General features: G+C 39.8%; 1 protein-coding gene and 2 long non-coding RNA genes across 7 annotated transcripts; all 3 read left to right on the top strand.

The window, feature by feature from the left end:
- Positions 1-14,293: 14,293 nt before the first annotated feature.
- Positions 14,294-16,047, top strand: LOC135579478 (uncharacterized). The gene is made up of 2 exons (XR_010472626.1): positions 14,294-14,519; positions 15,699-16,047. It is a non-coding gene; the product is annotated as an uncharacterized LOC135579478 (long non-coding RNA).
- A 38,481-nt stretch (positions 16,048-54,528) lies between these two features.
- Positions 54,529-100,199, top strand: LOC110361280 (uncharacterized). 5 transcript variants are annotated; one of them, XR_010472429.1, is made up of 6 exons: positions 54,529-54,709; positions 55,024-55,172; positions 87,301-87,374; positions 88,562-88,634; positions 89,716-89,813; positions 90,939-100,199. It is a non-coding gene; the product is annotated as an uncharacterized LOC110361280 (long non-coding RNA). The 5 variants fall into 5 exon arrangements; XR_002417774.2 differs by lacking the exon at positions 90,939-100,199 and having other exon boundaries at positions 89,716-90,932; XR_010472428.1 differs by lacking the exons at positions 54,529-54,709; positions 55,024-55,172; positions 90,939-100,199 and adding an exon at positions 55,179-55,915 and having other exon boundaries at positions 89,716-90,932.
- A 32,378-nt stretch (positions 100,200-132,577) lies between these two features.
- Positions 132,578-280,059, top strand: FAT4 (FAT atypical cadherin 4). Its single transcript, XM_021292324.2, has 17 exons — positions 132,578-138,002; positions 206,962-207,093; positions 211,132-211,393; positions 213,786-214,136; positions 218,375-219,297; positions 220,111-220,285; positions 237,114-237,294; positions 241,766-242,016; positions 244,952-249,301; positions 257,440-257,544; positions 258,982-259,289; positions 263,109-263,194; positions 264,632-264,811; positions 265,692-265,816; positions 266,950-267,167; positions 272,007-272,268; positions 276,872-280,059. The coding sequence occupies exons 1-17, from the start codon at positions 132,732-132,734 to the stop codon at positions 278,740-278,742; spliced, it is 15,051 nt and encodes a 5,016-aa protein (XP_021147999.2). The 5' UTR covers positions 132,578-132,731; the 3' UTR covers positions 278,743-280,059.
- Positions 280,060-288,358: the final 8,299 nt, after the last annotated feature.

Here is a 288,358-nt window from a genome sequence, read left to right as displayed (position 1 = left end):
ACTCATATATTTTTTTAGTAAAGAAATCTGAAGCAAATTGTTCATGCCTTTATTAATCCACAGCAACTGTTTGTTATCCCTCTGCTATCTGTGGCACAGAAGTGTCTGTCAGTTTAAAGTTTAACACATTTAAACATATTTAAAGTCCACATTTAAATTGGCGGGGATCATACGGGACCTTTTTCGTAGTGCTGTAACAAGCATTTCCCTCCCGTTTCTCCCTGTGCCCCCGGGGCTGCTACCCAAAGTCATGAAGAGGGACTTCCCTCCAAAGGCAGGAAGCTCAACCCATGCAGGGACATGGGGGCACGTCCCTTACCTAGCATGACAGCGCCCATCTGCATCTGTAGAAACCACACACAGAAAAAATTAATTGCTCCGCCATTGGTCAGGATCAGGAGCTGTCATGGTGGAAACCAGACTTATTATGTCCTGCATGAAATCTCCTTAGTTATGGGACAACTTCTCCTGCTGTGAAAGGCTGGGGTGAAATAGATCATCAGATGAGATAATGTCAATGGCAATATTAGTCCAGGTTTTTTAGATCAACTGAGATACTCTTCTCATTCAGTAGGGAGGTTTGTTGGAAACCACCCTTCTGAGGATGGTGACTAAAGACAAAGTTGGCCAAGAGCCCCTGTGACATTAAGAAAGGCACATAGAATCGTCCCACATCCCAGCCACTGTCTGTCTGTCTGCCTTCTGAGGCTGTGTGGGCAGAGGGGGAGTCCTCTCCTCAGGACTGAAAGGTGGGAGGTTGTCCTTACACCACCTCCATAATGGGGAGAAGTATTCCTCATTGTTGGCTGATGGGAGTGAGTTCACCATTTACTGAAGAGCCCTGAAGTGCAGGAGGGTTACATAGATGAGGAGAGCATCTTGAAGACTTCTAAGGACAAATAATAGCTTTGCTTTCCCCCAGCACACAGAGATTTACCTCTTGTCCCAGACATGGTAAATTTAGAGTGGCGGCAGCCAGGAATGTTGAGGCAACATTTTGTCGTGCACTGGCGGAAATGGATTCTGTTGATCTAGGTATGTTTTGACATCAGAGAGCTGCCCTTGGGTGCTGTTTGCAGATGGAGGATATTGACCTTTTGAGAAACAACTTTGATATTGAGTCTTTGAAGAGCATCATCACTTTCTACAGGAAGATCTCTCCCAAACCCAGTGCTTGGCTTTACTTGTCACTGAACAAAATTTCACCCATACAACTAGCAAAAGGGCAAGACCCTGCTATGAAAAGAACCTTGATTTATGATTATGTTCTCAAATTAAACCTATGAATGATGCAGACATGTTGCCATTTCTCTGTGAGGACTCTAATCATGAGGGGTTTGTGAAACCTGAATGTTTCATGAATTGCAAGATGAGTTATTATCAGTCCAACAGTTTCTATCAGAAAGTGTAATTTGTAATCAGAGTTCTCTGTTCCTTCTTCAGATGCTTCAGTCACCCAGGTGGGACAGAAAGAAGAGATGAGGTCAATGGCTAATCACACAGCCACCTGTGAGGCAATCCTTTAACACTCAAACATTATTCATCCAAACTGTTCTCAGCATATTTATTAACAAATACCTGCTATCATGATCAGCTCACTAATGACTCACTTCCAATCTGGATAATTTTCAGATGAAGGGGAAAGGACAGTGGAAGAATCATAATTGCAACATGATTAGTACCTTTCCCCCTCTCTTCCCTCATGACTATGGGAGCTCAAAAGGGTAATTGGATATTCAAATAGGAATAGGCTGAGCAGCTAAATCAAGCCACTGGTCAGGCAAATGTTCTGTCTTTTGTTCACAACAAACTTTAAATGACTGTTACAAAGCAATGATTTTCAAGATGGCTTTTTGAAAAGGCAACGCAGTTCCTGAGATGCTTCAGAAATGATGCTCATAAACCAAAGAGTAGGGAGTCTGCAGAAAAAAGTATTATCTGCACATGATGTATCAGTGCAAGGGATGTTTGTCCATACATAGCATTAGGAAAACGAAATTAAGTAGCAGAAATAGGTGACAAGGAATACATGAAATTGAATGCTATCTCCGTGGGTAGTAATATTTGGCATTACCATCAATATGAACTACACAGCCAGTGTGTTGCTATAATAGGTTAATATGGGAGTTACAGCCCGTATCAAACATACAAGTTACTCAAAATATTGAGTAATTACCTCAAAGATTTAAGTGGCTTTCTAGGGTTTCTGTCAACCCTTTGCTTGTGAATACATTTTTGATTTCCAAAGGTAACTGTTTTCTTTGTAGAATGTCAAATGTTAAAGCAATTCCTATTGCATGTGGTATATAAGGAGCACTGAAAATATTTACTCCAATGATAAAACATAGTTTTCCATTGTAATTAACTGAAAATACACCAAGATTATGCAAAACTGGGCTCATAGTACCAGGATTATTTTTATTGTCTATGTCTGCATTTTCTTGTTCCATATTACAGTTTTGTGCAGCCATTTCCAGAATTTCCTAACATGGCTATTTTTCTTCCTGGAAGATCACTGTACGTCAGTGAGTTCAGCTGCATGACAGCATTCCTGAGTTTGGGATCTGATCAATAACAGATACAAATATTTTTTATGACCAGTGTTAGGTAGAAAACATCGGTTGCATGTAAAGTGCGTCACAGAAAATTAACTGAAGTGAAGCTGGCAAGTAGAAAAGATATGTTAGGCAAGTTGTTTTTCTCCACGTCTTCCTCCTTTCCTTTTTATGTTTGATAGCTGGAATATTGTTTATCTATCTAAGCACCAGCCGGGTACAGCATAAACAGAAATACGATGAAGTATGCAGCACCTGGGAACATTTCTGAACCTTGAGCTGAAATGACAACTGCAAAAGGACCAGAAGGGAAGTGCAATTTCTACAAGAGAATCCTTGTCATGCCTGCTAATTAATGCCTCTGGCATGTGAACCCCTGTCCCTATCGCACTGGGCTGAAGCTGTCAGCTCATTTGGGGCAAGTCACTGCAAGGGTTATGAGACTCTAATATCCCCTGCAGTTTTGTCATGTCATTTGCAACCCAGGACAGCATAGTCAGTGCAGGGAAACGTTCAAGGACGGATGCCAAACAAAAAAAACAACCAAGAAAGAAGTGTTGGAGAGCAAGAGAACAGAAAAGCAAAATCACACAGCAGTACGAACGAGGTAACAAGAAACACATGAAAATGAAAAGTACCTCCATGTATGTCAATATTTGCCATCTCCAGCAGTATGACCTCCAGAACAAAGGCGACGGGTTCCCTGCTGCCTAGTGACAGAAACAAAAACAAACATTTCCTACAACCCAAGCCTGGCAGCAGTGCTTGCAAGTAATCTCTTATTTATATATTCTGCTCAGAGGATAACCTTAGTTCCAGAAACGCCTGGCATTTCAGCAGAACAAGCCCCTCTTTGGGAGGCGCACAATAGCCAAGCGGCAGGCGGGGGGCTCCCTGCTGTGTGCTGCAGGAAGGGCTGTGATTTCCCTCCTTGGTTCCTCTGCATTTGCAGGGGTATTACTCCTTATTCATGAAAACAAAAGAAGGGATACAGTGCATATGTTCTCACCTTTTTCTCCCCTACTTCAACATGTTTAGCAATTACCGTGAGATCCCATGCTGGTGAGATGAGCTCCTGCCTTCATTCTTCTATCAAAAATGCATCTTTAAGGATCATTCCCAGCAAATTAGTCAAATCAATGACTCGGTTGTCATTAAATGAGAATGTAATGCAAAATCTCATTACTTTTCACATAGGCCCCCCAGAAACCACAACTGCCTAATGAAAATGCTTTCAATCAAGTAGTACCTGAGGGTGAGATCTGGTGGTATTTCCACTGGCCCTTATCCCCCACCCCATGGTCTCTCTCATCCCTATCCACACCTGTCTGCCCCTCATGAGCACTCATGCCATGGGCAGTTCAGACATCAAAACCACCCCCACCCCCAAATCCTGTGTCTCTTCTCAGAAAATATGAGGTTCTGGTGAGTTTGGCTCTCTAACCTGCCTCAAGCCCAGCCACATAAGCTGTAAGGATAGAGGAGCGTGGGACAACAGTGGCCCTGCCTTACCCGGTCCCACAGCGCTGGGGAGCGGCACCACATTCTCCATCCTCTGCTCTGTGTGTATGGCTCTGAGCAGGCTGCTTGGCCTCTGGCAGCTCTCATGAAGTTCAGGAGGACGGTCACCCCCAGTTTGCATGGGAGCCACTGCTGTCACGCTGAACAACACACAATGGTTTGGCAGGCTCCCACTCGCTCACCCATCCTGATGTGGAGCCTCCCCCTTATTTTGCTGCCATACTACACGCACAGATAGAGCCTTCAGGTGTGTGTTTGCCAAGTGCTTTTCATGTCTGTGTATAAGGGTTTGGAATAAACAGTAATGCCATATAAAAAGTGGGTGGCATGGTGAGAAATGAAAGAAAAATTGTTCTGCCTTCATTCCCTTACTGCCTGAACTTTGGATTTCAGAGCAACCCCAAGAGACAAAGCTCTTCAACGTCACCCCAGAGCAGCAACAACATGGAAGCAAAAGGTGTTTGAAGAAAGCCAGTCTCTGCCAACACTCTGCACCTGCCCAGGGTCGGCAAGGGGGTTAGGCTAACTTCTCCATTTGGCAGCAGTTCAATCAGACGACAGCCCCATTGGTATTCTTGTCACCGAGGCGTTTATTCCTCCACCTCCTGGGGTGATGCACACCTCGACTAGGGGCAGATGCTGCCCTGGGAGGACTGTGGCTTGGCCCGGTGGATGCTGCAGGCCGGGTCTCCCCCTGCTCCCTGCTCAACAACGATGTGGGAAGATCGATTCATTTGCAAATGTAAACACAGGCTGTCAGAAAGGGCAAGGGATTAGCTTTACATATGAAGAGAGAGGTGGCGTTGCATGCTGTCAGGCTCATTAGGGAAGCAGGGCCCGTGTAGCTGGGCCATTTGGTAATGATCTACCCACTCCATCCTTCCTTTGTTTCCTTAACAACCCTGCTGCTCAGGCCAGACTCCCTGGGCTTTTGACATTTTCCCTTAAAAAAACCCTATAGCCCTGATTCATTTTAAGACAGGTCAAGAAATACATTGTGCATGCAAAAAGGATCTCTACAATATGAGATGTATTTATTTTTACAGTAAACCTAGATGGAAAGGAAAATGAAGCTGGTAACAGTGTTTTCCATGCACACACCTCAGCCACCACCCATCAGGGGTCATCCAGTGGTGTGTTGCAGTAACACAAATAGGATCTATGCTGCCACTTATTGTCTGGCACATCCTTCAGCCGAACCAAGAGCAAACAAGCTAAAATATATGCCATCAAACCTCTTTCTCGTATCCCTCCACTAGGTCCAAGCCCTGAAGAAAAGTAAGTCCAACAGGAGATAAGATGGCCCTAAAGGCACAGTTCCACAGCTCGAGCAGGTCTGAGACTGCTGATGCTGAAAGAGGCTTTCTCACTCTCCCCTCTAACCCTGGCTGGACCTTTCATCACCAGCCTTGTATCAGCAGTTGCACTTGCACAATCATGTGGCAAACAGAATCAACTCAGAGACCCAGCCAAACATCAGATCTGTAGGATAGCAGTGCATTTCATCAGGATCAATAGGCTGATTGCATTAATTGCACGGCCATATGATCAAATGCAAAATAGCGTGAAGTGCAGCTGGAGGTAGGAGCGTGCAGGTGGGAAAGGATGGAGAGTCTACAGTTGGTGCCAGGTGGCTGCATCCTGAGACAGACACTGAAAGCTAAATTAACTTGTCAGGAACTCGTATTGTGCTACCCATCTTGGGCCTAGCTGGTGCTTCAGGCCAGAACAGACACAACACAGAACACACCTGGTAACTTCATAATCTAACTCCTGAATCAAGCCTATAACTTTAGCTAAAAAGCAATATTTGTTAAAAAAACAACCCCAAATGTATTCCTCACCACTAGATCTGGGGGTTACTGGCTTATAAAAGGATTTCCCTACCCTGCTGTTTCTCTCTCATTCAAATCCCTTGCTATTCTGCAGGTATCTATACTAATGTCAAATCAAAACTGTCTTTAAGAAGTCGACTGTAAAAATTAGCTGAAAATTGGCCAGATTTCTATTACTGTTGGATGGCACATGTACGCACCCACCACACTGTGCTCACATTACCCTTGTATATCAGGAAATCATGCTGGAAAGTAACTTAGCTTTAGGGCTTGTTGGAGCCTGGTGCAGGGCAGGCTGGGGTGCTCCAGCTTTCTCCATCCAGCTCTGCTATTTCCACCTCAGCCCTGATGGGACTTGAATATCAATTTCCAAGTGACTTATTGTACTAAATAATATTTATCCCACAGCTCAGCACATTGCAGGCCTTTCTAGAGGAGAGTGGGAACACATGTTTCTCACTAACAGCCACTAACATAGTCTCACTAACCTGGTAACTACAAAAGTCACTAACTTTCTGTCTTTTAATCTCTGCTGCATTTGGTACCAGTAAGTAAGTATTATGCTTTAAGATGGTTTAGGTTTGATTTGGGCAGGAGGGGTTTCTCTACACAGCGAGGTGGATGCTGGATGGATTTCTGTTTTCCCGAACAGGAGTGTGCACTCCAGCCCTCTCTACAAGACTTGATTTTTAACAGGGATTAGGTCTTTCACAGTGTGAAGGTGAGGAAAAGAATTGAAATCTTTTTTTCTAGTCCAATAAATGCATGCAGAAGTTTTTCTAGTAAAACTGCCTTTCCACATTCACTCAAAGCAATTTGCATTTACATGCTTCTATGCTCCTGAAGCCATGGTTTCATCTTCCTGTCTTTCTCACTGCGAGTGTTGGGGTCGTGATGACCAGCTTTAACAAACCATAGTTTCTCATCCGCTAAGATGTAAAGTTTCATTATTTTTGTTAACAATTGCACATTTGCTTGCAAATATCACATTCAAGCACAAACAATAGTATATAGGAGAATATAACTATTCATTAACAAGTCATGCAAACAAGACATCATTGACATTAGAGTTCAGACAAGAATACATTAAAGTACCTGTAGAACAACCAAATGAGTTGTAGATTGCTATATTGATGAGTTTATTTTCTTTATTATTCCTTCAGCTCTGGCTTTGAGCTAACAAAGCCTTATTACATACCTCCCCACACTGAGAAAGAAAATAATTATATTTACTAGGAGAAAAGGATAGACCATCTTAAGACATTTTTCTGGTTTTGTGGGTTCTATAAATTGATTTTCTATCACCTTGAAAATATGTTAATATATAAATTGTACTAAAATTATTCTCTCACCTGCAGCAGACAACTTGGTAAAAGCAAAAAAATTCTGAGTTGAATGGCTGTGTTCTCTGAAGACTGCTGAGAGCCAGGATAGTGCCATTGCTTTTGTGAGAGGAGACAAGGAATAAAAGGGTCAAAACTATGTGAGAAGAAAGTTCAAAATAAATGGAAAGCATAGTTTGAGGTTTAATCTATTTTTCATTTGTTACCTCCTAGAAATTGTAAGAGCTTCAAAATACAATGGAATTTTGCCCAAGACTTGAATTTAGCTAGTCTTTTAAAACTTATTATTATATTTTCTTAATTTGATGGCTTTTCACTCTTATGCCTTTCTGTTCTTCTGTTCCTTGGTGTTTGGCATGCTCCATTACCGTGAGGAAATGTAGAAGCAGGAAGTATGAGGAACTTAATTAAATTGCAAATCTCTTTAGAAATCTATGCAATCTACTCTTGCAAGCCAAAAGTCTTTCAAGACTGTTCCAATCAACTTCTGGAAGTAGGCATTTCTGTTTTCTTCCATTTTACCATCCACTAGGTTTTTTTCCCCTCTTTTACAACCTTCCTTTCCTGGAAGGGGAGCTAGGCTCTTCATATAGTGTACAAGTAGATTTTCTTGCCAGTAAAATACAGATTAGGTTCAGTTTCATTTTCATTTTCCTGTAAAAGTGACTCCTTTACTCAGTTGAAGAGAGACGCATAACTTTTCCAGCATCCTGCCTCTTAAATTCAGGAGGTCTGCTATAAATTCAAAAGTATAAACCCTTGGCTATGTGATAAATTGCTGCAGCTGATGTGTATCTCCTGAAAATAAAGCAGCATTTTATTTTTGTTTGGTTGAGTTTGGCTTTGTAAGTGGCATCTTTGCTGGGTTTTGCATTGTTTCAGTTAAAAAATTTTGTTTTGAGAAAGCGTTGTGGTATCTTTAATTCATCATTTTTCGAAAGAAAATAACTTCAAATGTATACCCTGTTAAATAGAAGTTAAACCTATGCAAAGAATAAAGACTTGGCTGTGAGAGGTGGGTTTTGCCCTGCTTATAAGGCTCCTGGGGGGAAAAATGTAATATAAATGCATCAAAAACATGATGCAAGAGTCTGCAAACACCTGCACCTGCATTTACATGTGGAAAGTAAGATCCCAGCCCAACAAAAATCAGTGGGATTTCTGCCCTCAGCTCCCACAAGGTCACTGTTTCTCCCTGTGAACAGTTAGAATAAATGAGGACTGTGCATAATAAGTGCATACTCCACAAATACAACTATTTGCAGGGGATTGTGCCCATGTTTTTAATTCTCTCTTAAATTAAAGATTAATTATTTCCAAGTGTCATTTTATTATCTTGTTAATTTTTTCCGTATATGAATCAGTATGCCAGCTGGGCACATAATAATGTAAGCACCACTCACTTTTAAAAGGACTCAGCCAAGCAAAATGCTGAACATCCTTTGCAGAGATTAAGTTCTTTGAAAGGAGCAGAGGAGGCTCAGCAGTGGCTGCTGGGGCGGTCAGCGTTGAATCCCCAGCCATTCCCAGCAAAGAGCTACATTTGTAGAGCTGAAAGAGCAATCTCCTGGTGTGAAATTCCGAGCACGTTTCTGGTTGAAACATTAAGAGCAAAAGGAAGAAGATTCCATGAAGATTTTCCAGTTTACATTGAAAATTAATTGTTTTTTTTTCTCCTTTAATAAGCAGGTAATTAATATTTTATGGAGTCAGGAGGGAAAATGACAAAGCTAGCAGTATGCTTTCATTGCGTGAAATCCAAGTTACATTTCCCCCCCACATCTTTATCGTCCACACTCTATTCCAGGAAAAAGAATGGATATTGACTTAAGCACACGCAACATTAAATGCTGGAACTGAAAAGCAGTGCCATCCAGTCATGGCCTTCTGTTTCCTATTTGGAAACTGGCAGAGACGTGATGCTTTCAGCTTCAGGCGAGCTATGAAATGTGGATCAAAACAGGCTTTGGGGGAACTATCATCTTCCCTGTCTGTGTCAGAAGCACCAAGCATCCTGGCAAATCGAATCTTAATTTTAGATAGATTGAATCCAACCTGGCTTTAAGAAGGAGAAAAAATAGCCTAATGGCAGTTTATTTATTTTAAGCCATTACCAGGCCACATCTCAGGATTTTCCTTGAACTTTTCATATCAAATGGTGTGTCACATGCTGCACTTCATGAACAGCTGCAACTTCACTGTAAATATTTTCTATGATTTTGATTAAACATCTGTTTTGCTGGCGCGCTGCAGCCTATACTTGACCTCAGTTCCTGTCTGAACAACGTGCACCTCAGGGCATTTCAGTTTCCAAAATCACGTTTGAATAAATCTTTAATTTCATACATAGGGGCATCTCATCATAGGCTATAGATGTTAAACGGATCTTCTTCAGGAAGAACAGTGTAGTGGAGTAAGGCTTCTCCTTTCAGGTACTCACATTCAGTTTCAACAAACATGTGCAATACATCTGACAGCAACATGCAGGAACAGAAGGTGTCTGTCTTCTTGAAGAAGCAGAGCCTGAATGGGAAGCGACTGATGCAGACTTCTTGCAAAGAAAATCAAAACAAGCATCCGGAATGGGAGAGCTTCAGAAACAGCACCTTTCTGCTGCTCAACAGGGAGTGAAGTTATTTATTGTCCCCATGAAAATTACCTCATACTGTCACTGTAATGGTTTTGGTATCTTTCTGTCTAGTTGAAGATAAAGTGGATCTTTTCTCCCCTGAGCTTGATTTAATACCAGAAAAAAAATACCTAAAAGTAGCAACACTCATACTGTGTGTGTCAAAATGCAAACAGAGAAAGAATCTACAATCTCTATTACACAAGGACATAAGATTACAAGAGGAGAGTGGTGAAAATGAACAGGAATAAATGGGATGTGTACCTAGTTTGCCACACTATGCAAATCAAATTGCCAGTCTCTATAACATTAATCACTCAGTGTTTATCAGACTGAATTTTCCCAAGAATTTGAATTAAGGGTGTGGATTCCTATTTCAGGACTCAAGACTTCTGTAACTACCTGAAAAACTACTTAATAACAGTTGGCCCTGTACATGTCTCAGAAACACCCAACACAGCAGACACATTTAAAGAGATGGTTTCACAGGGGGCAAAGAAAATCAGCAGACATGTTGCAAAGAATTAGGTGCCAAGAACGGAAATCTGTAAACTTCAGAAGATAATCACATGCTTAACAACAATTCTAAACATGCTTAAAAATAGCTGTTTCTCTGGCCTGAAAGCTGCTAAGGCTGATGTCTGTCACTCAGAGTTATCTGAATGCATTCCCAATTAAAGCCACTCTGAGCAGCAATACAAGCACAAGCTCAGGTTTTCCATGAAAGAGGCCAAAGACACTGGGATTTTTATGACAATGAATGCTCATTATGACAATGAATGCTTTTGCCGATTGTGATTGCTAAACTTAGGAGGGGGAATGCGGCAATGAGGACTGACATACAGAAGCAAACAGAGATGCACAGGCACAAAGTTTTTGTTAGCAGCGAGAGCAGAGCCAGGCAGAGCTGAGCCAGGCTGAGCTGATTTTTATTAACAGTTCTCAATTTGTAGGTTTAGAGATACGGGCCTGGACCAAGAGTTTAGACAGGATGTTTTTTTTCAAAAGATATTATTCCAAATACACCACACTCATGACTGTTTTCAGCTACATTCCCATACATATCTTGTGGGTGACGTTCCAACCCACTCATTCACACACCCAAGCTCAATGTTCACACATCATACATACTGGGGCAGTTTTCCGACCTGAGATATCATTCTCACTGGCCTGGGCTATCACTCTTTACGCTCATAAAAAACATACTTCTGTATAACCTGTTCCAAGGCCCTTTAGCTGGAACCGCACATCCTGCTGTTCCCACAGGAGAAAAGCGATAAAGAAAGAAAAAGAGGCATATTTTATAGCCTCAAATAATAAAACTTGGAAATTCAGTTTTGGTGACTTTAATGGAGGAGTAACAAGTCTAGCAACTTATATAAAATCATAACAGGCTGCTAACAGAGCTACATTGAAGAAGATTAAACTGAAAGGTATTTTGCTCCATGTTTTATCTCTGAATCCCACCACATCTAATGCAAATAATTAAACCTGGTGCTACTACATAGCTGGTTTGCTTTAGCCATGCACTGCTAGTGTTTACTTATTGCACCGCCCTGTATTGCTGTGCTGAGCTCTTAATGCCAGCCTGGCACCGGCTCAAAAAATTGCTTTTGTGTTTGCATGTTTGGTGCATCCAGTAACATGGTTGACAGCTGTGGTCTGGGAAAGTAATTACAGCTATTGACTGACATCAGCAGTTAAGATTCCTAGTCATTTAAGTCTAATAATGAAGGCCAGGGTGTTCTAGTGCTGGATTTTGCCTAAATTAATACAAGCATTATTTGTGATCTCTTCAGCTGCACTAGAACTTGTTTCACCTATTTAAATCCAGTCAACAATGTAATGCCAGGTTGACAAGGGAGGCCACAAACCGCATGGGCCCCAGCTGCCTCTTTTTTCCTCAGGCTCTTCTGGGGAAATAAAAGCTGCAAATGCCTACAGCAACAGTAAAGGGGTTGCTCATAGGTAAAACTTCCTCCCTCTTGAAGAAAAATATGCTTATGCCAAGGGAAATTCTGTTGTGGACTTCCTCTCCAGAACAAGAGGTAATAGATGGAGGGCAAGCAGTATGAATTCAGTGAGGCCAGGAGGTGAAAAATTAGAGTTATGCAAGAACAGAGCAGCAGTTTTGGGAAATAAACCAACATTACTTTTTTTTACTTAATCTTCATGCAACTAAGTTTCCTGATCCTATTGATCACTCCGCCAGGTCCACACCTGAGACTCATAAAACACTGGGCAAGGGGCAGGGTAGGCAGGACTCCCTGAGGAGTTGATGGTGGTGGTGGTGGGGTGGCAGAAGTCTCCAGGTGGTCCTTCACATGTAACGCTAAGGTGCTGGTGCTGCCTGCTTGCCTGGGCTCCTGGCTGTCCACATCGTCCCCGTCAGCTGTCTTCCTCCTGCACTTGAGCACTTGGAGCTCATATCTGCTCTGCTTGTGTGTGCAGAAGACAGATGAGAACACTGAGCCCTGCGAGCTAAAATGGAGAGACACCACCCTTCCCTGTTGGTCTCTGCAGTGCTGGAGAGCTCAAGCAGCCTCTCAGTTGGGCACATCCTTCCCCACAGCGGTGCTCAATGATGCTCCCCTCGCCATGCTGCCCTCCCATAGGGAGGTTGCTGGGTCTCTCCCCCGTGCAGCACTGGCTGTCTGAATGTTTTTACCACAAAGCAGCACAGACTAACACAGTGAAAGGTTTACCCAGGCACATGCTAAGCTTCACCTACATGATACTGCTGCTTCCGAGGCCCTGCTGCATTTTTACACTGCCTAGACGGTGACCTTGGGGGTGGCTGTTCGACTGCTCAGTTGTCTGCAGAACCTACAACTTGTGAGCCTTCTCAACCCACACTCACTCTGCAGCAAATCATCAGGTTCACGACTTCACAAAATGTGTTTTGTTTGTTTCTTTGTTTATTTGTTTTGCTGGAGGGGCACCTTTTGGGTTTTTTGGTTAGAGAAGCTGTGTCTCTCATTCTTAGACTGGTAACAGGTACAACCATCCCATTCGGCAAGTCTCCATACAATTCTCAGGCAATTAAAGGACATATTCTTTACCTAACAAATAGCAAGTTTGGAACTTTTGGTCCTTCTTGTGACAATTTTGAAAGGTACAAGGTCCCAGGTAGATGAGTGTTTCCATATTGAGTCCTGTCTCACTGCTCAGCTCTTGCTGCAGCTTCAAATCCCCGGGCGGGTGAAGCCCCACACCACAGCAGGGGCTTTATGAGTGAAACAGCTATTGGGGTTTAAAGCAATGAAAGCAGAGATGTGCATGCTTGCCCCTCAAGTTATATGGTTATACACACACACTAGCTAAGAAAGCTAGATCCAGGTTAGACCTGTTAGCAGATTTATGGCTTGCTTTACAGTGCTGTAGGTTGCTTGGAGAACAGCACAGTAGCTTCCTGTGCTGTTATTTTAAAGCAAGTTTTCTGTTACCATCGATCATAGAAGCCGTCTGTAAGCTGAGATCTTTCCGAGACTTAAGGCTTGGTGTGAGGGCTCAGAGGGACCCCTGCATCCAAGGGAAGATATGTGTTCTGCTCTGTGGGGGGTAAAAATAAAGTCAACATAAGCTGTTTGTCCTTGAGCAACTTCAACAGTTTCAATTTCCTAGCAACAGAAAACTTTTCCCATGACAGAAATGACAATTGCCCTTCAATTCACTGAGGAAATGCTCCATGCTCCAAATAAGGTTTTTGTGCCTATACCCTACATTCCTATAAGGTGCAATATACCACTTTAGGGATGCTCTTGCTAAGCAGTGTATACCTGCAAGAAGAAATGCTTTCATCTGGTATCCTGGAAAACATATTTTGTATATGAAACATATACTCAGTTTATGACCCAGAATTTCTGCTTTCATATGTACATTTTAAAAGAAAGAAAAAAAAAAAAAAAAGAAGAAAAAAGAATGAACCTTACTGTAAAACTTTGATGTGTTTTTTCAGGTCCTGGTAAGATCTCTTAGAAACACACAGAAGAATAGTAGCATCAGGAAGAATTACAAAAAGACAGGGTTCATGTGAATATGTGTAGCTAAGTGTTCGTCCCCTTGGTTTTCTTGGTGGCAGAGCCTACACTTCTAAGTAGGAAATGAAACTTTTCCTCACAACTGGTAAAGTATGGGCCCAGATACTTTAAAAAATAAAAAATTGTAAATCAATGTGTCCAAAATCAGTTTCCCCTAATCATCTGTCTTTGTCCTTTACTTAACATAGGACAAATGGATGTTCCCAGTTCCTATACAGCACATTTTATAAAGGATTATTATAAGAAAAGCTTATTAATCTTGTCAAGTTGTTCAGAACAGTGTTTGAAGGATTATTTAACAGCAGGTTCTCTTTTTTTCCCCTCTTATCCATTTTATGCCTTTTCTGTTTGCTCAGCAGTTTACAACCTTAGTCATGGTACATTGCATCTCCCATAGAAATGACAGTGCTTTCAGTGACAAGCACTTGACATGCTACATGGAGCAAATACAGGAAAAGGTAGGGCTAACAGGATACTGGGGCAAAGACAGAGACAGCTTTGCTTTTCTTCACATTAGAAAAGTGAACAGGGAATTTTAATTATCTACAGGTTTTGCAAACAAGATGTGGATTAGTTTTGGTGGCAGTTTTATTAAGGTAAGCGTTTCTTTTTTCCTTTATAGTCTGTATATGTGTATCTTTCTCCAGGTTTCTGTCCTTTCCCAGTTCTTTGGCTGTCCTGTGTATTTTGTAGTCTGCCTTACCAGTAATTCATCTTTCCTCTTTCAAAAATGCCCTCCACCTGGGCCTTCTCCCAAACTACTTATAGTCTGTCATGGGAATTGCTTCTAATAATTTCTCACCTTTGTAAGGTGCCAGTTTGGAAGGGTTCATTTCTCTTACACATGACAAAGATGATTTCAACAAGAAAAAAAGAGATTGCAGCTTCATAGATACCAAAAGGAAACAACATTAGGCATTCTAGAACTGAGATATATTAAAACCAATTGGAATCTGTAGCCACACTCAATTGTGATCTATGAGGATCCAAAATATATTCTACCAGCAGAAAAACATATGACCTGTAAATGAGTTGCATCAAAGTTAGAAAGAGTTGAATATCTGAGGGTAGAGTAGCATAAAGCTAATTTCACTGGTTTATTATTTAAAGACTAACTGCTGTCACCATGTGCTCAGGAAGATGCTTTGATCTAACTGTATGTCTGAGATATGAAAGTTAAATGATAAATGGCATTTAACACCTCTGATAGGTATGTTTTGCAGGAAAAACTACAAAGCTTTTTTAGTAATAATTTGTGTTTCTTTTCTGGTGTGTTTTGAAATATCTTTTATTGTGGGTGGTGTGATGTAGTGGAGAAGGACCAAGTAGTGTCATCAGTTGGTCACAATAACAAGTGCCATTCCTGTCTGTCAATCACAAACCTTTGTCAAGAAACTCAAGAAAAAAAAAAAGGAATTGACAATGGTGAAAAAAACAGCTTCCATGATGAATAAAGCTTTAAAATGACAGAGGTATCAGAGGTGAACAATTTGATGCTGTGCAAGAATGTGATTTGATTGTGCTTTAGAAAATCAAAATATATCCTGATAAGCATAAGTGTTTGCCTCTCAGGTGGCTTGGTTGGCCAGGTCACATTTCTTGCCAAACTGAATCAATGTCTAGTGTGTTTACATATGCATATATGTGTGTATGCACACGTGGGTGTATATTATGTACGTATACACTGTAGATAGAGCTCTGGCTCTTTAATCAGTGAGTTTATATTGCCTATTGCCTTCTTCCTCCCTATTTCTGCTTCTTCACCTGTTATGCAGAGGTGACCACCTGACAGGTCCAAGAAGGAGTCGGTGGGGAGAGCAAGTGTCCATGGACCTGCCCCAGTGTTCTCCCCAGTTTTCACCTGCACCTGGGAGGGCAGAGCTGTGACCAGCTCCTCTGTGACTGCCCCACTGCCTCCGAGCCAGGACTGCCTGAAGGTACCCGAAATACTGAACTAAACTGCAGGAAAAAGATATATGTATTTCCCCAAATCGCAAGATGCTGTGAGTGACTGATTTGAGAGAAGTTTTTCTCATACCTCCTTTGTGGAAGAAAAGAAAAAAAATACCAAACAAACCTCCAGATTGTTTTGGCCTCAAGAAATAAATCTGATGCTTTATAGATTTTCATGTGTCTTGCTGTTCTCTTTTTGCAGATCACTCTGTTTTTCTACTTTCTATGGAGCTATACGTACAGTTTTCCCTTAAGATATCCATCTCCTTCTTTAGTGAAACCAAGAGGACACAACTGTAGATATGTGGCAAAGAAGGAGACAAATATCTGAAGTCCTCTGACTAATATGCATATATTGCCAAGTTTCAGAATGAGCATTATTCAAAATTACAAGCCTCCAGCTTAAAGAATAACTAAAAGAAATGCTGACAAAACTAAAGCTGTTCTAATAGTAAGAGTGCAAACAACTGAAAATTTGTATGTCCTTGAATTATTAATTATTCTGCCTTGGAAAGATTAAAAAGGACTTCTGATTAACCCAAGTTGTGCTTTGAAAGCACAGAGAGAAATAAGGTATTCCCTGAGTCCCTGACTAGTTTAAGTATGTATTTGTTAAATTTAAGACCTGTCAAAACCCAGCTATTATTTCATAGCTGCCTTGTACCCACCAGTTTCTTGTAAGCAGTGACTTATGGAACATTTCAGGGCTTTTATACAAGCAAAATAACCATCACAAAACTTGTGGAATATAGCATTAGACTGAAATATCTGCAGCAGATATTCTAGCAACATTTTGTAGAACAACAGAAGACCCATGAAAGGGTTTTAATACAATTAACAATGCCATTAAAATCCATGGGATAGCATTACATTTGATAGACAGACTAAATAGAAATAATGCAAATTATTTCAAGCTTTCTTCATTAAATTCTAGTGTTATTTTAAAAACTTGTGCAGACTTTCCCAGAAACACAAGAACTGGGTAGAAAGAGTTCAGTGTCAGGTAAGTATTAGACTCCTTTTTATCTTTATTATAATTGAAATAATAAATTTACTATGACACTAAATTTTGACTATGACAATTGCAGCTATTAATCTCACCCTAGTTTTAATTTGGCTTTGAACAGACATTTAGCAATTTCCACTCCAGAAAAAAATAATTTAATAAATAAAAAACCTGTCCTGAGAAGAAGGTTTGGTAACAAAACACACTGGTTTAGAGGATTGCATCTGAAATCTGTAAGGAAAGAAGCCTTGCATCTGAAATCTGTAGGGGAAGAAGCCCCATGCTAACAAGGACAACCACTGCAGCTACTGTCACAGCCCTGTTTGTAATGGCTTTGGAAAGGTTTGGGCTGGCTGACTGACGGCTGCATTTGTGCTCTCTTATTCTCCCACCCACTGTGAATTAAATTACAGTAGGAAGAGCTGGACTTTTTCTTGCATAAGAAATGCAGAGACTGTTTTTGTGGCCCTGATGATGGAGAATTACCATCAATCACGATTCTGTATTTGTATGTCCTGAAAGGAGCTGGTTAGTGTGCTTAATCAGGACTAAGATGGACAGGGAGAAAGATTTATGCATCTCTTCTTTGGTATGTGGCATTAAAACAAAACAAACAGGCAGAAACTGACTTCCAAGACAGACAAGCAGTCTGGAACACTGTTTAAATAAATCAGCATGCTATTGATATGAATTGATCCATCAGCACAAGTAAAAATAGGTCCAATCTTCAGTCATCTGCAATTCCTATTCAATTATTTTTAATTCTATTTTTTTTTTTTTAATCCTGGTATTTTCTGAAATATAATCTTTGTCCAGAAAACTAGTGATGATATTATTTTTGATACAATCTATGAGTTTGTTTTTTTAGTGTTTTGTGGTTTTTTAACATCGAGTACTGGAGACTTTACTCAGAGATGTCGGTAAAACAAATAGCGGTGCTAAGGAGCATCTGGAGTGACAGCCCTTCCCACCTGGCACTGCAGACTCTCTGGCCACCCTCAGCCCAGCCCCAGCACCTCACCTGTGGAAATTCAGGCAAATGGTCCCCATGACTGAAACAGGGAGAAGACTGGAGCCAGAAGACACTGTGAGACAGAAGCTGGGGCACATGCACCAAGGCTTTGTGAAGCTCAGCCTGGAAATGAGCTTTTCCTTAACCCATGGAGAATTCAGAAAAGACCCAGTCTGTTAGCAGAGGGAACTTCTGAAATTATTCCTAATCTAGTATTATTTTGTGTTGATTAAATGGAAGCCAGCTAGAGGAACACAGCTGTAACTGCTTGCATAGGCATGTGCATTCAGCATTTGGCATGGCACTGCTTGTGATGGAGTTTAAATGATGAGTGGGAGGTGGAGGGAGCCTGACTTCACAGACATGGTCCAGAGCCTAGCTGAAATGGTCATCTGGTGGTTACTGAGTGACCTTGGAAAAAATATGGTCTGCACTGGACATCTGTCCCCACCACAGCAGCTACTGGAGCTGGTGCTGGAAGCTTTACCTCCATCGAGGGTGGTATCCAACCATGAACCCGTGATGTTCCCCACAGTCCAGCCTTGAGGCCCATGAATAACTAAATCAGGACAAAACAGCAAAGAACCAAAATCCTCCAAGTCCTCTATTCACCAGCAATAGCACAGCTGCCTAGACCATAACAGCCATGCGGGCAGCGTTGTTGAAAGAGGTCCAACATTTTGCCAAACCATTGTAAAAAATCAATGAGACAAATACCACTACACTTGGTCTGACATCATCTTGGCATCAGCACAGCTGGAAAGGGAAGGCAGTGTTTTTGCCTGCCACATTGCACTTCTGAGCTGCGAGAACATTTCAGCTTTCGGAAAAGTAAGGCATGCATCCTTCCAAGGAAGTAATTTTTTTATGGTACAGCCCTCTTGAACCTTATTTTTCTCAGACACTTCTATGTGCACCCTCTTTCTGCTGTGCCCTTCCCAGGCACTGTGAAGCTGTTCTGAAAGAAAACAGCCTTTTTTCCTGCTTTTCTGAAACTCTGGGAAGTGTTTTCTGTTTCAAAATGTGCTTGTTGGAATTGTAAATTCAATTGCTGCCATACATCACGGCTTTCTTTGGCACCAGAGCAGAACCATACAGCCCAGTAACATATTTCATCCTTGTGAACATCAAACGGGTACAGTAAGCTAGCTGTGAGAAAAACTGAGTCCCTTCGTGTGCCACTAGTCATAATGAGCATTAACATGCAAAAGGAAAACTTTTTCAGAGGCTGAGCTGAATGAAGAATGATGGCTGAAGGGTGTTGTGGAAGAGAGAGAAGTTTATTTTCCATAGGTGCTACAAGTAACCCTACACTGGCAAAGTGAAGCATGCTGTATCATGAATGAGACAAACTGACGGTAAAAACCCCCATCAGCATGAGCTGCTTCGGAAGGCATTTAAAGCAAACACCAAGGACAGGCTCCAGCTCCAAGGAGGTTTCCTCTGTGGGAGGTATTATATTTAAACAAATTATTAGGGGCCCAAAACTTGAGGAATAAGGCACTGTACAGGAAGCTATGTCTGGAGGCTTTCAAAGGGGGCAGCTGGATCTCCCCTAGTGATCAAGTGTGAGTTGACGGACCTGGTACAGTCCAGCATTTGGGAAACCTGCACTGCTGGTGAAGTGGGCAGGCCGATACCACTGCTGGGGACATTACTGGCCAGGCTGGAACATGCAGGGAGCTCATCAGCACTCAGTTGTGCCAAGAGTAAGTACAGACTGGGGGTCTTGGGGATACCTTTGAGGAGAGAATGGTTCAAGGGAGATAAAGGGCAAGAGCAGACACCAATAACTTATGAGCCACTAGCACTAATAAAACCTGAAAGAATGAAAATACAAAAGAAGAATCTGATCTGAGTCCTCACATTTCATGGCTTTATTTATGACAGGTCATTGGTAACCTAAACTCACCATAAAACACCTCCTGCCATGGCCAAAAAGGTCCAAGCAAACCTCATTCCCTTTCACAGCCTGGAGCACAGAGATAACATTCCTACAGACACCCTGGAGGCAGTTTATCCTGATCATGCTCACTGCATTTTTATCCCTTTCCTTCAGATTTGGTCTGTGGCTTCGTCTTTTTCAAATGTTAGGCTTTTCTAAGACCATTTTGTGTACCTTTCTCTCATATAGATGTGCTAACAGCAATTATTTGGGTGCAATGATAGTCCTTCTATTCTAGGCACTCAGAAACCAAATCCGTTGAATGCATGTAGCTTGTGTGATTTAACCCTATCAAGAGTCAGATAAGAGACTTTTCACACAACCACTGGACAAAATCGTGGGCCACCTAGCTTTAGTTAAGGGAACCAAGATTGCAGGAGGAAAAACACTGAGCTTCATATGATTACAGTGCTCTGTCCTACGTTTGGTTTTGTTGTTTGTTGGTTTTGATGTTGTTTGTTTTTGGTTTTTTTTAATAGTGAAGACAGCTTTATAGGAAACAGTTCCTTATTCTTATTAACAGTGAGAAATCAAAGGGTGGGAAGTGGTTACCAGGTTTATCTAGGTTCATCTTCTTTATTTGAGTGAAAACAGCTCTTTTCCAGCTTCAGCTTCCCAGGCCACCTCTCCCCACAGCACGTGGTGGAGATGAACATGTGTTACAGGCACCAGTACCATACATTACCCATAGAAAGGTGTGGGGGAACCCAAGGAGATGGCCCCCACTTCCTTGCTGCCCAGCAGCTGTGCCAGCCTGGGGGTTGCCATCTCCAGTTGTTCATTTCCACTGACCTGGAGTCAGGAAGATGAAATCAAGCCACTTTATGGCTACAATTTAATTGACACTCTTACTCAGCAGGTAAGGTCTCTTAGTACACAAGGGTCATGACCATCCTAATCTGTGCTTCTTGTCACATTCAACTGTCCTGGGCATGGTTAAGGGACAACTTCCACACTCTGGTAAGCAGAGAAAACAGGCATTATTCAGGACACAGGAAGGTTTTTAAGTTACCAGGGCAGGAAATTGGATGGGAAGTGGAAAAGCTACTCTGACTCTTCCCTATGCTATCAAGCCCAAGGCAGAATTAGGCTGCCTCTTTTGTTCTTTTTTTATTATTTTTTTTCAAGTAAGATGCAGTCATTGATTTCATGTGATTTATCCCACATATAAGATGAGGGAATGGATCATAGGAAGAATGACTGCAAGTTGGGATCCCAGAGGAGTTGGTTTTCTAACTCAATCATCAAAACATTTTATTCTTCTTTACTTTCAAGCCTACCATAGCTAAGAGTCTCAAATCATGCTTGTGGGTAAGTGCTATTTTGCATCTTCATGGGTGAACCACTGAGCTACCATTGAGCTCTCACCCTGATTTTTCTGATCCCAGAATCAGCAGGGTGACAGGACTCAAGCACGGAGACTGGGACTGTCCCATACACAGCCTTGTTGGCTCCAGGAACTTGAAATGTGCAGACCAAAATGGAAGTCATAATTTCTACAGCATTTTGGTATTCAGACCCCATATGACCTAAATGTTTTAGGGCAAGTCATAACCAGAAGGGAGCACAGTGATTTTATGAGAACCTCTCCTGCAGAGTGCTGCCTATTGATCTTCCGTGCCAGGAGCAGACCTGGTGAAGGACAGAGCACCTTTGCAACGCTCAGAAATTGAATACCTCACCTGCTGACTTGGTGAATTTACTGCTGTCCATTTTTCTTCCCAGGATCATAATTCAAAACTTTCCTCTCCTAAAATGTCATCATGATTAGACAGCTGAAGGGAATGAAAAAAGGTAGAGCCATAAAATGGCATAGAAAGTAAGTTTAAAAGTTATGGGTCTCCTTCAGATTCCTGAGAACATAAGCATTATTGCCTATTTTGGCCTTTTAAATTTAAATGACTGGAGTATAATATCCAGTCTTATCTAGTCTTATTTGCATATATTTCTTTAATCCTCTATTAATGCTTTACATCTTCACTATTCTTACTAACAAACCTTAATTCTTGTGTGAGAATGAAAAACTGGTGGAGTTGTACATGACTATATAGCTCCAGCACATCACATCAGACAACATACTGGTCCATACTGAAGAAAGTAGCAGCTGAAGTAAAGCTAAATATTTATATTTGTAAAGTAAACACAATGAAGTCTTTTAAAATGGCCCACACATAAATACACAAGAGTTGATTTTATACTACTTTGGTGCTCATGAGTATTAAATGAGTTGGCTTGATATTAATGAAGGAAAACAGAAAAATGAGATCTACAACAACATGTCTATCTAAAATAGACATAGTTATTATATATGCTACTATATGTGTATATGCATCTTTAAAGAAGCAGGTACAAATTCACTAAAAGAAGCTCTGCTATCTCCAGTTTATACAGAGAAAGTGAAATTGAGCCATGAGGAAGGCGACATCTTCAATGTCACTCTGCAGCTCAGCCAACAAGATTAAGGTTTGCTAAGCCTCCCCTCATACTTCACCTCACACATGTAGAGTGCTTTACCCTTTTGCTCCAATATTTGATTAATCAAGTCGCACTACAGCCCTGGCTTTATTAGCCTATGCAGAATATCTTTATAAGTACCTTCGCTCCTCTTTGATTGGGATGGATTATGCATTCTTATGTCAAGGGAGCAAACTTGTCACTCCTCCAGCCTCATCAAGATTGAAGCAGCAGCAACAGCAACTCTCCTGGTTAACAGTGAGAATAATAATTAAAAAAATAATTCTGTCATGACTTCAAAGGTTCCTTATTTAGCCTAAGCAGGAACAGTGGTAACTTCAATTTATGACTTAAAATAAATAAATTTTGTATATTAGATATTCAAATTTGCTTTCCACTAAGAGCACATGGGACTTAATCCCACTTGATGCTCCGAAGGGAGAGACTATATTGACTTCCATTAGAGGTAGATCTGGCCCTGCATGGCTACATACATAGTCCATCTAGTTACACAAGAGGAACCAAATGGCATAGTTGAATCTATATTCTGTAACTGTCAGAATAACCAGCAAAGTACAATAATTCGTGATTCAGAGTTCATTTATTTACAGTAATGTTTTGAATAACAAATAAATGAGAAATTGTAAATCTGCTCATGGACAAGTTCATTGTTATGAAACGTGGAGAGGTTCATCCTATAGATAATTTATTGTGAATTAAGTGTTCACCACCAGTACTAAAAAAGCAATAAAAGTCTTTGTTTGCAATCCTTTTTTTAAAAAAAATTGTTATTTAATGATGGATTTAAGCCATATATGTACCTCTGGACTTCGAACATCTGTGAGGGATTGTTTTTACCCCTTGAATTTTACTTCAACCTAATATAAAAATAGGAAGTACTTCACAAAGTATAGCTCTAAATGCACAGACTGGGGACACTTAATGTTTCAATGACTTGGATCTTGGACTTTGATCAAATAAATTTACATTTACACATTTACATTTTACAAATTTACATTTACAAATTTACATTTACACAGTACAGTTATTGAATCTGTGTGAATTGTTTCTAAAATGTAAACCAATTATACTTTTTCTTCTTTTCTATTTTGGATAATGGGCAAAAAATGTATGCCCAAAATCACCAATTTACTGTTACAAATTGTTAAAAGGTAAGTGTGTTTGCATGCTACTGCTGCATTTCACTTGCTTTGTCTTACAGCTGAAAGGTGAAGTTCCTGGGCAGCACTGCTCCAGGTGAATAATTTCCCTTGAAAAAAGGTCCGAAGCAAGAACTGTTCTGTGAGACACTATGGGACACCACCACCCTAAGAAAGGACCATTTCAGGCCTTATCTCCAAGTGCAAGTGATGCATCTTTTATTTGCCTTCTTGTATCAAAAAGCAGCAGCATGTACCTTTAAAATCATAGTTCTGCTAAAGCAATGTACCATCCTATATGCACAGTTCTTGCTTCAGAAGACAAAGAAGGTAAGAAAAACCTCATCCAAAAGTTATTAATGATATAACTTAAAGAGTCATTGGAGGAGACCTTATTCCATCTGAGTGTCTGATAAGAACCTTGATATCTGGGAAAGCCCAGAAATTTGGAATGGGGACTTCAAGAACATCTCACAGCTTGAACACAAACTAGCCAGACCTGGGGGGCTGCTGAAAGGGTGAAGAGCCAGGGGCAGCCACACTTCTCTGCTGCTTGGACATGGATACTATTTTCATGATGTGTGCATTTTGTGCTCTGAGTAGGAATCACCCCCATTTATCCAATACAGAAAAATGCACAAAAATGAGCTCCTGACAGAGTTATCCAGAGCCTGAAATTTTAATTTTGCCATTTGCTGCAACATTTCTGAGAATACAAAGAAGTCAATAGTTTAGTCCGTATCAAGTGTCTTAGATCCTATTTACTATTACACAGGAGCTTCTTTTTGGAGAGGAATACAGATTTTTACAAATAATCGTTCCAGGCAAACATTTGATGAAAATTACTAAGAAGGAAAGTATTTTCTCAGAAATTATTTGACTCTCCAGGAAAGAAAAAAGAAAAAAGGCTTTCATTTTTGCGGGAAAAACTTGAAACATGAGACAAAAGTGCTAAGCATTTTGTTTGGTAAACGTAACAAATGTGGTGCTTTATTGCTTTTGGCACTAGCATATATTGTTTTCCAGCTCCACCATTCATGTTTCATCACATACAACCTTACACAACAGGAGATGCATTCAACTTTGGTGTCTTATGTAATATGAAATTCCCAGGAAAGAGGGTGGGATGACTCAGACGGATGAAGTGCAGCCGCACAGTTGGCCAGGAGAAGACAAGCTCTAAAGCATGGTTCACTGTAATGGTCCTCATGATTACTGAGGAACGAAGCCTGTGAGATGTACAGTGGCTTCTGCTCCCCACAAACCTCCCACAGGATTGCTGGGAGGCATTAAAATATTACTTTTTTTGCAGTAGTTGCAATCTGCAGCATCCTGAGTGTAGGTTTTCTGAGGAGGACCACACAAGTCTTGAAGCTTTTGATGCTACCCCGTCACAGCTCTCTGCTGATCAGCCATCAGCCATGACCATTCGTCTCTGCTGTAACCAAGACTCAAATTCACATGTTCGGCAAGCAGCAGCTTATTTCTGAGTCAGTCATAACCTTTTCCTGCTTTCTCAGTTGCTCTTTGGTTATCTCCAGCTGAAGAAGGCTTTTGCATATTTTGCTTCAGTCTATCACTGTACGAACACCGAACATGTATGAATACAAAATTCAGCCTGTAAGTACAGGGCAAAAACTTATTTGTGTGTTCATCTGATGGAAATCTGTCCAACTCTATTATTGGTTTTGCTATTGGCGTTCTAGTAGAAGAACAGAATTTGACTTGTTGAGGCTGATTTTCATGAAACGTTTTGAAATTATTTATATTCCTTCTTCAGGTATTAATTTAAAGGACTGAGATTTGGGCCATTGCATTGAATATATTAACATGTAGTTTTGAGGATATTTCTGGGCATGTACACTAAATGTGAAAACTCAGTATACTTGCAAAATCGCAAGCATAAATCAAATAACAACTAAAGCATTTCCGCAGACCAATGGTTTTAAGTGCTCTCAGCAGCTGGAAAAAGTGCAGACCCTTTGCTATGCAAAATTGGCATGTATAGATTTGGAGCATACACAGACCTTTGCTAAACTACAGCAGTCCGTTAGGTTTAAATGTGCTTGTTGTTAGCAGGGCACAAGTGTGATTTGATTACTGTGTTGTTCTGGAAAAAAAAAAAATTGGAAAGGCAAGAAACAGAGTTTTTGAGAACCAGCTAAAGTTGGGAAGGGCTGTTATGGTTGTAATCTCCAGCATTTCCTGTTTCGGCTTTTTAGAACTTTTCTTGGAGAAAAATGGACAAGAAATTAGGAACATACTGATGAATTCACAAAAGCACATGACCTTTGGAGTGAAATTTAGGACAGCAGCAGATGAAGTCTCATATTTTTTAAATTATTTATATAACTTGTTATCAATCTTAGCAGTTAAAAATAGCCTCATAACATTTTCAACGTAAATCCTACTGGTCCCTGGGGCACAGATGCGTGCTGGGCTGCATCTCCAGTCCAGGGGCACCTGTGGCCATGGAGATGCCACCCAAGATCATCGCTGAAGCAGAAAGGACCTCCAGGCACCCAGCTGGGGAGCAGGGTGGAGAGGAAGCTGGACTGCAGGGGGTTGTAAAACTCCCTGAGTGAGGAAGACGTGGAACAATACAGAAAGAGTTATGAACTGCTTTGTGATTACCAATCCTACTTCCAGTCTCTGTGGTATCTCTTGTAGCTAGTTAGATGAGAAATCCAGCCAGCTTGCAGAACTAATTAGACTAAGGTTCACTAATTTTACAATGCAATACTCACTCTGAGGTTCACTCATCAGAACAACAGTTTCTTACAGCTTTACTTGCATAATTCACCTTTTATGAAGTGAGAGTCTGGATGTTTGTTCTGCTTCCACCAGAAGACTTCATAAAGATGTGACACTCCAAAAAAACACCAGTCTTCACAAGTACCTCCTTAGTTACCAGTATGCAAGGAGAGGACCTGGGCACCACATAGAGAGTAGCTGGTCCAGGGGGTGAGCCCCCATACATTGGGTCCCTCACAGACTTCTGTTTAGTCTGTCCGCCAACAGGCTGCAGCATCTTGTCTGATCACTCCTTTTGCATGTCAAAACTCTGCTGTAGGTAGGATGCTGTGGAATGCATAGCAACCATCCCAAAGCTGGGGAAATCAGTATGTGAACATCGTTAAAAGGACTTGAAGATTGCAGCTGCACAGAGAAATGTATCTCCAGCATGCTCGGAGGAGTGGCTGACACACCAGAAGGCTGTGCTGCCATCCAGCGAGACCTGGACAGGCTGGAGAGTTGGGATGGGAAAAATTTAATGAAATATAACAAGGGCAAGTGTAGAGTCTTACATCTGGGCAGGAACAATCCCAGGTTCCAGTATAAATTGGGAAATAACCTATTAGAGAGCAGTGTAGGGGAAAGGGACCTGGGGGTCCTGGTGGACAGCAGGATGACCATGAGCCAGCACTGTGCCCTTGTGGCCAAGAAGGCCAACGGCATCCTGGGGTATATTAGAATGGGGAGGGATTAGTAGGTTGAGAGAGGTTCTCCTTCCCATCTACTCTGCCATGGTGAGGCCACACCTGGAATATTGTGTCCAATTCTGGGCCCCTCAGTTCAAGAAGGACAGGGAACTGCTGGAGAGAGTCCAGCGCAACCACGAAGATGATTAAGGGAGTGGAACATCTCCCTTATGTGCAAAGGTTGAGGGAGCTGGGTCTCTTTAGCTTGGAGAAGAAGAGGCTGAGGGGTGACCTCATTAATGTTTACAAATATATAAAGAATGAGTGTCACGAGGATGAAGCCAGACTCTTCTCAGAGACAACCAACAGTAGGACAAGGGGTAATGGGTTCAAACTGAAACACAAGAGGTTCCACTTAAATTTGAGAAGAAACTTCTTCACAGTGAGGGTGACAGACACTGGAACAGGCTGCCCAGGGGGGTTGTGGAGTCTCCTTCTCTGGAGATATTCAAAACCCACCTGGACACCTTCCTGTGTAACCTCATCTAGGCGTTCCTGCTCCGACAGGGGGATTGGACTAGATGATCTTTTGAGGTTGCTTCCAATCCCTAACATGGTGTGATTCTGTGATTTCCCAGGCTGTGTGAAGAAGGCAGTAAGTTCTGATGGAGCTGTGTCAGCAAAAAACAACAGGATGCAACTATTTCTGCCAAAGAGAATGGGGAGAAGAGGGTAACATGGGCACTGACTTTTAAGGAACTCTTGGATATTATGGCTGCCTGGGTTTTCTCTTGGCAGAAAAAGAGAACAATTGTCACCTTTCTTGCAGGGCAGAGATGCTCACAAGCAAAGTTGTGCATGGGATTAGCTATCACAAAATGCTTTGCTTCCCTCCACGTGCATGCAGGACTGCGGTGCAGCATACTTGTTTCGGGTTTAGAATAACCATGGTTACTCCGTTAGCTGCCATAGCCACAAATTTCATCTTCACACAGTGGTAATTATACTTGAATTTAAGCGAGAGTTAACTGACACAGCTGAATTAATTATCAATAGATCTACATCCTATTTTAACGAAGTGCACATGTGTTCCTCTTGTAAACAGTCATGTTCATAATGGGCAAACAGTTGCAGGAGGTGAAAGTAGATACTGTCACTTTTCTTTAGTTATAATGCAGATGGGAATTAGGAATAATGACTGTGTCCTGGCACTTTGATAGGAACCTGAGGAGAAAAACTGCCAAAAGCAGTACTGAAAAGCAGTGACAAAATACTTATCATTTTCAGCCACAGGCATGTGCTGAGCTTAACTATACAAATGACCTCAGATACAAGGTCTTACATAAGAAATGAAAATAATTCCTGTATTCTTATTGTCCAAAACAAACAAGCAAACTAAAACCAAATAGTGAGCAGTTCTGTTATTTTCTTTATGCTAATGGTGTTTCTAAAATTCCCTAAATGCAACAAGTATTCAGCTAAACTTGGAGGAAAAAAAAAGAAAAAAAAGATAAATGATCTGATAGGCAGAATCCAAGTAATATCTTCATTTTTTAATAATTTTTCTTTCCTTTGAACATTGACACTCCTTTGTTTTCCTTTCCAAGATGCAGCCGTAAACCACTTTATAAGATGCAAATAAAATTTTCTTAAATTTGGCAAGGGAGAATAATGAATTGGTTTTATAGGCCTATAAAACAACCTGAGTCTGTGGGCATTTGGAAATAATGGTGTCAATTAGGATCTGTAATGTATTCTGGGACATATCATAGAAAATGTGGCAGCAAACTCATTTTTTCCTTTCAAAATGATCACCTGCAATATGCAATAAAATGCAAGGATGTACTCATAAAAGAGTCATTGCAGTATCCTCCCTAATATATATGCAAATATTTCATCACTTCGAAACTTAGAGGCACATGAGAAAGCTGTTACAAATTAAGATCAACTTCCAGTTGCCATATAAATCAAAGCAACAGCTCTTCTCTAAATAAAGTACCTGCTCAGGGAAGTAAGCTACTTTGATGAAATGCTGATGTGAATTGGCCCTGCTCGTCATCACTGCAGTTGACAGGCAGTGCCTGGCTCTCATCCTTCTTTGCAGATGTTATGAAATCTGCCATGGCTGGATGCTGCTGTCTGGCTGCAGGAAGGCTTTGCTACACGTGCTGAAGTGCCTTATGTTGCTCTCACATTGCGACTGTCACCTTTACAAGGTGAAAACTTGCAGTCTAGAAGAGATTACAGTCCTCTTTGGTTACTGCACCAAATCGAGTACCAGTAATGATCTCTTAAGGCTCAACCACTGCTGCTGACTCAAGGCTTCAAAAAGCCTTTACTTGTTCTAGGGGAATCCCAAAAGTTGAGAGGCAATAAAAAAACCCTGGTTCAAACCCCCTTTTCTGAAAATCTTATTTGAAATCATAGACAGTGGCGTGTTCTCTACTCTTTGTACTGAAAAGCACAATAATTCTGCAGGAGACTTCATCCTTCGCAGCAGCAGGAGGCAGCAGGATGCCTACCCAGATTAAGCATTTCTGGAATAAAGCAGCCTGAAGGAGGTAATCAATATTTTTCAAAAGTTTACTTGAGTTGGAAAAAAATACAGAGTGCTCTCTAAGACTGAATTGCCACAACAAACGATTACAAAGAAGACAGCAGAAAGTCAGGAAGGTCAAATTACATGAGTGCCCACTGCAATGCTGCAGTGGGCCACATCCATTCAGGAGCAAGAATTGCTCAAGTAAAACCTTACTTTTTAAGGTTCAGAAAGTATTCTCACCCTCAGTGGATGGAGAAAAAGATCATTTAATCTGCCATGGAAGGCCATAAATGAGAATTCATTTGTTCACAAGTTAACGGAGAAGCACAGAAAAATGGGATTTATTTTAATAGGTGGCAAGAACCAAAGGATACAGATAGTTTATCAAACTCTTTTTTGCTTGGTCTCCTGTGTACGCATACTTTTCTATGTATAATAAGTCTTTTCATACATCTCTGCCAGGTGAACATTGAAAATAGTATCTAGATGTCTAAAGAACTAAAAAACTCAAGCCAGCTACTGAACAAACTAGTTTTGCAGCCTGCAGTTTGTCCTGCCCTGTGTCTGGTATTGCCCTGCTGCCCTCTCTTTTTTAAGACAAACTAAATGGCATCACGGGTGTAGAAACGGACACTGCAGTAGCTCCTCTAATCTCCTGCTATGCTAATGCAGACTTGTTACCCGCTGACAAGCAAGTGTATACTCCTTCTACTCTAACTTTGAATGTGACAAGTAGCAAAGCTCTGTTGGAAGTTTATTTGACAGAATAATTGATTTCACTGTCAGAAACAGACCTGAGAAAATAACTCATGGCAAATAATGTATTCAATGAATACAGTTTCTTCCCCTGTCCATGCTAGACCTGCTAAAAGATCATGAGTCCCTTGACTGTATTCACTCTTTGGATGTTTTGCACATTGACTTGCCAAGAGGCAGAGAGCTGCTCATTGCAGGTGGATTCCTCCAGGAGTCTGGGTTGCTTTGAATGGTTACGTTTGGTCCAGGGAAGCAAAATTTCCTCACTGGATACAAAACTCATATTCAGCAGGTGGATATGAGAAAACAAGCAGAGCTCACAATCTCTCAGGAAAAGAAAAAGGAGGATGAAATGTGAATGAAGAGTTGAAGTCAGGAAGTCTCTTACTGGTGAGGAGAACACACATTTTATACAAGCTGTTTTTTAACATCTTGACTGTATGATCAACATCATGAGGACGGGTGGTTTGCTGAGGGAGTCTTCTTGCCACCCAGCAATGTTTCTTACTGAACCCCTGTTAGTGTGCATCATCGTCAGTCCTTCACTCATGTAAGCACTGTACAGACCGCAGAACTCAGTACTAATTCACATCTATTTTAGACTGCGTCTCTCCCTAATAGCAGAGCTGAGAATAAAGCTTGGATCTGACTCTCAGCTCTTTTGGCTCTCAGTATTTGTGAAAAATTTCAAAATTACAATGAGCAACGCAAAACAAAAACAAAAAACCAACAAACTTCTGCATGTTCTGCAATTTCAGAAAAGGAAACATGGAAACTTTTTCATAAACTGAAACAATTTAGAGCTAAACTCCAAGGAAAGTTGCACTACTTGTTAAAGTTGTTTTTTAAATATATTAAAAGCAGTAGTCCAGTTTGCATTAGGAATATATTTACATATTCTCTGCGAGTTACATAGCATAGAAAATGTTGCCCATCTAACAACTGTCATTGAAAGCTCACGACTTCCATCCAAGAACTAACATTTCTTTACCTTGCCTCTCTGGGGAAGAGTTTGTGATGCTCATTCCTGAGGTGAGATGTTTTATTCTTGGGCAGACACAAGCGGGAAATGGTAGGAGAGCAACAAGGTTACCAGTACCAAGGACCAGTGCTTTCAGATTTATCTCTGTCTTATGAAAAGCAAAACATGCAGGAGAGAAAAGAAAGAAGAAACGCTGGTCTTGGCAAGAGCCAGATGAGTAGGTGTGGTTTATTAGCTAGCGCACGGCCGCAACCATGGGAAGGAATAGTTGCTCCTATCAGCAGCATGGAAAGTCTAACACTGTGGGGGCTCACATTAACTGGCTTTATATTCTTTCATGGGAAAAGCTTCTAACTCAGTCCTGCTGATTGCTAAAAACCGGGAGTTTCATGCTTTGAAGAACTATATTAATGCCTTTGTATGTGCTTTTACTATGGAAAAAGAAGAGAAGCAAACCTCTTGCTTTCACATTAGAGATGAGTGCTGGGTAACACTAAAAGTGGGTTGGATTTCATGAAAATAATTCAGGTAATACATTTTGTTTCCATGAGGATACCTTGTTTGTAAGTTACTTCTGGATCCTGCACTCTACTGAATTAGTGAATTATCTACTCTACTTAGCTCCCCAAAGCAGGATTGATTGGTAAGAGTAGGCTTCACTGTGGTCTCCAGACCTCTGCTCCCCTCCTCACCTCCTGCATCTGGTGGCAGAGTTCTGTCACCCAGGAGGGAAGTGCCAGGCACAGGCTCTGATGGCTGGAAATGCTAGTGGAAAGGCAGGACCTGTGGAAGGGGCTTTTACAGGCAGTTTAGGGGCTGAAGTATTTTGGAATATTTCCATGGAATGGAAAAAGCTAATATTCATAAACAACGAGTAGATAACACCCACCAACCTGATGGTGGGAAGCACCTGTCTTCTCTCTCCAGCAGCTGGAGACCCAGAAATACATGGTACTGAAAGCCAAAGGGTCCTTCCACTGAAGGCAAAGTGGAAAAAAAAAACTCTGTGAAACCAGCAATGAAGACACATTCTGTCTGTGCAGACTCAACTCCACTAAGTTAGGTTCAGTTTTCCCTGTGGTACCCCTGTGGCCTCAGTTTAATGGGAGAGCCTGCAAACTGGAAACAGGTGTGTGAGCAGCCTGATACAGAAAGAGAGAGTAACAATGCAGGAGTATGGAGTAGCACAGATTTGTTGACTAAGAGGGTTGATCAAGAATGGCTGTCTATCAGTTTGACATTAGCAGAAGAGCATTCCTGACAACGTTGCAGTGCTCACCACCAGGCTGGCAGCTGTTCCACAGGAATCAATGTCCTCTTTCTAACCAAGTGACCATTGCAGTCAAAAGCTAAGGACTGATAGCAAATAGAAACTGAGCTAAATAGTTATCACTCTGAGCTGAACCTCTCCAAGGTCTATTGTTGCTAAACTTACAGGTAAACTTTTGTATGTTAGTTTTATCTATAACAGCCTGCTTTAAATTAACCCTTGTTTCTCTTTTTTTATTTATAACACTTTGTTATGTTCCCATTATTAATTATTGACATTAGCAACCAAAACATGCATTCCTCTTCCAGGCAGTCACTGCTATGTGGAGCTCATAATCAGACTGACAAATGCAATCTCTAACAGTTCCCAGACTTTCATAATAATTTTTTATGCCATTTTGTCAGCAAAAGACACCACTTTGGATAATAAACTCAAAATGTGCTCACTCCTTTCCTTGCACATGAAGGCCACCAAGTCCTTGACAAGACAAGGTACTGAATCACAGTGTGTTCTTGGCCTGCATGGATATTGGTAAGGCCATTACGCTAGAGCTGGAGCTCAGCAGTAATCCAAAAGGATCTGTGAGCAAATGCAGGTTCTTGTATCTGTACCCCTCTGCTATCTGTGCAGGCAGAATCCCACTTGTGCAATTCCTTTTAAAGAACCATGGTTCACAAAATCAATTCAGACCTATGAATTTCAATGAGAATGCTGTGTTGTATGCTAGGCAGCCAACACTCTGCCTGGCACTTCAGGGGTAATTAAGGCAGTCAGTTTACCTAATGGGATGGCTGAACCCAGAGAGTTTAAAGGGTATGTTTGGATAAGCATATAAAGCTTATCCCAGCCCCTGAGCCCACAATAAATTATACTCCCAGCCTCGGTAGAATGATCATTTCTAGCAACTGGGGGCTGGTCACATTTTCTTCAGCAATGTCATCTTTCATCCAACTACTGTCTAAAAAAGATACAACTGCAAACATTTATAGAAAGTCTAATTCTAGCACATCTTCTGAAAATTACTAGAGCTCTAGTTTGGCCCTAACTAACTCTTTCATAACTAATCACTAACCTCTGAGTAAACACTGATAGTTCTTCAATGTTACCTTATTGTGTTTTCTGTCCCACTGTCCCTGCCCTCCCTTGATGTTGAATGATATTTCCATTGCACTAGATCAAAACAATCAAGGCACTAGGAAGAAATGGTTTATTAATGTGGCACCCATGGCATTAAAAAGAAAAAAAAAAAAGAAAAAAAAAGTAAACAAGTGCTCGGACAAAAATCAAAATATGGAAAAAATAACATTTTTTATTGCAGGAAGCACAGATATGAGAGAAATAACTCTAGAGGGAGCATAAAGACGTATCAGTTTTAGAGAAAAGAGGGAACATGCAATCTGCTACATGATTTGGGGCTTTTCATTTGAATGATGCTGAGCAACCCTTCTTTTTAGCCGATGCCTAGGAATACAAATTGTCTACTAAATATCTGCAGCTGCAGTCTGTTCTGCTATTAAAGCAGCTGCAGAATGTCACTGCTGTTTGCTTTGCATAGAAGAGTGAAGGGGGAAGGATTCAAAGAGAGACAAAGACCATGACAGCATTGCTAAGACCTGTGTATTAAGCCTGTGGTTTTTAATGTTTCCTCTTTCCATTTCCCCTGCTCCTCGTGGTTTGTTCAGTAAGAGAAAGAGATGTGGCAGCACAGGGATAACTGAACATCCTGGGCTTGGTCAGACCTGTGTTCGTTTTGAGACAATTATTATTTACTGCTTGCAATATGGTAGGATCTAGAAGCCCCGGTCATGGCACAAGATCTTATTTTTCATGGGACAAATGCAGACAATGTCAATTTATTGATTTTTTAAAGAATGCCTGTAGCATGCAAAATGTATTCCATAATGCAGCCAGTCACATTATAAATAACACACAAATGGCATACTGGAAGCCAAACCGAATGCAAAGCACAGCTTTATCAAAAGCTAGGAAAGCTCACAGCATGCAAAAAAGATTACATTGACCCTCAAGATACGAAACTCATATGAGCCTCTGGGATTAGATATGATGTGTATCTTTCACCTTCAAATACCAGTGACTAGCAAGAGGAGTATAGGAAGGTTATACACTGTCACATTGCTGAAGTTAGAGCTTTCTGTAATTCAGGACTGCTAGAAAACCAAAATCACCTTATTTTAAAAAAGAGTGAACTAATTATAATACAATGTTAGAGCGGTGGATGTGGTCTACCTTGACTTCAGCAAAGCGTTTGACACAGTCTCCCATAGCATCCTAGTTGCTAAGTTGAGGAGGTGTGGTCTGGACAGTAGAGTAGTGAGGTGGATTGCAAACTGGCTTAAGGAGAGAAGCCAGAGAGTGGTAGTCAATGGTGTGGAGTCTAGTTGGAGGCCAGTATCTAATGGAGTGCCTCAGGGTCAGTACTGTGGCCAATATTATTCAATATATTCATTAACGATTTAGCCGAGGGAACTGATTGTACTATCAGCAAGTTTGCTGATGACACTAAGCTGGGAGGAGTGGCTGACACACCAGAAGGCTGTGCTGCCATCCAGGGACCTGGACAGGCTGGAGAGTTGGGATGGGAAAAATTTAATGAAATATAACAAGGGCAAGTGTAGAGTCTTACATCTGGGCAGGAACAATCCCAGGTTCCAGTATAAATTGGGAAATAACCTATTAGAGAGCAGTGTAGGGGAAAGGGACCTGGGGGTCCTGGTGGACAGCAGGATGACCATGAGCCAGCACTGTGCCCTTGTGGCCAGGAAGGCCAATGGCATCCTGGGGTGTATTAGAAGGGGAGTGGTTAGTAGATTGAGAGAGGTTCTCCTTCCCCTCTACTCCGCCTTGGTGAGACCCCATCTGGAGTATCCAGTTCTGGGCCCCTCAGTTCAAGGAGGACAGGGAACTGCTGGAGAGAGTCCAACTTAGGACAACAAAAATGATTAAGGGAGTGGAGCATCTCCCTTATGAAGAAAGGCTGATGGAGCTGGGTCTCTTTAGTTTGGAGAAGAGGAGACTAAGGGGGGACCTTATTAATGTCGACAAGTATATAAAAGGTGAGTGCCATGAGGATGGAGCCAAGCTCTTCTCAGTGGCAAACAATGATAGGACAAGGGGTAATGGGATCAAGATGGAACACAAGAGGTTCCACTTAAATTTGAGAAGAAACTTATTCTCAGTAAGGGTAACAGACACTGAAACAGGCTGCCCAGGGGGGTTGTGGAGTCTCCTTCCCTGGAGATATTCGAAACCCGCCTGGACACCTTCCTGTGTAACCTCATCTAGGCGTTCCTGCTCTGGCAGGGGGATTGGACTAGATGATCTTCTGAGGTCCCTTCCAATCCCAAACATACTGTGTGATACTGTGTGTGAAAAATTAAGTCGTCACATGTTTAAAATTTTATTATAGTCAAACAAAATATCTGGTTTAGGCCACTCAGGGAAATACTGTCCCTTTACAATCAAGTATGCCATGTGCGTATGGAAATCTCAAAATACCTGATGGTCCTCTTCAGCTCTAAATTCCTTCATTTAATGTCAGATAATATCACCACTGTTCAGTCAGGAAGGGTGTGAAACCCACTATCTTCCCAATGCCTTCATGGGAGATAAGGGCCTTGGTCTGTCTGACTTTGAGGGACACACCTGCTCACGGTACTTAGTTGTCTGAATAGATCTATAGAGAAGGCAATGTGGTTGACTTCAGAAAATAGAGACTGAGAATAATACAATACTTTAAATCATTTCAACTACACGTATTTATCAGGAAAAAATCCTACCAAACTACTAAATAACAAACTTATTTAACTTGAATTTAATAAAATCTCTCCAGCTCAAGGTATTCTTTAGTCACATTTTAAAATCCAGACATTATGCTAGTCAGACACACTTGGAATAATTTTGGTTGTGTTTTGAATGGCTAATCAACTGAAAGATTATACCTGAGTCCTATAAATTAAACTTAGATTTACAAAAAATATAGCCCACTTGCATCATGCATGCATAGTGCTTCGAGGTGGGGATATTATGATTAATAACAGATCTGAATGTTAGTTTGCTTTATCTTTCATATCAAACACATTATTAAAATATATTTAATCAAACTTATGTAGCATATAACACACATAGCAGTGTGAATACAGTTTTTTTTTTTTAAAAAATGGCAGCTAAAGTGTTATTGAGAGAAAGATGTGCAGTTTCATGAAAATAACTGCATGCTTCAGACTCTCATGTTCCACAGCAGGAGAGGAATGGGAGTAAAGCGGAAAAGGAGAGGAAAGAGGGGGAAGGTTTAAATCAGAAGCAAAAAAGACATACAGAGATGCTGAAGGGTGCTTAAATATATTGAAAGAAAAAATGCAGTGGCTCTGTAAACATTAGACTAGTCTCACTTTCATGCTATTGAACGTAACATATAAACATTAAACACTTCAAGATGGGTTTAGGTGAGTATTTGTGGATAGCCTGACTGGGTCAGAGTGGTAGCATAGATGAGCATTAACCGCAGTCACTGGTACATGTGTTCATCTGCACTGACAGAACAGGGCTTGACAAGTTTCACTGCATTTCAGCTCTATCAGTTGATTAAGACATCTTTTCAGGAGGAATCATCTCCTGACAGCACAGCAATCTCTTGTCAGCGACTGCGGGCAAGATGAAACTGTTCTCGTCGCACGTGCTGCAGCACTCATCTCCATCCCTGCACCCTCTGAACCGAGGGAAATGAGGCAAAGTTTTGGGCTTCTCTCTTTTCAGAATGTGTTTTGTTGACCTCTGTGTCAGTGCACAAGACAGAATTTCACCAAAGAAAAGAGAGCCATGGAATGACTCACCTGGAGCACTGTGTGCAGTTCTGGGAGCCACAGTATAAAAAAGACGTTAAGAGTGTCCAGAAGAGGGCTACAAGGTTGGTGAAGAGTCTGGAGAGGAAGCCATATGAAGAGCGAGTAAAGACACTTGGTTTGTTCAGCGTGGAGAAGAGGAGACTGAGAGGAGACCTCATTGCAGCTACAGCTTCCTCACAAGGGGAGAAAGGGTGGGCACCAAACTTCTCTTTGGTGGCCAATGACAGAACCCAAGGGAATGTCAGGAAGATGTGCCAAGGGAGGTTTAGGTTGGACATCAGAAAAGGTTCTTCATCCAGAGGGTGGTAAAGCACAGGAACGGGCTCCCCAGGGAGGTGTCACAGCCCTAAGCCTCACAGTGTTCAAGAAGAGACTGGACAACGCTCTCAGACACATGGTGTGAACTGTGCAGTTGTCATATGCAGGGACAGGATTTGGACTCAACGATCCTTGTGGGTCCCTTCCAACTCAGGACATTCAATGATTCCATGATTTCCTGAAAAAAAAAAGCTGAACTGAGCAATATTAATTGAAATAAAATTATCTGAAGGGATTCATTGATTCTACACTGTAACCTGACTCTTTGAGCAGCTCTTTTTTGTAGTGCTTCTTTACAATGAGGAGTGAATTTCAGCTGGCAAAACAAATATCTCAAAAACTGCAAAACGGGTCACCTGGGACTGCAGAGACCATGACAGTGTCAGGAATTAAACCTGCCTCTTGCTTCGCAGGGGTTTGTAAGGCCTCCTGGGGCACCAGGACAGTGCCAATGTCTTTAGGGCAATGAGCCACTGACTACGCTGACACATTGGGGAATATGTGGGGTTGCCGCTGCCAGTGTGCTCTGTTAGGAAAAGAACTCCTCTTTATTTGAAATAAATGCTCGTATTACTTTCCTTCATGGTTATACACTTCAGTTGAAGTTAAAGGACACTTGCCATATTTTTGTGTACAGCTTACAGTTGTTTCATTACGTGTGGTGTCTGTAATAGCCTACACAAAATGTCCTATGACAGAACCTGGCCCTATCATATCTGTTTAATGTGGATTTCTATCAAGCATAGCAATATCTTTGCTTCATGTAATAAATGATTCTCCTTTATTTTACCCATCCTAACTAGGCATATTTCACATATGAAATTTCAAGCTGCTCTAAGCAACAGCATCCTCTTATTGTATGAAATACTTAGATATTTTTACTGTATCAACAGAGTGGAACAGGTTAAATGTCTGGATCTGGCTTGTGACTGTGCAGAATATATTTATAAATATGGCACTTGATGGTTTCACTTAAAAAAAAAAAAATTAACAATGAAGAAATGTTTTTGTCAGCCCCTCTGACTAATGAATCATGTTTGTGTTTTTAAAGTGTTTTATAAATTGAACAAAAAACATCACCATGTAAGTGAAAGACTTGTCAGATATTTAAACCTATAAGAACTCAGTCAGTCTGAATGTGTAAACACCTTTCACACTACTGTTTAAAGTATCAAAGCTGCTTTTCAATTAAAAATAATAGTTTTATTCAAAGAGCAACTTTCTGTAAAGGTATACTCTCTATTGAGAAGAAAAAAGAAAAGAAAAGACAACAACAAACCCCCCCATATTCTGATAAACCCTCAAAACCCTTTTTGTTCACAGATATTTTTGACAGGGATGCTCCATGGCTGCTGTTCACCAGACCTCTCTGCTGACCTCTCCCTCCACTGCTGAAGTGTAAATCCATTGATTCAATTTGCTTTTAAAGCTGGTTTTCCTTCTCTTGGTCACTTTTTCTGGAGGCATTTTTCCCTGATATTATAAAAACTCCTGTTTATTTCCCTTTTGGATTTTAAACCAACAGTTTGGAGCAATAACCACATTATTTGCTCCACCGATTGGCTGCACGAAGCTGCTACAGACATTTTACTCAGTAAAGGCAGCTGGCTAGGCAAAGGCAATGGTAACTACTACCATAACTATAAAAATAAAACAGAGTTTAAGATCATAACTGTAGTAATAACCTCACCCTAATAGTATAAAACAGAATAGGACACATTATGGATTTTTTTTTAATTGCCATCTGTCACAATTTCTATTTGGGGTGATTCTGGAACGATTTCATAGTCTTTTCACACTAAACAAGCTTGGAATAAAATGCAAGTCAGAAGGAAATGAGATATAGCATTAAATCAACTTGTCCTGGTAAGTACAAACATTGGCATCATCATTCTGATTTATTTCTTCCTATCATTTAGGATGACAGCATATGATCTCCATTCCTTGGATAACGTATGAGCTGGAAAGAAGGGAACAGCACTGAGGCACAGATCATTTCAGTTTGAGTAATCTCCTTGAAATCATAGCAAAACAGAAGGGATACAGAAAGCAAATAATGTTACCTCTGTCAATGGGAGTTTGTAATGAGGTTTGGGTTATATTTCCTACTATCAGTTTGTCTGCTGTTCCTGATACTTGCTGATCACCAGAGAAGACCTCTCTGTGAAATCTCTGACCTCTTTCTTCCCCCTGTGCCACTGATTGCCTTTTCCAGGCTTTCCAAAGCGAGAAGGTCCTTCAGGTAGAAGGGCTCAGCAACAGGTTCTCTGCAACTCATCAAAACTACTTCCAGTGTGACTGCAAAGATCACAGCAGAGACTTTGAGATCTCCTATGGGCAGCTAGACAAGGTACTCTGACAATGTGATGAGGATAAGCAAAGGTATCAAAAAACTTTATGTCAGAACAGGCTTTATTTTCTAGAGCTCTACATTTTATACAAGAGATAAGAATCATAGAACCATAGAATCACTTCAGCTGGAAGAGACCCTGAGGATCATTGAGTCCAACCATAACCAGCCTAACTCTAGCACTAAACCACGTCCCTAAGAACCTCATCTAAACACCTTTTAAACACCTCCAGGGATGGTGACTTCACCACTGCCCTGGGCAGCCTGTTCCAATGCCTGACAACCCTTTCCATGAAGAAATGTTTCCTAACGTAGCTAGAAGGGGTACAATAAAAAGACTGTTATCATGCTATGAGAAATAATACTCTTTCCCTGTTTTAAATGTCAATACTGTTCATAAGAACTAAGTGAAAACTAGTGAAAGTATCATTACAAACAGAAGTAATAGACAAGGGGATAAATTTGATATACTGGGAAGGAGCCAGCCTGACTTTTGCAAATGTCAAGTGTGAGCCTCATGTCTATCCAAGTTTTGTAAAGGGGCGTTGTCAGTGTCACTGAATAAATTGATATGAGTGATCTGGCCAGAGGAAGAGCAAAGGGAGCTGACACATTGTAACATCCTTGTTGGTCTCAGCCCCGGCCCTGGCTCTCTCTGCACCCAAAATCTGCTGTCTGCACCTGCTCTGTGAAGCAGCCCAGATCACACCAGCGACTGACCCATCCTCTGCGTTATCCACTGCTTCATTAGTCTTTGGTATTCCTGGAAACTAGATTTGTTATGCTTTCAAGTTTTGCAGAGCAGGTCACCTATATGACTGTAGCACACAGCCAAAACTTCCCTCTGTGTTCTGGCTGCCCACTGTGAAGACTCGCAAGAAACACTGCTGCCAGTGATGACTCCTCTCTTGTAATTAAAGAGCTATATCATATTCGTCAATACTGACCCCACTTAAGCCAAGGCCACTGTATAAATTTCTGCCATCAAATCTATATCCATTAGGAGTATGCAAAGCTGTGGTCTGTGATTTACAGTTACACCAGCTGAAGAGCCCTGCATAGATGGGATTATACTCTCTCTATATATACCGGTTTAAGTTTGTTTCAGTTTCCACCTACAAAAGAGAGAAGTTGCTGTGGGAAGAGCATAGCCGGAATAATTTAACTACAAATACAATCAGGATTTTTTAGAGCATGCTATGTAATACTAGGTATGCTGAAATTATTTTGGGGAGGTGTAGGTACAGAAACATTGTCACAGAAGGGGAAAACAGTGTTTAGGAATCCCCCAAAATATGAAACTAAAGGGTGTTACTGTTAATATTCGCCAACAGACAACAGTGTCCTTATCTGGATAGGTACATGTAATTTTTTTATTATGTTTCTGTTGAAATTATTTTAACATTGCAAGGTTTGTATATTAAAAATATTTTAAATCTGAAATTGTTTAGTTGTTAACAAACTGAGTTATAGTAAGTGTTTATTTACAGATTTTTACATACACTTCAAACTCATAATTTCACCAACTTTTCTTTCCCAAAGAAAGGGATTCGTGTACTATAACTGTAGAGAATTTCCTTGACTTTATCTTTTCCTTTTCTAACAAAATCAGCCTGGAATTAGAGAATTTTTTATCACCATGACAAGTTTTCAAGTGTCACTAAATGTAGGAGTGAAACAGAGTGTTTGGGCAGAGGTCCTTGAAACAAAGTAAGGCAGCTGCTGGCCTGTCATTATAAAACATCCTACAAATGCATAAATGTGTGACATATGTTCACTGGAACATTTTTGACATGATTTTGGCTCAACACACTGTATATATCTTTTCCTAAATGCTATATATATACTCTTGTTTAATATTCACAGGATTGTATACTGTTTCCCAAAAGCATAAATTAAAGAGACAGTGTTTCTCTGTCATTAAATGTTTATGTCCTAAAATAACACTTCAAGGCTAAAACTAGTTCCCAATTGCTACACTAAAAACAAAATGCCATGGAAAATATACATACATGCATATTTTCAAAGTCATATAAGTGCTGTATGTTGCAGGGAGAGAAAATAATTGTTTTTGTAGCAACAGAGACAACTTGGTGCTCAGTTTTGAGCAGCTGAGGGAAATCTGGCTGTTATTTCTCTTAAATGATTAATTGAGCAGCATCGCCAGCATTACATCTAGCGCAAATACTTTCTAAAGAAGGTTTGAAATGCACTTCTTCATGTAGCAAGACTGTATCATTTAATAATTTATCCCCTTCCTTCCAAGCTTCAGTTTGCCTGTTCAAAAGAGAAAAATGCTCTCAACAACCAAGCATTATCACCTGGTAATCTCTTTCTTCCAAAGACATTGACTGACTCAAAGCCATCCTCAAAGACACTAAAAGAAATCCCCAAAGTATTTGGCATCCTGCAAGTTGCCCATACACCAAGGGGCAGGGTGGGAGCAGGGGGTGGGGGACAGGAATTTGGACAGGATCCCAATAACCCAGAGCAGAGCACACTAGCAAAGTTTTTCCAAGGTTTGCACACCATGCTTTTCAGAGAAGACCCGCACTGCTCATGTCCGTCACAAGTAGAAACCCTTGTCTTATATTGTCCCTTCTAGCTCGGCTTTGACAGTACTTTGGTGCTATCACCCAAGCCGTGAGCATCTTCCTCCTACCAGTATTTCTGAAGGGTCTGCTTGTGGGTTGAAAGTAGCCAGTGGGGACCAGGGCGTGCTTGGTGGTGGGATGTGGGCTCCCACTGGCTCCCTGCACTATACTGAGAGATGGTGACATAACTTGTATTTGATTGCTGGATTTGGCTGGGTCCAAAAAGTTGCTGCTCCAAGATCTGCCAAGAACACTTGCTCCTGGACAGGACTGGGGGGTTCCATCCATCCCCCCGTGTGCTTTCATACTGCCACCAGGTTGGGGCTCTCAGGTTGCACACTGCTTGCCCCTGACAGGGCATAAATAATGTGTTATTTACATAGGGAGAACATTGTTTGTATATGATGTGCCAAATTGTGTTTGCATATCTTTTCAGACTCAAGCTGAGATTTAAGAGTCCATTTAGTTCGGCACTAGGAAACCTTGTCAGAAAAGTAGCAAATTCCTTCCTTCAAATGAAAGAAATAGAAATTTTGCTTGGCATTTTCTATGTTTAAAGGATCTTAATGTTTTACAAGGTGATAAGTTACATATTATTAATTTTTATATGAATAATATTATTAATTATTAAATGAATGATATATTGGTGATTAAGTCTGTATCCACAAACTTTTTCCAATTCTACTGTTATTTATCTAGTATAATATTGTTTCAGTCATGAGCAAAGGCCGCTACAGTAAACCATTGTCATCAGTAAGTTCACTCAATATGTTTCCAAGTCTGATTTCAGAAACTGTGGTTCTCATTGCAGTTTTCATGACTGTTTTGGTACAAATCCCACTTGCAGAAACAGTGGCACAAATGAGAGGCAGCAGCTGTGTCTGGACCCATCCCGTGGGTTTGGTTTCTGCGTTTACTCCCATGCCACAACTGGGACATGGGAGAGTGACGTTTGCTGCAGCAAAAAGCATCCAGGAGCATCAGCACCTTCATTAGTCTGAGCGAAAATATATCCTTGCCTAGGCAGAAACAAAGAACACCTTTAATTCAAACAATAACTGGCTTTTTCAATCAGGCTACGCAATTACTTTTGTGATTTAAGTTGAAACAGTTGAAATTTACTCCTGTCATTTATTGGTTGTGGAACATTTGAAAATACGCAGAATGGGAAAGATACTGAAAATTGCTTGCAGCTAGTAGAAATACAATTTCATTCTGTATTAGAAGATGATGTATGTGTCATTCAGTGCCAATGGAAAATTTTATATCTTTTCCTTTTATGCCTGTTGTTAAGAAAAGTCAGACAAGAGGCATTATTCACAAAGGCTCATCAACTCATACTGTCATGAAAAGTAAGATGGCAGCAATTAAATTAGGTTGATGCTATAAGTCACTTTCTGGTCCCTGTATGAACAACCAACCATCAAAGTAATTCTTGGACGTGAGGTGTTCCAGAAGGCAAGTCTGGAAAAGGAGAGCTACACCAGAAATGTTTAAGAAAATGAAACTAAGTGAACAAATAAACAAAGTTAAACCCAAACAAGTAAAATCGGAAAGTCATCCCAAAACAAGAAAGCAAAATTACTCTTAAAGTCACCTTCAGATACTTTGGAAACAGCCAGAACAAAAGTGAAATCTTCTGATGACCTCATTTGGATTCTTAACATTTATTTGAAAGCAGGATCTAAGCCGACCAATAGCATTTGCATATAGCAGCCTCCAGGCAAACTGCAGCCTCTATTGTTCTCAGTGAAGTAGGAATAGTCGGTTGCAATCTCTACCCATTCATAGAAAATAACGTGGTTGAGAATTTTTTTTACTTAAGAATTTGAGAATACATTTTTTTTTCCTTAAGAATTAGCTTTATTCACAGCAGAAGATTTGCTATGTGTTGGAAGCAGTTGTAATTTAAATTCTCAGTTTCCATAATATTTAGAATTGTATGTATTTTGCTGTACAGTTGGCCATTAATAGAAAAAAGCAAGTAAAATCTGTCAGTGTGAGCAGAGTGCTAAAACTAATAAAACAAAATAAATCCTAACTCGGTTACAAGGGAAAAAACGGTGGACGGGGTGGGAAGGAAAGAGTTAAAGGATGTATAGTCTCTACTGTGTTGCAAAAGGAACAAGATCAATTCTGATTTTTGAAGATTGATCCATGAAGGCCTCTTCATTCTTTTCTCAAGGTTTCCTTTTATAGAAAACCTCTTTACTTTTAAGGACAAGGGCTGGTTGCAGAAATTACAGGGTGAAAGCAAATAGACCCCTTTATGTAGCAGATCACATTCTATGATCATAATGGTCTTTTCTGCTACTAAAATAAAGCAGTTAAATAATCTCAGATTTAACAAGCAGTTTACAAAGCACTTTGACAGCCTGCTGGAGCAAAATCTGTAATTAAGATTGTCTGGTATTATCTTAACAGGGACAGGCAGTGATACCGCCACATCTCCACTGAGAGGTGAGAGTGTGCATAACACAAATCAGTGTTAATGAGGGTCCTTGGGCTTCCTTTGCCCTTTGCTTTCTCAGTCGCCAGTATTTCTCCTTCTTATCCAGAAATCATCCCTGAAAAATTCAAGGTCAAGGGGAACTATGTCTTAATTGAAAACAAAACCCCATTGAGTAAGAAGATCACTACATTTTACTCAATTAGAGTCTATGTTTGACACAGTGAGCCATAATTTATCAGGCAAAAATGTGCCTGTAGTTATACAGCAGCCCTTCAAACTGACCCACATCCTTGGGGAATGAATTTTGCTCTTGTATTCCTTTGGATCTGTATCTACTGAACGTTGCTGGTGGCATGAAGGAGAGGTTTGAGAATTGTAGCTCTTTTCATTTGTCTCAAAGCTGTCTGCCATAAATATTTTTGCCTATGCAATGTCTGTGAGGCTGCTAACTGAACAGGAGAACAGAGCATAACAGTAGCTATTAGTGAAGCTGACTTCTCAGCTTCTGTGGACAATAAGGTCAATTTAACAGCAAAAAAAAAGAAGAACAGCAAAACATTCCATAGTATCTAAATATAGATTTGCTATTTGAGTTTGGTTCTTTGTCAAAGCACTGCTTTGTTAAGTCACCACATAATTCTTTTATTAATGGAGATCTTCAAGACCTCTTCTGAGGTTATTTCTTTCTCTGATCCCACTCTTCTAAGTATTTAACACCCCATAATCTCTAAAAAGCACACTTATGATATTTGCTACTTTTCTATTAATATTCTGTCTTGTGGTTTGCTTGGAACTGGACACCTTTGGGATCTGGCCTTTATAATGCCATTTTTATCAGTCAAAGAGGGACACTCGTGCCTGGCATCGGCTTATGGTTCATGCAGCAACACCTCTAGAAGACAAGCTGTCAAGCTCCTTAGTGCCTGAAGGATATCACTGATGTCACAGGTACAGAAGCTGAATATATAGGTGTTCCTTCTTAGCAGCTGAATTAAAGGCACTTCACCAGCTAAATTATAAGAGTGTGCTGACAGAAGTTTTAGAACCAGCAGAGAAGAAAATTTCACCCTGTTAAATGGCAGAATAAGTGTACATGGTTACTGGAGGCTATATGAAGGGCCAGGTTGACTTTGTAAAGACAGTTTAAAGATACTTCAATGCCTTTAAAAGTGCAGCTATGTCTTAGAAAAACTACTGTTTGAATTAATCCAGGAACAGTAAATTTTTTGCTGATATAAAACTCTTCACAAACTCATTCATTTCCAATATGAGACAAAGTTCAGAGGCTAAGGGTATGTTTAGATGACAGAGAGTAAAACAAGGTTAACCATTTCTGAACTTGTCACACATATGGTACAAATGCTTATAGAGCTCTTTGCCACATCACTGTTTCAATTTTCATCTCACATTCTTTCTGTTTTTTTTTCCTTCCAGCTACTTTATTTAGATGAGGGTGATATTCTGCCATTTAGCCTATGCATCGCTCCCATTGATGTTCTGCTTATCAGGAAGGAACAGTGTATTTAAGAGTTAAACATCTGAGATAACTCTTATTCACATATCCTTCCTGCATGTTGGCTACCTCCACACCCATACATAATTTTCCCCTTTGCTGTACCTTTTCCCCTCCCTCTTCCTTTCTCCCCAGTTTTCCTGTTTGATTCCCTCTGTTGTCCCATTTACCAGTTCTCTCTGACTCAACCTCAGGCTCGTTTTGTGTCAGTGAACAGTGAAAAATCACTTGTTCCTCACATAATTGCCTTCACAGAGCGTTTCACCGATAGTGTCCACTTGGAGGAAAAAGAGATTTTTGGTGTAAGAAGCTATCAAGCCACCATAATCAAACCAGCACTCAGCCCATACAACCACTGCCTTGTATCAGGAGCAGACTCAGGTTTATATTCTAATAAAGTGTTTTGCTTTGGAGAATTTGAAGTTTTGCTTGTCTCAGAGTTCTGGGAGTGTGAGAAGCTCTGGATTAACGGGGAGAGTCTCACAAAACATATTCATGCAATCTCATCATGCTCCCGGGGGCTGGCTACAGTCACTGGGAATTATATCCATGAACTCTAGCTACTATGGCAGTTATTTCTTCACTGAGTGGTGGAGAATAGACACCTGTAATTTATACATCAACAGATCTGAGGATTTAATTCATGGAGCTTAGAACAAGGGATGAATTGTGTTGGTCAAGTATTTTTAGCATTAAAAAAAGGCATCTGTAGCCAGAGTAAAATGCTAATTGACCTTGTACTTGATAAGTGTGTTCCTTCAAAAAGAAAGACAAAATCCTCGAAACTTGGAAAATGTTTCATTTAACTATAGTATCACCACATCTGTGTGCCTTCCACTTTTTAATGACTTAATTTTGCAAAATTTCTTATGTTTCATTTTAAAGGTTATCCTTTGTATGGTATGTGGGGTGTCACTACTGACAGCACTGGTGTCAGAAATCACGAGCATGGACTACTCAGAAGAAAAATGAGATAGCTCTATTACTTGCAAAGGTTATGGTAAACACCAGCATCCCAGCACCGCTAACCATGCAATGCATTTATCTGGCATTGCAAGGAAAGGCTTTTTTTCCTGTTCTTCTCAGCTATGACCAGGTCCATCAGCTGTTGCTCATTTCTATCTTCTCCTGCAAATTCATACTACAAAGAACAGCTTGCGCATTCCTTCTAGACTTCCTGTCCCAGCCAACTTTTATCTCCTTCACCTGGGACACCTCCTTCCACTCCTTTTTCTTCCTTCCCCTGGACAATGCCCTTCCCTGAACTGAACAAGCTCCAAGCTCTCTAGAGAAATCAAACTATTTATGTCCGGCAAAGGGAAAGAAACCACAGCAGGGGCCACGTTACCACAGGTGCTCTCTGTGCTCCACCAGCCTGTAGGTTCCTCCTGGGATTCAGTCACGAAAGACAAAAAGTCAGTGGTTGCTTTTTGTGAATCCTTAATGTCTTAGTCCAAATTTGCCCTGGTTTCTTTTTCTGCCTATGAGTCTGCTGTGGCCTTGTCGGAAAACCTGGAGACAAGTGGATACTCAAGGGGACCTGTCAGGTTTTAGTAGTCTGCTAGAGAATTCAGCTCCCTGCTGTGCTTCCTGAAAAAACGCTTCAGAGGTAGTGTCAGGTGAAATGCCCACCACAGGATGAACAGAAGATAAATGTGCTCTATTACCCCATTGTGCTTATTGATCCCATTCAGGTTGTGCTAGCTGCAAGACAAATAGCCCAGAAATCTGAGACAAGAACAATATTTATATGTCTCTGTATATATGAAATATAGATTGGGAAACTTCATATATCTAATGAAAACTTTGCACAGGTTGAACAGCACTATTCCTAGTCTTGTGGATTGCTCCTGTACTGTAAACAGCTACCTTCCTTGCTGCATCTCTGAGAATAAATAAATCACACAATGCTTGAGATGGTTTCATATTTTAACAATCCTCTTTTCCTATTGTATGGCTGGGAGGGACTTCCTACATTTCATGTGATCAACATGCAAATTTGAGAGCCTCCCATAAAATCCTGCAGTAAACCGGATGTGTTGGCTCCAAACAGTTTTCATCCAGTAACAATTCACTATAAATTCAGCTAGCATCAACAAACTGTTATTTCCCCTCATGTTCCTCTAACAGCTTTTTCCTGATGTAGAACAACAGGAGAAAATAGCTACTATTTGTCCCCAGATTGAAGTATTTAAGCAAAGCTAAATACACTGTCTACCAATAATGACAGTACTCTGGGAGTCAACCATGGGTTTTTTTTCATTGTAAATGTAAAATATTAAATGGAACAATTGCAATGAACTGGATTCAGTAAGTGTAGTCCACAGTCAGTGCAGAAACTGAAATGGGGATAGATTATTAGAAGTTTACTACTTGAGATAAAAAGCAATTTCAGAGAAGCTGTGTTTACTGAAGTGTACTAATAGAGTACAGATAATACAGACTTTTAGCACATCATTAAAAAAGTGTCTGAAAGTTTGACTCTGCCACTATATTAGAAGGGAAAAAAAATAAAGGGGAATTTCCCGTTTTACACATTCTGAAATTCCTACCTGCTAGTTTTCAGTGCTGAAGATAGGGATAATGAGATGATAAGGAAACCATAAAAACAGTAAGAAAAATCTTCTCCCAGCAAATATAATGCTGTATAAGGTTGGGAGATGGCAATGAGTCTCATTAGCCACTTAAGTAATGCAGATTAAAATATATACTGTCATGATTCATAAACTGCTCTTTTGTGATAAATACTATTAGAAACATATTTTTTAGCTTCTAATTAGTCTTACCAAGGGATAAAAGAGCAAACAAAGTAGATGCTTAAAGAAAACTACCAACAGTAACTTTGGGACCAAACTGGTGCCACATTAAAATGGTTTGTGACTGCGATCAACAGTTGACAGAGCAATAAGAGGGTGGCAAAATGGTTTGATTCATTTTAAAGGGAACCTAAACATTGTGTTAATGTTGACAGTTGACAGTGGAAACACTTCTGAAAATTGAGTTCAAGACAGAGGTTTCTCGATAGCCACAGGATGTCCTTGGAACGGGGTCTGCATCTCAATGAGCTGGATGCCACCCACAGTATATTAAAAAGAAATTAGTTAGGGTTGAATGTAATTATAATGTCAGGTTAGTTTCTAGTCTGAGATCCATTGTTCCAGTTAGGAACCATGTTGTACTGAGAAAAAATTAGCTTGCTTATAAATGCACAACAGATTATTTCAGGACCAAACATGGTACTTCTCTCCACCATTCTTCTTCCTCCTACTGTTTCTTTTATTTTAAAATGCAGCTATAAAGGCTCACATCTTATCTCAGCTGCTTTTGTCAAGACAGCTAATGAGCTGGGGCAGGAAGAGAAAAAAAAAAGCAGTAGAAATGGGGTCACAGAGAGGTTAAACATCGTGAATTTATTCATTGGGATTCAGCTCACGCCCTTCTGAAATAAGATGTCATCATTAAAATTGTGGATGACACTGTTGCACAATGATGCTTCGTGACAATCTGTTAAAAAGACATGAAGGAAATAGTATTCGTTTAGACTTCAATACATCACTGTGATAAGAAAACAAGCCCAAATTGAACAAACAATGTCAGAAAAATCTTGAAAACAATCTATCTATGTAAGATGTTTCTAAAGGAGAAATGCTACAATTTAATTTAAAAATAAACAGCAAGCATCTTGGTATTCTTCTCTTTCCTTCTTTTTTGAAATTAGCACTTGTGAGTCATGAATAGCACAAACATCTTGGAAATAAAAATATCGTTTATTTCCTCTCGGTACTCTTGATACAGCAGAAATGTTGGCAAGGTGTTTTTAACAGGAGTGAATAACCTAATTTTTTGAAAAGGAGAATAAGCAGAGCTACAAACAAACACACTGCTGCAGGCCAAGCAGTTTCTAGCTGAGACCTCACCTGTCTCACAGCCTGCACCCCTATTTATACAACCCAGGATGGCATTTGCACCTCATGAAACAAAATGCCATTCACCTTCTGATTCACCATCAAACACAAACCCTTTCTGCAGAGCTGCTGCCCAACAGCTTGTTCCTGTCTTGCATTTTCACAGTTGGCTGCCAGCTTCATTAAGCGGATTTACATCCCTGTTGAACATCCCCTTATTTGCTGCAAACTACACCCGCACTTTGGGAAGAACATTTTGGATTAGAGTCCATCACTTAAAATGTCTCCAGCCCTTCCTGACTCGGTGTGGTCTGCAAATCTAATAAGCCTACTCTCTATTCATATATCCAGCCTATTATAAGTTGATGTTTCAGTTATGAATGGTAACTTTCCAACCATCCTTGAAAACTGCCTTTTTTAAAGAATTTATGGGACTCTGAAGATAACTGAGTTGCCCACAGAAAGGCTGCTGGCTCATCAGTGAGATTTACAGCCTGCTAACTGCTCCATAATAAGGTAAATACAGAACTGCCGGACCATCAGAGAGCCCACCACTGAAAAAAACTGACAGCAGTTTCTGTTCCATTCCCAAGCCCCTTTTCTCCTGATAGGAAAAAAACACACCCCTCATCTCAGTCTGATTTACAAAGAAAGTTAAGTTTTAATAAAATGGAAACTTTCCGTTTCAAGATAAAACTCATCTCCTAGTGCTTCCCTTTAAATGTAGTTGGTGAGATTAAAGGAAGTCAGATTTGAATAAATACTGTGGAAAGCTAAACAGGATTTCCATCAGATAACAAAATGTCCCACAGAAGAAAGCTGGCTCACTGATTATTCTCCAATGCTGTATAATTACCATCCATTTTACCATAACTCCCCAATTTGAAACAGCCTTGATTTTACAACTGAGAAAACAATATACAGGAGAAAATAAAGTCTCATGAGATACTGATTTTATTGGCAGGGAAGGGAAGCATGCACATGTCCAATAGTTAAAATAAGCTGTAGATTTATTCTAATGGAACTGAGATTTCCTGGAAAAAAATCTTATCATTTTCTAGCAGAACTTATGGCACTTTCTCTGCTCTCTATTGGCCGTGTCTCTGATTTCATTTTGCATTGCTCTGGAATAGATTGACATTCTGGATAGCCCTTGTTGCCGTGTTTCACTATGTCACAGCATTGCTGTACCACTGGATCCTTATTCTTGTCATCAGGTACACAGGGAAAGCTACAGGCTGCAAACAAATTCTTCTTTTCTCTTCTGAGAGTCAAAACATAAAACAAACCAAAACAGAACAAACCAAAACCAAAACATATTTATCTGTGATATGAGCTACTAAGAAATAATGTATCTGGATGCAATGAACTTTTAAATCAGAGCCCATATTAGCTGAGCTCCGACACTGTGAAGTACAGCGTACCTGAAGGATCACTCCTGCTTGTGGAAAAAGTACCTCCACATCGAAAAGAAGCTGGTCCTTTCTCATCTCAGTATATTTACTGACTACAATTGCGTAACCTTAAGTAAGACAGTCACCAAATGCAGGTTCTTCTAGTATTTTGGCTTAGGTGAGTTTTTAAGAACATTCTACTAGCTGGGAGTTTTTTTAGGCTCATGTAAACAGATCAAAAAGTTTAGTTCAGACAGGCAGAAGTAGAAACTGACCTAGAAAATATCACATAAATAGAACTGCAAACACCAATCTTAGTAAAAACCTAGAGGAAAATGCCAAGCAGAATTACACATTACCCTGAAAAGAACAAAGCATTGTTTGTTTTGTTTTGTTTTCCCAGAGATACTGAAGTATCTATTCTGGGTCTACAGGGTTATGGTGTGTCCCTTCACTACTGAATTTAAGACATTCAGTCTGCAATTTGTCCCATACAAGTGGACAAGTGCGAGCAACAGAGTTACGCTGATTGTGACAAATTAGTACATTTGCCTGCAATTGCTGTCAAATGTTGCTTGGAGGCTGAGGTGATTGGAGAGTGGAATAGCAAAGATTTTCCAAGCAAATGGCAAAAGTTTGCACATATAAGCATGCAAAAGCTCAACTGGAAGGTGATAGTAGCAGACAAACTGAATGCAGCTAGGACAAAGAAAAGATCATATGTCGAAGAAGAAAATTTGGGGGAAAGTTAAATCTGAGATTCTCTGGGAAGACTTAGTTCTGCCAAGGACTCTGTTTGAAGTGGCCAGCTTATAAGTAGGGTTTGGAGCGAGGTACGGAAATGTCATAAAATAACTTCTTTATTTTGAATAATTGCACTTTTCCCACAAAAATGATGTTTTTCATGCAGCAGGAGCTCCTACATGCCAAACGAGAGCAAGCCAGAATCAGCAAAAGCTCTTATGCCACTTCCTCTGAAAAAGGCAAGGTACAGCATTTCATAATCTCATCACCATCATTCAGTCTCTTTGAAGGCATTGCTTGTTTCTTTTGCATTTGAAACCCTTTTCTCATTTCAGGCTCAGCCTATAGGGACGGAATGAAGGTAGCTGTGCTATACGACCAGGCTCTGATGCCAAGGTCCTGCTTTCTGTTCTGCTGCTTGATTGTTCAGTCCTCTGCTGCTGCACACCGATATTAAGTACAGAACAGGTACATTGATTGTTACATGTTTCACAATGATGCCCTTCATACACTGGTAGAATTTACATCTGCACTGAAACTGCTGACCCAAATCCATAATCCTGACCTGAGTTTCCTCCAAAAGGAAAAATGTTTGCAATATAGAGATATGCCTGACCTCAGATCTTGATCTGGAGAGATAAGAATTAGAAGACAGGGCTTTGGGACAAGAAGAACTATTATAGCTTACATTCTCATTTCTGGCAACTGCTCACTCTGTGACCCAAGGGAGTAGTTTCATCCCTGTGTGCCTTGCTTTCTTCATGTAAACAGAGGTAATAATGCTTACCCTTATAAAGGTAGTTTGAGGTCTATCACCTAAGGCGGCTCTACACATTTACAACACCCTGGGAAAGTTTGTGTTTTGTTTCCTAGAGAATAACCAGGATATGCGGCTTCTACATAGTTTTGACATGTTTACATGTGGCTGCCCAGATCAGCCCATTGCTAATACAAATCTCCCTAGGTCTTTGAGGGCCTCCATATATTTATTGTCCTTTGGTGAGCACTATAATTTAGCTGCAAATACAGGAAGAAGCTCATGTTTGGAGCCACTGTTTCTCTGTTACAGCAAATTTCTACACCAGTTGCCTTGTTGCAGTGTAGCAGACATGCTGGGAAATGAGGAGGGAAAGGCAAAAGACGCAGCTTTTTGCAGCCCTTCTATGTGTCTCTGGGAACTGGGGCTTTTGGTGCAGACCCTTCTCTCCATGCCCAGCTTTACTAATGGGAGCCCCGAGACCCTCATGGGCTGCATGGTGCCTTTTCACGATGCCACCTGGGTACACACTTGCTGTCACTGCTACCTGCTTTTTAGCTCAGCCTTGCTCTCCGCTGTGTGAATTTGACATTTTTATCTAAAAATAAAACAAACAAACAAAAAAAACCCACGTCTCTTTGTCCAAGGGAACAGCATTCAGACAGGCGAGAACTGGGCTGATGTCTGTGGCAGCCCTTTGTGGGTCAGCTGCTGGTGGCAGTTCCTTTCAGAGCTGTTGCAATACCTTAGTACAGCTAGCCCTGTCTGAGTCATTAACCCCAGGATAGACAGGATGAACACCCTTCATTACAGGAACTTTGTCAGCTTGATACACAGTCTTTCTTCTTTCTTGAACTTTGAAGTGGCTTTGTGGTCATACAGAAGCTCTTTAGTCAGCACAGCTTCCCCACCAGGCAGCAAAGTAGTTATTGGGAGCAGGGATGGAGTGTCAAGAAATAAAGGAAATGCACTTTTGCATTCATTTGGAAATTTTGTGTTCTTTAGCTGGTATTTGTGCAAGGTGGGAAGCATTTCAAAATTCAATTAGAAGTGCCACCATCTTCAGCTGTTCCCATCTTGCACTCTGAGTGCTGCACTGACCCCAGCTGTGAGGCAGAATTGAGTCAAGGAGCTGCAGCTGGGGACACGGGCTGCCAGTACACATGGCAGAGGTGGTTCCCCATTGCCTGCCCTCTTCTCTGTGATAGAAACAATCTCACGCTCCCATTTCGCAGGCCCTAAAACTGGTTCTGCCTGCAGAAATCACCTCTAAGTGTCGCTAAATTATGAAGCTCCTTGCTTCTCATTTGAAGGCTATCTGACAACATTAGGCAAATAGGACACTCTGCAAAGGTTTTTCTACTAAGTCACAAGGCATATGCAGATTAGGAAAAGGTAAAAAACTGTGCCTGGAAAACCATTTTACTAACCCTAAATGCCCATTGATTTTTAGAGAAGTCATTTCAGGGGATCCATTTCATATACCTCTTTACTCAGCCTCAACCTTCTGTCTACCCCTTATACTGAGGGAGATTCCCTCTTTATAAATTTGCAGTGCCTTTCATCAAACAGTCCACGGTCACTTCAAGCACCTTCAAGGAACCCAGACTTTGTCTGCTGGGGAGAAAAAAAGAAGAAAATGAAAAGGGAATATCTCTTGGGTAGATGAATTAAGAAATACTGATACACTTGAATATGTGGTCTTTCAGGTTCATAACTCTTGATCTCAAGTGGTAGTTCACTTTGGCAAGTGTTTGTAAAAAGTCTAGTCCGGCAAGAAGAGAGAAAAAAATGGAAAACAACATACCTACCCAATCAAAATGCTGCTCGCGGAACAAGATGGAGCTTTTAATCTAATGTAAGTCTCCATTTTTCTGGCTTTTCATTTAAATATCAAATATTGCTTCTATATGTGAAAACAGTATTTATTATTTGTGTTATAGTATTACTCAATTATTGATTCACGGAGCAGAAATTCTATGTAGTTCCTTAGCAAATACAGGCAGAATCACAGAGTTGGTCATTACTGCAAAGAGCTGATCTTAAAGGCTCAGAGAGAAAAGGTGGAGACGCATAAACTTTATTACAGATCTAACTATCTTTTAACTCAATAATTTCTCTAGTCTCTTGTCTCATGTAGCTGATTAGTTGGTTCGTGTTTCTGCCATTTTATAATCTGTAATTTGACATAGATTTGTATATGGGAAAGCTGTAGTTTCCTTAGTGTTGTCTACATGTATGAAGTTGTGAGTAGCTTCATTTACCTGCAGAAAATTGCATTGGTCTAACAAGCACACGCTGACAAGAAAGTAATTCCACTTGATTTTCAGGACAGTCAGGTTTTTGCAAATAATTTTTTTCCTTCTTGGTTTGGCTTTTCCATCTTCTCTTTTTTTTTTTTCCTTTCCTCTCCTCACTTGATTAATTAGTTTCATTTTTTCCCTCCTCTGTCCTTAACCTTTCCCAGTACATGCTGTCCTCTTAGGTTTTCCTATTTGATGGCTGAAATATAGCAGGGAGCAGCTGCTTTTATTTCTACTTCTGTCAATACAAGTATAAGCAAAAGAGTGATGAGGCTTCAAACAGCAGCCATGAGTGTCTGTAAATTTGGGGTTTTGTTCATTTGTTTGTTTGTTTTTAGTTTAGTGTTTTGGTTTTTTTTTTCTCTTGATTTGGAAGCAAAGGGAAATCAAACAGCCCAATGCCTCACCAGGGAGACACTAAGTCCCGTGCTGAGCAAGGGCCCAAGGCTGCTGGCATGCTAGGGTATGTACTTTGTCATGGAACTGCACAAGCAGTGTGTGTCCTGCGGATGGGACAAGACCTGACCAGGGTCCCACTCCCTGTCCCAGCAGAGAGCGGTCTTCTCCCATCTCACTGGCACGTTCCCAGCAGCTGCCATACCATCTGGTTTTATGGTTATAAATAAAACCTCTGCTGAAAAGCAGATAAGAGACAACTAGATTTTTAATAACAGAGGCTGTTAGGTACAATAGGCTGCTATGCCCTCCAATACCTACATGATACTGAGCAGAGCGTTGGTGGGACAACTAGTGAGATACTGCTCACTGGCTCCAAAAATTTAAGCCTTCTTTTTCATCTTAGAATTCTTTTGTGAGACATACCTCTTCTCAGCAATATCGTTTCTTCTGCTACGAAATGCAATTATTATTACTCCTGCTCCCTTAATTTAAAAGGATTTACACTAAAGGATGATATCCCTGAAAGTTTTAAAGTACTAAATAAGCTAAAAGACAAGAAAGATTCCTAAATAGACAAAAATGTTATCCACTGAATGTCTTTTTTCTGCTGTACAAACCAACATAATGGTTGTTAAAATTAAGTGTCCTGGAAATTAAAACCTTCCACTTGCCAACTGGAAGAGGTGGCAGCCTGGAAAGACTCTTGTGTGGCTCCACTAATGCTCTTGGTCTTCAGCAAGAAGGGGGCATCTCTGAACAAGGCAAAGATAGTTGACAAGAAGACCCAGCATGGTTATAGCTGTCTTTGAACAGCAGCAGACCTGAAACAGTGGTTGAGAGCCAAGGTCCACCAGGTGGAGAGCCATGGCCCATTTTATAGTGCAGAGCCCAGTATCCCTGCTGGTACTATACCTGCCTGTCCTCCCAACTCATTCGGGTGAGGAGGTTTGGTTTAGTGTCACCTATCCTTTAAATAGGTTATTTCAGCAAAACCTCTTTGTTAGTTTTGTTTAAAATCGGTCTGCAGACAGATGGGGTATTCAAACTCAGGGATGCAGCCTGCAAAGGGAGATTCATTTGAGCATCGATCCAGGGGTCCTGACCAGGTACCACTGTGCCTTTACTTGTCTCAGGAGCACAAACCTTTGGCTGGCCTGGCCAGCTGACCTCCATCCTTAGGCACCGCATGAGATCTGCCCCTGTGACCCCGCCTGGGCTTGTCTCTGACAGGGGACTGCTCTGGGGTTTGCAGCTTCTCTGTCCCTGCGGCTGATCTTCCCGTCGCAGCCAGTTGCTCGGTGCTGGATGTCCCAGCACAGCTGTGAGGAATTATTTCATATAAAACTTCAGTTTGGAAAAGCTCTGAATGCATTCTTTTCAAGCCAAGGAGACTACTGTCCTTCAAAAAGGACTTTGAATTGTAAATAATGTCACTTGTTTTTATAGAAAAGATGACACTTAGTTAATAGGATGGCAAAGTTCATACACTACCCTATAATTAAAAAACAAGGGGAAAGACAGACCGCTTGAAAGGGTTTCCCGCTGTAACAAATTCTGTGGATAATAACATTTTCGCACTGCCGTAAAAAGCTACTACGTTGGCTGTAAATTCTCCAGCAAGGGTAATGAGTAGTATAGTTAGCCTTTCATTTGTTTTGTAGTCTGATGTCTAATCTTTTCTGAAAACAAAAGCAGAATGATTGCACTGCTTGATCAATTGATCCAAAGTATATCTTAAAGAAGCAGCTTTGCTTCCCCTTCAGTGCCTAATTTCAGTTATCTAATAAACCAATACCATTTGCATTTCTGAGGTATGTGACTTTTGATCTGTACAAATAAATGCTGTGTCTATTATTTAATTCTACTTTTTTTTTTTTCCTCTAGCAACTCACTTTTCATGTCTCTTTGTACATTGGCTCCAATTTATTTTATTTTTTTTAATTTTATGTTTAATTGAGTGTCTCAGACACCCCCCTTCCCTCCTTCCAACATAAATTTTTGTGGCAGGAACAAATCTCTTTCTTCATTTGCCAGCAGTCTCTTAGCACATAACTCTAGGTGAAGACCACTTCACAGAAGACAGCATTTCAAATCTTAAAGGGCTTGATCTTTAAATTTCCTTTGCACCCTTTTTAACCTCAGAACAGAAATATAGCAAGTTCACAGCTTGCCTTTTATTTTGTCCAAAGTATAATGAGACCTCTCCTTCTATCCTCCCATTTCCTCCTGAAATGAATTGAAATACAGCCGCCTAAACCTCCACTAATTTGTTTTGAAGCCAGCTACTTCCTCAAGCAGTTGCAGATGAAAATTGTTGATAGGAGCTGCAAATTTTTTCTGTTCCATTGCTACATGCCACTTAAATCCCTGGCTTTGCTTCTTTATCTCTTGACACATGTATCTGAGCTATCATGGATAAAAAACACAAGGCTCAAATATATGTTCATTTGACCTACAAGAGGCTTGGTTTACTTTCTACTGAGTTTGGTAATGGGCTGTGAATGTGGTGGTGGAGGAGCTGGCAGCAATGAGCTGGGTTTTTAGCATTTAAAGCTATCATTTATTTCACTTCAGGGGTCAGGTTTTTCCACCTTTTCTCATGCAGCTTGCAGAGCCCGGTGCAGTGGTGTCCATGAACAAGGAAGGCAGGATGAAGGGCTCTCGCGTTCAATTTGAAAAAATAAAATAAAAAAAATTACAAGGCATATTCATTTGAGCTCTGGAATTCAAGGCAGCATAGGGAATAATTTTACCAAGTCATTGATTGAGAGATTAAAACTTGCCTTTCCTATGTGCCTGGTAGTACTAGCAAAACCAATTCTCCTCCTGAAGGCTTCGCATGACTGAGTTGTTCAGACAAAGCTCATGCTCCCTTTTTTTGTCGCTGCAGTTAGCTTGATTTCATCTGAGTAATTCTCATTCTTCACATGTCATGCGCTATGCTTGCCAGCACATTTACATCCTAAGATGGTTGTGTCACAACCTTCTGTAAAATTTCTTTTTCTTCCCTTCTCAAATGTAGACATCTTCTTCCTGGGACTGAATCCCAGTTTCCTTCTGTTTATTGTTGTCCTTAGTTTTCGGCTTGTTTGGCGCGAGGGGTTTCCACAGTCCTGTTGTGGGGGGGGGGAAGCTGAGCTGCGATTGATCTAGTACTTGACTGATGTACTCTGTTTCTGTTTCATCAGCTTTCCACACAACTGACCACAAAATTAAACCTACATTTCTAAAGCCTTTCAGAAAGCTGTAAAAATTATCCATTATGTCCATTGATTTGGTCTGTGGGTTTTTTATTTTATCGTATTGTATTTTTTTGTGCTGGTCTAGTACTTTGCATCTCAATGTTCCCATTAGTAAAACATAAAAGGGGCATCTAAGGGCCACATAAGCAGGGAGACATGCAGCCACCAGGCTCTGAATCATAAGAGGGGGGGTTCCGCTTTTGTTTCTACTGGCATTGGCAGTGTTCATAGCCCAACAGAGTCTGTAAGAAAACGTCTTCAAAGTGCAATTCTCTTGATGCTTGACTGGATTTGTCTATGGGTTTTTTGGCCATCGCTGAAGCATTGAGTTAAGAATCGCTGAAAACTACCATCAGTTTCTAATGAGTAGGACTTTACCAAGCAGGTATTTAAACAAAGAACAACAAACCCCACTTTTCTTTCCACACCAGCTGCTTCTGATCCCATTTAATACTGTCAAATGGTTTAGACTCATGCATGAAGTTTGCCACTTCTGAGCTGCTGGCAGTGTCTACCTCAATGTACTACATGCTGTGTGTTTTAAATTATTTGAATGACATAACCCAAAATTTATTGAAGTATTGACATCTGTTATGTAGCACTATTCCCACTGGCAACTGGGAAAAATAAGACGAAGTGACTGCATTTTGCCATTAGAATTTTTATTTCCAGGAAATACAAACATTTCAGACAATGAATGAAAGTATTTTCTATACCATATTCAACCCATGTATTCCAGCACAAGTTTTGTACTAAAATACAACCCCCCACTTATGGCTGGCTGTGCTCTTACATACATAAATATGCAAGAGGGATAAATTTTCTGTAGGCTTATAGTGATATAAAAACTTAATAGCAGACAAAATCAGCCTCGTTGTCTTCCTCCTTTCTAAAGGACACTCTTCATCAGAAGATCCATCATGGACCCATTTATGGGTCCGCACAACAGAAGGTATAATGTTTCACTCAGAGATACCTTCAGTATCCAAAAGACTCATCAGGATTAGATTCAGTTTTGTATTGAAGACTTTTTTCCAAGAGCAGTATAATCAAGTCAAATATTAGATTTCTTGTCAAGCATCAAGTATGAGTACCGGAAATGTCCTTATCACATACTGTAAAGAACACTGTTGCTATAAAATAGCCACCCCAAGCCCATAGTACCACTATTTCATCACATTTTAAAACATTTTTGCATCGCTGTTCTAAGATATTAAGCACAGTTACTTTTTGTTTTATTTTTCACTTTCTAAAATACTTCAAGCCAGGGCCATCATATTAAGTGGGGAAACGGAGAAGGTCCTTTTTAATTGAGTCTTTCTGCCTGATCCACACTAGAAAGAAGAGTTATTTTCTTAGGTCACCAACTCTTTGATAAGATCCGTCCGTACCCAGCTATCTGATAAGCTGGGAAATTGAGATCCGATATCAACTTCTCTTCTTATTAACTTACTTGTCTGCCAATGGTACAGGGATCTGCAGATACAGTCACTACTAACTTTTCACAACAGTTTCTTAGAAGTTATTTAGGAATGCAAATACCATTTTTTTTTCCTTTTTTTTTTTTTAAGTCACTAATGAAATACAGTTGTCTGAAAGGAAGAAAATCTCATTGCACAGTAAAGACAACCAACAGTTGTGACTGAAGCTCTTGCCAGATGACAATGTTCTTAGCACAAATACATTTCTTCCCCCTGTGGCTCCCTTGTTTAAAAGTTGTAAATCATATCTCCTAGAGATATGTCTTGGCATTAGCAGTCCAAGTCAGAAAGTTTTGCCACTGCTATTCAGAGGCCACTTGTGTTGTACTAGCCTGGCATTTTGACTAAACAAGTAATAAATCAGCTAGATTGCTAAAACATTAACTGGGCTAACAATCAGGTCTTAACTCCTTATAAATCAGTAGTTACCTTTTTTGCTCACAACAAAATTTTGTGTGAAACATTCTGGACTAGGATTTTGAGATGCATCCAGGCTTTGTGTTTTGATCTGTCCACCTGACTGTATTTAATGTTTAATGTTTTGTTTTGAAATCCAGCGTTGCTACTTCAAAAGAAAATGGCCTGGAAAGATGATTTAAATAAATAATGATCAGTCATTTACTATTATTCAGGGGACACTGCAACATAATGTATATTTTAACACCAACAGGGTTTATATAATGAAAATATTGTGCTAGTAATGTAATTACAATAAAACTACCGTCTAGAGCTATTTATTTATTTTTGTTAGTGTGTGTGTGTATATACATATATAACTCAAGCCTTTCCACACATCCTCTGTATGGATTTTTTTACGTTATGATTTGACTATATCTTGCTTTCTGTGACTGAATCCACTGATTTGCAACTCTCTCTATGATATTTAAGCTTTAACTTTAAAAAAGGGTGCCTAGCATATCTCTGAGCATGCCCACTCAATTCCCTTTTTATCAGACAAAATTATCACGAAGAAGGAATCACAGGAATCCCACTCTGGGCTGTGCTAGCCATTAAAGCCTGACCTGTGACTCTGTGGCATTCCTCACGTCTCCTGTGCAGTCATTCCTTTGCTGCTACAGAAACTACCGGTTATTGCTGGTAGCAATGGCCAGCCTCTTTGATCACCTGCCTTGCAGGGCACATTTGCTATAGAGAAAAATTATGTATACTGTTCCAACACAGCTAGAAAAGCAAAACTCAGCATTTTCCTCAGCTTCTCCCAAAGTCAATAGTGCCTAAAAGAAAAACATGGGAAGTTTAAGCATTATTTTGATTATGTCTGCACAGTGAGGAAGATGCTCAGCTGGTAGGATTGCTTTAGAGGTGTGATAACTGTGAGCAAAATGAGGATCTGGCTCCCTAGCTGGGAATTCCCTGTACTTTGTTACTCCTGCTTCTCAGTTATTCACATGAAAGGTGTCAATTATTTATTTTTCCTTAAACACTGAAAATAAGTCTTTATTTTCATTCTGAACTATCACCTTCTCTTGATACATCAGCTTAAATCTGAAAGCTCATCCCCAAGCTTGTTCCTTATCTTGTGCTATATTTTTCACCTACATGTACTTTATATTTTTAATATTCTTTAAATAACTGCATGGACATTTACATAACTGTACAATAATTTATTTTTTCCATGCACATTTTATTTCCATTAAGTTTTTAAAAATTGTTCTGGTACTTCATTTCATGAACACAATCTCATAAATGCTACTGTGAAATAAACCAAAACAAATCACATAAGAAACAGAGTCTTAGTAGTACCAAGATTTTCTTTTCTTCATTGCACACGTAAAGTTTTTCTAGTTAATTAGGAACAAACACGCATACAGCACAACTACCTCTTACAACATGGATTTCATTTCCCTGAAGCTAAATTAAGACCAAACAAGAATGTTCTTGTTACAATTCCGATCTTCAAAGGAGTTTATTTATTTCCTTTTATAGGTCTGGACAGCCTTGAGCTCTCTGTGTTTAGATTAAATCAGCTCCAGAATCCTCCTGTCCCTCTTAGCTGTAAACAACACTGAAATGTGAATGATACTTTGCGATTAAAGCTGAAACCCCCAAATCAGGGGGATTAAGTGAAAAGATGTTGCTGAGAAGCAAAAGCAGCCCTGGCCAAGACTCCCAAGGTCTGGAGCCTCTGCAGGTCTCCAGCACTGGGCAAACTGCTGGGAACAAGCATCACATTCCCTGTTTATTTACTGGAACTGGTGTCTGTTCAAAATACACTAGCAAGTGTTATTAGAAGCAGCACTTTAACATACATGATGAATCTGTATGACGCATTCAATACATTTTTTTGTGTTTTCTTTCTTTGTCTTAAAGCCGAGAGTTATGTCTGCATCTCTGAATTACAAAATATAATCGAAAGTATTTTTGTCTACTACATTCTCATTTGTAAAGGGTTTATGTCCCCCACAGATTACTAAAACACATAATCATGGCATTAAGGGGCTAGCCAAAAATATTCCTAATTTTTTCTTTGCAGTATTCAAAGAAACATTTTGAACCCATAAGCTGCCCACGACAAAAGAAAATACTGTCGCTTCTTTTCCCTAAAAGCCAAGCTAACAGAAGTGTCCTTTGCAGGAGTGAGGAACGAGTGTCCGGTGGAGCCGTGCTGGAGCGTGGTGGCCTAAGGACACTGGAGGCAGCGCAGGGATGGGGCCACAGGCTGAGGGGTCATCTGGCACGAGGGGAAATATCACAGACACACACTATCTTTCATTACAGGAATGGTCTGGCATATACCTGTCAAACTAAATTCTCACCAATTTTTCTCCACTTGCATCCAGTTTTGAAACTTGCTGGTTTTATGTTCAGACCTGGGAAAGGAGTATCAACCTCCACATTTGTCTATGTCTTACAAGGTAATTATTGTTACAATAGGAGATTTGCTTGTTTGGTTTATATCTCTTGTTTGAATGAACAAGATGCATTCTGGATACTTTGATGTGCAGAAACTTTGCCTCTAATAGGTTAGCTGAGGATGGGCAGTTGTTTGAGAGCTAGAATGAAGGCATATCAGAAAATTTATTTTGAAGCATGCTATCTTCCTGTTGTCTACTGGGTTGTTTAATCATTTTTGATATACATTTTAAAACAGCATAGTATGTAAAAAGTCCTGTTTCCATCATGGGATATAGTTTGTATAGAATGTACTTCAGACAGAAGATCCCTTAGACTTACTAGCCTTGGCCCTCCATCCTATAGCTCCTGGCTAGTACCAGAGCACTCATTTCCGTGGCCACTAAAAGCTCAGCTGTTCACCTGAAGAAGACTACCTGGCTAGACTACTTGTAAACTCAATTTTCATGATAGTATAGAAAACCTTACTCAGAATAATGCTATTTACAAAGTGCTTTATTACATTCTGGATGTTTCTGTGCTGTCACTTGAGAAACTAGCTGAGATTGTCTTTGATGGATGAGCAGTGGGTTATAATCCAAGCTTTACCTTCCCTCTCATGTTTGAAAATGACAGTAGTTAAACCTCCTTGGAAGCCAGTGGAGCCACCACAGATTGATATTAGAAAGAAAATTACAGTGTAATATAATATTCATATATAATGCAATATTGCAATAATCCCATATTGCTACTGCTTATTCTTAGCATGTTGCCATTGCTGTTTCTTCTACTGAGGAGCAATTGTGTGGGCCAAGCTGCTGCCTCATCTCAGGCATAAAGCACCCACTGTGAGATCTCTCTTGTGTAATCCTAGAGTTTTCCATCCTGATCCCTGGATTCCATAATTTTCCGTGAACAATTCCTCAGTAAAACTGAATTGTTGAATACCCATGGAAAGAAGTCACTGTATGGGGGATGTAAGCAGGACTGAAAGAAAATTGAATTAGAGAAAAGAGGAATTCACATCTGTGTCCGTTGTCAGGACTGCATAGTGCTCAGACTGCCATGGTATACATGCAGTCTATCAAGACTCCTCTGGGAAAACTCACCCTATATATGAAAGAAATGCTGCACTGGGGGCAAAAATGTGATGGCATCCCACATTTCCCCACCACACAGGTCTCTATGACTCTGTGACTAAAACTGGTCAGAAGAGACACAGCCGAGGAAAGTTTTGTCCTCAGACATCCTTCCTCCAGGGTGTGCAAAGAAGCTGGTCCCCACTATTTCCAACCCAAGGTGAAGGGGTGTTTGCTGCTGTGAGTGGGTGCAGCACTGCTACCATCAAGCCTTAACACCATGGTTATATTCCTGGGTGGAAGCTGCCTGGAGAGGGACACTGCGGTGGCTTGCTGTGACATTGCACAGATCACTGCCAGCATCCCTTCTGCTGACAAGGGTTATGCCAGCAAACAGCTGGGGTGCCATGGCAGATGCCAAAAAAATTATGTTGACTTGGGTCTTGATTAAAATCTGACTGACTCTAAGTATCAGGAACTGCTTCATATTCCCCAATGTCCTTTATGGCTCTACATATCAACAAAGACACTTCCCATGATCTGATCCTGACCTTGCAATCCCCCTGGGGAGTCCTGAGCTCAGCATTATTTGGGAGGTCAGACACCATGGTCACTGTGGTCCCTCCTGGACTTTTAACTGACAGGTCAAGGAGACTGGTTGTGTGAGTACTTGGGTAAAATTAGCAATTTTGAGTATTTGAGCAAAACTGATTCTCTGATACATTAAATAAGAGTTTCCTACAATGAGAAGAAAAAGATCTCTTGAAAAAAGGTAAAAGAGAGTGGTTATGAAAATATGATTTAAATACTGACATAGACTCAGTCTGCTCGCTCATAGGAATGTGTGCTCTTATGAAGGCATACGAGTGTATACAGCAGAATATGTGCCCTCTGGCACAGATGTCAGCTGGTGTCTCATACCCTGGGCTGCCTGGGCATCCCAGCAGCGGTTGCTGGTGCTGAACCAGTGGGTGAACAAACCCTGACTTCACACGAGGTGAGGCTCCAAATTCTGTCTCTTGCCAGTAACAGGAAGAAAATAATCTAGTTTGAATAATTCCCCAACAGAACACGGGTCGTGCACAGTGACCTGCTGGCATACTTTCATTAAATTGCTTTTTATGCCATTAAAAATAAATAAATAATTACTAAATTGGATTGCTAGCAGTTAATAAAAAGTAAAACAGTGTTTATAAAGAAATTTTTGATGAATTATTCACTGAACTCTGGTTAGGAGAAAGAAACCCATGAAGAAGAAAATTATAGTTTTATTTTAAATGAGGGTTGGCTATAAATGTATTCCGATATTTTTGGAATAGGTTCCAGTAAACACAACATCAACTTCTATTGGATAGCGGTTTAATTGTTAAAATAAACATTCCAATTAAAATTATAAGATATATGGTGAAAACATGCCATATGTAAACTTTACATAGAGCCAAATATTTTTGTCCCCCCGCAACGAACAGGGAACTATGTTTGCTATTGCTCTGTGACTAAAACTGGTCAGAAGAGACAGAAAAAACTAATCAGTGCTCTGTTGAAATTACTGTGCTGAAAAGAACAGGAGGTTAGTGAGATCTCTGACAATATTTCAGTACTTGAGAAGAACATACTAGTCACTGAAACTTTTTAAGTGATTGATAAAGTCTGTTAAAAAGGGACTAATTCTCTTCAGTTTATACTGGTGTGTGAGGAATTGTGTTGTCTAAAAGCCAAAGCTATTTCTTTTAATGAAAGTCATGCTTAATTTATATAGGTAAAATCAATTTAAAATGCTTTCATTTCCATTTATCATTACTATTGTTACAAGTGACTGATTAACTGTAGTACTGAAAAGCCAGTAAAGGCAAACATCTCCACCAAGCTTGTCACTAATTTATATCACCATACTGGGCATGTTTCACAGGTTGTCTGCCTCTTAATCTCTTCTTATAATTGCAGAAATAACTGTACTTGCCCTCTTTTGCACAGTACTTTCAGATCCAGAGGTGAAAGTGCTATAAAAGTATTAAGTGTTATCTCATCAGTGGCAAGTATATTAAAAATTGCTTCTAATCTTGCATGGAGAAAATGTTGCCAAATCTGAACGTAATTTTTATTGCATCCTTTTCACATTACACAGGCAATAATGTATCTGTAATAAAGCTGAAACACAAGATTTTTTTTTTATTGCATGTAATTTTGCAATTAGTTCCACAGCATAGCTCAGGAGACAAATGAGACTGATAAAAGTAGTTAGCTGTTTCATCTTCAGCATGCATGATGGTTCAAAGATTACTGAACTGAATTTGCAGCCACCCTCTGAGACTGTAGATTGGCCACAAGCTGCGGGTGCAGTGCACCTTCCCCAGAGAAGTCCTTCTCATTTTGCTATGAGCTACCCCTCCAAACCCTCCGCCTGCCCACAATGGTCTGGGGGCTGCAAAAGCCACATAACCCACCGGTGAAATGGGCCACTTGTTTTTCTGCTGCTGAAAAGCAGGAAAAGTTGGATGTGGACTGGAAATATTTCCAAAAGACAAAATTAGTCACAAGGAAGGTTTCAGCGTGATAACCCAGAGGAGGAAATCCTATCAGTGTGAGCAAGAGCTAGAATAAACAAGTCACTACAAATACTTCTTTCCCCTTTAATAAATATTTGACTGAGGTCACCAACCTTGCCTGAACTGGACCTGTATTTGACAATGCAGACCATTCCTCTGTCTTACAGCTGAAAAATGGTTTTGCTTGTTTTAGAAGTCAGAGCTTGCAAATTTGTTTGCACGCCGGTTTTTCTGCCCTGAAAATCAGCAAGAAATCAAGAACTATTATTACTCAGGTATATCATAAAAATCTAATGATGTGGTTTCTATTGTTTTTAATTAAAGATAGTTAGTGAATACTTATTCTTTGTCCCTCTGTTCCAGCCCACCACTCAAATGGTTTCTGAAATGCGATGCTGATCACAGCACACAGAGCCATTTGCCCATGAGGGACAGTCAAACTAAATATTGGCCTTTTACAGCCATGCCACCGTGCCATGTTTGTCACTAATTATTCAAAAGAGCTTAGGTGATGTATCTGGGACGTTTCCTGCACTTGGCTTTAAAATATTTTCACAGTTATCAGCTCTCTTGGCATTTGCTGTTAAGATTATTTCCTTGTATGACAGATTTAAAGTGCATGGTCTCACTGTACAAATATGCAAGTCATCAAAATATTTGAAGTCTCAAACAGTCAGAAGCAATCATCTCGAGTTTGGAGAAAGACACATTTGATTTCAGAAACAAGCATGGCAATTCTTCCTCAGATCCTCCAAGCTGACATCGTAGTTGCACCGAATGTGCTCTGCTTCGCTGTCAAAAGCATAAAGCAGCTGATAGCTCACAATGAAACTGCCTGGATTCCTGGTAACCCGAAGTAAGAACAGCCTCATTTTCCCTATGTTGACTCTGCTGGAGCACTGACTTTTAAAAAATGTACTGCTCCTGTCTGTAATGCGGTGTTTCACATAACCAAATATTTCACAGAAAATGCAGCAAAGCTGTCGTAACCCTGACAATGAGTAAAATATCTTGTGTCCTAAAGGCTAAAGAAAACACAGGACAAACTGTGTAGCTGTTTGAGAGTGAAAGCGTTTAGTAATTTTCTTATCTCAAACTGTGTCCTGTAAATAGGGCATAAAAAGGACAGAGACATCAACAGTTTGCAGCTTAATGGCCATTGTGATTCATGGTAGCTGAGGAAAGGGCATTTATGGGCTGGTGCTTTGTAGGGAACCCAAGGGGAAAATTCTCAGACCCCAAAACTTCATGCTTGATGTCACATCTACTACCTTACCATAGGCAGCAACTTCCAAAGCCTTTGGCTTTGCTATGGGTGTCGAAGTTCACAATCTCCATCGTCCTTAGACCAGTCGTGGCGGCAGAGTGGGCAAGCTCCCAAAATGTGAGAGACTGTCTGCACATATACAACTGCAAATTTTCATTATGTCATGCATACCCCAACTACTGACATATTATCCACACAGTTCAGCCTGATCTGGACCATGGCAGGATGCCCATGACGGTGCTGTTTTGCTACTTGAGCCATTAGTAATAAAACTACTAAAAAATTAATAGCTATAAGTTCACATAGAGAGACAGAGGAATGGACTTTGCTTTCTTTTTACTAAACTCAAAATGCACGCCAGGTTTGACTTCCACAGCCTATGACACATGTATAGATCTGGATGTTTAAGAGCAATAAGCTTTCTCAGACATTTTTCCACTGCTACATTTCTTTTAATACCATTCAAATCTGTTTTTCAGTGTGTTTCCAGTGCATCCAAAGAACAAGAGCAAAGTCTTTCTGTGGCTAATCTAGTGACCGTAAATTCTCAGACCATAGTGAAAGCTTGTGTGACCTCATGGATAAAGTGTTTGCTTCATATTTTGAAGGTCATAAATTCAAATCCTGTTAATAGTCTCCCTTTATTAAATGTCTCATAGCTTATTTTCAGCAGCATAATTACACATTAGGTCAGTTAATTATTACTCAGTTCCTCCAGCAACAACAAAAAGGGCGAACTACCCACTAAAAACAACTTAGAAGATAATACTTACAAAACTATTAGCAGTTTAAACAGTCCAATTAAATAACACAATTAAGTAGATTCCTCATTAGAGTAATTTTCTGTTCTCATAACTGTACAAAACTCTTATAAGGTTTTTTGGGAACTGGGGAGCTTGATGCATTTCCATGAATGTAAATGTGCCATGACTGGGGCTCACATGTGTGTATCTGATGAAAGAATTTGGCTGAGGAAATTTATAAACACACATATGGGAGCTCTTTGCCAGAGAGGGAGAGATCTATTTTCTTTAATAGACTCTTGTTTAACTTATTGAAAGATGTACCACTGGCTTTTCCTGAGTTTATTGGGAAGAAAAGCCTTATTCCATACTATAAGAGCAAATGAAACTTTATTTTGAACCAATATTTCTAGGAGACATGAGAACATAATACAAATAAAAATAGACTTCTGTACGATTTTATGGCAGTACATGAAAATTAATGTGCTGCTTCATTTAGTAGTGGTAATATTTTGCATGGAAACAGCTTGCCTTTCTTGACTTGTGAGAACATATATTTGTTTCTGAGGACTCAGTGGCAATGCTTTTGCTTACGTCGAATAACACCTGATATAATAAATAACGATCCAGGGAAAACAACTGTGATATAAAGGACAGCCGTGCGTTAGAAAATCAGACTGGGTATTTCAGTCACGTTTCAGGATGTTAAAGAGATTTCTGATTATTAGTTGTGTTTTATTTCCTGATGCCCTCTTTGATTACAAGTGCTGGGTGAATGCAATGATGCCAGACAGCACGGACATGACAAATTACTCTAGCTGCTCCATGGGCAAGCTTGCTCAGGGAAGGTAAACCTGGCCTGCCTGTCCCTGGCCATGATTTCTGGGAGACCTGGACGAGACTGCAGGATCTTTGCACTCGCCTCTGGGCACGTGCTGACAGATAAGTGCAAATCTGGGGAGAAAAGCTTGTCATTGCCCTGGGTAACTGCAACTCTGCCAGCAACATGTGGGTGGGAGGGCTGAGGCAGTCCTTGCTGAAAGAAAGGAGACCTTGATGGCTACAAAAGCCTAAACAAACCAGTCCTGAAAGGGGTCTTATACTTCTAAAAAAGTGCACAGTTTATTTAAAGGGCAGGTTTTATCACAAAATCATAGACTACCAGACTGAAAGGGACCACAAGGACCATCTTGGTCCAACATTTTTAGTGTAACAATTTTATCTTAACATGTCAGAATTAAAAAAAAAAAAAAAAAAAAAAAAAAAGAGAGAGAGAGAAAAAGAAGTTTAAAGTGTCATGGATAAGAAAACAAAAGCACTCTTTCCAGAGGTGACTTTCAAGCTAAAGCCAGGACCATTTGTCTTGAAGCTCATTTCACATCAGGATGTGTTTCTCACAATACGTTAAGCCCTAAGGGGATGCTAAGATGAAAAATGTGTTTAAATTATTTTGTATGGGTTAAGTAAAGAGACTTGAAACTTTATCTCTGCTTTCTACTGCTATCCATGCATGAAATGAATAGAATTATATACTACACAGCAAGAAAAATAGAATACCAGCAGTATAATGAGTTTCAAATTCAGCATGGACCTCAGCACTAGGAGAAGAGGGTAGACACTTTTCTCTGTAGAAATAACCTCACAAAATTTCCTGGTAAGGTGTATGTGCAAGACGTATATGTATCTTTGCAGATAGGTTGTCTTGTAATTTAAAGATGAAATTAATTTTCAATAGCAGATTAGAATCTCTGAGTGCAAGTGGAAGTTACCAGTGGTCACACATGATCATATTGATTGTGCCACAGGTGAGGATTTACCTTTGCTATCTATCATATCATACGAAAATACATAGTTATCGCTGTCATGTGGAACATAACTTCTGAGGCAGGAAAAGAGGTGCTAGAGGGTAGCCTCATGTATGCTTTCCTTCTCTGGGGCAAAAAATGAACCACTGTTGCCGTCCAAGTTTATTCTCCTGCATGGCTGCAGCCAAAGGAACTAAATATTTCCTTCTTCCAGACTGCTGGCCAGTTTGGCAGTCAGGACTGAACTTGTGCGTACAACAGAGGATGAAAGAACACTTGAAAAGTGTTCAGTGATGAAGAATTCATCTGCTGAGCTGTGCCACGGAGACTCTGAGGTCTCGATTTGAGATAATAGTAAATACTGATGAGCCGAGGGTAGTGAATGACACTTCAGAATGCTCTCTTGGAAGAGAAGGGCTGTTTTTGCACATCTGTGTATTCTACCATACACAAATGTGTAATCAGTAAAGGCAACCTTAATGTTATATTTTTGTTATGAATTTAAAAGCACCTTTTATATCCCAGAGGTATAGGACACAGTCTGCATATTTGATGAAGATTTATTTAGCTTGTGCATTAACATGCTTTCTGATCTTTTAGACTTAATTAAAATGTAACTTTATCAATGACTAATTTATTCACAAAATCCACTGTCACTAATTTAAATTTACAGCATGCTACTTATCAAAGAAATGTTCTTTGTTTCTTACGTGATTGAGTGATAAATGACTGCTCTTTAGTTTCCAGAAGATTTTTTTAAAAGGAAGAAGTTAGAGGTGATAGTCTAATAGCTAAATAGTGCTCATGAGTAACAAGAAACCAGAACTGTACATTAGAATACAAGCCGGGAAAATTATGCATCTTGCTACTTTATTGGACATTCAGTTAATAAAACTATATGATAACATGTATTTTTGTTCTTATAGTTTTTTTCTAATTTTTTATCTAAACCATAATTCAAAAAGGCAGAAAATAATAAAGTTTAGGAAAATTGATACACAAGCATATTATATACACAAAAATTTTTAAACTCATCTGGATTTCTTCAGTTGTGGCTTATATGATTTTGACTGAGGCTACAGAATATATCAGCCACTGCCAAAGAGAATCCTAAACAATGTAAACTGAGAAAACGGCATCCTGCCCTTCTCTCAGCTCCAGAAAACCTGAGAAAAACCTAAAGCAACCATACTGACCTATGAAGTAAAAGTCTGAATATGGGTCCCATTAATATCAATTATTATACTTGTCTGTCAAAATGTGGCCATGATTATGGCTTCCTGAGAATAAATTTATTTGCAGTTTTGCATATTGTGTGTTTATTTAGGTCAGTTCAAATTCAACGAATGGTTTCAAACAAATGAAAAAATAATGAAAAATTAATTACCCCAAGCAGTGCAGAGGAGCAATTAGCACCCCATGGCTCCTTGCAAAAAAATAAAATAAATTAATTTTAAAAGGTGCATTTTTATCTTTGGAAAATCCAGAAAAATGGCAGCAAATTGAGAGTTCTAAAATATTTACCATATAAGGAAAGAAAACATACTAAAAAAAATATAATGTTCCATTTCAAAGAATGATTGCATTAGGATTTCCAGTGGTAGCTCTTCTTTACTGCATCCATTAGTACTTTTGCCAGTTATAATAAAATGCAGAGGCGAAAGTTAACAGACTTATATGGGACACAATAGAAGTAAAGGAAAAACATATGAGGAGAACAGGACCAGTCCACTTTACTGTATTTGTATGACCAAAGTTAGACACGTCTGTGCAGGTTTGAGCCCAGATACATATGTTGCTTTAAAACCATTGAAGTGAATGAATACAAGAAGTTAATAATGCCAATTATTGTGCATTCAGTAGAGGTTTGCTCAGGATAATTATTCATCAAACAATGAGGGTGCTGCTCGTTTCCCCTTGGAGAGTATCACACAGACCAGGTCCCACTTTTGGGGTCTCCCCAAGTATTAAACCCAAGTTAGTCCCCTTTTCTCTTTTTTACTAGAATCCCTTCCTTTCAGTGTTCATAGATTTCAAGTATTTGAACAGTCTCACAAATGTTTGTGCTTAGTTTAAGAGTCTATCTTTAGACAACCCTTAGTACTGTGTGTATTTGAACTTTTTATTTGGTTTGTGTTTTGTTTATGTGCTCTGTCGTGCTACTGTGCCACCCATAGAAATCTCTCATCTGCCACCCCCAAAAAACAAATAGTGCAGCAAAGTAAATACGTAACATGAGAGGGAAAATATAAAACTGGGAGAGGCCACAAATATACCTGATATAACAAAAAAGGGATCAGGATCTAGATTTCAGTTCAGTGAGAGCGTTGATTACCTAGTAATTATCTCTAACCTACTGCATTGGATTTTCAGTCTATAAGCTGATATCTTTCAGATAAGCCACCCTCAAAATGTACTACTGAGTAACCATGAAATACAGAAGTGACTATATGAGAAAAGAGTTTGTCTCAAAAACACATGAGAAAGTAGGACTGAAGTGTGCAAGACAAGATGAGAGGCACACAGACATGGGAAAACCAAATTGTTGTGTGCATTGAGTCAGGGCTGCGCCCTGGACTCTGAAAACAGCAAATGAAGGTTTCAGGAACTGCCATAACCTTTTGGAGGGATTTGTACTGTGTCAGCTAAGGCTTCCCACATGGACATCTCTTCCCCAAACCCTCATACTATCAAAACTCCCAGTAGTCTGTTTCAACAGAAAGAGAGTGACAGGATTGGCTGCTTGGAATGTGGGAAATCAGAGTTCTCAGGACAATGCTTTAGGATGCAGTGAAGTGTGCCTTCTGACAGAAAACAAACAAACAAACAAAAACCCCAGGCAAAGCAGTCACACAAATGTGTCACAGGAATAGGACCAAACCCCGCATCTGCTGAAATCAATGGGCACAGTGCCACTGACTGCACTTTGTACAGCACTCTACTACTAGGACGAGGGGTTTTAATCTGCTTATTGACGTAAAGAATCACTTCCTATAATATTCATATTCAAGAGACTATTTACAGAAATAAGGCATTTCAGATAGTTTTGATTAATGTCATTCATGACCAGTGTGTCCTAAAGCTCCCTAGAAACTCGGAGTCCAGAACTATTAAAATAAAAGGGAGTCTTAAATTGCAACAGACTTCTCCATGGCTTCCAGGCAGGGAAGATGGAAATACGTAGCAGAAAACCATATTGACATTTTGTAGTCACTGCATCAAGGCATTCAGTAATGGGAAAATAACAGAAATTAAGGTAAACAAAAGGGTGTGCATTTGTAGAGGTATGTACTATATGTTCCAGGAGTGCTGTGAACACAGAAACGAAGTCCAAGTCACTCAGCATCCAAGACAAGCACATTTATCTTTGTGACTGCACACATGCTCATTGTTCTACCTGCACAATGGTATACTCTATCAAGAATAAAGTATTAGGGTAGAAGTATTTACATGTTTTTAATGTATACAGCCCTTTTGTGTAATAAGTATTTCATTGTTTCTGTTATGGTGTATACAATTACTGTTAGGATAGTTATTTCTCTCTGTAGGGCTCTATAATGCTGTTCAGACTTTCAGTGTACATTTCATACAGTGACTGCAGTCAGAAGAATAACCAGCTTCCTTATGACTCCTTCATTAAATTTTAACCTTCAGTTTCCTATATCCAACATAGCTGTCACAAAATAATTACCAACTCTGCGGCCACTTGTGTGCTATAATCCTGGAACCCTTTGCTGTGCACTGCTACAGGAAAAAGGAAACAGGTTTTTAACTCCTCAAGAACTGAACCATTGCCAGCGCATTAAAGTGTAAATAGTGGCAAGCATAAAGGAAGAGCAAAAATGAAAAACAAGATTGTGAAGGCAGAGAAGTCGATGCTGCAAAGCAACGGGCCCACTCCAGAGATGAGAGAAGCTAAGAAAGCTCACGTCTGGAGGTGGTCTTAAAACAACAGCATGAACAAGGGCATAGGAAAGGAAAACCAAAACAAGCCAATTAAACCCAGTGCTTTATATTTTGACCTTCATTTAGTCCAGTAACATGACAATTATGGGCAATGTTTTTTTTAAATGACTGCTTTGCCCAGGAAAACTTTAAAACCTGATGTGCTTTGATAAGCAAAACTCTTTTAAAGTAAACCTGAACTAACAGTTTAAAGCTAAACAATATAGAGGCTGAAATTAAAATTCTGGAAAGGTTGTAAGGTTAGGTGAATGAACTTACCAACACCCAGAAAATAAGTGCTGCTTTCAGATATCTATTGACAGAATAAGCAGGACCATAGCTTATGATAGGATACTCTCCTAGGAGACTGAAAATGAGATTTCCAGACCCTTGTCCACAAGCTTTTAGATGTTTTATTTAGTGGTGATTTCTTGCAATATGAGTGAAAAAAAAAATCTTATAAAGTAGACATTTCCCCTTACGAGGTCTGGAACTTAGGCATTAACACACAAAATCATCTTCCTATTTGCTTCTCTTCTAGACAAATTAGTCCTAGAGACAGAGCAAGGGAAGGGGCTACTGCTACTAGGGTTTTCTTAACTTTTTAGTGCTGCTTTGACAAGAGGCATAGCACTCTTCTGAAGTTTTTGAAGTCTTCAGTGCTTTCACACATAGTTCTGTGGTTTCACATCAGCCTAGAAATCTAGAGAAAATTTAAAGCCTGCTCTAAATATAAGAGGGACTTTAACCCAAGTTTCTGATGAAGAATGCACTAATCACAGCACCTGACTGACTGCATGCAGGTACCAGGGAATGCTTCTAGGTCCTTGGTACCCTTTCCTGCAGAAATACCCTGTCCCAGAGCCCAGCTATAGCTAAAACAAAAAATTCTTAGATGTAACCAGAAAAATTAAAGCAAAATCCCCTATACCAAACCTGGTTTTGTTTCTTGGTTTTGTTTGTTTTAAAAAGTATCCCAAACTCTATGAGATAGAAACAAGTTAAAGAGATATATTTTGCCAGAAAAAAGACTATCAAGTGCTAAGAGTATAGCCCAACAACCTAAGAGATTCCTCATTAGTCACTAACAAGCAAAAAAAACCTAGAAACCCTTATTTCCCCTCAACTCTCTTTTTCAGGATTTTAACTCCCCTGGGCTCCACTTAGCACCCCAGGTGAAGGGAATAAGGTCTGGAGTCACAGTGTGGGTGTTGTGGTATATAAATAATGCACCTGGAGGAAGACAGAATTGTTCTTATTCCTGAGGGTGATCTGCTAGCAGAGAAGCTCTAATACAGTGTGATGTATGTTGAGACCAGATAAAAGGAAAGTAGCAAGTGTATTTTGTATTAATTAAAATTAAAAACAAAAAGCAGGAGAAAATAAGGAATATGTAAAATTACTTATTTTAAGCTACTTTTTCCCATGGAGGCAAATTCCAGTACTGGGAGGAGATGGACTTTATATTTCTTGATGCAATATAGCAACAAGTACTTAGTGAGACTGAAGGCTATTTTGTGTATGGAGGGATGCCGCCTCTGACTGATATAAGGAAAAAGAAAGAAGGTGAGTTAAATTATTTATGCAATGTTTGAAGCTTTCTTATAGATCTGTGCCGAGAAGTTAGGATGGCCTAATATAACATTTGAAGACTATATTCTGCAGATTCATTCAACGTTTGCTTAGTCCCACCATAATGATTCTTAGGCTAGCAATAATTTTTAAGGATGCAGCCAAAATGTAAAAATACTAAATACAGGATTGCACTCATATAGAGAAAGGTTGTACTGCTTCTTCATTGGCTTGCCGATGATTCCACTGTCTTTTCAGCTTATGATATTAAGCCATTAAACAGTTTATGTAAGCCAGGGTATAGACTTAAAGAAGTACAACAAAGCCCTTATTGTAAAGGTAAATATCTGAGGTTTAGGTTCTGTACGTAAATGGTGTGTTTATTATGATCCAAAAGATGTAGAAAATAATGCAATCATGAGAAAGGATTAAGTAATTAAAGCCATATTTCTGCAATAAAATATTTGCATAAACGTTCAAGAAATTCATTGGAGTTCAAATACAGTGTGATTATGAACAGTGTAATAAAATTATAATTTAAAATATGTGAACCATCTGTACTGTAATGTGAATCACAGTACTACATTTGGAATATTGATGATGAGCTTTGTATTATGTAGTAAAATAAAATCTATCAAAGCTCTGCTTGTTTTCCAGTCCCTTCAGCATTGGCTATTAATAGAACATTCCCCTTGGCTTTGTCTAACTTATTACTGTCTTAGACTTCTGTGGTTCCATAATTGCTTCAAAGACCTTGCAAAAGCTGAATCTAATGTGTTTTATCTTGTATATGTCTTGTTTAAGTTTGTAGTTGAAATAAAAGGAAAGACACTACGAGAGGTAGATGAACTTGCAGGAGAAACCTTGAAGTGAAGAAATTAAAACACCGGAGAGTATCCAAAATAAAAATTCTTGCTTGATTGTTGTTTTTATGCTTTTAGCAAATATATGAAAAGGTATCAGCTGAACTTAATTTTTAAGTCTGTTGGAGACATACATTTGTCTTTGATACTTTGACTTCTGATGGCTTTTTGAGCTTAAGAGAAAGCAGTAGGAAACATACCAGGAAAAGATAGCTGACCTACTGAGCTAATGGGTATTTCCCAACTGCCAAAAAACACCAGTTTAACAAAAGAAACTGTAATTAGCTTCTTTATTAAAAACAACACACAGGAACACTTCTGCCCCTGGCTTCAAGACTGGGACCCCTATGAAGATCAGTGCGATTGGGAGTGGAAGTTCAGAGGTTACGGTGTGGGTGCTGCAGACAACCCTCCTCCTGGATGTTGCTTTCCAGTAGTGACCAGGAAAGACCACATCCTCCCATTGTGCATGAGCCTGAGCTCTCTCTCACCCTCCTTTTGGCGAGGGCTCTCACCTGCATTGAGTCTTTCTGAAAAGGAACAGGTGACACTGAGGACCCACTCACCTTTAGCTCCCATTAATGGTCTGCAAAACTTCAGTATCAGGCAAAGGATTTTTCTTCGGTTTGCTGCTTTGTTGGGTAATATCATGCTATGCTTTCCAGTTTTACTTGGGTGCAAGGATAGAGGGCTGAAAGTCAATATCATGGGGGTCCAGTAGCACACTGTCAGGCAATGCTATATGGCTGCCTCCTCCTGCTTGACCTGGCTGTGATTTCCACAGCTGATGGCTTTCTGTGGGATTTCATGCCAATTGGAGGAGGCTGGGTAGAGGAGAGGCAAACCAAAGGACCTTTATAAGCTCTCGTAGAGAGAAGAAATTGAATGGAAGCACTCTCTAAAGGGAATGATCAAGAAGTAGTGGGAAACAAGTAATTGAGAAGGTATGACCAGCCTTTCAAATATTCTGAAAGAGAAGTAGAAGGGGCAGAAGCAATTTTTTATGCAGACTGGGCTGTACAGCTGGACATCCTGTTAAATCAGACAGAAGTGTAATCTAAATTGATACTTTGTAGGGTAGATCAATGCAGTTTCTCTTTGTCCTGCATTTTCCATTGAAGAATGACAAAAGGAAGACTTTGCTCCTTTATTGACAAAGGTAAAGAGAAAAGCTCTTGATTGTTTTGGAGAAATGATGTTTCTTCCTGGACTGTGACCTGAACTAATTATATATTTTAGTTATCAGGTTCCTGAAAATCTGAGTACAGTTAGGACTGGATTTGTCATTCCATGCTCTTGTAGGCTTAAACAAGAGGAAGGATTAAAAGGTGGGAGAAGGGGGCAAGGATGGATGGTTTTCTGCTGTTTTCATGAAGGGAAAAAGAAGTCATTGAAAGGAGAGGGGAAAAAAGAGTGAGAACTTGGCTTCATTTGGGTATTTGATCTTACTTAACCTTAAAAATTAAAAATTAAAATATAATAAATGGTCAGGACTCTAGAGAATATATTGCACCAGGAGAGTCAACTACACTTACACAGGAAAGAGAATTGATAACTGCATCAGATATCCTTCTGTGTTATGCAATAATGTTATAGGGAACTCTCAATTAATAAACTAAACACCAAAGTTGTGGCAAGAGTCCTGAATGGCTGACCTTCTCTCAGTTGTGGAGGTTGCACATGGATCAAAACTTGATTTCAATTCAAAACCTCTGCAAAAGATAAATGATACACTAGCCAACTTTCTTCCAGCAAGTTTTGTACACTGACTAAAATTAGTTATGAGCAGAATCTCGATAAAGTAAGAAAATTGCCATAAAATACTGCAGGTCTATAAAATACATTAACAGTGATGCATTTCTAATTTAGTTCCTGCAGCACGTTACTGATAATTGGCAACCCCAGTATAATTCATTCTGAGGGCATTCCTGTTATCTATATTAGCTGGGGACCCTGATCCTACATGGCCAGATGGCCATGGTTTTCCTCAAGCTGAGGAGATTCATGAACAGTACTTTTGGACTAGATCTGTAAAATACTCATGTGCCTTACAGGCAAAGCTGTATTGAAAATCCCAGGTGGAAAACTTCCTTTTTACCATCAAACCAACAAATTGTGTAGACAGCCATAAGTCGTTAAAAGTAATGTAATTGTTATTGCTTCCTACTTCCTGTAGAGTAGTATGCTGGCATAAGTGTGTGTGTGCTTTGGTAGTTTATTTTTATTAGTTAATTGCACCTGATGTTTCATTCTTTTATATGCATGTAGAAATATTTGCGAAGTGACAATTTCCTCACACCTAAATGATCCTATTTTGCTTGAATAAATATTTCCTAGCACTAGAGGTGTAGAGCAAATCCTATCAATGTTGTTCCTTTTGCTACAACAAACATAAATCTGCATTTTTTTTTCAATTCTCAGGCATAAGTCACAGGCTATTATTCTTATCTTAAGAAAATTTAAATAAAACTGAACTGGCTGCTCTAAATCTTTCTTCTTATTTTATACAAAGAATAAGGAAAGTTAATGTATTTCTCCAGTGTGAAATATGGATTTGTTAGATCAATTTTTAATCAAATTTAGTGTTTGTCTGGAGCAATTTTACTTTCCATAGCTCATTGAGATTATCATGCATGATTTGCATGTCTAATAAATAATGCATATTCCAACTAGTCTGTGGTGAAAACCCCAGAACAAAGACAGTGAACTCCCAAAGGACTGCTGGCAGGCAGAAATTTAATATAAAATATATATAGATGTGTCTTAACTTCCTCTCTAGACTTTAATTGGGATATCTGAATAAGGTCCCTGTTCTTCTTCCTATTGTTCAGATTTTGACTTTCAACACTTCTCTGAGCAACAGTACTATTATAGTATGGATTTACTTGATAGAAACAATCTTCCAAAATTAGCACTGTCTGGTTTTGCCACATTTAATATTCAGTATTATATTAAATCATGTAATGATGTCATTGCTTTAGTTAAAAATAACAATGGAGGGGAGGGGAAGAGAGCTGGCATGGCACAGGCTTATGAAGTGTATTGCCATCATGAGCTTTCTTTTTTCATTTCTGGAATACAGACCTGCAAAAAACACAAGGAGCAGACCACTGCACATACCTGGCCTCCTGGGTAGGTCTAAATGCATATTCTATATCCTGGTCAGGTTTTCATATGCATGTTCATGTCACTTCTTGCAGCGCCCAATCAGAGCCAGAATGTTGAGTTATAATGCAGTGTTCTTATACCATTTTTTTGACCATGGCTGTTATTGCACCTGCATAGGGAGGCTGTGACATCAAAGGCAACAGATGAAAGGGAGAAAAACCAGTAAATTTAGGATTTGATTATTTGTGTAAATCATCATAGATATGGCATCTTTCTTTGATGTAGCCAGCACAGCAAGAGGTTGGGAGGTCATACTTAAAATGTAAACTGCTTCCCAGCTCCTGTGTTGGCCTTCCTTCAGAGCAAGATTTTGGCACAATAGAGTTCCCCTCTTTCATTTTTTCCCCTATTTTCATCATTTCCATATACTGATTGCTCATTCATTACTTGTGCAAATGCTAGAGAGTGCAGTACCAAAAGATGTTGAGGTGCATTTCAATCTCCCTTTTGGTTACTGAGGTCTTTAAACTAGCCCTCCAGATATGGATTATTAAAGGATATTTCAATGAAGCTGAAATCTGCCTGCTGGAATCTTTTGGAAAATGGGCTAGAAGCACCACAGTAGAAAGTGATGGTTCTTGCAAAGCCAAGCCCCCACTAGCGACAGCCAGCTTCTCTGTGATGAGAAGTAGCCTAATGCTGAATGTCACTTGAGGTTCCTCTAATCTCAAATCTCACCCATATCAGATTTGGAATATCTGTTTTGCATCAATAAATGGTGACTTAAAGCTTTATGTTCAGAGTCTTACATAAAAAACATTTCCTTAACAGAGATAACTTTAGCTCATTTGCTTAAGGTAGTTAGCTGGGATACTGTTGTTGGTGTCTGCCAAGTAGGATGGGTGTTTATAAAGGCAAAGGTCTCCATTAAAGGTACCAGATAAAATCATAGAAAACATTTAGGTTAGAAAAGAGCTTTAATCTTAAAGATCATTGAGTTCAACCATTAACCTAACGTTGCCAAGTCCACTACTAAACCATGTACCTAAGTGCCACATTTACACATCTTTTAAAACCTCACATCACTGGTGTATTGCAAAATAGTATTGCCTGACTTAGCAAGTTTGATGTGAATATGTTTACATGAGCTGCAATGCTTCTCCTTGATGTCACACATGGCATGCAATCTGCAAGGCAGGTTTGCTGTGGGAACCCTAGTGAGCAATTATTTCAGATTACAACTCAGGCATACCTTGAACTCACTCCTGCCAACTCCAACTCATGAAAGAAATCTCAGTGAAGTCAGGAGGATTAATTTAATGAAACAGAGTTTTTACATCAATATTTTTAAGGCATGATCATATTATTGAATCTGAGTAATTTCTTATGCCAGAAGACATCAGTCTTCCTGTGGTTTTAACTAAAAACTATGTTTCAAATACAGAATTTCAAGACTCTTTGTCTCCTCCGTATAATGAGGAAAGGATATGAGGACTGTGAACTTGAAGAAATAAAGATGTTCCTAAATTGGAACTCCTTGGCATCTTTGTCATTATTATGCTACAGATATGGGTAAAATATCAGTAATCACTTTGGGGATGGAATACATCCAAGCTCAAGTTAAATTGTTTCTGTGAAGTGAACAGGCAACTGGAGACACACATATATGTACTGGCAAATTACCTGTAGGATATCACAGTGATCTATCCCGTGGGGCTGTTGAGTGGATTAATTAGTAATGCTTGGTGAAATAGTCACAATTAATATATTTTACAAGCTTGTATTTTTTCCTTTTGTTTTCCATCTCATGAAACTGCCTACAAGAGCCCTATGGATTTTTAAAAATGTATGTAATTAGAATAATAGTCCATCTGGGTTTCAAACGCTTATCCAACAAAGCAACCTACCTGTCTGTTCTATCACATAGCAATTGTGCAGACTGCAGTCCCCAAGTGATACAGAAAACATATTCCCCTGTTTCTTCACCTGCCTTCTGAATAAGACAGCTGAAGGGGGGGAGCTGGTTCTTGCCTATCTGAGACTAGACATCTAGACATCTCAAAGTCTGCCCAGCTCCAGGATACGTAGTGAGTATGGGTCTTGCTGTGAGAGAGTAGGGTTGTTAACTCACCCTGCAGAGTTTGTTGTATAATGCTGTGCTAGTTTGATTGAAAATGGGTTAATTTTCTTCATGCAGTTAGAAAACTTTCTTTTTCATAGCTAGCAAGCTCATTATTTGGATTTAGTTTGAAAACAAGAGAACACACCAGCACAGAGTTCATGTTTTTAATTGGTCTGGTCTGAGAGCCAAGGACAATCTGAGTGCTCTGCCCACAGGTGTGAGGCAGCGAGGAAGGGGGGCATGGATGGGGCCGAGCTTGACAGACATCCAGACTGATCAATAAGAGTATTCCATCTCATTAGCATCATGCTTCGTATTCAAGGAGAGCTGGGACCTTCCGGTTTGCTCTTCCGCTTGCTCTCTCTCTCACTGGGGCGCAGCCGGGGGAGTTTTGGTCAGGACGTTTAGTTCAGCCTTTTGCTATTTTGCAGGGGCCTCTGGGCTTTTGTGCCTTTTTCCTTTTTTGTATCTTTTGGACCAGCTCTTCAGGACTGGGGCATTGTTTCCTGGGACTGGCTGCTTAGTGTGGATGGAGTTTGTGAGGAATTGCCTTGAGTATCTTATATATATATATTTTTATATATATACACACACACACACTACACATCTGTGTTTACCTGAATCCAAGTTTCTCCCTTACCTTTTTATTCTCTTCACTATTAGAGGGGGTGAGCGAGTGGCTATTGTGGTTGTTTTGCTAGCTCAGGTTAAACCATGACAAATGCTCTACTCCAAAATATTTCACATCAAGCAGCAGTGATATCCTTCAGTATCCTGTGCATCAGAGACTGAATTTTGCCTTCAACACATCAGTGATAAGCTGTTGCAGACAATGACCTGCACACTTAAGCGATGAAGATGACTTAAAAAATATAATACCATGGTTGGTGACTTTAGGAATCAGAAAAAAAAAGGTACATTGTTGGGGTAGCATTTGAGCCTCTATTATTGAGGAAAATAGATGATCTTTCAGACCAGAGTAGTAGTGACTTAGAGATACTGTAATGTTTCAATTCAGAATTCCAGACATCTTGGAGAGAGGAAATTGCTGTTTCCTATCCCATAATAATGTATTATTACTTTAAAAATACTTAAAATGCATCCTGAGGCATAGAAAATTATCCTACATCTTGAATACAGATTATGCACAGATTACACAGAATAAAACAGGAAAAGTGTTCTTTGAAAAGCATATTTCATATGTGTTTGTTTCAATGAAGAAACTGGAATTTCTGCTGCTCTACATCAGTTTTAATTGTGTCAATCAATACTGTCTGGAATGTGTATGGTAGCCTGTTAGGATTTAGTGAGGTAGTAGAAAAAAGTTACTCTTTCTTTACAGGCATGTGGCATTTTAAGCATGGTAATAAGAAAGCAAGTAGTTGCATCCGCATTACAGATTTTATATTTCGCAGCACTAAACTGCGCTTTGTCTCTTGTGGCAGAGGAGTGAATTAAATGATATGCACGGAAGCAGAACAGTCATTCTCATTTTAAAGAAAAAAAATCCCTTGATGATTTAAGAAGGAACCAGGCTTTTTAGCACCTATGGGCAGGTGATGTGTTATGGGAAGGATTAAAGTCCTCAAATAAGTCAACTGCTCAGGATTTACTTTTAAATTCCTTGAGAATTGCATCTAGGAAAAATGTGAGAAATTTATTTTCCTGTGAACTTCTCTGTAAAGTTAAGATCCAGGTGTAATTCCCAGAGGACCAAAATGGATCCAGCAGCAAGTAAACTCTCTCTCTTACACATGCTCTTCACCAGCCCTGGGAAACAGCAATGAGGCACTTAGTGTGCACATTTGAAATCCTTGTTGCTTTCATAAAAAAAAAAAAAATCTGATTTGATTCGTCATAGGGTTAAGAGAACACATGAAGGAAGTCTATCATAATTGGAAAGTGATTAAGTCTTTCTTTGAACATCTGTATGTATAGCAAGAGCGTAATTTGTTGGCGTCTGTCATGTAGAAGGAAAGAGGAGCAAACCTCTCGGTGATCACAGCTGTGGTATTTATTCCAGCATAGACTTCTGCATGTGGATCCTTCATATCTCAGCACAGTTTAAGTCAGCAGTGCTTATTGTGACAAGGTCCCCAAACCTTTCTGGAGGGGTGATGCTGCTCCAGCAGCTGGGTCTCCAAGTGCTCCTGGACAAAAGCACTGGCTTTGAGATTGCTGATCTGCCACTGTTCTACTGTGCATAGCTTACACTGATTAGTTTTGATGGATGAATTGCTTTGGAAATAGTATTATACATCACTGCACTCAAAGTGAGTCTTTCATTCCCTTACAGATGTGATTACCCTCATCCTCCTTTTGACAGCATTTTGTCGGAGAGGCAAAAGGCAGCTGGGGCAGGAGGGGGCAGCTGAATCCTCAGCCCTTCTGAGCAAGAGCAGTTGGACCTGCTGCTGTTCACCATATTGTGCAAAATCTGAGTGGGCTGACAACATCAAATAAAGTATTGCGAATTACATTAACAGTAGTCCAGGTAACAGCTTCTGAAATATCCGGTGACTGATGCATATGAATAGCTAAGACCATTAGCCTTTCCTACTAACATTTCCACTAATGATTTCCAATTGGTTTCTGTAACAAGGAAAGCCACAAAAGGGAAGTGAAAACAAAACCCTTTGGTCTGTGCTAGGTAAAGCTCTTCAGCTGGAGAAAATGGTACAGTTTTAATAATTGGATCTTGTTTCTTCCTTCCCCCACCCCCACCAAAGCAAACAAGAAAACTGACAAAAGAGCCCACCTAATAATTGGCTTTATGTCAATGTTTTGCATGTAGCACTGAAGAGACAAAATCCTCCTGGAAAGCCCTCAGGCAAGCTGCAGGGATGCAGTATGGCCACTTTGTGTCTGCTGCTTCAGCCCCCGGGCTGGCACAGCAGCTGTTACCTTCTGCATCGGGGAAGAAGCCTTTCCCAGCTCGTTGTTTTGCATAAACACAAAGGGTCTTTCCTTCAAATCTCCCCTCAAAGGCAGCTTTTTAAAAGCTGGCAAGAAGCCTACCTCTCCATTGAACCTTGGGCTTTGTGGGATCCCTTTCTGCTCTGTTGCAGATTTGCTTTTACAGACCTATCACCTTGCATTGGTTCTGTCTGTGGGGTAAATTTGGTCAGGTAGCTCGGCTGCAATATCTTTTTGTATCTCTGCAGCTAACTCTGCCAGCTTGATGGTAGGTAGGTCTGTACCTGACAGTTAACATCCAGATTTTTATCTGTCTTGCGACTGTCCCTCCCTGTATCTGCACACCTTTGGGTGAACCCTACAGCCTGCTTTGCTTGGCAGCTTCCTAGTGCAAATAATTTCAGAAATACCTATGGATGTAGATGTGTCAAAAAAAGCTGTTCTGAAGATTTTTATATTTGTGCTTAACAGTATCAGAAACCAAGCTTTTGCTTTATGCCTTGTGTATATCTATGTACAATAAAGCTGTATCCAATTCCTTTCTTCTTATGCACATAGAACAGAAAACTCAATTAGGATTTCATTTGCTCAGTGCAATGCCTGCTTTCTGAGATAGCAGGCATCAAGTTAGTTTTAAGTGACTGCAGTGTTCTCTTGAATCTGCAGTTTTCCCCTGCGGCTTCCTCTGGCTCATCTGAGGCACCCCAAGGGTTACGCAGTGGTCCACACTGCTGCCTCCAGCACCCATGCTGTCACGTTAACCCAGAGCTCTTTCCAGCAGATGCTGTTTGCACACACGTCCTTTCCCAGCTTGCTGCTTCTCCAGGATTTGCTAGGGATCCCTGGGGAGAAGCTGTGGGACGGTCTCCTGCAGAACCTCTGCTGGTCGGGGCTGTTCTCATCACAAATGTGAAAATGAAACCTATCCATTCCAAAGAAGCCCAACCAAACAGAAAGTGGTATTTAAACACCCCATCCCGGTTAGGGCAAATACTGATGTTTTCAAGAGGCTCGTAGTTTTGATTTTTATTTTATTTTTTTTTTCCCCACGCGCTATACAGCATGACTGTATTGTCACCTCTTTGAAATCAATACACTAAATTCTAAACTTCACTTTTCTTTGATCAGACCCCCTATCACTGCAGGCTTCATGGATTTGCTTCCCTGTGGTTGCTGTACAGACAGGTAGCCAAATCTGTTGGCCACACACAGCAAAAATTAGGGTCTTCCCATTTATACTCTGAAACAAGGCTGTTCAGCAATTAGATAAAGGGAACCAGATGAGGAAAAAAATAAAGCGGGTTGACTAGAAGCACTCTTGTGGTGGCAGGGTAAGAAGTGGTCTGTGCATGACATGAATGCAGGTCAGAGGGATGGAAACACAGGTTTTTCCCTCTTGCTGATGGCTTCTTGCTTTGTCCTTGCACAAGGATCTAATGAGGAGTTTCTTCAGACTCAGCTATATGCAGGTGAAAACCTGTCTCCAGTGGTTTCACTGCTCCTCTGTGCTCCTTTTCCTCTTGCCCTGTTTGGCAAGTCATTCAGTGTTGACTCACAAGCCAAGATTTTGTCTCTGGGCTGTCATTTGAACTCTATTAGAGAAGTTTGTGATATTACTCTTAGGAGCAGGAGGTAGTCAGCCAAAATGGACCCCAACTTGAGATCTCACATCTGCCTACATGTGTGTAAAAATGTCTCCATTCCTGGAAATGAATAACTATGTGTTTTTGCTTTTCCTAAAGGTGCTGTGCAGCTCTCCTGGCTCAAGTCAACTGCTTCATTGGGATGAAGGAAGATGAACTTCACCATTACTCAGGTACTCTACAGCTGGTACTGCACTCATTTCAGGGAGGACAGTGATGGATAATTACAAAATTACTATGTTCCTGTCCACATAATGGGTTTAATTATCAGAGTCCACTTGGTGCAGCCCAGCTGCATCACCTGCTGCTGCCATGTTCCCCAGAGCCAGCTCTGGCGTCTGCATCCTGGGGCTCTGGCAAAGGGGACACCAGTGCCCATTGTCCCCCTCAAGAGAATGGGTCCTGGTTCCCAGGGGCAGCCCCTTCACCCTGGAACGAGGCACCGGCTTCTAAGATTACCTTATTTCTGATCACATGGCAGAGCCGTAATTTAAAAAAAAAAAGCTCAAATAGACATATCCAGTTAATCTGATAAAATGTCAGAATACTTCTGTGTGCAAGATAATCATCTGCAGGCTTCCTATGAGTGCTCACTGAGAATAATGGCAGCCTTGTTTGGAGAAAATACCTGGATAAAGCAGCACCTTTTGAGGCAGGTAATCATCAGGAAGATATTCTGATAAAACAAGCTCTATATTAAAAATGAGCTGTAGCTCTTGCTGCTGAACTCCCCACAAACAAATACTGGCATACTGGTATCACAAAAGTTAAATAAACATCCAGCTCTTGGATGTAAAAACTGATGTAGACTCCTTGCCTCCAGTGCAGCTTTTTCTCCTTTCACCAGATGAGGCTATGAACTGATGTAATGAGAAACTGTGTCTTGAGAAGTAGTTTTAGGAAGGGCAAAAAAGAAGATGATGGATAGCTGGACCACCTTGTCTTGCATTTGCCAAGTGCCTCCATTCTTATGGGTTTCATTTCGTCTAAGAATATCAAACCTAAATCGTGAGCTGAAATTTCCCCTATTGGAGGTCATATTTCTGGGAGTTTTATTTACTATTTACCCCAACAGAATCAGTTCAGTGATTTTTCAAGCAGGAGAAAATGGAGTATTCTACCTTAATCCACAAACACACACCTGAGTGTTCCTATTTTGAGGCAGAACATTTATATCTAAGGAAGGAATGACTGGTGTATCACAGGAGTTTCCAGTCTCTTGACATGGTAAACTTTTCTCTTTTGACATGACAACATCAATAGTAATATGCTATTACTTTTCACAGAACATAATTTAGAACAGTGTAATAAATAGGATTACTGTATTTCAGTTCAGACTGTTTCTCTTCTCTCATTTCAGCCCCTTATGGACAGAGATAGATGGCAACAAGGAATATAAGAATTGTAAATATGAAATGAGTCCTTGCTGTAAGGTAAAGCTTCAAACACAACTTTCTCCATTTCAACCTGAGTCTAGGTTTTCATCTCACTTTTCACTGTGCAAATTGTTAACAGTGTAACAATAGTAAGGATAAAACATCCTCCAAAAATAAGAGTTTCAAAAAGGCATGAGCTTTTTGCTTTAGGAACTCCCTCTAAACCAGAGACTGCCTGGCAGGCATTTCATAATTTTCTGTTGTAGGTTTCCTGCATCTCTTTCTCACATCAGAGATGGGATATGATTGATTGATCAGAAGCAGGAGGATGATTCTATTAACTTTATTTTGAAGTTCATTTTAAGCTGGAAGTGGAAACTTGAGACAATCCTCATGTTATTGAGAAACTAGAGAGAGTCTTTTATAAAAACTCCGAATTGAATTTAAACCCTGGTCTCTTCTTTTTAAAATTGTCTCTTTTTCCCACTACCTCCTCTCTTTTATTAATAGAGGTTTTGTAAGGTGGTAACTTCTAGTATACTATAAAGATTCTGGAAGAAAGGAATTTCAGTGTCAAATGTACCACTCAGCAGCTAAAATCACACTCCAGTGAAGAAGTTTGTTTTCACAATAAAAACAACCTTTTTTCTAAGTGCTTGGGGAGTAATGGTTCAATTCTTCATACAGGAGAACTGCATCTCTTTAGTGTTCTAGAGGTCCTTATTAACAATAGATTATAAACCTAAGTCCAGTATGATTCTCATGTCTCTGTTATTAAAGATGAAATGTCTCAGACCAGAGGCAGCAAATGAAGACTGTTATATAATTCATGTGCACTGGAAATTTCAGATAGTCTGTCCTAGATGCAGTTTGTTCTTTTTCTTTGCAAGAAAAGCTTTCAGCTTGTGGCTGAGGCGGGAGGGGGGGAAATACATCTTTTCTGCGTTGTTTTGGATTTTCTTTGTTTCCTTTTTATTACGACAGTCACCTAATTACTCCCTGTACATGTGTGTTTCCTCTTCGCCCCCACCATCTCTCTGCTGCATCCTTTCTGGGTTTCCCTTTCCAATTGTTTTCTGCTTCAGCCCCACTTCTGGGCCTACTGATCCCTATGTCCTTGTCCTAATTTCTTTTCCAGATTGAACTCATTTCCTTTCTTGGCCATGTTTCTCCTGACCCAGTCCAAGCTTCCTTTACACCTGCCCAGAGTGATTTTCCTGCCAAACCCAAAATATGGTATGAAAGTCTCTTAACAAGGCCAAACAGTGAAAGATGCAGAAAATAGTTGTGTTGTATGCTGTGTTGCTATTCCCTTATACAGCTCGTGGTGATTCAAGCATGCATGCCAGTGAAGACTGGATCAGATATCGGGTAGCATCTATCCCAAAAATATTTCTGAGCATAAAAGGACAGATGCAAGCTCTCAGTAAATTTGTGCAGCTCAGTTGCGATAATAAAATGATATTTTATACCAGATGTGGATTCGATCCTTGGAGGAGGAAGATACCAGAGATTATGAAATAAAGCGCACTGGGTTTGCTGGTTTGTTTGTTTACAGTGCAATAAACTTCCAGAGCTTTGTTTTGTATTACGATGACATTGCTGGCATGTCTGTACTTTATCCCATGGAAAAAAATTTATCCCAGCCTGTCCTAGTTTGTTCTGAGCACAAACTTCTCCATTTACACTACCCTTTTCTGTTTCCTGTCTCGCACTTGGAACTTTGGTTGCTTTACGCACTTTAATTTAAAAGTCCTCTAAGGGCAGTCAGGCACTGAGCATTAACCCTGTAAAGTACTAGGTTTGACCAGAACTTGTAAAGTTTCATTCCTCACAGCCTCCTTTGCTTTAAAATTAGCCAGTGCAACATTTCCCACATTAGCTCTATGAAAAATGTGTCATAGGAAACGAGTTACTATAGGAAGTTACTTCATGGTATTCAAATTGTAAAAGGAGCCTGTAGTCAAAGATTAGCTTTTGTTTTAAATCTGGCTGAGCCAACAGGAAAGACATACAGAAAATGGTCTTCTACACCCCCACATGCTATACTGTGTATGTAATTTAATGAGTGTTGATGGCTACAGATGGTAACGTATGTCACAGCCACCATGTCTCAGGCTGTGATCTTACCACATCTTAATGTAGCATTCAGGTCTGGTCTGCCTTTGGGAGATTTCCAAAGAAAACCTAAGTGTTATAAAAAGTGACGCTAGTGATTTAAAAGGTGGCACTTTCTGTATTCATCTTTAGCTAATGCCTCAGCATGAGGCTAAAGAGGATTGTGTTTCTAATGGTGTTATGCTTTGGGGGAGATGCAAAATGGTGATCCATTGCTCATGTCTTTGTTTTCTATCATTCCAGGATACCATATGCAAAAGTTTTATTCCTTAAAAGGCAGCTTGGAGACCATTGTATTTATGCAAGAATTTGTTTCACGCTTGTATTAGGTCTTTGAAGTGTGTTAATGTAATGTTATCTTTTTCTGCCATGCATACTAAATGTAGACTCTGACTGCTTTTTCTTGGTGATCTTTAATGAAATAGGGAAAAACATCCATAAGACTAACTTGCAAAATGCAGCTAGTGTGTAACTAAGTGCTCTTGCTACTCCTACATTTTATACAGCAAGATGAAGTTTCAAACCTTAGTTCTTGCTTTATATTCTTAGCGTGTTCATATGTGCATATGCAAACCAAGCTTCTGAATGTACATAGGCACTTCCTTGTGAGAATAGTTATTCTGACTTGATGCACTTAGGTGATTTTTTTGCTCAACTATTTCAAGATGCATCTAATGGATCTGTCTGGGAATGCATCCTAGCACATTGCATATATCAAGAGACAGATAAAAAAGCGATGGAAAAAACACAGTCACTTGATAAGGAACCTAATAACTTCTCCCTGTCGGTGGTATCTATAAGATACAGATGTGGAAGAGAGCAAGAGGTCCTAATTGGTTGTGGTAGAGGGACACTGACAGCAAGAAAAATAAAAAGGTAATTATAAATAAAATAATTTTTCCCCACCTGAAAGAATGGCTGTACTACTGGTAAATACAGAATGACAATATCAGGTAAAAACTGATTTCATGCTTATTTCCTGCTATTACTTAAAATATAATATGGTCATGTTTTCAGTATCCCCCCTTTCTCCCAAGTGCATGTTCAATTTGATAGAATATCTCCTGTTGGACTACACATTTTCCTGTGTATTCCCTCTACTACATCAGCACCTCTCTGTGATGAAGATCAGCTGTACCACATCCCAGATGGTTACAGAGGAGCCAACATCTTTCTGAAAACTCATCTTTCTTCTTGGCACTTGAAGGTCAGGGGATGGTTTTGAAATTTCTTTCTCTCCCTCCAATTATACATGACCAATTCTTTTCCAGCCCTTGGAAATCATCAGTTCCTCTGGGCTGCAAGTCCAGACAGTTCTAGCGAAGAAAACCTCAAAGTATAAAACTGCTGTGGACTGGGGGATTTTTTTGTTTCGTGTTTCAGAGACTTCACTCAGCCTCAGGGTTTCACTGGGTTATGTACTGTGAGCACAGAGCAAGGCAAGTCAGGATGAGGAGCACTTGCAGAAGCAGCTGCAAGATTCAAAAAAATAAAAGAGAGAAGAGAGAGAAAAAAAATCTGTGCTTCAGCGAAGATTAATCAATCAGCAGGCAGCAATCACTACTGTTATATATAAATGTAATCTGTGTAAAATGGAGCCATGGCAATTAAGTTTGCAACTTATTTTTTTTAATGTGGCTGGAGAAGACATTTTAAATCATGGTATTCCAAAAAAAGCCTATCGTCCTTCTGTTTTAAACACATTTTCTTTCTGAAACTTTTACTTCTTTTTCCAAATATGAATTTACCTCCATATGTCATAGCCATTCCCAAGGAAAGATGTCTGATAGTATTAAAACATGCACATGAAAAATTGGGGCTGTAATACTCATTTGAATGCCATAAGGTTTAATGCCCTCAGTCACCACGCAAAACTCTGATGATATTTTGAGATATGTATATGGCATTAGCCTGTGGCTTTGCCAGAAATCCAAGGTGCAAACATCATTTTACTACACTGCCCCAGGAGCAGAGAGGCCAAATTCTCATCTGATTTCCTTGTCAAGCTGCATTGGTTGTGTTGGATATATTATGGGATGCTGACATGGATGCATTTTCTGGTGCACTTGCTGGAGAGGAGTAAAAGTCCCACCTTTGCCCCGCATACTCACCCATCTCTTTACTGTTCTTATTTTTCTTACAACACAAGAAGGAAATATAGGGGAAAAAATGAGTTTGTCAGATTACTATGATAGCAGACATCATGGTTAGACACTAAAATAGGCATAGAATGTGTCCTACTTAATAACTAAAAATGTTATGATACCTTTCTGCCTTGCCACTTCCATCTTTCATTTCACAAAAACCTTTACACAATTACTGTGTTATTTTCAGTTCTAATCAGAACAAGTAGCAACATTAATGGTTAAATGGTTAATATAAACCAGAATGTGATGTAAAAGATTTTATTCCTTCCAAGATAACATAAAAGCTATATTTATAATAATGGGACACACACACACATGACACCTACTTACAAACTCATGTCTAAATCCAAGAAAATTCTTAATCACTCTTCTTAAGGCAACTCCAGATATTCATGTGTCAACCTCTATTATTCTGTTTCTTATGCTGTAGGAAAATTCCACTTACATCATTGACTTCCTGTCACTGTGGAAAACAGTCTCTGGTAAGGGCTCAGAGTTAGAATTAGCCCCCATCTGCCTTGTTCTTTAGTTCTCAACCATGCTAGTTAAATTACTCAGAAATTATTGGTGCAATCTTTTTCTTCCTTTCTTTCCCAAGCATTTCCTCTCTATTAAACAAAATCAAGTTTCTGCAAGCCAGAGCAAAAGTAGGATTTAATGTCACGGATGCTGCTCAAAGCAAAAACCTCCCTCAATCTAAAACCTATACTGGCCATAGGGAATTCCAAACCTGTAGGGAAAATCATTGGTTTCTACCATCGAGACGAACTGCAGTACTTATTTGCAGATCTTTAAGGTCCAACAATACTGCCTACATTGTCTGAGCAATGGGAAAACCACTGATTCTCACAACTTAATCCAAAATGCTGCCACTTATTTCAGATTAGGATTGCTGCTGCACGTCAGAGTGCCTCCTGATAGGAGCTGCCCTTTTTCCTGATTGTCTTTTGACAGAGTTATCAAGTACCAGATACACTATTGGGAAGTTTCTGATGGTTAAGTATGTGGCAATGCCCTTTGATGAACTAGCTATGGGGGTGCGTGATTTTTAATTCTTGGAGGATATAGGTGGCCGAAACATTGGTGTGACTGAATTAATGAGTTCGTTTAGATCTTTTCCTCCAATCCCTCTTCTCAGTCTCGCTGTGCATGACATGAATTTGTTACTCATATCTGGTAAGCGTAAGAAACAGAGGAATAGAGATGATCCATATGGTACTGGCAGCGATTTCATATATTTATAGTATTATCAGGAATATTTTCTTAAGACAACATAACTGAAAGGGCAGCTGATCTTCTTACCCATTTGAGTGTTGAGAAGAGATTCAGAGCCTAAAATGACAAACATTATCTTTCCTTCAGAGTAATTGCTTTATTGGTTTTACATTCGTAGGCCTAATGGTGTGTTTCAGGAAGGTAATGGCTCCTTACCTTAGCTCTGGAGTAAATATTTGTGGGCTTTTTTAATGAGCATTTTGCAACTCCCTGTCCTCCTCCCTCCCTATAAGTGAGGGCATTTCCACATGAGCAGGAGGAGGTGTCACACTCATCCTTTCCCACCCCTCTTTTTGGGTTTCTTTTTCATCTGATGTATTTGACAGAAGCTCATTCCAAGGGCAGAGATTTCCAGTCCAGGGTATATTCTTGTCTCCTCAAATTATTTTGCTGAGAGAAATGCCCGACTGTGATATCAAATGAGAAGAAAACAAAGTGGGAGATTTGATTATCGAGCTGCGTATTGATGTGGCGTTGTGTGGGCAGAGTGGTCATAAGAGCAAAATTGCCCAACTACACCTGGGTGCTGAAAAGGCTTTTCAAAGCATTAAGATATTTGCACATGTTTCATTCTCCAGACTGGCATCTCAATTCAAGCTGTTAGATGCACCTTATTAATTGTGAAACTGGGAGGCTTTGCTATTTGTTAGCTTACACAGGTAGTAATTAGCCACTGGAGCGCAGACCTATTTTTTATAATTAACTTTGTGACAAAATTTTGCTGTTCATTATTTGTGGAAAACACTCACAAAACAATCAACATGCATTTTGGTAGAAATACCGTTGAACGCCCTTGTTTGCTTCAAGCTGTTCCCTTCTGATATGACCACAAATCCCCCTACCACTTGCTATCTCTTTCATCTTATCATGCTTTAGACAGACTGCATGAGGATGGGATGATTAGTACTTCCCAAATCTCAGTCAGTGCAAGTAAATAACAAATAACTTTAACAATCTAATATTTTTGTTTGTAGCTATACCTAGAGGCTTGGCATGTATCTATCTACACTTCAGTAATATCAATGACAACATAGCAAGGCAAATACATTAAACCAGCTATCTGGTTTAGCCCTACCTAGATACAAAGTTTGTTAGTGGTAACATATAATTCTTTGATGCTCAGTGTACCCTTCTCTGTTATGTTACCTTAGAGAATGTGCAATGTTTATCACCTTCAGACAGTGAATTAAGAAGATGATATGTTGATCACAGATTGATCCAGGACACTTTCCTTGTTTAATTCCAGGGTAAATTAAGTTTTGTTTGTAAGTCAAGGCTGAGGAGGATGCAATACGTGTCTTTTTTTTTTCCATACTCTTCTATTCTTACGGGAGAAGAACACACTAAATTCATCTTTCCAGAATGCTCTCTAAAAACAAAGGAAGAAATGGAGTTTGTTAGACAGTATGATCACAGACAAACATTCATGGGAATTGTTTCCTTCCAGTGAACACCTTTCCACACCTTCAGACATTGTGCAGATATTACATGCATTCAGGAATACAAAAGATACCAAAACCTAGCCCTCTCCCAAACATTATTCTTTTCATTACCCTCTTGCCAGCTGGAAATAGGTGAATCACTAACTTTGATGTCTAGGTGGTGAAAAAATATCCATCTCTGCAAATACGGGTAGGGACAGATCATCATAGTGATAGAGAGACATTGACTCTTCACATCACATAATCCCATCCTCTGAATGGCCTCTTTACTGCTAGCGAGCAAGAACTTTACTGGAAAAGGGACTTAGTGATGAGCAAAACAGAAACACACTAAGGGAAACTCTAGTTGACCTAAAGGACATTCTCATTTTACCAACCCAAAGTGAGATAACAAAAACCCCTCACGAGCAATTGCACACCAGCTTTTTTTGTCCCAGGGCTTCCCAACCCACCTCTGTGTAGACAGGTGGGTGCTGGCAGCCAGGAGCAGGGTACGCACCCCAAAGATTCACAACAGTGAACCTCCCTTCCCCTGTTTATTCAGGATCATGTGCCACTGCTAAACAGAACTTGGAGAAAAACCTTAAATAAATAGAGATCACTCTTGTAGTTTTAACAGCCCCATCCACAACAAGGCTGAAGGTGTCCTTCACGGTTTCTCAAGAAACCTGAGGTGTACTTACTCTTACGCCACCTACAAAGGAAGAGCAGGTAGGTCCATTCAGCACCTCACTCTGGCTCCTGCTTCTGTCCCCACCCTTCCAATTACACCTGCTCATCCCAGAGGTGGTCCCCAACCTCTCATATAGGAAAGCCACCAACAAGGAGATTTGGAGCTGTTTCTGCATAAGTCCCTACAAACTGTGGATTAGCCAAGCACTCCTCTGGGTTTTCAGCTCTTTCTTTATAGGGTCCTATTTTCTCTTCTATCCTAAGAGAAACTGAAAAAGGCAAAATATAGATTTTTTGTTTGTTTCTTTTTCAGACAAATATATCACCTCTTTATGAAATCAACCAAAATCTTTAATAGATCTCATCCCCATTCATTTAAACAAAAGGGAACTACCAGGTACAGCATTACAATTGTCTGTAATTGTGAAAAAGCTTGCATTAATATGACACAAATTGGCCTCCAGGAGTCGCAGGGGCTAAACATAATGGTCCATCAACTCTAATTTTCTTAAAAAGTGATTGGTATGAGCTGTGTTAGAGGAGGGAGTTAAAAATCCTGCATCACACAACTATTTGCTTGAACTGCTTTGCAAAAGGACAATTTCTTCCTAGGTTTACACTCTAAAATGCAACCATTCCCTTCTGTACCTGTTATCGTCTTGGGCAAGGGAATGTGTTTTTTTTTGAGAAGTTCTGATCTTTTTCTCAATAGAAATAAAAGTTATTTTAAAAATTATTCTAAACTTCACAAAATGTCTTGGGACAATGAGTTCCACCAGCCTCTCAGTGAGCATCTCATTAAACATGGCAAACGTAAAACCCATCCAGTGAATGCCACTTGCCATTAATTTTGTGTTTATAAGAAGAGTAAGCCTAGCTTGCCTCCTTTATTTCCTTGTTTATTCTGCTCAGTTGTATGTTTTCTTTTAGTCATCTGCTGCATAAAGTGAATGGTCTGATCTCAGTCACTCAGGGCAGCCATCCCTAACCCTGCGTACCCATGCAAGGGCCTGTGAGGGCTGACCTGAAGTCACTCATCCTGTTATAAGGTGTGTTCCCACCTTCTTGTGCCCCAAACAGGCAGCAAGTGCTTTAAAATAAGAGTATCACATTTGCTTGCTTCAAAGGAACAGTTTCTTGGCTCTCTCATTTCTAACTGTGCCTTCCAAGCCAGCCTGACATTTGAAAAGAGAAGAATTACTTCACTTTAATTGCAGCTTTTTGAGGTGAGTAACATATAGATTATTTTGTAAAATAGCACAGAAGACCATAAAGCTTTAGAAAAAGGTTCCCTATTTATTGCAGAACACCTTGTTTTCCTTTTAGTGCAAAGACTAAAAGACACAAAGACCCTCTTTCCATCTAGTCAGGTTACAGCATCACAATATGGCTCTCTTTATAGGGGTCATTAGATATTTTCTTTGGGGAAGAGAGTTCTTTCTATAGCTTTGGTGAATTAACTCTTTTGTCTGTAACAGAAGGTGCTTCCCTCAAGCAAGCTTTTTTAGGCTCTACAAAGCAATCTCAACTACCTGGAAGTTGCACTTTTATTTTATCCCCTTTGTTTGCAGAAATACTTACTTTCTGAAAGAAAAACACTATACAAACTTCATGCTACCTCTTTCGTAGCTGTCTTTCTTTACATACTGGCCTGTTGTTCATATGCCACTCAGCCTCTGAGGAAACTTGGAGTAACTACCACAATATTCAAACAGCGTAAAACTTGTCAGGAAGGCTGTCAATGAAAACTCTCTGGTGCTTATTACCCAATCTGAATTCTGCAGAGCAAAGGCAATATGTTTGAATTTCTACCCACTAAAGCACCCATTTTTAAAAGGAATGCTTTTCAAATTAAAAAAAAAATAGTCTTCATTTGGTGGAGTGGAGTATTTATTGGTTAGTATCACAGTATCACAGTATGTTTGGGATTGGAAGGGACCTCAAAAGATCATCTAGTCCAATCCCCCTGCTGAAGCAGGAACACCTAGGTGAGGTCACACAGGAACATGTCCAGGCGGGTTTTGAATGTCTCCAGAGAAGGAGACTCCACAGCCTCCCTGGGCAGCCTGTTCCAGTGTCTGTCACCCTTACTGAGAAGAAGTTTTTTCTCAAATTTAAGCGGAACCTCTTGTATCATACGGGTTTCTTTCTGATTTGCAGCTTCTTTCCACATCAGACAAGTTGCCACAACCTCAGATTCCACCTAAGAACACAGCACTCTGCTGGCAGCAACCCGCAACTGCAGTTAAGCTCTAAAGCAGATGTATAGATGGTTAGAAAAGCCCTTTGCTACAGCTTTTCATTGGGGAAATATATAAAAGTAAGTTACTATTACATAGCTCTTACTCGCTAGCTTTTCACATCTGGAGAACTCCGCTACGAAATAGCATTGTTGCATTGGAAAATTCTGTTCTTCTGTGTTGAGATTTGCGTATCTGCTAACACTAACAGTATAAAAATTAATACTCTACATGCTTTTTATCTATTCATTGCTGAAGCAAGTTGTGTCCCTGAAGCTAAAGCTCCCCAATGAAGCAATCCATTTCCAAAAAGAGGAGAAACAACAATATGACTAAGCAGGCAGAGGAGCTATTTTGAAAGAGCTGCAGTGACCTTGGACTAGGCAGCAGCTCCAGGAGGAAAACGACTGAGTCACCTTGCTCGCACATTACTCTAGGACAATTAACAGATTTTACCATAGCTCCAGATGTTATCTACAAGGGCAATAATATCTCATTGTATTATACCCAGAGGGGATAAAACTAGCTCATGCCATCCATAGGAAGAGATCCAAGCTGTTAAATTCTTTGCCTGCACTCTGCTGTTGCAGAATTGGTGCACAAAGCTGGATGGCCTCAGACGCCAAGGACACAGGATGCCTGTTGGGATGTGGGTGTGAGAGAGCAGTCACTCGGTCATCCTGCTGGCCCCCCATGACTGACCCTACCAAGGGCTTGAAGAGCAAGCCAAGCAGCACTGAGCAGGGCCAGCGATGGGGAAAGGTCCCCGTTCATGAGCCAATTCACATCCTGGAACTCTGGGGCAAGAGGACCAGGGCAGACACAGTGATGCTTTTAAAGAGGAAACAGAAGGATAATTCCTAGGGAGAACCACCCCTTTTCCCCCCTTTTCTCCCCTCTGTCTGGTGGGAAACACAAATATTGTCAGTCCCTGCCTGTAGTACAGGGTGTTTCAAAAAGACGAACCCAATTTTAAATCACAGCACAAGGTGTTTTGCATCCATCCTTTTCAAACACCCTGTATTTTACCTGCCAGCCTTTGCCAGTTCCAAAAGTGCCAAACGCTCTCCCTGCTGTGAAAGACTAGATCAGGATTGCAGATGTCAGTCAAAAATCTCCTAGCTCCTATTATATCCATTGCATTGTTCAGTGGATAGTAAAAAAAAGGGGTTAAATATTTCCAAAAGAAGATTGGAAAGAAAAATTGAAGGAGTTACCTAATTCTTTACATGTTATCTTTAAGCAAAAGATTTTTAGGTATTGAAAGTGCCCTCCTAAATGTTTTCCACAAAGCTAGAGTGAGGTGATGGCATCTTAGTAAAGGTTGAAATATGCAGCATTTCAGTCATAAAAACACATCAGGAAATCCCAGATGATCACGATACACAACCACCAATGGGCCTTCCATCGACCACAGCACGTTGTGATCAGGATGAGCAGCCTGGAAGGGTGAGATCTGCAACCTGGACATGTGATGTTTTTGCAGCTCCCCCCGCTACTTTTTCAGGTGACTTGGGATTTACCTGGCTCTTTGTTAGACGTTTTTTTCCTTTATTTAAAATGTGGCTTTAGAAGCCAGTCACCATTCTGAGTCCATATAAAAATTATTTTGGAAATTACAAGAGCAAATATAATTAGAATCTACAGGATCCTCCATTTTGGCTGGCAACACTTAGCACAATTTAAATCTGTCCTTTCTCTTTCACTATTTTTTTCATATATATATCTGACACATTAAAATACTTTCACATTTTTAATACTACTTTTAAAAATAAGATAATAGAAAAAATAATGTGTTGTTTGAAAATTATTCCTGAGACATCATGAAATTCCAAAAATGTTTTTAACCTTATGAAAAGGACTGGCTGCTACTCAACACTGTTTAACTTTGTTATCACAAGCAGAAGTGCATGATTTCTCTTCCTTGAAGCGAGTCTAATTCTCTTTGCACATTATAGGGTCTCCTTCCTCCAGGAAATTAATCTCTGTTCTGCTTGTGGAGGAATTTTTTTGCTTCCCAGGTTATACTGGAATATTTTAGCGGTTTCTAGAGAATTTAGGACTCTTGTTGCTGAACTTTAACTTGAATTTCAGCAATTCTATAGGCTTTTCTTACTTTTTTTTTTTTTTAAGGTTACAGTGGCTTTCCTTGGGTTTTTGTTTGTTTGATTTTAACTTGTCAATTTGAAATCTTTAAAAACATGGCTTTAATGATCATCAGGAGAGCCTTTTTGTTATTTCTCTTTACCTCCAATTGCACATACCTTCAGTACTGATCTTACTATTTCCTCTAGTCTTCCACATTGGTGAGCTGCTTCACCCTTAGTCATCTTGTTCTATTTGGTTTATTTCCTAAATACCTGAATTTGCTAAACAGTCTGGACAGCCTCATCTTAATTAGCAGCTTCTGGGCCAAGCAGTCATGTAATTTAATTTATCATTCCTTATACTTTGGGACTTTTATTTTTGCCTTTGTGTGATATCTGAGCTGTGACTCTGCTGTCCACCTCTAAAACTGGGACAAGGATGCTGCCAGGGTTGCATTAAGAGAAGTAACAACAGTAACACTTTGAAACTCCGTCTGAAGCTGGATCCCAGTGTAGGTCTTGTTCACTGTCTCCAGGAGGTCTTCCATGAAAAGATAAGCAGACAAATCAGATGGTGGAACAGTGGTAAAAAGAGGTGACATGGTCAAGCTTTATTACTGTCTCTGCAAGGAAGAAGATGCTGTTCTTCAGGCTTCTAATATTGTCCCAGCTTTTTGATCACACTTCCTCCTGATAATGTGTTTTGCTAGTAAACAATATTAATTATTATGTCATAAACTGAACAACCCAAAGCAAACAGATCAAATCCAGCCTGGCAGCAGAAAATAAACAAGAAAGCCATGGCAACACAACTGAAAAAGTAGTGGGCTGCTCTTCAAAAGTCTTTTCAAAACTGATATTGCCATGTTGTGCTCATTCAGTAACCTTTTAAAGCACAATCCTCTTTTGCCAAATATTATTTTGGCAGGAAAACTTAGGGAATAAGTTAATAAATCTAGCAACATCTAAGAGCCTTTTGAAGAGTATTTTCTTCCACTCACCTCTCCTCCTTATCCCACTCTCTCGGTTTACAGTCCTGGCTTTTATTTGTTTCACATAATAAATAATAGGGTATATCGGTAGCATGCTATTAGTCAGAACCTGATACAGTATCAGACTCATGTAAGATGCTGACTCGGATGCCTGTTGGTGGAGAGTGATTTCTGGAAGCCCATCAAAGCCTGTGGAGCTGTGTCCCCTCTGGGGTGCGGGTGTGGTGGCTGCTGGAGGACCCTGCAGTACATGCCATGCTGGGGAGAGGCTCACGGGTTCTGCACAAACTAAACTGTACACTGAGCTCTTCTCCCCACTTTCAGCACGTAGTGGGTTTTTATCCATGGAGATGTACAGGTATCATTTATTTATAGCACATTTGATTTTTGTCAAAATACACCAAACACAAACTGCTGCATTTGGAGTCATCCAAGGAATTGAACTTCAGTGTGTAACTGAGCGTGCAACAAATCAGATGACACACAGAAGTTACACAAGTGCCAGCAAGCCTTCCCTCTAGATTTTGAATGAAGCCAAGACCGCTGTATTTTCCATTTGGAAACCTGCCGACCCTCACAATAGTTAAAATACAGTTATGGACACGAAATATACTGATAATCTTTGTAAAGTGTATAAGAATAACTGAATGTTTCCCCTAAACAGAACTACTACAACAAAAATCAGCTTTAAAGCTCCCTTTGGACTTACAGACACTTGGCCTATGTTTGCACTGCTGTCAATGAAAATATCCGTGAGTGAGACCTGTTACCCACAGACTGTGGCAGGGGTTTACTGGGGTAATAGCCAGTCAAAAAGCTCTACGGTGGAGATTTCTAGATCTGAGCCCTCTGGGGAGTGGAAGATGGAGAGGAAACCTCTACCCAGCTCGTCCTGGGTGTCATTTTAACACTAATGTCGCTGAACAGAACTGTTCCCACCTTAGTTCTGGTTTACGGTCATCTTATTTTTATCCTCTGCAATTTCATACTGTAGTTACTTAAAGACAATATTATCTCAAGATTAATAGGTCTTCTTTCCACAGTCCTAATTCTTCTTTAATCCTGATGAGAAAAAAACCAAAAAGGAATATATTCCACCTCTTAACCAGAAAACAACCAATTTGAACCAAAGGGAAATGAACACTTTTTCTTTCACAACTGCTGCCTTCTTCCTCGGTGAGACAGGTTTACTGTTCCACTCTATTTGGCTTATTATATTTACTTGTTTTCTCAGATTCATTCATTATCACAGATAAACTCAGATTTACCTCTTGCTGATCACAAAACAAGCTATCTGAAAACCCGGGGAAAATGAATGCCCTGAAATTACAGTGCTTCTAGTGGAATCATTGCTGGTGCTGACTTTACTGTTTGGAGGTTTTTTTGGAAGGAGGTGGTAAAAGTAAACCACTCATATAAATCTTTCTTCATCTATTCACCATTTGAGTTGAAGTAATAAAAAATAAAATTATGATGGTGTTTAATGGTGGTGAAGCAATTTTTTAGCTGATGTGAATAGTTGGAGATTCTGACTTCTCTATAGCTGTCCCATTCTCAACCAGCTAATGTCGAAGTCAGAGGGTGAGGCAGACCACTTGTGAGCAAATATTTTTGGTTTAACTTAATGTTATTCTTGACCTCATTTAAAACACTAAGGAAGAAATAAATTTATCACCAACGCATCACATTTCTGGTTCTGTAGTATATGACATCAGTATTCATTTTCCTATGCTACTCATCCTCATTTATCAGGCTTACTCTTCTTTTTTTCCTTCTTCTGTATGCGAGTCTAGAAGCAAACACTTCTTTCTCAGGCCTAGGACAGCTGATTTTTCTTTTTGGGGGGAACTGCTGAAGCTGGTGACCTGAATTATGACAGAATACCTGTTACAGAAATGATGACTTCTGATAATGGCTTCTTCATTATCTTGTCTTCTGCAGCATGAATACAAGATCTATAGCTTCTGTTACAATAGCAGATATGTTTGTTGATAGACAAACAAAAAACATCCTTAGCCTGGAAATAATATTATCTACTAGCAATTCTACAAAACGTTACACTGATGGCAGATAAACGATCATTTTGCTTATGATTTGCAAAACAAAACAGCTGTGCTAAAATAGGAGCTACATTTATTCATATTTTTTCATTTTTTATGTGTTCCTTCAATATTTGGAGCTACACACTTAAAGCCAAAACCAAACAAAACCACAAACAAAACAAAACAAAAACAAACAAAACCAAACAAACAAAACCAAAAACAAACAAACAAAAGTAAACTGGAAAGCTGTAAGCTTGCCAACAACTTCCCAGACCTTATCTTTAACATCAGCTCTCTGCAACTAGGTGACAAATAATTTATTGTCTTCCTGGATTATGCAGATGTTGAAAACATCATGAGGTTTTCTTGGTTCCACTGAGTCCTGCTAGGCTGCTTGGGCTTGCCTTCACAGTACTGGGATTTGGCCAGCCCAGCTTTCTTGGGCTCTTTGATGTTCATATGCTCTGTTAGGCTTCCTGGGATTTGCTCCTTCCTGATTAGAAAAAATAAGTACTTTCCCAAGCCCATCAATTCCTGGCACTTCTCTGAGCTGTGAGTCACAGGAGGCTAATTGAATCAGTGGTGCTCAATTCCCTCTATCCTGGACCTGCCCCCAGCAGCCGACACGGACATCAGGGAATTGCAGCTGGGAGCTGCTGATATGCTGGATACATACGGGGGGGGGAAAAAAAAAAAGGATTCTGCATAAGAAGGAGTAAAATTGTGACAGTTAAGTGGCATCTGAAAAAACATTTACTGCAAAGGAGGGAATAATGCATGTTTATGAGGGCTGTTCTTTGGGATTTTTTTCAGACTGAGACAGATTTCATACCTCCCTATTTATACTTCCAGATATTCTTTGCCATGTATGCCTGAGCTTGCTGTGTCTCCTATACTTTGCCCTTTCATCCCTTGTTTCTAACAAGAGAGGCAGGTTCAGCCATGCCCTGTGCGAGTGGCTCCGGCAGAGCAGACTCAGATGGGACTCTGGGATGCATGGCCAGGGAGTGAGCTCCAGAGGAGCACAGGGCTGCAAGAGGTAGGCTAGGTAATCCTACCAAAAAGATAGTCCTCAGCATCTTTCCGTGAAAGCTGCTTTCACAGCTCCTGTGGTAGCTGTTACATTTCTCAAAAGAGAATAGAAAATGTCTCGGTCTGGAGACTGAGCCATACAGAGCCCTTGAGACAGAGCAGGGCACAAGCCTCCACCTGCCAGGCAGCACCGCAACCACAAGAGCAGGCAGTCGTGTTCCTTCTTGCAAACTCCCGTTGAAGAGGGGAAGTACAGACTGATTTTGCAACACCTTTTATTGCAGTTTCTAAAGTTTATAGAGGAGCCAAGACACACAAATTATATAAAACAACAAGAGAAGCTGGATCTTCATGTTTAGCATGAGGTTTGTGCTGGAGCCGTGTGTCTGCAAGGCAAATGAGACCTTCTGGAGGTTTTTGCTGGGACATGTCCTTTTAGCACATGTCGTCTTTCTTCTAGATGGCCTGATTGCAGGCATCCACTAGTTTACAGGTAGTGCCACAATTTCTTTGTACCAAAAAGCCTAGTGGAAAAAATATGCCAGCTGTGACTATCTAAAAAAAAGCCCTATTGATTTACATTTTAATGCAGCTGTCACTTGCTGATTATAGCCAGTAAAGCAAAGGCAAATAGGGACATGGTACTAAAACACTGCAGGGCGCTTGTACTTTTATGTGCTTGCAAAGCACCTCACTTTGCTATGGACATATCTGAATAGCACAAGGTGTCAGGAAGGAAAAAGGTGGTAGCGAATGCCAATGTACTGGAGTGAACAAGCAGCCCCAGTTTTTCAGCTTAATACGCTTTTGGTGAGGTGCACAAGCAAAACCCGCCCAGCTCTGCTTCTGTTTTGCTCCTCCCAGGACACCAAGGAAAAGCATGGTGTTTTGGCACCAGGGCTCTCGTCCTCATCCCCCTTGTCCTCCCATCTGGCCACATTTACTGCGGATTTGGGGGCTTCATTTTCTTGCAGGGAATGGGGGAACTGGGCTGTACAGCAGGAGGCACAGCTGCTCTCCTTCGCTGGCTCCCTCTCCCATGTCCCACATCAGGGCTTGCATGCATAAAGCGCTATTGTTCACAGCCGAAAAATTGCCAGGGAGCACTGGACAGTATCGCCGCGTTACGGCATCAGAAACCGCATGTGTGTTCACTCTCCCACCCACGCAGGAACACATGCAAATGCTCATCCCCAGTGTCCTGCTGACAGGGTATAAAAAAATCAGGGCTGACTTCAGGCTGTCTTTTAGCAAGCTCCTGAGGACCACTCAGCTCCTCCAAGGGGTGGGAAGCAATGAACATTCCCACTCGACTGCACGCTGGGTGTGCATTTAAGTACTCCAGCTCACACATCCAAGCTCAGCAATGACCGTAAAGAAAACCTGTGTGATATCCGAGTGAATAGCTGCTGTTAAACTGTGCAGCAAATTCACTGCTTTTTTGTGTCTCACTTGAGATGGAATATATGATTTTTACATGCAACTCTGGGTGTTTTCAAGCCTTCTGAAACACTTCTGAGTGTAGAGTAACACGTACCAACGATAAAAGGGAATACTTCCCCAGTGCTAGTTTTTAATTCTGTATGTAACAAACACTTCTTTCTTTAGTATTTCTTTCAACTCTATTTTTGAAGTTGATTTGTATCTGCCTCATGTTTTGCTCCAATTTCAATCTTCTGGCTGTGTTCATTGCCAAGCCAGCCTAATGCCCACATGAGCCCCATTAAGCCACATGCTACTGTATAGGCAGAAGTACATAGGTTTTTTTTCTGAGCTGAGCTTTGTTTGTCAAATCTGGGCCTGTTTTCACAGATAATGACTTCCTTTTTGTCTCTTTCTCCTTCTGTGTGCTTTTTCCACACGCGATCTTTTCAAAATGTAATGTGACCCTCATACATCATTTTTATCAGCCTTATAAACCCAGCATAGTACATAGTGTGATGTATGTAAATTCATGCACCTAACAGGAGTGAGAAAAAAAACCCCAGCTTTTAGCTCTCTGTCAGGAGCAGAGGACACCTCTATGTCATTCGTGTCATTTTTTTTTTTCTATCTGAAACTATTAGTTTCAATTATTAGTTTCTATTTTTAGGATAAAAAAATAGAAATACTTTATTTTCAAGTGGTCGGTCATAATTAATTTTTGCATTTTTCCAAATTGTAGGATTCTGAAATTCTCTTTCAAAGTCACTTTTCATTTTGAAATGCATTTTTATGCAGCATTATAAAAGACTATAATCAAAATTCTTTAAAAGTGACTGACCAAATAACATTTCAGTTTTATTTCACAAAACAATTGGTAGCTTTAGCCTCTTTTTCTCACTGGTAATGAAAAAAACTATTCTGGAGAAATACAAAAGCATTCTTTTCAGTGTAGTATTCTTCACAGTCATATTTGTAGAGTGGTGTCTGTGTGCTAGATACAGAATCATAACCAATGAGGGCTCGCTGAACTGACCTTGGCCATTAAATTGGCACTCAGCTTTGCTGTGGTAGCCAGCCATGGTTTAAATTTGGAAATGTATTCTGCAAGAAGAGAGATAGTTTAGTTAGGGGCACCACAAGAACAAGGGGGAAGTTGTACCAAAGTGGATATTGTTCTTTCTCAATGTGCTGTGGAGAAAGCCCACACCAGCTACCAGCACCGCTGCGGCAGAGAACTGTAGTACATGGCATGTCAGCAAAGGGTCGCCATCGCTGGCAATTCCTGCAGTGTTGCAGAGAGGGAAATTCAGGTCTCGGTGTTACAAAAACACCCTTGGTGCACATGGGGCTATGAGGTTTCAGTTCGTTATGTTATACCCCTGCCTATTGATACTCCCTGATAGCATCTGGGATTTCTGAGCCCTACAGGGACTTCTGTAAATGAAGTCGCCTCAACGATGTTTGTCCTGGACTGAATAGGCCAAGGCAGACAACTGATAAGGGACCTACAAGCTTGACATCAATACACAGTTGTGCTGTCATAACAATACAAGGGTTACCTCAGCCTCTAGCTTACAACTTCTCAGAAGTCAGGAATGCTTATTAAGGGGAAAGATAATTGGAAGCGGTTTCCTCGAAAGGAAAGCCACTCCAGGCAGCTGTGGTGCGGAGGGCAGGCCTTCACAACGGTGCCATTGTTTAGAAGCCATTGACGTCTGCAAACAAAAATCTATTTAACTCTGTTACAGTCTCAGAAAAAAATATCAGGAATCTGTTATCCTTCCGCTCTGAGTAGAGTCGATGGAGATTCAGCAAAGCTACCTACATCTGTAGATAAAACAAGGTTATGTTTCTGAAGGTGTTAATATGAATGCCACAGATGTACTTTGAGATTTTTTCTCCTCCTCTGGTATGTGTGTAACTAGGGCACCTTGATAAATATCAGAAGTCATGTAGGGCCAGAGGAGTAGAAATATTTCTCAGCAATGACTATAGTGAGGAATATAATGGTATCTTGTCACTTTAAAATATTTATAATTAGGTTTAAATGAAAACATTTATTTGAATTCTCCTAAGGATCATATGTCTATCAAATTTTTTAAATGTTACTGGCACAAGATGAAGCCATTTGTTCAAAGAAGTTCTACCTAGAACCGAGAAAAATGTGTTTAATGTACAAATATTTCTAACATACAGACACACAGATAGGTAATCCTTACCCTAGAGCTCTTTATTTTACATCTAAAAAGCAGAGCACGAGAGACCAGCAAGCCAAGCAACAATATCTCAGATCTGTCACTTCTATCAATAATTATTCTTTCCAATGCTACAGTAGAGACTGCAACCACATTCTTTGGGCCATATCCTGCACTTGCCTAATGTCTAGTGTAATTCCTTTTGTTGACTTTTACACCACTCAGCATTTTAGATCCTCTGTTATGTGGAAGGCAGGGAACGGTTTATATTTGGTTTTCAGAAACTTTTTTTGCCAAAAGTGTGACATATAGAACCTGTTATAACATGTCCTACAGATTGAATGAACCAAGGTATTTGTGGAGGTACATTAAATCTGCCCGTTTGTTTCATAATCTGGGTCAATACTGACCAGTAGTTAACACCTCTGAGGGAAGTTTCCACCAAGAGAGCAATTATAGGAACAGCAGTTCAACCCTCTCTCCTTGATGGGCTTCTCCAGAACTGGAAAAATTATGTTTGTGAGACTATGTGTTAATTTTTCAGTGGAATAGCTTACGTTGTGTGCCATCTGTGAATACACAGACCACCCAGAGCAAGGCAACCCTTGTACTGCTGAACTTCCTTCATCATCCCTGCTGTTTCGGTAGAGCAATCTTCTTGCCTTATTTCTCATCTCATGCCTATGGAATTCCCATTGAAATCAAAATTTGCTCATGATTTTGTACGAATGCTCAATGAGACTCGTTGCTAAGAAATATCAAGGCAAACAAAAGCTCTCCACATGCAGAGGAGCCCAACTGTGATTCTGACTTGAGTTACAATGACAACAGTATGTCCACATGCACAGGGCACACGTCTATGTAGGTCTGCTTCATCCTTTTTTAGTTAAGGTGGAGTTGAATTTTCTTACCAAATAGTTTTTAAAAAAGGGGGGGCCAGTTTTAAGTAGGACCATTTGTACCCGTATTTGTTCTAACTCTTATTTGCCACATTTCTACCTTGAAGAGCCCCTTCCTTTTCATTCTCCATCTCTCTCTGTAACACACGCATATGGATGCACCCATGTACATAAATTACGGTCAAAAATGAGAGGACAGACGTGAAAGAAGCCATAGGAAACTTCTGTATGTTTCAAATTGAAAAGTGAAGACACTTGTGCCTTTGTGGAACCAACATAATTTTCAGGTTTAAAATTATTAAATTTACAGTTATGCACATGTTTCTTTGTTAGCAAAAATATATGTAGCTGGAAGAAAATCCTTCAGAGCCACCAGTTGTGCATCAGTAGCTCCAGTATGCTTAACACTTGATGAACAGAGAGGTAAAAGTGAAGTATGCACTGTTTTGGTTTTACGATGGAGCTATAAATAACATCATTACAGAATCATAGAATGGTTAGGGTTAGAAGGGACCTCTGGAGATCATCTAGTCCAACAAAAAAAAATGTTACAATGTATAAAGTTTAGACAATTCTTTCCTTTTCTATTCCTGACCATTTTTCAATGGGTGTTTCTGAAATGAGAAACAATGAAAAAAATAGAATACCTAAACGCTTTAATTCCATCTTTTACTTTTAATCCAATCTTCTCAATATAGAATAAATTATTTAAAGAAGTAACTTCTATCTGAGATGACACTTTTCAGTTCTTGGTTGGAGAGTTATGCTGCCTGGGCTGACCGGGGTGACATTGTCCTCTGCAGTTACAGAGCATATGCCATTTCCCTACCTTACAAAGCCAGCCAGAACAGCCAAAACATATTCAGGAATGGCCTGGAAAAAAGCGGGATTTTTGCATTCTTTCAGCTTCTGTTCTGTTAATTATGGAATTTTATGGACTACTGTAAACAAATTATGCTCCTTTTTATGAAAATTTAGATTTTCATGTTTTGTTTTGTTTTGTTTTTCTTCTTTGGGGGGTGTTGATGGTTACAAAACAGAATGATTGCTGTGATGGTAATGGCACTCTGGGAAACCCCCACAGCAGAGGTTTCTGAGCCAATCTATCTCTGCTATTTCAACCTCTTTTCTCCTGACAGCTGGGACAGTCCTCTCCTGGATGATTCATAAATCTGCTGGATTTATAATGTGTGCCTCTGATGACCATGCATTATTGAAGAGCTCTCCAGGTAAACACAGGCTGCTGCATTCTCTGGCTCTACAAGGGAAATCAACGAGCCCAACCTGTTGTGAGAGCAGCCAAGTCCTCTCATTTCAGTTTCTGACTCCTGCCTGAATCCAAAGGAAGCGCCTTACCCACCGCTGCTGTGGTCACTGAGAACCCACCCTGCAGACTTCCATGGGCTTTTATCTGGGGTCCTGGGTTTCTCATCTTTAATAATCGTTTTTACCTGTCTTTACTGGCCATAAATAAATCTGAGCTTGACATTACAACATTCTCACACTCTTAAACAAGGACAGAGAACTTCTTAAATCACTTTTTAGTCAGAAGAAACAAGGTGAGGATGTGGAGCCCAAAAACTTACATGGTCCATGTGACTGATAGACAGAGGTGATACAAGGAGCTCTCTGAACTTCCAGTAGCTCTCTCTTCAGCTCAAAGCATGGCTCAAGGACTGAACATAATCACCCCATTTTGTTTGGCTTTTGAACAAGCAGTAGGCACTTCAGCACTGGAGAAATCTATGAGCCTGAGTGACAGCCACAGAACGAAACTGCCACATCTGAACCTGTTAAGGAAAAAGTGCATGTAGATATAGCTGGCTGTCCCAAGGGGAACTGGGAGGGGAAACGAATAAAAGGACAAATACAAATAAGCATGCATCAGTGTCTGCAACGTGGATAAAACTATCTTTCTCTTAACTCACCCTGGACAGAGGGAAAATCATCGCAGAATAAACATGACTGAAGGTGTCAGATGATATGAACAGCTCAAAGGATCAGGGCAACTCTAATTACGAGTGCTTAATTCCACCCAAAGATAATTCTTTCAGCCCTCCTGCTCAGGAGGTGGAGCAATACACACTGCTTTGTATACTCCAGGCTACATCTCTCTTCTTCCTATGCCATATGAGCTAAAGTACTGCAAGTTTTGTCTGGTGTTTGCACCAAACAAAGAGTAAATCATGTTGCTTGCTAGTTAACTAGCATAGAAATTTAATACTGACTGGTTTACTGGCTTACAAATATATTTTGGTAATTACAAGAACCTACTGGATACACCCACAAGGTTAAATCCTGGAAATTTTTCCATTGATTTAAATAAAGCCAAGACTGACCTCAATTCAGTAGAAGGAAGATGAACATTTTACCTTCTGACGCATCTCAGTATTTTGAAACCTTTTCTCTTACATTCGTTATTTCACATATGAATATATACAAATCTTTATGGTAAGCTCTTGGCTTGTTTAATCTTATCTATGCTTTCTTAATTTACAATAACTGAACATGTGGAAATGGACAGGTGCATAAATTCAGTGTTGTTCCAAATTTTTTTCACTTAATAAATGATAGTAAATATGCCAGTGAAATTCATGCTCAAATAATCTCTGGTATTCTACTACACAAAAAAAAAAATGTGATACTCCCGTTCCTCTCCATTCACAGTACAGACATTGATTTCATGTTATCCTTACAGCCTTTATTACCAAATACAGTTTTTTTTCCAGATTCTAATGCCAGGTGCTAGTATTTTGGAAAGCACTTGAAACACATAACAGCCAATTCTATAAAACATTTCACGGTTCACGTGTTCCAGTGTAACACTGACAACATGTTGTTAATTAAGAAAATCAAGTTTGCCCAAGGTGAGAGAAAAGGTTATCAATATTAATAAAGGCAAATCTTTCTCTCATCATCTGAATCACATATTTCATAATAAAAATCACAAAATTATGTTCTTCAGAGGACAGAAAGAAAACCAGTTTTGCCAGCCATCCATTGAACAAAGATAGAGAGGTGCTCTGCAGGCTATGATGAGCAAAGTATCTGTTGTCTGAAGTGGACATGTGGCATGTGGCAGCAGAAGCTTACAGATATGATTTGAGGCTCTAAAATACTAGTTAACGTGGATCTAGCAGTAAGTATAACAGGGCTTTTCATTTGTGTGATGCAGCATTCCCAAGAAGCTCAGAATCCAAGATAAAATTTGGCTCAACTTTAAATGTGAAAGCAAGACGTGGATGTCAAATTAGCAGACATGCAGAGGAGAAATCTGCATAAAAGAATAAGAGTGCAGCTGCCCCACTGGCACTGAAGTGATGCTGGGGAGAACACAGTGCAAGAGCAGGAGAGCAGGATGCTGCTCTGCAGTCTAATATGTGCAAAGCAGAGAGCCCATGGGGCAGGATCACCGATGGTTTGGGTTTTTTTGTGTGTTTGTTTGTTTGTTTGTTTATTTTTTAAGGGGAGGCCTCTCAAATTATATCATCAAGGCTTTGAGGAAATACACCAACCTGGAAAACAGAAAGGAATCAAGATGTATTGAGGATACCATGCATCGCCTTTGCAAACCCTATAGGAAAAGAGTGACTACTGTTGGTGGACAATAAACAGGAAGAACGTTGGTGGAAGCAATTCATACAGCACTTGCTCAGTAGCACAGACAGATTTTGAAATCAATGTTGATAACAGAGCAAAGATCTGTGTTGTTTATTACCTTGAGACTTCTTTGTTAAGGAGCAAAGGGATGTGGGACCCATCAGGCAGCACCGGGTCCCAGCAGCCCCTCTGCCCAGCGGTACCTCCTGTGGGTGCAGGGTGGGGGGAAACCTCGACAAATTCCCAAAACTGCAGGCACCTGCTTCAATGCAGGTGTTGGCACTTCTACCCCATGCACACAAATCTGCCTGAAGCAACCACCGCTGAGCAAAATGCTGTTTCCATTTGCAGCATGTCTCGTTTATGACACAAATGTATTTTACAATGAACCAATGCAGGCAGACTACAGAAGCATTTTCTAGAAAAAAAGAGGAGTTAGTTTACAGCAAACTACCATAAATCCAATGATAATGGGAGGATCCTAATCAAGGATTGTAAAGTATTGTTCCAGTAATCAGTTATGAACTTTTTCTACATTTAGTCATCATTCAATATGTATCATGTATCCTCCAGAATATCACCTTTGACAGTGGTGAGAAAGCTGGTGTACATGGATTTTACTTGTTGCAGAATTTAATTGTGCCTTATGGGGATTCCCTTCTGTCAATGATTAGTTGGCTATTGATTCACACATCTGGAGGAACTTTTTATTTTTATTTTTTTTTAATGATTGATCTATAAGCAGATATTTGAAATAAAACACACTAGGCAAGGTGTACTTTCTTCTTTTAAAATTCTGCTGGAAAAAAAACTATTAACAATCTGTAGATATCTTGGACCATGTCCTTTGCTGATGGACAAATCAGATATTATTTCAAGGAGAGAACTGGAGTCAGAGTCATGATTTCCCTTGTACTTAAGGTACTTGAGGTACTTACCCAATGTATGGTGCAGCAATTAGCAGCTGACAGGGACAGATAGTCCCTAATTGCAGGATTTTTGAACAATGTGCCTAAATATTACAGTGATGGGTTCAATCTCAGTTAATGAAGAATAGGAGCCCTGCCTGCCCGGGCTTTCCTGTGTGAGCAGAGGAGATGGAGAGCCTCCAGTGTATCCTATGGCCAGGAAGTGTGCTGAGGTGCTGTTGTGGCCACCGGTATTTTCCAGCCACAGCCTGAAACCACAACATGCATTCAGTTCAATATAACAAAGACCTTCCTTAGTTGTTTGGGCTTGCTTTTTTCTTTTTAAAATTTTTTAGTTTTCTTGTTTTGTTATTATTATTATTATTATTATTATTATTATTATTATTATTATTATTATTATTATTATTTTATAAGACATTCTACTATTTTTGTGAGGCACAACAGGTGCAGGGAAGATTATTCAGCCACAGGCAGAGAGAACTAATCATAAGGCTGCTGTTTAGATGGTACCACCTTGATTATCTAAATGTCATGGGCATACTGAATATATTTGCATTATTAAGGCCTTGCTTAATGGTAGTGCTTTTAAATGTGATTAATAGCTATCTGGGGATAAGATTATTTTGCAAAACAGGGAGATTGTAGTAATTGAGGTTCAGATAACTGTGGCAGAAATAACAAGAGCTAGTATGAAATTAGAGGAGAATTATGCGAAACATCAATTTTGAGGACACTATCAAAACACATAAGCAGAAGACTTCCAGTCACAGTACTTATTAAGTTTAACAAAAAGTATGATAGCAAAATTACATTTAGAACATTGGAAAAAAAAACACAGAAGTGCCATATTAGGTTTAGAAAGGCAACTGACAAATTTATTTCCTCATTTAAGAACAGTTTACTTCCTTTCTTATTTGAGAAGTGGTCATTCTCACTTAATTCAAGGTCCCTTTGTGTGCATGTAACAGAAATAAGATATTTTCTTACAGTACAATTAGCAGCTTTTAAAATGATGTGCATGCTTCAAATGAGCTTTTATTGCCTTAAAAAAAAAAAAAAAAAAACAAAACCAAACCAAAACAAAAAACAACAAGAAAGAAAAAAAAGTCAAGCAAACTTAAGAATGAATATGCAAAATACATGGGGCTCTCAGAAGGGCGGGACTACACCCACACCCAAGGCAGAGCACGGCTGAGCTGTTTTCCTGCTCCCCCAGACACTGTGTGGACGGGGCAGCCCCCAGCGCAGTGGCAAGGCTATTTAAAATAAAGATAAAAAATCTTTAACTTTTTTTCCCCCTTTTAAAAAATAACAGAGCTCTACTATACCCTGCTGAGACCAACATCTGTGCAGACAATTAAACCCTTTTAGACTCCGAGCAGGGGAAACGCAGAGGAACTGGCCCTTTTCTACTACATCCTCTGAAGGATTACAGATAAATAAAAGATTTTGCAAATAGCTAGGCACATACATAATTACAAAGAAGTCCTGCTGATTTGTTTTTAAATAAATTTGGTTAACAATGAAGTTTTATTTTCTGAAAAATACTTGGATCTGAAATGTAGCACTAATATCCTTGTTGTGCATCCCCTTCAGAAGCAAGCCAGATCTACGGAGACAGAATCAGCAGCTGAAAAAGTCCTTGGGTTTTTATTCTTCAAATTTCACAGGAAATTATTTATCAAAACTTGATTCATGATGATATGACACCAAAAGCTCATCATACAGCATTCTGGTTTTGTTCTGTAAGTGTCTTTTATTTTCCTGAACTTCTTCCGTCATTTGGCTAGGTTGGGGAAAGCGATGCGGAATATTTCTGCAAGATATTTTCTCTAATGAAGTTTGTACTTGGGATTATAGTTAAGAAAAAAACTCCAAACAAGGATGAATGCCACTGTGGCATGAGTAGTTTAAATGTGGAGCAAGTTCACTCCCTGTTCAGAAGTGCTTAAAATCTAAATGAACAAGGTAAGCTGTGAGAGAGGAAATGGAAATGTAGAGTCGTGAAAAAGGAAGATGAATAAAAAAGGCATTATTGCAGATAACATTTTCATGGCACTTTCTGTTGAAAAATGCTTCTGTTGAAATTATTCTGACCCAGGGCTGTGTATTAACAGCTCTCAGCACTAATGGCTGTACATACTTCCTAGTGCACATAACATTCTGTAGAAACAGAAATCCTTACATTTATCAAATTACATTTAGTTCTGGAAAATGCCCACCACCAGTTCTGGGTTTCCAGGAAAACAGGCAGATTAGCTGCGGCTCTCCTTCCCCGCACCCATCCTGCCAGCCTGCCCGCTCCCTTGTGTTGCCCCAGGGAACTCCGAAGAGCAGGTGGGGGTTTTTCAGGGTGATTCTGGAGTGTTTTGGTTCACTTTGATAGGAAGAGGCAACACTAAGAAAAAGTACACCGTGGGAAATATGTACCGCCTTCAGCTTGAGATGATAGGATGTGACAGACACAATTCCTATCATAGAGGGGATGCCTTAACAAAATCTGACCTGTCAAAGCTTAACCCCTTGCCATATATACAGTGCAAGATGTAGATGTTGCCTTTTATGACACCACCTTTTTTTAAAGAAAAGCTCTCTACTAATGGTGCAATATCAGGAAACAAGTTTTATGCTGTTTCTAAAATCTTCAAACCAGTACAATTCTCTACATACAACATCAAGTTTGTAACAGCCAGAAAAATTTTGACTTCACAGATTGGATGCAAGAAAGGTTTGCCTCCTGCGCTCCAAGCAGAGATTTTCAAAAATAATTTGCCCTGCAAGGCTAGAAACATAAACATAGCAGTTCACTGTAACACCAGCAAAGCAAAACTACTCCTGTATGGTTCCAACAGAAAATGGAAAATTACAACCTTTAAGACAAGTCAGACTATTTCTTTTGAATTTTAAGAAAACATGACCTACAGCAAAAAGAGTTCAACAGTAAGAAAGTCCAGGGCAAGGAAGGGAACTATCTCATTACTACCCATCTGGCTCCTCCCCCCAGAAGACTTTGCCCTCTCTTCCCAGCACCCATATTTCCATGCTACAGAAATATATGGGCAGAAGCTGGGAAAGAGCTATGATGTTCCCATGCCAGGGGCTGGGTGACCACCGCAGCAAGGCCACCACATACACAACAGCACACTGCTCTCCTCCTCCCAGCACATTTGGAAAGAACACGGAAGCTGCATTTAACCAAAGGCTTCTCTGCCTTCACAGTTCTTCTCAGTCCCTTCCAGCACCCTAATAAGGCTTTGCCTCCCATTTTTAGGTCATTGCACCATCAGGGAAGTTATAAAGTAAATTTGAAGGTAGAAGATAAGGTAATTAATGTTTGGGCACGTCCACCATGTAGACTGCATTGTCACCTGGACAGTGCATGTTCTGGTACAGCTGGGTATGCACCTCATTGTCTGCAAATCTGAGCTGGGCTGGCAGGAGCACCTCCAGAGAGGACAGGAGCCTGGATAGGAAGAAAGGTTTGCTTATAAACAACGGAGAGAAACTTTCCTTTCTGAAAGTGTGATTACACTTCATATTTAAACATATATCTCAAATCCAGCCTGATGCATAACACAATAATATAAACAGCAATGGTTTCAAAAGGCACCAAGACTACAGCGATGAAAATATTTATTTCTGTGTGAAAATATGAGCTTCCCTAACAGTTCGTGTGTATTTAAATATTTGTTTTTAAATGTGGCTCACGTTATACAGAAAGACAAATATTTGAAAAGCAAATAATTGTTTAATTAACTTTTCACACCGGGTTAACTTCATAACAAGATTTACAGTACATGTAATTATGAGTGTTTGTCTAATAAATGATCATGAGATGAAAGAAAACACTCCTGCCAAAGCTGAAACAGTCAAAACTTAGATACCTGCAGTGCCTCCCTGTGGTAAAGCGTACGCTGTCCCTGCTCTGGGAGATGACTCCACTCACCCAGGGACTTCTGCTTTCAGGTGCGTTGTGTATAAAGGAATTAGTTATGTTTGTTTTCATGACGGGACCGAAACGCGTTGTGCCTTTTTCCTACTGTGCCTTGACATAGTGACTCTTAAATCAAACACAAGCTTTCAAGTGGTGGAAGCATTAGAAAGCAGGTTCTGGTAGGTTTGCTTTGTAAGGAAGCCAATCCTTTTGTTTCCTCCGCTAGAGTCCAGGCTCAGAGAGGCCAGCTGAAAATGAAAATCTGTCTGTACAGCTCTGAGTGCCACGCACAGGCCATCCATCGCTGCTGCAATGCCAGTTTTCATTGGTTTTCACCAGTGCTTCACAGGAAAGCGAAGCAGCTTTACTCTTTCTCTCTGACTTCAGAATGAGTTCTGTGTTAAAATTCCTACCAATTCCTGAGCCTGACATATTCAGGAAATGTAATGGGGGGTAATGGAAAAAACAGTAGTAAGAGAAACATCAACAGAAACATTTTAAGGGGATTTTCATTCTCATTACCTCAAAATTAAATGGAAGCAGTCAACCGTAAAATAGAGGATGGATCAAATGTAATGGACAGTGGCTTTTCCATATGAATAGTGATTCATCCAGAAATTTTAGCCTCAAACGGAGCTTGCATATAAATAAATAGTAGTTAGTGTAGGTGTTCCTGTACCATAGCAAAAGCTTCAGGACAGCATTTATTCTGGAATAATCAAAGAGCGTATACTGCAGTCTGTAAATAAACTATTCCCTAAGGAAAAACAAGGCAGAAATTCTAGTAATTACCACTACAAGAACATTTCAAATAATGAAGAGGTGCAAAATAAATGCTTGCTGTGCTCATTCTCCCTCTTCTGGTTTTCTGTTTCTGTTGCTGTTTCATTCCTTGACAAACACATACACACATATATATACATATATGTTAAGTTACAGGTACCAGTGAGATTTATTGTTAAGGTATCTAACAGTCTGAAACCTGGCATATCAAAGATCATCAGGTGGGCTTTGCTTTTTGTTCAGGGGAGTAGTTTGAGGGCAGAGTTTGACTTATTGCTGAATTTGACAGCTATGGAAGAGCACGTGCTTGCTCTGCATGGATGTCTATGGAGAGCAGGCACTGAGGAATGCATTAAGACAGAGGTACCCGAATGCACAAAATCAGCCACAATATAATTTTATTATGCTTGACTGTAGCTGTGATGTAAGAGACACTGAACAAAATACTCTCATTTTATATATGTTATAAGAATGCAAGGATCTTTGCTGGCATTTTGCCAGTTGGTGTTGTACAAGGAATACATCTGCTGGGGTCCTCCTTGGTGCAACAAACAAACTCAGGCCATTGTTACTGTTGTGACGAAGGCTCCAGCTATGGATTCAACACATGATGAGAAAAAGTGGCTTATAAAGAGGACACAAACACAAAATCCACATGCTTTCTTTATACTTTCTTGGCTCTGCATGCAATGTTTAATTCCAGATGATTATGCCTTCACAGCCCTTGGTTTACTGTGGTACCCTAACAGAGGATGTACACTGCTTATTCACTTTCCCAGTGATGGAAAGCCCTTTCAGATCACATTGCTGTCATTTGTGTTGTCAGACGTGGGGCAGGAATGTCACATTAGGAGACTGAGATGCCTTGGCCACTCACTACCTGAGTAGTGTGGCTGCTGCCCTGGATTTAGTTGCAAAATCCTCAGAGGACTTCAAGACTCCAGTGCCAGCTTTTCCTCAGTGTTGAGTCAGTCTTAATACCTGTCACTGGAAGCAAGATCAGAGGATCATAGCAAAAATCACAGTGATAAAAAAATTGGGTCAACTTACCCCATCCACTTAATTTTTGCACTCCATAACAATCAATAATTTACTTCCTGGTTAAAAAAACAACCAACCAAACAAAAACCAAACCAAACCAAACCAAACAAAAACAAACCAGTCAAACAGAAAAAAACAAAACAAACTAGCAAACAAAACCTAGCATGACAAAGGAGTTAACTTAGTATAAACACTAGTGAATGGAGTGCTGAGGAAGCCCTTATTTCCCAGGAAATTCATTTCTAAATATGTGAGGAGCAGAAGCTGCTTCAGCAGCTGCAGATCCATCCTCTAATTAGCCAACACCACCACAGTGACTGTCAATAGTGTTTGGCTGATACGGCTTTTTCAGTAGAACAGTAATATTTGACAAAGCAAAGGACTCATTCTGCATGTCAGATTTCTTTATTTCTTTATGACAATTCGACAGCAAAGATTGTATTCAAACCCAATATTTTAAAGGAAAGCCTTATTTGCGGCAAATACCACTGTTGAACTTCATGACCAATTTAATGTAAAAACTTATTTGATGCGAATGTCTGTATATTATTTGCTTTATTTTCTAATTTCGTAGACCTACCATAAATTTCATATGCAATCTCTTTTTTACCTTTCTTTGATTTTTTTTTTTTTAATCTTAATAATGATGCACATTTCTAAGCCTTAAAAAAGTTAAAAATTTTATAGCTTTTGGTAGGAAAAGAAGAAATACTTTATAATCAACATTGTAGTTACTGACAAACCTTAGATATTTTTTATCTGATAAGAACTTTCTGTTGATTTTACTTAAGACAATGTATATGATAAAGCTTTCTCTCTTAGCATACATCATTAACCTCACCATGAAATGCATTTCTGCCAATCTTGTAATATTGTGCCTCAAAATGATTTGGCACAGATCTCATGTGAGGGTTAGTTATTTACTGTAAAGGTACTGGATAGGTTTTACATGCCCCAGGGAACAGTCACTCAGAAAAAGGGGTAAGCAGTTTCTGATAAATTGTTGCACATTAAGTAACGGTAAGGCTAACTTTCCTTTGACGTTTATGTTACGTTGTGTTTACTGGAGTGCTCGTATGTATATGCAGACATGTATATGAACATCATGAATAAAATTCAAGAGAAAGTTCTTATTTTGCCCAGCTCCAGATTAATCCATCATCTTGGTATTATCGAATTCTTCTGTGCTTCAAGGGGCAGTTCTGTACAAAAAGGTAAGTGCAATATTCTAATCAAAGTTTACTTATTTCTCCTCAGATGATTGTTCTCAGGAGTGGCTGTTGGCGCTCAACACGTAGGAACTTGTCTGTTGTGAACAGGGCAGGGGTTGCAGAAGAAATTGGCTCTTGACTATCCTTTGCTTGGGATTCAGTCACCCTTGCCAGGAAATTTCTTACCCTTTTCAGTGAAGCTAACCTTGAAAACGGGAGTGCAAGTGATGCCATGTGGCTCTTTCTCAGGAAGAGCGCTATTGTTTCAGGGAAGTGACCTGCCCTGGTACCCCCAGCAGATGCCATCTCAGCTGTAACAGCACTATTAGAAGAGCCAAGGCACAAATTCTCCCGAAATCCTGCACCATTTTTCCCTGGGAGAAATTTGCAGTCCTGCAGGGGAACTGGCACACCGGGGGACATGTGGCCATGACACTGTCACCTCCCAGGTCCCCATTGCTGCCCTGTCTGTGGGGATTAGAAGTCATGGGGTTCAACAGAGGCATTGCAGCTGCTTCTTAAGCAATAAGTTATCGTTCCTCATTTATTGTCACCTGATGTGAATGACAGCTTTCATTTACAATTCCCATTTGGCACTTTGTTATATTTTACCTTAGAGTAATGCAGGTACATTTGAGGATGACATTAGCAGTGATATAAAGTGACTATGCCTTACACTTAGGGTCACTTTATAATGTGTTAGAATTATAATATTATTGGAATTTTTTGTAAAGATAAAACTCTGCCTTAGTTACTTAATCAGTGAAAGATGAAACATTAAATTAACATAAAACATGATGTATTTTGCCTTCTGTACAGCCTGAAAGCTCCAAGGTTTTTTCTTTTACTATCAAAAAGCCTTCTCAGTAAATCACTATATGATACCAGAAGTAAAGACATAAAAGGCTTGTTCTGTGTTATTCAGAGCCTTATTTAATCCAGGAGATCTTTATTTTTTTATCAAGTGTGAAATACAGTAATTTGCTTTAAGGTGATGTGGGATAAAGTCTATGCACCACCTATATCTCACACAACTCAGTACAGAGCCTACATGTGGTTGTACTTGCATGCTTCAGCTTTTTTTAAAGGTGTGTTGATATCCTTTTTTTCCCCCATAGAGAATACATATATCTGAATGTTATGCAGATGCTGCTTATTAATTAAGTTTAGTTCCTGCTGTTTCTTCACAGATTATTCCTTATTAGCAGCTTGGGTTCAACAGATAACAACAAAGTATCCCAATGATGAGTTTAAGGAGATGATTAGCAGTGGCTGAGCCTTGTTAACTGTCACTGTGTTGGCAGCTCAATATGAGCTCATTTATTTGGGTTTATAAGCAGAGTCCTGTAGGAAGGGTTAAGATAGAGGTTTGGGTTGCTCTAGGATGATTAAAAAAAGAAAAATTATTTAAAAAAAATATATATATGTATATCTATTTTTTTCATCCTCTTGTCTGTGGCCCCTGACTGGTTGCTGAGATGTGGGACCAGTGTTTGGATGATGCTTTCAGCTCTGCAGATCAGCTGTGCAATGACTGGTGGAGGTAGCCTTTCAAAGCATATGTTACAGTAATGTATGCAAACAATCTTTCTAACCAGACTTTTTCCTAGCTTTTTTTGCTTAATCCTCTAACTGCTTTTATGCTGAAACAGCTGCCATTGTAGGCCAAATTTATACCCAAATTGTATTGTTTAGAATTCCAAGTAATTTTGATATTAATGGTTTTGCTGTTTCAAACACTGCATTTGAAATATTATGGGTGCTTTGCTTTCCCTTCTTAAACAAATTGCATCATGGCAAGAGTCTGTAAAGCACCACTTAGCATCAGGAAGTCCATCACTAAGGCTATTGGACTTCAAATAACAGTTTTAATTTTCAGTTTTGTTGATTTGCAGAGCTGTTTGACTGGATAATCGGCTGCATTTCTGATTTAGAGACAGGGTTTTTTGTGTGTGTGTGATTTGCTTGTTTGTTTTTAATGAAGACAGTAAAAGCCTAGCAGCTTCATAGTAATTGATGTATTAATGCTAAGCGGCAATACAGATTCACTGGATTCAAGATAAATGGTCCATTTTCTTTATGTTTCACTGTCAGTAGTTGCATCCTATTACTATGCACAATGGCTGAGAAAACTCTATCCAAAGAGTATGGTATACAGATGCTTGAAGGAGTAACGAGATGCATTCACTTTCTTTAAAACAGATAATAAAGGCTAAGCAAGCAGTTAAAAACTCTCTAAATTTTTATACAGAGTATGAAAAAAGGTTGAAATTGATTTTGCTTCTGGAACATGAACAAAATTAGTTATTAGTTAACAATGCTATCTGTTCATGGACCAGGCAACAGTAACACAGTGTAGAATGTGCTGCTTCTCAGCTGAACTATACCATCTTGTGGGTTCCCAGGAAATTACAGTTTCAATATCGAAATTGTCTTTATAAGTTTGTCAGACTAAAATTGCTGAAAGCATTGCCATTTTTATGGCTTAGTGGAATGCTATGAACAGAACACTATTAAAGCTTTTCTGTAACTTGCAACTTCCATTTGTGACTTTGCAAGCTGTAATGATATATATACATCCCACATATTCCAGTATTTTCCAGTTATTTGATAAACTTCTAACTTGACCTGTGGAAGTTTTATAGTGAAACTAGAAAGAGAATGATACAAATTTTCTGTTGCTATTTAGGCTTTTAAATCTAGTGACAAGGAAATTGGAACAAGAAGACTTGAAGAAGTAAACAAATAAGAAGCATTAGCAGCCATCTCAAAAATTCCTTTCTTTCTCCTGTCCAGTTAAGGTGTCCCTAGTAAGTGTCAGAGATCCAGTACAGTTTTGTCTGGGACCTGTAGGATCTCTACTTGTTGGGGTGGTGGTGGTGGTGTCTTTTGTTGGGGTTTTTCTTTTTTCCATTCAGAAGTGATGGGAACCTGATAGGGAACATTCTGTTCATTTGGGGGGAATCTAACTTTGAGTGGGATAATGTTGAATTTAGCACCTGATTGTAGAGGATATTTTAAAAAACCTTTAAATGTGTGGCAGCTGGTGACTTCAGCAGGGTCTCACCAAGTCAGACCATGAGCTATTTAAAAAAAACCCCTTAACTTAAAACCAAAATTGCCACAGCCACCATATACTGTAAAGAGTGCTGTTAAGTAGTCTAGCTGTTAAAGGAAAAAAAAAATAAAGGTTGCAGACAGGTGTTTGTGGGGGACTATGGTGGGTCCGTGGATTCCCTGATGGAGGGCATGAGTACAGAAATTTAGCCTTGAAGATTTTGGGGCCTACCAGTGAGAAAGATGGGAGTAACAGAGTATCTAGAGATGTTAGGGATGTACCCGTGAGAAAGAAGGGAGTAGAAGAATAACATTGATGATAGCAAAAACAGCCAATGAGATGTTACTGCTGTAACTTGTAACCAATAGTGAAGAGACACATGAATTGGTAAAACTGTATAAAAATGCCCTTGTGGCAATAAATGGCATCTACTACTTTCATCCTGGAAGAACTTGGTCTATGTTGTTTGTTCGTCTCAACTGTGACATGTGTTGAAAAACAAAACTACTGGGTTCAGACCAGTATATTTCTATGTGGCTGGAAAAACTTTTTTTTTTTTTTCCAAGCACAACGAGTCTATTAAGTGCTAAATATCAAAAGACCAATTCAACTCTCATTAATGTGACTGGGAAGGCAAATGAGAATTAAATCAGACTCAAAAGAGCTGTCTCTGCTGTCCCTGTGTAGGTTGACATGCCCCTCAGTAACACATTATGAACCCTCCCAGTCTAAAATGTTTAGTGTCAGAGCAAGTAAAACTTGAATGCTATGGGAACTAAACATGGCATATCAGTAACAGGGCTCCACGATGCATAATCTATTTTTTTTTTTTTTTTTTTTTTAATGGACGCACTCTGCTTAGTGACATGTGAGCTTTAGCAATCTCCCATGAAGTCCTGGTAGGGTAAGTACAGGGCCACCATTTTTTGTAAGGCAGAGAAGAAGCGGTGGCTAGGCAAGGGAAGGAAGAAATAGCTGACTTCTGCCAGCCACTTCCGTAACCAGTGAAAAGTGGGTGTGCATGTTGAGAATAATAATGCCACCCATGTCTTGCTTAGAAAAATATGATCATATTTCATTCCTGTAACATCAAAACAGAAGGCAATGGAGCAAAGTCATTTTCCATTATATCTGCCATTAACTAAAATACAAAGTGGTGTTACAAATTTGAATGTGGTTAGTAAAAGGAACCAGCAGAGAAAAAGCTTGGTAAAAGAACTGGAGAGGATTAGATTTACTGATTCATCAAACAGATGCTGTACTCTCTGAAGAAACAATTGTCTCAGATGAGGCAGAGGAATAAGACCAATAAATCTATTTTCAGATAAAAAGCTATGAAATTATCCTAGGAAATCAAGACACCAAATGAGACGCTGGAAAGAAAGGGTGGGAAAGTCTTACCCTTTGCGACTATTTAACAGAATACGTTTAGTAAAACCCAGCTTTGCCATCAAGTTTTGTAATGAGAAATGTACAATTTCATTATGAGACCTAGATTTTCCAGTTACCATGCTAGTCTGGGGCCTGAAATAACACTTTGGGGAGAAGCAGAATCCATAATGTTCCTGTGATAAACCAGTGTGAAACCTGATCTCTCGGACTGCTTTGAGGATGTTCCCATTTCTCAAGCAACTTGGTTGTCATAGCACCTCCAATGAAGTCCTGCCAGAACATAGAAATATCACCTCTCAGAGGATTTATAGGCCAGTAAAACAAGCTGGCTTGAACTGCCATTGAGACATGGAACGTAGGCTTTAACAGCAACAACAAAAAAAGGATTATCAAATGTTGCTTTATGTGAGTAGTGGCAAGACTGGTCCTCTGGTAAAAGCTCCTGGAAAAACTCACACAAGGCTGGTGATGAGGAAACCATTTGTTTGCCTCAAACACAAAGAAAGAGAGAGATATAACAAAAACCAATATTTACCCCACAAGTCAAGAACTGTAGCTCTCACCTTAGTTGCTGTAAAATGGTACAGCTCTGCAAAACACACAAAACCTTAGTGAGCTATGTTGACTGGAAATGTATCGCATATTGCCTGAAATCATTCCAACCCCACAACTGACAGATAAAACTGAAGTTAATTCTTTAAGGGTGTGGTCATTGCAGTGGGAAGCCTGTAGACTTTATTGCTGGCCAAGCTGGAGTGCTGGTGTGACATGAGGATGGTGCCTCTGCTGGGTCAGATCAACTGTCCTAGGCTACGCTGACCTGTTGAGCTCCCAAATAAAGGGAGCACAGGCAATCAACCTCAACGGGGGACACCTACAAATGCAGCTTAAATCCTAACCCCAGTATTGAGTGCTAGTTTAATATAATAAAATTAGGCTTATTTAATGCTGTCATAACACTAAGACTCTAAGACAGCATGGCTTGAAGAAATGACTGATATATGTTGATATAACCATGTGCTTTGAATTTTACTGAGGAATAATTCTGCCGGGAAAACAAATATTTTTCTTAACTGCTTTCAGTGATCTGAAAGTTGTCCTCCTTTTCTTGGTAGCTGCTGTAACCTCACAGGACAATTTGTCTCTTTTCCTGGTATCCAATGGCTGGGTACAATAATATCAGCAAAGCAGAGATAGTCTGGTTTATCTGTACTTTAAAAAAAAAAAAAAAAAAAAAAAAGGAAAGAAAAATATTAGAATAACTATTGGCTCCCAGAATTTGGAACGGCTTGTTTTAAACAAATCTTTTAACTTAACAGTGAAATACAAAAATAAAGTCAAATAATTAATGCTGTACATTTACACAGGCTGGACAGGACAAGCTGGTTAGTCTGTTGTCTGTTCTACAATCATGGAAGGCTCCTGTGATGTGCAAGAACAGAATTAAAGCAATGAATGCCAAGCTGGTTTGTAACACATTTAAAACCAGGATTTCTCTAAGAAACAAAAAATTCTAATAAAAACTGGTTTGATAGTGGTTTTGTGAGTAGTAATACTAGGATTCTTTACAATTTTTAACTGAATCCCATATGGATGCTGACAAAACATCACTGCTCAGAGCACAGTCTGTGCTCAATGCACTGATACAAGTGGACTGATAGTTCTAAAAAATGAGTTAATGAGGTATCCTTGCTCTGTTAGGATGTTTTTAGTGGCTCTGTTGAGAACCATGTAGTCGTGGTCAAATACTACCCCAGATCTTTATGAGTGGTCTAGAAGGAAGTGAAATTATTTCTGATAAAAACATTAGCTGACAGCAAAATGTGTGGTGTAGCAAAATGATAAATCAGTTATTCAGAGCAATTTGGAATGCTTTTTGACTGAGATACAGCATACACCATATGAAAACAAACATGAGTGGTAATATCTTCACATGAGCTGCCTTATCGCTTATTTTTGCTTAAGAGGAAGCTGAATTCAGACAACATGCATTTTAATGCAGCATAAAGTTGGGTATACAGGAACAAGGAGCATAGGTCACACCGAGAGGATAGCTGTTGGTATATCCCTGGACACACTAAGATTTAAAAAGATATCTCCGTAATTTCCTGACTACAAAGTTCCCCAGTGCAGTTCTGATAAGTAAATGGATTCAACTGCAGTACATAGGAGTACAGGAATATCTTCCTGGAGCCGTGTGGTGACATTTCCTTTATGTATCATCCTAACGAAACTAGAAACCACTTCCTGGGAAGACCTAGAAGGTCCTCTGAACAGCTTCCAGCTTCACCACGTGCCCTTGCAGGAACAACATTAAACAGGCAAGATGATCAAGGTCATCCTAAAGGGACTCTGACATCTCATCTCATGAACAAAGCTGGGGCCTGCAGATGATATTAGTGTGGGCAGGATTGCAGCTGCCTGCAAGGTATAATGAAAATGCCAAGTGCCAAGACCCACATTACTCAGGAGTGCGATGCATCAAACAGTTGAGGCTTTGTGGTCTCACATTCAGCTCATCAAATACAAAACACTGAAACCTACCCACCAGATCTGCTGAATTCATGACCGGTTTCTATTCTTGCTACACAATAAAACTATCTGCCTACCACAATATCTGATTATAAGCCAGAGACTTCTCATGACTATGTGAGATAACAGGTACACATTCAATTTTCAATTAGCTTACACAGGAAGAAAAGGTGTTCAATTTTTTTTTTTTTCTTCCTTATAATGTGTTGCACCAAACTACAATGGCTTTCATTTAATTCATCATCCTTCTACTTGCTTTGATACTTTTTGTGCCTTGTAGCAAAACATTTCAGCAGCATCATTGGACACTTAACAAAAAACAGCATTGAAATGCATTAAACATGACAGCCAGATGTGTTGATCTGTTGACACTGGACACTGTGAGGTTGCCACTGAGATTTTGCAGTGGAATATGAGCTGGACAGTGTTGGGATTAGATTGCTTTTCTGTATCTGGAGGTGAAAGCCTGATGAAGTGTTGGGCTGTGTTATCAACAGAGCTGTAGGCAACATGAAAAGTGCAAAATGACCTTTTCTTCACTTTGTTCTTACAACTTCTGAGTGGTGGAAACACTTCCTAGCACAGTCTTAACTGTGTTTAAATTTATTTGTGTTAATCTATAGGAGTCAAAACGCTACCCATGTTTATGCTGATGTACCACCGGAGTAACCCCACTGACATAAGCAGAGCTACTCTGGACTAACATTAATGCAGTGTGAAGTAGAAGTTGGCTTAGGATGTCTCTGTCAGAGTTTATTCATAGACTCTAAGAACTGCAGAGAAGAAGGAGATCTGAGTGTAAAGTTTCCATTGGGATTCAGGGAAGAATTTTGGGGTTTCTCTTAGTTTTAAAACCTCCCTTCTTGTTTCTTCTCTCTATTTCATTCATGCTAAGCAAAAAACTTTCTTCAAGAGCCCAGCGTTTTAGTTTTATGAAGCAACTCAGGTAGCACTTCCACCAGAGACGGTCACAGTTTCCACAAGCTTTAGTTCTTTAGCAGCTTTCCTATGCCAACAAAAACATAAGTTTGTTTTAGTTTCAGTCTAAATAACAGGGGTAAACTCTGCTGGGGGTGATTAATGATTTCTCTCCTGCTTCCTACCCCAGCAAGTTCCTCATAACTACTCTTTATCAAGGCGAGACAGGGAGTCACCGCAGCCAGCACCGCTCTCACCTGAGCTGCTCAGCAGGACCTGGACACAGGGGACCTGCTGGCTGCCATCCTCTGCCTGGCTAACCAGCTTTCCTTATTGTCTTCTTTTCTCCCCTGCTGGCCTGTGTTTTTACCACTGATATGTAGAAATAATGCAGTGTTTGTGACTTCCACATCAGAGTCTTCACATAAACAAACTGCTCACCTTTCAGGAAGCAAAATTAGGGGCAGCAACAGAGGAGAGAATTGATCCCAAGAGATTTGTCACAATCTTCCATGAGCTCATTAAAAACACATCTTCCTGACAGTACCAGCGACAGCACGGGGAGCTTTGTTTTGTTTTATATCTACCATTGTTGCTTCAATTTCAATTATTGTTTTTTTTTTCTTAGGCATTAAAATAATGTTGTGTGGTTTTTTTTTTGTTTTGTTTTGTTTTTGTTTTTTTTTTTTCCTTAAAAAAAAAAAAAAAAGGTCAAATTGTTGTTCTTAAAATATCTCCTGACTTTGGCTACATTTGGCTGACTTTGGCTACATTTGAAATAGAACCTCTAGCTAATAATATAATACAGCTTCAATAAGAATGTTATCCATTTTTTTTTTTTTTGCCTGAAAGTTGGCTGTAAAATTTTATGATTTTCTGTAAACATTTTTATTAAAAAATTACTTTCTGAATCCTATGAAATAGAATTTTGAAATACTGAAACACTTCAGGAATTTAAGGTTTGTTGTTGTTTTTTTTTTTTCTTTAGTGGGTGGTTATATCTAGAAACACATCTAGGACAGCTTTACATCTGTGGATACAAAGGCTTAAGCAAATTCTGTTTCTGAAACAAATTTCCAGTATTTACATTCACCATATTTGATCTGAGTTCCAATTGCAAATATTTAATTCCAAGACCTGTAAACTGATGCATAGATATCGTTTGATTAATTTTCATATGGGAGTTGCAAAATTTTGCATTGTATCATTGGTGCTAATATAATGCAAGGGGCACCTATTATTATTCTGATAGCTGATATTTACAGGCATTAGTTGTGACTGTCTAGAATAGTATGAAACTAGTGCCTCAAAACCTATTGTCTAGATATGCTCCTGTTTTGTAGATATCCTGTTTTCTAGAATTTCATGCAATTTGCTTGCTGTAGAAGTATGGCATTTAAAATGCAGATGTTGCTTTTTCATATATTTTAATTTACTTACTTTTGTATTAGCACTTTTAATTTTGGCCATTTGGGAGAACAGGCCAGAAGAAACTGCAAACTGTAGGCACAGAAAAGCTTGAGCAATGTTAGAACAAGATTGTGTCTGTTCCACACATAAAATATTCAATTAATCGTTCATTCTGATCTCTTAATTCGTGAATGGACTAAAGTCCTTCCAGGGAGTGTCAGAATACCCACCACATTTCTTAGTGCTGTGTTTTCCACTTGGAGCTCAAATTTAGCTGGCAGATGTGAAAAATCCCATGTAGTGAGAAAAATCTCTAGTGATGAAAAAATGGTGAATGTTTGAAGAGTTATCCTAGCTGAAGCTGTTGTTAACTTCTGTTTGTAAGGCTCTCCCTTCACCCCATATATTATTTTTTTCTTTGCAGATACAGTATTATTGGTCTTTTTTCTGCTGATTCTAAGCACCTCATCTAAACTGGGTGCATTTTTTAAAGACAAAGAAGTCACCTAGATACACAGGGCCGCCTTTTGAGAAGACCTACTGAACTGCTCACTGCAGGCAAGGGTCGCTGCACGCCTGTAGATGGAGTTAAATATCAAAGAACTGGTGCAGACTGTAACAGCATTATGGGATCCAGGCAGTCAGACAGAACCAACCATCCCCTTTCAGTTGTCATGTCTGTTTACTGTCCAGCTTCTTGCAAGAATAAAATTGCTATCTCCTACTGAACTCACTAGTGCAGCGAAAGCAGAGCACTTTGAGGCGAAAAAGTCCTTCTCCAAGTCAGTAGCAGACACTGGAAAGTGCAGAGCTAAATACAGGCTGAGGACTGCTGTGTCTGAGAGGAAAGGTCCCGGGAGATAACAGCGGTGACACGGGGTGGCCATGCAGGTAGGAGTGCTGGGCAACAGGCTGCCTGACCACACTGACCCTCCCAGCTGGCTGCGGTGCCCACCAGCCTGTAGCCCATGGGCATGTAGCTCCCCAGGCTGCTGGCTGCCAAATCCATCCTCTAAAGGAAACAGGGATTTGTCGGAGTTAATGGCCCGAAGTACCTCTTTGCATTAGATGACAATACCATCCAGGGACAGGAACCACCACTTCTTCCTTGCTAACTGCTTCCAGACAAGACTTCTGCTAATGTTTATTTGAGCTCCATTTTTTCATCATATCCAGGGGAACAGGGGAGAAAAAAGCACCTTTGACACCTTATCCTCACAGTAATGGATAGTGCTCTTCTCACAACTCCACATTACTCATACCATCTCCTTATTTCTTTTCCCCTAACGTCTCTCTTTTCTTATTTTTCCATGTTGAAAAATCCACTGCCAGGTTCATGAACTACAGCAGAAGGAAGGGCCACTAAACTCCCTATTTGATGGTTTGTTACGTGGCTATGATATATTTACTTTGCCAGCTCGATTGTTGCCTACAGGTTGGTTGACCACCATGTTTACATCCCTGCTTACGTTTAATGGTTGGTGAATTCAAAATTAGACTTTTGCTTCTACCAGGACTGCTGGCTTTGGGGACATCCCTACCCTTATGCTTGGCAGTGACTGCAGGCAGACAGGGTCAGGGCTTTTGGCTGACTTAAAGGCACTGCTTTTTCCGGATGAAAGAAAGCGCTGGCTCTTGGTCGGGAGGGTATCTCACCGAGACCACAGGATGCAGTTTTCATGGGATGCTTCTGCACCCGAATGATGCTTCACCTCTCCCACCAGGGCAGCGGAGGGGCAGCGAGGACCCCCCCCAGCCCCTCCGGCGGCCGGTTGCGGGGCCGAGCGGCGGGGTGCGGGGCAGCAGAGGGCGCTCCCGGCCCGCGCTTGGAGCACGGCGGCCGGGCTGGCGGGGGCGGCGGGTTCCGCGCTGCCCCGCACCGCGCCGCCGTTTGGGCTACGTGTACTTGGAAGTTTATCGCGGCACAGCGGAGCATCTTCCCGTGGATAAAACGCCTCGGCCGCCGCGCAGCCCCTGATTTCCTGCAAGATCTGCTTTAAAAATAAGACGCAGCTCCCGCCGCCACGTCCCTCGGTGTGGAGGGGCAGGAGCGCAGCCGCTACGCCCCAGCCCGACCGAAGGGTCTCCGCCGCCCCGACTCTCCCCCAGTCCAAGCCAACAGCGAACGCCTTTCGGCGTGGAGCTTCGTCTCGCTCCCGAGCCGACCGGACGGGCGACCTCCCCCGGCGGCCGCCTCCCGGTGCGCTGGGGCCGGGACAGACCCCAGGTGCCCAGGGGCCCCCGCCGGGCGGCCGGGGCGGGGCGGTGGGCGGGACGGCGGTGGGCGGAGCGGCCAATGGGAGGCCGGGGGGTAGCCTGTCCCGGGCGTCAAGAGGGAAGGGATCAATGAGCGCCGGGCAAAGTTGGGGCCGGGCGGCGGCGAGCGCCGCGGCCGTGGATTACAAACCCGGCGGCGCCTCGCGTAGCCGCTGAGCGCCCGGGCATGGTGGCGGGGCGGCGGCTGCTGAGGCGCGACGGAGCGCGGGGTCCCCGGCGGTAGCGGCGGCTGTTGAGCGGCGATGCGGAGCGGCGCCCCCGGCCGTCCCCCAGCCCCGGAGCGGCGGCGGCGGGAGGAGCAGCAGCGGCTGCAGCAACAGCAGCAGAGCGTCCCGTGAGCGCGGCGCGCCGGCGGGTCTGCCCCCGTCCGCGGCGGGGCAGGGGGAGCGGAGCCTCCGCGGGTGAGGAGGGAGGGAAGGGGCCGGGAGCGGTCGGGGCGTCTGTCGGGGGGAGGCGGACCCCCGGGGGTCCCCGCTCCGGGGCGCTGCCCCCACCGGGGCGCCATGGGCCGTCCCCCCGCCACCCGCGGGGCTCCGTCTCTGCTTCTGCTGTCGCTGCTGCTGCTGCCGCTGGGCGCCGCCGCGGAGCCCCGCCAGGTCTTCCAGGTGCTGGAGGAGCAGCCGCCCGGCACCTGGGTGGGCACCATCGCCACCCGCCCCGGCTTCACCTACCGCCTGAGCGAGCACCACGCCCTCTTCTCCATCAACGCCACCTCGGGTGCGCTGCACACCCGTGCCACCATCGACCGCGAAAGCCTGGCCAGCGATGTGGTGGACCTGGTGGTGCTCTCCAGCCAGCCCACCTACCCCAGTGAGGTGCGGGTCCTGGTGCTCGACCTCAACGACAATGCGCCTGTCTTCCCCGACCCCTCTATCGTGGTGACTTTCAAGGAGGACACGGGCAGCGGGCGCCAGCTTATCCTGGACACAGCCACTGATGCTGACAGCGGCACTAACGGTGTGGACCACAGCTCCTATCGCATTGTGGCTGGCAATGAGGAGGGGTGTTTCCGGCTCAACATCACCCTCAACCCCAGTGGTGAAGGGGCTTTCTTACACCTGGTTTCCCGGGGTGGACTGGACCGGGAGGCTACCCCCACCTACCAGCTATTGGTGCAAGTGGAGGACAAGGGCGAGCCCCGTCGGCGAGGGTACCTGCAAGTCAATGTCACTGTCCAGGACATCAATGACAACCCACCCATATTCAGCCAGACTCTTTACCAGGCAAGAGTGCCTGAGGATGCGCCTGTGGGGGCCAGTGTTCTCCAGGTGGCAGCAGCGGATGCTGATGAAGGCACCAATGCTGACATCCGCTACCGCCTGGAAGGAGGTGATGGTGGCGGTGGTGGGGAGGGGGCTGGCAGCCTCCCATTTGAGGTGGACCCTGAGAGTGGAGTGATCCGCATCCGGGAGTGCCTGGACTATGAGATGCGGCAGCAGTACTCGCTGACGGTGCAGGCAATGGACCGAGGTGTGCCGGCGTTGAGCGGCCGAGCTGAGGCCCTCATCCGCCTGCTTGACGTCAATGACAACGAGCCCCGGGTGAAGTTTCGCTATTTCCCAGCCACCTCCCGCTTTGCCTCCGTGGATGAGAATGCAGCTCCTGGTACCGTGGTGGCCCTGCTGACGGTGAGCGATGCTGACTCCCCTGCAGCCAACGGGAACATCTCTGTATCAATCCTGGCGGGAAATGAGCAGCGGCACTTTGAGGTGCACAGCAGTAAGGTACCCAACCTCAGCCTTATAAAGGTAGCAGCCGCATTGGACCGGGAGCGCATCCCAGCCTATAACCTTACAGTGGCAGTGGCTGATAACTATGGGGCCCCGCCTCCAGGATCCCCCACTTCTGCCTTTTCCCCTGATGGGGCGGTGGCAGCTCCTGTGAGCCGCTCATCGGTAGCTAGTTTGGTGATCTTTGTGAATGACATCAACGACCACCCCCCTGTCTTTGGACAGTCAGTCTACAGGGTGAATATCAGTGAGGAGGTACCCCTGGGCAGCTACGTGAGAGGCCTGAGTGCCACGGACCGTGACTCGGGCCTCAATGCCAACCTCAAATACAGCATCGTCTCAGGCAACGAGCTTGGCTGGTTTCGCATCAGTGAGCACAGCGGGCTGGTCACCACGGCTGGCCCCGAGGGTGGCAGTGCCGGGCATGCTGCAGGCACGTCTGTCTCCAGTGGGCTGGACCGAGAGACTGCTTCTCAGGTGGTGCTCAACATCAGTGCCCGCGACCAGGGTGTGCAGCCCAAGTTTTCCTATGCGCAGCTGGTGGTGACCATCCTGGATGTCAATGACAACAAACCTCACTTCAGTCAACCTGAGGGCTACCAGGTGTCCCTTGCTGAAAACTCCCCATCGGGAACTGAGCTGCTGGTCCTGAGTGCCACAGATGGGGACCTGGGGGACAATGGGACTGTCCGCTTCTCCCTGCAGGAAGCTGAGCCGGCACTGGCAGTGGTTGGCCCCTCCTCAGTGACTCCTCGACGTGTCTTTCGCTTGGATCCTGTGTCAGGCAAGCTCAGCACCATTTCACAGCTGGACAGGGAGGAGCAGGCTCACTTTTCCCTGCAGGTTCTGGCCACTGACTTAGGCTCTCCTCCCCTTTTCTCGATAACACGAGTTAATGTGAGTCTCCTGGATGTGAATGACAATAGCCCTGTGTTTTACCCTGTGCAGTATTTTGCCCATATCCAAGAGAATGAGCCAGCTGGAACCTATGTGACCACAGTGTCTGCCACAGACCCTGATCTGGGACCCAATGGGACGGTCAAGTACAGCATCTCAGCTGGAGACACATCCAGGTTTCAGGTCCATGGCCAGACAGGGGTCATCACAACAAAAATAGCCCTTGACAGGGAGGAGAAAACTGCTTATCAACTGCAGATTATGGCTACTGATGGTGGCCATCTTCATTCACAGAACCAAGCCATTGTCACCATCACTGTCTTGGACACTCAGGACAATCCACCTGTTTTCAGCCAGGGCATGTACAGTTTTGTTGTCTTTGAAAATGTTGCCCTAGGTTACCATGTAGGTACTGTTTTTGCCTCCACCATGGACCTCAACACCAATATCAGTTACCTTATTACAACAGGTGACCAAAGGGGCATGTTTGCCATCAACAGAGTGACAGGACAGATCACCACAGCCAGTATTATTGACAGGGAGGAGCAAGCATTTTACCAGCTGAAGGTGGTAGCTAGTGGTGGAGCGATAACTGGAGACACTATGGTCAATATAACTGTCAAAGATTTAAATGACAATTCTCCACACTTTATTCATGCAGTAGAAAGTGTAAATGTGGTTGAAAACTGGAAAGCTGGGCATACCATATTCCAGGCCAAAGCTGTTGATCCTGATGAAGGTGTTAATGGCATGGTCCTTTACAGCCTTAAGCAAAACCCAAAGGGCTTGTTTTCAATCAATGAACAAACAGGTGCCATAAGCTTAATAGGGCCACTTGATATAAATGCTGGGTCTTACCAGGTTGAAATCCTGGCCTCGGATATGGGGGTGCCACAGCTGTCCTCTAACTTTATCCTGACTGTCTCTGTCCATGATGTAAATGATAACCCACCTGTGTTTGACCAGCTTTCCTATGAAATTACTATTTTGGAGTCAGAGCCTGTGAATTCCAGGTTCTTTAAGGTGCAGGCTTCTGACAAAGACTCGGGAGTGAACGGTGAAATAGCTTATAGTATAATTGAAGGAAATACTGGGGATGCCTTTGGCATATTCCCAGATGGTCAGCTGTATATAAAGAGTGAACTGGACCGTGAACTTCAGGAAAGATATATTTTACTGGTTGTTGCCTCTGACAGAGCAGTAGAACCACTCAATGCTACTGTGAATGTGACTGTAATTCTGGAGGATGTAAATGATAATAGACCCTTGTTCAACAGTACCAATTATGTATTTTATTTTGAAGAGGAGCAGAGAGGTGGTTCGTCTGTAGGTAAAATAAATGCTGTAGATAAAGACTTTGGGCCAAATGGTGAAATCAGATATTCGTTTGAGCATATGCACCCAGATTTTGAGCTGAACACCATAACTGGGGAAATAAGAAGCACTCATCAGTTTGACAGAGAAGCTCTTATGAGACAAAGGGGAGCTGCAGTATTTAGTCTCACGGTAATAGCAACAGATCAGGGGTTGCCAAAGCCTCTAAGGGATCAGGCAACTGTACAAATCTACGTGAAAGACATAAATGACAATGCCCCCAAATTTTTGAAAGATCTCTACCAAGCTACTGTATCAGAATTGGCTGCAAATCTGACACAGGTTCTGAGAGTTTCTGCCTCAGATGTTGATGAAGGGATTAATGGATTGATTCACTACTCTGTAATCAAGGGAAATGAAGAAAAACGGTTTGCAATAGACAGTAGCACAGGCCAAGTGACCTTAGTAGGCAAACTAGATCATGAAGCTACTGCATCATATTTGCTTGTCATCCAAGCAGTGGACTCTGGAGTGGTTTCCCTAAGTTCAACTTGCATGTTGAGCATTGATGTATTGGATGAAAATGACAACAGTCCTTCCTTCCCTAAAACAACCTTGTTAGTGGATGTCTTGGAAAATATGAGAGTTGGTGAACTTGTGTCATCTGTCACTGCCACTGATTCTGATTCAGGTGACAATGCTGACCTGCACTACAGCATTACAGGGACAAACAATCATGGGACCTTTAGCATCAGTCCCAACACTGGTAGTATTTTTCTTGCAAAGAAACTGGACTTTGAGACACAATCTCTGTATAAGCTAAATATAACAGCAAAAGACCAAGGAAGGCCACCACGATCATCTACAATGTCAGTAGTAATACATGTTAGGGATTTTAATGACAACCCTCCTAATTTTCCTCCAGGGGACATCTTTAAATCTATTGTTGAGAACGTTCCTGTTGGTAGCTCTGTCATTTCTGTGACTGCTCATGATCCAGATGCAGATATTAATGGGCAACTAACATATGCAATCATTCAACAGATGCCAAGGGGTAATCATTTCCGTATAGATGAAGTCAGAGGAACAATATTTACCAATGCTGAAATAGATCGTGAGTTTGCTAATCTCTTTGAGTTAACAGTCAAAGCCACTGATCAGGCTGTTCCTGTGGAGTCCAGACGATTTGCTTTGAAGAATGTTACCATTTTAGTGACAGATCAAAATGACAATGTGCCTGTGTTCATATCGCAAAATGCTCTCGCAGCTGACCCTTCAGTTGTGATTGGTTCTATCCTAACGACGATTATTGCTGCAGATCCTGATGAGGGTGCCAATGGAGAAGTGGAATACGAAATAATCAATGGAGATACCGAAACCTTCATTGTGGATCGCTATAGTGGAGATTTAAGAGTAGCGTCAACTTTGGTGCCTTCTCAGCTCATATACAATCTCATAGTTTCTGCCACGGATCTTGGCCCTGAGAGAAGAAAATCCACTACCGAGATGACTATAATTCTGCAGGGGGGTGACGGGCCTGTTTTCACTCAGCCAAAATACATAACCATATTAAAAGAAGGTGAGCCTATTGGGACAAATGTGATATCTATTGAAGCGGCGAGTCCGCGGGGCTCTGAAGCTCAGGTGGAATATTACATTGTGTCGGTCCGATGTGAAGATAGGAGTCTTGGGCGCCTCTTCACCATCGGGCGCCATACTGGTGTCATCCAGACCGCTGCCATTTTGGACAGGGAACAAGGAGCACGTCTCTACTTGGTGGATGTTTATGCCATTGAAAAATCATCTGTTTTGCCCCGCACGCAACGAGCAGAGGTAAAGCTTTTTATTCAGTAATTATTTACGTGTTTGCTTTCTAAATGAGCCACTTAGTGTATTTGTTGTTAGCTGTTTTATAGATGGTAGTGCACAGCAGAAAATCTGAAACCTAAGTCTGTTGGTTTGTTAAAAATAACCTTTCAATTAGTATACCTCAAACTGTTTTTCTCAAAGCTACCTCTAGAAATTTGAGAGAGACTTAGACATAGTGCTTAAGCCTGGCTACCGTAGACACAATGTTGGTCATATAAATGTTAGGTGCTAAACTTTAGGTACTAAAAGCTTTAATCACAGGCATTTCAGAGTTTTGTATGCTGCCTTCTTTTAGCAGTCATTAATTAAGTCTTTCTATTCCTATGTGAATTACAACCAAACTTCTTTCACTACAGTCATCATGTCAGTATTTGTCTGAGAATTGGCCAGTAGGGGCCATTGCTCTCTAAACAGCTTATCTGGTGTCTCAAGTCTTGGATGTGTTTGGTGTACATGCCGGTCAAGTCCTTCAGAAAGGTCTCCTCATGCATCTCCAATTTAGGTTACTTCTTTACCCTCACTGATGAGCATGAAAATTGTATTGTTTCTGTTATTGGTTGTGAAAGATGGTATCCTTATCACAAAGCCATTTGATTTGGTGTTGACTGAAGGGTCTTTAACTGTTCTCTGCACGACTAGCTTGAGGAGCACAGAGTGGCAAACAGGTTTGAAACATCAACTGTGAAGTGTGTTTTATTTGCTCTGTCTGGTAACCGAGCCGCAGAGCTGATCACTTACAACATTCTTACTGTCTTCTGTGGGAAAACCGAGAAGCCTGGTGTGAAAGGGTGCCTTGTGTTTGTTTTAACTTGTATTATCTTCTGCAGCTGCCCTCTGCACTTCTCTATGAGCCCTTTAACTTGCAGTTCCTGGAAGTCTGGGGCTGGCACTGCTGAGTGGGTCAACCAGCAGAGGATGCTGGTAGCATGTGGTGGTTCAGCCATTTCCCATGCCAGCTGAGCACATCACCTCAGTATCGCATAGTTCTGTGCATCCCAGGCGTCAGGAATTACATCTCAGTTTTGAGTCACCAAGTGTGGTGGTTTGGGTTTTTTCTTTTTGATTTTAGCAGAGGTCTATTTCTAATTCTTACTTGACAGCTGTCGTTTATTTTTCTCTTGATTGGCACTTTGTTGTTGTTTTACTGTAGTTTTAATTAAAATAATTATAGGTAGGTAACCTTTCCTTATACTGGCAGTGACTGATGCTCTGTGAAGTGGTTGTTAGGCAAGAAATTTGAGCAGTGTTCAAACTCACATTTCATAGCATCGATGAAAGAGTTCATCTTAGTGTGTGTACTATATACTGTTGATTATAATGCTTTGAAGAGCAATAGCGTATTGTAAAATGACCTGTTCCAGTAGTGCTGCTGGTTTAAATAATGCATGCTATTTTTATTAGTAGATTCTTGGTTTATATATCTTTGTACCCCGCTAGCAATTTGTAAAAGACTAAACCTTTGTAATTTTTTATTCAAATTATTTTGTCTTGACATACAGTTGTTTTGAGTATTAAGCCTTCATCAGTGGGTATCTGGATCACAGTCCAGTAACTTTGAGTCTGCCTGCATGGCTGAAACATTTCTTGACTGAAGAAGGGCTTACAGGAGACCCTGTGGTTGCAATAGGCTGTCATGTTGTAAAAGTATTTAATATGAATATTTAGTGAGCAGGGAAGAGAACAACCATTGAAACTTTAAACAAATTTTGCATTGTTGGAAACAAACCACTCCTAAAATGAAAAGCAAATGTTTTATTCTGTAAAGAACATTGAAAGCAATAGTGGGAGCTGGGATTTCATATTACTGGTTGCATCTTTATAGCTTCTAAAATGCTTCTTCTCCCAAATGTAATTAGCTTACTGTGTTTCTTTAGAAACATATTATAAATTATAATCAGCTATCAACTTTAAAAAATATAACCATATGCAGTCAGTCTCTTGACTGATTTAATTTCTCTGGAATGGCTTTTGCTGTCCCACACTTGCACAAGAACTGCTACAGTAAAATTCTTTGTGCAAGTTGACTGTCAGTAGTTGCTGAATAAGCAATGTAGCTTTTTTCTGTGTTTCTTTTGGATGTTAAATTTTTTGTTCGCCTGAGTAGTGATTTGATGTATCAAATGCATACATTCCAGTCTTAGAGTTTACTGCCAATCTTCTTTCATTAAAAAAAAAACCCAAACAGCCGGCACCCGAGTATGTAAACATTATTTCTTCTCTTTGGACACTCACCTTAAAGCACACAGATACTAAAGTCTTGGTGCATCAGATGTGTAATTCAGAAGCTTCCATGTTTTCATCCAATCCTGTTTTGTAAGGTGGTGATTTGAGGGTTGGTGAAACCAGAACACTGACAAATGACAATGAATGTGCATGAACATATTTATATATGAATATATAAATAATATATACAAATATATTTAAACACATATATATAAAAAATATATATATATATATAAAATATTTATGAGTATCTAAAGCCACAAAGCTTTAAGTGTTCTTTTGCACATAATGTCTTAAGCTTTTTTTGATATGTATGTGGCACGGTGAAGACTGATTTTAGATTTCTCCATGAGAAGTTGCAAAGCATTGATGCAGGCGTGCAGACAAAACCTGATAGGTCTGGTACCACTGTACCTGATGGTTTTCTGAGCAAATATAAGCTGTGTGGATATAAGTCTTGTTTGTTTGTTTTCTGGGTTTTTTGTGAAAGAAAGGTTGAGTATTTATATATATTTTTTTTAATTTCCTCTCTTATTAAGAGTATGGTGGGTTTTGTTTCTGAACCTGCTTAAAGGAAAGGGAAAAAACAACAATGGGATATGCTTAACAACTCCTCCATTCTTCTTCGCTGTCTGCTATGCCTTCTGCCCTGATGCCAAACATCATCTTAATTGTGCCATGCAAGTGAACCACTGAGCACTCAGAGCCATTCAGTGTTCAACTTGCTGGCTGAGATTGATGAAGAGAGCAGCAGTAGCAAGAAAGTTAATAGATCTTTTGTTTAATGCAGACTTTAGGAATGGGTTTGGGTGGCAGATACCTGGTGTGAAATAAAGCTATTTGCAGCTTTGAAAGAGTCACTAAGCATTGTCTAGTCAAGATGTAGTATAAAAGAAGAGCAGACTTGCGTGAAACCACTTATTCTGTAAGTGAATCAATCCATGTCCTTGGGAAATTTTGCCTCTTTTTTTTTTTTTTTTCAATCAACTCTTGAAAAAATCCGCCCAACTCCAGCTGAAAGTCTCTTTCCAGTCTTTCTCATCCATCTATGCGGTTTGCCTTGTAGTGTCAGACTACTGATCCATAGCTACTGGGGCTGCGTTCCAGCCTTTGCAGAAGAGGGGTCCAAGGCAAGAGCTATGCAATGGCAGGACTGTGGTGAATCCCTTTCTGAACCTATAGAAGCTGACACGCCTTGAAACTGAAGGTTTACGTTTTGTTTTCAGTAAGGAAACAGCAAACAGATTAGAAAACTAAGATCTGTTTATTTACAGTTTGTGGATTTTTTTTTTAGCATTAAGGTTTTATATTAGTGTATGCTTCTGTGCTTGGTAATATTATTAATATATGGAGAGAAAAGTGGGGTGTTTTCAGAAAAGTGAAAATCATGAGGTAAATCTTTATGCTCAAAGTACCAAATACTTTGAGATTTGCAATGAAAACATGAGCAATCATTCCTTTGTATTTTAGAGCCAAACAGTGTAATTTTGGATAACTGTTATTGAATTTGCAAAGTTTTTTTTTTTTTAAAAAAAGTGGACTTTTAGCCTATTTCTGTGTTATCTACGGTGACAAACCAGATGATCTGACATTATGTGAAAGTGTTATGTGATCGGTCTCAGTTTTTTCCCCTCTCGTATTAATCGTTAGGTGTTGTACTGACTGTTCTCTGAAAATAAAAGAAAATAATCTGGGTGTCCTGAAGGGAGCCCTTTTGTTTGCCGTTTTATGTCTTTTTACATGTTCTGCTGAAGGAAAAAAAACTCAGCAACTGCTTAGGTCCTTTTTTTGGGTCTCCAACATAAATTCTCTTTTTACCTCTTCAGGCAGGGCTGAGGGCTTTACCATCATGATTTTCCATTTAATGTAGAATGACTAATGCATATTGGCATCACTTGAAAACCACATGACTTTATTCAATCCTGCCTTCCAAAACAATAATCGTATACTGTGTGATATTTTGTGTGGTCGTATGTTGTACCCTGTTTCTTGGATGGCAATAATAATAGGAACCTAGGGACAATACCTCATCTTCTGTGATGTGTTACTAGGGATTAAACAGAATTAGACAATGTCTAGTTTGCATGCTTAACCCTTTAGTGGACAACTTTGAAAGGACCAGTGGGTTTGCTAGGGACCAGTGGTGCTAACATGTATATCACGTTGTGATAGATGAGATGGTAACAGTTTGGGTGTTGAACTATTTGTTCAGTTAAACATCTTTCATGTATTTTAAATAAGTTGATCGTTTCCGAGGAAGGGAGAGAAGGATATAAATGAAGAAAGTGTATAAACTTTAAATGAAAGATTTAGTGATGGTATTTATTTGAAAAGGCAGAGGCAGATCAATGTTTCTATTAGAACTTTTTGTCTGTTAACATGCTCTTGTCTCCATTTTCAGACAGGGAAACATGAGGCACTGAGTTTTCTTCTGCACTTGCACATTTGAAGCTTCCTCTTGCGCTACTCTTCATGACTGGCACTATTGAGAAGCTTGGACTTGCATGTCAGGGGAGGCTTTTGTCCCTCAAATCCATAGTCCAGAAAATAGGATTCTTGAATTGGGTAAGATATGGAGATTTTAGACAGTGATTTCTGCTGGCATAGTAAAGATCTGGAAATAAATAAAGACGGGCGGAAGGAATAGCCCCTGTCCCACTGGAAATAACATCATAGCACATTTCATCTTGACTCAGTGTGAGCTGCAGCCATAGCCATAAAACCATGATCACATGGTGTAACTAGTTTATGTGTGGCTTTTTGTCTCAGCCTGGCCTAGATCCTGTGGCTTAGCTAGCTCTGTGTCACTCCTGCATGCTGCAGCTCCTCACTGGACCTAGGAGTGAGATGGAGACACTCAAAAACTGCCTCCTCCACCGCCTGTATCTCATGCAGAGCTCCAGAGACTTGGACTGAGAAAGGGAAGATGCTGCTAAAGCAGTTGTGACAAAGTGTGTTGCAGGAGAGGCTGCCTGAGCCGTAAGGAGCATGGTGGTTCCCTTGTGCTGTTTGAGCTGGGTACCACCACAGGGCTGCGTGGGTGCCACCAAGGTTACATGTGGGTAAGACTTACCTAACACCCTTTTGAGAGAAGGAAAAGGGTGAATTAGTGAGGCAAAACTCTTCAGGTGTTACTTTTCTTTCCAAGCTGGCTGATGGTGGAGTGCTTTAAATTTAGTAAGAGAATTTGAAACACACTTCAGAGAAGTCTTATCTGGCATGTCTCGTATTTACCAGTGCAAATAAGAACAATGGAGTACTCCTTGTATTCATGCTATTTATAAACCGTTTTATTCTTTAATGATGCATGGCACATTAATTGTAGCTTGACAAAGGAAACTACTTATGAAACATTTGAGTAAACAATTAAAATCTGCTGCCTTGTCCAAGCTCCAAAGCCATTTGTTTACCCTAGTGCTGATATTGCTGATTCTGAGAAACATGTAATTATTTAAGTTAGTGCTGTCATTTGTACTGATCTGAAAAGGGATCTTTAAGCTCTTCTTGAACTGAAGTGGGACATGAATGTGCCTTATGTCAAACTGTTCCAAACCGATTTGTGGGTTTCAGTTCAAAGTTGTCCCTTTTTTAATGCCCTCTCATTTCTTTAATGATTCTGCCTTGCTACATTTTCTTAATATCTAGAATTTCTCATTTCTTTGCTATTTTAGCAGCCTCTGGGCATTTTTGCATGTGAGGTCACTTCATAATCTTTATGTTAAAAATCACTAGACTTGAAAAACAACATTCATTATTATGGAAAATATTATCTTTCATGTCTCTAATGTAAACACTAGAAATAATGGCCAAAAACCAGAGCAAAATTTTCATGTGCTTATTTTTGCTAAGTGTTAAATTCTTCATAGGAATCTGTAAATGATTCTTGGCTTCTATCAATGTTAATGAGCGAGTCATTTTCCATGTAAAATGATACCTCCATCCCTGAGCTGCTGGAGTGCAGGTTTCTTTCCATGTGTTAGTGTTATATGAAGCAATTGGCGGCTGTTCGTTTAGGCAAAATTCAGAAGGTGGTCACCTAAGCCTGCCTGCCCTCTTGGTGCTCCCGCTCTCACCCTTAGCTTTACTGGAGTAAGAGTACAATTGTTGTTGGCTCCTTAAATCTTTGCTATTGCTTTTTTCTGTGAATATCTTGAACCTTGAGAGAGCAAGTGCTGCATCTCATCAGGGGATATTCATACCCTTTTGACTGACAGGAGGAGGCTCCAGATGTTTCCATAGTGTCTTCTGAGTCTTTTCAGAGGTTGGGTGTTGTTGAACCACCATTCCAAGGGCTGCTTCCCACCCCTCCAATAACAAGGTGCTCGTCTTGTTTATATCAAAGCAAGCCCTTGGCATGACATGGTTATACTGGTTCAGTTTGTTTTAACTGTGTCCAGTCTAGGGAGTAGCATTACTGTTAAGTCAGTTTGGTTTCTTACCCGCATAATTGTGTCTGTGCAAAACCTATGTGTAAGACAAGCCCTAATACTCTAGGGTTCTAATTAGAAAATAAATTTATGGTGACTAAAATTGAAGTAAAACAAAGAGTTTTCTTAACATATTCTTGTAATCAGGAAAAGTGATGCCAGATCAGTATGTACACGAGTACCATACTGATTTGTTTCAGTAAATTTATAGCCTGACTTCACTTTGCCAAGAATAATACCAGATATGTTACAAAAACTTTGTTTTACTACGATGTTTCTCTCTGTTCTAATAAATCTTATTTTTAATTAGACCCCCCCTTAGTCTAAACTGTCACCCAGGTTTGTGTTTGTAGTGATCTGGTTTTGTTTACTTCCTCAAAGCAATAACATACCTAAAGGACAGTAGAACAGATGGAAACTGATTGCTATGCTTACACTGTAAAAATACATATAGTTGCATTAGTTAATGCAAAATTATTTCAAAGAGCCTATTATGAAGTGGTAATTTATATGCCAACAGCTATGCAAAAAGTAATGAAAACAAACATTTGTCTTAGCATTTAATGTTCTGCAGTCTTCTCACATATGCAATGTTAATAGGCTGTTGCTTGTATTGACATAACGATCTTCAATTAGTGTATAAGGGCTCTACTATATTTAATACAGCCATCCTGACATCCAGCTCTACAGACAGAAATGCGTGCTCATGGTGCAAACATTCAGCAGCCTCTGAGGCTCAGAGAGACAGAAGGACCTTGGAGGGGTCTTTCTTTTGGAGAAGAGCATCTTCTTGCAGTGCATCACCATCCTCCTGTCTCTACCCTGTGTCCTGGAGGTGGCCTCCACTAGTAGAGTTTGGGTCCCCTGCAGCAGCCACATGGGGGAAGCAACTCCTAAGAGCCCCATGAAGTTGGTCTAGATCCTCTAATAGAGCAGAAACATGAAGAAAGGATTTATTTCATATGTCTTTAAGTGAAACAGATAGGAATAGCTTTGAGATGTGCCATATGACCAGTATGTGAAGAATCAGTAACCCTAACACAAAGCCATAATCAAGATTTTCATATATCTGTATTTTCCAGTCTTGTGGCTACCTATGGCCTATATGTCAAAATAATTCTCTCTTCAGCCACTAAGTTGGATGTTCTTGGAAAGCAACACAACTGGGTCAAGCAACACTAGTTTTCTTCGTAGCATCTGCCTGTACTGTTCTCAGTTCCCATCAGGTACCTGGACTGCTCCCAAGCATGAGTCAAGCCCCAACTCACCATTACAAGCACAAAAGCATGTAAAAGGTGAGGGAAGCGTGGCAGCCTGACTCCTTGCATTCAGTTTTGGGAGATTCAGAAGGGAAATAAGAAAGATGCACTTGTTTCTTCCACACTACCTGTGGTATACAACATGTGATGAAGGTTCAGAGCAAAGTCACTGTGTTTGGTGTGGCACATGTGTGCCCGTGCTGTGCTGCCGTGTGTCCCCAGCACCCTGAGTGTTGTTTTGTGTTGTTGGTTGTTTTTTTTTCCTTTTAATAAATATGGGGGGATCAGAGAACACTAAAGCTGCTGTTCCAAGGACTGACATGGGTAGGTGTCTGCAGAGCCTGTGCTGCCCTGGGAGCTGGGTTTAGTACCAGCCTGCCATGCCTGGAGGGCATGTCATCTGCTTCTTACTTGATTCTGTATGAATGGCACTGATCGAACTGATGAGCTGGAGACTTTGCGTCTTACAAGTTAGTGACTGCGTTATTCCCGGGCCCTTGGTTGGATATATCTTTTATGGGGCAGCTTATGAGCGCAGAGCAAAACGATTGCTGTTGCTGGTGGGGACGAAGAGTGGATTTACAAGCTGTGATAATAGAGCGACCGCTTATGACTGTCACTGTCACAGCATGGTGGTTTGTTCCTCTCCCCTCTCCCGCCGAGCGGAGCAGGACCATGGCCGTCACCCCGGGAGCAGGGTCTGAGGTCCTGCCAGTGGCCTCTGCCAGGTGGCCCAGGTGGAGCTGCTCCCAGCTCAGTCACCACTCTGCTCTGATATTGCTGCTGCTGTCAGGTTAACATCTACTGTGAAGCAAAGAATGAACAAAAGACAGTTTTTTGCCTGTTCAGCAATGCTAGTGAGTGTTAATTTTAATTACAAAATATTTTTTTCTTCCTTAAGGACGCCTTTGGAGATATATTCAGTTTTAATGCTTTTGAAACCTTTTCAAGATGTGTTTTTATCTAAAATATGAGTAAAATGTTAACTTTAAGCAAGCACTTTGTGATCTTATTAATGTTTATAAAGGATGGGTGTCACGAGGATGGAGCCAGCCTCTTCTTAGTGACAACAGTAGGACAAGGGGTAATGTGTTCAAACTGGAACATAAGAGGTTCCACTTAAATTTGAGAAGAAACAGGCTGCCCAGGGAGGTTGTGGAGTCTCCTCCTCTGGAGACATTCAAAACCCACCTGGACACATTCCTATATAGCCTCATCTGGGTGTTCCTGCTCAGGCAGGGGGATTGGACCAGATGACATTTTGAGGTCCCTTCCAATCCCTAACATTCTGTGATTCTGTGATCTAGTCCTCTTTGGGTTTTTAGGCAAATAGTATATAAGTTTTACTTTCTGTAGCTGCAAAATTTCTTGAAATATAATCCAGGAGAAGACTAATAATTTTAAGAATGCATATATAATGTTTCACATACCCAAATCTGTAGTCTTCTTTTAAAGCTATGCACAAAATTTATATCCTGCTTGGGCTAAATTAATTTGAATAACATCCAAAACTAGATAGTGCTGAATTAAACTCAGCAATAGCAGTTGGCTTTCAAAACAGTAATTTGCTGTGTAGCATCCTGAAGCAGCTGGTGAAAGAAAAAAAAGAATCACTACCTGGGGCATAAATATATACAGACAGAGAAAAGGTACTACTTCAAGTTTTAACTAGAGGTATGGGTTTGCCACAGGCACTGTGCATGTGGAAATACGTGATGATGTTTCCCTTGCAGTGTACTAGGAGATAAATTGTTCCTTGGAGAGCTAGAGAGAAAAGTGAGTTGAGGGCTTTTTTATGTCAACTCCTTTTTGGATCATTTTTGATAAATTAAGAGAATTCTACTGAAATAGTTCAGAGGAATAAATAAGATGCCTGAGCCACGATACACATCTGTAGTATATGTGCTTAAAGCTTGTATTTTCCATGGGGGTTTTCTTCTATCATATTACATTTCAGGTTTCCTGGTGCTTTTCCCCAGTCCACATTCTTTATTCTTTTCAAAACAACAAATCTTTTTAATCCATCAAAATGTCATGCTGTCTGAAATATGAAGATATGTTGCAATTACCAGGCTGTTTAGAAACAGAAGGCAAACTTAATAGTTTATTGCAGTCTTATTCTTTCAAGACCTGCATTTTCGTTTGTGTATATTTGAATGACTTTTTTTCTGAGCATGATTCTATTCCCTTTGAAAGTTGCCTAATAAAGTTTTTATGCCTGTCTGCTTTGAGAAAAGAATTTGGGCGTTTGTGATTTCAGTGAACAAATTAATGAAAATCCAGATTTTAACCCCAGTAGGGTCATGTCAGATTGTCTGGAAACTAATTTATGGCGGAGGTGATCCTATATGAAACCGAGTTTTTTTTTTCCACTGTTTTTTCTCTCTAAGAGCATTCTTAACTCCTGCACTTCTAATTTTTGAGAAGACAGCTTGTTTAATTTTATTTTTATGTATAAATTTCTGAACTCCAAATAATTTCTGTGGTCAGCACTGAAAGTCGTGTGGGTTTTTATCACCTGTTTATTTCTCCGTGCCTATTTGTCAAGCAGAGTTGCAGTTACTCATCATAAGGTTAAGCAGTTGTGTTGAGATTGTAATTAATGAAATGTTAGCACCAATGCCTTATATTATTTAAAGTCCTGCAGTCGACAGACTGAGAACGCCGCCTGACCCGTGCGCTGGTGGGGAGGGAGGAAGCGGGAGTGCACGTTTGCTTGCAGGGCGGGATGATATTGGGTAGGAGCAAGCTGCACACATGCCTGCCAAAATACTTGGACCAGACTAAAGGAACACAGATGGCTGAGGCTGATAAAGGTGTCTCTTATTGTTTTGTTTTGCCTTTTTTTTTTTTTTCCTACTCGGTACTGTTTTGCGTTTGTGTGTGAGAGAGGGGCAAGAAGGGAGGAAGGCGACTACGTGAACATGTTTGTTTTAATAAGTTTTTACAGTGTAGGAAAGAAGTTGTATAAATTCAATATTCGTGCATGTCTGTGCTCAGTAGGATGCCAAGGGCTGGAGCTAAGCCCTTCTTTTAGATTTCTGTAACAAATGAACAATCCTGTGTCCTCAGGGATTTATGTCATGCTGTCTGGCCTTCAGTTCTTATCTGCTAATAGAAAAATCCCGATGCAGCACTGAAAGTAACTCCTAAAAACTGGACTGAGAAGTCTTAAAAGTGTGTGTCCACCTCTTGATAACCAGCCTTGATGCTGCCTCTCCTCTTACATGGCCTCTCCGTGTCTCCTTGTTCCTCAGGTCATTCATTACCATGATTACTTGCTTCATGTGATGTGTTTTAATATATGTAGATGTGTGTATACACACATATGTATACAATCTTGTCCTCCGAGGAGGTAGTGCCTATGTCTGCCTGCAGCTTGTTTGGCAGAGGAAGGCAAGCTACCGCAGGACAGGGACGTGTAGGGGAGCTTGTAGGCGACAAGCAGATCTCACAGACTCTGAATTTGAACAAAGTCCAGTTCTTCTTATCATTTGTTATTTATTGTTGTAGAAATTATCCGGTCGCCACTATCTAAAAATGGTATGTCTGCTTGCAGAAATAAATCATTGTCACCAGACATAGTGGTTTTCCAAGTACGTTGGATCGGTTACCCCCATGAGCAACACCATCCATCAGGGCAAGGCTGAGGAGGAGGGGATAGAAGTGAGGCCTTTTTTCCTCCTCCTATTTAAAGCAAAGTCTTAAATGGGCAATTTCATTAGCAGGCCTTAAGAAAGATTCTGGTTTTGTAAGTGATGGCAGTAGTGTTCTTCTGCTCATGACAGCTGGAAATCCTGAAGATGTTCTTGCTGGTGAGCATGAAAGAAAAATGGTACTTCAGACTTCATTCTAGGGCAAATAAATTTCATTTTTAATCTATCTTTCAATTTGTAGGAATTATGTTGTGGTATTCTGGGTTTTTCATATAAATTAATATATTAAAAATATAGTTCCAAAGCAATACTCTTAATGGTATACCGTAAGTAACTCAGACCAAACCTCATGCAAAACAGTGCTATTTTGGTCTATTGTCGTCTAAATACACCTTCTCTCCTTCCTTGATCACCCCATATGTATATGTTTTTAGAACAGACTATTTTTTGGTGCAGCAAAGCTGCCGAGAACTGATGGAGATTGTGTTTCATTCTAAGATTCAGTGCTATACAATGAGCGTGCCTTTTTGATGCCTTGAGGTCTCACATGGGCAAACAGTCTTTTCTGTATACCCAGAATAATATTATGAATATTAATTGTGGCTACTACTATACAAATAGATAAATAAATGCAGCCCAGCTACATTCCCTCTGAAAAAAAGCAGCCCTTTATGTGAGCAGGGAAATGCTATATTTTTTTTCTGTAGAAATGTATCATTGTTATTACAGCTTTGGCTGTATAAGGAACTTATGAGCACAAGAATCTGGAATTTATAAAATATTGCTAACAGTGGACTGGCTTTTCTTTGAATCATGCTAATTTTCCATCACTGTAACTATATTTTATTTAATTAAATTACTCTTCATTTACGTTGGTATAACCAAGCAGAAAATGAGGCCCCAAGTAAATAAGAAAGACCTTCTATTTGTGTAAATTAAAATCTATATTGAAAGTGACACAGGGTAAACACTAAACGTCCAACAAAAATTTGCCTTTGCCATGGAAATAAGGAAATCAAGGCATTCTGTAGTCTATAACTGGGCACTTTAAATGGATGTAACTCAGTAAAAAGGAATATAAGACAATAGTATTAGCACAGTCCTCCAATGAAAAGAACTAGCAATAAATTACAGCATGAAGTGGGTTACAGGACAACTTAATAGAGAACAGTTTTGTAGGAGCCTTCATGGAGAAGTCAATTAAACTCTAGAAATTAATTTGTGAACATACACATTGCTTGCTGTTCATATGATTTTAAAATAAAATGGTGCTTTATCTAGTATTAATTTAGAGTGCTTTCTGTTATGCAGTACTTTTTAAAAGACAAAAATTAGCTGCTTTATCTGGCCCAAGTCAGGGGTTTGGTACTTGATGTTTACATAGGCTGGTAAAAGAATGGAGAAACCATCTGAAGTAATTTGGTGGGGGCATGTTAACAGCCTAAAAATTGTATTACCATCATGTATGCCCCATCTATGTCAGCTGCCAATAGCCGCCTGCTTCTAAGAAAAGCAAAAAACAGGAGTATTTTTTTTAAAAAAAAGAGCAGCATTGAGTAGGGTTGTGTTGATATGCTTACCTACATAATCTTATGGATTTTTATCTTAATGGAAATATTATTTAAAGTAATATTTCTTGGGAATAAGAATGGTTCCTTAGAGGGGGAATATTTATGTTTAGAAAATGTATTTGAGGAATCTGAGTGTGTGGGCATGCATAAAGACCTAACTCCAAAATCTTGTTCTCTTTACTTCTCTGGCTAGTTCCTTGAAGACCAGGAGGACTATGACTGTAAGGCTAACAGAATTTGACTAAGACTTCTTGTAGGCAACCTCCCAATTTACAGGAAAATGAAATATCTCCTGTGCAAGATAAAATGTACTGCTTACTAAATGGGGAATGCTGGAGAAATGTTTACATGTGCAGTGTGGGGAAGGACTGTTCTCCAAAGGCAGTTTGAATGGAGCTGTTTTACTATTGTCAGGACCAGCAGTCCTTCCAGTTGTGGTGGTGAGTTCTGGTGCCACTTGCAAGCTTTCCTCCTCTGCAAGTTTTCTCTCTTGGTTTTTGCTTAACGTGGAGACTATAACACTATGGTTGAGGTATTTCTTCATTTGGCTGTTCAGGTGCATCTAGTGAACTTGAAGTTGAATTTGGAGCATGTAACTTTAGTTTTGTAAATCTAGTAAGCCACTTGTCAAGGCTTCCAGTATCTCCTCAGGGAAGGATCTCCCAGATCTCCCAGAGACAACCAAGAAGGGAAACATGCCCATCTAACATGGTGCTGGAGACTCGCGCACCCAAAATACCCATACCAGGACCTGTGTGCCTATGTAACTACATTTGAGACAACTAAACTTGGGTGGTGAATCCTGTAGTAGACACAGGTTTTTCTCTACATCAGGAATAGCGACCAGCAAATGCTTCTAGCATTCTTGAGAGCAGGTTGGTGGTAAGTGTCCTACCTTCCTATGGCCCACAAGTTCAACTGCAGATGGAAGAGTATGCCTGTGTATTCAATTGTTCATAAATATTTAACCAAGGCTAAATGGCAATGTCCTGTTTAGAAGGTCAGTTTATTAGCTTTTTAAAACAATTTAATTCAATAAAGTTGTATTGAAAAGGAAGAATTGCTTTTAGTAGGCTGAAAGTTGTTTTTTACCACCACTCCAAAATATATTTTAAAATGATTATAAGGAATACCTGTCTGTCTGTATATTTCTCCATTAAAACAAACAAACAAAAAGTCTAGTATTTAAGATAAAGGATTCCAAACCAGAAACAATGTATTATATTTCCTTCGGGACTTCCACAGACATTGATTAATTGGGACAGTCAGCATGGCTTGCTTTTTAGAAAGAAAAAGCTTAATGATTAACTAAGTTCTTTTTCTGTCCCCCCTACCAAGCATATAAAATGCTTATAAAAGAATGTAGAAATGAAGCAGTTGGAGTTGTTGTTGTGCACAATAGAAACACAGCCAAATATTTCACAATATACTATATATAGCCAGAAACATTAATTTCCATGTGATAGCTGTCAAGACCTGAATATAATAATGTATGTTCCGAGTAATTTCAGTGTTTTCTGGAAATTAAAAAAAACCCTGTTATTTTCTATGGGTTGTAGATAAAGTAACACCTATATCAAACATCAGTTGTTTTTACATGTCTTGCAATACTGAATTTGAAAACTGGGCATTTGATTTGTTATTACCAATTCTAAGGCAAAGGACATTGTTTTGCCTTGATGCTTCTAAACACCTGGTGAAAAATAATGGGACTTGAGACATGCCCTCTGTAAATGTGTAAATTTTTTTTTATTGGTGTCACCTGGGGAAATGAGAAACTTGTTCTATAAATGAAGGAATGGTAAGGCACCCTGTCTGATGCAACTGGCAATGGCTGTCACGTTCCACTTGTAATTCCATGTTGTTGGTGACTGCCAGCAATGATTGTAGCATGTTGAAATGTGTAATTAAGTGTCTCTTGAATGAAGTTTATGTAATATTCAGCATTTCTCTTACCTGGATCAAATTCAAGTCTGAAATTACATTTTCAAACTACAGTAATGTATAAAATTTGTGTGTATGCTTTAGCAAAATATGTTATTGAGATTTCTTATATCTAAATATTTATCTTCTTATTTATCTCTCTAAACTGGGATTTGATTTTTATTTCAAGGGGTAGTGAGATGACAGCTGAGCTTCTGTTATGTTTTTGGAAATTATTTGCATACAGATCGTACAGATCTTCCAAATTATTTAAGAATACCTCCTTTGCATATGGGAGCCTGCAGAGCAGAGGTGCACTCAGGAGGGGTCAGTTGATCTTGAATGAACTGGATTCAGCAGGAGCAGCCTGATGTGTGTAATAGCTGTAAAGTTTTTGGAGAGACCATGATTTGTGGGTCACTATAGTTTTTTTTTGCTCATCTTCAGTTACATCAGTTGCATTTCTGTGTTCTTAACTTCTCTCAAGACCCCTGGTTTACTGTCTGGAAACTCTGCTATTTTGGGGAAGTGTTTTCCTTGTATTAGCTGATAGCACTTTGTAAATTACTCTGGCTTTTATTTATTTATTTTTCACCCTCTGTCCCCATCACGTGAAGAAGAATAGTAGGATGTAGCTATATGATTCACCACAACAGTACATAAACTTTTGTATTTTAAAAGTTGCGGTAACCTCAAATCCATTTAACAGATGTTATGTATAGATGGATATTAAAGTTGCAGCAGGGTAGCTTCAAAGCAGTGATGGAAATGTATCTATTTTGGAAGTTTTATACCCTTTGTAAAACTAGTTTATAAATATGGCATTGTGGCTTACACAATCAATGTCTGTCAGTAGCTTCTAGCTCAATTTTCTTGTCTTATGAGTCCTCTGAAAGACTTTTTTGCCTCCTCTAAGTTGTTAACCAGTTGCAGTTTCATAAGTGGCAGCTTGTGCATACCTAAGCATTTGAAATATAGTTTTATCTTGATGGATGCTGGAATTTGGTCTCTTGCAGCATGGGAAGAGTGTTGTCAGAAAAATTTATAACTTCAAGTACAAGCCTAACATACACTTTTGAGGGAATGTTTGTGTTACAGGCAGATAGGTTTTGTCTGGCTCCTCTGACTTTCTAAAACACTGACAAGATGATGGCATGGTGGTGTGATGGTCTGGTGGTCTCACCTCAAAGACTGAATTTCTTTTGAAGGATGTAAATTCTGCTTTTGACTTGTTTGTATTTATCTTTAACGTGACATTGGCTTTATATTCTGAAAGTGACCTGCATTTTTAAAAGTCCTTTGGAAATTGCTGACACATCTCTTTTCAAAGAGGCAGTGGAAGTAGGTGGGCTGCGTGGTGGCTGCCCCAGCTCTGCTCATTGCTGCCCTGGCTCACTGCCTTGAAACAAGCAGTTCCATCCACACATTGTGAACTCTTTCAAGAAGCTGACCTAGCTGAAAAATAGCCCCCAAAATAATTATTACTCAGCTGGGTCAGTTTTCCTAAATCGTATTGCAGCATAGTGATGCAAGAGCTTGTGTTGGCCAGCAGTGAGGGGCTGGGAGTCTGGGAAGAGAGAAGGAGGATGAGCAATGGCTTAAGTCCAGTTTCCAAAAATTTGATCATCCTGACTGTTCTTCCGCTCACAGAGTATTTTGATACTATTGGAAGTTTCACATCTATGTCTAGGCATTGTTGTCAAAGCTTTCAATACATTTGTAGCATCTGGGCATCTCCTAGAAACTGGTTCCTTTCTTGTGTGCTTGTTTTGGGTGGAAATGGGTGCCTCTGTGAGGCTGGACTTTGCTCTGATGGGAAGAGCCACTGTAGTATATTCTTGACGTAACTGCAGCAGCAGATGATAACCCTCTTTTCTCTAGAATCTTGTTTATACTAAGACTTCATCTATTTTTCAAAGTTTTGTATAAAATTACATTATCTGTCCTTATATATATATATATATTTTTAAGAGGCTTAAAGTTTTCTGGCTTTATCAAACAGATAACAATGTTCTTGATTTTTGAACAGGTAACTTGTATTTAATTGCTGTTCTTTTAAGGCTGAAAATGCTGCAGTAGCTGGATTTCAACTGCCTTTTGAGTCTGCCAAAAAATTACAAAGTTATCTAAGGATTTAGTTAGCAGTGCAACTGCTTCCTCATTTCAAATGCAGACTGGCCTGGGTGGATAATGAGATCCAGGAATGAGTGGAATGAAGGAATGCAGCTGCATCCTACTGCTACAGTAGAAGTCAAGGTCAGCCACAGCCATGGCTCCAGTGATCACTCAGGACGAGCACTTGGCCAATTGCAAAATGATATTCCCAGGTACAGAGGTTCCTGGTTATTGAGTACCCTGGCAGAGGAGGAGGATAAACACCCATCTCTATCTTCAGAGTACAGAGAGCCTTTGCTGCATCCTGTAGGAGAGCTGGTCAGGGCCAAGTGTTGGAAAATGGGGTGATGTATCATGCATGTCACCTTCCCTAGGAAAGAGGTGAAGTGGAGCCCCTGCTCCAGCTGCGGTCGCCTTTGCCCTGGCTCCAAATCTTGTAGCCTGTATCTCCAAAGCGTCATCTCAGGAGGAAAGCTGGGCAAGCCATGGACTCTGTATCCATGTGCAATGATGCTACGGAGAGAAGGAGGCTTGCCCCAAGGGCTCCCAATTGCCTGCCTCTCTCTCTGTTTTGTGAGCCCCTTACCAGCGCTATCGCCCAAAGTGAAATCATTGCAAGGCAATTCCTTGTGTAAGAAGTCAGGTCTTGACTTGAGAGGAACACTTTAAAACAATAAGGTAACAAACTTTTACTTTAGAAGGCAGGTGCTGTTTTTTTTCTTGCTGTTGTACTCTAGCTTTCTCTGTCATTGACTGAACCCATGGGTACTTTTCTGTTAATTTCCAAGTGTTAATTATACATGTGTGTTTATTTCAGTGTGCAGTCATTTGTATTTATTGTTTTTATTTAACACTTCTTCCTGCTCTGTTACTGGCAGCAGTATTTGATTTATTTCTGTGATTAATTCTTATCCCTTTTAAATCCACGGAGCCTTTAAAATAGAAGAAAGAAATCCTAACAATAATAGTAGCATTCAAGCTCCTTTATCTTCATTTTGTTCCAGTGCAGTGGTGGATATTCCAAATTCTCCATGGTAATAGAGAAGTATTTCAGAAGCAAACATCTTGCCAGATCTTTGCATTTTCATTACAATTATTGCTAAGGAGAAAGAGTACTTTATCAGCCATAGGCTTTGTAGCACCAGAACATGCATGTTTAAAGCAGATGCAAATGAGCGTTCTCTTTTCATTACTGCTGAAGTAGTGCAATTTTTTAAGAACTAAAGATCTTTTCTAAGAAAGACTTCACTGGCATCTCTTTGGTAAGCAAGTGGCGCAATGCATCCCTGTGGTTTCTTACAGGCAGAACAGAAAAATCTCCTTTACTCTGCCTATTTTGTTACTCACAGATTATATGCATTAGCTGTTATCCCATTATATGGTACATTCATAACTGTTCTGTTCAAGGTCTGAAGTAACCAGGTTGGGACTATGTATAGTTCTGCTGACAAGAAAAGAGTACAGACAAAAAAGGACTTGAGTGTTTGGCTACTGTGAGGACAAGTAATTAACCAAAGATTTTTATTTATTTATAGCAGTTCAACATGCTTTTTTCTTCTTGTGTGTTTACCTGTCCAACTGTTAGTCTCCCCTCTTTTGCATATCGCATCTGACTTCAGCCACAAACGGAGAAATAATTTGTTGCTCCTGAAGGTTCTGCCTGATCTTACAGTGGCGCAAATAAGGGTCTGTTCCTACGTTGTAGACCTTATGAAAACAAGGGTTGGAAACTGTGGAGCTTCTCTACATGTAACAAAGAACCAGATCCAGTTCTCTATTGTGGAAAAAATGGTGTTTCCTGAAGGGAGCCCAACCAGGGAGCCTGGCTACTGCGATTGCGGGGTTGGACGCTGGTTGCCCTTGGAAGGCGGGTGCAGGCGCTTGGCTGGAGCAGCCGGTAGGATGGGCGACAGGCATGGCCAACAAGCACTTATTTTCCCACAGTAATGTTGTATTTTTATTTTGTTTCATTCCCTTAATTTAATCCCATAACTGAGGTCTGACAGGACTGAATTTACAATTAGCATTTGTAGCGTTAAACCTGTTAATATCCTTTTATTCTACTTAGAGAATTTATGGGACAAACATGGTGTCTTTCAGAAGAAATAATTTTGTTATGTTAAGCTTTCTTAGACTAAAATAGTTCTTGTTGAGTAAAGGGTAAGAATTAATGTAGCACTGTCCTTGACCGAACCAGTTACGGAATACTTCAGATTAAGGATATTCATCAAGTAAACCCACAAAATAAGTGATCTAATAGAAAATAGTGTTTAAAGAGCTTTCATCTCCAGTGAGATTATTTGCATGAGTCAGTTGAAAAATATTTACCATCATTCACTGACATCTAAGAAATGAAGTAGCTTCGAGCTACTCATATTGTAGTTGCCTAATAATTGCTTAACTACCTATTGATGCATGTATAATACAGATGATTAATTCTGAAGAAATTACATATGATAGCTAATGTGATACGTGACTTTGTTAATTGCTAAGCTAAATTATTATTAATAGCAAAAGTGTTAATAGTAATTATTATCATAGTGAAATTCCCTACATAACATAATCGTGTTGTAAAATTCCCTACATAAAGTGAACATGGTATAATATCTTATTAAAAATTTGTCCACTTACCAAGTATTGTCTGCAAGGCAATGGAGGTTTGTGAGACTGGGGTACAGGCGTAGGATCCAGCCATTCAGTTATGGGCAGGACAAGTACAGTTAATGCAAGGCAAAGTGCATGAAATTGTCTACATTTGGATTCATTTATTAAGTGCCTTCACCAGGGTATGATGTGGATTCGTAGCAGCATGGGAATATGCACGTTGGCTGGGAAGAATAAAAAAAAAACACTAATTCTTGCTATTGTAAGAGTTGAGTCTGGAAGACAATGTTGCAGTCAGGTCTGTTGAGAATGTGTGTCCCTGTGCCAGCTATGTATGTGGAATAACACATAAGTAAAGGAAAAGGAATTGTTTCTCTCTTTAGAGGCTTCATGCACTTATGAGTTTTTGTGTTGATGAATTATATTTTGAGATATTCTTTTTACATAGATAAGTAGTTCAATCCAAATGGTAGTATCAACTGCAGAAGATTTTAGGCTTAGCAACACACATTATGGATTATGTAGAGGACAGGCAAGAAATGGATGTAATCATCCTATCATCAGCTTTGAGAGATTTGTATGGCTCTGTTGCTGGAACTCATCTGTCTGCTCTGCTCCTGAAGATGATGACGTATCTTTCTATGGAAAACATACTGGTATCTCTTGAAGGTATTACTGTCTATTCTTTATACTGTTATCCTGGTTGCTTTCTGTCATAGCCTGGAAAAAATAACAAAAAAAAAGCCAGAAAAAAAAGGCTACTGTAATGGAAGGATGAATTTCTGGTTAATGTCTACAATACTGGGCATCAATCCCAGTCCAGACTCTGTCACTCTCAGGAGATTATGCAGTCTGTGCCACAACAGCTCACCCAAAGCGTGTTAGAAATATTAGTCACCTGGTAGTTTAGATTAATGAGCTTTACAAATGCATATTTGGCAGGTTTGGATAGATGTCTCTAATATTTTTCCCACAGTCTGAGAGGTAAGTCACATAGCAGCATGCCCTGTGGAGTACATACCTACACCAGTACTTGAAACACCTGCATCGGCCCCATTAGCTGGTGCCTGCTCACTGAAGGTCAGAGAGCCCCAGTGTTGCCCATGGCTGTGTCTAAAGGCAGTTTTCTCCTGCTGCTATTGGAAAGACGGGTTCTTTGTGTTGGTATCCTTACAGTGGTTGAAATGATGCATTAAATATTAGCTTTTGATTATTGTTGCACGTGCTTAATATTTTTCTGGTTTATGAAGAATAGATGTTCTCTGTTTTGACTCTTACACGACTTTTCTCTGGTCCTTTTTATTGCTTGAGCTTGTCCCTTTATTTTCACAATCTTGCCTTGCAGGTTGTCCACATCTCTTTATTGACAGGCTGTCTTGACAGTAGGAAAACAAACAGTTCTTATTAATTTCAATTCTTAATTTTGATTTATTGCAATTTTTATTAATTTAAGTTTAGAGGAATATTGGTAGTAAAGGGCGATTAGAGCTGTATCAGTTTGATATTGTGCTACTTTGCTGCTTGGTGTAGTTAAAGAGCTATTCAGGTAACCTTCTGATTAACAACAGAAGCAGTCATCTGGTTGTAACTTCGTTTCATTGATTTGTCAATGACTACCTGTGCCTCGAACTGCTGATACGGATGAACAGCATTTCTTGACGAAACTTGATAGAAATTTCTTTGTTTACATTATATTATGAAATGTGAAGGTGAACTTCAGTTTAATGTTTCGTATATTTCATTTAAAGTTCATCTTAAATTGTCACTAATAAAAGCAAGTGCTTGGTTGTTCTCACAGCACAATATTTAAAAGTTTTAGAGTTTTTTTTATCTGATATAAGCCACATCTTTCTGTTTTCAGAGATACAGTTCAATTGTGGTCTTGCAAGCTGCATGGGATTACTCATTTCTTAGAGTCAATCAAGTTTTTCTTATCTAGCTTGCCGTTAACAAGTTTTTTTTTTTTTAAAGTAATGCTCTTAGGTGGTCATTTGACTTTTGAAGGCTATTCATTTTGTTAGCCCAAACACTAAAAACTTGTGTCCTTGAGTTCTGATTAGTGACACTTTAATAAAGTCATTTGAAGTTCAGTAGACTGAATTTTCCACCTTTTCTAATGTTTCTATGGTCACAGGGAAGCGACCTGTATTCAGGCTTTTAAATGCGAATCTTTTAAAAGTTACTGTGCAATTTTGTGTACCAGACTTCTTCATGGGTTACAAAAAGTGCCTTTTTTTAAACAGCTACAGCAGTGTCTTTTCTCTTCTGTTTTCCTCCTCTCTTTCCAGTGATGTGACAGCAATTGACTAAACTTGGGTCTTTTAGGATGACAAAGGATTGAGAAAAATCTTAAAGGTTTTTATTGCTGCACATTTTTTTTTCCTGACTGGGCCAGGGCAGACAAAGGCCTTTCCACTTGATTAGATAATAAGGCTAACGTGGGCTTTGAGTGAAAAATATCTTTGCATTCTGCTCTTCTTTTCTCCTCCAACCAAAATAAGGGGGAGGGGGGGGGGAAGAAAACTATGCCTAATCAGCCACAATTAAATCTTTCATGGTGAACTCACTTTGGAGGAATTAATGCATTTTGTATTGCCTAACAACTCGAGTGAACATTAACAACACGTGAGAACTGAGGGGAAGAAAAATTATGGCTGTCTTTTTGGTTCTCAAGGAAGAGGGGAGGCAGGTCATTGACTTGATTTTCATGGGAAGATTGACTCAGGAGCGCTCGCATCTCAAGGAGCGGAGCGAGCGGGTATTGACAGCTGGGCTTTGGGGAGGGGAGCGTGCAGGAGCATTGGTTGTGCCAGGGGTTGTTGGAGACAAACAAGGGAAGAAAACAAAGCATGGAGAGGGAACAGTAGCTGCAGTGTCCCAGGGCTGACGAGCTGCTTCTCCTTGGTGGTGGGTAAGTGTTGCACTTTGACTTGAGCAGTTGTGGTAGAGAAATATTAGTATGATGAAAGGGGCTGCCCTTAACTGAGAAATAGTTTGCTCTTAATGAAGCTGGTGAAGTGTTACCATGCTCCTCCATGCATACTGTGAAAGGGTACAGGAGATGCTCTCTCAGCCCTTTTATCCTCCTCACCATTAAAGAACAGCTCATGCCTAAGAAAGCTGGGAATCCAGATGTGTTTTCCCAAGGTAGCTTGTAGTACTCATTTGGAAAAGAACAATAACTAACGGTGTTTTGCATTATTATTTTAAAGATTTATTTCTTCTGACACCTGTTTTGTTCATACTCCATGATTTAAAAAATATTTTGCACACTGAGGTGTGCTCACGTTGAACATACCAATCCACTTGTTTCCCCTTCACCTGCATGGGTCCTAGGCTTTGACATAGTCATCCATACATGCCTGGAAACACAGATATTTGCAGAGCCTCCTCACACCTTCTCCTCTGAGCAAAATATGCTTGCCCCGTCCTCTGCTCATTGTGCAGCCCCACTGCCCCTGCCATGCATATCCCAGGCGTTCTCCTCCTCCCCTCTCCACTCATGCGTGCTTTTTCCCAAAACGGTCACAGCCCTATTCACTTGCCTGCAAGACCTCATATCATCATTTGTCTCCTTTTACCCAATTAATCTCTTGTTTTCCTCTCCCCCCTGCAATCTCTTAATCCATTGTTTTCCACTCTCGCTGAATGCCAGCAGCTCTACCCTCAGCCAAGTTTCCTTCTTATGCAGTGTTTTTCTAACATTTTCCTCTGGAAGGTTTTGATGCCTTTTGAGCATCACATGCAGGATACAGAATTGTTATTGGAATTAAATAATTTTTTCCAGCACTTAAGGTGAAGTTGCAATATGTTAAACCCTAATCTAGTTGGGCTATTAAAATAACTTAAACCAAACAAAAACGCAAATTGTATGTGGTTTTGCAGATAAAGAAAACATGGCAAGACCAAACAAGGCTGGCCCTTAAATGCTGCCTGAGAGAAGGTTCTTGCCAGTGTTAAGGCTTTCACCTTATTGCTTCATCCCCACAAATGCAGTTGTTAGCGCTGAGTCCAGGCTCTCATGTAGGCTCTGAAAGATGGGTGCTCCCTGTAGCAGCCAAGCTAAACCCTCTCCATCACCTGGTTGTGCAGCCCAGTCCCAAAGGTTTCATCACTGCATGCAGAAAAATCACCACCTAAAAGTGCAAAACCCTTTTTTTTTTTTTTTTTTTTAAGTACTTAACCACGTTTTGGCAGCACAAACTTTTTCTGCTATGTCAGAAGTTTCTTCATTTCATTCAACTAATTCAGGTCATTTAGAATGGGGGATCTGGTTGAAAGTTGGGAAAAACTGAGAAATCATGTTTTCCTCGTCTAAAAATAATGACAAAACTAGGAGAATGAGATCTGTTAATTGCGGGCCTCTGGGGAGCGGGATGACAAGACACACGGACATGACGGCTGGGTTTTTCCTTCCAGTCTCTGAGGGCAGAAGAAAGGTAATGAGGTAGCTAACTCACTGCAGACTGTGTTATAAGCATTTGTCTGACTAGCAAATGAATGACTGGATTTTTTTTTTTTTTTAATTTCCCTGTATTTATCAGACCCTTTCTTAGCATGCATTGCAGAGTTACCACAGTGTCTGTGGCTGTGACTTTATAGGTGAAATACAGTTAAGTACATCTTTGTAGTCTCCTAGCCAGCTATTCATGAATTCTTTTGAATTGCCTATTGTGGGTTTATGAATATGTATCAAGATAAGCAAACATATGAAAGTTTTAGTTAGGTGTATATACGATGTTCATGTCGATTGTGGCTTTGTTTAGGAAGTTACTCCATCTGGAATGTGCTACCTCATTCTTCTTTCATTCCAATACTTATTACTGGTTTGGGATTTTATTTTATTTTACTTTCATTGATTACTTAGCAGATACTATTTTTTTTTTTTTTTAATATTTTAAAAGCTCTCCTGAAATCCACTTTTTAGAAAGCTGAAGTTATTGTTGACGTATGTAGCTCTTAAACAGTTTACACAGTTGCTCTGAATTTGAACCTTTCTGTGCAATGGCATGTAACAGCTATCCAAAGCAAAGTCCACAGTTTTTGATGCTGACTGAAAGCAAACCAGCTCACACTCCCCAGCATCCAAAAAACCCCGGGGTTAGCACTGCACAAAGATCACTATAGGAAGCGGCTGAAGGGTTTTTTTACCACTGGCTTTTATCTGAAGCCCTGCTTTGCTTGAGCTTTAGAAATCAAATGAGCAGAAGAAATGCAGTAGATGATTTGAGATGTGTGTGGGAAGAATGGAAGCTGAAAGATTGGCTTTCTTAAAGCTTCGCTCAGTTCCTGCCTTCCCAAAGAGACTGCGGGGAGGTTATTCTTCCTGACTGCCTTTCTGCGGCAAAGTAATTGCTTTGAGGATGGCACTGTGGAGAAACACTTATTTCAGATTATCTTTGTTTTAATAGAGGGAGGAAAAAAAAAAACAGAAGTAGGGAATTGTTTTAGATAAATTAAAGAACGTTATGGATAGCTTAATAATCATGAATGGCATCATTAAAATCAAACAGAATCATAGATTCCTGAATGTGGCAGCTTTAACTCACGTTGTACTTCACATAGCGGGAGTCATGAGTGCTGGAATATATTACAGCTGTGCTTTGGGAGCTCCTCAGTCTGGATGGAAATGGGGTTTCTTTATGCCTTTAACATGGTGGAGGTGAAAGGATGCAAAGGAAGGAGGAGGATCAGGTATTAAGAGTTCCTGGAGCACCTGCCAAATCAAATCCTGACCTCAGTTTAGACCTACGGTGCCTTAATCGATTAGTCTTGGAAACCACTTCCAACTGTAATTGGTTTAATCTCTAATCTTATCACCTCTCCTGGTAGATTATCCATTTTTAGCTGATTTGTGGGCCAGCAACCTGCACGTCCTAGTGAGCTGATGCTGTCAGGTTGCTCCTGTTTGCAGCATTTCTGTAGCTGCCTCATACCTTTCTGGGACCTCAGTGCCCATCTAAAGCAGGGAAAGTAATTGATTGAAAAGGTTACATGTCAGGAGAAAATGCCATGTGGGTATTCAGATAAAGCTACATGTTATTGCTACTCATTCAAGAAAAAAAATATCCACTTTCATTGAATTCAGAACTATCATATTGAGATTTCAAATCAGGATGCTATATGTTGCAATCAACAAATGTAATACAGCAAATTTGACTTAAGTATAGCAATATCTGTAAAGAACTGAAGGCACAAAAATTGAAAAATTTATTCTTGCTAATTGGTAATTGCATACAGAAATAATAATTTCATTCCAAAGCTGTTTCATAGCTTAATGGCTGTTATCTAAAGCAATTCTTAAGTTGCAGCTCTCTTGTCTGAAGTTAAATGAAAAATTTCAGACCTACCCATTGTGCTTGTTTAACAAAATGATTTCAGCAGGAAAGTAGGATGGAAAGTCTCCTAGACATGTGTCTTTATTTGTCAGGACATCAACATGACTTCTAGTTACTTGCCATACTTTGATTTCTACCCCAATACAAAAAGCAAGGGTGAAAGCATTTTCATTGCCAGCCCCCAGGCTCTAGACCTTACTGCTGGCCTTTTGGCACCCCAAACTTTCCGTTTGTGTCAGTCTAAACCTTGAGCAGATTTATTCTCTCTCTTCAGTTTTTATTATTGATAGTTTACCCAAGTTACTTGGCACTGTTTGTTGTTGTTGTTGTTGTTGTTGTTTGTGAGGGTTTTTGTGTGGGTTTTTTGTGTTTTTTTTTTTTTGTGTTTGTTTGGTTTGGTTGTTGGTTTGTTTGAGGGGGGGTGTGTGTTTTTGTTTGTTGTGTTTTTTTGTGTTTTTTTTTTTTTTTTAGTGGGTATGTAGCTGGACATTGCAGAAATTTAACATGGTGTATTTCTAATTTTTCTGAAGTTGGTAAAAATCCCCATTGCCATTGGTTGCAGTAGGATTTAATGATCTTGAAGAGCCAGCTGATTCTCTGTGTAGTTTCTCAATTTTTCTGTGTGCATTTTTAGAATAAAGGCACACATTTAGACTTGAAATTTGGAATAGACAATTTGGATGATGTAGTTCTTGTAAGTTAGACAGCTTTTATTTAAAATGCATGTAAGTGATTAAGTGGCTTGGCAGCCAGTCAGAATGATTGCTTAAATACCACAACATCACAGTAACTTTAAATTGGAAAACCAGCCAGTAATTTAGTGATATCATTGAGCAACATACCATTCATTCAAATCAAGTAAAGACTTAATACACAAGGGATAGACATCATCCTTGCCTTTGACCACTGCTGTCTTGTACAACCCTATACACGCTGTTTTTCTCCATTTTAAGCAAAAATTAATGTTGAGTATTTTCTTTAATCTACTGCAAACTTTGTTTGCTAAAGCCATACAAAACGTTAGAGCACATCCACTCTAGAATTACAAACTCTTGCTTTGTGCTGTATTAATTGGATTAAGTTGTTACTGTTATCTCTTCAAGAAGAAGAAACAACCTCTCTCTGGCAATGTTAGAATAGCTTCTTTATATGGAGTGGCTGTGCTTTGTTGTAGTGGTTAGTAAGCTAACTAGCAACTTGGGCTTGCCAGTGGTGATATATCTTTCCACCTATAGAAAACAGTACAAATTATGATCCAGAAATCCCTGTCCTTCATGACTGTAGGCAAGATGAGCAGTAGCATGGGCAGATACAGGCACAGAGGAGTGAGTCTTCTGAGTTTCACACCAATGCTGTCCCCGTGGTTTATATAATTTTCCATTTCTACGAACTTTTTTACCGAAGGCACTGTGCAGACCAGTGGAGTGTCGTCTAATGTGGACTGGAGAATTTCTGTTCTAGTTGCAAAAGCCAACTTGTAGTTCTGCAGCGTTGCTCTAATTACCTACTGTAATGAATCTCTGTCAGGCTTGCACATAATTCCATGTTTGGTCCTAATGCTGTGGTTGCAAAGCTTGCCTATAAACCATACACACATTTATACCATGGGAAATGTATTTTCTTAAAAACGGACAAGGGGAAGCTAACAGCCCGTGGCTTGCTCTGATTTTCTTTGCAGAAAGGCTAAGGTAGTCATGTAAATTGCCTCTTAGAAGCCACTGGCTGGAGGCACACATCAATGTATACCAGTCTGAAGTGTCATTTGCTTCAGAGAGGGTTGCTGCTGCTCTGGCATTGGCTGTGCCACCATGCTGGGGAGGCTGGTCTGCTCGGTGCTTTGGGGCCGACAGCATGCTGTGACTTTCCTTACAAATCAAAGCAGCTTTTAGGTTCTTTCCCAGCACAGTTCTTGGGCCTCTTTATTCCCGCGAAGGTAAACCTGCCTAAAATTGGCACGGGCAGGCAGGCAAGAGTCAGGCTGCTTTTTCAAAGAGTTGCCTGCGTCGCAGCTGCATCCTGTGATTGACGCGGTCGCATCCGGAGAGGAGCAGTCCTGCTGTTTGGATCCTGTGGTGATTTCTGTCCACAGCGTGTCTCATACACGCTCCTCGGTGGGTGCTGCAGACCTTGATAAAAGGCCTCCTTGTCACCGTGTGTGGCTTTGAATTATTTTGGAGATAAAGGTAGCAGCTGTGGCAGGGGTCCTCCCAGCCCGCACGGTGGTCTTGTTTCCGTATCCTCTGCTCGTGCCCTCTTCTCCCTCATACACCACTGCACGTCTGTAACATGCGTGTCCACCGGCTGCTTTGTCCAACAATGACTGGAAACACCGATTACTGGATAATTTGGCTTTGCTTGAGGGAATAACAAAGGAGACTTATGTGTATTGTGTTTAGCAATGCTACAGCTTTAGGGGAGACAGTGCCGATAGTCAGGAGATCCATTTGCACATTATTTTAGATCAGGGCTTGTTTTCCTTGCATGTCTTGCAGCGCCGTTCTTGCACAGGGCAAGGGCTTTTGTGGAGTCTGGAAGCGGAGGGTGCCCTTGCCCTCCCTGCCCACTGGCCGTGGAGGTGGCCAGGGGAGGATTGCTGCATCCCCCGGGCAGTTCCCCACCTGGAATGCCTGTGCACATCCTGCGGGCAGATGGGACCAACTCAACCCAAGGGTTTGGGAAAATGACACCGAGGAGTTCCCGTAACTCAAGCAGATCTTTGTGGTCCCAAGGGCAGGAGCCAGCCTGAAGGCACGAAAAAGCCTGGTGTTTAACAAGCTGCCCGGTGTGTAATCCAACCCTCAAGCTTTACTGAACACCACTCGGTGTGGTTTTGGTCTGTGCGCTGTGATGTGTGCTTCCTTAAATTACATGTATCAAGAGCATTAAGATAACATTTTTTATTTTTCCCTCCCTGTAAATGAAGGTGTTTCCTGAGGGAGTGCCAAAATAATTCCTATTTGTTTCGTAGGAAGTGTTCGTGGCGTTACAGAAATTGCAGCTTTCAGCATTCAATGCCTGTCGAGAACAGATTGCTCTTTGGAAGGTTTCTTAATAGCATGAACAGTTAGGACACACAAATGCCCCTAGTAATGACAAAATAAGAAAAATGCCAAAATTTTGTAACTAGAAGACAATTTAGGCAGAAATCTGCTTCTTAAACCCTGTTCTTCCATCTAATGATATGCTTGTAGTCAGGGATATCAGGCAACTGCTACCTGGTGGCAACATCCTGAGAGCTGAAGCTCCAAGGAAGGATTTTTCCATAGCATGACAGATTGTATCTGCAGACTACATCACTAATGTATCAGTGTTGAACTGAGCCATGAGTTCATTTGTTCAGAAGAAAATCTACTGTGTAACTGAGACAGAAATGGGGAAAAAAGCTAGTTCAACAAATGACTTTTCATCCTCTGTCTCACAGCTCAAAAGTACTAACAGAATAATTGACTAAGTATGGAGCAATAAGATCTTTTATAGTCACTTATATTGCAGAAAAAACATGTGATAATACCGCCTTTTTACTAATTTGCTTTTTAAACAAGCAAACAAAAAACTGGCTTTCAGTCCTGAGCAGCTCTGCAGCACTACTGTCATTCTTCTTTCCATTAGCAAATTCTTTAGACCCTTCCCCCACCTAATGTTATTCCTCACATGACGAAATTCAAAAACTCATTGACAAGCTGCAAATGATGTGTGAAGCAAACTCCAGGATTAAGTTTATAACCTTCCCCAGGGGGAAGGAATTTGCAGGCAGGAATGAACTCGGGATAGTAAAACAAAAGGGCACAACTGAGATGGATCAGGAAAACTCATATTCATATTTACCTAAACGAAAAATGCCAGGCAGTCCTCGTTCATGTGGTATCCCAGCGGTTTTCTGCACAGGTATGTATAGGGCATTATTTTATAGCCTCTTCTCACAGGTTTTACTGCTCTCACTAATGAGAAACCACATCTCCCTCTCTTCAGCTTTGCAGCTGGGATTTGAAAGTGTGATAAATAAAATACAAACGGTAGAAGATGGAGGGCTTATGTCCCGTGGATATGTTTGCATCTTGGGTCTCGAAAGGCATATACCTTCCTTCTGGGGGGTTGTCATTTACTACTGAGTTTGTTGTCAGATGGGTGTGAATAGGCTTTGGGGGCCATTAGACACTGTTAAATTGCAGATATTAATGAAGTGACGGAGCGAGGGACCTCCTTCCCTGCAGTAATCAAAGAAACAGCTAGTTCCTTCACATATCTATAAGATTATTTCCTTTCATCTGCCAGTATTAGTTTCTTTTGAAGTCATTTAATCTTTGTTCTGTATAAATGGAGAAAAGTTATTTTAAGCAGCTCAGTGGGCAAAAGTGAGTCTCGTGACCAAGCATTCACAACAAAGGTCTGACGGCAGGAGTTAACCCCTGTCACCCTGGCATCTGGCGCCCACCGAGGCTGCCTCTAGTTAGTTGGCCAGTGCTGTCAGCAGGATGCCAGCTTGAGCTTTACCGGGCAGAAATGGGGCTTTACTGGAAATAAATCGTGGTTCTCTCTTCAGTTATCTAAAGCAGCTTAAGGCATGGCAGTGCTGCCGCTTCTAAAAATAAATAAATAAAATACCTGGGCTATACATGCAATGACAGGTATAGATTGGGCCTGGAGTAATTCCTAGGTAAGATAGATAACATACATTTCTGACAGTCTGCTAGGCTGTGACTCTGCAGAGTAGATACTTCACTTTTGAGTCTGAAGTAGAGTGAGCCTTGTAGAGTTTAAATGAAGTTCAGCCGTGCCCATAAAGTGAGCAGGGCACTTCAATCCTATGGAAGGAGTGGTAGTCTGATCAGAGCTGGCTTCTCAGTGCTCTTCTGTGTACATATGTTACTCGACAGAGCTTGACACTTGGGCTTTTGGCTTGTTTTTGTTTCCTGACAGCATACTTATAAAAATGAAAAATCATGATGCCTGGCGAAGGGTTGCCAAAAATGCAGAGAACTCCAATATAAAACTGAGCTTCATCGGCAAGACAATACAACAGGACAAATTCCTCTTGCCAAATTAAGATGTATGTTTGGAATGAGAGGTCAGGGCCCTGTGTCGTTACTCTGTCTGATGCTGCATTATCACCAGTACCATAAATTACTGTCCTCTCCATGGTTAGCTGTGGAACGTCAGTGCTCTCCCTTCTCAATTTCAGAGCTGTGGATCATGTTTTGTCTGTCTTTCAAGGAAAATATAATTTTTTTTTTCTCTTTAGGTTGCTGCATGCTTTTGGCACTTCTGCTCCTTCTATATGGGTCACTTTTTTTTTAAGGAGGTGCCATAGTATGTAAAGACCTGAAATGTGTTCTTTTACAGACTCAAGACAGAAAATATTTGGCAAGGTTTTTTGTTAGATATCTTTTGGAAATACACTAGTTCAAAACTATTGTGAAGAAATAAATTCAGGATGAGAAAAAGGCATTTTAGTAATAATTAGTCTTTTGCATGTAAGAGTGAAGTTGCTGGTATCATGTATTTTTTCAATTGCAAAGCATGAGCTCATATTTACCTTTCCAGCCCTTCTCTCAACTCTCAGAGCCTGGATCACAGGCATTCCTTTTGTGTGCGCACCAGGGATGATGGAAAGAGGCGACAAATGGCTGACAGAAACTAGCAAACTGAATTATGGAAAATAGACAAACACTTGTTGTCTTTTGACATTCCGCTAATTATGATATAAGAGAGTCCCTTGTAGCTGCAATGTTCCTCAGAAAAGGCCTGGGCTCAGTCCCTGTGAAGCCCAGCCTTTGGGAGCAGGGTTTGCTTGGGCTGTGCTGGGCAGAGGGTGGGGGTCCTGCCTCCCCTCTCCCCCCGGGGGGTCCTGCCTTTGCCTCTCGCCTGCCCCTTTGGGAATCATGGGGCTGAGTGTTTCTGGGACAGACAGAGGTCTTATGGCGTGAAGGCTTGGGACGATGCCTTGCAATCTTCCCTTAACTCTGCTTGTGTAAACAGTTGTACTTGCTGCATTTCAGAGAAAGGAGCTTACATTTAAGTATCTGCTCTCATGAGTGTTACATCCTGAAAATAAACTGGGTTATTGCAGTGCCTGATGGGGTTTTCCTCCCAAAAGAATTGAAGTATTGCCAATTTTGATTTCTGAAGTGCTCCTTAAAAAAGCAGAGACATACATGCGCAATCTTTGGACAGTTTATGATATTTGAAAATGTGCTTTTGATCTTCTCACTCCTTTTATTTTTTAAAATAAAACCAAAGCCTATGTGTTACCATGCTTTGTCAGCACTCTTCATGGCTGATATTAATTTTGCTAAATATTAAAATGTCTTCAGCAGTGGTAGGAAATTCAGCATATGCTTTTCTCAGTCCTTGCCCCTGGGTGGGCACAACTGCTGGTGTGCCAGGGTGGCCCCTGTCCCCAGCTGTCAGAGGGTGTTGACTCCCTGTGACCTGACACCTGGCTGGCATCTCTAAGTGGTGACCTGAGGGTGAAAGGCTGTGGGCTCCTCCTGCCTGCCCTGCCCAGGGATGCTGCTGTGATGACAACAGGTGACATTCTACAGACCTAAAATAAAACCAGAGGAAGGGAAATCACCTTGAAGTGGAATACTCCTAACAGGAAAACATCTGAAGACACTGTTTTTGTTTACCACTCTGGAACGATTCAGTCTTATACCCCAAATATTTTTTCCTGTAACCACTATCAAGCCCTAATATAATGCTTTGGCTATGTTTACTAAACAACATGGTCAAAAAGTCTTGCTCCTGCTGAATAACATAATTCTTGTTGGTACATATTGTTATGTTGTAAGGTTATGTGTCATCCTGTGGCTTTGAGCTGTGATATCCATCACATGCTTCCCTATTATTACTTAAACCCTTATGGCAGAAAACATGCACATTCCTTAGGCTGTTTTGCTCAAATTTTGATGTTGTTGCACCTGTTGCTATTGTCTAAGCCAGAAGATGGAGATGGTAAAAGCAGATGGAAGCCGCAGCTATCCGGAACCGTGGCAGTGGCCAGCTGTGAGATTCCCTCAAGCCGGACTGAGAAGCTCATGCTGGATGTCTGGCCTTCTCATTTTCAAACAGGCTTTGATTCTCCTTGCCCTTTATTTGTAGTCCTCTTTTATAGTAAAAATGAAAGAGCAGATTGCTGTTTTCGGTCAGGAAAAAGGAAGAGGAGACCTTTGCACGGATGTTCTTTGGAGGTTATCTCAGATGGTTTTCAGATGATCATAGAAGGGAAGGGTGCCAAAAAGTTGAATCATTGCTACAGTGTCATACCAGAAGCTTGAGTTTTCCAGAATACTTTTGTGTTACACATAATGCCCACATCTTAGATGCTGAGCTCTGAAATGTTTCCTCGGTGATCCTGTGGTGCTTTGATGAGGAAAAAGTCTCTTTGAATTACAGGGATTGGTTAGCTGTCTTTTAGAAAAAATAAATTCCAAGTGGTCTTTGTTAGCCGCTGAATGATAGGTTATTGTGGCACAAAATAGAAGTTCACTTAGACTGCACATTTTTGTTCTGAAATCGGCAGGAGGAGGAAATGCTGATATGGGTGTATACATGGGAGGAAGATTTATCAAAGAAGCATACATTCACACACCCTCTCTTTTTTAAAGTTATGGTCAGTAAATGATAGGCTTCCTTCCCTTGTTGTTCAATGCCAAATAGATTTCTAACAAAATTATTTATAAACACATCCCTTTTAAAAATATGAAGCATCACCATGTCAGTGCGAGGCCTCAGTGTCCACTTTAAAGTGGGAGATTAGAAACTTGAGGCAGAGCCCCCAGACTTTCCTGTCAGCACAATTTCTCTCCAGAAGGGGAAGATGGGTAATGTGAATTAAACACTGTACTGTCAATAGCTTGTGTATCCATTTCTTGCTGCTTATTTTAATGTGTATCGACTGCAACAGATACTACTTGTGGTTGGCTGACTTAGAGCTGTAACTCTGAGCATCTCTTATGGCTTTCTTGTTACTTGTATGTTGAATAAGGCTAATGGTGACAATGGCAGTAGGGCTGTGTGTGTATGAGCGCAGTGGCAAGGCCAGTGCCCTAGCAGGTTGGTGCTGGCAGGGTAAGCTGGTACCCACTCCCTTGAAGAATGGAGGTGTCTTCTGCCTCCTCCATCATCACCGCACCTCAGTGCCATCTGCTCTTAGTTCTGGCCTTGTCTTCCAAAAAGCAGTTAGAGGTAGCTTAGAGTTTATAAAAAATACAATCAAATGCAGAAAAACAACAACAACAAAAAGCTACAAACAAAAAACCAACCACAATCCAACCTGCAGTCCTAAAACGTTAGCTAGCAAGTGAAGTATTTTCCCCAGACTGAGCCAAAATACTTGTATAGAAAGTTTGTGCTTCGTTGCTAGACCTACTAATCATACACTATTTATATTGTTGAACTCGCTGAGACAGTCAGGATGTAGGTTTCAAAGCAAATGAATGTGTGTGTGTGCTTGCGTAGCCTTCCTTCTTCAAGGGCATTCTTCCTGTTTCCTTTTCAGTGTTTCTCCTAAAATTAGTTTCTTTCTGTCATAAACACAATTGGATACTTTTATATTAAATATTATAAATAAATGGGAAAAATGTCACTGGTTTTAATAGTCTTTCTGTGGGTCTGAGTAGTGCTGGTAGTGATTAATTAATACCACTTGTTGTTTTACTTGGTGGTGTTTAAGCTGTAGAAAGCAGGGATGCGCTTAACCATAAATGACCAAACCATCTTCTGGAAGGCTTTGTTTATAACTGTGTTGAATGATCCGTAATTCTGCAGAAATGTTTCTTTCTTTAGACTTTTTTACCAATCTTCACATTTTAATGGACAACTGCAATTATTTTTATTGTTCCCATTTGCCTAAAGAATTAAAACTTGTTTTTCCCTCCCTTCTGCGCCCCGTTAACATGCAGCCAGCCCTGCAGGGAAGACATCCTGGCCCAAGGCAGGAAGCGGGGTTCCCAATGGCTGCCACGTTACAAATGTGCCTGCGGAGGCGCAGCAGCAGTGTTTGCAAGTGTAGGTCTCTTGTACACTTCAACCAGCTCTGTATCACCCCTGGGGAGGGGACACCTCAAACCCTGGTGCATGTCCCCCATGCAGCTGGACCAGCAGTAGTTTGGGGTCCTGAGTGGCTTAGATTCCTACTTTAATCTGTCCTCTCAGAAATCACTTAGTTTAAAATCCTTCATGTTTGCATACTTTGCTACTGTTTTAAAACCTCATCCTTAAAAAACAAAACAAAACAAAAACAAACCAAGGGCAGAAAAATTAGTGAAACAGAACAAAGTGAATGGGAGAAAACCCCAGTGATCTTTAGGTTTGATCAAGCTGTATTTTGTTGTACTGCAGCAGGAGCAGCAGAGGGAGCACAAGCTAATACATAGTTCCTTTACCAAGAGCTGTCCTGTCATCAGTGATGACATTTTGCTTGATGGATAAAGATCAAGAATGAAAACAACAAAACAAAAACCAGCTTAGTGAGTTTGTCATAGGACAGGAGGATAATGCCCTCTATATTAAATATGGAGGGATAGCAAATGAAAAATGTATCCTATTACAGCTTCTGGTTTAAATTTTAGGTTGTGCTTTCCATGTAGCTCCAGGTTACATGATGTCAGTACAGTTTCATGCCAGGGTGCAACTGAGGGAAGACTGCTGCTGTGTGGTAATGTCCTGATAGACCTGAAGCAGCAGATTAATAATTGTAGGTATTCCAAAAGAAAATTCTGATGGCAAACAACTGGCCAAGTTCTCTTTGGTGGGTGAGATCAGAGCCGTGAGCTGGTCAGGCTCTTTAAGCACATGGCAGCCTGACCAGGCCTCCAGGCAGTCTTAAAAGCAGAATTCCATTTTCCTCGAGTTTGCCATCGTGTACAAAAGAGCTATCTTTTCCTTGAAGTTCATTGTGTCATTTGAGACCTGGGGAGTGTGGGCCTTCTTCATCCACACAGCCCTTGCCACCCTGCCAGGGCATGCATGTGGAGCCGATTGCTGTCACCGATGTCACCGAATCATAATCGTCACTGTCGTCTTAACCCTTAGGCCTGAGATTTTGTCAGCTGTTTTTTCCATAATCAGAACTTTGGACAGGACTAAATTTCCTCCTATCAGTCCCCAAAGCAAAGTCCTGACTAGGGTCAAAAAGGAGAGATACATTTTTTTTTTCCTCTCCTGGGAGTTTTAATAAAAAAAATGCAAGCTTTAAGGTTTTCCTTCAGATTAGAGATTGCCACTAGCAAATTTTTGCTTTGTTGAATTATTCAACAGAAGCAAAGGTTATTGAAACACGCACAGATAGATGACTACCCTGGCAGCACTGGGGGCAGGAACCATTTCAGACAATAGAGAGAGCAGAAATTTATTTTCGCAGAAAAAATAAACCACTGGTGTACTTTCACAAATTCACCTCTTCCACCTTGCTGTTTTATTCAACAGTCTACTTTGTTTCCGAGGCCAGCGCTGACTGTACACGGGCTGATACGCATGGACCGCTAAGAAGTGAGTGGTTATCTGAGCAGGTCAGGCAGCGAGTTCATTGTTTTCCAGGAACTCTTGTTCGACACACAGTTGTGTGATGCTCAGAGCTATGGCGCAGGAGTTGGACACACAGATGGTGGCCTTTATTATTCATTACCTGTGAAATTAATTACCAGCTCCATAGATTTTTAATGTAATTTGCTGGATAGCTGCTTTTAAGCACCTTCTGAAAGTATTTATTATCCTAAGTGTGGATTTTCGTGTTTCAGAGAAGCTTCCCTCGTGTATCTCATTTATAGCTCTCCCTTGAATCTCCATGTGTGTCAGCTGGACCCTAAGCATGTAAGCTGCACTTCCCAAAGCTCTGTAGGGTTTTCTGTGTGTCAGAGCACCATTTTGCTGCCACCCAGGAGCCCAGCTCCTGTGGTCATAAAGAAAGGATTAGATGATGAATAGCTTTGGACTTTGAGACCTAAGAGACCACCATGACATGAGCTCTCTGGCATTACATATCTGACATAAAACACAGTTGTAGTATATCTTTGTAATTGACTCCCTCTCCTTACTCAGAAGCAGGGAACTAGTGACGGGAAGCTACAAGTCGGCATCACTATGGCCACCCTGGTTACCAGTGATGGATAGAGACATGGCTTTATCTACTGTTGGCATTTTTGCATTTAGGAGTGTCAGACTGATGTAGTTTTAACAAAAACCTCCATGTGCTGATATTGGAGAGGTAGAGTTATTTATTTTTATTTTCTCTTTAAAATGGAGTTGGTGCTATTTCTGCCATGAATATGAATATCACTTATCACATGCCTTCGTTTAGCTCCAGCCAGCTGGTTTCTATTGAAGAGCTGATCTTGTCTCTCTCGCAGGAGAGCTCAGAAGTGATATAAGTAGCACCTGAAGTGCCAGCAAATTCAGAGTCTAGTGTCATTTGTACTTCCAGCATTGGCTGGTTTTGGTTCTAACCTCTTCTGTTTGTTTAATATTAAAGTTGTCAATTGATCTGTGGCAGTTTTGTGGGAGTGAGCTGTGAAGGTAGTTCTCTTAACATGTGCCTCTGTCTTACCAATATCCTCTGTGGAGAGAGAAAAATGTACATTCACAACGGAAAACCAATATCGTTGTTTGTGAGTAATATATCTTTTGAGATAGACAGCATTAAAAAGCAATACATTAGCATATCCGCCTTTGCAGATGTACAAAAAGTTCAGAGCATTTGGGTTGGATTTACATAGATGTTTCTGCAAGTGAGAGACCTCTCTTCAAATACTGAGACAAAGGCAACTGGGTTTGTTACTTTTCTTTCCTCCCCCCCACCCCAAGAAGAGCAAGGTTTGGCCTCCAGAGCTCTGCTTATGGTCGGTACTTAGCAGTGTTCCCTCTGGCTCTGCCTTACTGGTGATTCATTTTCAGAGGTTTGTCTCTGTTGTGTCCCAGCAGGTAGGTAGCTATCACAAGAAACAGCAAAGTGAACAGTTGCACACCTGGTAGATCAATTTTTTTTCTATTTTATTAAATCCAGAGACTTTTTTGCTTTATCCTAATCCAGTTTTCAGTTAGTAAATTCTGTCAAGGCATTGATCCTGTTTCCAAAACCATTTTCCTGGGTCTTGAGGGACTGACCATCAAGATGAGTGTAGGACTACTTGGTCTGTCAAAGGGGTACTTGTAACAGCACATATTGTGTCAGTTTAAAGAAAAAAGTGGTATAAAGAGCTAGCAACTTGTTTTGTCTCCAGAAGAGATGGAATGAGATGGTTCACTACACAATTGATGGAGCTGCACAGTAGAACTCCCCACCAAAATGTATTGTGTGTGCTAGAAGTCGACATGGATTCAAGGGAATGTTGGATAACATATAGAAACCACATCCTGCTTGAGAAGTCCTTGAACTGAAAATGTCTGGAAACTGGGGAAGTGTGGGAAGAATTATTCTCACATGCATCCATGTGCTTTTTTTATTTCCATGGTTTTAGACTTGCCTTTTCAGCCCCAAATTGTTGGGGGGGTGGGGTGGGGAATAGGAGGGGAAAGGCCAAACCCAGCAATAAAATACATTTTACTTAAGAAAATGTTCTATACATGCTTTTCATAAATTACATCTACAAATGCTAACTGGATGGAATTGAAGTTGGGCTCTTGCTTACAGCAGTATTGGAGGCCTGAGCGGGTAAACATTTGATCTGGCCCAGTAGGACCATTCTCATGACATTACATAGCAGTACAGGCATCTAGAAGACAAGGAGGCACCAGGAGAGGTACACCCTGACAAGACATTTAAATCAACTGCATTATTATGAGAGCATCTACAGAGTAAACAAAAGGCCAAACAGCTTTTGATCTTCATAGCTATTTAATAACCATGTCAGTTCTTTGTAAAGAGAATGTTCATATAATTGTTGTTGGACTGCTTACCTTGAAGCAGAAGTAATTTTCACACCTCTTAGTGGAGGAAGACCGTTTATGTGCCCATCACCTAAATGACGGCAGACAGAAGGGAAGGCTCAGAGGAGATGTGCCAGCCCTGAGAAACACGAGTGGTTCCTGCAGCTTCATCGCTTTATTGGACAACAAAAACAAAAGCTATTTTTGGCTTGCTGCTTCAAGGGAGGGAATGCTTAGTCACTTGGACAACTTTTTAATAGCAAAGTTAGTAACGACTTGTAGGAGCACATCCAGGGAGTTTGTAAAATGATTTTTAATATACATTTCTCAGAGTGGTTTCAGAAGTTCCTGTCTGGCGTACCACAGGTACAGTTGATCCTCTCTTTGGGCACGAGGCTGAACCAAGTAGTTGATTTCTAGATTTTTCCAGCCTTATTTTTTTTGCTTGTACCGCAGGACAAAAGAGTTTGGCATTGTTTTTAGGACTGCTGATCCTAGGAGGGTTGGATAACTCAGACATACCAGAATTTTAGGCCAAACCAGAATATAGTAAAACTAATAAATAGCAATTCAAGCTGCAGTGTCCCAAAACAGAAACAAATATATTCTGAGCTGGAAAATAAGTTAAGAATTTTACGAATGAATTGCTGTCAGTAGTAGGAATTTTTTATGTGGCTTCTTACCTTTCTGCCTACTAATAACTATTAGTCCTATAAACTTTCTAGGTAGTTTTGAAAAGAAATAGCTACAAGTTTTTATTGTTTCCCCTTTTCTCCTCTTCACTAGATCTGACAAGAGACACTGCCTTGCTTCCAGTTGTTTTGTCTGTCTTTAGCAAAAGCCTACCTGAGATGTCCTGGTGGTCTGTTAAGGCACATGCTTTCACTGCAGACCAGGACATTGCATTGTTCTGGTGAGAACAAGGACTGCCAAAAACAATACTGAGCTGAGATTTCAGATTCATTTCTTGTCCACTGTTGCCTCCTTGGTGTGCATCATTCAGCTAAGAGGATGTGTTTCACAGTGTCAGGAAGGGCAGTGTTTTTCCGGCCCCTGTGTTCATTTCTCAATGTTTTTTATCATAATCTCGATGAATAATGAAAGCTTCATGCAAATAAATATATTTGGTCTAGTTTGCAATTTCTTAGCTGCTGTGTAGTGTGTATAAAAGAAAAGGGTTTGCAATTTGCACTGTTGGGGCTGGTATGACAGAAATTTACTGTTTAAAAAATGTGGGCAGAAGCCAGTATAACTGGCTTCTTGAATGTAAAAGATAGCACAGGTTGCTAAAATATTCATGTACTGGTATAACTCTAGGGAGGAGGATATATCACCTGAAGAGGTCGAAGTGGATACAGATAAATAAATAAATAGTACACATTCAGAAGTAGTTGCTGTTAAGTAAAGGTTGAAAGCACCATAGGTTTTATTCAGCTAGTGTGAAGTTTCTTATAAAATCTGTCAAGTATCAGGTGGGACATGTTTGGTTATTTTACTGTCAATGTTTGATCATTATTGTATAATGGCATTATACAAATGTGTAGGTTACAACTTTAGCTCCATAGTGTCAATATTTGCTTATACAGCACATGGGGTTTGAAAACACATACAGGTATATATAGGTAAATACAGCAAATAGCTTTAAACCCAACAAGAAAACAGGTGCTGAGATAGGATTTAATTATTATTTTTAAATTCTATTTTAGCCTCTGTTTCTTTGATTAGAAGTGGAAGAAGCTATCTTACATCATGTACTTTGTCACCTAAAATAGTGTTGATAGTTTCAATCTTGAGTAAAGTATAAAAATAATTTGGAAGATTTGTATTTTTGTGGATGTTTGTCATGAATGTAACCAAAGCTTCGAATCCTAATGTCCTTTACAGGTGGTATGCCAAAATAGATGAATACTATTCTCTGAACTTTAGAGATGATAATCTGTCTACCAGGGACAGATTTCATTAGGAAAGTGATGGGGTAATTAGAATGAAGGACAGACTTGCAGAAATAGGAGACATTTGTTACTAAGAGCCCTATAAAAATATTTCCTTCTGTAAACACAGCTGCCGTATGAAATGTTATTTTAAAATATATTGTAAGTGTCACATAAATGTCTAATTGACAGCTGAGATATTGCAGAATGTAATCTATGTGTATAGGTCAGGAAAATAAAGTGATAATTCAATGACGATGTTGTTTTTGACACAGTAGTCGCAACTTCAAATTTTATCTTTGCATCTCATTTACAGATTTAAATAATGTGTAACTTTTCTTGTTGGACTTAAATCTTCCAGGACATTCCTCCTCCCCATAACACTGGTTTCAGCTTCATCAAAAGCTTGTTTAAAATACTCTGTAAGTTGTTTGTGGAGGGGAGTAGAGTGGTGTATTTCCCTGAATTTTTATGGCTGGACCTGGCATAAAAGCCTTCATTTGGCCATGTGTAGATGGCAGCATTTGCCTACTGTAATTTCTCCTTAAGTGACTTTGGGCGATGAGGATGATTAATTCTCAATGCTGGAATGAATCATCTTTCAAAAAAAACCCCAATAAGGATAAAAACTAATTTTGTCCCAACCCTGCTTGTTTTTCTTAAGTCAGCAGAATGAGGGAAATATTTAGGTGAGGAGGATGAGCGGGTGGAAGATGTGTGTGCGCTGCTGGTGGCCTCTGTGTGTTTGCCAGGAGGACAACAGTCCTGCTATGGGGATGGTGTTTTTTCTACAGGGAAGATGCTAAAAGCAGTGGCTGCCTTTCAGGGTTTGGCTATTGGGGCTAAAAAAGGGCAGTGCTTGGCATGAATGGGCCCTGATATGAAGCAATGCTGTGGGACATTGCCCCTTGGCCATCGTGCCCACGCCAGCAGCTTGCCTTTCTCAGCAACATATGAACTCACTATATGAATGGTCTCCAAACTGTTTTCATGTACTTGAGGTTCAACTTTTTTAAATGAATGGCTTATTTCTTGAAAGCTTTGAAGTTTCACTTGAATAACAAATGTGCAGGGTTTCTTAGAGAGCTCTCTGTAGGATTTTTCTTATTTATTTAAAAGTTTTTCAAGTAATCGCGTGCAGAAGGATTAGGACAAAAATTAATCTTGCCATCAAGTCTAACTTTTGGACAAGTAAGATACAGTTTTTGGAAAGTAGAAAAACACATGGCACAGAATGTGAATAGCTGGCAAGCACTGCACAATGCAACCCTCCTCATTTTGCAGCACTGGGAAAACTTTTGAAGGAAACATTTTCAAATTGTGTTGCTATTTGCTTTTGTCCTAGTTTATTCCTCAGCTCCGTAACATGCTTATAATCTGTTAAAGTACTGTTATTATTACTCCCATCACCTTTACACTAAGAAATCCGTTATAGGCAGCTCACAAGCAGCAGACCATGTGCTTCTGAGCAGGCAAAGGCGACTTAGCTGGTGTGCGTGCGATGCTGTGAGAAATGCCCTGCCTTGGTTCCAGGATCAGCTTTTGCTCTGGTAGGTGGTGGGCTCAGTCTTAGCTGAGGGCAACACTTAGGTCAAATGATGAAGCAACGTTCCATGTGGGCTAGTGAGGATCACAGCTCCGTATTCTACCTTCTTCTGTAAACTCAGATTAAAAACATACAGTACAGACTGCCTCTGCCCCAAAGAGTTTGCAGTATAAATAAAATCATCAGAGCAGAGTGCACTGGGGAAAGTGGAAAGGAAATACCTCAGCTTGGAAAAAAAACCTCTTCAAATTATTATTGTTGACTCATATTTCTGGCTATTATATTAAATACAAAATGAGAACAAAAACAATACCTGGAAAACCCATGGTGTCCAAAAGTAGGAGGAATCTCACTGTACGGGGTTTTAGTATTATAAGATTTTTATAAGAGTCCATGACTTTGCAAGTTCTGTTGCCATAAGGATTGGCAGTGAAGCATAGTAAAGTAATAACAGGGCAAGGCGTGGAGCCAAATACTTCTGTTTGTAATTTTGGTGGTGATGTGCAGAGCAGCAGGAAGAACAAATCAAATGCAGATGTTTTTTTGTATGAGGTCTTGACTTTTATTGGTGATGGTGCTCAAGGTGGTGTTAACACTGAAATACCTCCGAATAAAGGCTTGTGTTTAAAAGTGGTGCAGATAGCTACCCTGCACACCATGCACGGTGCCATGCTGTAATCTGGAGCTTCATTTTGATTGCCCTCTCAGTTCGCTCACTCAGCTCTCTACAAGGATGGTCTTATCAGCTGCGGATAGTAACTGTTCAACTAAACCTTTTCCTGAACTGTGGGGTATTGCAGGAGAGAGGGCCGGGGTTCCCTGTCTGGGGGTGCCTGCGTGTTTCCCAGCGTGGAGGCAGGAGGTGGTGTGCCTGCTTTGTTCCTGGCAGGGCTTTCTCTTGCTCCTTCTGAGACTCTCCTCCCTTCCAGGGCTTCAGCATTTCTTCCTGTTGCTGGCCTAATTTGCTTTTGTTACTGTTTAAGCCCTCTGGTTTTTAGGTACGCAGAACAATTTATTCTCTTTTTCTTCATGCTTTAAGGCTATTTCCATATAATTTCTCTCAGTCTTCTTTTTATGGACTAAATCTCAGCTCTTTCAATTTCATTTGATTAGTGGGTCGTGTTTAATAACTATTACCATCATTGCTCCTCTTTTCTGACCTCTTTCCTTTGGTTCCACACTATTACTGAGTTTCCATACTGCAATTTGATCTGAGTCTTGTAGTTAAGGTGAGTCCTGTAGTTAAGCAGAATGGAAGGATTATTTCTCATGCCACACACATGGCACTCCTGGTTTTATGCCCTAGCATATTGTTTGCCTTTCCTACAGCTAGGGCACGTTATTGGCTTGTATTCAGAAGGGAAGTCCTTCTCTAATAGAAAGATGTGACATCTGTGGCTTTTCCTCTATATGCATGGCCTGTTTTTCCATCACTGGAGTAAATTTGGTCTGTTTGACGCAATTGTCTTTCTGCTGTCTATCTCCTTGTTGTCTTTTAGGTGCCTATGAACCCTTTATTTGGTGGTTTGGGTGTCATCTCTCTCCTTTTGTGCTCCTCTAGAAAAAAAAGTCTATGCAAAATCTCATGCTGATGGCTCAGGCATGAGCAGGTAATCTTTCCTCCTTCCCTCCCTCGCTTCTCCTTCAGGAGGAATCCATCATGACACGGAAACAATGCTGGGACGTAACTGCTCTCCAGAAGGTACATATTAAACAGCTAATACCTCCCATGTCATGTTGGAAGGTCACTTGTAAAACATCTGAATATATTGACTACGCATAGCTGTCATGCTGCGTTGCCCACAGCATTGCCTGCTATATTGTTCCTGCTCGCTTGGGAAGGATATCAAAGCATGCAAAGAAGAGAAATAAAAATTATTAGAAGATTGCAGGTAGAGAATGAGACCAATGAAGAAAGCCTAAGGGAACTACTTAAGTTTTCAATAGTCAGAAAACAGATGCCTTAGCCAGTATTTAATCAACCTATTTATTTACAGAGATATATGTATGTATTAATGGTAGTGGAATAAATAAAAGTAACAAGGTTAGCAAGGGACAGTAACCTGAGTCAACAGAAGGAAACAGGTAGATTTTTGGAAAACTATGCCTTCTGTGGCACCACCACTGCCCCTAGCAGCTAGAAAAGGAGGGGGGATGAGTTATCGGTGAAGTTGGGAACAATGTCTTGTGTTATCTTTTCTTCTCTTTTACCAAAGGAAGCAGGAGACCCTACAAATACCACACTCCAGTGTGCAAGTAGGTGAATGCTCTGCCAATGAAAACAGTATTAGACCCTTCCCTAATAAGTCAGATTTAGTTAACACTGTTACATTAATACACCTATAGTCATGTTAACCCATTTTAAACTCTGCAGCTGTATTTTCAGTGAGCTACAAATGACAGAGGAGATCTCACAGTGTTGTTTTTTTTTTTTTTTTAAATGGGTTATCTTAGCAAGTAGAACTTGTGTCACAAAGCTGTGTACCACTGCTGCTTCCATAGGACAAGAACACAGATAATACAAATCGCACATCTTAAAATATTTGGACCACCTCCAGTTGGTTCACGTGTGCTTGGCAGAGCTGAGACTGAAACTGAGATAAATGCTTCATAATAAGATATAACCAGTATTTAATATCTTACCCTGTTTTTGAAATGGTCTTTCTGAGACTTTATGTAGGCTTTGAGGATATTCTGTAGCTTTCATTTTGAAGTACATTACATTTCAAACTCCCACTGAAACTACTGGGTTATCCATCCCTCCTACTGAGATCCCCCTGCAGCTGGTCACGGTTTGCTCTGAACTAAGTGTTGATTTGATATCTTCAGAAACCTGCTTCCTAAAATATTAGGGAGGGTTAATGCTGACAGCTCTCTTTGGTTTAAAATGTGGTGCTTTGCTTTTCCTAACCATAAACTTTTTGTTTCGAGGAGAGTTTTTACTGAAGTAGATTTAACAGAACATTTTTATTAAATCCTTTGTTTATAAAACACCATTGCTAGCCAATGAATACTTATTATGAAGCTCTCCTATGAAGATTTTCTCTTGCTAATAAATTCCGGGAAGGTGGCTCTTCCAGTTTCACACAAACCCTTTTGTATTTGAAAACATAAAGCCCAGTCCTATTCCACAAATCTTTTTTTTAACTGAACTTTTGTCCGGTGTGTTGTTACTTAGTCCCATCAGTGGGTTCATGCCCACTACGTGAACTTAATACTTATTTTTTTTCACTTGGCTTGAACAAGTTGTGAGATGATCTCTCTTTGTGTTTTTAAGGTGGTTGCTGACAGTGCTGAGCAGATAAACACAAGGGCATGCAAAGGCTTAAGAGCAGAGCAGATGCTATAATTACAGTCGTACTAATTTGTTCTTGTTTTCAAGACATGCATTGATAAGTTTTTAGGAATTAGATTTGCTTCTTTTTTTTAACTGTACCCTGGAAGTGCAGGTAGTTTCCAACAGGGTCTGCTGTGAGGGTGGCTTTCCCTGAAGCGCTGCCCTGTATCTATTGGACTTTAAGGCTTAATCTGGTACCAAATGCAGTAACAGCCTCCTTTTTCTCTTGTGCATCAGCCCTGTAAAATTATCTAGGTTACTGGAGCATTTGGCACTTGGCAAGTGTTATCCGGCCCTATGCCAAATGATACACACAACTTTTGTTGCTGTGGTGCGTATGTTGTACAAATAAGATTTTCATGCCTACAGGAAAAAACACATCAATTGAAATTCTTGGTCACCTTTTCTTAGTCATGTTTTAGAGAAACAAGATGGTATCATAGCCATTGTGCAGAGTTACACAATTTGAACGGACATGTGCTAAGAGTAAAATAAATCTTTTTAGTTGGCCTTATTTTGTTACATGGTTACTGTTTTCTGTTTTGTGGCAGATGTCTAACATAATAACCATGCCAGAAAGCAGTCCATTGAAGTCAATAGGATTTACACCAGCAGGAATTTTGATGTAATTTAGTTATTATTTCAATACCAGGAAATAAGCTCAAGTTTTTTGTTTTTTTTGCTTTTTATTTTTTTTGTTTTGTTTTGGTTTTGTTCTAAAAATGAAAAAAAAAAAGTACTGCTCTGTTTCTGTGTACTCTGATGATATTATTTGTCAAAATGGTAATCAAATCTGTGGTGTAATTAGACTTACTCTTAGTGAGATGCACACAGAACTGTAACAAAACATGAGGGGACCTGAGTTATCTTTGTACATAAATTAGCAAATTTGATAAGGTGCTGTGATATAAAGTAAGCGTAGTACAGAAAGCTTAACTAAAAAATACCAGTGAGGTCAATAACTGTACACTATAAAAATTAGTGCAGAATTTGATATGCTTTCTGTGATGATCTTATTATTTCAGCAATGTATTTGTCATGTTGTAGCTGTGTATCAAGTTAAAAAGCTATGAATACTGGAAATCATGGTTTGCTGCACACTTTCTAAATTTGCAAAGTACTAACTTATTAAAACAACGCTATATACTAAGCCCAAGAACTGGAAGTTTGAAGATCATCGAGCTCTTACTGAAATACAGTGAATAAATATAATTTTGAAACTACTTGAGTATTCTTAATGAGTATTTACCCAAAGTAAGTTATGATAATATGCTTAATAAGATGCTTTCTAATGCTGTTCCTACCTCTGTAGTATTTTACTGCTAGAAATGTAGGAAAAAAAAACTTTTGCGTAATATTAATGGAAAAACTACATCTTCAAATGTGTCGAACTACTTTAGGTAATTATTTGTCAGTAGAAAATTGATTTAGAATCCCTATTTGCATTGCTGCTGTTCATTAAGTACCTGCTCAGCAGCCTGAAAAAGAAGAAATGAGATGGCAGCAGGTATGGATTTACTATAAGTGCAAACAGGTCTTTCATGCCCTGGGTGTGTAGCTCGTGTGTCCTGGGGGTGTCCAGGCAGCCTGATACCCCAAAACACTGCCTGAAGGGTGCTGTGCCCTGTGTGCCAAGGTCGCAAAGTCGTGTAGGGAAGCTCATTCTGCTTTGGAAGGTTTTTCTTTGTAGGGTTTTTTTGTTGGTGTTGTTTGCTTGCTTTTATCTTTGCGGTAGTTAAGGGCTAAGATGGGAAAAATGTTAAGACCAACATAGGTTGTAATTATCATAGGCCTCAATTGTGGCTTTGCTGCTACTCTGCATAAAAGGTACCACTGTCTGAAGTCTGCAGATCACGGGGGAAATGGAAGGAATTTGCTTTGCTCAGTTCTCTCCGGCTCTGGGTCAGACCTATTGCACAGCTGGGCCTCTGCGGGCAGGATGGATTTGGGAGGGGAGAGGCAGCTCCGCAGCTTAGCCACCTGCATGAGGAGATGGTTTGGAGCTGCTGTCCAATCCAAGTGTAATGTCGGTATCCACTACAGAGAAATAGAAGGTTTCCCTGTGCTTTTGTGGCCCCTTACACTGGGATGACAGAGCAGGAACGGAAATGTAATGTCTTCTGCCATGCCCTGCCAAGGGTACTCACAGAGTTGTGGCGGCATCACTTCAGTGCATAGAGAAAAGCTTTTTGGAAACCTCCTACCTGCTCTGATCTGAATTATTGCACAAAATGTCATGATTAGTTGCAAAGAAGGACAGGAAGAAAAACATTGGCTAAAAGTAACTGGACAAAATACTGAAAATATCTTAAATCTACCTCTCACCCATCTCTAACAACATACAAAGAAACAATTTAAGACAGGAAACAAATTATTTTAGTAGATATTAAACTGCAAAACATAAATACAGACAGTCATTGTTTATTCTCAATTCATACAAGCTATTGTAATAATCAGTAATCTGCTACTTAATGCTTAACAAAGCACACACTCCTTATTGCACAATACCTACTGAAACAGGTAGACAGTAAGTAAATTGCTGTGATTATTAATATAAGCTATTAAAGAAAAGCACATTGTAACTATTTGTTGGTTTTATCTCATGAAAGCAAACTGTTTAGAATCAATTTTTCCTGTTTGTCATTATATTATGTCAGTTTCCACCTAGCTCTAGTAGTTTAAGTTACCAAACGCTCTGTGCTGTCGCTAAACGTGACCATTTTGGTGACAGCTAGCTAGCAAGACAAATTTTCTCTACATCTTTTCCACATTTATCCAGCAGTAATTCAACTGACTTTGAGACTTGGTGTGACTGTTAGTAAATCAGATTTACTTCTTTTTCTAATCTCATTTATATACTGTTTGCACAAAATCAGGTTCTTTGGGTATTTGGGGATTTTTCCAGTCATATCACAGCAACCATGATTCTCCAGGTTTTGGTCTTCATTAGTTAGATGCACATTGTCCTTTTTTTCTGCAAATTTTCCTTGAAATGGAGGGAGTGGAAGAGGCAGTGCTTAGCTAAAATTTGCAGTGTTTACTAACTCATTTAACTGATTATTACCACATGTGTTTCTACTGTTTCCAGGTTCTGCATTTGTTCTTCTTTCCAAGTTAGCTATAGCAGCTAAAGTCTTCTGTGTAATAAATAGTGTTAGGTACAAGTATGTCTGCTACAGGGGTATTATGCGGCTTTTCACTTGCAAGAATATTTTGTTCTCAGGGAGTTATCTTCACAAATTGGAGGAGAAAGCTGAACTTTCCTTTCTGGGGGGTGTGGGAAATAAATGCAAAAAGATCTATATTTCTCAAGTTGTGAAGCATACAATATTTTCTATTTGGGAAATATCTCTTAAGGATGAAAATGTTCTGTGAGGTTCAAGTCTGGACTGAACTTGCAGTCTAATGTCTATTTTCTTCTGGATGTCATCTTTTTTTTTAATAGACATGAGAGTGGTCTTCCAAGGCTACAACCAGTTTTCTCAGATGAAAGACCTTTCAGCTTTGCCCCAGCATTTGTTGTTTAACTGCCCTGCTTCCAGCCTTGAATCTCTAGGGTGCTATGGGCTCTGGAAAGGCAGCTGTTAAATTTGGGGTCTGAGGAAGCTGAGAAGCACGGACTCAAACAAGAAAGTTTGGCTACGTTGACCACAGGGTGCAGGAAGCTGGCACATCCTGTTAAATATCAATTTACCCTTCATGTTGAAAACTGAAAGATAGCTGTCATTGGAGATGGGAGACGTGGTAAGACATTTCCTTTTGCTCGTAGTGTAAAAAGAATAATTAATAGGCCAGATTTAATTCCCATGGAATTCGAACTCCCGCTGGCTGAAGCAGATGCCACATTACATCACTGCTCTAAGTCTAAAGCAAATGTTCATATGTGTCATGGTAGCTGTTTCTCCTGAGTTGCATTCACTTTGTAATTTTCAGTATATAAAACAGGTTAGAAAGGGTACTTCAAAGACCATTCATGCAATTAGAACTGGATTTTGAACCCAGAATATTAGCAATTTGCACCAGGTTTTTAGTAGTGGAGGAGACTGGCGAAACAGTAACTTCTCATGAAAACTTTCGGTTCAGGCTAAAGTGTGTCTGTCTGTCAGCCTTGCTTTCAGTGGTAAATGCCAGAGAAGAATAACAAACTATTTCAATAGAGTATAAACCAATAAGTTCAGGTATGGTGTGAGTGGTATATTTTTCTGGTTCTGAAATTTCTTGATCATCAATAGTGCAGTGGCACAGAAAATTATGGTAGAGCAACATCTGAGTTGAGCCTTCAGTTTTGACTAGTGTGCTGTGAAACATGCCATTGCATACAGAAGAGTTTTTACCTGAGGATGCTTGCCGATGCCTCAGTAGACTAAAGATGCAGGGATACAGGAGGGTATGTTGCTGCTAGTCAAGTGCTGGAAGAAATTAATTGTTAATATCCCAGCTGTCTCCTGTCTGCTTCTTACTTCCTGAGCTTCACATCCGCCTTTCCCAGCGGATAAAATGACAAGAGGGAAGGGGCTCGTTCCAGTTGCAGTCAACTCAGGTGCACTTGTGAGTTGTTTATGCTAATGGCTATTTTGTATTTGCTTGGAGGTCTGAAGTTAAATTGACCTCCAGAGACATTCCTGATTTCTTCAAGCCACATGATGGAGACCTTGGGACTGACGGACAAAAGGGTTTTAACAGAGCTGAGCTTTATAGGAAATGGGGCTGTGTGACTTAGCTGTAACTTTTCAAATTAGCACATTCTTTCCTTACTATGAGAAATTTTTTCCATGGATTCATTGTTTTGAGATTAATATCCATGACTGTTTTCTAGCAAATAGAACGTTTTGGCTGAATAAAGTTATCCAGCTTCTCAGCCCCGTCTAACAGGCTGCCCCAGGAAGTGGTGAAGTCACCATCCCTGGAGGTGTTTAAAAGGCATTTAGACGAGGTTCTTAGGGACATGGTTTAGTGCTGGAGTTAGGTTATGGTTGGACTTGATGATCTTGAGGGTCTCTTGCAACCAAAATGATTCTATGATTCTGACCACGAGCACAAAGTTGTGTGCTTGTGTGCCTGGTAGCAGCCTGCACCCTGATTTGGATGTTCGTTACTTTTCTGTGGGCTTTGTTAACAAGTTTGGAGTTTTACTGTGGCCTCAAAAACATAGGTTAGCAAAGATGATTAAAATGTAGATGACATTGCTCAGAGAAGTCCTCTCTGTTGCATTAAAAGAGTAATTAATTTAAAGACTGTAAAATAATTAATTAAAATACTGTAAAATATAAATACCACAGCTAGAAGGAAGGAATGGATTTTCTATAGCATTTATTAATGGGAGGCAGACTGTGGGTTCTGGCTGGCTAGACAGGAGAACCATAATGCTTCTTCTGGCCTTTCTCATTAATTTTGACAGATTTGAAGGGTTTGCATTTCTGCACAAACAGGTTTCAATTAACCCTTTTAACATTCCATTATCATAGGCTCATTTTAATTCATTCAGCAGTGTTTACTGAGTGCATTAGTCTGTGCAACATGTGCAAGGAAGGGCATTAACCTTGTCGGAGTCTCTCAGGATTTGTTTTGAGGTAACTGAAAACAGAATGTGAATCCAGTCATCAATTAGCTTTGCTACAAATATTTCCCTTGCATTTATTTTTACTGTTGTTATTTCAACCTGAATTACGGTAATCATAACCTGTAACTTTCTCCCTGAAGCATAAGGCAAATACTTAAAGCATTTTGCTTACCATCTCATGTTGGGGAATTACTGGGGCCTGGTTGGAGAGCATATGTGAATTATTGGGCTTCAAGAAGTAAGAAACCTGTTGTGAACTGTCTGGTGATGCCTGTGTAAGAATTATGTTTGAAAAAATGCACAGGTAATAGTTATCAGGAAATGTTTTGAATGTGCCAGCAAGCTATAATTCGTCATTTTAAGAAATATCTTATTTTCTGACAAATATAACATCAGCAAAAGGCACACAGTAGGCTGTGTGTCACTAGTTCATAAAGCATAAGGGATAAAGCATAAAGATGCCTTTTTAAAAGCATTTAAATACTGTATTGAAAACTTCATGAATTAGCAGATGGAAGCCTCAAAGCAAGGTAATGTATCTGAAGTTATGAGAAATGTATATTACTCTTAATATTTGTAAGTCAGGATGGTAATGTAAATCTATTTTTAGTGTTAAATGTGCGATGCTCAGCAGATGCATGGAAACAACCCTAAGTATTTACTTCTGTTGCAGAGAATAATTTCCTGGCTATTTTTAATTTCTGCATTATTAAGTCTCATTTTAATTCATTTCTGGTCAAGTGCATAATTAGCCTACCCCATAGCTAATAATGAGAGAGGCTACATATGAAGAATTTACTATACTTATTACAGTTTCAAAGTCTTCCATTCCCTGCCTGTTTCATCATTAACTAGCATGTATTGCTTCGTACTAAATGTAATAGATTAGTATATTTCTACAATACTGTAGAAAGAGAGCAGCATTTCTTAACTACATTATCTGTAGCTATTATAAGAAAAAAAAAAAGTTCTGGGGAAAGTTATTTTAAATTAAGTTGACCTGGAGGATGAAGGCATTAAGACTTACTAATATAACTGTTATATAAGGTGTAGTGAAGATGAGAGATGGTGCTTTACCAGCTTGGCAGATGCTTAAATTTTGTCACACTCTATTTGCAGACGTATTTAAAACTTAGGACTGTGGTGGTATTTAAAACTTAAAACTGTGTCTGTTAGATTCAAGCAAATTACCATACCTCTCCTAAGCATTAAAACTGACCTTTTATCAAGTAGAAATGTTGATGCCTTGATCAAATTAGAGGATGTCTGGTTTCTGAGATACAGCAAACAAAATTCCTTTAAGAAGTTGATGAGTGATGGTGAGTTAGTGAGAGTGGTGGCACTTGTCAAAATTTTCAAGTATCTAGAATGAGATGCAGCTTGGTTTTTAAAAGTCAAACTGAAAGAAACTTCTATTAAGTCTAATTTATCTCATTCTGTACTAAATTCAGCCAAATACCAACCACCTGCCCATCTAAAAGTACTCGCAAGACTTGTGCCAGAATATTCTGTACAGTCTGAATATGCATAGGTGCTTATAAAAGTATAGTCCAAAGTTAATGCCAGTTTTCACTGATCATCCATTTTGTTCTTCATCACACTTACAATTCTTCTCACAATTTGCTGTCCATTTATTCTTCGTGTAAAGGGTTGTTGGGCATCAGGACAGGCTGCCCGCGGCAGTGGAGGAGTCACCATCCCTGGAGGTGTTTAAAAGGTGTTTAGATGAGGTTCTTAAGGACATGGCTAAGTGTTAGAGTTAGGTTATGGTTGGATGTGATGATCCTGAGCGTCTCTTCCAGCTGAAATGATTGTATGATCGTAATGGGGTGAACAGTATCTAGATTATTTCACTGTTATGGTCACCACTGTAGCAATAGATGGTGAATATAATTTGACCATGTGCTCGTACATTTCCGTGGTAGTTCACAAATCTAAAGTTACTGTGTGATTATTTTCTCCTTTTTCTGATGCTTGCAAACTGTGGATTTTCAAATTAGTGTGTCTTTTTTAGATGATGTACCTTAGGATTCCAAAAATGAGGATACAATTTATCTTACCATCACTTGAAGTATTTTCTGTATTAGTGGGAGCTTCTGCTTCTCTGCATTATAGTTTGGTTACAGAAATCACTGAAGAAATGACTGCATTATACACATACTTTTGGGGTCTTTTTGAAAACTCAGAGCAAGGCAGAGGTCTCTTGCAAGAGATTTCCTTCCTTCCTTTGTCGTTAGCATGCATACAGCTTTTGGATAACGTCATATTCTGACTGTGAAAATGATAAATGATGAGGGATTAGGCCAGCAGCCAGATCTGCCATAAACTGCACTATACCAATCATATCACCTTATTTCTCTGTGCCTTTTTTTTTTGCCCTGTGAAACAAATACGGTAATCACTTTACACTACTACAAAGATGTCTTTAATCATGTTTGAGAAGTCTACTGAAAGTTTGTAGTAGGCAGCTATTGATAAATACATAAATTGATGTTGTTAATTTCTCATAAAAGCTAATAATGCTTTTCAAACAGTATGTTTCTAGATAGATATTTATATTTTCAATTATAAAATACTTTTAAACAGAGCATCTGTATCTCTGCTTCCTATGTAATGACTTGTAGTAAGAGAAACAAATCCCTGCAAAACACATTATGATGTCTTTGAGGCATAATGCTTTCCCAGTTGCCCTGTCACCTCTCAGTATGAAGTTATATTGGTAATTCTGTTGTTGTCACCATTAACACTATGAGCTAGCAGACACCTTTGAGTCATTTCCATTTTAATTATTCAGAAGTCTTTTGCTGCCCTGTTTCCTTTTTTTTTTTTTTTCCCTTTTTCCCCCACAGGATTATTACATTTGTACCTAGAAAATAATTTTTTATATACATGTTTTGCTCTGACATTTTTCTATGTTATACTGAGGAAAACCAACCAACCCAACAAAATAGCTGTATCATACTCTTTGGAATGATTAAACCAGGCTGAGATTTGGAATTTTAAGTGGTGGTGGGGAAACAGTAAAAAAGGGGGGAGAAAAATGCAGCATTATTCTCTAGACCTCTCCATGATGCCCAGGTTCATTGCTGTAATTTTCTTACTAAGAGTCAATATATGACTTCTTTGTTTTACTGTATTGACTTTTGCCTACTCTATGTCTTTGTTCTCCTACCCTTTAATATAATAGAATCCTTTCATTGTAAACCGTTCAGTTTTTGTCCTCAAAATACTTTTTTCTTTGTTTATAAAACTATTGAAATGCTTCAATTGTGAACATACAATGAATGATCATTCTCTAATCTGTTCCACATGGATAGAGGGCCAGTTTGTACATCCAGCACACAGGACTTGTTGATTTAGTTAAAAGCAGCAAAACTGATGCTGTTGCAGTTTAACCTACAAGATCACTTAGAAGAACCACCCATTTCTTAAAACTTACAGCATGCCAAAGTATAAACACCCCGTTGAAGACATCGTGCATATCATCACCTATGAGGAGTGAAAAAGCAAAACAAAGAATAAACACAGAGAAACTGAGCTTATGTTCAGTCTTCCACAGAAAAAAACATGTCTTAGTCATGCATTCATAAGCATGCTTAAACTCTGGGAAGAATTTCCGTATCTTTTATGGTTACATTTGAAAAGTAATTCTGATTTGTTCTTTTTGTTGGTGGTGGCTTTTTTTCTTTCTCCTGAATGTGTTCCTCCAAAGGGAACTGGTAATTCTCAGTGCTGCTACAATTCTTCCCATACGTTTTTAAAACTCCAGAGGCTCGTGGTAATGGCTAGTGGTGGTCAACTTTCAAAGGATCAAAGATTTGGCATGGTCAGAATAATAATTGAAAAACCCGAGTGCTGTAACGCAAGGAGTAGCTGAGGACATCAGGATATCAGACAGGGACTTGAGCAAGAAAAGTCTCTGGTTTCTCTTGTACTGGAAATACCATGAGAACAATTCTCTTGTGGTATTTCTGCCCTTTGCCACACTAAAATTAAGATATGCAGAAATGCCAGTATACTTCTGTTTTTTCCCCCTTTGAAGTATACTAAGATTATCAAAACTCAAAGTTAGTTTTGACTTGATTGAAGGGAGGCTTTGGTTTGGTCGTTCTTATTCTGGAGTAACCTGACTAGCTTTCCTAACAGCTGTGTTTGTGCTATAATTGTCAACTGCTGGTGATAGTTCTGACTCAGTGATCACGACTTGTTTAGGACTATCCACATTAAAACTTCGTTGTTTTTCTACTGTCCTTTGGGAGCAGGTGGCTGTGAAGTGTCCCCAGGCCAGTCACAGAGGACCAGAGGGTGCAGGACAGCGTGTACCACCCGGCGTTAACCTCTGTCCTCTCCTCCCAGGCAGTGTAGAAGTGTGCTACATTAAAGCTAGACAAAAAGAAAAGCATATCAGTCAGCCCTTTGAGGAAGGAATTAACCACATAAACTGTTAAATAAGTTCGCTGTCCTCATGTGTTGTGTATGACTACCATCTCTCTTTGCTCTTCCTTTAAGGTGTAATCTTTTAATGCATTGAAGTCAATGAGAGATTGACCGCAGTGCAAAGTGGTTGGTATTGGGGAAGAGTGCTGTAATAAAGTACTTGGATATTGATATAGGATTTGGATTATTAAAAGTTCTCTTATTGACTCTAGAGCATTCAGAGTATAACCTCATAGGCTGGTGTAGGTTCTACATATAAGGAAAGATCTTTAGGAACCAGTAAAGTCAAATCTCTGAATTTATGCTCAAATAAAACACTTCATCTTCTTTATTAAGTAAGATGACTATGAGAATCCCACATAAGTACACTTTTTCAGCTATTCCAACTATTTCTGTGAATGCCTGTTTCCTTTTACTTTTTCTTCAGTGTACAAAGTCCTATATATATATGTTTACAGAAGTAATTCAATGGTAAGTTTGAAAGGTACCTTTTAATTAGTCTTTAATGCTTGATTTTTCTGAACTCTACTATATCAAACACATCAGATGGCAGGGTTAAGAAAATTCAAAAGATAAATGTGGGAAATGAAAATTGTTGTTGACTGACATTAAAAAATTATAAATTGTGTTTTAGCCACTTTCCATTTTCCCAGGCCAACAGAAGTGTGTTATTCAGCTATTCTGAACATTTATGGAGATGAAGGTGTATAGTTATATGTAAATTTTAGTCTTCCCTGTTTGCTAAAGATCCAATGTAGTTCTCTGTATTCAGGTTAAAGAAGGGTCTTACTGAAAAACCTCATTGCTAGAAACAGCAGCTTTTTAAGGAGAGATAATGTAGACCAGTTACATGATCTTGGGCAGAAAAACAAAGTTTAGAGGCATGTGGGACTTTCTTTTACTCTTTTTTTCTTTTTCCCTTTTATAATTTTTTTTTCCCAAGTGCATGAGTTGGTCTAATACACACTGCAGCAGGTTACTGTTAGCAAGAAAGACTTTCTTGATAATTGTAGTAAAGGTACTATACTCAGGCTTGACCAGAAAGAAAACTGAGGTAAGATTTGCATGAAGATACAGCTGCCTAAATAAAGATTCTGATATATGGGAGAAAAGTGGATAATGAAGGCTAGTCTACACAGAAAATGGAAGTTATTGGCTGTTTTGCTCATTTTTGCTGAGGTCAGCAAGAAAAGCAACATAACAGTATATTTTGAAGACATGGATTTGGAAAGAAAAGGGAAACAGAACTATCTGCTTCTCCGAAGCTAAGTTCCACACACCTTGAGGGTTAACCTTTCTCAGCGTTTGCAAGACCTTCAAGGAACCTGTAAAGCCTTTGGAGCGAGGGCCAAGGAATGGCAGTGGAGTCCAGCAGCTTACTTTCATGAGCGCTCACCCCACCAATGGGCATTTTGTTGTCCTTTTCCCAAGCTAACAGTACTCATGGACCTATTTTTTTTCCTCCAGGAAGAGGAAAGAGGCCTTTCCAGTTGGTTCTCAGCTGACTGACCCCATAGTGGAGCAATGCTCCTGCTACCTTTGACTTGGGGTACATGGCTCAGTAATGCTGCACCGAGAGTAGCCAGTGGACCCTGGCTGAATGCATCCATTCCTGTTTCGGAAGAGCTGAACAGCTCTGGTTTACTCACTGTCATGGCTATTGTATAGCTCCCCATCATGGACACTTGGAGGATGTTGTCTGGGTCCTGTAAAAAAACACAAACAACCAACCAAAAAAACCCAAACAAACAAAACAAACAAAAACCAACCAAACAAACAAAACAAACACCAAACAAACAAAAACCCACAAACAATCAAAAAATACCAAACAAACAGGAACCCCCCCACATTTCTAAATGGCTGATTAGGCTTAAGCCTGGTCTCTCTCCTTGGCAAATTTCCTTGAGAGTAGGGATGAAGCTGGATCAATCTAAGTTGAATCTGTTTCAGCCTTCCCAGCAGTATTGTTTGCCCCCAAAATGTTCCAGAGGGGGTACAATGTTTTATAAGACCTATGTGATATATGTTTGAGCGGACCTGTAGCACCTTTCACAGCCGTGCAGCAGAGAAGAAAGCCAGGGAGTATGGATCCACAGCATTATAGCCAGGCAGCAGAAATTCACTAGCACTAGGCAAACTCATCTTAACAAACCTCTTCGTGATCCTCTGAGCACTCAGAACTTGCTCAGCTGGCAGAGGAGACTCTGCTGCCATAGCCTTGATGGTCAGCTGGGTCTCCTGAAGGCAACCGCAATGAGAAGGTTAATCTGTGGCCACATAAAAAGGCCTTTCTGGCCACAAGTGTCCTGTGGCCATGAGTAGGGAGCCCTCCTCCATGCTGCAGGAGAAAACGTGGACCTGCTTCAGGAGTCTGCAGATGAGGAATAGGGTAAAGAGGACATTTCCCTGAAATCTGTAGGAGGAATGTGCCTACATGAAGGATGTGAAAGTATTTGGAGTTTCTAGCCCTGCACTTCCCTGCTAGCAGCTTGTTGATGCTGTGGGTGAAAACCTTTCAGGCATTTCTAGAAAATGGCCCTGTCCTTATAAATGTGAAACTAGAAAGTAACACTTTGGCCTCGTGTGTTTTATTTGCCCAGATCTACTTATATAATGTTTCTTCTCCGGAAAGTGACGATATAAAACCCTTGTAACACTGCAGAATGTCAGTCAGCATTCAGTACATATCTTTAGTTCCCTTCCACTCACAGGAAAAGAAAACAACTTGGGTTTCTTAGTGACTATAACAATGCTGCTTCTACCGTGGCTCTGGATAAAGAGCTTTCTTCTATTGTTTGGGCAACTTTCAATTATGAAGTATATTTGTACTATTGTCCTGATGATTGAATGTGTTTTAAATGCCACACCTGTAGGTTTAATTAGGTGATTTATTTAATTTAGAAGTGTGACATTCCTATCTTTGAACTGCTAATGCTTAGCTTTTCTGTCTTTATCCTTTTTTTAAAAAAAAAATATTTTTGGCATGGACAGAAATGTTCTTACCAATTCAATCCATTTCTTATTACATGGCAGTAGACCTCATTTAATTAAATTCAAAGTTATAAACTAAATGGTTCCCAAATGTATAATGTTTTGAGTATTTAACAAAAATTTAAAAAAAAAAAAAGAAAAACCTCACTGGAAAAGTGTTTGCCAAGCGTTTGTATTGGTTTGGCAGGTATTTGGAATGGGTTTTGTAACTAGAGGTAGTGCTAGACACAGAAGAATTAACATCTTTATGAGAAAAACACCTCTTTTATCTGGGGAAATGACATGGGATCGCATGTGTGCGTGAGTCTCAGCGTGCACGGGTAGGCAGGGTGAGGATGGGTGGAGGAGGTTTTCTGGCCCCTGTGGTGGCCAAGCAGCACTGCTGACTCAGTGATTTAGGGAGGGTCGGAGCCGCTCTGCTATCTCTGTGCGTTTTCACGTTGATAGCACAAGTCGTACCATCTATTTACTCAAGGTCTCCTGGACTGACTGAGTGCAATACTGCCTGGGCTGTAACTTGTGCTGCAAACTGTTCTGAGATGTTCCAGTGCAGACTGGAAATATGATGCTCTCAGGACCGGCTCAGCAGGAAAGCAGAGGTGTGATGGCTCTGTCGTGTCCCTCTCCCTGTGCCCGCTGTGAGCAGGTGGGCTGGGTGGCAAATTGGTCGTTGTTATATGGGTGTGTACACGTGCATGGGTGCCAAATACATTTAGAGCAGCTTATGGTCCTTAGTGCCAGCTCAGCTCTGTGTTGCCATTGCTGGGCAGACCTGGGAAAGGTCCTAGTGTGTTAATTGGTCCTATTGAGCATAGTTCAAAATAATTTTTTCAACCAATCAATTTCTTTTTTAAACTGTGTTCGTATAAACTGAACTACATGTGTTACTCATTTACCACTGCTGACAACATAACCTGTATTTCATTACGGTTTTGGTGGTAAAGGGGGGGAAAAACAGGACTGCTTGTGGCATTTCTTACAGTTTTTATTCATTGTACCCTTTTTACCTATCTCTCTCATTTATTGTGAAGTTGGATTATTTCAGGTTTCCATGTATATCATCCTATGTTATGGTGTGTGTTTTAAAATCAGAGTGATGTTTTTTTCTTAAATTAGCCAAGGTTTGAGTATTGCATTCCTTAACCCAGTCTTAATTCCCTCTGTTGCATGTGAGACTGTGCCTCTCTTTAGAGAGCAGTATATTACATACCACTTAAACAATTACTTAAAAATGTTGATTTCAGGAAGCGTGAGAATGGCAACATGGCTTGCTTGGCCTTTAGACTTTTTTTTTCTGTTCCAGCTTTTCCAACAATAGAGTCAGACCACAAAGCTCCGCTTTTCGTTATTGAACCCAACACTTGTCAAGCACTCGCAGGTGTTTCAGGGCTGGGAGTGGAGGTACCGATGTGCTGTCCTGGCTAGTGACCTTCTGCCAGGTTGGTAGAAGTAGTCACCTTTGCTGGAGGAATGCCATCAGTCCTGGCTGTGTGCATGTAAGAGCAATAAATAATTGGTAATCGAAACATAGCCTGAATTGTTTGCTTTACTTGCCCTTTCTGAAGACTCGAATATCCGACCCTTCCTTTCCCTGTGTCCTGGGGTGTGTAACACAACATCGTGACAAATCTTTTCCTGGAGTGACCTGACAGGGTGTCCAAACACATGAATGGTTTAAGTGGAGGGAGTAAGTCTGGGCGGCCCAGAGCACATCTTTGTGTCTGACTCCTGACCAGGGAGCTGCCGAGCAGCCGGGGTGAGCAGTCTGATCCATCACTAATGTCATTAACGTCTGTATCAAGATATACGGCTTGTGTCCCTTTCTGTGATTTATGGTAGACTTGCAACGATTAAGCACTACAAATAATATTGTCTGAAGCTAATTGCTATATGCTGCTTCAGTGTTCATCTGTTTCCATGAGCATGCAGAAGAGCACTATTTATCAGCCACATGTGTTTACTCACGAGCTAATAATGCCATTTCCCATGTTCCTGGTTTTAATGAATATTCTGCCCAGGTACCCCTAGCATGAATGGATATCATACTGCACATCTGCTAAAAGCGGTACTTGCAACTCTCTCACAAGAATAAGCCATTTCTTTTCAGTGGTGGGATCATCTGACTTTGCCGAAAAGTTAGATGTAGCCATGGTAGGTAACGCATTTCCAGACAATGCCTTATTGTCTGCCTGGGCAAGCACAGGCTGGATGTGGAGACCTTGCATACCTACTTAGAATCAAGTTTAAATTACCAATATTTTTGGCATTTTTATGTAAAATGTTCTTTATTATGGTCTTCTCATAGCTAAAGTATGAGTCACTTGCAAACCGTAATAGATTTTGGCTATGCTTCATGATGAAGTGTTCTGGATGCAGTGAAACATTTAATCAAGACTGCAGGCAGTGCAACTCTCAGTGGTCACCTTAACAACAACAACAAAAAAAGAAGAAATAAATTAGGGCATCTTTTATTTGCAACATTAAGATGAGTAGTTGTTAGACACAAGAAAGTGACTTCTTTTTTGTTTTAAATAATGATGAAAGCAGATTTATGCCCATTTTTTTTTGATAACGTCAGTTAAATCACTGAGTTTGTAAAAGCATTCTGATCTCTCAGTGGTGGGTTGTTTTTTTTTAGTAAATAATGATGCTTTATAAAAGTGAGTTGGTTGTAAAACATCAAACAGCCTTACTAAACTGTACTTTGAAACTGTACTTTCCACTCCAACAAAGTTACGTGGTGTTAAAATACTGGAATTTGAACCCATGGATTAAAATTACCTGGGAAATTACAGCATTACATAAAAATCTTATTAATCATGTTTCCATATGTGGTTATTTAATAGAGAAAATGAAACGCTGACAAAAATGTGTTGAGACCTATGTTTCTAAGCAATTTAAAGGCTGATAATCAGTAGTAATTCCTGATTTTGTGAGGGAAAAGGAAAAATTGCTATAATCCCTATGCATCACGGGCTCAAAATGTAGTCTCTGGCTGCGTCCACATTGGGGTGATTGGAGTGGGCAGTCTTTGAAAATTAATTCTTGTGCCCTGGTCTGTTTGTGTGGAGAGATCTTCAGTTTCTAAGGCCTAAGCAAATGGCCAACACATCCATTTATTGTCTAAGTGCTTGTTACCATCACCTAAAATTAGGGACTTTGCCTGAAAAGTGCTAGAAGGAGTTTTTATTATATTCAATACACTGATATTTTTCAAACGTGTTACCCCAAAATTTGACGATCAAGTGGCTGCTGCCACCCCTGGACATTCAGATTTGTCTTTTTTCTAAATAGTGCGTTTTAGATTTTTTTTTTTTTCTCCATTTTCTCCCAGCTGCAATCTTCCCATTGTTAATAGTGGGATTCTTAACAATTTTGTATTTCTATTTAACACATTTGCTGGCCTTCAACACAATAGACTAATGCAATTTTTATTGTACTAGCAGGCACTGGAATTGTTAGCCTCCTGGAAAATGGGATATTCAGATGCCTCTTTCAGCCTCTGTCTAAGCAAAAGCTGTTGCCTTGTCTCAAAACGTTTTCTTTAAAAATGGGCTTTCCATCCTCTTGTGGAAACTGTAACTATGCACAGTTGGTAGTTCAGGTTTTCCACCTTCCTCAACTCTGGTGGTTTTGGTTATTCAAGTAATTTTAAAACATGAGTGTTTTTTTTTCTGCCCTCATGTTTACTGTTTCCCAGTATTTTCCCTCTTTGCAGGCTTCAGAGCCATTTCTGCAGAAGTGAGTTACGCGCTGTCCCTTTGCTGCTCCTGGCTGGATGTGAGGAGGTGCCCCCACCACTCTGCAGCAGCTCTGCTCACCTGCAGTCGCCTCCAGTTAGAGCAGGGTGGGAAACCAGTTCAGGATAGCACTTGTTTTTTTATCATTATTAGAAGCACTTTTTTTTTTTTTTTTTTAGAGATTTCCTAGGAATATCAGTAGTTTTAGAAATAAATGAATAAATTTTAAAAGTATTTTTCTTCTTTTCTTTCTTGAAATCCATTCTTACTCGCTTGTACTCTGGTGCTTAATCTCTCTGTTTTTTGCCTTCACAGTTGGGAGGATGCATGCACGCACTGGTCCTACAAGCATTTAGTATAAACATAACTTCACTGATCTGAGTAGCCAATATGATTACTCACATCAATAAAACAAAGAATCCACACATGCATGTGTTTTTTTCAGGATTAGCAAAGTATTGTTTGCTGGATGAACAAAAAAGCCAGAATGATAGAGGTGTTATGACAAGATGACTAGTGTTGGCCAGGTTCTTGTGTTAGTTGCATGTGATAAATCAAGAGTTGAATTTTTCTCTTTTATTATCTAGAACAATATGACTTAGAATATTTAGCAAGGGATAGGGAATAGAATATTTTAATTTTTTTTTCTGCTAAAATTAGTGCTGACAGTGCATTGCCGTGGTCTCCAGCAAAGAAAAAGCTCCTAATTGTTTAGTATGAAGGATAATAGAATGGCTTATGCATAAACAAAAGTTTTCAGGGCAATGTGTGCCAATGCTACCTTTAGATTAGCTGGTATCTCTTGAGAGATGCGGAGAGCATCACGGCAGCAAACAAAGGGAAGAAGAATGACTCAACAACATATAAATTGAAAGAAAAGCTGTTGCCTTTCCACTCTCTTTGATCTTTAATCAAATAGCTGTAGCGTTTGAAGAAGTCTTGAGCACGTGAGACATCTGGGAGTTCTTTTCATCTTCGATCGTGTTCTATCTATCAGTCTCTGATTGAGCGTGTAATGTGGACAAGGGTGGCTGTGAGCAAGAATTGCTGCACACATTTTGGGACTCACAGGAAAACTTGTTGCTGCCTCATGAGCTAATTCAGGTTTCCTGTGGCATCTTTTTTTCCCCCTTTATTTTCATTCAATAGGTGGAAGAACTTTAAAAAAGTATTCTGTCTATAAACCCTCCTGACCTTAAAATAAAAGAAAAATAAATGTTAATAGGTGTAATAAAGTAGAGAGATAGATTCTGGCCAAATGAGCCCATTGGTTTATAGAACGTGTTACGACTGGATAGAATTTGGCACATGGCCTTCCATAAAATGTTTTATTTTGCATACCTTTGTAGCTCATAAACCAGTAAGTTTGATCACTAAAATAATTTCTTATTCCAGACTACAACTCTCATGTTAAGCTTTTTATGTTGAGCATGGAATTTGTCTAGCCTGTTCAATCATAATTGTCTGGAGTACTAGCATTTCTGAAGTGGATTTGTTCTTTTGCTCTAAGAAATGAATCTTGGTCTTTTAGCAAGTGTTTCTTAATTCAATGAATTATTTTGAATAAGTATAAAAATAGATTATTCTAAAGCAAACTCATATTCATTTTGGTTAACAAAAACATGTATTTATTTTCTTGCATTCTATCATAAATGACTTCTTGCCTCCAGAATAAATTGTTTCTAGAACCGCCCACAAATTATGAAGCTATTGAAGACTTTACACTGCAGCGTCACTCTTCGTAAAAACCCTCTTTCACATGGGCTTCATAATGCCATTAGTTAATTCAAACAGTGTATTTTCTACTTTATTCAAAGTAAAGACGACATTTTGAAACAACAGTAAGTTCCCACTAACTTCACTCTGTTCAGGCTTATGACTTCAAATAGAGAAATAGATACTATATGCTTTATGAAGTGAGGTCCTAGTCTGATTCTTTCCAGTTGCTAAGACCTGAGCTTTGTCTGAATGGAGACTAGAACTCTTATTATTCTTATATCTACATTTAAAGAAGTGAATAGTGTAAAATCTGTTTGAGGTGAGTGCTGCCCTACCTCAATCTGTTCTGAATTTGTTTATGGAGAAAAAGACCACAAGAGACTAATTTGAGCAGCAAATAAGAATCCTAAAAAGATGAAAGTAATTAATGCTTCCTCTGTTTTGAAAATGTCTACAGCAGTAGGCTGCAGCAATCAGATTGTTGCAGATGAACATGAATTGACCATCTCTAATAATGGCAGGGGCATGGCATTATTCTGAGAGTGTTACTAAGCATGTTACTAAGCATTTGATTCAGACACTGGGAAATTTGTGGTATTGTTTGACTTGCTACTTTTGCTAATCTCTAGTTCGTTGTATGTCTGTGGTTTTGCATGTTAGTTTAATATAGGTTGAACTGAACATAAGCCAAATGCACAAACAAACAAACCGAAAGCAAACAAAAAACCCCACCCACCCAAAGATTATTTCAATAGAAATGGATATGTAAAATTGCTGTGTTTATTTTACAAAGCACAGTAAATAAGCAACCCAATTTTTTACACAAAATAAACTGTGAAAAAAGCTTGAATTTTCAGTCTTTTTTCTAGACACAATAAATGTGTGAGATGAAAGCATTATGCTAGAATTTATACAAAAGTAGAATAATTTTGTGGAGATTTATACATATGTGGGTAGAACAAAGCTTTCTGATTTTTCTATTTCTCCTTGAATAAAGCAAGACAATATTTTTAATCTTTTAATCAGTTTTCCATCACAGTTATAAAAGATGTAGAAGTGTCTATGATGATTTATGTTCCGATGGCTTTTGTAGAAATTCAAGGCTGTTCAGGAGAGCAAAACCCACATCAGTGCCTGGACGAACAGAGAGTGCCATTCATGGAATTAAAAGGTCAAAACGTGTGGAGGCTTCACTACTTTTGCTGCTACTGTATTTTATTATATGTCTTCCTCTGAGTGACAGTAAGAAGTTTTCGTTCCCATGTTAAAGGTATTATCAATATAAATGGGAATCAAGGATATGTCAGATGAGATGTTGCAAAAGTTTTTGGTCAGTGACTGGCCAGAGCTCTCAGGTGACTGATTTGTGTGTGATCATCATCACTTGCACTGATTGATGAGTTTGAGGTCATGCAAGAGTATTCCCCACGTTAGACAGATTTGGAGAAGGGGGGATGGTTATCACTTTCCATGTAGCCTAGGAGCGTTGCTTCCTACAGTCCTACAGATGTTGTCACCTAGTGGTTCCTTCCTGTTCCAGAGACCAAGATTTGAACAAATCTCTTGCTCCCTTTTTTTCTTCATATTTCAGTTTTTGAGGCCCTTGGTTTCCTAGATACTTACTCTTGTACTTGCTGTTGTTGCTGGGGAGTGTTTTGCTTTCAGTGCAAGCTGAGATTGCAGTGCATGGTTGTGTGACCTTTCTAAACATGATGCCTGTGGTACAGCTGGCAGGTAGTATTGCCATGGCCACCCTGTCGTGCTTTCATTAAGTCTGGGGCAGAAGTGTACATACTTATTAATTAATAGTATACGATACTAATCGAACCATGTATTTCAAGAATCTGAGTGACGTACATTGATATTTTTATGCAAATGTGACATGGGATTAGAAAGATAGATCAGTTGGTTGTGGAGGAGATGTTTAGTTTAGATCTTTGATTAAAGCTTGTTGGATTATTTTTTTCCTCCTCAGAAAAGATGTGATAAGACATGCTGAAATCTTCCAGTGCCCCATGGCAATGAAAGACTTTTGTGGTCATGGTTGCCCTGTGAGCTTCTGCTTGGGGTGGGAACTTCCAACATAATTTTGTCATGAAATAATATTTCTGATCTCCTGAATAGAAGACTGGACATCCAACTTACACCCTAACTCGTTCAGGATGTATGCTTTGTTAAATGAGGCCTTTGGCATAAAACTTATTGGACTGTTTTATTTTGAGGAAAACATTTTTTCTCAGTTTTCTCAGATTTTACTCAGTTTTTCTCGGAGATGTAATATTTCTGTGAAATTCCTGTAAATGATCAAATCCCAGGATCTTATTCCTTAGGTTTGCAGTACTGTGTGTAAGCTGAAGTAATAAGTTATAGCAGAAGTAAAAAGGGATGCTAATTACTTAGCCAATAGTGAATTACAAAGCAATATGCATTATCTAAGCTTTGTGGATAAATAGTAAATTATACTGTAAATGCTCTTTAAAAATATTTTTGTCTCTAAGCATTTCTCTTATTCGTGAATTTCTTATTTTTCCATTATACAAAGCATATCTTCAGTATAAAATATATTGTCTTTGTTGATGTGTGAGCTGATTTTTCAGGGTAAAATTACTTCACCTATTATTATTCTTCTTTTTGTCAGTTCTCCAGAATCTGACTTTATAATTAATTTATTTTGTCCCACAATCCTTAGCCATCTGTATTCTTGGATTCTGACTGTTTTACATTATGCAAGCTGTAGGTCATGCACAGCTCCTAACCCAAAACCCCAGAAGTTGTCATATATTTTTCATATGATTTTTACAAAGCGCAATCTCTCATTGTGAAAATGGATGCTGGGGGTGAAATGTCACCTGCAGCTGAAACATTAGCTGTGCGTTACATACATGGTATGAATAGATAAATTATAGAGCTGTGCAGCTGCTTTACCTTGAAACCGTATCTGGGGAAATGCTGTATTTGGAGCAGAGGAGCACAGTTTGCTGTGCCAGTTCAGGGGGCAGCACCCGCCGGGCCAGGGTAGCTGACAAAAATCCTTCATTTGTCATTTCTGCTGTATCTCACCCATTTCTGTGATTAATTGTCACCCGGATGCAGCAGCCACCATGAAAACCAAGACGGGCTGTTTTATTCTCTGAAAGTTTGTGTTTGGTTAGACAGTTGTCAAATCATGGCTGGTGATGCTACTGGTACTTCCATTAGGGATTTAAATTTGATGATAAAACCTTCTGGGTTAATCTGCCTCAGACCGTGAAGTGTTTTATCTAGTATTTGTGAATGACTGAAAGAATTAAATATGATATAAATAAAGAATGGACTTTTTTTAGGAGCCCATTTAAGGCTTATAAGACCAGTTTTGTTTGCACTTCCAGCAGATATAGCTGTAAAATTAATATAATATTTCCTTTGTTCTTAAAGACACTTCAGTTCTCTTTGATGCTGTGGAAAAGCTCTGGCAGGCGGACAGGAACAGTAGCCTACTGTGGTCATAAATATCGAGCCCAAACAAAACAAAAACAAACAAACCAAAAAAGATCATTTAAGCTATGCCTCAGGTTCGATTAAATTTCCAGATGAAAGTTACCTCCCCATGTGGCATGGCAGATATTATGGTATAAATAATATTTGGCCTGTCAGCCCAGGTATCTCCTTTAAATCATCCCTATCTTTGCCTCTCTTCCCATGCAACAGCCCTGTCTACCTTCCTCCTTGATGAGCAATAAAGACAGACTTCCTTCAGCTACTCATTCTTCTCATTCGCAGGTCTTCAGCGTTTGGTGGCTATTTAATATCTTGGGTCCAAAACCAGCCTTTTTTTTCTGTGATAAATGCAAAGCAGCTGTGTTTGCTCTTTCATTCTTTTTTTTTTTTTTTTTAATATTACATGCCATATCTGGCAACAGGGGAAAACCAAGCTCTGCAGCTTTTTAAATTAGCATCAGCAGTAGGATGAGAGTTCAGCAATCTTGCGTGTGTAAAACTATGAATAAACAACACATAAAAACCTTTCAGAAACTATCAATGCTACTTTGAAAAGCCTACAAATCAAATATAGCATGCGAAAAGAACATTTGTTTAGGTGTGCGTAGACAAGGGCAGTAGATGCTGGTGGGTGCTTCTAAAGTAATGTTTATGTTTGCATTTAGAGGAGAGATTTGAGAGAGAGAAAAACAGATTTATTTTTTTTATTGATTTTTTTTTTTTTTAAATGAAGTGCAAGGGTGTTTTTTCCTACCTCAGAATGGAGAGTTGCCAATATATAAACATTTCAGAGAGAATTTTACACCACCTCATCTTTATGTCAGGCAGCATTTAACGGTTGAATGGTCTCCTGCCCCAGGACTTGTCAGCTGTCCTCCAGGGGCTGACTTTGAGGATTACAATGACAGTCTATCAGTGGATCTTTTCCAATATAAACTAGACTAGGACCATTTAAAATCAGGTGCTATCAACAAGTCAAATTAACTTTATTTATGTTAGGGGCTCTCCTATGAGTATTTTATAACAATGTGGAATTTTAATATCCGGAGGGGCTTTTCCTGTTGTCGGTGTGATTTGGGAATGTTCTAATTCATGTGATTAAGAACAATTTAGCTGATTCCTTTCAAAATTATGTGATTTGTAATGTTCAGGTCCCATCAACATCTAACTCAGTGCTCACACAACTTTTTTCCTACCTTTTACAGGTGGAAATAACACTTCAGGATATCAATGACAACCCACCAGTATTCCCCACAGATATGCTTGATCTGACTGTAGAAGAGAATATAGGAGATGGATCTAAAATATTGCAGCTGACAGCCATGGATGCTGATGAGGTAGGAGCATGGTTTCATATTTTAATATCTGTACTGACAATGCTGTTCTGGACATACAACTTGTTCCCTTGCTCTCTTTGTGAGATCTTGGCCTTGGGAGTTATCGCTGTTATGCTTTAAACTGCATTTGGCCCATTTACAGAACTATTCAGTGTCATGGGGTCACACTCAGGCAAACACACGCAGAAGCAAGCAAGACAAACACTTTGTTTTTTGAAGGCTGCTCACTAGATGGCACATAATGAGTTAATGTTTTCCTAGCATCTCTTAATGAGCAGTTCCACTAATGACAAAAAAAGCCCTGCGTTTTGGTTCTAGATGGTGGGGTTTTTATCAGTCTCATCATATACCATACATACACTACAATTTGTGCTGGGCCACCAGCTTGTGATAAAAATTTATTGACATTCAGTTTAAGACCACAGCTTTAGATCTAAACTGACTTTAAAGCAGAGATGTCAAAGTTGAGTCCAATTCTAAGGTTTGTAATAAAACTCATATGAGGAAAGCCTTGAAGAGGAAGAAAGCTTCTTATAATGCGTGTTCGCCCTTTCCCTAGAACTATTTAATATCACTGTTATCCTCTCCTAAAGAAAGTTTTATTTCACCAAAAAGGAAATAATGCTGAAATACATGCTCTGTACGTCAACCTGTTTGCAAAGTCTTTATGCCTGCTTAGATTCATTGCTGTGAAGATGCTGCAATTAAGGAACTATTACAAATCTACCAAAACTCTTTGAGCAACTGATATGGAAGAGTTGGCCAGGCAGCTCAGTGAGGGATATTGCAGTCCTGCGTGCATGTCAGGCAAATACATCAAAATATAATTTGATGTATTCATCTCTTTTTGAAATTAAGTTATGTGAATGTTAATCATAATGTTTCATTCAATTGAACTGATTTTATTTCCGTTGGGGAAAGGCTTAAAAAGTCAATATGAACATGGAAAGAAGTTTGTGTTGTCGTTAAAATATAGGTTTACACTTGACAACAATGTGCAATTTTTGCCTTCAAATAATAAGGTAATTCAGGTCCCTCAAGAGAATATTATTTCTGGTATTTTTTATATTAGCTTGGTTAGTTGTCCTGTGATTGCTAATTGATGTACTTAATCTTACTACTACAGGGGGAACCACTGACACACCCTCAGGAATGCTGCTAATGTGTTATGAACTTCTTGTTCTTTCTGGTAGCAGCCTGACATAGAGACACCTTTGGAAAGGTGTATGTCTGTATCAGAAAAATGTAGCTGTTTGTCTTCAGATTAGGAAGAAGTAAATATTGAACTACCACTCTCTGCTGTGATACTGCAAACATATCTAAGATTTTAGCAATGTATGATACTCCAGCCTCTTTTTGACCATTCCTAAGTTGCACCCAATATGTTATTCATTCTGAAGCGCTCAATCCAGTGGGAACTGATTTGTTACCTTAGACAGAAATCAGTCAATCTTTTTATAAAAAGGAATTATTTCAATTTGCCTATCAAAATATTTGTAACTCAAAACCTTTACAAAGATCCCAAGTTTTTTACCAACATGCAGTTTAAGGTCAAGGTACTTGCGTTTTGTTTTGTTCTGTTTTGTTCTGTTTATTGTTTTTTTGTTTTGTTTTCATTTGGTTTTGTTTGTTTGTTTTTCCCTCTTTGCAGTTGAGGCTACAGTGAATGCTCCTTGGTTTTCATATAACAATCTTTCAATGTTACACTTTTCTGGCCTCTTTCTTTACACGTATACGTATGCATAGATATAAATGTGCAACCCATACATGCAACTCAGTAATACATAGATGTGTGGGCGTACTGCCTTTACTATATGCTTTCAGAATCAAAGTTTTACCTTCAAAAGGGTGACAGAGCCATTTGTGTACAAAAATCTGTCTTAAAAATATTTTAAAATTATAATATGAAGGCAGCAAATTTCAAGCCCTTGTCTATTAGAAGGACTTCATAGAGATCTGAGATGTAGCAACATTCTATAGGTGTTAAGTGGTACTAAAGGCTTTGTACTATTACAACAGCTTCTAGCACCTTGCAACTGTTTAAAGCCATGTGTCAAAGGGAAGTTTCTGTACAGGTTTTTAAAAGGTTTTGCATATCTATATTTTGCTGTGCCTCTCACCCAACTCATATAGAGTGACTAATTTGATTAAACCAATATAACACGTGGCTGCTGTTTTAGCTGTGCTCTGTTGTGAGGACACTGGCTAGTCAAAGGCAAACAAGTAGTGAAGAATGTGGTCACCTCTGAAACCTTAAATTCTCATCAGATATTTTTGCGAAGTCACACAATTGCAGGAAAGCGTGTTATGTCCCCCAGGAACACCTGAGCACACAGATGCTGTGTGCACTGAGGCACTGCATGCAGCTGTTCAGCACTGAGCACCTGTAGACGTTTATTTTCTTTCTAAGTTTCATTTATTCAGTTAGCTCTGTCCAGCTCTTTGAAATAACGCTCCATAAAACATGATTGGCACAAGGCACTCTCATAAGGTCAGGTAACTAACGCTTGCATCTCATCTCACAGATATGAGTGGGCATTTATCTTTGTTAATTTGCTTTTTTAGGCAAGAGTGTTTGAAACAGGTGTGCAGTTTCTTTCACCCTGATCTCTTTGATCTGTTGTTCACCGCAGAAGTGGTGAGGGCACGGTAAATAGCTGGCTGTTGCCCTGCCCACTCCCCACGGTCAGCATGGGGAGTGTAGGTACACGTGTCTGATGTTGGAGGTTACCAAACCTTCAGTGCCCTGAAGCATGTCTTAGAAAAAGAAAGACGTGACCCCAGGATCTCTTTTTGCTTTCCCTTAAAGACCAATGTCAGTCTGCTAAGCAGAAAAAAAATATAGCAAAGTACTGGCTTTTGGGGGAAATGTCAACCAAGCCAGTGTTGGGCACTCCACCTGCACGCCCTGGACCACCCTTCAGCCTGCAACATCACACTGCGCAACCCATCCCCAGGATGGGGGATGAAAACAGCTCAGGTAGCATCATCTTTCTTACTGGAAAACCTCAGTACTCCTCACAGCTAAGACCTGTAAGGTGGAGATAGGAGCATGGTTTCATATTTTAATATCTGTGATGATTTTTATTACTAATCCACATGACTTTTCTCAATATTTGTGACAGGGAAGGGCTGAGGCAAAAAGCATTGTGTTCATATTTTTTTTAATGGAGGTTTCAATATTTTTTCCTGTTTTAATTGAAACTTTTAAAGGAGAAAAAAAAGTGATGATTTTTTCATATGTTCAAAGCCCATATGAATCCTTTTTTTCCAAGGGTGAATTAGATATTTTGTTTGACCCCAAAAGCAAATGCTTTTGACTTCCAGGGCCTGCCAGCTCAACCCAAGAGATCAGAATTGTGATTTTAGTGACACATGATTTGTCACTTCGGGGCTGTTTATTCACAGGGACAAATGCATTTCCATGCATAAACAGGCCTTTGGGGGACTGCTCCAAGGCACCCATGCAAGCGTGGTTTCTCTGAATTTCTCCTGGCCAGGAGCTGCATCTTTTGCCATGCGCGGTGGCTGGTGGCCCTGCCGCATGGCTCCCCTGGTTCTCCCTCCTCACATCCCTCCCTGTCCTCTTCCCTCCATCCCACCTCCAGGGAATAGGAAGGGCAAAGCTGATCCTCCTGGCAGGGATTTAATTTAACCTTTGGATATAAAACAAGAAGAATAAACACTGATCCCCATTAAGAAGGCAGATGTTACATTGCTCAGTGACACAGGCTTTAAATTAAAACAGGTATCAGAGCTTTATGGTACTGACTGGATCTGTGATCCTTTCATGAATAGTGGAGCAAAAAGTGTCTGGGTAATCTCATCATTTCACATCTCATAAATAAAAACTGTGTGCGTATGTGCCTTTACTGGGAGATTGAAGCAGGGACTGGGCAGGGAGGCTATTTGTTAAAGGAAACTGTTCTCGAATATGTTTGCCAAGTGCAGTTACTGGAAAGACTCTTGTCTTACTGAAAATTGTGGTGTGGTTTTCCTGGCAAATAACTTGATTTGACCGCTTTTGGTTTTACTTAGGGAGCCAATGCCCTCGTCACATACACGATCATCAGCGGTGCGGATGATAGCTTCCACATCGACCCCGAGTCAGGAGACCTGATAGCCACCAAGCGCCTGGACCGGGAGCGCCGCTCCAAGTACTCCTTGCTGGTTCGTGCTGATGATGGGCTGCAGTCCTCGGACATGAGAATAAATATCACTGTTAGTGATGTTAATGACCATATCCCTAAATTCTCCAGACCAGTGTATTCCTTTGACATCCCAGAAGATGCCACTCCAGGTAAACAGGAAATGGCCCTAAAATTGACTGGCATTTTCTTTTTGTTGATACACAGTCTGTCGAGGGGGATGGGGTAGCAAACCTGACCTGTTCAGGAGGCAGAAGATGCTGAAGGCATCTATCGGATGGGATGGAAAGACAAAACGAATCACATCATGCTGACAGTCTGCTCGCTAGGAAATCTGTATTGCTAGTGGGGCCAAATTTCTTTTCAATGGGAAACAGAGAAATGGTTGCTACTCAAAAAACTCCTAAACGCAGAATAGAAATTATGCCTGTACCCCCATTGAAGCTTCTGAGTGCTGCTACATAAAAAAAAATAAAGTAACAGAAGGAACAATTTGCAGGATACAAACAGTATAACCTATCATGGAAATATGCCTTGGTGATGCTCGTATTGATTTAGCAAGCCATCTTCAGTGAATATGACTTTATAGTACTTAATTCATCAAGGGTAGGATTACAAAATGGATGACCATTTTGTAAATCAGTAGTACACTGATTCCTTAATATTCCCTGCATGCGCTCAATTACTAAACCTAACATCATATTCCATTGATCTTATCTTTGACTTCTGTCTTGACAAGGCTTTCTGTACAAAATTTAACACTTTTAAAATAATTAATTCTTGTTCCTAAATATGATCACCAGCCTCTTGAGCTGCTGTTTTCTTCTTTTAAATGTTTCATATGCAAGAATGCTTTGACGTTTGAAAGTTGGCTCTTAAGCTGGAAACTCTTTAAGCTCTCAAAAACAGTTTTCAAAAGCTGTGCTATATTATATGTCTCAAGATGAGAAATGAATATTGCTTGCAGTAAAACATTTCCAGTGTATTATACAGAGTCCTAGTATAAAAGCAGTATCTGCCTGTATTAGTAACTGAAGCATCTTAGGAACTTGTTCTAAAACATGGATTAACAAAGGAGGTGTAAGGGACATGTTGATAACTTTCAACCTTTTATTACGGCTTTGACTTATAAACATGTGAGGCTCAGCTCAGGACAGCCAAGATTACCCTTATGCCTCCAACTCTTGCACTCTGTCCCACAGTCGCTGTCCCAAAATTCAGTGGTGTTTTGTATTAAAGGATTATAGTGCAATCAGCTGTGCCTCAGGAATTTGATCTGGAAGTAGTCGAGATGTCTGGGTAGCGTGGAGTGGTTTGGTTGCTGATCCCCAGCTATGTTCTTCCCTCTTGTCAATCAGAGCAGACCTGTTTCAGCAGGCCTGGAACTGGCGAGCATAATTCCCTCCACGTTAAGATAAGGCTTCTCTCTTTAATCATTTATGGGGTTTAGATTTGTGCCATGTTCCTGGCTCAGCAGCGATGGATGCCTAAGGAAGGAACAGGGAGATTTTGCACTTGAAGTGCTGCAGCTTCTCCTATATTCCCTTCTCCAGCCATCCCAGAGCAGCCAGCAGGCTCACCCAGAGGGGTGCAGTGCAAGGTTTCCACTTCTGGGCTCTGTTCTCTGTCTCAAAGTGTCCCCCTTCCCCTTGCGGCATAAACAGAAATATTAAAGCATTAGCTAATCAAATCTGTCTAAAAGATACTAGCAAATTCTGCTGGATTAAAGGAAGTTGTAGCACTATTCCTCATTATGATGATAAGCAGTTTTTGTTGTCACGTTGCTCAAAAATAGTTAACTGTACTGAAATGCATGTAATTCATCTGGCTCCATGGAAAAGAAAATTAAATTATTTACTTTCTTGGAAATAAGCTGATCTTAATTATAATTAGTGTTTGAAATACTAAAAAGTGACACTTAATTTCCAAACTTAAGTAAGATAGGTCAGTCATGCGATCGCAGCTATGCAGAAATGAAAACAATGGCACAAATTCATGAGGAGTTGAATTTCAAAAAACATTGAAGAACAGACCCCTATAAGGTTTCTAGTTTTCTAACCGCAGTTACCCTGCAAAGGCACTTTTCCAAAAAGCAGAGCTGGGATATTTGATATGTACTAACATTTCAGTTTCTGCATCTAGAAAGAAATATCTAGAAGGTTTCAGAAGTTCTATTTGTCTACGAGGAGGTGAGGGTCCTTTGAGTAGTAGACAGAAAATATCTAGTGGGAGAAAAGGTATTTTTGACCCAGTTGATAATCTTATCAGGACAAGTTCCCATTTAAAGATTAGAACAAACTTCCTGGCCATTTCTTGTTTCATTTTGTTTTGGTTTTTTATTAGCCCTTTAAAATAAACATCATACTGAATACTGTTCCTGCCAGCCTTGAAAAACCTTTCAGAGGCTAGTCATATGATATTGAGGCTTGAATTTTTTACCGGAGGGTATGTCTTATTCTAGAGAGCTGTTTGTTGATTAGCTGGCTCTGACCACACCAGTGACCTGCCTTTTGTGGTGACTTGTTTTGCTGTTGTGCTGTGCAGGTTCCTTGGTGGCAGCCATTCTAGCCACTGACGATGACTCCGGTATCAACGGGGAAATCACGTACACCGTAAGCGAAGATGATGAAGAGGGTATGTTCTTCCTGAACCCCGTTACTGGAGTCTTCAACCTGACTCGCGCACTGGACTATGAAGCGCAGCAGTATTACATCCTTACTGTCCGTGCGGAAGATGGGGGAGGCCAATTTACTACCATCAGAGTGTATTTCAATATATTGGACATCAATGATAACCCACCAGTGTTCAGCATGACCTCATACAGCACATCTTTAATGGAGAACTTGTCTCCAGGATCTGCTATTCTCAACTTCAGTGTCACTGATGCAGATGATGGTAGGTGTTTCCTCATATTCTGTATCTCTAATGATAAGTACGTGTTTCACGTTAGCAACACATTCAAAGACTAGAAAGGGCAAATTCAGGCTATCCTTAGGATGCCATCATGTGCTTAAATTCACTGCGTGCTTTGTAAATAGAGGTTGTTTTTCTCATATTTCACATTAGGTTTACGAGGGTGGTTTCTTTCTTATTTTTATTTGTGATAAATTAAGAATATAGTTAAATACTGTTTTCTTGATATTGCTGTTGTGGAAATGAGTTGCAGAGTTGTATTTTACAACAGTTGAGCACCATGATATCTCTTCTGGTGCTTAGGTTGCAGTTTAAGTTAGGTGTAAGTGTTCTTTCAGATTTTTTTTTCTCAAAGTTTATAATATATTCTATATAGTGTTCTTGCAATATGAGACTCCATCTGCAATCATCACAGCAGATATCCTTAAGTGTACTGTAACTTTCGAGTGCATCAGGAAGAGAATTGTGATCTGTAAATTATTGAAAGTGGAGGTTAAAAACTGATTAAAAGGGATCATGGGAAATTTGCTCTTTAAGCTTTAATTTGGGGTTTATTTATGACATCTAGGAGGTGTTAACGTGTTAGAGTGTAAAAGATACAATCTTTACAGCTTACTTAAGCATTTTGCCATACCATTTATGTTCAAGCAAGAATTGTAGAATATGAGCGTTAAATACATAAAATCATTCTTTCCATAGTGTACTGCATTTCCTTAAGTGTCCACAGACATTGGTCAGAGTGACTTACTATAAAATTATTCGTAACACTCATACTGACTTTGCAGGTGAAGGTTATTTTTGTGACACGTTAAGCAAACTTGTCTCCTCTCAACTTGACAATGGCTCAGCAAAGCCCATAGAAATGCCTCAAACTGAAATGTGCACTTCAAGCACAAAGAATCTGCATGCTTCAAGGAATCCCAGTTTATGCACGTAAAGCAACTGAGCTGATCGAGATTATTCAGTAAAACAGTTTTTCCTCAGGAAATGCTGGGTTGTTGAAGTCAAACATTTTTGTGGAAACATAAATTTTGTGCTAATGGATAGAACTTTCCATGGTAAAAATTGTGCAACTGGTTTTGAGATCAGATTGAGAAAGTGAGAGAGAAGGGGTTCCATAAGATAAGCCAACGAGTCAGAAATTATAATTTAGTGGTATTGGCTATTCTTACATGGGTCTGTCTTTCAGCACTCTTGTTAAAGCTTTTATTTTAAGTAAACTAACTGTGAATTGGATGAGGAACTTGTGCTTGTATCACGCATATCCAGGGAAGTGATTGATCCTTCAGACCTGTAGATAAATGGACTTGTGTCTGATCTATCTCTTCTCTTATTTCTCATTTTCCTGTTCGGAGTATAATGCTTGGTTTTAAAACTTTTCGGAAGTTAATTTCTCTTAACGATTATGGGTCTGTTTTCCTTTTCTCTTGCACCTCATACAATTAATTTCCATCTGCACACAGTGAATGTAAACTATACCGTAGCACTGACATACCATTTTACATTCATCATGCACTCAATTATGAAGGAAGCAAATGAGTATTTGAGGAATAATGCAGTGAGAAGTCAGACAGATATCTTGCTGTTTATATTTTTTGGCACAGATACTTTTCTAACAGGCTGGATTTAAAATTAATAGGGTAGAAATTTCATTCCAAGAGCATGCCAGATTGAGTTCCCCAATAAGACTATAACTTCAGCAAATGTTATGATCTATTGGTGTTTCTGTTTCAAGCCCAAAATTGTTATCCTGTTTTTTCATATATTTTTCTAGACTACAGAAATAACTAGTACCATACTCCTCTACATGTGGCTCACAGATAATGCACTCAGTGCACACAAATACAATTCCATTGTTTGTTTTTGTTACATGATCCCATAGTTTGAAGGAGGTCTGAAAAGACATGATTTCATAATGAGGTATACCTGCTGGTTTAGCATAAACACTGATAAAAGACAAAAAACATGGTGAGAGTGAAACTGTTGCCGTTGTCATTTTCTTGTTCGACACAGCCCTTGGGAAACAAATAGCTGTTTCTGCCAGCTTGGACAGTCTCATATACAGATGCATAGTAAATATCAGCCATGACTCTTGGTTATTTACAGAACAATAAAGAACTCAGTTTCTTGAAACACATTCACTTTGAGATTCAGATTTTGACTTTTTTCCTGTTAATTCAATGTGGAAAAAAATAATGTTTCTTAGGCAAAGCACAAGCTCGTCTATTTATTAAAAAGTATAGCAAGATATTCCTCCAGGCAAAAACTGGTTGGATTTCTTCAGAATCTATGGGTATTTGCAGAAGGGGAGGTTGGGGGAATGAGGATTTTTTTTTTTTTTTCATTAATAGAGAAATAAAAATTGGGACAAGACCCTTAAAAGAGCATCATTGTGAAAATTGTGGCTCCCTGTCTGAGCTATCACTTAGTGTTTTATCAGATTAACTCTCAGATTAAATAAACCCAGAGCTCAGCTAAGAGGGTGCCCCTACATTCTGCCTAAGAAAAACACAGATTCAGACCTGGGGAGAGGGGATGGATGAGGCGCAGGAATCCAGCTTGGTGCATTGTGTTTACGAAAGAATAGCTCATTAAGTGGCAGTCCTGGCTCCACTGATGTTCAGGCCAATCTCCTTCTGCTTCACAGTTTTATCTGTATAAGCCTTAGCAACATCAAAATTTGTGAAAATACAGGACAACAAGAGAAAAAGTCTAATGTAAACAAACATCACCATAAAAAACACTGGAACCAAAGAGGGGTTTTTAAAATCATTTTCTTCTGTAAGATCGAATTCTTACCCATCTCCAAAGTCAAATGAAAAAATCTTGAATTACCAAAAATTACTTCACTGAAATCTGAACACTTTAATCCATATAATTAGTCATTTGAAAATACAACTGAACAAAATATAGAGTAGCATTAAAGTTTCACAGTGCTTCACTTGATCAAAGTAATGTAGAAACACTAGTATGTGGCATATAAATATATTAATTTCTTTAATTGCATTAAAATATTTTGTCTTTCATCTTTGGGTCTATTTATCTCATAATTAAGTTCCTTCAAGAGAAGAAGAGAGAGGGAACGATGTCAAAGTAGCCACTGGGGGAAAGACAAGTAAGACTGGTGTTACCAAGACTGAGCATAATCAACAGCAGAGATTAATAAATTGAATGCATAATTATTCTGTTATCAAAGTAATTCAGTCAGGGTGAATGACAAAACGTACAGCAACGTAATCAGCTATTTATGCAGACAGCTTGGTTTCTTCACATGGAGAAGTGATTTTCAGGAGTAAATCAGTAGTCTTTTAATCTGCTAATACTAAATCACAGTCTTTATGACCCAAAATAACAAACCAAAATTTTCAAAATTAATTAAAATATTAAGGGAAATGTATAGATAAATACATGAGAGAAGACTTATTTCTATTAGGTATTGCCAAAAATTAGTTGTCTACAGTGAACTCTGGAGTTGCAGTGGCAACATACATTTTTTCTTGCATGGCATATTTAACGTCATTTCATAGCCTTGTCAAAACTCAGAATGCATTTCCTTTACCAGAATTATTAATCTCTTCCTTGACCATAATTGCTAGTTCTGTTTTGATCATGAGATGAGCACTGTTCATCTGATATTTTGGAATACCATGCCATATATGGGAAGCATACTTCTCCCCACTATTCACTCTTGGCCTGCTCCAGCTAGGCTTGGGAGTTTCTGTTTGTGGGGTTTTTTTTAACTGGATGGAAGAATTAACGAAATAATTACATTAATAATAATGTTTCTTAGTAGAACTGAGGAGAAAGGAGCAAACCAGCTGTTCAGTGAGCAGCAGAAATATTGACTCTTGGGTTTCTGAAAGAAAACCCTTCACAACCACTGTAGAGGAGGAAAAATTGCTCGTTGCCACTGTGCAGCTCCTGCTGAGTGAAATAGAGAGATGAGCTCTGCTGGCCATTCCCTCTGTGGCCACTCCAATTACCATCCTTCCTTCTCTCTCTTTTCAACTCTTGTCAGAAAATGATTATTTCAAAGGCTTCTGCTGCACTGTGAAATTTAGCTGAAATTAGCTGATGGATTCAAAAATTGTGATGAGGAGGCTGAACAGGGAGCACGGTCGTACTGTCCTTATTTCTGTATGAAATGAGGCCAGGAACATTTGCATCTAGGTCAGCAGGGTGAATTCACATTCTCTACCTTTATGCTCCTCACCCACCAGGCTCCAACTCGCAGTTGTCCTTCAGCATCGCATCCGGGGACAGCGGAGGCCAGTTCGGCATCGACAACAGTGGGGTGCTGAGCATCAGGCAGCCTTTGGATCGGGAGAGCCAGTCTTTCTACAGCCTCGTTGTGCAAGTCCACGACATGGCCCCTCTCCCTGCCTCCAGGTTCACAAGCACGGCCCAAGTTTCAATTATTCTTCTGGATGTGAACGACAGCCCTCCAAGCTTTATCTCCCCAAAGGTGACCTACGTCCCAGAAAACACACCAATAGATACGATTGTGTTCAAAGCACAGGCGACCGATCCTGACAGCGGTCCCAACAGCTACATCGAATACAGTCTGCTTCGGCCGCTGGGAAACAAATTCAGCATTGGCAGTATTGATGGTGAAGTGAGGCTTACCGGGGAGCTCGACAGAGAAGCCGTGTCCAACTACACCTTGACTGTGGTGGCCACAGACAAGGGCCAGCCGTCCCTTTCTTCATCTACAGATGTGGTAGTTATTGTCCTGGACATTAATGACAATAACCCCCTTTTTGCCCAAAAGCTTTATAAAGTAGAGGTGGGGGAAAATACTTTGACAGGGACAGATTTAATACAGGTGTTTGCCACAGATGGAGATGAAGGTACAAACGGGCAGGTCCGCTACGCCATCGTGAGCGGGGATGCCAATAATGAGTTTCGGATCGATTCTGTGACGGGGGTGATAACAGTTGCCAAGCCTTTGGACAGAGAGAAAAAGCCCTCCTATACGCTGACTGTTCAATCAGCCGACCGTGGGAGCAGCCCAAGGACCAATACCACGACAGTCAATATTATTCTGAAGGATGTCAATGATTATGTTCCCACCTTTGAACTTTCTCCCTACTCTGTGAATGTCCCTGAGAATTTAGAGACACTTCCAAAAGTTATTCTTCAGGTGAGTACATTCCACAAATGCATATGTATCTGCTGCAATTGTTAGTGTGCCCCAGTATATGCTATTAAAATATACTGTCTTTCCTTCAAAATTAAAAAGGTGCAAGACAATTGAAAAGTTGTCTTTTGGCTGTAATCTAGTATGTATTGGCTGTTGGTTTGTTTTTCTTTTTGTTTGTTTGGGTGCAGGTTTGTTTTGTTTTGTTCTGACTTTTGGGTTGTTTTCCTTGTTTTAGTTTGTTTTTTGTTGTTGCTTGGTTGGTTGTGGTTTTTGTTTGTTTTTACCAAAAGTTTATACTGTGCCTTGAAGTTTTGTTTGGTTTTTCCTTACCTATTTCAACAGCTTTTCAACAGCTTGCTCTATCTCTCATCTCAATATCAATTTTCATGCAACAAATCTCTCAGTCTGATCATTGCCTACATGGGATGAGGCACTGTGCCAAATGCTGAAAGAGCACTAAATGGATACAGCTGGCAGGACATGCGATGCTTGCTTTGTGATGGAGCTCAGCCTATACCAGATCATCTGTGGTTTTCACTGAGCCCCACTAATTCTTTACTGTATTTATGCTTGAGAAAAATAAGTAATCAGCTATTTAATATTTTCAACCTACACTTTTAATCCATCACCTCAATTAAGTCATTTTACAATTACATCTAATTTATATTAGCCCTTAAAGCATTTGCCTTAATTAAATCCATTAATTTAGATTATTGTCACAGAGAATGTTTCCTCTGTCCCGATAAAATTTTACAGACCCTGAACTTATCAGTTCTTCCTACTTCTTCCCATGTGTTTGCATTGCTTTTTTAGGTTGTAGCAAGGGATGACGATCAAGGCCTGAACAGCAAGCTCACTTACGTGCTGGTGGGTGGCAATGAAGAAGGAGCCTTTACTCTCTCAGCCAGCGGAGAGCTGCGCCTGGTGCAGAGCCTGGACCGGGAGATGAAGGAGCAGTATATACTGCTGATCACAGCTGCTGATTCAGGTAAAGCAAACATGCAGTCTCTTCTTGTGAAACGTTGTTGTCACGCGGAAACAGTGCATTCTGGTTAGGAAATAAATATTTTCATCATGGTCTGAAACTTTATTGGATGGAGATTGTACCCAAGCTTCAGCTCGGATCTCTGTGGGGAGAGCTGGGCTTACCTGCCTGATGTCAGAGGGAGTTCAGTTTTGGGAGATCGTGTTTCTATCCTCAGATGTAGTTGTCTGATGTTAGTAGGCTTCACTACAGATTTCAGTGGCTTGACTTTTGCCCGCCAGTAGTAAGTGGTCCTACCTAGGTCATGAGAGCCTTGTGAATGGCAATTGAAAAAAAAGTATGTATATATATATATATATATGTATATATGGCAACAGAACCCTATATAGTATTGTTGTTGGAAATGTGCAGACATGTCAAACCAATGTCTAGAAACAGCTATGAACTACTCAGTTAATCTTACCAAAATCTTACCCCTGAGAAGCAATGACAATTTACATTTCAACATTTTAGTTTCCTGCTTTGCTCAGCATCCAGTCATATGCTTGCTCCAGAATCCCAAATGTATTCCAAGTTCCCTCCCAAGTTTAAGACATAGCCATGAATTCTTTTAATGAAGATTAATTACACTTTCACTTGAGGTGTTTGAGCGCAAAAGTTTAGTTATAGATTTTGGTATGAATATTAGTAATGAAGACATCCTGCATCATATTCTGGACTGATCTCTGGTCCCATGCAGCCTGGTGGATTCAATTTACTTCAGAACTAGTTCTTATTTTCTAATAATAAAAATAGAAGCAAACCCAACTTGTTGACAAGTGGATACAAGTTTGTCTTCTGCCATATTGTGTGCTGTATCTTGTGTCAGTGACAGTATCTGTGGCTTATATTTTCCTATTGCAGCAGTGCTCAGGTATTTCATAGTATGAGCACAGCTGAAGCTGACGTATCATTTGTCTTGTACTTTGGCTAGAGATACTGTATGCATTGTATTTTTAAGCTGGCTTTCCATTACTCTGTAGCCACAAACTGCTCACTTGTGACTTGGACTTGCTTGGGCTTGCACGTCCTTATGTTCCTTCAGAAGCTGAGGCTGGATATGTAAGGGAAAGCAGATCCCTGACGGCTGTTTACTCTCTCAGTCCAAGTTGCCAGGAGTCAGTTAGGACTGTACAGAACCCAGCTCTTCATACAAAATACCCACTTAAATTTGAGAAAAAACTTCTTCTCAGTGAGGGTGACAGACACTGGAACAGGCTGCCCAGGGAGGTTATGGAGTCTCCTTCTCTGGAGACATTCAAGACCCGCCTGGACATGTTCCTGTGCGACCTCACCTAGGCGTTCCTGCTCCAGCAGGGGGATTGGACTAGATGATCTTTTGAGGTCCCTTCCAGTCCAAAACATACTGTGATACTGTGATACCCAGAGTCTGAACTGATAAAGGGATGCTATGTAGCCAACAATTTTTGTTCCTTTTAGAAAAAGAAGGGGAGCAAGAAGTCAGTTGTACCACATGTCTAGCACCATGTGTCAGCCAAAAAAGTTTGACAACAGCACAATCTTTTCCTAGACTCTGGTTCCTAAAAAATGTGAAATCTGGGAGAAGATTTACCCAACCATACCAAATGAAAATATTTGTGTTGAGAGATGTATGAGTTTCGGGTAATCCAAAGGAAGACTTTAATATGTGAATTAAGCATGAGGCCTTCGCTGTAAGTGCCTGACACGAACAGCAGCGTGTTTCATTAGGTCCTGTGTCTAAATGTGTGGATATTATCCTGATTAAACATTACTTGAAGCTGATTTTGGTTTTATGGGGTTTTGGTTGGTTGGTTTTATTTGCTATGTTCTTACAAAGCTAACTCAAAAGTTATTATTCCCTCCTCCCAGTGTTAAAAGATAGTAACAAAAGTGTTCAGAAACAGTTGTTCAGTAGTAACTTCAAGCTAAATTAAACTGTTCTACTGTGTTTAGGTTTACAATCTGACTAGTCCACAGTTAGTGTGATTTGGCATAGTTTTCAACCAGCCTTGTGTATAACTTTAGATAATATCTTCTGATTAGACTGAAGACTTTCTCTAAATTCATGCCATCAAGAAAACATTTTAAACTATGTTAGTCATGTTTTATCTAAACTAAAACATCACAGGAGAATGTCTAGCTTCTGTAGAAGCCAATGCCAAAACTTCACTTGAGTTTGTGGAAGCAGGATGTGAACGATAGTCATAATAGATACTTAAAGTACTTTAAATATGTTACATACTTAAGAAATTCAAGGAAATCCCTGTTATGTTTGAATTAGTCATATTGAGATCAAGCAGTCTAGGTGGTAAAGAACACACTAGCATATGACTCGTTGGAGACCTCTTAAAGAACCAGGTTTGTCACAATAATGTGGAACCAAGTTATAGTCTCCGGGATTTCTGTCAAGCTGCTCTCAAATTTTGTATTACTATAGATTACATTATCATATATAGAATGCACATGTACTTCCGTAGACATTTGGCAGCTGAGTTAGAAAAATATTATGTGGGAGGAAGCCTTTCTTCAAGAGTTACAGCTTATCAGAAGATGTATTACTTTAAAGCATACAAAACATTACAAAAGCTACCAGTGTGGGTCTGTGATGGATATCCAGGTGTTCACACACTGACCTTTGCTGGTCAGTGCTTGCTTCATTAAATAAGGTAGGTCTGGCTGTACTATGAGAAAGATGGTAATGACAGTCTTGAAATGGGTAAGAAAAATGTTTTGAGTATTACGTTCTTGAGTAGCCACTAAAAGTTTATAAAAGAAACTCTCACAGACATGTCCAGTTCTTTGTCTAATGTAACTGTTTCTTTAGAGTGTCTTAGTTTGTATTTGTTTGATAGTGCTTCTGTTCTTAGAAATAACGGTTTTGTGTAGAGACAATTTGACCAGAAACACAAATGTAGAACAGATAGTGTTCTTTTGTAGGAAAGCAGTGCCTGCCAAAATGCTGAAGAAAACAGACTGGTCTGAAGTTATCCACATCCGTATTATCTTTGAAAATAAATCAAGGGAAAGGTATTATAATTTGCACTTCAAGTTTGGCTTTTATTAGCTGTAATAAACAGTCTTTTTGATTGTCTGTAGCAGCCCAAGGAACAGTCTTGCCATATATGGTGCATCTTATTTAGGTATTTCTTACAGATAAAAATCATGGTCGACGTCCATATGCAGTTAACTCTGGAAATGTCTGGGTAGCACATAAAGAGCAAAATTCTGTCTGTCTAACCAGCTTCCCATTTTTCTTAGGATCTGCATCTCAATTTTTATAGGCTACACTAACTAGTTTAAAATGTTAAAGGACACTCTCCTGCTCCTATAGAAGTATATGCCAACTCTTCCCTTTCTTTCAAGGAAGCAGACACAATACATGCTTAGAAGCACCTTTAGACAGAAGAACTTACGGATTTTCAGCTTTGTTTTGGCTGTCTTCCTGATCTCCCTATACCTAATCAAGGATTTTGTTACATTTATTATTACTTAATGAACTTGTGACTGTGGTTCTTACAGTGTTACCATAGCCTGCATACAGAGAAGTTGATGGAAGAAGAAGGATTTTTAATTTTTCATCATTTCTATGTAGAGTTGCCAGTCCAAAGCATTGAGAACAATCTGTGGCTTCAGGAAGGTGCAGCCGCTTTGGTAATGGCTGTTATTTCGTCTTCGGTACCTAATGGGTTTTATAGCGTGTACTGGCAGTACATCTGCTGTGTTTGTCTGTAGCAGGTGAAGGATTAGGAGATGGTGCAGCAGCAGCCCGTGCTTGTGGGCCACTGAGCAGCAGGGCTGCATGTGGTGCAGTGCCCACCCCAGCTCGGCAGCCTATGGGACTCTCAACACTGTACAGACAGGCTCTCCCAGAGCCCAGGGCTCGGTCCTGGACACATGGGAAGAGTTGCTGAGTTACTAAGAGTCGAGCTGAGCAGGTCGGACAGGAACAGCTGATGGAACCATATGCACCAGTAGTGGAAATTTGGGCAGTTGTTGAAAAAAGGCATTCCCAAGCCAAGGGCTCCCCTCAGACCCGGAGAAGTCAGTCATGATACATGCATTGTCCTGGCCCAACTAGTCCTTGGCTTTGCCTCCTGCCCTCCACCCGGTCCTCAGAGTAGATCTTGGATGGGCAAAGAGTCTTGTCTTTGCTCTGCGGGAGGGAAAAGACTGATAACAAGTTTCCTGATGTTTGACTCAGTGATTTGTGGCCATGCAGCCTGCTTCATGCTCAGTTTCCACAAGACCTTCTGCACAAAGGTTCTTGATTTCAACCTTGTTTTATCATCACTCTTCCCTCATTCTGACACTTCCACCCTACTCTAAATACTGCTGGGTCTCAGATACTAGACTGACACTCTAAGCAGTAGGGATTTATGAAGACATGAAAAGCGTTCCTCACCAGGAGCATTAAGCATCTTCTAGAGCTGTACACCTGTTGTTTTGATCAAGAAAAAAAAAACAACATTACTCAACCACAAATTTCAACCATCCCGATGTAGAGTCCCGCTTGCAGCACAAGCTGTAAACCAGAGTGTGTGAACTATAAATATAATGACAGGCAAAATGATGGACTGTGGAATAACATGATAGTGTTTAGATTGCAGATGGTCCCCCAAAATTTCTGCTAACATGAACGCCAAGAAACCTACATGCAACTATTTGAATGTATCTTTATGGGTCTGTTTCTACCACATAAATCATTTGGGTTGCTTCGCTATACCCTACCTCATGGCAAAATGGTTGGGAAAAGAGACTTTCTAAATTTTTTTTTCACCCCATCTGGTGGGGATGCAGTGCTGGGTAAACATTCCATTCTGGCAGCATGACAAGAACTGGTGCAGACACTTTTATCATCCCTGTCTTTAACTCTTTGAGCAATTTTCTGGAGCAAATGTTAGCATTCCAACAGTCCTTCTCCTTTTATTTATTGGTTGCAGTGATGTAGAGTTGCACATCTGGAAACCTGCTAGCTGCCCAGGACTACTGTTTACATAAACTGCAACCACCATCTCTTGCTTCGGTTGGTCAGAATGGCATGTTGCCACAGTAAAACCAAGATCAAGATGTGGTGTTTCTAATTAGAAGCTGTGTTCCTGTGTGGCTTTTTATTTTTTTTTTTATTCTTTAAATAATCTATTTACCAATTTAGATAAATAGTTCTGAAAGAAATGAATCAGTGGACTGATTATTATATTTAGTTAGCTGTTCTTTGTATACATCCCTGGCCTGTATGAAAAACAACCATATGTTTTTTCTTTGGAAAATGTTGGCCCCTGGCTTATGCATTCTTTCCTTCAAGAATGTACAAGGGCAACCAAACAGAGGTTATATCCTTCTCAGGAATTATTTTTTGAGATAGGCTTTTGGTTCCCTTCAATCCTGAAATCAAATTAAATCTGACAACGGAGCTGAATTGTTTTTTTAATACATTTTAAGATATTTCCCGGTTCGAGGTGATAAGTAAAGGCTGACTGTATTTTCATATTAGAAAAACTGCAGCCTCCTTATTTTCTAGTAATGGTAAGAAAGAGTCTGGAGGGTTAACGTTGTGTGAGATTTATGAGACTGGGCTTATAGACATTTATGCTCAACCTGTTTTCTTAGCATACACTGTATTTCTACTTAACATGAAGTCTACAGTATGAAAAAAATGTTACTTTAAAAGAATAAATTGTGTTTTTAAAACAAATTCATCTATGTTTAAAACTTAGTCCTATCAAAACAAACAAGCAACTCAGAAATTTGAGTTAGAAATATCTTGTTTTCCATGCTTTCTGTACTACATCTAAATATACACACCACTTCAGGCTTAATGAGCTAAATGAAGCTGACTTATGCTTTTCTTGGTGCTTAGCAGTTTACATGATGATTGGTCTCTTCTATGTTCTTGTTTTGTACCACAGCTGTTTCAAAATGAATGCTCGTTTCTGTCCCAACCTCATTTATTTATTTGGAAGCTCTTCCTCATGTCGATGCTGAGTTGTACTCAGTCTAGTTGTAGTATTTTACTAGTTTTATTAGCTTAGCTCTTTTACTACTGGTACTATCATTTTAGTAGTTTTGCATGGTTTCATAGTTAATTCTAAATCACATGATGGGAGAACTGAAATAACAACGGACTTGTCAGTATTTCACAGCATTTATTTTGCATTACCATCATCTGAAATCACGAGGGAAGAGAACTGAGAGTGGCTCTTTGTAGTTGTGGGAGGCTAATAGCAGGATCTTACTCTTTCACAGAGACTAGAAACTGTTAGCACTTTTTAATTTTTCTCTAGAAGACAAAAGCTCAAAAAGCTATTTAGGAAGTAGGATTATGGCAAAGTCAGTCTAATGTCCCCTAGAGAGTAATTGTCAAGGAAGAGAGTGTATCCATGTCTATATAATGTGACACATTTACTCCCCAAGGGAGATGAGGATTTAACCCATTGCTTCAGAGGACTGCCCCACGAGGTGCATAATCTAGCCCCAGAATACCATTTGAGGGATTTAGTCTTCTGTTTGGAGTTAAACCTTCATTATTAGATCATTATTTTCAAAACAGTTCAGCAAGAGTCTCTGGGCTAAATCCAAGTGTGTGTGTTACATGAGGTGGGGTGCAGAAGAGATGTATATTCAGATTGGCAAAGGGCTCAGGCTGGCCAGTGCAAACTGAAATATCTGTGAAAACAATAAAAGTTAGTTTTTTTTCACTTAGGTTAAAAGCTTCAGCTTTGAAATGAACTCAAACCGATGGTGGCTTTTATTTGGACAAGGCAAGAGGAGTTAGGAATATGTTTTAAAGGTGTTTATTCTCTATAGTTCAGACGTACATTTGAACTACTAGAAAAGTCCTCAATTTAAGTGCATGCCTCTTGATTCAAGCACTTCTCACCTATGTAATTCCCTTTCTGCTACCTGTTGGGGTAGCAGAGAATCCAGTGAGTAATTGACAGACATTTCAAATGGGATAAACTGCTTCTAAGCTGGGGCTTGTCAGGTGAGCTGTTGTCCATTTCATTCATTCAACAAGAGAAAAAGAAGGGAAATTATTTTAAATAGTGTAAAATCTTCTAATTTGCTGGTATTAATATATAAAAATATATATATAATTGACCGATTACTAAACTGGAGCCTTTAGAAGTATTATTCTTCAGAAGCAGATCTTCAGAGATTTTGCATTGACAGTCAGAGGTAAGAAGGTTCAGAAACTGGGGTGTTGGAAGTGCACTGGTTGTGGCAGAACTGAGTTGAGCGAGGGACATCAAGCACAGTGTGTGCATGGTTGCCCTTTGCAATACGAAAGCCTGCAGACTACCCACACAAAAATACCGTAATGTTAATCAGGACCAGATGGCGTTGATGAGAACTCTATAGGTTCTAACTCGGTATGGATGCAAATCCCATAATTTTTTTATCGGATTTTTTTTTTTTAGTTTGTTGCTGGTTGGTTTTGGTTTTTGGTTTGGGTGTTTTGCTTGTTTGTTTTTAATAGAAGACAAGCAGAATCCTAGTGAGGCTAACATACTTCTCATCTTTTAGAGTGTAGGAAAGCAAAAGATAAGATGTAATAATGCAGCCAAAAATGTTAGTCTGTCTACAGATATTCTTGGAATTACCGTTGAAAATATCAAGTTTTATTAGGTAGCTACATCTTTTGCTGCTTTGCATCGCTAATAAGAAATACAGACAAATGGTAGAAATGTTCATTATTTATTAAGGTTTTTTTTGTTAGATACAGATGTCAGTGAGAATTCTTGTAACATAATTTTACACCCACTGAAAAGACTTAATAATCCATGTAGGTGATGTTCTTGCTTACACTATCAAGTTACCGCATCACTGATGAAGTAAACAGGTATATACAGCAATTCAGTGTTGTTTCTCATTATCTAGAGTTTCTTACAAGAACCTTGTAAAAATATTACAGGAAAAAAATAGGAATAAATGGCTACAAATAACAGCTACGGCATGCGTCTGTGTACCATGAAGTGTCAAAGCTGATTTTTTTCTTCTCCTTGAAGGATTGGTTAGTCTAATGAAAACAATTAGCATCATCTTTAATGCAGGATTACAGATTTCTCTGATTGAAGTTTGAAATACCTTCAGTCAAAAACGATAAAAGTATTGATCTATAGTAAGCTGAGATCAACTGCACAATGTACTGTACTGTATGGAAGACATAGTTCAAAGAATTTCTTACCACTGTTTTTCAAGTAACTTATCTGCTTGGTAGGGATATTTATTCCCCTTAATTTCCACCCACACTGGGATGGAAATTTCCATTGCACTGTTGGAAAAAAAGTCCTTTCTTGCTTTGGTTGAAATACCATTGTTTTCTCAAGTTGTGTGATTATATCTCATGTTATATTCTGAATGCCACCCTGTGTTCACAAAAGACTCATGGGCACTTAGCACAATATGTAGCAAATGTGGATGTGATGCAGTCACTTCAGGGGTCTGCTCAAATCAGGGTGAAGTTCATTAAATAAGCCAGTTGCTGTCCTGATCCTGAGTCTCATCTCACATGCATGGTCTCAAGATCTTCTTTTCTCAGACCTACCGCTGTTGCAGTGCAGCTTTATTGAATGTATAATATATTGGACAGTCAATTACGCATTGTTACCAATACCCAGTTTACTGTAAACATGTATAGGGGGAGTGATGAAAAAGTGAGAACTGAACTTATGAAATATGCCAGGGCACTTCAGTTTCCATTGAGATTTTCCATGGTGAAGAAGAATGTTTTTCACTATTGATTCAAATGAATGAAAATGTGACTGTCAGATCTTTAAGCTGTCTTCACTCTTGTCCTAGCTTTATTTTTTTTTTTTTCAACTCTATTATTTCTTCTTGGTGCTAGTTTGAGGTGAAAAAAGTGGGTATATCTCGTTGAAAAAAGGTTTCCAGTAGAAACCGGAAGACAAGCTAGAATATAGTGCTTAATATGTCAGATTTAGTAGATGATAAAAAATTTCAAGTAAGAAAGAATTGTAAGTTTGTGAATTTTCAGGCTGTTACACTTCCTCTCTTATCTCTTATGAATGAAGATTCATCCATCTTGCTATGATTAGTCTGAAAACTTTAAATGAAAAGTAATTTAAAATTATTGTTCTTCTGCTTACATCATTGTTGTATGAAATTCTACTTCAAATGTGCTAATGAGTTCGCTGAATGTAATCTGTTTTGCAGAAGAATAAGATAATTAGAGAAGTCATTATGCTATGCAAGGAAAATTCCTCTCCCTTTGAGAAATACTAAGATCTTACAGTCTTGGCGATCTTAAACTATTTTTAAAATCAAAAGTTACACCTTATAAATTGAATGTCTGCTAGCTCATTCTTCAAATACAAAGCTACAATTTCAGGAAGCCCTAATTGCAAGGATAAAATGAGTAAAACATGCACATATGGTCTGAACACTTATACTGCTGGTTAATCTTCACTATTTATACAGGGTGTTTTTAAAGCATAATTCAAAATCATGCATTACAGGAATTTCGCTGTGGGATATTCAGGAGTCGCAAGCAGTCAAAAATTGCCTTAGTCAGCACTCCCTGCAGGAGCCAGTTCCTCTATTTTTTTCTGTTTACAGCAATAACTTATAACAAGGAGAAGTAATTTGGTGGTTTTAAGAAAACATTTTTTTAGATGTCTGTACTTTTCTTCTAAGTGGCAGTTCCACTTTCTTCGAATCTTACTTTGGTCACCAGAGGCCTTGGCGGTGCACATGGTCATGCCTACCGTCCCAGAACCTCAAGAAGTGCAGACATGGGGAGGTGCACCCTTACAAATGGTCATTTACTAGTTTTTGTTAAGAGCATTATATTCAACTGTGAAAAATTGGCCTTAAGGATTTTTTTTCTGATATGTAGGCAACTTCTGATAGAAGGCAACTTCTCTGGGATTCTGGCTAAGAAACCTGCAATACCTGCACGTGTCTTTTCTGAGCACCATCTCCAGTGACCTGTACTTCAGATGTTAATAGATTACAAGTGTATGTCAAGAATTGTATGCCACTTGGGATTAATGCATCTGTCTTTCATGGAAGGATAATGAAATCTGACAGCCACAAGTCACTAACTGGCATCTGCTCATGTCCCGTGTCCAGCTTAAGCTGTGCGTGGCAGGGCAGGACTCTTTCAGCCTTTTCATGCATTATACAGTTTACTAAACAAAAGCAGTAATGGGGAAAAATGCTGAACTGGATGAATATATTATCTACTATTTTTCAAATGAATAAGTGACAAATTTATTGTGTGTGTGTTGGTAGAAAGAGATGGTTACATGGAACGGCTTGAAGTGCCAAATATATGCTATACTCTTGCTTTACTGTGTCTGTCTTTTTCTGAATCTGTGTCTGTTGTAGTAGGTCCAGCTCTGTAGCAGTATGACAGCTTTTTTGCCTCTCTTGGTAAACAGCTGCAGGTAACTTGTTCTGATGAGCAGATCAAAGGAAGAGAACAGGAGCAGGGGAATGTGCGTGTACATCAGAGGTCTTAAAACTGTGTGTGGGTGCAAGTCTCACCCTTTCAACAGTGTGTTAAATGTATTGCAATGTAATGTTGTGCCTGTTCTGAAATTGCAAAGCTTAGTGAATTCGTAGAGTGCCGTCATTCAGGAGTTTTGGAAGGAAACTATCAAAATTTTTAAATTGTGTGGATAAAAACAGATGAGAGATCCCATCTTGCACCATTATTTGAAGTAAGGATTACTTTGGTAGAGGCAGATGCTGTCAAAACATGTGTGAGCATGTGCATTTGTACACATGCATCAGTCTAAGCGTGGCTGGACATGTCATTGCTTGAGCAAGGTTGGACTCTGTCTAGTAATTTTTTAATTTTTACTTTTGATGGTTTATTTGCCCAAAAGTTAGGTCTGTTTGCTCCCAGCTTATTTAGGCTGGGAAGATGAGGGGAAAAAGTTAAGGATTCTAATATCTGATGCAGTAAAGGGAGTTGTTTGGTTTTTGTTTTTCCTCAATAGATCTGCAGTTGTGCAAGGATTATCTGAATAGTTCCTTTGTTTTTGAAATACAAGTTCTGTTAAATCAGTTTCAGGAACAACTACTACTTTGTACTTAACTGTGAAAAACTCAGATTTGACACACTCAGAAATACGGAAAATGTAGGTTCCTGCCTGGTCTCCCTCATTCATCAGTCACCTACTCAACTGAATGAGAGTAGGGCTAGCTTCTCAGATTTTAATTATAGCTGTTTATTAACTACTTATTTCAGCTTTTGTCTCAAAATATATACTTTGACTAGTTATTTAAGACTTAGCATGAAAAACTGAGTAAGAGGAAAATAAAAAGGAAAAAAGTGTAATGCAAGCTAGTAGCATTTTAACTTGCTTTATCCTCACAATTTAAAACTCACCATTTGTGTGAGGCTCAGCACACTCTGTCTGCATTTAAATGCATTTAGAAAGATTGTCTGCTTTATTGTGAGAAAGGCCTCATTTACTTGAGTGAAAAAGTTAATACTCTGCAATAACACACACGACTTCTAGCCCTGGGACTCATTCATTGAGTGTTTGACTGGAGAAGTGAAATCCGCTTTGTTGCAAAGCAACACATTTCAGCAAAGCAAAAATTCCATGTCTGTTAAATCGCTTTCGAATTTTCGGGATAACGATGTGTTTAACTTAACACAAAACATGGTAAACTGCCTGCAGTATGAGTTTCAATTAGTCATTTAGGTTCATTTTATTTAATTTTAATCTTTTTTTTTTTTTTTTTTTTTTTTTTTTTTTAGTGAAATGTATTGGGAGTTTTTTCTTAAGTTTATTGTTAGTTTTCTAGCACTTAATTTTGATATTTTAATGCTGGCAAAACTTTGAGTTCTGGGTTTCTAAAAGGAATGATAGTTTTACTATCTGCTCTACTAACTAGGGCACAGACAAGACCTAGAATCCATTAAAACTTCAGACAATATGTGGATAATGTGCTGAACACATTCTCCTATTTCTAAGTTTTACTGTAAGCCACACAGTACCACACAGCCAAGATAATTTCCAATAGCATCATACTTTCCTGAGTTTTCTTGAAGCATTTAAATGGCTTTGTGCGTTTCCTTCAGTTGTTTTCTTTTACTGATGCAGTCCACTCTGATCATTCCCCACTGGAGCTGGTGTCCAGCTGTGGTGTGGAGAGCTGAACATACTCTGAAGCAGATGGCGTCATGTGTTTGGGGGTTAGAGGGAGCCAAGAGAGCCTGTTTTCTCCATTCCCCAGGACAAGGGTGGATGAGGATAGCAAGTGGTGCTCCCTTCTTCTAAGGGTACACGAGTAGGTGAAGTGAAAGCTGTCTTTAGGTGCATCTCTTTTGGATGACTTTGTGGCTCGTGAACATTGGCACAAGTTAGGGGAATGAGTGGTTTATGATGAGTTCACCTCGAAACAGTTATTGTCTTCTCTTTGCTGGTTATCCTGCATTTGGGAGGCAGAAATTGTGTCAGGTTAAATGATATTTCTCCCCACTGTCACCTTCCTGCATCTAGTTTATTTTCTTCTACTTGTGTTGGTGCATGTAGCCAATATTTTCTCTGCTGGATGAGGGGAGCAAAAGGTTTCCAAGGCTTGTTCTAACTTGTAAGCTGACACATTTCCAATGTCATCATATTTTTGTGGTAATCAGTCACAAACGAGCTTTGGTGAATGGGGTAGAAGACCAACTAAGATTAGCAAAGGTAACGGTAGGTCTTTGCCAGTCCCCTCTTGCTGAAGAAGACAGAAGTGAATTATAAGGGAGAAGAGAATCCTGCCCACCTCATGGCTGTTTGTTCATGTCATCTTCTCAAAGCCCAGGACTGGCCAAGCCCAAGGTGGCCTCTTGTAACCTCCCCCTGTAACTCGTCCTCCGCCGTGGGCCTCCAAAGAGCAGACTCCCAAGGTCTGCTCCTTCTCTTCATCCCCAGACACATGTTTACTTGCAGATGTAAGCAAAAAGCTTGAATTTTTGGAACAACATCCGTGGGAAGCAATTTTCTTCCTGAACTCAGTGTTACTATTTTGACACTATCCCAGGTTAATCTTTATTTCAACAATGACGTGTGGACATTTGTGGGTCTGTCTGCTTAATGTATATGTACAGCTGTCACCTAGAAAATAAACTGGTCAGTTCATAGAAACAAACCACAGCACATGGATATAGCAAGTTCGAAATAATAACATAGTAATGTCGCCTTTTAAATTTTAAAGATTTGATGTTCACTAGAGAACTGCTCTAAATAAGAGGTATCTGACAAATAAATAGCTGCTGCTTCTGCTGAAAAATAGTTCAGACTATTATGAAAAATTGGTAGAAATTTCAGTGCAAGTTCACTAAGGGAGAATCGTATGTTTCTTTGTGGCTTTAGCCCTCAGGGCTGTTTCTAGGGGCATGCAGAGGCTTGTGTGGCTGTGTACAGCAATTTTATATAGCTTGTGAACATGTCTGGTTTATTAAAAAAGTCTGGGAGGCATCTTGAGTGCTTGGCTAATATTGCAGAATTTACACAAAACTTACTACACTTATGCAAAATATTAAGCTCAGTTTGAAAGAAAAAAGTTATGATGCTCTAGCATAATAAGAATAACCAACTTGGGGAAGATTTGCTATCGAAGCAAAACTAAGAAATCTGGGAACTCAGCCTGACCATGGAAACTACTTATTTCACCACAAATATGACATGTACAGTTTATGAAACCTACTTATTAACAGGGGCCAAATCCTGTGGTCCTTATGCAAGCACAACCTTCACTGAAAGTTCACTGAGGACGGTAGAATTTGGTCTCCAGATATTTCTTTTCTATAGAAAATTACTTCATTTGTAATTTCCTCTTCTTATATTTCTCAGTAACTGCAGAAATGTGAGCTAGTCATTTAATTTCAAGTGAATAAAATCTTCAAGGGCTCTCTGTGAAATTGCAACTCTATCTTTCAGTGTAATAGAATAAAAGAGTAAATTTGTGGACGTGATGTTTTACTTAGACAAAAAAACCCCATATTTGGATCACTTCATAGACAGGAAACCAATGTAGATGCATGACTTTTTCCATCTAAGTAAAATGAGAATGATTTTGGGTTTCGAACTGAAGAGCAGTGACTTAGGATGTCAATATTGGACTTCTGGGATATTTCTGTCAGCAGAACGCGGCCACAAGCTAGTGCTGAATGGGATCTGAGTTACTTACATTACCTTAGCTAATTTTATTAGTATGGTGCTCAACTTTGGCTGGTATATCACTTCTCTAAGGCTAATATAAGTGTGTCCGTACTGCCCTGTGTGGTGCCTTGTAGATTCACCCAGCAGGGAAGTAGAATTGGAAAATAATGGCATGGAATATGTAGGGGGCTGAGGCAAGGGCTAGGATTTGACCCTTGGGTTTGATCCTGCAAACTCAGATTCCTCAGGTAAGAAAGTGGGCCGGTGCTGGTTGGAGTCAAATGGCTGAATCAAAAGCTGTGGCTTCCTGTGGCTGCCATCTGGGACCAGGCTGGCCTGCAGAGCTGTGCTGAGCTGATCCCATCACCTCAGCGCTGGGTCTTCTCTAAAGGCTTGGGTTGGAGGGGCTGCTGGTCCCATCACCCCAGGGCTGGGTCTTCTCTAAAGGCAGGTGTTAGAAGGGCTGTTGATCCCACCATCCCAGTGTTGAGTCTCCTCTAAAGGCACGGGTTGGAGGGGCTGCTGGTCCCATCACCCCGGTGCTGGGTCTTCTCTAAAGGCACGCGTTGGAGGGGCTGCCATTGCAGTTCGTTTTTGTGAATAAACAGACAGCATTAATTTTCTGGCATCGGCTGTTTGTTAGCAAATACACATAAAACAATGAAGTTTGGGTTTTAACGGTGAGTTAGCTTTCTTTTCCAGGCTGAATTGCTAACTTCTTTCAACTTTTCATTTCATTAGCAGTGAGATGAATGTCGATTAAATGTGTATGGAAGGGCAGAGCTTGATGACACATGCAGCAAACACTGCTGAGGACTCTGTTTCATTTAATGCAGTAATAATAAACACTCCACAGGCAATATTTCAGCAATCAAGAATGCTTTTCAGTCTTTTCTATCTATAAGTGTTTGGCTAAATGACAAAATCAGGGGAGGGAATAAAAGGGGTAAAAAATGAGTCAGACTTATTGCCTTAATGTAACCTTCCTGGCTGAAAGTATATTATTTGGCAAAGTGGATTACCTCAGACTAAAGCAGAGAAAGGCCTCCATTGTGCACGGCTGTGGCGTGAAACCTACACTCTTTGGTGTGCACGTTCTTCCCTCAGTGCTGTGATCCAGCCCATCTGATCAGCAGGCTTCAAAGTCAGACTTGCAAGATGCGTAGCACGTTTCAGTTCGAAGCTCTTTCATTCAATCCATTTGTGCATTATGACAAGTTACTTTGAAGTATTTTGCAGTGAAAACCTTCCTTCCTGTGCAGAAGCTGCTCTCAGCTTCTTCCTGCAATGCAGTGTGGTGGTACTTCAGCCTGCAAGGGTTAAAATGGGGGGAAATGGGTCATTATTTTTTCTTTTACATGAGAGCTCATTGTTTGGAGCCCTTGCCAGGACTGTGCGCACCCTAAGAGCAAAGCCTGCCTCCTTCCCAGCCTTGAGAGCTTGAGGCCCAGCAATAACCTTGGGTAGCAGCCACCCGGTCATCTGCTGGGATGGAAGGACCAGGACGGTCACACAGGGGCTGCCTGCGTTTCATCAAATGACAGCTCCGTAAAATGTACTTGCCTTGCAGCAAGGGCTTGAACCAGTCTCTGGGGTGCTTTTTCCCCAGTCCAGCAAATGATGAATTTATTGTATCTGTTTGAGATTGAAGGGGAAAGCAAGGCAAGCTTGGGTAAAGCATGCATGGTCATCATCAGTCATTTGAGTAAAAGGGGTGTATCTTGTGTGTTTTATGCTTGTCTCATTTTTGCTATGTATTCAAAGAACAGAATGATCCTGTTTTTCCAGGGACCTTCAGTGGAGAATTTGGTTACCAGATTGCTGATTCTTGGCTCAAAATAAGTGTAATGGGCTGGCAAAAGTAACACGAACTTGTAAAATTTTTCAGTGTCTTTTTTTTTTTTAATTTGACAATAAAAAAAAAAGGAGGTTAAATACTGAGAGGCTGCAAGGCTGCACATGAACAAACGTGCTGTTTCTCACTCGTTTCTGCTCATCTGAGTTAATTATTAGAATAACATGGAGGATGAAAGCTGTAGGTTAAATAAATTCAGTCCAATTTCCCGTAAGCCAATATCCCACCTGAGCAAGCATTATTTGCTGCTCTAGATGGTTGCTTCTACAGAGAAATCAAGTCTGAATGGATGTGTCTGGAGACTGCGCAACCTTCTCACCCGCTTGGAGAAGGTCTTCCCAGGTCAGGGGTATGACCGGCAGTGGAGAAGCTGTGTGGAAAGCTGGGGTTTGCCACTGTTTCCACTCTATTTGTTCTGCGGATAAATAAATTGAGGGCTGGAGTCTTCACGGCTGTCAGTGTGCCACCTTTGAATGTCTTCTCTTAGAGAAACAGAAAAGTCAACCACATGTTTAAATTGGTCCTAATTGTTACAGGAAGGTTTCTGAATGCTTCCAAGACCATCTTTTTCCACTGAGCTTGTATTACAAAATATTTCTGGAATTAGATGAAGCAAGAAAAGATGATTTTTTTTCTCTCGCAGCTTATACTTTTTGTTGAGATGACTTTGGGACAAATCCGTCCCTGTCCTATATGTCGAACTGGCTTTCTTGCTCTGTGAACTGTGACCTGTTCAAGCACTAGGCTTTAAATTGGGGATGGCAGACCTCAGTTTAACATGGTGGTATTTGTAACTTCTAGTATTTTGTATCCCTTTTTCCCTCAGGATCTCCTGCCCTCACTGGCACTGGAACCATTGCTGTCACAGTGGATGATGTCAATGACAATGTCCCCACATTCGCCTTTAACATGTATTCTGCCACTGTTCCGGAGGATGCACCTACGGGGACAGATATTTTGCTCGTAAACTCCTCAGATGCTGATGCTTCCACAAATGCTGTTATTAGGTAGGTCATTTGCTGTTGCTTTATGGAATAATGCCTCATACCTTGCCTGAAGATTTTTTATCTCCAGTGTCCATCACTAACATGCACTAGAGCTGTAAGACACAAAAGGACAGCTGTGTAAGTGCAGTTAAATTCTCTCAGCGAATCTGGCTTTTTTGTTGTTTAAAGGCCTTTAGAGTTGTGTCAAGGACGAGTTGAAGTACTATTCTAGCTTGCTTTTCATTTAGTAAAAAACTAAAATTTACTTGCACAAGTGTAGTTGTTAATAAGGTAGATTTATAATTCTCATTAAGTGTAGAGGTAGATAAATGAAAAGAATAAAAAACAAAGAAACCCTGAAACTCCAGATTCTGTCATAAGTGGATTAAACACTTCAACTTGCAGTCTTTACATGTGGATTCTCTTCATAAAGAAATATGATATGGACTGTGAATGTTCTTCATTACTGACTATCATCAGCTTGTGTAGCCTTTGGAAAGGCTTTTGCCTTCTATTTAACACAGCTTTTAGAATTGAGGCCTTGCAATGAAGGACGTAGTTAATGTATATAATACAAATCTTGTAAAGTGTATCCCTGAAGAAGCTAGAAACCACTGTTCTTGGAGACTGACTGACTTCTTAAATACCAATCAAAGGAGCTTTTGGAAAAGGCTTGGTGGGAGAGAGGAAGATACAGTTTTCAAACATCATCAATGAATTTGCTACAAAAGATGACTTTGCACCAGAGTTAAATATATATATTTATATATTTATATAATTATATATTTTTATATATTTATGGTTTTTTTACAATTATGTTCAAATGTAATGAGTCACGGCAATAAAAGTGTGAAATCTATTTTGCGGTTTTAGAAATCTTTAATTTTTAAGCTAGGCAAATTTAGAAATCAGTATCAATTTTTGCATAAGAATGTCCAAACTGGTAGATAGTGTTATTCTTGTGATAGCATACATATGTTTGAGGAAGTCTTCAGTATCTTAATTTGAATCTAAAGTGGCTTTTCAAATATAACTGTAGTTTAGATGACTGCTTATGCAGAGTTGGATGCTCTTATAATAAACTAGCTGAGCAGGTAAAATATTACTCAACATACTAATATGTATGTTATGGGAGACACTGCAGACCACTGAACGCTCAACAGAAACAGTTACCTGCCTTTGCAGCTGCTTTCACATCTTTTCATGTAGTAAGCAATTTTCACTTGAAGCCACCGTGTTCCCTGGGTAATTTTATGGTCAATTAATGTCTTCAGTTTAGAGCCCCGTTTATAGAATTAAAATTACACAAGGCAAGAAGTAAAGTTTTTCCCATTTGGAAAACCAGTAATAAAGTTAGAATTTGGCATTTTTCCCATTAAATGATGAATGATTTGTACAGCTCAGATGATGCAACTGAAGTGGACACTGGGCTAAACACTGGCCATTCCCAGTTCTACAGACAAGAGTAATGAAGATGCTAAGTAGCAGTGACAAGCTGAAGATTACCCACTGAGGGCTGATTTATTGCTAATAGAATACAATGCAGATTCATATTACTTTTTAATTGGAAGGACATGTAGGTAATCCCGTCACATCTAACTTTTGTGAGTGCAAACACCCACAACTGTTCCCATACTTAAAAAACAGGATCTAAAAGTAGCTTCTTTATTTGCTTTTGTTATTTCACCTTGGTTTATTCTTTAAATTGTATAAGAACATCACTGTGGCTGTATATTTGAAAAAAAAAAACAACAAACAAACAAACCCAGAACTATGTTCTGGAAAAGCAAGTATGTATAAAACATTTTAACATTTTCTTTCTGGCTAGTTCCAAGCCAAAAATAGGAACTTTATTTTTTTGGCATCTTTAAATATTTGCAAAACATCCAAAATTACCATTTATTAAATTGTGGAACAATGTAGCTTTTAATTCTATTCACTCTCACTCTAAGAAACTATTTCTGGCAAGCTTCTTTACAAAAAAATAATCCATACAAAGCATGAGTGATTGTAATGATTGCATCCCATAACCAGAAATTATCAGGGCACTCTCGGATTTCTTTAGTGTGGTTGAAGTGCTTTAATATCTCTGCCATTAGTCTTTGTCATTCACTCAGTACCTCATAGTAGAATAGTTGATAATTTTTTTTCCTTCATAAGTAGCTATTTTAAAATTGGTTTAATGTTTTGTTTTGTACTTTTTAGACTCAGGAGCATGCTTTGTTTTTCTTGGACAGAATTTGTCCAGATTCAGCATTTAAAGTAATGCAAATCTTAAAATATGACTGGTATTACAAAACTGCCAAAAGCCAGAGGGATGTGAACATATGAGGTCTTGTCAGAGCTGCTGAGCACTAAAAACTCGTTCTCAGTCTTATTAGAGCCTGTTTCAAAAAAGTATATTTGGTTTCCAAAGATGGTATGTAAAATCCTATGCTGAGATTTTCATGTAAAGTCAAAAATGGCCTGTGTTATGCAAAAAGTAGGTGACACTGCAAAACTGTTATATATCCGTATGTGCCAACACTTTCTCTCTTATTTCTGGTCATAATTTGTGAAGTCATTAAAGCAGGCTGATGAGATTGTTAATGGCAATGCACACCGGACCAGGATTATTGAAGATAGTATAGACAAGAAGGGTGAGCACAGACTAATCAGGAAGGCAGATTTTAAGCACTTCAGTCAGATTATGTTCATGCTAGTTGTCATGTTTGCAGAACTTTGTAATGTTTTGGTTTGGTTTGTTTGTGATTTTTTTTTTTTGTGGTCTATTTGGTTTGGTTTGGTTTTGGTTTGGTTTGGAATTTTTTAACTGTCCTGAGATACTGTCTGGAAATGCACTTTGTCCAGTTGGTTTGCATAAAATTGTACTCAGATATGACTCAGAGTATCCAATGGCAAGCATAATTTGTCTGTCTTTAAAGAAAAATATATCCATAGCGTCTTTCCAATATTATTGCTTGAGCTATTCTTTATATGTGGAAATACACAAAAGAAAGTCCCTGTCTTCTGTGACACCTCACACAGGGTTAAAACATTGCAAATCACAGATTAAATTTGCCAGTGCTGCTGGTATTTGGGACATTTAAGTGGTGCTTTAGGCTTTGTGCACATTCTTTCTACCCTAGATGCTATAGCTGGAGAATAATTACATCTGGTCATCATATTGTATCATAATTAAGCAATTAAAGCACGCTCATGGCATCCTGTAGAGATTAATGACTGAATATGAGAAGTTGCCACAGCTTATTACACAGACTGGCTATCAATCCTCTAGGTAAAGCTTCTGGCCCATGTTATTATTTCTGTCATAACCTGTTTTGATTTTAAAAATGTGAACATATGAATATTACGCTCTCTTATAACACCAGTTTTCTTCTGATTCTTATAGACTCATATACTTTAAAAAAAATGCTACGGTGCTGTGCCAGGCTCCTCTGAAGAAGAAGTGCAAGTGGTTTTTGCAATGGTTGTGATATTGAATATGACAATTGTTCATTTTAGCCAGTTTTTGTTTCCTTTGTTTTGTAGAAAGCCCACTGTCTGAATTAAAAGAAATTTGATATTAACCAGTTACCTTTAAAAATACAACCCAGTGCTCTGTATATATTCAAGATTTATTCTGTGCAAACACAAGCTGGGTAAGCATTCAGCCAAGACATTCACTGTGCCAGTAAGCCAGAGGTAGCCCATAGAATGAACTGCAGCAAGCACACAGTCATTTCTTATCAAATCAAATTTTTGCATATGCACACACAAGCACATGGACGTACACACGTACAAACACTCCAGTCAAGGATTAAGTTCTGCTGCAAATTAGGTCTCTATTAATGTAGTTCTGTGGTTGCTGATTTACTATGATTTATTATGAATTACTATGAATTGTCATTGAAATCTTGAACTTGAATAGCAAACCTTAACTCAGTATCAGGAATAAATACGAATTATAAATCCTCATATTATTTTGTAAAATAGTAATCCTTTTCTTTCAGAAAATAATATTTTTTCTAATTATATTCTGCAGATTCAGTTAAGAACATGTCAGCTTTTTGGAGTAACACTTAATGCATTAGCCAGGGGAAATCAGTACTAGAGGATGCCTGTATTAGACCACTTGCAATTTTAAGAGTCTGTCTGACTGTATCTCCAGACGTATAAAGGCTTAGTCTGCGCCTTATTTATTAAAAATCTATCTTTGTTAGGCAGCTACATTTAGAAATCCCCAGAAATGTCATGTATGACATGACTCAAAATACGGAGGGGAAAAAAGTTAAGACAGATGGACTGTCAGAAGAAAATCTGTGTGTTGATATCCATCAATGTGGTGATCTGAAGAGTGTAGAAAATTGCTATTATCTTACGGCAGCAGGCTGCCTTATGAAATACTAATCAAGTTTTTCTTCCCTGTTTTTTTGTTTTATTTTGTTTGTTTGTTTGGGATTTTTTGTTTCGTTTTCATTTTGGGATGATTTTTTTTTTCTTTTCCAAACAGCTACAAGCTTACGGGTGGCGATTCGCAATTCACAATCAACCCATCAACAGGACAAATTATCACCAGTGCTCTACTCGATCGAGAGTCAAGGGAGAACTACACTTTGGTGGTGGTCGCGAGTGATGGGGGCTTCCCTAGGGCTCTCTCCAGTTCCACCAGCGTGCTCGTCGCTGTCGCTGATGTGAATGACAACCCACCCAAATTTCAACATCATCCCTATGTCACCCATGTCCCATCACCTACCACTTCAGGTAACCTGATCAGTGACAGTGTGTGGGGTACTTCACATTGCATAAGCATCTTACCAAATGCAAAGCTGTGCCGAGAGAAATGTTTCTGAGATGTTTCTCAGCAGCTGTTTTCCAGGTTGAGTTATCTTTGTGTTGCATGGGAATGAATAATGGCAAGGCTCAATATATCACCTGCAATTTAGCAATTTGATTTTAGTTTGTTCCTTCCATCCAAACCCAAATATTTTCCTGCAGTGATGTGAAGAAGACGTAGTATAAATGAGAAGCCATCTTCTGATTTGAAAGACCAAACAAGTGATGAAATTATTTTGCCAGGGTTAGGAAGGCAATAGCCTCTCTTTGCTCTGAAAGTTTCCTACTGCATGTAGATGTTCTCTTGACACCCCAAGCAATTCTTAAAGAGGATTTTGTCAACCCCTTCCAAAAAGGCCCTGTCTATATAAAATGTTAGCTATGTTGTCTTTCCTTGAGCCAAATGGTAAAGTAAAATAAAAGTAAAGTCAAGCTGCAACCTTTCTTTTGTGGCATCTGCACCCAAATTAAAGTGACTTCACTCAATGTAGGAATTAGTTTCTGATTCAGTTTATGTTTAAACAAGCCTAATAAATAAATACATTATAAGTGGGTAAGTGTAAAACATTAATATTTTCTATTTGCAGAACTAGCATTGGAAGGGGGAAGGATAACATGTATTTGCATGGGGTTGGGGACAATATTCTGAAAGATTCTCCTATTCTGAGATTTTATTTCTAAGTTTTACAATGGACTAATGCTGGGACCTCTAGTATATCAAAGCAGTAAAAGGCTTTTATAATATGATCACTATATTATCATAAATGTAGCGAACTGCAGTCAGAATGGCTGGCTGTGAAGTCAGTGACACTGGGCATTTTCACATGCATACGCATACATGGATGTGCGATGCCAACAGAGAGGAGTCCAAGACAAATGGTTTACAAAACAAATTTTCCTTTAAAAGAAAAAAAAAAAAAGAAAAAAAGGGCTTATTTCCAGGTCTTGGGGTTTTCTTTCTAAATTTTAAACAATTGCAAATACTTCTTCTTTTTATGGAAGAATGAATTTGTTTACATTTCTCCCCTGTTTCCAGAACAGCATTATGAAAGTATATTATTATTGCATTGGTGAATCTTTGTGTATTCTAACTAGGGCACAGTGCCTTTGTAACGTTCTTTTCTGGGTGTTTTCTTTTTTAAATGTGTTTATGAGAAGTACATGTAGGTTTAACTGATGTTTTCTGGCAATATCTTTTGGGAAGCTTTTTGTATGAAACCTGTTATAAGTAGAAACATATAGAAAGCCTAAGCTATGTTTACTCTGTTTTTAACTTAGCAAAAGCCTAGAGATACGTGCACTTTTTTTTTATTTGCAACATCCCCACCTGATAGTTCACTTTCATTTAAAAGGAAATGTTAATATCTTTTCACGTTATTTTGACAATGATGTTACTAGCAGGCATGGCATCCATTAAAAAAACAACAAAATAAAACAACAACAACACAACCAAAACTTTCTTGCAGTCTAATGTAGAGTCTGAAGTAGCTTTTCCAAAAAAAGAAAAGAACAAACCCTCAAAACTTTTTCAAGGCTTTTGCTTTTATTCCAGTCACAGGATATCTAGTGTACAGTCTTAAAGAAAAAGCTTGATTTCTTTGTTATTTTTTAATCAAGACTAAAAGAGAGAATTAGTATTATTAATAATATAATTTGCTTAACTGAAGCAAAAATCTATATTGTTTTGTTCTGCTTCTCACAAGGACTTGAATACTGTTCTTGTCTACATATTTCTCCCTCTGGATTACAAATCATTGCTCATGACAAATAGTGACATGAAGTGTGGTTTTCAGGGGACGCTGTCAAAGTTGTTCCTGACTGCAAATGATTTTGCCTTAAGAGGTTGAAAACAACATGATTTTTATACAGAAGTGGTATTTTCTAAATTACAGCACCAGTAAAACATCAACAGAACATTCTACAAATTGGTCGGACAGTGTCAAATTTGAAAGATGTGTTGTGCGTTAGATCTGTAAACTCCAGTGCAAAATAACACTCTGGATTCTCCTTGCAAATAGGCAAATATAGGTATTAATGCAAATGGTGCCTGTATAGTTGAGCTCATTGTGAAGCCTAAATTCAAAAGACCTGAAATATAATATATTCATGTTATTGCACTACTGTGCAATAGTTATATATTTCTGTGTGATTTTACTGCTATTTCAGTGGGCCAGCATGCTTTTAAAAATGCAGTCTTGTTAGTTACTCTCTTCAGAATGCTCTTACAAAATCAGAAGCAAGAGGCTATTGGAGACAAAGGAGCAGCATCAGGGAAATGAGGGAAGGTGGGTCTGTCGAGTAAATGTCCTTGGGTGCTGCCTGTTCACTTACATAACCTTAATAGTCGTTGAATTCCAGGTCTGTTTTCTTTTGGTTCTTTTGGTTTGTTTGTTTTGTTTTATTTTGTTTTGTTTTTGTTTTTTACCTGGATACAAAAAGTATTAGTAATTTAAAAAATAAAAATAAGATTTAACTAGATTTATGGCTCTCATAATGAGAATGTTCCAGAATTGGGATGCTAGGCTTGCAGATAATTGCAGGTCCATTTTCCAGTGCAGACACACATGTAGTCCCTGACATCTGTACATGTGTTTCTCTGAATGCAGTGACCTAGTTTTCAAACCCACGTTTTCTCACCATGTGCATGCTTTTCAGGCTCACAAACTCACCTGCCCCTTGTTGAACTTCTCGTGTGAAAAAAGCAGTTCATTTTCAGAGCAGTGTGTGGAAAAGCATACAGCTCCAGGATGAATACCAGGAGGGGGACACCCTCACAAGTGATTCCAAGTGAAAAGCTGGCATCACATTGCCCACCATGGGTGCATTCATTAAAGATCTGCCCTATCTCTGTTCTCCCTTTCAGGCTCGTTCGTGTTTGCAGTGACAGTCACTGATGCAGATGCTGGCTCCAACGCCGAGCTCCATTATTCACTCATGGGGAAAAACTCTGAGAAATTCCACATTGATCCAGCAAGGGGGGCGATCCTGGCTGCAAACCCGCTGGCAGGAGAGTCTGAAGTCACCATTTCTGTTCATGTAAGAGATGGCGGCAAGTACCCCAAGACAGACTCTACAACTGTCACCGTGAGGTTTGTGAACAAAGCAGAATTCCCTCATGTTCAGGCTGATCAGGAGACCTTCACATTTCCCGAAAACCAAGCAGTTGGTACGCTCGTCACCACCATTTCTGGGTCTTCAGCCAGGGGAGGCTCCCTGTCTTACTACATCGCCAGTGGTAATCTGGGCAGCACTTTCCTGGTTGACCAGGTGACAGGACAGCTTTCTGTTGGGCAGGCGTTGGATTTTGAAGCCATACAGAAATACGTGGTTTGGATTGAGGCCAGAGATACGGGCTTTCCTCCCTTTTCCTCATATAAGAAGCTGGAAGTAATGGTGATAGATGTCAATGATAATGCACCAGAGTTTGAGCAAGATCCCTTCGTTGCAGAAATAATGGAGAACCTGTCCCCACGGAAGATACTGACGGTGGCTGCTGTCGACAGGGACAGTGGTCTAAATGGACAGCTAAATTATGAAATAATTGAGGGCAATATGGAAAATAGTTTCAGTATCAATCGAGCCACTGGTGAGATCCGAAGTGTCAGGCCCTTGGACAGGGAGAAATTGTCTCAATACACGCTAACCATAAAAGCTTCAGATAAAGGCACCCCACTGCAGAGCACAACCGTCAAAGTTATTATTAATATTTTGGATGAAAATGACAATGCTCCAAGGTTTTCACAGATATTCAGTGCTTCTGTGCCTGAAAATGCACCTCTAGGTTTTACGGTAACCCGAGTCACAACATCAGATGAAGACATTGGTGTGAACGCAGTCAGCAGGTACTCCATAAGGGATACGAGTCTCCCATTTACCATAAATCCCAGCACTGGGGATATCACCATCAGCAGACCACTAAACAGGGAGGACACAGATCGCTACAGAATCAGAGTCTCTGCACATGACTCTGGGTGGACAGTGAGCACAGATGTTACCATATTTGTTATGGACGTTAATGACAATGCCCCACGATTTACAAAGCCGTCCTACTACTTGGATTGTCCTGAGCTTCCTGGAGTTGGGTTGAAGGTCACCCAGGTTTCAGCTACTGATCCCGATGAAGGGTCAAATGGCCAAGTCTTCTACTTCATAAAATCCCAATCTGAATTCTTCCGAATTAATGCAACGACGGGGGAAATTTTCAACAAGCAGTATTTAAGGTACCAAAACTCCAGCGGTTCAAGCAATGTCAACATTAATAGGCACAGTTTCATTGTTACTTCTTCAGACCGAGGCAGTCCTCCATTAATGAGCGAGACAACCGTCACTATTAACATAGTAGACAGCAATGACAATGCACCGCTATTCCTCGCTCGTAAATATTTTACTCCTGTCACTAAAAACGTGAGGGTTGGCACAAACTTAATTAAAGTTACTGCAGTGGATGACAAAGACTTTGGCTTGAATTCTGAAGTGGAGTATTTTGTCTCTGATGAAAGCAAAACTAATAAATTCAGACTGGACAGGAGTACAGGCTGGATTTCTGTGTCATCTTCACTAATGGCTGATTTGAACAAAAACTTTCTCTTTAAAGTGAAAGCAAAGGATAAAGGTAATCCTCCACTCTCATCTGAGGTAGCTGTTGAAATAGTTGTGACAGAGGAAAATTACCATACACCTGAGTTTTCACAAAGCCATATGAGCGTTACAATCCCGGAGAGTCACTCTGTTGGAACAGTCATCAGGACAGTTTCTGCTCAGGACAGAGATGCCGCTATGAACGGATTAATCAGATATAATATTTCCTCTGGAAATGAGGCTGGCATCTTTGCTATTAATACAACTACCGGTACACTGACACTAGCAAAACCACTTGATTTTGAGTTATGCCAAAAGCATGAGCTAGTTGTCACTGCCACAGATGGAGGATGGGTGTCCAGGACAGGCTACTGCAGGGTCACTGTTAATGTAATTGATGTGAATGATAATTCTCCAGCATTCAACCCTGAGGACTACTTTCCCAACGTGTTAGAAAATGCCCCCAGTGGGACAACTGTTATTCGTTTAAATGCCACGGATGCTGACTCTGGACCTAACGCTGTGATTGCATATGCTATTCAGTCCTCAGATAGTGACCTCTTTGTCATTGACCCCAATACTGGAACAATCACCACCCAGGGATTTTTAGATTATGAAACAAAGCAAAGCTACCATTTAATGGTAAAGGCTTTTAATATTCCAGATGAAGAGAGGTGCAGCTTTGCTAGTGTCAATATCCAGTTAGAAGGGACAAATGAATATGTCCCCCGTTTCGTGTCCAAGCTTTATTATTTTGAGGTTTCTGAGGCAGCCTCCAAAGGTACTGTTGTAGGTGAAGTTTTTGCTAGTGATCGTGATATGGGAACTGATGGAGAAGTCCACTACCTTACCTTTGGCAACAGCAGAAAGAAAGGCTTCCAGATAGATGAGAAAAGTGGCCAGATCTACGTTTCAGGGCCTCTCGACAGAGAAAAAGAAGAACGAATCTCTTTGAAGGTCCTTGCAAAAAATTTTGGCAGTATTCGTGGTGCAGATATAGATGAAGTAACTGTTAATATCACTATACTGGATGCCAACGATCCTCCTGTTTTTACTTTAGGAACCTACAATATAAGAATCAGTGAGGGTGTTCCTCCAGGCACCCATGTCACATTCGTGAGTGCTTTTGATTCAGATTCTGTACCTAGCTGGAGCAGGTTTTCCTATTTCATTGGGTCTGGCAACAACAACAGTGCCTTTTCCATCAACCCACAGACAGGACAGGTGACAGTCACTGCAGAGCTGGACCGAGAAACATTGCCAGTGTACAACCTGTCTGTGCTGGCCATCGATTCAGGAACACCATCTGCTACAGGAAGTGCCTCTTTATTGGTAACTTTGGAAGATATCAACGACAACGGCCCAACATTGTCCACCAGGCAAGGAGAAGTCATGGAGAATAACCGTGCAGGAACACTTGTGATGACACTTCAATCGTCAGATCCTGATCTCCCACCGAACCAAGGTCCCTTTACATATTACTTGCTCAGCACTGGCCCTGCAACCAGCTACTTCAGCCTTAGCACCACTGGTGTTCTGACAACAACAAGAGAGATTGACAGAGAGCAAATCAGCAATTTCTACCTGTCAGTGATTACGAGAGACTCTGGCGTTCCTCAGATGTCTTCCACAGGAACTGTGCTGATCAAGGTAATAGACCAAAATGACAACCCATCTCAGCCCAGAACAGTAGAAATCTTTGTTCACTATTATGGCAACCTCTTCCCAGGTGGAATTTTGGGCAATGTAAAGCCACAGGATCCAGATGTGCTAGACAGCTTCCAGTGTTCCCTCACCTCAGGAGTCACCAGCCTCTTCAGTATTCCCGGGGGCACCTGTGATCTGCACTCGCAGGCAAGGTCCACAGATGGCACATTTGACCTGGCCGTCCTGAGCAATGATGGGCTACATGGTGCTGTCACCAGCAGTGTCCGGATTTTCTTCATGGGTTTCAGTAACGCCACCATCGACAACAGCATCCTCCTCCGCCTGAGTACCCACAGCGTGCAGGATTTCCTAACAAATCACTATCTCCACTTCTTGCGCATCGCCAGCTCCCAGCTGATGGGGCTGGGCACTGCCGTCCAGCTATATGGGCTATATGAGGAGAGCAACCACACCTTCTTGATGGCGGCTGTCAAACGTGGCAACAACCAGTATGTAAATCCCAGTGGTGTGGCCACCTTCTTCGAGAGCATCAAAGACATCCTTTTCCGCCAGAGCGGCGTGCGGATTGAGGCTGTGGACCACGACTGGTGCCTGCAGAGCCCTTGCCAGAACGGAGGGAGCTGCCTAAGGAGGCTGGCGGTGAGCCCTGCTCTGAAGAGCCATGAGAGCGTCCCTGTCATCATTGTGGCCAACGAGCCCCTTCGGCCCTTCGTGTGCAGGTGCTTGCCAGGGTACGAGGGGACTCTGTGTGAGACCGACATCAACGAATGCCTGCCTTCCCCCTGCCACAATGATGGGACTTGCCACAATTTGGTGGGGGGCTTCTCCTGCAGTTGCCCGGAGGGCTTCACTGGCATGGCCTGCGAGAGGGACGTCAACGAGTGCCTTTCCAACCCCTGCAAAAATGGTGCCGCCTGCCAGAACTTCCCTGGAAGCTTCAACTGCGTTTGTAAAACGGGGTTTACAGGTACGCTTTTACTTCTCTATATCTTACAATCAAGAGGAGATGGAAGGAGGACAGAAACATACATTTTTAGCACAAGATACGATCTAGCTGCTATTATTTGAATATGAGCGTCCCCAATAGGTGAAGAGGTCATGAAAAATGAGGTATTTGTAGTTATGAAAAGTGAGAGGACCAGGTGCCCACAGTGCTATTTCATTTTAGCTCTGTCCTCAGCAAATCTCACTTACCTGACTTGCATTAGAACAGAAGGATTTTACAAGAACTATTTTAATTTGTTAAATATGTAGAGACCATTTCCAATGCTTAAGTTTGATTTTTATATTATTGTTATGCATGTCGTGGTAGCATGTCAAGCCTGCTAGGAGTGTGCCAAGCAAGAAAATTGACCTCTGCCCCAAATTGTTTAGTCATACAAGACAGAAAACTGATAAAAGATATAGGAAAGAAAACAGAATTCAGGCAAAATGACCCAGCATGTCTGTTCTATATTTTGTCCCTTTGTAATTTTTTTTTCAGCAACAACAGAAATGGCTGCTGCATTCTTACCTCTTCTGAGTATTTTTTTCTCTAATACTTATTACATATTTGAACGCAGCAGGATTTTATCCCTAGAAAAGCAGGCTGATGTTTGCACTAATCATGGGAAGGCTCTATTCTCTGTTGTCATGGAGGAAGATAATGAATTTTACTTGCAGTCTTCAAAGGGTACAGTGATTAGCAAATTAAATTTCTGGCTGCCTCTGAAAGGGTTCTGGGTGCTTTCAGTCATTCTAAGAGAAATATCTACAGATTTAGGTCACAAATTCTCTTAAGCCACTTCAGCCATTGTAATACATAGTGTTAGAGGCTGGATGAAAATACAGAGATATCCTCTGAAGGAAAAGAAAACAACGTGGTTATTGTGACTAATTATACCATCAAAACTTTGGCCCACTGAATTTCTCTACTTGAAATTATTGTAGCATGACTGTTTTCCAGCCTGCAACTTCCTTTGTTATTCAGACTGACATTTAGGAAAGCAGCCCTTCTCCAAAGACCTTGCAAGTTTTAATTTCGTATACACACTTGTTTTGATCAGGCAGAATCTGTGTCTGCTTGGGTCTTTTTCCACCTGTGGTTCCTGTGTGCATGAGAAATTTGCGCATTTACTGGACTTTACATCAGGAGTAGTAATACTTTTCTTGTTATCATGGGATGTGAGGAGCATTCAAGAAAAAAACATTTTTTGAAACTTTTAAAAGAATTCAAACAAGTCCACCAAAGTATCTGTAGAATATACGCTTTAGAAAAATGTCACTTTAAAAGCTGTGTGTGTCAGAAGCCAATACGGGTGTACACTGTGGTAGGATTCCCCTCACTGAACTTAAGATGTCTGCAGCGTAGGTGGCCAGGGATCAAACAAGAGCTGATCAGGGGATTAGCTCCCAGTCTTTAATCATGATTTCTGAATGACAGATGCTCAAAACAAAAACAGAAATAGGGATTTGCCATTGGATGGTGGTGCAGGGTTACATCCATCCTGTCTTACTGCTGCCGTGAAGCACCACAGTTATAAAATGTGTGTACCACAGCAGTGCCTCAGACTTTTTGTTCACAGCCTTTGAATAAAACGCAAATTCTAGCATGAACTTTCTACCATTTATTAATTGTGTCTATAGAAAATGGACCCAAATGAAAATGATAATTTACGATTCCATTTATTTAGGTTCAGACATTCCTGCCATGCTTAGAGCACCCTAAGTGAACAAGAGCAGAAGAAATTAAATCATTGTCTAGCTCAGTATGATATTTAAGGAAGGTCTGAACAATTGTAACCATTGCTAAAGTCCCTTTTTACAGACATAATAAAGAGTCTAACCAGAGGAGATAAGGCAAGGCTTTCATTACCTCTTCTAAAGAGTATTTCTGTATCTCAGATGCCCCAGGGAAGCCCAGGTTCGCACAGCCATGCTCATTATGATGTGAGTGTTCGGGCTTGCCACCACTGCCACCAAAAGCCCTTAGAAACCAGTGGGGGTGGCCAGGGGGTTGATTGGTTTTGGTTTTGTTTTCTTTCTTAAACCAGGTTGGTACAGGAGATGTCACATACTTAATTACAAAGGAGGAGGTTAATTCCAAAATAAAAGCTTAACTACTTTGTTTAAAGTGCAGCTACAGAAGTTGATACATACGGAGTGTGAAAGGCCTGTTGATATACAGGACACTGATGTGATCTTTTGTGTGAACCTCCCCAGTGTTCTAATGAGCCTCAGGTCAGGAGCAATTATTGTTAATTGACAAGCAGTTCTAATTAAGCAAACAATCCAGGATTTTATTTCATGTTGTATTAGTGTATCAATTTATATTGCCAGGAGCATGGCATAGTAATTCTAGGGCACCTATCCCCTGTAACTCTTTAGGTCGTTAGCACCAGGATTAACTGGGCATATGTTTGCTGTTACAACTAAGCAAAACACTTAATTAACTGTAGTAGCATACTGTAATATATGCTTCTAGCCTATCATTTGAAACATTAAAGAAATGTTCAGCTGTTTTTTTTCTGGTATTAAAGCTCATATCTTAATGTTCAACCCTTATGTCAACTAAAAATAAAGCCCCACATGTGACAAACTCAAAAAAAAAGAAGGTTTTAACTAGGAAAATGTGGTGAGAGACTCTTACAGTTTGAAGTGTTGGATTTCTTTCATGCCATGAATTAAATGTGGCATCTGAAATGAGATTTCTTAAACTCCTTGTCAACACAAATAATTTTAGAATAGACTACCACTGAGGCAGACATTTCTGTTTGGGAGTCAGATCTTTTTAAATCAGTTGGCCATTGCAGAATCAAGAATTATTTAAGTGTCTGGAGATTAATTGGTCAAGATAGAAAACAAATGGCACCAAAGTATGTAATTAAATAACAAAATTTCTTCAGAGCTGAATGTCAGTAGAGCTTATTAGATAAGATCACAATTAATATTCAGTATATTTAGACATTTTATGTCTGCAAAAGCATATTTGAAATTCTGCAAATTTAGTATTCAATACGTTCTGCAAACAAATGTCAGAATACAGATTGTTTGAGAATGCTTGACATAGAGACTATTATGTCGTTATTATACTGCCAACAGAAAGAGAACACAGCTGCTTGGGTGTCTAAACCTGATTCATACATGATTAAAAATAGCCATAGTGAATGTAACAATAAAGTCTGTAACTTTTTCTTTATGAATATAACACTTGAGTGTCTCAGAAAAAAAAAAAAAAATCAAAATAGTAATTTCTAATTCAGTTTTCTATATACATAGCTTTGCTGCTTCTCTTGGAATAAAAATACAGTCTCATAATTGAATTTGCATGCTTGGTAAAAAAAAAAAAAAACAAAACAAAAAAACCAAACAAAAAAAACCAAACAAACAGCAAACTTACACAACATTGTATACGAGTAGAAATTAGTATTTTCTGAGACAGAGTCTCTGTTCACTGTAAATTAGAGTACATGAGCTGTAGACCTTTATAATGGCTTACCTGAAAACTGAGAGTCTTTTCCTTGATTTATTATGTTTTGTCAGCTGCATTTCACTTCATCATACTGCAAAGGTAATTTAGTTCTTTTCACTGAATAGGATTATAAAGACTGATTACCTCAGCGCAAGATCATTAGGGTTTAAACAATCTGTTATAATTACATCTCTTAATGATGATCAGGTTTTGTTTTCAAAATAATCACTTTCTAGAGGGAATATACTTTGTGATTTACAGTAGTTGTCTTCCCTTCCTTTGAACCCTTCATTTCCCATTTTCCAGAACTCATTAAGATGAAGGAATGTAGGTTTGTGAAATTATTTCAAATGCAAGACTAAAGTATTAGAACAACCACTTGAAAAGATGGATACAGAGAACCACAAAAGCTGATACTCTCAAATCAGCTGAAATCTAACCCAAGAGCATTCAGTTAGTATCTGTTCCTGTTATATTTTTCAATTAAAAAAAAATCCAGGAAGTTAGATTTTTTTATAAGCCACTGCATGTGATATCATCAGCTTGAGGTGATGAATGATAAATGCTGAATGTTTTCTGTTATCAATTATCCAGTGTTATCTTAATTTTCCTGGTCTTCAGAAAAAAGATCTTTATGACATAAAAATAAATACCCCGAATCTTTCGATATTTCAGCTGAGATCTGTATACTCAACTGACTGTAACATTCACCTGAAATGGAGTTACTGGGGATGGCTCTGGTTTGGAGACTCCCTGTTTCCCAACACATTAGCTGAGATGTTTCCTTCCCCTTACTGGATTTGATACCCTGAAATACTAATCAAACATATATAAATAGCTTAATTCTTTATGTTGTCCAAATAAAATTGTTCCCCAGCTGAGAAGTGCATAGTAGTCTGAATTTGTGAAAATGTTTCTTGAAAATTGACTTGCATAAAGCATGAAAACATGTACATCTCATAATTTTTTGAGGAAGGTTACTTCGGTGGGATAAAGGTTTATCAGAACATTGCTCTTAAATTCATGGTCTTACACTTAAATTAGCAGACTGTTGTGGAAAATGAGCTCTGAAAACCAAAACCGCTCTGGTTTTGTGAGGTTAAAATCATTGGCTTCATGTTTCTGAAAAGCAGTAGAACTGAGCACGTGGGTTAAATTATGCTACCTATATGCATATTGGCAATCAGTTTCTTATCCTGTTCAATCCAGTAAGGTTCCTTGAATGATTTGTTTTATATGTGCGAGACTCTCAGAATAGCTAGTACTTGTGTAAGTTCTCTAATCACTAAAAACAGTCCTCTCTACAAAAATAATATCTAAATATAAACATAATATCTTAGGCAGAACAGGAAGAAGAATGGATTTGCAAGCTATTTTTTGTTTTTCCATATCTAAGTCCTTACGACACACCTTATTGCGTCTGGAACCCATGAAACAGGTAGCCCATCAGCACGAAAGTGAACAAATACAGTATTTTATTGAGATATTGGAAAGCTAGTATTAGCACACCGCAAGGGAGATAAGTGAAAGTGGTAGGACAACCTGCTGCCATCTTGGATGGCTCTACTTGCTAGAAGAATAAGGAGTAAAAAAATAAAAAAGTAGAAGTTTAGAAGAAGTTCCAGTTGTATCACAGCAATTTATCTGGAGGAATCTCCACATTGAAGAAAAGACAAACCAAAGCAAAACCCTGCTGGGTAAAGCACTGAGCAACCTGATCTAACTTTGGAGGTTGCCTTGCTTTGAATGGGAGTTGGATATTGTGACCTCCAAGGTCCCTGCATCCTAACTTCTTCCATGATTCCTGGAGTACATGTCCTTGTTCAAAGGCCTAGAAAGATCCACTTCTGCAAATCAAGTCTGGTCAATAACAACAGAGGAAACAATAGGGCACAGGAAGAACATAGTTTAGATGAGAAGGGAAGGTTAAGAAGGTATCATTTGAACACTGGTGGACCATCCAAAAACCAGGAATTGATAGAAACTCTCTGAATCTCAGCAGAGTAACTGATGCAGGCTGCCAATAGTAGCTTGAAATATGGAGATCTTTCCATAGAGGATGGACAAGGAGTGTGTGAGACTTTCTGTCTAAGATGAATCCAAGAAGGGACTGACTTGAAGATGGAAGGAAATTTGGATTAATATTTTCTGTCCGAAAGCAGAAAGAAGATTAATGTCTTAAGAGTTTTGGGTGGTCATGTCAGGATAATTTTATTAAATGAAAATTAGTTATATACTGAATAGAAATAACTTTATGTTCTTTTGGTAGTTACATGACATTATATTATACTGTTTACCTACTTATTTATTTGTCACTTTCTAGCTTATAACTCTCATCATGTTTACCAGGTTGTTCTAATGAGATTGCTTTATCAAGGTCATTTATTTTAAAACCTTATACGGAATGACTGTAGTGATAAACTGGGGAAAGTATGCCTAAGTTATAAAGTTATACTTTTTTCCTGCTCATATTTGGCTGAAGGACTCTTGCTTTCTAGGATAAGCATTCTTAACATGCATTTAAAGAGGAAAAGTAAGCTTCAGAGACATCTTCTGTTGGATCCTTATTTCAAATGTAAATAGATACATTTTTCTCAGGTCTTTAGCACTTCAGTGAATGGCAAAGAATAGCCAAAATGTCGTCTTCATTTTAAATAAATATTAGTTTTAATAGCTCTGATTAATTGTTTAATCAGAGTATTAATCTTCTCCTGTGTCAAAACAGTTGGAATAAATGCAAACACACTTTTATTAGTTTCATGAATTATTCAAACAATTGTTAAATATGAAGAAGATGTTGTTATTCACTGGTTAAAATATGTGCAGCTAAAATAAACATCCATATTCTGTTGCTGACTCAGCAAATATGACAGCTTTAATGCTGAGAACAAGAGTATTTAGTTAGTTTGAATTGCAAAAAAATAGTAAGCCTTATTAGCTACACTTGGGTTTTTTTGAAAACTAGGAAACATCACTGAGCTAATTTAAGTATCTGTGCCTTGCTCTTGCTATGTGTTCTCCTTGATAAGTCAAAGATCTGTACTATGTACATAATTTTAAAATAAAGAAAACAGTAAAATCTAACATTAAAAAGTTAGCTCATCCTTCAGTCATGCCAATTAGAGAATAAAATATAAATAAATACCCCCGAAGCATAATTAGATTCAGGCATTGGAAATGTTTCCTGGATTTATGGTGAATCTACAAGTTATGTATTAACCACAGGAATCCTCCAGCGCTCCGTTTCCATCGTGCTCACAGTTGCACATGGAGGGCTGCTGCTCACATGCAAGAATTGCCTGCAAACTTCTTTAGGTTAAACAGAAAAGTAGATGGAGGAAAAAGGAGAAAGAAAATAGGTTTTCTAATTAGGCAACTGAAGTTAGGAAATTCTGAAAATACCAGCAGAGCTAATATAGCACAGTCCTGGTTTTCTGCAGTTTTAGGGACTAGCAATGCACCCTATACAGTCCTTAGGGATTGCTGGTCCGTAAAACTGCAGAAAACCAGGACTGTGCTATATTAACTCTGCTGGCGTGACATATAAGGATTATCAGATATATGTGACGTATAAGAATGAACACTATACAAGTTCATGTTGTACTCTTAAACAAATATTACATTTGTATGGTGTGAGGAGTGAAATAATTCATTATCAGTGCAATAAGACATGTAAGGCAGTCTTAGCCTTTGCTAATTAAGTGTGCGCATCCTGGCCTAGGTGAAGTTCAAGGAAAGGTCTTGAAGAGCATAGTTGATTTTACCAGTTTTTGTAGAGACACATGAGGGCCAAACATGACAACACTTTCAGGTTTTCACTGAACAGGCAGCAGAAGGAGGAAGGCAGGCACCAAGACTGGAGTGTTGCTAAACAGATAAAAGCTAAGCAATGAAAAGTGCAGAAGACTAATACTTTTGCGGCTATTGTTTCCATACAAAGAAGATTTTAGTTTTGTACAACGAATCTCCTTGTCGGTGTACAGCATCTGTTAAAATCTTCACTTTTTCTCTTGGTTCCCTTCCTTGTTGAAATGAATTATGTGATTTCAGTTTATTCTCTGGTGAATAATATTTACCACATGTGACAATGCCTGCTTAGAAAAAGACTGTATCCAGGGTAACTTGTTTTAGCTCTAGAGGACTGTGGTCCCTCCGAGTCAGGAAGGAGGTTGTAATTGATGAGGAAAAATAAGAAAAATCATATAATGTACAATAGCAGCCTGTGTTCATACAGGGTCCAGCACTAATGATTACATTGTATTCAATAGGGGATTTTATTTATTTTTTTTTTTTAGTTCAGCATGAGCTTTATGTCATGATAGCACTTTTACGGACACCACTCAATGAAACAAACCAAACCAAACCAGCAACAGCAATAATGATACCTATATGAGATAATTACATTGAGACACTTGCAAAGCAAAGTTAATTTCTCTGGGCTGCATGGCAGCCCAGCATCATATCTCTATTTCCTCCCTCTGTTTCCTCCCTCCCAGAGCTGCAACTGGTCCCTGGCACCCTCCTTCCTTTCCATGTGCCAACCAGCCATGTGTCTAGCATTGGGACATAAGCTCATCACCTAAACACCAACCTGACTTTCCTATTGACCTGAATACTCTGACATGGCAATTGCTTGTTTTTCTCCCTAATCACAGGGAAAACGTGCGACTCCGCTGTCAATTACTGTGAGTGCAACCCCTGTTTCAATGGTGGGTCCTGCCAAAGCGGGGTGGAGGGGTATTACTGCCACTGCCCCTTCGGTGAGTACGCTCCTCCTCCTCTCAGCTGCATCTGCCCTTTCCCTCTTAATAGCTCTGAAATTGTGACTTATTCTTACCTATGTAAAATGGATGGGTGTGTATAGGTATATATGCATATACACATACCTGTGAACACGTAATGATTGTCTCCTGGCCCCGTCTTCTCTGGTTATTCCTGGCTGCAAGAGGGAGAAGCTGATATTTTTGCCAGTGTGGTGAGAGATGGGAGCATGTGGGTGGGGGGTCATTGTGGCTGGGGTGAGGGGCACAGCGGGGGCTCAGAGAAGCACTTGCTCTCCAGCATAATCACAGATGCTTTTAGGAGGGCTGAAGAGTAAGAACACAATAAATTACATCAGTGTTCTTGTGTTCTGTGCTCCTGCAAAGTGTAAGTATGTTGCCATAACACTGACTCAGAAAAAGGGATATTGGGATGATATTGAGCATAGAGGGCTTGGTTTTCTTTTGAAAAATTATGTACAATCACCTGCATAATTTGTCAAAATGCTTGTAAAGCAAGAATTAGGGAGCACATGCATTTTTCTTCAAGTGAGGAGCACAACATTAGATACTGGCACTTTTATATTTAGTAGCTTTGATTAAGAAAACCTGACCAAATCAAAACAGCTTTCTCAGCCCACACAAGTATTTGCCCATTCAATTTATTGTATGGTAATAAAGTTTTGAGTTCCAAAATCAGAGTACAATTCTTAGAATCAGAAAAGCATGTAGAATTTAATTATCAATTATTAAATTATCAAAAATTTAGTTTGTGGAATATACCAAATAAAGACATAAAATAACATAGATATTTTAAGGTATCAAGGTATAATTGCACCAAGATTGGTTCTGAATGCAGATGAATCTAGAATTGTTATTGTTCATATAGAAAAGCATGAAAGTAAATAAAAGCTTAATAAAAAAACAGATAAACCTGAGAAATCATCTACAATGTTTTAAGGCTGCTGAAAACCCTTGCACAAAAATATGGTTCTCAATACACATTTGACACTACCTCTGAATAGTTTTCTGCTAACATGTGGAATAACTTCTTTATTCTATTTCCTTTGTTTTATGTTTCCTCAGAATTTATTAATTTCCTATACAGTCATAGTCCATTGTAAATGTAACTAATATTAATAATATTTTTTTTTTCTCATTGTTTCTGCAGTAAAAAGAAAAAAGGGAAATCATGTGACAGAGATCTGAAAATAAATGTGTAGAATGCACCTAACTATTCAGGTCAATAAAAACATGGAAGGCATAATGTTTTAATCGTACAAATGTTTAAACCATAAGTATCAAAAATGAACCATCACTTAAGACAGCGATAAAGAGAAAAATAAGCTCAAGTTGCGAATTTTTTTTCAAAATTGGATTAACAAATGTCTGATGATATGACATATCCAATACCAGATTTTACTTTTCATTTTGCAGGTGTTTTCGGGAATCATTGTGAACTGAACAGTTATGGATTTGAAGAGCTGTCATATATGGAGTTTCCCAGTATGGATCCAAACAATAATTACATCTATATAAAGTTTGCCACTATAAAAAGTAATGCTTTATTGTTGTATAACTACGATAACCAAACTGGAGAGCGAGCAGAATTTCTGGCCCTGGAAATAGCAGAGGAGAGGCTAAGATTCTCCTTCAATCTCGGCAGTGGCACGTACAAGCTTACCACAACTAAGAGGGTGTCTGATGGACAATTTCACACAGTTATTGCCCGGAGGGCTGGAATGGTAAGAAATGCTAAAATGAAAACTTTAGACAAGTTCAGCCAAGTCACTTTGGCTTTCACGTGAACTCAGAGGAACATAAAATTAGTAATGTTGTGTTTGCTAGCAGAACCTCTAACTTTGGAAAAAACCTCCCTCGTTTCTGTCTTACTCCAGCTCACTCGAAGGCCTATAATGGTTTGTTTAGTATGTTGATGATAAAGAATAATTAAAAAAACATGTGCAATGCCTTGTACTCTAAATGTGAAAAATGAGAACCAGGAATAATTAATGAAATAAATTACTACACACGAGGCTAATTAACTGATGCAGATTGCAGGGATGATTATCAGGAAAGGCTAATTAACTATAGTGACTACAAAAAAGCCTCAAAATAATTTTTCTCAACATTTGGAAAATAGAAGTGGACAAACTTAAAATTCCAGGCATCTCTGACCTCCTTAAGCTAGTTTAGAGATTTTACTGATCTCATCAGACTGGAAGCCTATTTTTTCCCTGTAGCATACATGTAAAAATTTCACAGATGCTACATTGAGAGGTTTTTTTGGAGTAGGAGGAGGGGAGTTACTTCTCTTTTGTCCCCTAGAAAGTATCTGAAGGGAGGAACTCTGACCAAAACTGAACTGGGACAACTGATTGCCATATGCCTGGTACTCTGACCCTTCTCCTGCCTTCATTTTTTTTCCCAGTAGGTGTTTTATATTCCTCTTCTCTCATTTCTTAGTAATATTTGCAAAGCAGAACGTAAACCAAATGCTCTTTGAATTCAAACCAGGCTTTTTGACTCCACAATGTTTGAGTTAGAAATGAAACCAAATCTATTTGCCATCCATAATCAGTAACTATTGCGCAACAGCTCCCTTCTTAGGCAGGAATGGCCAGCATACGTGGGGTTCCAGATTCTTCCCACGTTTGGAATTAAAGTCGCATAAGAATAATATATGGCTGGGGCTCCACAATTTTTTTGGGTATGTTTCAAGACAAAGGTGATGTAGGGAATAGAAGAGTAAACTGTTCTACCCAGCATGGCTCCTCCTGAGTCCTTGTAGAGGTTTCCATTTACCATGAAGTGCTGCAGAAGTCAGCGCTGCCAAGATACAGCCCTTTTATAGTTTTCAGCTGCCCTGTTTGGAGCGCCCTGCTGAAGCACTTCAGGTCTGGGGTGAGATGTCCGTAGGCTGAAATGTCCCGAGAGCAGCAAAGGGATATAGTATCTAGTGGTCTGAGGTTTTGTATAGGAGCGGGTTGTCTCCTGACCTTCCTAAATGGTGCTTTTAAAAATTATCACTTAAAGATTCTTAAGCCTGAAACTGCATTTTGGTTTCGTAGTGCAAGACCTGATTTCTCCATTTATTGAAGGGGAGATAATTTAGTGTTCAGCTGGACTTGCAAATCCAATTAGTGTGTGTTTGTAGGAGTTATATATCCAAATAAGATGAAGGATAATTGTGATGTCAAGTAATGACTCTCTTTCAATTTAACTTAATATCAGATACGTAATAATTTGCATCACAGCTTCAAAATAGTAGAGCCCAAAGGTGGACTTAAATCTTGAAAGTTACCCAGTTCCCATTTTAGCAACTAAATCAGTGTGACATTTCTATTGATAAGATTTAAATGGCTCAGTATAAGAGCACGCCTTCAAAATTGCAACAAATAAATGAGCTACAATTAAGGAAAAAATAGAGCAGACAAATGTTTAACTTGTAAATAGGCCACAGGGCTAGACTATAGAAGAGATAACATAAAAAGGTCTATTTATAGGGAATTTCAGTTATGAATGCTTCAGATTGAAACCAAACGCTTAAGATAACCTATACCTTATTTATATATATATATATATTTTTTTTTTTTTTTTTTTAATGTTTAAACCTTTTTAGTAATGTCAGCTGTTTACAAACACAGTATGTGAAAAGAATTGCCTTTGTCGTAAATATTTCTGCTGCAGGAAAAATATCTCTCAGGTGTCCAAAACTGTATAAAATAGCCCCCAAATCTGTCATTTCCTACAGCACAGTGGGATTTCATCGGAAACTGGTAAAATCATTAAGTTGTCAGTCCTGAGCTATTGCGGAGTGACAGGATAGAAAGTCTCATAATGCGGCAAGGTAACTGTAGAGTAATGCTTAAGTAACAAGCAGGAACATTTGAGGAACATTAGAAAATAAATCGTATGAACTCTAGTCCAAGTAAAATATATTCTCAAATATCCAGCCCTTCAGCTGGGGTTGTAGTTTGGCTTTCACAGCACATAGCAATGTAAGTTAGGGAGATTACGCTGACTGAGCTAAGAACAAAAAGCTCATTTCATTTTTTATTGTTGATATTCTGAAGGAAAATATGTAGGCATGTGATGGCCTACCGACCAGTTTATTGTTCTTTCTATTAATTGTTTCATTTATACAGAGCATATGATCTGCTTTGGAACTGCAGACTGAGGTTTCTTGGGAGAAGCAGTCTGATCATTATGTATGGAAATAAAGATAAGCTTTCATTACAAATTGCAAATTGAACAATTTAAGTGTACTGTAGGACATGATTTGGGGCTGAGAGCTATGAATTCATTTGGTCAATACAAGGCATCAGCTCACAGCGCGTATTTGGAAATAGCATGGACAATCTATGGGGATTTCAACAAGATGTTGTTAGTGGACTTCACTGGAGGCAGAAAAAAGCGGTTGCACAGTAATGACATACTGATAGCTATTGCTGTTTGCTCAGCTCCTGTAAAATAATCTAAATCAAAATATAAACCAAGGCATTTTTAAAAGTGACGTGTGATTTAAATTTGTCGTAAAACTGTACCACACATCTGGTTGAAACATGAGAAGCTGATATGTACAATTTGGAGATTATGTTTATTTTTCTGAAAATTTGTTTTAAGGAATAGCTAACCTTCAGGGTTTTTTCCTCAGCGCATCTGTTATTAATAAATCACTGTGGAAAAAATTCTTTGCTAAATAAGGAATAAAATAAAAACTCTTTTTTTAAATGAGGAGGAATTGTTTCATGATTTAGTCAAAGCTTTGGTTAGACTTTTAGAGATTACAAAAAAATGTCATGATTTGCTTTAGCGTAAGTGACTGAGATGGGTAATGAGGTAACTTGATTGGGGATTGCTGGCTTGGGGATAATAAAGAGAAAGACTGCTCTAAGTGCTGATGATGTCTTGTACTTCTCTGAATGTCAGCTTGGTCCCACTATGGATATCCACGTGTTTTACCATTAACGTGGGGCAAACATCCTTCATGACATACCAGCTTCAGAGTTACCTTAATCAGGTCCACTTGGTTACTGTTTGAGTATTGAGTGGTCCACTTGGTTGTTATTTTTAGCTAGTAATCTTGGGTGCTTTTACTCCCAGCTTTTGAAATGTACTTTTATCCGATTCAAACAATGTGTTTAATGTCATGGTCAAGCCCAGAAGAAATGCCCTTTTTGTTTGGAGGGAGCAGCTCTGTTCTGATGAAGAGTAGGATATGGTATGTGCCAAAGTAACTGCAATTTTGAGGAGAAAAGCAAACAAACACGAAAGAAACCCTACCCAAATCTGAAAACTTGGTGTTTCACTGATTCCCTGTATGAAGCAGTCAATTAGCTCACTCTCTGTTAGTACCCACATGTTGGTATTCACTATACTGATGTAGAACAGAGCTGATCAGTGGCTCTGAAGCACCCTGCGGTCCTGAGTGAACACAGTCATATACAAGTGTTCCATCCTAGCCAAGTCCTAAATACAATGTATTTAATCATAAATATCTAATGTGGTTGGGAACTACAGCCCTGTGATATTCAGCATATTTGTATGTGTGGCTTTTGCAGGCAGCATCACTGACGGTGGATTCCTGCTCTGAGGATCAGGAGCCAGGCTACTGCACTGTTAGCAATGTCGCTGTTTCTTCTGACTGGTAAATAACTCTTCATTTTGTGTGTCTTTTTTTGCTGTAAAATAAAATTAAAATGAAAAAGAAATCATCCTCCAAAACCAGGGAAATTTGGAATAATGATTACATGCCCTTAGCCCAGCCTCAAACAAAGGATAGATACTACAGCTGCACTACTTCAGAGGCGTGCAAAGGCAAGGCTCTGGAGTATCCTTTTTTCCCATCTTTGCAGAAACAAATTAAATTTTCTACATGTACTGCTACTTGCTAACTCTGGCTACATTTCTGCATGGAGTTTATTCACAACAAGGAGTTTATTCAGAAATCCCCATCTTGACTCTATCTCTGTCCCTGGCCTCTGCTGGCACATAAGGAGTGTATGGCCATGAGTAGTCTGTGCTGTGGTGTAAACAACAATAAGACTTATTGCTTAATGCTATGAGATTTCACATCATAACGTAGAAAGAGTTAACAAATCAGAATATCAGGTGCCCATAATTACTGATAACTTATAAATCTTAGACAGTAAAACACCAATGTACTTGTTATAATCACCTGGCTCTTAAGTACTACACTTTGACAGTTTGAAGTTCTACAGTATTTAGTGCAACAAATCTTCAGCAAAGCCTCTTCTACTTTTACATTCTGAATTAGATCTCTCTTGCCAAAAAACAGACTCAGACTCAAAATGCTATTACTCTAATAGCACCTGTATCTTACTCCACTGTCCAGTTTTTGGCTTTGATTTGGGGTCTTCATTCATTGATTTATTTAGTTATTTAAGCTACATTTGTCACCTGTTATGAAGGTATAAGAAATATCACCTGATTACTGCTTTCTAAAAAAAAAAGTAACTTCTTTGACATTGTTTTCAGTAATTTCCAGATGCCTTTCTAGATGCCATCTTGTACAGTTTTCATTTATTAAACATTAGCCAGTACAGAGAACAAACCTTATTTATTATGTTTACCATAACTAACTTAGAAGCCTTTCTATCACATCTTTAGATCCTCTTTGGAGATAGCAATAACTTTAATCTTAATCACTTTTACTAATTTCTTACAATAATCACAACCCTATTTCCTGCCTTATGTGGTTTCCCCGCTGGCAAAGCTCTTACATCTTTGTAAAATAATGAATCCATCTTCTAGCTATTTAAATATCATATGCAATTTAAATCATAGGTGAGTAAAAACCTTATTCATTATGATTTCAACACACTGCTCATTCAAGTGAATTGAAATTTTGACATGCAATAACTGAGTGTGAATGTAGAGTTATTCCCTTTATAACTGTTAGTTCAAGCACTACTGATATCTCTATCTCCCCTGCTAAATATAACATACGAATTTTGGAAGAGGAGGTTCAGCTGCAGACCGTAGCTGATGGTCATAGCCCCTGTGTTGCCATTGCTATCTTAATGTCTGATACTGATAAATTATTTTTCTGACTCTTTTATAGGACTCTCGATGTACAACCAAATCGAGTTACTGTTGGTGGCATCAGGTCTGTAGAGCCCATCCTTCAAAGGAGAGGACAGGTGGAAAGCCATGATTTTGTGGGCTGTATAATGGAGTTTGCAGTCAACGGACGTCCCATGGAGCCCAGCCAGGCCTTGGCAGCTCAAGGAATCTTAGATCAGTACGTCTGCTATATATGGTATCAAATGAACTGCGTTTACAATAAAGGAAGCCGTCATGAAAGCTAGACGCTACTCCATTCAGACACCGTCAGATATTTCTTGTAAAAAAAGTGACTGTAGGATTTATTTTAAAGTGTGAAAACTTTAGGAAGAAACTGAATTTGAATGAAAGGTTCACAAAGATTACAGAGGCTTCACAAGAGCAACATCATTATATTTCTATTGCCAATTACTATTAATGTTGCTTTGCAGGCTGAAATAGAGTAGCTCTGTTACTGAGTTTCTTTATTAATTCCACCTGGGTTTGACTGTACTCATACAGTTTACTAAACCTCTACTCCCTCTCATTTCTTTTTAATCCACAATGTCTGTTCTGTCAGTTTGCCTCTCAAGTATCACTGAATTTCCCTCATATCCTCCAAGTGGTCTTTCAGAAATGATGGACTATCTGATTCTATTGTTTTTTCATCTCAGTATTTGAAGTCACAGTTGTAGCAATAATGTCAGTCTTATGTTCAAATTTGTTAGCTCACCCTTTCTCTTTCTTTCTCCATGTTCGCTCTTCTCTGTGATACAAAGTCTCCAGAGGTCTATAGCATAAAAAGCACATTTAAAGAGTTTTGACTTCTCTTGTGTAATAGATAAAAGGAGTTTCACTGTCTCTCAATTCCTTTGTCTTTTGGAAACCTGTTATAACTTAAGGCTGAAAACTGGGATCTGTTTAGAAACATGAGCTGTGTGTGGAGAAGAGCCTCTATGCTTTTGCATCTCTAGGGGGAAGAAAGAGAGTATCGTTCAAACACATGACACTTCCCAGCACATCTTCTCCACTTATTTGCGCATACATTCTTCAATATCTACTTTTCTGATTTGTTTCAGATGTCCCAGACTAGAAGGCGCTTGCGCGACCAACCCCTGCCAACACGGTGGCACCTGTGTTGATCACTGGTCATGGCAGCAGTGTCACTGCAAAGATGGGCTGACGGGAAAGCACTGTGAAAAATGTATGGCAAAGGTTTTACTGTCTTTCTCTTTAATGTACACCTAACTATGGTTTAACCAAATGTCATTAAGAGTTTCTTTTCAGGAGCATGGGATAATTAATTTTATAAAATAATGAAAAAGCAGTATGCTTGCCTCTTTAGATAATTAGGCAGGAAAAGTCCACAATGGACTATTGTCCTTTCATGAGTTAAAAACAGCAACAAGTTACGTATATTATGTTTTTTGTGCGATATATCACATTCCAGATAACTTGCACTCATTTAAAACTACTACTTCCCTATAATGTATAGTCAGTAACCAAAATAAACATATCCCAAAGGACGGATTTGTCTGCCATGGGGAGGTAAAAGGGTAAGGGAGGACCCTTCCCTTCACCTAAACATTGTGTGTATCTGCTTATGGCTTCTCTGAACTGTAAGCCTTTTCATAAAATGATGATCAGATTATGCGCAAGAAGATATGGTAAATGTAAATGAAAGCAAGCCAGTTACAGTCTGGGGTTATTAACTCACATATGGGTAGCTCTGTAAATCAATACAGGATTGTCTAGGAGAGCAAAGTGATTTATTTCCATGTAGTTGCACTATAATGACTGGGCTTTGTTTTCTTACATGTCCCATTATTGTTTAGCTGATTTATACGCTTTTATTGCACCAGTTTACAAAAGAATCCAGCCATAATTTTAACAGCATTTGATAGTCAATGTTCTGCCATTTTTTATTCTTTTTTTATGCCATGACAAATAGAAAGTCATTATCTCTGCCCTGAAGAGCTTAGAGTTCGATATATCATGAAACCCTGCTTGCAGTAATGGAAACAGTAACATCCCTGGGAAGGAATTACAGTTCTGAGAGCCAAATTTTTTTCCTTACTCCCTCACTTGTTCCCTAGTGAGTTTTAATTTACTATTGACTGATAGCAACAGTAAATTACTCGCACACTCCCACTCTCAAACACACATTCTGGTTAAAGCCAAAGAACAGAGAGGGTGAAATTGCCGTTCGCTCCTGCTCTCCCCCCTGACCTGCTCTGAACTTGATCTCTGCTCTGAAAGAAAATGGTTGTTATTAGGCAGATGATGGCTATAGCTGTAACGAGCTGCCTACTCAGCGCTTCCCCATCCATGTCCCAGATATTACTGCCGACACCGCCCTGTCGCTGGAAGGCAAAGGACGACTTGACTACCACATGAGCCCAAACAAGAAGCGGGAATACATGATGAGACACGGCGCTCGAGGCGCTGGCCCGGGACCCCCGAATGCAGACCGCTTGGAAGTGAAGTTCAGGACAAGAAGCGAGAATGGCATCTTAGTTCACATCCAGGAAAGCAGCAACTTCACTACCGTGAAGGTAAGATTGCAGCTAATGCTGAGTTTGATTTGATTGGACTGCCTCATGCATAGTGATCAAAATCACATTTTTCCATTACTGTTTCTGTTTCCTTTATAAAATATTGGGTCTTTAGCTGAGGCTAGGCACGGCTCCAGTATCATTCATCTTCTCCACAATTCCCTTGATATTTGCCAAGGTATCAGAAGATCTTGATGCTTTTGTATCTAATCACTTTTGTCCAGACTCCAGATAGTGACTGTTTTAAGGCTGCAGGAACGGTACTCATTGCCATATTTGTTATCATCATTAAGTGACACTCTGCAGAACAAATCGTTTTGTTATTGGCCTTTTATCTTCAGATTTCTCAGGCCTCAAACCCAGGCCCTCTAGTTAGACCCAGCTAGCAATTGCCAAAAAAGTTTTCATTAATTCCTACAAGCGTGGCTCATGCTTATCAAACTAGGAAGTAAAGAATAACTTGAATTCATGAGGTTACCCATAGAGCAATATGAAATTATTTTGAGATATGTAGCTGAATTAGTGCTTCAAATGCTACACCATTGTTGTTTCTTTTTTTCCCAAAGAGTTTATCGCTGCAGAAGTTACCTTACTCAAGAGAAGGTGATGGTTCAGTTCCTGGCTATGACTCAATCCATTTATTCGTAACTCTAAATGAGTACAGCAGTGATGTTGGCAAGCCCCTTTATTGGGTTGGTGTAAGCTCCAAGTTTCTTGACTGCTGTAAGACTTTCCAAGTTTTTTCCCTGACTTTGAAAGAAACTCATACAGAAATTCACACTTTCTAAGCTTCAGCCCCATTGAAATTCTCCACCTGCCTGATTCTTGTGCTGATCAGTGGTACGGAGCTTTCCTGACACACCGGCTGCTCTTAAGAAGCAAGTATGCATTACTTCCCTGGCGTACGCTTTTACCGCATCATTTCATAGGAAGTTTCTGCCTCAGTCGTATTAGCAGATAAGATCTCATTATTTTGAGTTCTGGAGAGAAAACCAAATGCTCCCATTTTCTCCCTAGTCGAATTTGCTAGGTCAGCTCTGTGAGCATTATTAAAAAAAGAGAGAGTTGCCTTTCCTGGCTGAAAGCACTAGTGGTGTGTTTATGCAAACACTCTTATTATTGTTAATATTGGTGAAGTTATACAAGCAAGCAGAGGGTGTAAAGTCCCAGACCCAGCTGTGTGCAGGAAAAGAACAGAAGTTCACCAAGTAACAGATGCAGCAATTTGAAGAAGGAGATGTAACATCACTGTACTGATTATTGCCAAAAAGTTCCCAGATGATGCTAGTTAATAAAACTGTGGTAATTTAACTGTAGTTAGTACAGTACAGCTCCTGCGCTGCCACTTATACCTGGAGTAGGTATCTTGACAAGCACTGACCATGGTGGTGGCCCAATATGTCAGTGAAGCCAACCCGCACGTAGGTCTCTCTGGCTAATCAGTCCACCCCCTGTGCAGAAGATGAGCTTTAGGGACTTCTGTTTACAGCTCTCTTATCCATCTTCAGAACAGTCAATTTTATAACTTGATTTTTGGGTGTTTTAATACGCCTGTTATCCAAACTGTAAGTGCTCATAGAAAACTGGCATGTGTTTTTAATATTAGACTGTGCTAGAGAAAAGCTACAAGTCCTGTGGCTACCTCTATGCCTCTACATTTTTCCCCTTGTAGTTAACTGGGTTTGATATAGCTGGCATTGAGGTAGAATTAGAGCAGTGGTAATAAATGAGACCCACTGAGGTTGTACACAGCTGATTCACTAAATTATGGATGTAACCTCCCCCTAGAAAGCCCCAAGAGAGGCCTTTAGAATATAAAGAGCTGCTTAATCCAGGAAAGATACAAGAACTAGAAGATTAAATTAAACAATCATGTGATTCAGGTAGAAAATGGTGTGGGTGTGTCTCCCTGCCCTGCAAAAATAAATAAATAAATAAATACATACATACATACATAAAAGGAAGAGGGTAGGGGATTTGGTTTATTTTCCTGTAAACGATACATGGAATCGTAGAATCATTTTGCTTGGAAAAGACCCTCAATAACATAGAGTCCAACTGTTAACCTAACACTGTCACTAAACCATGTCTCTAAGAACCTCATCTACGTGCTACAACTAATTAACTAGTTCAGTTAGAAGTACTGGGATAAACACAGCAGGTTAAAAGTGAAATTGCCTGTCTTGTTTTAGCTGAAAATCTCATCTAAAGTCAGATCAGATGAGCATAACTGTAGCTCAAAGATCTAGGAATTGTACAAGTGGAGAATGTGCATTACGTGTTACCATGTAAGATAGTATGTGCTTGTATGAGGGTGGTGAGGCACTGGGACAGGCTGCCCAGAGAAGCTGTGGATGCCCCATCCCTGGAAGTGTTCAAGGCCAGGCTGGATGGGGCTTTCCACAACCCAGTCTAGTGGAAGATGCTCCTGCCTGTGGCAGGGGGGATTGAACTAGATGATCTTTAAAGGCTCTTTCCAACCCAAACTGTTCTGTGATTCTATGCATGTAAAAAGTTGCAGTAATAAATCAGAACAAAACTCATTTAAATTATACCTTACGCTGTGGGCTATAAATCTGTAAAGACAAAAAAAGAAGCAATTTGTTCAGTAAAGGAGAATGTGAATATTAGTAAAGTTGAATCATCCTTGTAGTTAGGAATGTGTTTGCTTTAGTGGTTCATTCTTTTCATTATTTCCTATTTGTCAGTTGCTCTGACATTTAAATAAAACCCAGAAATGGGTGTTACTCAATATTGTCAGCATCAGCATTTGTTTCAAATTTAGAAATAAGTTGTGCTTCAAGGAACTAAGAACATTCCTTATTTTTTTCCTGGTAGAAGAAGTCATGGACTGGTCTTGTCTCTGGAAATTTTATTTTCCAAATGCCACTAGTCTATTTATAAATCTGTTAGCATTAGTCACATGCAATTTTAAAGAAACAGAAATAGAGCTTAAGAGTCATAAATCAGTGTGGAAAATATCAGCTGATGACAGGTAGATAATTCTAGAATTCTTGTCTAATGTGGAATTAGAAGTTACAGTTCTGTGCTTAATCTTCCCATAAGTTTAGAGGATATTGTATGATATGATATTTTTCTTTTTGTTTCCATAAAGACCAAAATACAAAGCAGTGTTTTCATGGAGCATAAAGACAAACTAAAACTAACAAACCAATTAAAGGTTACAAACATAAATATATGTATATATTCTGCCCAGATAATCTTTTTATAAATACTTTTGGTTGTCACCGATGGTGTTTAGTATAATAGTCTGTGTAACTGCATGTCCAAATGTGGGATTTTCTTTGTACTCTCCGATGGTTTAGATGTTTGCCACCTGTGTTTGCCAGTAACAAAAGCATCCTATCTTTGAGAAGCAACTTTATCAAACAATACATTTTCAAATAGTCTGAATTCCGGCATTTATAAATGAAGTGTGTGTAATATTAACCATTGTATTTCCTGATCCAAATGGAGTATGTGCTAGATACATTCACTTAGGCTGCTGCCAAGACATGAACGTGGTCTTACAGCCATATTAAAGCTGGTCTGTATGAACAAAGTCCTCGGCTTGCATCACTAAAGCAGCAAATCCAGAGCATTTAACAGCCTCTGGAAATGAGAGCAGCATTCTTGTAGCCGGTGTGTTGCCTCAAAGTTCTTCCCAGGCCAACGTTATTTTTCCTGGACCAAAGCACACGAGGCATAGAGAGCTTTCCACAAACATGGGGCTTCAACATTTCCTGGACTACATGTGTGCACGTTCTGCACACCCGTGTTACATATCACAGACAGGCCAAGCTGCAGCAAGGAACACGGGGACAAACAGTCATGTTATTTATCACGTGTGACCAAACGTGCAGGGTATAGAGAGGGATATGGAGGGAAACTTGCAACAAGTTGTAAAGCCACCCTGTGTGGGCTGTACACAAGTCAATACAACCTTAGGAAGTCAGCTGATATATGCAATATTTGAGAAGCTGGTGTGTTTGGGTGTTCTTTCTTTTTAGCTCCTATATCTTAAATTCACATTTGCACTGATCTCATTTTAAGATCATTTCATATTGAGCGAATAAGAGGTTTAAAACCCTGCATCTCATGATTCTGTAGAATTGCAAAGCATCATTCGCAGAGGAAAAGCCAAAACTTTTTTCATGGAATTTAATAGTATCTTTGTTTTTTTTCTAACAGCTCACAAGTTTAAGAGCCGTTTGCTCAAGTAAGCACCATTCAAAAATTCACACAAAATAATACACTTTGCATCTCTTCAGAAAGGTTTTTAAAATACAAATATTTCTCTGCAAAATGCACATTAGCAGCAAAACCAGATAGGAAATTGAGTCTTTCTCAAATTCTTATATATTCTCAAATGCCTTATATATTCCTACTGTGTCATAATGAAAACTAGATGCAAGTTTTTTGGGGCAAGAACAACATCTGTTTACTCTGCAAAGCATTTTCCACACTTGCATTGAAGAAGGAGGAAGAATTATTCTTCTAGTGGTTAAAATGTTTTGTCATGCACATGCCGTGTCGCTGACCTCTCAATAGGTTCTTCTCTTATGCGATCAGCCAGGGAATGAGTGGATGGCAGGTCTAAGTTTTTTTATGGGTACAATTATGTATTTAATTGCAGACAACTTTTTTGTACTAAAAAATTAATGCATTTTTAGAACGAAACAATTATTTGGGAAAAAATACACCCCGCCTTTGAATGACAAGTGAAGCTACGTATTACCAAAGCTGTACTGAACAGGCATTACATTGGTTATGTATGTATAGCGGTGGTTATGTGCCTATCATTTTTAAATTATGCATTTTGCTTTTTTTTCTCATCAGATAAAAGGTGGCAAAGTGCATTACGTTTCTGATGCTGGAATTGCTGGGAAAGTGGAAAGAAATATCCCAGAAGTGTACACTGCTGATGGCCAGTGGCATTCGGTACTCATTGAGAAGAACGGATCTGCTACTATCCTGTCGGTCGACAAGACTCATAGCCGAGATATTCTCCATGCCACACAAGACTTTGGTGGACTAAACGTTCTTACTATTTCTTTGGGAGGAATCCCATCAAGTCAACCTTTCAAGAGCACAGTTGCAGGTAATTTTTATTAGTTTGTTGGTTTTTTTTAAATATAGTGCACATAAGCACATTTGAACACACAAAGGGTCTCTTATTTGCTTAGAGCTTGCAGAAAGTACTGTAATAATTTATAAGTAACTAACACACTTCCATACTTTGCCAGAAAAACTGCAATTTGAATGAGTAAGGATTACAAACTTTATTCCTTTAATATGCATTGCAGCCTTCCAAAAGCAAGCACTCGATCTACAGGGCTTTTTAGAGGTGGGGGGACAGGGTTTACTTGCTTGTCTGTAAAACAGTTGTTATAATTTTGTTATGCTAATGGAAAAGAAAGGGTCTATTACCTGGGCCAGAATCTGGAAAATCAAGGCAAATCTTTTATTCAGGCGAAAATGCTAAATGAGAACTTTGTCTCTGTAGGGGGTTGGTAAGTACTGCAGGATTTAGCCTGTTATTAATATGATTAAAATATTTTCTGCAAGACCAACTTCCTCCTGCTTTATCCAGCTGTCAAATGGAGAACAGGATTTACTTCTGAGCAATAGAACCCAAGGACAACAAAGAACTACCCTCTGACCGACATCTAGCTGTTAAGAAGTAAATCAGTCTCCCTTAAGAGTTAAAGCAACTGTCTTAGACCCTGGCAAAGAATTATGACATATATTTGATATCATTCCCCCAGTGATAAGTAAAAATGGAAGTAATTTTTAGCTAAAAACTGTGAGACACTCCAGACAATGCAGGCGTAGGGTTGATGGAGTTTTTATGTTGAAAAATCTTCCTGACTTCAAGAATTGTGACCAGATGAAGTATCTTTGAGTGGTGCAAATTCACACTTCACATTTGTGTATTGTGAATTTGTATGAAATTTGGTACAAAAATCATATGAATGCTATGCTAACCTTTACCCTTTTTACATGTATGTTTTATGAGAGGCTTATGCATGGAAAATCAGAGGCTTTTAGGAAAGCTGGAACAAAGAAAATTGAGGACACTAACTTCTCACCACTGCCTGATGCTGTGGAAGACAAATTAGGAATGTCTGGCTTCCATTAGGAACACACAATCCAAAATCTCTTATTCATATGATTTTATTTTATTTTAATATTGGATTACATTGTGTGCAACATACCAAGGATTTACAAGGGGGAGGCATAAAACTCTGCATGAACTCAGAGAGTCAAAAATATCTGCAGTACTGTCAAAAGCAGACAAAAACATACATGAGTGACAATTCCAGGGCTGACACTGGTATATCCAGTCTCTTTTACCCTGGGTAGACCTAACAAAATCCCAGTTGCTGTTTATCACATCACTGCTGCAAGGGACCACCAAGCTCGCGGCAAGGTAATCATCCATTTTGCTTGGGCTCCCTCCTGAACCTAAATCCTCAATTTCCTCTTTATTTGGGAATGTAAAACCAAGAGAAAATGAAAATATAAGTAACACTGAAAGAAAATACAGCTCTTTCAGAAGAGAAATAATCTAGAAATAGCATGTGTGAAAAACTTATAAGGCTCTTTCATGTCCCTTTACACCACCTGACTTGCATCTCTCAGTGAAACATATTTGATGTTCATACCAACTCGTATTTCATTTCTGCCATCAGAGGGTGTTCAGATTTTAAAACAATATCCTTTGAAGATTATAAATCCATAATACCACCTCATACAACTTAGGTATATTTGCTATTTCATGACAGAGTCAATATTCGTAACATTTATCTCTGTGCTAGCTATTTTTACAGAATTTTCCACAATTATTCATGAAGTTACCATTTGTACTGGCCGTTTTTCCACTACAGCAATATCTTTGCAGAAATGAAACCTTTTCCAACACTAGTGATGCACTGAAAATTTCCTTCTGTTTATTGTTTCACCTGAGTGTGATGCTTCAGAACTGAACAGTGGCACCTTCCTTCTCCCTGTTTATTATTTTTATTGTGTAAGAGCTGACAAATGTGGCCTTGAATTAAATCTTCCTGTAAACCCGACATGGTGTTCTAAAGACAAGCTATCGGAAGTTCAAGAGAAAGAAACTTGTATCTTACAGCGACAGCACATGTGGCAAAAAGGAGCATAATTTGCAAACACATCTGTGCGTGCCATTTTGTCACAGCTCTGGGCAGAGGTCAGCCTAAGGTTGCACCATCCTATAACCCTCGCAGAAAGGATTAAGTCTCAGGAACACAGGGAATTATGAGGCTGGCAAAAGGCTGGATTTCCCTGTGACCTCACACTCAACCACACAATGGCCGAGGATAATCCATCTCCCTGGGTGCTCTCAGCACGGAGACTGACAGGACAGTGCTACAACCAAGCAATGGGAACTCTGGAAAAAGGCCACTTGAGATTCAGAGACATAAGAGTATTGCCATGAGCACCATGGTTTAGGGTACAATAAAACAGGAGGCTTAGCTGAAGCACAGTAGACAACTTCAGCTCAGAAAAGGAGAAACTGGAAAGCACACAAGCAAATGGCAATTGAAGCAAATGTTTTCTGCTAACACAGCCAAGCCAGCTGTGAATAGGTTTCTCTACATGGGGATAATAAGTTTTAGAAATGTGGGAAAATTAGGAAAGAAAAACATTCAAGTGTATTGAATGAAGTAATTCGAGGGGATATATGTTTAAATTCATTTTAAAGACATTAAATATTATTAGAATAGATGTTTCCTGATAGTAACCATCTGAATTCTTGGCTTATTTACTGAACTTTAGAGCCTTTATTTAGCTTCAGTGAAATGGGTCTATAAATTGAAAATTCAGTCAGTTTAACGATATACAGGGTGTTTCAAAAACATAGACCAAATTTGACATCACTATATTTCTGAAATTGGGTCCATCTTTTTGAAACACGCTGTATTTAGAAAATACAAAGTTTCTGTGAAATCCAACCATTTGGTCCTGAGTATTTTGGCTAAATAATTTTGCTTCAAGGGGAAATTGCATTATAACAAACATCTGAAAATATAACCTTCAGCCTTCCTTTGATGAGTCTATCTGTAAGAAAAGCAGTCTGCAATCACAGAAGTATCCATGTGCCTTGCAAACCTCAGATGAAATCTGCTCAACAAGTGACAGAGTGGAGTCTATATGTGAGCAACCTGGTTTTACCCAAAATACATTTTTTCATTTTATATTATGTTTTTTTCCTCGCTTTGAACTTAATTCTTGGTTTCCAAGCTTGAGGTAGATATTTCCTAATTGGACAGTAATTTCTTCTCCCATGCAGCCTATAGAATTCTAAATAGCCAGATGAAAATGTCAAAATATATTTAGGCTTCTGCTTACAATTGCTTTTTTTTTCCATATTTAATGAAAGCAATGGGAGCACAAAATGTCTTAGGGGGCTTCTAGAAAACATGATACATTAATTTCAGCATCTTAATTGCAGGTTTTGGTACATTTTATTTACTCCCCTAAGAATATTTTTGTTGCTTTGAAGTCTTACTGATAAAATTAAAAACTGCGACTCTTTCTGAATTCTTATTTGGCAGACTTAGAAGAACCAAATATTTTTTGCAAGATATTTTGTTGTCATTTGTATCAATGCCATGCATATCTCTTCAGAGAAGTTACTTAATTACTTTTTTTTTTTATCTTTAATCTCCATATTTATGCACAGCTTAGATGTGAAAATTATTCGTTTTAAAATACACATGTATAAATGTTATATCAAAAGCTGCAGAGATGGGTAGGCTTTACGTAATCTTGTTTGGCTTAAAGGTAGATTTTAGTTCCTGTCCAATATGAGCCCCACAAAATTACTGAAAGTTTGTTAACAAAATAGTCATTACAATGTAAAAGGAAATACTTAACAGAAACAACAATATGTTCCTTTACACTTAAGCCTAAATGATAAAAGCACGGAAAATCAAATACTGAAACATCTGTGAATGGGCCATCCTTCTAACAAAAAGGTTACTCAAATTTTACACCATTATGGTTAACATCACATTTACGTTGATTACCATTTTTGCCACTGTTATTGTTAATATCACAATTTACATTAACTACACTGCAAGATAAAAATGTGGGGAAGCAACCATAATCTTACACACAAGATGCACTGGTGAAAATATGGAGGTTTCACGTGTGTTACTGACACTGATTTACTGCACGTGCTGCTTAAACCCACATCATGTAATAAGGCTGAGTTGTGACACTGCGTTTTCCATTTTGTTTCTTCTGTGTTTGTGTTTCCTCTCTCACTTTAGGGGTAACAGATCTTGACAACCAGTAGTAAGAGAAGGGGTAATGGGTTCAAACTGAAACACAAGAGGTTCCACTTAAATTTGAGAAGAAACTTCTCAGTGAGAGTGACAGACACTGGAACAGGCTGCTCAGGGAGGTTGTGGAGTCTCCTTCTCTGGAGACATTCAAAACCCACCTGGACACATTCCTGTGTAACCTCATCTGGGTGTTCCTGCTCTGGTGGGGAGACTGGACTAGATGATCTTTTGAGAGCCCTTCCAATCCCTGACATTCTGTGGTTCTGTGAAATCTGCTGATCAAAAGGCTTCCCCTTTAGTGAGATGCTCAGCATGTCTTTGATGTTTGTTGACAGTAGGTTCTCAGTCTTCAGGTCCCAACATGACTGTTGTTTTTTCTCCTAGGCTTCGATGGCTGCATTTCCTACATCAAGTACGGTGGGGAGAGCCTTCCCTTTGCTGGCAAACACAGCCTCGCCACCGTCTCCAAAACAGATCCCTCAGTGAAGATTGGCTGCCGCGGCCCCGACGTCTGCGCCAGCAGTCCCTGCTGGGGCGAGCTGATGTGCATCAACCAGTGGTACGCCTACCAGTGTGTCCCGCCGGGTGCCTGTGCCTCCAGCCCCTGCCAAAACGGGGGCAGCTGTGAGCCCGGGGTGCACACTGGCTTCACCTGCAGCTGCCCCGAGGCGTACGCAGGACGGACGTGTGAGGTGGTCGTGGCATGCCTGGGGGTCTCATGCGCCCCAGGCCATGAGTGTAGAGCTGGGCTCAATGGTGGCCACACCTGCCTCCCATCCCCACACCCTGCCGAGCTTTCCCTGCCCCTCTGGGCCGTGCCAGCTATTGTGGGCAGCTGCGCGACAGTCCTGGCACTGCTGGTCCTCAGCCTCATCCTCTGCAACCAGTGCCGAGGAAAGAGGTCAAAAGCCCCAAAAGAGGAAAAGAAAAAGAAGGAGAAGAAGAAAAAAGGGAGTGAGAACGTGGCATTTGACGACCCTGACAACATCCCGCCCTATGGCGATGACATGACTGTCAGGAAGCAGCCTGAAGGGAACCCTAAACCCGACATCATTGAAAGAGAAAACCCTTATCTCATCTATGATGAAACTGACATCCCGCATGCCACAGAGACGATCCCCAGCGCCCCACTGGCTTCCCCTGAGCCTGAGATCGAACACTATGACATTGATAATGCCAGCAGCATCGCCCCCTCAGATGCTGACATCATCCAGCACTACAAGCAGTTTCGGAGCCACACACCCAAGTTCTCCATCCAGAGGCACAGCCCTCTGGGTTTCGCACGGCAGTCCCCCATGCCCTTGGGAGCCAGCAGCTTGACCTACCAGCCTGCATACGGGCAGGGCTTGAGGACAACATCTTTAAGCCACTCAGCGTGCCCAACTCCCAACCCCCTGTCTCGGCACAGCCCCGCGCCCTTCTCCAAATCGTCGACTTTCTACAGGCACAGTCCGGCAAGGGAGCTGCACCTTGCCATAAGGGAAGGGAGCCCACTGGAGATGCACAACGACGTCTGCCAGCCAGGCATTTTTAACTACGCCACTCGGCTGGGGAGAAGAAGTAAGAGTCCGCAAACCATGGCGAGCCACGGTTCCCGACCGGGAAGCCGCCTGAAGCAGCCCATTGGGCAGATCCCTCTGGAGAGTGCTCCTCCAGTGGGTCTGTCTATCGAAGAGGTGGAGAGACTGAACACCCCTCGCCCCAGAAACCCCAGCATCTGCAGTGCCGACCACGGCCGGTCCTCTTCTGAGGAAGACTGCAGAAGGCCTCTGTCCCGGACGAGGAACCCGGCTGACGGTATTCCCGCGCCCGAGTCCTCCTCTGACAGTGACTCCCATGAGTCCTTCACCTGCTCTGAGATGGAGTACGACAGGGATAAGCCCATAGCATACACCTCCAGGATGCCCAAGTTATCCCAGGTCAATGAGTCTGATGCGGACGACGAGGACAACTATGGTGCCAGGCTGAAGCCCCGGCGGTACCCTGGCCGCCGAGGAGAGGGGGCTCCAGTGGGGGCACAGGCAACTGCCGCCGGCACGGGGGATGGCTCTCTGCCTGCAAAGCTGGGGCAGCAAGCAGGAAGCTTCAACTGGGACAACCTCTTGAACTGGGGCCCGGGCTTTGGGCATTATGTGGATGTTTTCAAAGATTTGGCATCACTTCCTGAAAAAACAGCAGCAGCAGCAAGTGAAGATAACAAAGGTGGTACAACAAAGCCTGTTTCCAAGGACGGGGAAGCAGAACAGTATGTATAGGCTTTATCTCCTGGTATTGCCACAGTGCAAAGCCATGGACCAGTCAAACCATTATATGGTTGTAGAAAAGCAAAGGTCAGCGTTTGAACCCCAGGCCAGTTTGGTTGGAGGAGACTTTAAAAATAATAACCAATATGCTGCTGAAAGAGACTTAAAACATTTTTAATTTAATTATGCTTGGATGAATTTATTTCTCCTGCATGCATTGTATTTGGAAACAAGATATTAGGCATGCAGCCTTTGAAAAGGGTTTCCTATTTACCATTGTTTGGTTTGTGATTCTTAAATTAATAATGCTTTGTTCTGAAAATGAACTAATTTTTTTTTTAATTGTGAAGGATGTGTATATTGTCTTCAGCTACTAACGTGTTTTACGATGCAAGAGTATTGAGGATTTAATTTTCCTTAAGAAGTGCATGGAAGAAGGATGGTGAATGAAGGAATTACCGTAGCAAGGTGTCTCAGAAAACATAGTTACCATATCCTGCAGTTGCTCACATGTAACTTTATGGATGAAATCAGCTTGAATAATTGCTGGCAACAGTGCTGTAAGTCTTATTCCATACAAGAGGTGCTAGAAGCAGCTCAAGCCAGTCAGCACTTTAGGAATTTTTTTCTTTTCAGCTCGTTTATTTGGGGGATTGTTTTTTGTTTTGTTTTGTTTTTTGACAAAGTTGTGTGAAAGCTTCTGAATCTCTATGAAATATTTTGGGATGCTTAACCCCAGTCCCTGTCTTCCCCCGCTCTGTGCTTCCAGTGGGAGGGCAGCGACTGGCATTTGTCAGCCCAGCCCAGCCAGGTACCCTGGCTTGCAGCAGCGTGATCAATGGGAGCAAGGGGAAAACAAACCCTCTCATCTCGGCTGTGCTGCTGCTGCAGTCTGTGCTTCTCCCCAGATTTCCTTTTCCCATCCGTACTATGGAAAGGTAGGAATAACTCTCCCCTACCTCACAGGGGTGTTGTGAGGACTAATTAGTTAACTCATCCGAAGTGCTTAGACATTATAAAGCACTATAATAAGTATTATTATAATTATTCTTAAAGCACTGCCTAGCCTTTGTGACCTTGGAGTGGCATTTTCTGCATTTTGTGATTTTCTATGATGGAAATTATTTATTGTATAGAAAATTACTGCACTCTAGCATTTTGAAATGGATATGAGGGAAAACTACTTGTAGATTCATTAATGTAGCTTACTGTTTGTCCCAAACTCCCTAAAGTTTTACGTAAAGTAGAACCTCACAAAGTCCTTACATCTTCATGCAGATCTGGTGAACCTATTGTACTGTGTAAAAACTTCTTTTTTTTTTTTTTTTTTTACCTAAGCTGTGTTTTTTTATATCAATATTTTCCTATGCTGAATAGTTTTCTTACTTTCAGGGAAGGTAAGAAAAATACTTTTTTTACATTTGTTACTTATGTAACACCCATATTTTTCACATTTTGATAAAATTGTAACATACTGTATGCTTTCTACCTGTAAATGCCAATAATAGAATTAAAATATTTATTTAAAATCTTTAGTGTGTGTTATTGGAAACCTTTCATCTTCTCTCTCTAATTCCCACGCTTCGATCTTTACTTTTACTGGCTTTTTATTGAGAAAATGTGCTTTCATAAGCAAGTTCATGATGTGAAATACACATTCAGGGTCCATTCACAGTGAAGGCAGCCCTAGTATCACTGCGGCAATTAGATTAATCTCTCTGCAGAGGTGCAGCACAGGCCCAGTGCCACTGAGTCTAGTATGGCTGTCCCTTACAAAGGGATTAATTTCACCCAGGGTGAGAGAAGCATTCAGCGGATCCCTCTTGTATTTCATTAGTAACCTTGATATGATCAAAAATCAGTAGGCTTCACGTTTCTCAGAGAGATGGGAAAGAGGTGGTATTGCGGCATTGGGGTGTTGTTGGACCTAAGATGATGTAAAAAGTACCAAATCTACTTTAAGATTTCTAATAACATGATAAAACTGTATTTTAGACCATAGAGGTATATTAGTAGTAACTGGTTTTACATTTGTTAACCAAGGCTTCCACCTCTATTCAAAGCTGAAGCTTTCCAGTGCATAGATAGTTAGGAGTGTGAGAACAAAAACTTTCTTTAATAAAGCAGCAGTCGAACAATAAATAACTGCATTCTTGTATATTTATAAAAGAGTAAATCAAACTTAGACAACTTGGAGAATACAAAGAGTGAAAAAGTTAAGACTGCAAGCAAGAGGTGAGTTCTGAGGTTACACTTTGAATTAGTGATATTTTGGTTAAAGAACTTAGAAATAGAATAACAATTCAAGTTTTTTTATCTGTTACTTGTTTGGGTTAGAGTTTTTTGGTTAGCTTGTCTTGGAACTGACAGTGAGGAACTGACTCTTTCTGGCTAAAAATGCTGCCAGCTTCATCTTGCCCCACAATATTGAAAAGATAATGGGCCAAAGTAGCACACATTTGTATATAAGTGGTTTCATCTGAAATAACAGGAGATCCACAAATGATTTCTGAGTTTGAGAAGCTGCTGTAATTAAACATCTGTTAAAAAGCTGTATGTTTAGTTTGAATATTATCCTTTAATACAAACTGTACCACATCCAAGGAGTGATTTTAATAACACATGAAAACTTTAACAAATGAAATCTTTTAAATGTAACACCAAACACATTGAGAACTGCATTATGCCCATTAAGCATTCTGAGATTATAAAAAAGTTTTGTTAAGAGAAAATAATATGCAATGTGGACTTATGCAAAATTTATGTCATATCTTTAATGCAGTTTACACTTTGTCGAGTTGTAGTGCATTTCTCTAAATTTTGACACTTTCCATTACAGACAAAAGTAGATTCTACTGATTTCTTTGTTTCCTGTTTCTGAAAAGGATAGAGATGTTTTGACATTGAAACATATGATCTACTTCTGCCTTTTTTAATTCTTTCATTATGAGGAACAGAAAAGGGCTCCAAGTGAATCATGTGAAACAATCATCCAAAGTTATTAGAGTCGTGAGGAGTGAGCTGCAAAATTCCCCTGGTTCATCATCAGAACTGCAGAGTCCTGTTTCAAAATCTGGGACTTATTACAAGTCACAAATATCTGGAAAAGAAAACAGTCTGCACTGCTGACTTCAGTGCACAGGAGCCTCCAAACGTATCTCATGTCAGCAGTTTGACTTAAAGTGACCTGTCTTTCTACCAGAAGCTCTTTGGTTTCTTTCTCGTGGGATCAGTGAAGGAATTGTGCCACTGTCCACCTTTTTATAGAGGGCTGTAGCTGATCTGTCATTGCCATCTCAGATGGGCATGTTTTCTCCTGATGACTAATCAGGTGAAAATGGACAGGGGTATCGCAGATTTACTCATCATTCTCTTATATACCTATGAAAAGGAAAACATAATAGAGTTTTGAAATAGTGTAATTTCTGGTGGGGGGATAAATTATTAAAAGGAGTGAAATCTAGATTTGTCTGATCCAAAACATTCCAATATTTCTCATCAAAGTTCTGTAATTTAAAAAACACAAAATAGAAAGATGCAATACCTTTAAAAATAACATGAAGTCCTACATACTGGTAAAAACATGGCCCATTGACAAGCTGACTATGAGCCTACACTGCAGGCCACAGCCTGTGTCAAAGAGTATTGGTTTGTAGTGCAAAATCCAGCTGGAGCTGAATTATTCCAGCATGGAAGTGAGAAGGCTTGGGGCAAAGGAGGGTGTGGGATCTCACTGATGCCTTCAAAAATGGAGTATGGAACCAGACATTCCTCAGAGGTGCACAGCAAAAGGACTAGAACCACAGGTGGCCATAAGGTAAATTCCTGTTGAATATGATGGAAACTGTTCTGGCAAGCAGAGCAGCTAGGTGCTGGAAGATATTGCCCAGCAGCGGTGTGACATCCCTGTCTATGGAAATACTCAAACCTTGCTTGAACCACTGAGTGATGAACCTCATCTAACTTCACAGCTGGTACTGCTTTGAGTGGGACGTTGGACCACGTGACTTCCAGAGGTCTCTCTCCCAACCTGAACAATCCAGGTATGTCCAGCATCCTCCATTTCCTCTTTGTGTTGTTGTAGAAAGAAACACATGAGACATGCTGACTCCTATAGCACCAATACATTTGAAGGTTCTCTCCATCAGATGCACAAATGAGGAGGGTTGTGAGCACCTTGAGCCAATATCAGCAAATTAGCTTCACTAGAGCCGTTTAGTGTATTTCTTCTGTGTAACACTGATCCTCTTTAATTTTTGCCAGCAAACTCCTACAGGTGATAATCTGAAGTGCCTCTGAGATGATAGGATGGATTTTGTGCTTTTACTGTGCATACTGATCACCTCCTGTGCCACTTTGAGAGTATTGTCTTTTTATTGTATTGTAGTTATATTTCTGAAACAGAATTCAAATGATAATATTATCCTTCAGTAAGTATTTAATTTTAAAATGTTGCCATGTAAAGGGTGCTTTCTTAACTGAAATCCAGATGAGGATCCTAATTAATGTTTTCTGTTGTGGATCTTCTTTTGAAATTTGGAAAGGAGAATTTGGGAAATAGATCTGAGGGGACAAGTAGGTGAAAAGGTTGATCTCTGCTTTCTCATGTAAGTGTTTTATTTTTCACCCTTTTATTCTTTCCCATGTCCATCTAGATATTTATTCAACAATCTGTCTTCTACTCTTTGAAGTCAGTGTTTTGTTCATCCGAATGTGCTCACTTTGGTTTTCTATAAATAGCACTGAATGAGGATGAGTGACAGCATGTGTTCAGGTTACTGGTAAGCATCACAGCCTGCCTTTTTGAAAATTTGGATATTTGCACTTAATTGACCTTTCCCATATTTTGTATGAACCTCAACTTTCATTCAGCCATGCTTTACAAAATCTTTTTCCTGCAAACAAATCTAGTTGGATGCTTAGTTATTTTTCTCCAGTGACTTCCAGGTTTCATCATCCTTCTGTACTGAGATGATCAGCAGCAGATAGAGTGTTTCTAAGTTAGAGTTTGTGTTTAAAAGTAACTTTATCTCTGTAAGAAGACTTCACAAAGTGAATTCTTGACAGAATCACTCTTCAACTTTATGGCTACATTTATTTCAGTCAGGAGCGTGTACAAAAAAAATAGTGCTGTAATAGTAGCAGGCGAATTTCTCAACTTCTATACGTAAAGGGGAAGACTCTATAACAGCAGTTCCAGAAAGCCTGGCAACCTGCTAAAGCAAAACCGCGGTGCATTTCAGTTGATTCCATTCTCCATTGGGAAGAAAATACTGACAAGCATGTCTGCTGCTAATGACGAAAACTACTTGATGTTTAACCAGCCAACGATGAGACATCTTCAGGAGAGACTGCGTAGCGCTGTCTCGTGTGCAGTATCTGTCAGAGCTGACCACCTTGCAAGCCTCAGCTGGGATCCACTGCTGAGAGCACCCAAGGCTCTTTTAAACTTTTAAACTACTTTTAAACACCCAAGAGGCTCTTGCAGGGTGCTTCCAGTTTTTCAAGAGTCCTAGCTGAGGGCAAGTTCAAATGCAGTACTATCCTCTGCCTCAGACCAAAGTTGAACGGGGTGGTTTCCAGGGGCTGCTCTCAAGTAATTCCACATGAATAACCAAAATCTGTTCCTCTAATTTGCCATTTACTGGTAGGGCAGAAAAAGGTTCTCAGTCTGTGGTTCCAAGGAAGTATGGATGCATTTTTCAGAAGCTTCCACCAACTTGGCTTGAGCTCTTCAAGCCTTTCTTCAGCTCAGAACTCATGAGGGGCTGATTATGGAAAGAGCCTTGCACAGTGCTCTATGCCAGTCAAACAGCAGCATGCTCTGCTTGTTCTTTGTGGTTCTTATGGAACCTATGGTGGCTTCTTGCGGCTTCACATCTTCCTGTATTTTACACAATCTTCCTGCCTCTCTGCTTTCAGCATGGGGCAAAACAAGGATCCGAAAGGGTGTTGCTTTCCTCCCCTCTCTTCCAATTGGAACTCACAACTAGCAACAGATGAACAATGAGTAGAAATGGTTCCTTCCTACCACCAGTAAACAAGAATTCTAAAGTAAATGCATTTAATTTAAATCCTCTTAGAAGGAACATTTTCATGGAGTCATAAAAAAGCGTCAGCTAGAAGACAATGAAGATGAAAGGCTCACACCAGAAAATTAATTTCAGTCTGCACAAATCAACAGATTAAAAACCAAAATCATTACAGTTTTTCTAGGCTTCTGCCTGAGTCTCAACGATGATGTGCAAGATTTCAGATAATTCACCTGTGTGACAACTGCTCTGTTAAAATTGTCAACAGAAGGACGTGAAATGATAGCTTGGCCTTGATATCATAAAGCAGTAGATAGGGAAGATCAGAAGCTTCAGAATGAAAAGGTGTGCCAGATTGAAAAGCCAGGAGTAAACAGGAGCTTGAGGGAGCTGCAGGAGAGCAGAGAATGGTGTGATGGAAAGAAAAGTCTATATATTTTCCTAAGGACTTCCACTCTCATTTCCACAATCAGCATACACAGAGTTCAGGTGTGGAGGATCAGCAACTGTTGTGTAGCCTGAATAAAAAAATATGCCTGCAGAAATTGTCTTTACAAAGGAGGATGTTTTTATGCACACATGCATTAGTTGCTGTGTGTGCATATGCGATATATGTATGTAGATATTCAGGAACATTCGTTCAATATGGCAATTAATACCTTGGAAATTCATTAGCAAGATTTCACAACTGGAAAACAGATTAGCAACCTCTTTACCCCTTTTTTGAGGAAAGAACAAGCAACTATTCAGTATAATTCTGTTCATTCTCTTAAAATACTGTGACTTTTTGTGCAGCCTGTCAGACAAGGAGTAGGGAAAATAAACAGGTCCCTATCTTCACGTTTGTTGATTTATTTCCCCTGAGCCTTTTAAAAGCCAGAGTCTGATTTAGTAATTAGTGTTTGTACTTGCATATGTTGTGCAATTAGCTAAAACAGCAAATTAGGGAATAAGAAATAACCATTAATATAAAAAACACATTAATATAAAACATATATGCCAGATGAGAAATGGACATTGTTAAGTCATTCAAAAAGCATACTATGGTGTAATGATCTAGAATACTTCCAAATATGTATTGTAATTTCCTTTAAAATACAACTCCCTCTTAATAATGTGAGTCTTTATTAAAACTGTTTGTTAAACCTTGGCAAAGACACTATGTGACAGCATTGTTTTACAACAATTCCTTGTAGTTTCTAGAAAGCTAAGTGAGAACTGGAATAGTTTGTGTTTCTTAAAACAACTGCTGGTAAGCATATTAAAAAGCAAAAAGAGCAATTTTTTACAGAGAATATTCAATTGACCTGTAGAATTCATTACAGTCGTTGAGACTGGACTTTGTAGGGCCACACAACACCATATGGCAGAGAATATCTTTTTCTTAATGATGCAGAGATAAGACTGATGACACTTCCCCACTTTATAGGAAAGGGTTGCAATTGGCAAGGTATGGTATTAGGAAGAAAGTTACTCCACTGTAGTGCGAGAGGCCAGGAACTAGTTTTGAGAAAGAGTGGTGAGCTCTGATACAGAAAATCCATCTTCAGCTTCAAGGCACTTGAACCAGGCTTGAGTCCTAGATGCAGCCATTGCTTGTGGTATTGCCAAGAAAAAGTTCCTAACAGCTTGTGAATTTCTGCCTAAATATTTATTCACAAGGAAGAAAATGCTTTTGCAATGGGACATTGATTGGTATTGCAGTCTGAACCAATTACTGTCACCAAGAAAAAGCACAGGAAAATGCTTGTCATCTTCTTGGTTGCTCTTCTTGTCCCTGTTCTTCTTCAAGAGCTTTTTGGCTGGCCAGATGAGCAAATAATACTTTGGGAGGGCAGGACAGAAGCACATTTTCTAATGATGGCTGCAGAAGGGATGACAATCACTAGCAAGTATTCATTTTCTGTGGGAAACTCAACTTAAATGTCTTCTGAAGGAAGTTTAGGAGGCTATAAGGACAACCAAAGACCCTTTTCCCCTTTCCAGAGCCAGGCATGGCCCAAAACCATCTCAGGACACACAGCCATTGCTCCAGCTATACACTAATTTTCCAGCGTGTGAGCTGGAAAGCAGTCACCTGCTGGTTAGGTACTGACCCATCTGACAATGGGTACAAGCAGAGGAGTGCCCTGAAAGCCCAGGCACTGCTACACCAACAAGCACCAGCTCAGAGCTACTGTTGTGTCATTTTGTCTCACTGTTGTTCTGGTTTTGAATTAGAATTTATATAGGCAAGATAGACTGGAAACTAGATTTTGTTGAGGTTTAATCAAAGCTGAAAGCACTTAAAGCTAATATGTAAAGATGAAATCCTTTAAAAGCCAAAAATTGATGTCATGGGTATATCCAATCTACAAAAGCACCCCAATGTTTGAGAAAATGTATTATGAAACTGCGTGAAACTCTGGCTTCTTAGAAATGCCACAGGAAAGCCAAATAACCAGATTATTTTATCCATAGCAAATACACTTCTACTAAAATTACCCACAGAATCTACATTGGGTATCTTAGTGACATGCACTGGCTGCACTAACAGCACCACCTAATCACTCAAAGCACAGCAAGTAGAAAACAGCTCCAGATGGAACAAATAGGTCCCAGAGGATGACAATTGTTCACTAATTCTCCTGAAGGAGATCATTCCTGTTGATGCTCAAAACTTGTACCCTCAGTTTTGGCTGAAAATGACTTTTCAGCTAGGGCAAATCAGGCCGTGTGGGTGTCATGTGGGGCTTTTCTAATCCTGTTATGCTTATGGGTTTGATGCCTTTTTCTTTTTCCAAAGTAGTTTGCAGCTCAAGTCATGTGGAAGAGGTAAGAAATATTCTCATTATTTCAACATAACTGAATTTTATGATTGAAGTTTTTAATTACAGTAAGAAGTAGTTTATTATGAGGAAGATTATATCAAGTTATATGCACTTTGACTTGATTTCCTAGCATTAGCAGTGATTCTTTTGTTTGCTTTTCTTGTACCCCATTTGGTTTTCTCAATGTTAGTTTTGTTTACCTGCTCTTAGCATTAAAACCTGTGGCAGCTTTTTTATTAAGCTAATGCTGCAGATAGCAATGTATGTGAAACTTTTCAGCACTGCTCAGCAGCCTGCGGTGAAGGGAGCCCTTATTTTTTGTTGATTTGAGTGCACTTAATTATTGCATCTGACAAGGTTCTGAAGTTTTGTCAAAGTTTCCTTTGCCTTCTGATTTTGCTTGCTTCTGTTTTGACTTTAAGATGTCCCTGGATGTTTGTCATGGGAAATGAACTTGGCTGTTTGTTTTGCTTTAAGTGTCATTCAATACTCTGAAAAAAAAGAAGTGGAGTATGACAAATCTGTGTCAGTTTTTCTTTTTCCATCCATGAAATGGCTAGATACGTACATATCTTACTGTTCTGCTCATGCGGTACACTGTGTCCTGGATTTTTAATAGAACTTCTCTGTAGTTAGTTTAGGAGTCTGTGCCTGGGGTGGTTTTTACACTTATAAGTGAACTTTATTACTTTTGTAGAGCACTGAGAGTTTATAACCTGGCAAATGTCAGTAACAAGAGAAAAGCTGCGGTATACATAACAGCTAAGAAAACCTTTTCCAATTTGT

Source organism: Columba livia, chromosome 4, assembly GCF_036013475.1.
Source record: "Columba livia isolate bColLiv1 breed racing homer chromosome 4, bColLiv1.pat.W.v2, whole genome shotgun sequence".
Taxonomy (NCBI): Eukaryota; Metazoa; Chordata; class Aves; order Columbiformes; family Columbidae; genus Columba; species Columba livia.
The sequence above is the reverse complement of the archived record's forward strand: the minus strand, read 5'-3'. Positions and strand labels throughout refer to the sequence as shown.

Bases quoted from the DNA above. Each gene is read 5' to 3' on its own strand.
- FAT4 (XM_021292324.2), top strand. From the start codon at position 132,732: ATGGGCCGTCCCCCCGCCACCCGCGGGGCTCCGTCTCTGCTTCTGCTG. The intron at 211,394-213,785 runs GTAAACAGGAAA...TGTGCTGTGCAG, and splicing joins CCCAGAAGATGCCACTCCAG to GTTCCTTGGTGGCAGCCATT. The intron at 242,017-244,951 runs GTAACCTGATCA...TCTCCCTTTCAG, and splicing joins CCCATCACCTACCACTTCAG to GCTCGTTCGTGTTTGCAGTG.